Source organism: Trichogramma pretiosum, unplaced genomic scaffold, assembly GCF_000599845.2.
Source record: "Trichogramma pretiosum strain Unisexual culture from Peru unplaced genomic scaffold, Tpre_2.0 scaffold67, whole genome shotgun sequence".
NCBI lineage: Eukaryota > Metazoa > Arthropoda > Insecta > Hymenoptera > Trichogrammatidae > Trichogramma > Trichogramma pretiosum.
Window position 1 is genome coordinate 587146 of NW_019641691.1, and position 278955 is coordinate 866100.

At 35.9% G+C, this 278955-nt stretch overlaps 39 protein-coding genes, 2 non-coding genes and 1 pseudogene across 63 annotated transcripts; 21 read left to right on the top strand and 21 right to left on the bottom strand.

Annotated features, from left to right (window-relative positions):
• Positions 1-12565: 12565 nt before the first annotated feature.
• LOC106651005 lies at positions 12566-15262 on the bottom strand. The gene is made up of 4 exons (XM_023461888.1): positions 15028-15262; positions 14815-14947; positions 14472-14742; positions 12566-12930 (listed from the first exon to the last, which is right to left on the bottom strand). The coding sequence occupies exons 1-4, from the start codon at positions 15230-15232 to the stop codon at positions 12769-12771; spliced, it is 771 nt and encodes a 256-aa protein (XP_023317656.1). The 5' UTR covers positions 15233-15262; the 3' UTR covers positions 12566-12768.
• Positions 15263-17327: 2065 nt separating this feature from the next.
• On the bottom strand, positions 17328-45839 carry LOC106651122 (alpha-1,6-mannosyl-glycoprotein 2-beta-N-acetylglucosaminyltransferase). 9 transcript variants are annotated; one of them, XM_014369492.2, is made up of 9 exons: positions 45819-45839; positions 24252-24298; positions 23988-24017; positions 22714-22903; positions 21485-21973; positions 21115-21424; positions 20307-20468; positions 18994-19244; positions 17328-18912 (listed from the first exon to the last, which is right to left on the bottom strand). In XM_014369492.2, the coding sequence occupies exons 3-9, from the start codon at positions 23992-23994 to the stop codon at positions 18642-18644; spliced, it is 1680 nt and encodes a 559-aa protein (XP_014224978.1). In that variant the 5' UTR covers positions 23995-24017; positions 24252-24298; positions 45819-45839; the 3' UTR covers positions 17328-18641. The 9 variants fall into 9 exon arrangements, with proteins under 9 accessions (XP_014224978.1, XP_023317640.1, XP_014224976.1 ...); XM_023461872.1 differs by lacking the exon at positions 45819-45839 and adding an exon at positions 28139-28157; XM_014369490.2 differs by lacking the exon at positions 45819-45839 and adding an exon at positions 24779-25011.
• LOC106651123 (zinc finger protein OZF-like) lies at positions 39039-41135 on the top strand. 3 transcript variants are annotated; one of them, XM_023461874.1, is made up of 3 exons: positions 39039-39430; positions 39514-39625; positions 39702-41135. In XM_023461874.1, the coding sequence occupies exons 1-3, from the start codon at positions 39396-39398 to the stop codon at positions 40875-40877; spliced, it is 1323 nt and encodes a 440-aa protein (XP_023317642.1). In that variant the 5' UTR covers positions 39039-39395; the 3' UTR covers positions 40878-41135. The 3 variants fall into 3 exon arrangements, with proteins under 3 accessions (XP_023317642.1, XP_014224983.1, XP_014224984.1); XM_014369497.2 differs by having other exon boundaries at positions 39041-39430; positions 39511-39625; XM_014369498.2 differs by having other exon boundaries at positions 39041-39430; positions 39511-39625; positions 39705-41135.
• Positions 45840-47263: 1424 nt separating the features above from the next.
• LOC106651066 (GPN-loop GTPase 2) lies at positions 47264-49173 on the bottom strand. The gene is made up of 7 exons (XM_014369403.2): positions 49058-49173; positions 48819-48929; positions 48468-48755; positions 48183-48388; positions 47980-48094; positions 47670-47865; positions 47264-47598 (listed from the first exon to the last, which is right to left on the bottom strand). Exons 3-7 carry the CDS (start codon positions 48586-48588, stop codon positions 47361-47363), a joined length of 876 nt encoding a protein of 291 aa, XP_014224889.1. The 5' UTR covers positions 48589-48755; positions 48819-48929; positions 49058-49173; the 3' UTR covers positions 47264-47360.
• LOC106651007 (proteasome assembly chaperone 3-like) lies at positions 48593-49125 on the bottom strand. The gene is made up of 3 exons (XM_014369332.1): positions 49058-49125; positions 48819-48929; positions 48593-48755 (listed from the first exon to the last, which is right to left on the bottom strand). The coding sequence occupies exons 1-3, from the start codon at positions 49123-49125 to the stop codon at positions 48593-48595; spliced, it is 342 nt and encodes a 113-aa protein (XP_014224818.1).
• An 8734-nt stretch (positions 49174-57907) lies between the features above and the next one.
• On the top strand, positions 57908-60965 carry LOC106651108 (NAD-dependent protein deacetylase Sirt6). Its single transcript, XM_014369470.2, has 7 exons — positions 57908-58368; positions 59092-59219; positions 59294-59412; positions 59490-59613; positions 59695-59868; positions 59942-60065; positions 60142-60965. The coding sequence occupies exons 1-7, from the start codon at positions 58303-58305 to the stop codon at positions 60598-60600; spliced, it is 1194 nt and encodes a 397-aa protein (XP_014224956.1). The 5' UTR covers positions 57908-58302; the 3' UTR covers positions 60601-60965.
• Positions 60966-61266: 301 nt separating this feature from the next.
• On the top strand, positions 61267-62236 carry LOC106651112. The gene is made up of 3 exons (XM_014369474.1): positions 61267-61670; positions 61733-61908; positions 61970-62236. The coding sequence occupies exons 1-3, from the start codon at positions 61514-61516 to the stop codon at positions 62147-62149; spliced, it is 513 nt and encodes a 170-aa protein (XP_014224960.1). The 5' UTR covers positions 61267-61513; the 3' UTR covers positions 62150-62236.
• A 10-nt stretch (positions 62237-62246) lies between these two features.
• On the bottom strand, positions 62247-65660 carry LOC106651109 (nuclear cap-binding protein subunit 1). Its single transcript, XM_014369471.1, has 9 exons — positions 65621-65660; positions 64523-65486; positions 64264-64435; positions 63863-64172; positions 63551-63786; positions 63305-63483; positions 62975-63218; positions 62788-62901; positions 62247-62712 (listed from the first exon to the last, which is right to left on the bottom strand). The coding sequence occupies exons 1-9, from the start codon at positions 65658-65660 to the stop codon at positions 62599-62601; spliced, it is 2373 nt and encodes a 790-aa protein (XP_014224957.1). The 3' UTR covers positions 62247-62598.
• A 767-nt stretch (positions 65661-66427) lies between these two features.
• LOC106651110 (NADH dehydrogenase [ubiquinone] 1 alpha subcomplex subunit 13) lies at positions 66428-67324 on the top strand. Its single transcript, XM_014369472.2, has 3 exons — positions 66428-66692; positions 66789-66939; positions 67018-67324. Exons 1-3 carry the CDS (start codon positions 66584-66586, stop codon positions 67223-67225), a joined length of 468 nt encoding a protein of 155 aa, XP_014224958.1. The 5' UTR covers positions 66428-66583; the 3' UTR covers positions 67226-67324.
• Positions 67325-67413: 89 nt separating this feature from the next.
• On the bottom strand, positions 67414-68427 carry LOC106651111 (mitochondrial import inner membrane translocase subunit Tim10 B-like). Its single transcript, XM_014369473.2, has 3 exons — positions 67940-68427; positions 67724-67819; positions 67414-67647 (listed from the first exon to the last, which is right to left on the bottom strand). Exons 1-3 carry the CDS (start codon positions 67955-67957, stop codon positions 67441-67443), a joined length of 321 nt encoding a protein of 106 aa, XP_014224959.1. The 5' UTR covers positions 67958-68427; the 3' UTR covers positions 67414-67440.
• Positions 68428-69336: 909 nt separating this feature from the next.
• On the top strand, positions 69337-71079 carry LOC106651008 (plant intracellular Ras-group-related LRR protein 4). Its single transcript, XM_014369333.1, has 5 exons — positions 69337-69908; positions 69992-70340; positions 70420-70617; positions 70688-70945; positions 71007-71079. The coding sequence occupies exons 1-5, from the start codon at positions 69518-69520 to the stop codon at positions 71077-71079; spliced, it is 1269 nt and encodes a 422-aa protein (XP_014224819.1). The 5' UTR covers positions 69337-69517.
• A 136-nt stretch (positions 71080-71215) lies between these two features.
• LOC106651059 lies at positions 71216-73934 on the bottom strand. 2 transcript variants are annotated; one of them, XM_014369395.2, is made up of 5 exons: positions 73044-73934; positions 72626-72821; positions 72249-72560; positions 71904-72131; positions 71216-71830 (listed from the first exon to the last, which is right to left on the bottom strand). In XM_014369395.2, exons 2-5 carry the CDS (start codon positions 72815-72817, stop codon positions 71393-71395), a joined length of 1170 nt encoding a protein of 389 aa, XP_014224881.1. In that variant the 5' UTR covers positions 72818-72821; positions 73044-73934; the 3' UTR covers positions 71216-71392. The 2 variants fall into 2 exon arrangements, with proteins under 2 accessions (XP_014224881.1, XP_014224880.1); XM_014369394.2 differs by having other exon boundaries at positions 71217-71830; positions 72977-73776.
• A 51-nt stretch (positions 73935-73985) lies between these two features.
• On the bottom strand, positions 73986-76748 carry LOC106651099 (mpv17-like protein). Its single transcript, XM_014369453.2, has 4 exons — positions 75799-76748; positions 75089-75363; positions 74890-75021; positions 73986-74818 (listed from the first exon to the last, which is right to left on the bottom strand). Exons 2-4 carry the CDS (start codon positions 75344-75346, stop codon positions 74546-74548), a joined length of 663 nt encoding a protein of 220 aa, XP_014224939.1. The 5' UTR covers positions 75347-75363; positions 75799-76748; the 3' UTR covers positions 73986-74545.
• Positions 76749-76991: 243 nt separating this feature from the next.
• On the bottom strand, positions 76992-80161 carry LOC106651097 (transcription factor E2F4). The gene is made up of 6 exons (XM_014369452.2): positions 79626-80161; positions 79115-79224; positions 78750-79020; positions 78451-78665; positions 78062-78219; positions 76992-77992 (listed from the first exon to the last, which is right to left on the bottom strand). Exons 1-6 carry the CDS (start codon positions 79746-79748, stop codon positions 77883-77885), a joined length of 987 nt encoding a protein of 328 aa, XP_014224938.1. The 5' UTR covers positions 79749-80161; the 3' UTR covers positions 76992-77882.
• Positions 80162-80402: 241 nt separating this feature from the next.
• LOC106651095 (transcription initiation factor TFIID subunit 2) lies at positions 80403-85935 on the bottom strand. Its single transcript, XM_014369450.2, has 18 exons — positions 85610-85935; positions 85290-85344; positions 85063-85226; positions 84768-84984; positions 84456-84694; positions 84164-84385; positions 83848-84061; positions 83510-83758; positions 83233-83441; positions 82922-83161; positions 82462-82852; positions 82191-82381; positions 81907-82118; positions 81604-81823; positions 81377-81530; positions 81150-81299; positions 80901-81074; positions 80403-80812 (listed from the first exon to the last, which is right to left on the bottom strand). Exons 1-18 carry the CDS (start codon positions 85651-85653, stop codon positions 80567-80569), a joined length of 3591 nt encoding a protein of 1196 aa, XP_014224936.1. The 5' UTR covers positions 85654-85935; the 3' UTR covers positions 80403-80566.
• Positions 85936-86042: 107 nt separating this feature from the next.
• On the top strand, positions 86043-87839 carry LOC106651096 (pleiotropic regulator 1-like). Its single transcript, XM_014369451.2, has one exon. It carries the CDS (start codon positions 86405-86407, stop codon positions 87743-87745), a length of 1341 nt encoding a protein of 446 aa, XP_014224937.1. The 5' UTR covers positions 86043-86404; the 3' UTR covers positions 87746-87839.
• Positions 87840-89281: 1442 nt separating this feature from the next.
• On the top strand, positions 89282-89815 carry LOC106651009 (annotated as a pseudogene).
• Positions 89816-93886: 4071 nt separating this feature from the next.
• On the top strand, positions 93887-96051 carry LOC106651081 (E3 ubiquitin-protein ligase RNF34). Of its 2 annotated transcripts, XM_014369429.2 has the most exons (7): positions 93887-93993; positions 94084-94276; positions 94460-94652; positions 94850-94973; positions 95047-95449; positions 95563-95743; positions 95820-96051. In XM_014369429.2, the coding sequence occupies exons 2-7, from the start codon at positions 94229-94231 to the stop codon at positions 95993-95995; spliced, it is 1125 nt and encodes a 374-aa protein (XP_014224915.1). In that variant the 5' UTR covers positions 93887-93993; positions 94084-94228; the 3' UTR covers positions 95996-96051. The 2 variants fall into 2 exon arrangements, with proteins under 2 accessions (XP_014224915.1, XP_014224914.1); XM_014369428.2 differs by having other exon boundaries at positions 93901-94276.
• A 960-nt stretch (positions 96052-97011) lies between these two features.
• LOC106651089 (mitochondrial import receptor subunit TOM22 homolog) lies at positions 97012-98044 on the bottom strand. Its single transcript, XM_014369440.2, has 3 exons — positions 97743-98044; positions 97460-97565; positions 97012-97389 (listed from the first exon to the last, which is right to left on the bottom strand). The coding sequence occupies exons 1-3, from the start codon at positions 97857-97859 to the stop codon at positions 97184-97186; spliced, it is 429 nt and encodes a 142-aa protein (XP_014224926.1). The 5' UTR covers positions 97860-98044; the 3' UTR covers positions 97012-97183.
• Positions 98045-98193: 149 nt separating this feature from the next.
• LOC106651085 (MATH and LRR domain-containing protein PFE0570w-like) lies at positions 98194-110693 on the bottom strand. Of its 5 annotated transcripts, none has more exons than XM_014369430.2 (10): positions 110570-110693; positions 109644-109867; positions 109460-109558; positions 106702-106800; positions 106441-106617; positions 106295-106355; positions 101903-106212; positions 99559-100978; positions 99174-99485; positions 98194-98902 (listed from the first exon to the last, which is right to left on the bottom strand). In XM_014369430.2, the coding sequence occupies exons 2-10, from the start codon at positions 109731-109733 to the stop codon at positions 98688-98690; spliced, it is 6783 nt and encodes a 2260-aa protein (XP_014224916.2). In that variant the 5' UTR covers positions 109734-109867; positions 110570-110693; the 3' UTR covers positions 98194-98687. The 5 variants fall into 5 exon arrangements, with proteins under 5 accessions (XP_014224916.2, XP_023317660.1, XP_023317659.1 ...); XM_023461892.1 differs by having other exon boundaries at positions 99559-104167; positions 104903-106212; positions 110570-110688; XM_023461891.1 differs by having other exon boundaries at positions 99559-100726; positions 100820-106212; positions 110570-110688.
• Positions 107113-109347, top strand: LOC106651086 (venom carboxylesterase-6-like). Its single transcript, XM_014369436.2, has 7 exons — positions 107113-107345; positions 107429-107726; positions 107808-108184; positions 108259-108424; positions 108489-108824; positions 108890-109016; positions 109080-109347. Exons 1-7 carry the CDS (start codon positions 107115-107117, stop codon positions 109273-109275), a joined length of 1731 nt encoding a protein of 576 aa, XP_014224922.1. The 5' UTR covers positions 107113-107114; the 3' UTR covers positions 109276-109347.
• A 221-nt stretch (positions 110694-110914) lies between the features above and the next one.
• Positions 110915-113935, top strand: LOC106651088 (androgen-dependent TFPI-regulating protein-like). The gene is made up of 2 exons (XM_014369438.2): positions 110915-111326; positions 112825-113935. Exons 1-2 carry the CDS (start codon positions 111286-111288, stop codon positions 113672-113674), a joined length of 891 nt encoding a protein of 296 aa, XP_014224924.1. The 5' UTR covers positions 110915-111285; the 3' UTR covers positions 113675-113935.
• A 65-nt stretch (positions 113936-114000) lies between these two features.
• Positions 114001-115310, bottom strand: LOC106651087. Its single transcript, XM_014369437.2, has 3 exons — positions 115208-115310; positions 114659-115127; positions 114001-114587 (listed from the first exon to the last, which is right to left on the bottom strand). Exons 1-3 carry the CDS (start codon positions 115239-115241, stop codon positions 114074-114076), a joined length of 1017 nt encoding a protein of 338 aa, XP_014224923.1. The 5' UTR covers positions 115242-115310; the 3' UTR covers positions 114001-114073.
• Positions 115311-116213: 903 nt separating this feature from the next.
• On the top strand, positions 116214-119860 carry LOC106651049 (putative ATP-dependent RNA helicase TDRD12). Its single transcript, XM_014369382.2, has one exon. The coding sequence runs from the start codon at positions 116646-116648 to the stop codon at positions 119661-119663; it is 3018 nt and encodes a 1005-aa protein (XP_014224868.1). The 5' UTR covers positions 116214-116645; the 3' UTR covers positions 119664-119860.
• Positions 119861-121279: 1419 nt separating this feature from the next.
• LOC106651117 (protein flightless-1) lies at positions 121280-126684 on the top strand. Its single transcript, XM_014369482.2, has 21 exons — positions 121280-121342; positions 121443-121553; positions 121633-121871; positions 121941-122102; positions 122188-122408; positions 122490-122706; positions 122789-123030; positions 123117-123208; positions 123285-123355; positions 123424-123670; positions 123752-123937; positions 124004-124306; positions 124377-124549; positions 124620-124869; positions 124931-125134; positions 125196-125317; positions 125386-125637; positions 125715-125841; positions 125912-126094; positions 126171-126284; positions 126348-126684. The coding sequence occupies exons 1-21, from the start codon at positions 121280-121282 to the stop codon at positions 126480-126482; spliced, it is 3714 nt and encodes a 1237-aa protein (XP_014224968.1). The 3' UTR covers positions 126483-126684.
• A 270-nt stretch (positions 126685-126954) lies between these two features.
• Positions 126955-128130, bottom strand: LOC106651064 (essential MCU regulator, mitochondrial). Its single transcript, XM_014369401.2, has 2 exons — positions 127339-128130; positions 126955-127266 (listed from the first exon to the last, which is right to left on the bottom strand). Exon 1 carries the CDS (start codon positions 127640-127642, stop codon positions 127370-127372), a length of 273 nt encoding a protein of 90 aa, XP_014224887.1. The 5' UTR covers positions 127643-128130; the 3' UTR covers positions 126955-127266; positions 127339-127369.
• A 1439-nt stretch (positions 128131-129569) lies between these two features.
• LOC106651069 (sulfotransferase 1C4-like) lies at positions 129570-131613 on the top strand. Its single transcript, XM_014369406.1, has 7 exons — positions 129570-129612; positions 130008-130241; positions 130328-130427; positions 130508-130700; positions 130785-130911; positions 131011-131105; positions 131314-131613. Exons 2-7 carry the CDS (start codon positions 130028-130030, stop codon positions 131611-131613), a joined length of 1029 nt encoding a protein of 342 aa, XP_014224892.1. The 5' UTR covers positions 129570-129612; positions 130008-130027.
• A 533-nt stretch (positions 131614-132146) lies between these two features.
• Positions 132147-144305, top strand: LOC106651048 (transmembrane protein 47). The gene is made up of 6 exons (XM_014369381.2): positions 132147-132627; positions 133247-133320; positions 142125-142311; positions 142406-142555; positions 142642-142704; positions 142790-144305. The coding sequence occupies exons 1-6, from the start codon at positions 132573-132575 to the stop codon at positions 143095-143097; spliced, it is 837 nt and encodes a 278-aa protein (XP_014224867.1). The 5' UTR covers positions 132147-132572; the 3' UTR covers positions 143098-144305.
• A 3128-nt stretch (positions 144306-147433) lies between these two features.
• On the top strand, positions 147434-155700 carry LOC106651115 (protein KIAA0100). Of its 2 annotated transcripts, none has more exons than XM_014369479.2 (17): positions 147434-147794; positions 147876-148194; positions 148268-148519; positions 148612-148767; positions 148870-149082; positions 149152-149419; positions 149492-149714; positions 149798-149916; positions 149980-150300; positions 150381-150811; positions 150885-152021; positions 152103-153081; positions 153173-153417; positions 153497-153903; positions 154012-154664; positions 154744-154976; positions 155191-155700. In XM_014369479.2, exons 1-17 carry the CDS (start codon positions 147736-147738, stop codon positions 155473-155475), a joined length of 6300 nt encoding a protein of 2099 aa, XP_014224965.1. In that variant the 5' UTR covers positions 147434-147735; the 3' UTR covers positions 155476-155700. The 2 variants fall into 2 exon arrangements, with proteins under 2 accessions (XP_014224965.1, XP_023317636.1); XM_023461868.1 differs by having other exon boundaries at positions 149573-149714.
• Positions 155701-155804: 104 nt separating this feature from the next.
• Positions 155805-157485, bottom strand: LOC106651116 (sesquipedalian-1). Its single transcript, XM_014369481.2, has 2 exons — positions 156467-157485; positions 155805-156385 (listed from the first exon to the last, which is right to left on the bottom strand). Exons 1-2 carry the CDS (start codon positions 156758-156760, stop codon positions 156032-156034), a joined length of 648 nt encoding a protein of 215 aa, XP_014224967.1. The 5' UTR covers positions 156761-157485; the 3' UTR covers positions 155805-156031.
• A 205-nt stretch (positions 157486-157690) lies between these two features.
• Positions 157691-158710, top strand: LOC106651010 (corepressor interacting with RBPJ 1). Its single transcript, XM_014369334.2, has one exon. The coding sequence runs from the start codon at positions 157882-157884 to the stop codon at positions 158671-158673; it is 792 nt and encodes a 263-aa protein (XP_014224820.1). The 5' UTR covers positions 157691-157881; the 3' UTR covers positions 158674-158710.
• A 204-nt stretch (positions 158711-158914) lies between these two features.
• Positions 158915-161957, bottom strand: LOC106651039 (ribosomal protein S6 kinase beta-1-like). The gene is made up of 13 exons (XM_014369370.2): positions 161733-161957; positions 161581-161615; positions 161144-161318; positions 160916-160999; positions 160668-160801; positions 160534-160596; positions 160303-160431; positions 160149-160239; positions 159953-160072; positions 159729-159860; positions 159554-159661; positions 159299-159480; positions 158915-159217 (listed from the first exon to the last, which is right to left on the bottom strand). Exons 1-13 carry the CDS (start codon positions 161829-161831, stop codon positions 159151-159153), a joined length of 1419 nt encoding a protein of 472 aa, XP_014224856.1. The 5' UTR covers positions 161832-161957; the 3' UTR covers positions 158915-159150.
• Positions 161958-162870: 913 nt separating this feature from the next.
• Positions 162871-168129, bottom strand: LOC106651080 (SWI/SNF-related matrix-associated actin-dependent regulator of chromatin subfamily A containing DEAD/H box 1 homolog). The gene is made up of 14 exons (XM_014369426.2): positions 168002-168129; positions 167449-167789; positions 167180-167360; positions 166597-166832; positions 166141-166508; positions 165834-166065; positions 165343-165676; positions 164988-165262; positions 164781-164918; positions 164353-164676; positions 163930-164231; positions 163651-163863; positions 163471-163577; positions 162871-163408 (listed from the first exon to the last, which is right to left on the bottom strand). The coding sequence occupies exons 3-14, from the start codon at positions 167286-167288 to the stop codon at positions 163278-163280; spliced, it is 2769 nt and encodes a 922-aa protein (XP_014224912.1). The 5' UTR covers positions 167289-167360; positions 167449-167789; positions 168002-168129; the 3' UTR covers positions 162871-163277.
• Positions 168130-168854: 725 nt separating this feature from the next.
• Positions 168855-193869, bottom strand: LOC106651079 (helicase domino). 4 transcript variants are annotated; one of them, XM_014369425.2, is made up of 23 exons: positions 191468-191793; positions 189137-189318; positions 188054-188921; positions 187111-187652; positions 186210-186858; positions 185780-186018; positions 184701-185515; positions 184444-184630; positions 183833-184163; positions 183682-183762; positions 183222-183434; positions 182855-183138; positions 181908-182770; positions 181544-181658; positions 181135-181461; positions 180616-180840; positions 175198-175233; positions 173857-174028; positions 173229-173770; positions 172835-173140; positions 171289-172014; positions 170728-171162; positions 168855-170642 (listed from the first exon to the last, which is right to left on the bottom strand). In XM_014369425.2, the coding sequence occupies exons 2-23, from the start codon at positions 189305-189307 to the stop codon at positions 170253-170255; spliced, it is 8517 nt and encodes a 2838-aa protein (XP_014224911.1). In that variant the 5' UTR covers positions 189308-189318; positions 191468-191793; the 3' UTR covers positions 168855-170252. The 4 variants fall into 4 exon arrangements, with proteins under 4 accessions (XP_014224911.1, XP_014224908.1, XP_014224907.1 ...); XM_014369422.2 differs by lacking the exons at positions 168855-170642; positions 170728-171162; positions 171289-172014; ... (3 more) ...; positions 175198-175233; positions 191468-191793 and adding an exon at positions 193169-193869 and having other exon boundaries at positions 176009-180840; XM_014369421.2 differs by lacking the exons at positions 168855-170642; positions 170728-171162; positions 171289-172014; ... (2 more) ...; positions 173857-174028; positions 175198-175233 and having other exon boundaries at positions 176009-180840.
• On the bottom strand, positions 180956-181060 carry LOC111694304. Its single transcript, XR_002763592.1, has one exon. It is a non-coding gene; the product is annotated as a small nucleolar RNA SNORA26 (small nucleolar RNA).
• A 544-nt stretch (positions 193870-194413) lies between the features above and the next one.
• On the top strand, positions 194414-195809 carry LOC106651011 (DNA repair protein RAD51 homolog 4). Its single transcript, XM_014369335.2, has 4 exons — positions 194414-194783; positions 194861-194973; positions 195038-195248; positions 195315-195809. Exons 1-4 carry the CDS (start codon positions 194643-194645, stop codon positions 195807-195809), a joined length of 960 nt encoding a protein of 319 aa, XP_014224821.1. The 5' UTR covers positions 194414-194642.
• A 448-nt stretch (positions 195810-196257) lies between these two features.
• On the top strand, positions 196258-198807 carry LOC106651050. The gene is made up of 2 exons (XM_014369383.2): positions 196258-196549; positions 196892-198807. The coding sequence occupies exons 1-2, from the start codon at positions 196470-196472 to the stop codon at positions 197436-197438; spliced, it is 627 nt and encodes a 208-aa protein (XP_014224869.1). The 5' UTR covers positions 196258-196469; the 3' UTR covers positions 197439-198807.
• A 518-nt stretch (positions 198808-199325) lies between these two features.
• Positions 199326-214127, bottom strand: LOC106651128 (TRPL translocation defect protein 14). Of its 3 annotated transcripts, XM_014369508.2 has the most exons (9): positions 212598-214127; positions 209570-209637; positions 207535-207572; positions 206954-206991; positions 203240-203368; positions 202176-202649; positions 201703-201910; positions 201451-201632; positions 199326-201340 (listed from the first exon to the last, which is right to left on the bottom strand). In XM_014369508.2, exons 1-9 carry the CDS (start codon positions 212650-212652, stop codon positions 201048-201050), a joined length of 1485 nt encoding a protein of 494 aa, XP_014224994.1. In that variant the 5' UTR covers positions 212653-214127; the 3' UTR covers positions 199326-201047. The 3 variants fall into 3 exon arrangements, with proteins under 3 accessions (XP_014224994.1, XP_014224995.1, XP_023317643.1); XM_014369509.2 differs by lacking the exons at positions 207535-207572; positions 212598-214127; XM_023461875.1 differs by lacking the exons at positions 206954-206991; positions 207535-207572; positions 209570-209637; positions 212598-214127 and adding an exon at positions 205135-205554.
• A 1898-nt stretch (positions 214128-216025) lies between these two features.
• On the bottom strand, positions 216026-218760 carry LOC106651045 (kelch domain-containing protein 10). Its single transcript, XM_014369378.2, has 3 exons — positions 217427-218760; positions 216949-217275; positions 216026-216836 (listed from the first exon to the last, which is right to left on the bottom strand). The coding sequence occupies exons 1-3, from the start codon at positions 218099-218101 to the stop codon at positions 216633-216635; spliced, it is 1206 nt and encodes a 401-aa protein (XP_014224864.1). The 5' UTR covers positions 218102-218760; the 3' UTR covers positions 216026-216632.
• Positions 218761-219965: 1205 nt separating this feature from the next.
• Positions 219966-220047, top strand: Trnas-uga. The gene has a single exon. It is a non-coding gene; the product is annotated as a tRNA-Ser (tRNA).
• A 29050-nt stretch (positions 220048-249097) lies between these two features.
• LOC106651068 lies at positions 249098-250379 on the top strand. The gene is made up of 3 exons (XM_014369405.2): positions 249098-249322; positions 249448-249687; positions 249788-250379. Exons 1-3 carry the CDS (start codon positions 249247-249249, stop codon positions 249814-249816), a joined length of 345 nt encoding a protein of 114 aa, XP_014224891.1. The 5' UTR covers positions 249098-249246; the 3' UTR covers positions 249817-250379.
• A 12663-nt stretch (positions 250380-263042) lies between these two features.
• On the top strand, positions 263043-264626 carry LOC106651067 (zinc finger protein 578-like). The gene is made up of 3 exons (XM_014369404.2): positions 263043-263234; positions 263306-263426; positions 263497-264626. The coding sequence occupies exons 1-3, from the start codon at positions 263209-263211 to the stop codon at positions 264511-264513; spliced, it is 1164 nt and encodes a 387-aa protein (XP_014224890.1). The 5' UTR covers positions 263043-263208; the 3' UTR covers positions 264514-264626.
• Positions 264627-278955: the final 14329 nt, after the last annotated feature.

A 278955-nucleotide genomic window follows, 5' to 3' on the forward strand; every position in this document is an offset into this window, starting at 1 on the left:
CAAAGCTATGTAACCCCTTAACCCGTTTCGGGCCAAACGGACGAAATTTTAGTTATTTTTTCACTCGCTGTAAACTCTGTGAAAAAATTATGTGAGAAATGTCAGAATAGTCATAACCGACGTAAAATTTTATGAACTTTTCGAATCCGGCGTCAGAATTGTCAAAAAAGTTGATGTGTAAAAGTTATGAACAATTAAACAATAAAAAACACGATTTTTTTGAAAAAAAATTTGATTTGATCCGAATTTTCGAGTCGAAACAGACTTGCTCTATAGGTCTAACACGTTTTTTTTGCGTCCATGGGGTGTAGGCTTGAAGGTCCAATAGTTACGATATCGAAATTTAACATGGCAGACACGAAAATGGCACTTCGTAGAAAAAAACCGTATATGAACGTAGTCAATTTTTTTATATGTCAACCAAGCGCCTAGGAAAAAAACGTTATAGAGAAAATGTTGAATTTCGATAGCGTAACTATTGGACCTTCAAGCCTACACTCCATGGACGCAAAAAAAACGTGTTAGACCTATAGAGCAAGTCTGTTTCGACTCGAAAATTCGGATCAAATCAAATTTTTTTTCAAAAAAATCGTGTTTTTTATTGTTTAATTGTTCATAACTTTTACAAATTAACTTTTTTGACAATTCTGACGCCGGATTCGAAAAGTTCATAAAATTTTACGTCGGTTATGACTATTCTGACATTTCTCACATAATTTTTTCACAGATTTTACAGCGAATAAAAAAATAACTAAAATTTCGTCCGTTTGGCCCGAAACGGGTTAATAAAAGCATACATGAGTCATTTCACGTCAAGTCTCCTAGCGCGGCGCCCGCGCGGCATTATTAATCGAAATTGTTCAATTTGTAATTCGCCAGAAAAGCACCTAAATGCACCCAGAAAAAATATGTGCCATATGATTTTGATAGGAAATTTTCTCAGCTTTCCGATGATGAGGTCAGATTTTCCAAAATTTTCCATTTTCCCCGGAAAAACTTGACATAAACTTTCAAACTCAAATATCTCAAAAACGGCATTTTTAAGATTTTTTTAAATAGTGCCAATCGAAAGCTGAGGAAATTTCCTATCGATATGCAAATTTTCAGAGAATACTTTTGATAATTACCCAATGAAATACAGCGACGAACGTGCAAAAATGTGAGATTTTGCGCCGCGCGGGGTACTGCGCGCGGGAACAGCTGCCGCACGGGCCGAAATGTCGCGTTTTTACACGTTCGTTGCTGTATTTCATTGAGTAATTATCAAAAGTACGCTCTGAAAACTTGCATATCGATAGAAAATTTCCTCAGCTTTCGATTGGCACTATTTAAAAAAATCTTAAAAATGCCGTTTTTGAGAAATTTGAGTTTGAAAGTTTATGTCAAGTTTTTCCGGGGAAAATGGAAAATTTTGGAAAATCTGACCTCATCATCGGAAAGCTGAGAAAATTTCCTATCAAAATCATATGGCACATATTTTTTCTGGGTGCATTTAGGTGCTTTTCTGGCGAGTTACAAATTGAACAATTTCGATTAATAATGCCGCGCGGGCGCCGCGCTAGGAGACTTGACGTGAAATGACTCACATGCTTGTCGTTCTGTAAACAATTTTTTATTACAATATGACTCGTATGTTTTGTACATTTTAGCACCGAATTCAATCTATCGTCATAGATTTCGATGAGTGGCTAAAACCTCTTAACATAACCGTTGGAAATGAAATTTTTCCAATATTAGAATATTTACAATTGAATTTGCCAGTACCATGTAACGTCAATAATAAAATAGTTAATCAGATTTGTGATACTTTAATCGATATTTGGACTAACAAGTGAGTAATCCATTTTTTATTCATACAATTACATTAATTTTTAAAGTTGCAATTTGTATTAGTCACGTTGTTATATCAAGCGATCCGTACCTAAGATTTTGTAAAATTTGTTTAATTTATATATTTTTTTAAATATAATTTCGAAAAAATAATTACGTGGGAACATTTATATATTTCTTCTAAATATATATGATAAAAGATTCAATTTCAAACCAATTTTTCTGGAAAACTTGTTTGAAAAATATCTGAGGTACGGGCCCTTAAGGGAAGGTTCTCATCTAGCTCGACCGAAAAATCGTTTTTTTTTTTGCTTATATGGTTGACAAATGTCTCTTAGAATACGCTGGTGAACCCCGTTTTTAGAAATTTAAATTATTCTAAAAGTTATAGTAGCAAAACCGAAGTCGTTTTTTTACGCGTTATTTTTATTGCGATACTACTTTTGAGAGTAAAAAAGTGAAAAAAAAATTTTTTTCCAAAAGTCCGCTATTTTGTGAATTTTTGATTTTTTTTTCATCACCATGTTTCAATGCTTATTACTATGAAACTATTGGGTATTTTTGTTTGAAAATATTAAACCTGATATTAACTACTTTTACAAATAAGTACCAAAAAATCTAACTTTATTCTTTGCTTCCGTCTATAAGAAAAAAAATCGCGAAAATCACGTTATTTTTGAGTCTGTAGATGAGACCATCCCCTAGAAAGGACGTAAAATGGATTCATTATTTTTTTTATATAGAGGAAAGAATAATATTTCTGATAGCTTAGAAAATACTATTATTATATCTTATGACTTCAATTGAAAATGATATAACAATTAGTCTGTGATATTTCCTTCAATTTTTTTTTCTGCTTTTGCTATGTAACAGGTACCCACCTACAGTTTTATACGATAATATAGCCCAAAAACTGGTCGAAAAATTTCCCATCCTCGGGACAGGATCAAGTCAAAAGGATTGGGTAAAGTTTTAACAGAATTTTTTTAATGCTTTTATTTTCTTATACCCTAAAATTTAAACTTCGTCGCTACTATCCGACAGTCGTATTATAAAATATTGTATCCAACTTCTCTTGCTGCAACTCCTTTTTTTGCAAAAATGCATGTGCACTTCCACTGTAGTAAAAATTAGTCTTTTCATTGTAATTATACTCATGAATTTGTTTTTACCTTTGAAATTATGAAATTTCAAACCATTTCTTATATACTTTAGTGGCAGTGTGATACTTATTTTTCAAATTGATTTTGATTTTTTCATTTATTATAAATTTATTACCTGACTTTAGGATAAGTGGGCTAAAATGATTGAAAACCGTATGAAAACAATAAGACGTCATAATAAACCGAAGGAAAATATAAAAAAAGAAAACCTTCAGATTTGTCCGACGTCGATATAAGTCCTGATAAACTATTGCAATTGAAGGTAAAAATTTGTACTTCTTAATGACACGTGGAGGAGAGAAAAATACCTAAAATTGAAATTTTTTAGTCGATTTTTGAGTAGGATTTTTTACCCTTTTCCTTGTATTCTTCAAAACTCCGATATATAATTTTTTACGAACACAAGCATTTTATGAGTGATTGAACATGTAAACTACTTTGCACGTAAAGTTAAGAACAAATTTTTTTCATTTGTCGAAAATTAAATTATAAACTTACTGTTTGACTGACGTTTTATACAAAAAATTTCGATTTTAAGGTACCTTCCCTCGTTAACCTTTAAACTTGAACTTTAACATTAAACGTTAGTTTTCAACGCATTTATAACTGCTATTAAGTATTACACACTTGTTAAAGTTAATCGAAATTTTATCTTTTAGGTTATACAATTAACAAAACTCCCAGGTATAGAAGAAAACAAAAAGGATATTGGTTCACTTATAAGTGACACGAGAAAATTAAGAATAACACATCAGGCTAATCTAACTCCGGTGGCAAGACTCAGTGTTTATCCACACTTGCTCTCATATAAAGGTGAAATGGTATGTAATATTTTTTTTTAAGCACTGTAATCCCTATCGTAAATCGAATCCATGTATAATTACTATAAACTTTAATAGTACTTAATGCAATAGTATGACGAAAAATGTCCTTTTTCGCACATTTTTTAGTGCGCAAAAAGCGTTTTTGGACATTTGTGTGCGGTAAAATGCCTCATTTTGGACACGGGTGTGCGGTAAAACGCCGCATTTAAATGATCGTATTTTTCCCCTCCTATTGCATAAAATTTTGTATGCAACACGTGCCCAGCTTGCTGCGCACAGTGTGTCTTTTTCTGCACACTCGTGCCTAAAAACGCCATTTGGGCACTTGTTACATAAATAACTATTATGCAATTTTTGAGCTGATTGCTAAAAGTGCTTTACGATGAAAAAGCATATTCGTGTTTGTCTCATAAAATATTATTATTAGTTTTATGATTTCCTAAAGTTTTTAATGAGTAAATTGTCTTCTCAGATTCACGATGACTACCGTTTTATGTATCTGGAGGGGTTAGAAAATATTGAAAAACAATTTTCTACATTAGTTGATAATATAGTCAGCATAAGCGAAAATGTACAAGAGTGGACTCTCCTGGAATCGATTAGTGACAGTGAGTAATTATTCCATTAATTTTTTTTATATTCAAAATTTTTCAATAAATTCCTACGTTTTGGTATACTTTCATAAAATACACCAATAAATTATGTAAAACCGTACCAAATTTGAAAAAAAAAAAGAAAATCAAAAATTAAAAAATCGAAAAAAAAATTTTTTCCCGTGCATTGTCAAATAAATTCTTCTGGTTTCATTATTTCAACGATCGACATTAAATGCTATTAAATTAAAACTAATGAACCATCCACTTTCAAATACAAATTCAAAAAAACGAAAATTATTCAAGAAATTACAAATAAAAATGAAAAATCGGAAAAAAAGTAAAAAGTTATTAGGCTTTACTTCCGTTTCAAGTGATAATAAATGCATTTCCCTTAAAGAGACCGACCTGTGTTAAAAGCTTCAATTCAAAAATTAGCCATATAAATCGAAAAAGTTTCCACTATTTCGATTTACATAGCTATTTTTAGCTGAAGCTGAATTTAGACTTTTAATACAAGTCGGTCCCCTTAATTCCGACCCCACGCCTTCTATTAGAGATAATGATCTGTACACGTCACAGTTAGATATCCACACAAACATACATCTTTCGTCTTCAGTTCTTGCTGTGATCCCTTTTTTTGCTTGATAGAAGCATGCACCTCGTTAGATAAAGAACAAAATAGTTCATCTGGATCCTTCATGTTCGGTACTAGTAATTTGAATTTTTTGATTTACAGGATCATGTAAGGCTACGTTGATGGTTTTGGTTTTACTAAATAAAGAAAACTGTGGAAAATCCGTGAGTTAATAGTATAAATATATATTCCAATAAACTGATATATTTTACTTAAAATTCAATTTTTACATTTTCATTATTACAGAAACGAAGAAAGATTGATTTTAAAGGAGCAGATTTTGAAAAAATAGTAAAATTTTTTCAGGCAAGATGAAAATTTGATATACATAATATTTGATACTCCCAAATCGTCTCTCAAGCGTAGAAAAGCATAGTTTTTCGCTTTAAGATTTGAAGCAATATCTTTCTGCGTTGACCTTACTTTGTACGCAGGAAGCCCATGTTAGAGTATCTTAGTTTCGGAAACTTCACTAACTGACGTTTGAGTTGCACTATGACCCGTTAGGTCGAATACTGGCACGTTTTTGAGTATTTCAAGGTCAAGTGCTTAATTTCTCGCGAACATACACAGGCAGTTCGACAATACTACGGCATATCATGAGATCTTTGTTAATTTTCTGGCGAAAAGTGAGGTAATCATACAAATCGGCGATACCTGTGAGAATACGTATTCCCGCCAACTTTCGTCTTCAACTTTCACCTTACTTTGTACGCAGGAAGCCTATGTTAAAGTATGTGAGTTTAGCAAACTACAATAACTTACGTTTGAGTGGCACTATGACCCGTTAGGTCGATAATACTTGCATGTTTTTGAGTATTTCAAGGTCAAGTGCTTGATTTCTCGCAAACATATACAGGCAGTTCGACAATACTACGGCATATCGTCGCCCCAGCGCAAGAACCGCACAAATAAACTTAAGTGGCAGAAACAACCTTATCCCTATGTTAAAAGGATAGAATTAAAGCACCTTTTTGCCACTTGAGTTTATTTGTGCGGTTTTTGCGCTGAGGCGACGATATCATGAGATCTTTGTTAATTTTCTGGCGAAAAGTGAGGTGATCATACAAATCGGCGATACCTGTGAGAATACGTATTCCCGCCAACTTTCGTCTTCAACTTTCACCTTACTTTGTACGCAGGATGCCTATGTTAGAGTATGTGAGTTTAGAAAACTACACTAACTTACGTTTCAGTGGCACTATGACCCGTTAAGTCGATAATACTTGCACGTTTTTGGATATTTCAAGGTCAAGTGCTTAATTTCTCGAAAACCTACTCAGGCAGTTCGACAAGTCAACGGCATACCATGAGATCATTGCCTTTTTTCCGGTGAAAAGTGATGTGTTCATACATATCGGCGATACTTGTGAGAACACCTATTCCCGCCAACATTTGTCTTCAAATTTCACCTTACTTTGTACGCAGAAAGCCCATATTAGAGTATCTTAGTTTCGAAAACTTCACTAACTGGCGTTTAGATGGCTCTATGACCCGTTAGGTTGATAAAACTTGCACGTTTTCGAGTATTTCAAGGTCAAGGGCTTCATTTCTTGCAAACATACTCGGGCAGTTCGACAAGTCAACGGCATATCATGAGATCATTGCCATTTTTCCGGCGAAAAATGACGTGATCATACATATCGGCGATGCTTGTGAGAATACCTATTTTCGCCAACATTCGTCTTCAACTTTCACCTTACTTCGTACGCAGGCAGCCCATGTTAGAGTATCTTAGTTTCGAATACTTCACAAACTGACGCTTGAGTTAAACTATGACCACTAAGTTCGATAATACTTGCACGTATTTGAGTAGTTCAGGGTCAAATGCTTGACTTCTCGCTAACATACTCGGGCAGTTCGACTAGTCAACTGCATATCATGAGATCATTGCTTTTTTTCCGGCGAAAAGTGAGGTGATCATACATATCTGCGTTACATGTGAGAATACCTATTCCCGCAAACTTTCGTCTTCAATGTTCACCTTACTTTGTACGCAGGAAGCCCATGTTAGACTATCTCAGTTTCGAATACACACTAACTGCCGTGTGAGTGGCTCCATGACCCGTTTGTTCGATAATACTTGCACGTTTTTGAGTATTTCAAGGTCAATTAGTGCTTAATTTCTCGCAAACATACTCGGGCAGTTCGACTAGTCAACGGCATATCATGAGATAATTGCCCTTTTTCCGGCGAAAAGTGAGGTGATTAACATATCTGCGTTACATGTGAGAATACCTATTCCCGCAATCTTTCGTCTTTAATGTTTACCTTACTTTGTACGCAGGAAGCCCATGTTAGACTATCTTAGTTTCGAAAACACACTAACTAACGTGCGAGTGGCTCCATGGCCCGTTTCTTCGATAATACTTGCACGTTTTTGAGTATTTCGGGGTCAAGTGCTTGATTTCTCGCAAACAAACTCGGGCAGTTCGACAAGACAACGGCATATCATGAGATTATTGCCCTTTTTCCGGAAAAACGTAAGGTGATTAACATATCTGCGTTACATGTGAGAATACCTATTCCCGAAAACTTTCGTCTTAAACATTCACCTAACTTTGTACGCAGAAAGCCCATGTTAGACTATCTTAGTTTCGAAAACACACTAACATACGTGTGAGTGGCTTCATGGCCCGTTTGTTCGATAATACTTGCACGTATTTGAGCATTTCAGGGTCAAGTGCTTGATTTCTCGAAAACAAACTCGGGCAGTTCGACAAGACAACGCCATATCATGAGATTATTGCCCTTTTTCCGGCGAAAGGTGAGGTGATTAACATATCTGCGTTACATGTGAGAATACCTATTCCCGCAAACTTTTGTCTTCAACTTTCACCTAACTTTGTACGCAGAAAGCCCATGTTAGACTATCTTAGTTTCGAAAACACACTAACATACGTGTGATTGGCTTCATGGCCCGTTTGTTCGATAATACTTGCACGTTTTTAAGTATTTCAGGGTCAAGTGCTTGATTTCTCGCAAACAAACTCGGGCAGTTCGACAAGACAACGGCATATCATGAGATTATTGCCCTTTTTTCTGGCGAAAAGTGAGGGGATTAACATATCTGCGTTACATGTGAGAATACCTATTCCTGCAAACTTTTGTCTTCAACTTTCACCTAACTTTGTATGCAGGAAGCCCATGTTAGACCATCTTACTTTCGAAAACACACTAACATACGTGTGATTTGCTTCATGACCCGTTTGTTCGATAATTCTTGCACGTATTTGAGTATGTCAGGGTCAAGTGCTTGATTTCTCGCAAACAAACTCGGGCAGTTCGACAAGACAACGGCATATCATGAGATTATTGCCGTTTTTCTGGCGAAAGGTGAGGTGATTAACATATCTGCGTTACATGTGAGAATTCCTATTCCCGCAAACTTTTGTCTTCAACTTTCACCTAACTTTGTACGCAGGAAGCCCATGTTAGACTATCTTAGTTTTGAAAACACTCTAACTTACGTGCGAGTGGCTCCATGGCCCGTTTGTTCGATAATACTTGCACGTTTTTGAGTATTTCAGGGTCAAGTGCTTAAGTTCTCGTAAACATACTCGGGCAGTTTGACTGGTCAACGGCATATCATGAGATTATTGCCCTTTTTTCAGCGAAAAGTGAGGTGATTAACATATCTGCGTTACATGTGAGAATACCTATTCCCGCAAACTTTCGTCTTCAATGTTTACCTTACTCTGTGACCTGTTAGGTCGATAATAATCGTAATTGAAATTTATTATACCTAAATGTTATAAAGAATCTTTCTTTTGAAGAAACGTTGTGCTTCCTCTCTCTTAATGGTTTGATAATTTGCGCAACTTTTGAAAGCAGTAAATCAAAAGTTTCTGTGTTCATTCTCATTGCAGTAAAAAATTAATCGCTATCATTTCTTAAATCCGCAAAAAAATTTTCGAAGAATCCTCTTGAAGATCTGAATTTGTAGTAAGGACGAATCAATCATCTCTCATTAATACTTTTTTCATTTTTTTTCAAATTGATAGGCGTTAACCAGGTTTCTCATAGCTCTCTTCAATTGAAGCAAGGCCTTGAATAATCTTAAGCGTCGTAAAGCTTTCATATTTACGATTTAATAATGTCATTAATTAAAATTGAAAGGGTGATAACTCAATTCAATTATGCTTCATTTGGAGCTGTCAAAACACTGCAGGTTACTTTTTCTTATATAATAAGGCCTCCACACTTAAAAAAGAATAGCGAGCACAGCGGTCACAGCTAGGAACATTGACGCCACTGTTCCTCGATGTACTTCTGGTTGTGTATATAGTTGTCAAATTAGCAGACAAACAGTAACAGGCCGTAACCTTAATTATTTTGACAGTTCAAAATTTGAACTTCATAAAAATAAATTTTCACTTTAAATTAATTGCATCGTGAGATGAACGGTCTACGGCGCTTAAAATTACTGAAGGCTTTCGTTCAATTGAAGAGAGATATAAGAGGCCTGCTTGACGCTTATCAATTCGAAAAAAGTAAGAGATGGATTAATAGGAGATGGTTGATTCGTCCTTACTACAAATTAAGATCGTCAAGAGGATTCTTTAAAAGTTCTTTTGAAGATCTAAGAAATGATGGCGATTTATTTTTCAAAGCAACGAGGATGGACACAGAAACTTTTGATTTACTGCTTTCAAAAGTTGCGCCTATTATTAAACCATTGAGAAAGAGAAAGAACAACGTTAGTTCAGCAGAAAGATTATACATAACATTAAGGTATAATAAAAATTTCAATTACACTTTTAAATATATTAATTGATTTCTAAATTTTACTAATTGTACTATATTAATCATTTTTAAGGTATTTGGCTACAGGCAATGATATAACTTCATTTTCATTGGGTCACAGGATTAGTGAAACCGCAATACTTTATATTATAAAAAATACCTGTATTGCTATTCATGAAGCATTGGCAGATATTTATTTAAGACAACCCTCGAGACCAACGTGGAGAAATGTAGCTGAAGGGTTTAAAACATTTTGGAACATTCCTAATTGTATTGGTTCAATTGATGGAATGCATGTGCCTATTGTTGCACCAAATAACAGCGGATCTTTGTACTTCAACTACAAAAAATTCAATAGTATTGTTTTTTTGGCTATATGCAACCATCGGTATGAATTCACATGTGTAGATATTGGAGCTTGTGGCTCTGAAAGCGATGGTGGCGTATTCATTCGGAGCAATATTGGTAAAGCTTTAACTGAAGGTACCTTAAATATTCCTCCAGAATGCAAAAAATTTCCTGGCAGTAATGAAAAATCGCCACATTATTTTGTTGGAGATGCAGCTTTTGGAATGAGCAAAAATATGATGCGACCTTACCCTGGAAGGAACCTTGAATACAAGGAAAAAGTATTTAATTACAGGCTTTCAAGAGCTCGTAGATGTATAGAAAATGCATTTGGAATATTACAAGCTAGATGGAAGGTTCTAGCTAGTAAACCAATAGCATTCAAACCAGAGGATGTTGAAAAAATCATTATTGCAACTGTATGCCTGCATAATTTTTTAATGTCTAGAACTCAGAAATCAGTGCGTCAGATGTACTGCCCAGAATCATTTGTCGATACTACTAATACCGATGGAAATTTAATGGAAGGACATTGGCGAAATGAAGTTGACATTGATGCTTGCATGACTCATAGATCTACTTTAAATACTTCAAGAAATATTAGAACTAAAGAAGCTTATGCCATGAGGGAAAGTCTCAAGGAATATTTCAATAGCCCCGAAGGAGAACTTCCTTGGCAGCGAGAGATTGTTACTAGAGGTGCCTATGGAGGTATTATTTAATAAAACTAATTTATGTGAAAACTATGAACTACATATTATTTCATGCAATACCCTGTCCCAATCTTTTTTCGACAATTTGTATTTTACGCGTACAATTATAATTTAAATTTAACAATTAAAAAGATAAAATTTGTACTTTTTGTGTAAAAAATTTATAGAATTTGAATTTTGCGCGCCCTCAGAAGAATATGCATACATATATCCTTTGCTTTCTATCTTATGTATGATAGCGTATGCAGCATCTTTTCGCGAAATTCAAACAGTCGAGGATCAACTGTTTGTGTGATTTTTCACTCCGACTTTATCATAGTCCAAATCTCTTCAGGGTCTATTCTTTTTATTTCCTTATTATTAACAATGTTTAATGGCGAAGATATTGAAGATATTGAGGTAATTCAAAAGGAAGGAGATGAATTGTTTTTAGACCTCATTAAAGATAGGGAGTGTTTGTGGAACAGAAGGTGTAGAGAATACCATCTGATAGATGTGAAAGATAATGCCATGCAAGAAGTTGCAGCTATTCTAGGAGATACAGGTATATGCAGACGTATATTATTTACATTCTAAAACAACTCAATGTGGCAGTTTATTTATTTAATCCTTGTTTACAACAATGTTTCAGTTACAAATTGTAATGCAAAATGGGAATGCTTGAAGAGAAAGTTTAACGAAGAGAAACTTCTCCAAGAACAAGAAAATAGAAGTGGAGCTGGTGCTTCTACACGCAAAAAATGGATATGGTATGACTACATCAACAATTTCACTTCCAGTAAATCAACCTCAAGAAAGTATGTACATATTATTAAATATAGTGTCTTCATTTTTCTATTAATTGAATGTATTTCTGTGTAGACCATTTTCAAATGTTAAAGACTGCTCAATTGAAGAGAGAGAACCAAAGCATTTAAAAAAAAATAAACGAAAGCAGTCCCAGAACCCAGCAGAGATTGCACTTAATAATGTCAATGCAAGCTTATCTGGCATTATACAACAATTATCTAATCCACCAACTGAAAAAGAAAATACAGAAGACATCAATGCATCCATTGGTCAACTTGTTATAGCTGCATTACATCAATTCAGCCCTAAAACTGCTAAAAAGAAAAAAAAACAATTAATGAGATTAGTTTATGATGATGACTCAGAATCCGATTGAAGATTGCAATCAATAGTTATAATGTGTGCACATATTTTATACACAAATATAATTTAATAGTTCACTCAGAATATATGCAATAAAAATATACATAGTATTTACATAAACTTTGGAAATTACTTTAATCAACCAACTATTTTAACAATAATAATCATTCACATTTATTTATAAGTTCACATGCACTTTTCTCCAATAATATTAAGGTGATGCCTTGGCCACAATTTTTACCGACCGAGCACAGAAAATGTATATTTTCGTAACTTTTTTTCCAGGCTGATTTTCGAAAAATGGCTCTGTGGAGCCCTCCGTATTGTTGCTGTGAACAACTGCGACGAATTTCAGTCAATTTCATCGGATAGTTTTCTCGGAAAACAGGATCAAAATTTTTTATCCTGCAAACAGTAATCAAAAATTTCGATTCTGTTTTCCGGAAAAACTACCCTATGAAATTGGCTGAAATTTGGTGCAGTTATTCACAGCTACAATACGGAGGGCTCCACAGAGCCGTTTTTCAAAAATCGGTCTAGTAAAAAAGTTATTTCAATTTACATTTTTAATGCTCGGTCGGTCAAAATTGAGGCTTCGGCATCACCTTAACAAATAATTTAAACTGATACCACAAACTTATAAATAAATGTGAATGATTATTATTGTTGTTGTGTAAGTTCACATGCACTTCTGTTCAATAATATTAACAAATAATTTAAACTGACACCACAAACTTTGGTCACCCACTGCAAGGTACGTCCTTATTTAAATAATATTTCCATCACTTTCATTATAAATTCATTTTTCTTTTGTGTGCACTTGAATCTTTGTAAGCGATGAACGATGATATCTCTTACAGCTTTGTTGTCAGCTTGCGTATTACCACTCTCATGATTGGAAGTTTTTTGTGAAATTTCTTTCATCTGCACACAAATATATGGCCGATTCTCTGTGAAATGGAATGGCCAAAAAAATTTTTTTTCTGCAAATATGAAAAACTTGCTGTTCCCGATGTCAGAAATGTCCCCAAATTTTATTAGAATTTTTGGGACCATCTATCACTCTTTTTCAGGGGCCCGAAGTTGGCCATTTTAGGGTTTTTTTGAAATTCATGAAAAATCACAAATATTAAAATAATTCCTGGATTAAAGTAGAATGATTCAAAAGTAAAAGTGCCCAGCAACTTTTTTGTTGGAAATTGTCCAAATTTTCAGAAAAAAAATATGCCAAAGTGATTGGAACAATCTAGGTAAATGTAAAGCAAAAAAACTGCAAAAAAAACATAAAACAAGAAATCTACTCGAGTTCGAACCGGACTTTCATTTCCTAAACTATGTAAAAAGCTTCCCAAAGATGTCAACTAATGCCTGATAAAGTTTTGTAATGGGTCTTAAAGTTTAACGCAATGTAGACAACAATGTGTGGCGAAAAACATGCAAAAAAGGTCAAAAATAGGCCCAAAATGCCTAAAATCACCAAAAACAGCCATTTTCAGGCCTTTTTTGCATGTTTTTCGCCACACATTGTTGTCTACATTGCGTTAAACTTTAAGACCCATTACAAAACTTTATCAGGCATTAGTTGACATCTTTGGGAAGCTTTTTACATAGTTTAGGAAATGAAAGTCCGGTTCGAACTCGAGTAGATTTCTTGTTTTATGTTTTTTTTGCAGTTTTTTTGCTTTACATTTACCTAGATTGTTCCAATCACTTTGGCATATTTTTTTTCTGAAAATTTGGACAATTTCCAACAAAAAAGTTGCTGGGCACTTTTACTTTTGAATCATTCTACTTTAATCCAGGAATTATTTTAATATTTGTGATTTTTCATGAATTTCAAAAAAACCCTAAAATGGCCAACTTCGGGCCCCTGAAAAAGAGTGATAGATGGTCCCAAAAATTCTAATAAAATTTGGGGACATTTCTGACATCGGGAACAGCAAGTTTTTCATATTTGCAGAAAAAAAATTTTTTTGGCCATTCCATTTCACAGAGAATCGGCCATATATATACATTAAGGTGATGCCTTGGCCACAATTTTTACCGACCGAGCACGGAAAATGTATATTGAAATAACTTTTTTACTAGACCGATTTTCGAAAAACGGCTCTGTGGAGCCCTCCGTATTGTAGGTGTGAATAACTGCACCAAATTTCAGCCAATTTCATCGGATAGTTTTCCCGGAAAACAGGATCAAAATTTTTGAATAACGTTTGCAGGATAAAAAATTTTGATCCTGTTTTCCGGGAAAACTACCCGATGAAATTGCCTGAAATTTGGTGCAGTTGTTCACAGCATCAATACGGAGGGCTCCACAGAGCCGCTTTTCGAAAATCAGCCTGAAAAAAAAGTTACGAAAATATACATTTTCTGTGCTCGGTCGGTAAAAATTGTGGCCAAGGCATCACCTTAATAATTATAATAATTTTTAATACTAGTAAATATAATATATAAAATATATTCACCTTACGTATGTCTTCAATTGACTTATCAGTAACTTCAGTTGACTTGTTAGATTGAGTTTGTTCGGTATCTGAATATTCTTCTAGTACAGGCGGTGATGATACATTTAAATCTGTTTCATAAACGTCTAACAAGTTGTTATTGTTCTGGGAAGTCTGGTAAGTTTGAGGCAATTCAGCAATAGACTCTTCTATCATCTCCTCTTGTACCCTCTCATCTTCTACCTTATCAGAAGAATTTGATTTGATAGCAGCTTTAGTTGGTTTTTTGGAGCTAAAAATTAAAGTTCAATTAATTAATGTTAAATTCTTTTTTAAATGCTAATAAAAAAAGTATTCATTTTACCTTCTGGTATACATGTAAGGTTCCAGGTAACTTAAATATTCATACTTGTTAATTGCTATTCCCTGTGCTTTTTTTGTTCTCTCTTTTGAGTAGTATTGCCTGAGCCTCACGAAGCGACTTTGACACTGGTCGACTACAAAATAAATCAATAAACACTAGAGTAAACTATGTGTAATGTTTTATAAAATTCAAAAGAATAATTATAAAACTTACCAGACTTTTCCAGTTCGCTAGCGATAGTGAGCCAGGCTGTTGAAATTTTATCCTTGTTGTCCTTTTTGTTTGACTTTGAATAGATGCATGGATAGTTTTTTATTTTTGTTCCCAAAGCCACATCAAACTCTACAGATTCATTTTTTTCATATTTTTCACATTCTTGAACTTGATTTGAGCCAGAGCAATAATTATGATTACTCATTTTCAAATTAAGTACGTTTGGTAAGGTTATCAAAATGTAAACACAGCAGATGACACTTCGCTGACAGCTGTGAACACAGCGAGGAACAGTAGCGTCACTGTTCCTCGCTGTGACCGCTGTGCTCGCTATTCTTTTTTAAGGCGATGCCTTGGCCCGAATTTTGACCGACCGAGCATTAAAAATGTAAATTGAAACAACTTTTTTACTAGACCGATTTTCGAAAAACGGCTTTGTGGAGCCCTCCGTACTGTAGCTGTGACTAACTGCACCAAATTTCAGCCAATTTCATCGGATATTTTTCCCCGGAAAACAGGATCAAAAATTTTGATTACTGTTTGCAGCATAAAAAATTTTGATCCTGTTTTCCGGGAAAACTATCCGATGAAATTGGCTGAAATTTGTCACAGTTGTTCGCAGCAACAATATGGAGGGCTCCACAGAGCCGTTTTTCGAATATCAGCCTGGAAAAAAAGTTACGAAAATATACATTTTCTGTGCTCGGTCGGTAAAAATTGTGGTCAAGGCTCTGACATTTGAGCACTTACTATAAGCATTTGTTGTAAGAAAATGACGCTTACCATAGTTTCAGGCGATATGCCCATGCTCCGCAACAAAGCAGTGCAACCTAACTGCTGTATTGAATAAGGAGGTCTGTACCTCACAGAGTTGCAAAATATATATATTTTTTACTAAATTGAATATTGAAAAACGGTTCTATGGGAACCTTCATTTTGTTGCTCTCAATAGCTGCGGTAAAAATTTCAGCTCATTCCACTGACCACATTTCCCTGAAAACGTGTTTGAAATTTACACCACTTTTTAAAATTTTTTTGTACATCTTCGTTTTTTGAGCCTTTTTTTCTTTTGCAATTTCAAGGTGACATTTGTGTTCAAGCCATTTCGAAATTTTGACGATCTTTAAGCTCTAAATCGAAAATCGAAAAACGGCTCTATGGGAACCTTCATTTTGTTACTATGAATAGCTGGTAAAAATTTGAGTTAATTCCACCGACCAGATTTCCCGGAAAATGTGTTTGAAAATTTCAAGCCGAGAAAACGGGTGCAAATTTCGAACACGTTTTCAGGGAAATGTGGTCGGTGGAATGAGCTGAAATTTTTACCAGCTATTGAGAGCAACAAAATTAATGTTCCCATAAAGCCGTTTTTCGATTTTCGATTTAGAGCTTAAAGATCGTCAAGATTTCGAAATGGCTTGAACACAAATGTCACCTTGAAATTGCGAAAGAAAAAAAGGCTCAAAAAACGAAGATGTACAAAAAATTTTTAAAAAGTGGTTCGTTGAATTGAGTGACAAAAAATGTAGAGTACAGCGGGGGGTGTTGGCATGTGAGGTAAGCTGGCCGAAGTGAATATTCCTCCTTATCAAGAGCTTAAACCGAAATGGTGCTACTGCTTACAAACACTATATAGTATCATCTCTTTCCAAGTCAATTTCTATCAAATGTATAAATAATTTTCGATAGCTTTAGATTGAAAATATTGTTTTTCGAAATCCTTACGAGGAGCCAGCTGAAGCTAATACAAATAGTGCTGATAATTGGATTTTAAATGAATTGTCCTACGTTCGTGTAATATTTTCATGTTAACTTTTCACAACTTCGTTTTCAACCGGCCTGCGGAATCAAATTTTTGCGTCCCGTTGTGTTTACAATAAACGGATCCTACTGTCGTGAACGGGATTTAAATTATTTAAGGACCCTACTGTATTATAAAGGTGAAAAAATAATGAAATTCAATTCTTATTCATTCAATCAGACTTACTAATTTTATTCGTGTTTTAATATTTTTATTTAAATGCAGTTATAAAACTGTAGACTGCTAAATTATATTTACAATTATAGTTGATCAAATTTTATTTGAAAAATGCTTTCTGAATCCGAAAATTGGTTTGAATTAATTATAAAGATTTTATTCACAATATAATAGTTAAATAATACGTTAGCTATTTCTTCGTCTTATTTAATAAAGAGCAAAAATATTCTGTACAAATAATGGAATATAAACGTAACAATTTTCATACTAAGACATCGCACTTAGTAAGTTAAATCTTATCAACTCGGATATAAATTAAAAGTGAATCAAATGTGCGCTTTATAACACGAGTCAACGTAAATAAAATATATTACATAATATTCAACCAATATTAGTTTTTTTGTAAATGCAAATACTTTCAGGTTTACAAATCCGATTTTGATCCACCTGTATAAAATATATAAGTTGATGTTTACATTGGGATTGGAGAACAAGTAGATCTAACAATACCTTTTTTATCAAAAGCCATAAAGATAATGTAAAGATGAAATATACGCGTGTAAAGTATATTACACGATTTTTTTGTAATTTAATGTTTTTAAGTAATATTTTCAGTAGCTTGACATGAATCAGTATCGGCTATTTGTGTATAATTCATTATTTATTAACTTTTAATACGCTAAATTACAAACGCACGAAAAAGCGCTTGTTATTACTATTAACAAGCATTAATTTGGCTAAAAAGTTGTTAGAGCCAATTTAAAAATGAACGCATCAATATGTCAACATAATTTGACATGTTTAGATGCAATATGTACAATATGTGTGCAATATTATTAACATGACTTTGTTGAATTTTTGCAACAACATACGATTGTTATAAAACATTCTAATCACAGAAAAAATGCCCAACGCTTCTCGTTCTGCATTCAAAAAAGTACTGCCTGCAAAGGATACAATGATTATTTTCGTAGCGACGGCTTGTTTGAATTGAATAATTGCTTCAATAATATAGCACTGTAAATAGTACATTACGTAAATGAAGCGGTTGGTTGTCTATCTTGCAAGAGTGTTAGTTTGCCGCCCGAGCATAACGAGGGTTGCATTGACAGGAGTGCAAGATTAACAACTGCCTCAATTACGTATAGTATTTTTCATCATCGAATGCAGGAAGTCGATTTAAAAATTTTCCCGCACGCTGTGATGAAAACAATATTCTCGTTTAAACAATATTTAATTCCAGTTAGGCGCAGTTAAACGTCTTTGCAATTAGTACATGAACACAAACGTATAGCAATGAAATACAAAAGTCGCTGATAATTAAAAGCAGGGGTACGCACCTGCGTCCTGCCTTGCATTTCTCCCATTTATCAATGCCACACACATTGACTAGAAAATCAAGCATATCTTATTTAAAAAGTTAGATCGTAATATAAACGTTGTGTCGATCGATTGCTGCACTTAACAAGGCGAATTTTCAAATAAAACGATCTTTTCGCTCGTATTTCACATGGTACTTTTTTACGAATTCATAAATATATAATGCGATACGTTGGTAACAATCGACACTAAGGTTTTTATCACTTATTCAGATCCGTTTGCAGGAGGTGTAGCGCGTGCCGCACTCGAGACGCGACTAGAGATTGAAGACAAGCTGCGTCATCATTATCTTCTGCAATTCGGCAGAGCCGGGCGAGTTTTGATGGCTCATGTTCAGGCAGAGCTCGTGGTCGCGAACGTCACCCCAGCCTCCGTTGCCTTTGCGCAGCTTAGTTTTCTTTGAGACCGCGGCGAGCGTGAGGGTCAGCTGCGACGGATAGAGGTGGTTACGAGCTGCCCGCAGTACATTCTGAACCTTGGCTATGACCTGCGTTGACTCGCAGTTTGCTTTTTTGTGGTGAACCCCGCTGCAAATAATAAAGTCATCATCGGTACTAATTGGTTACACGAATCTTGTCATTGAATAATCCAATGCCCATGGAGTTTACCATTCGCCAATGTGAAAAACTCGAGGGGCCCGCATCATCATGGTGATGAGGCCCGAGTCGAGTCGGGGCGCAACGCCGGCCCCGCGACTCGGTGGAAGACAAGTTTGGGCGATGTGCTGCAAACTCCAGTCCCAGTTGTAGTCGTCGTACGAGCAAAACTGCGCGGCGCACCTACGCAACTTCATCCAAGTTACCCGATTGAACGCCATGCCCATATTGTGCTTGCTCGAGATCCAAGGTATCACTTCGACCTGTGGACATTTTTACAGTGTTTTATTATTCATGTACTCACTTCATACTAATCAGACATGCTTTTCTCTCGTCGCTCAAGCTTTTCTACTTATATCTGATTAATGCACTCATTTTATACTTAAAAAAAATGAAAAATCGTCTAACTAATTCGTTGTAGACGTGATTCGACTGGAATGATTTTCAAAGGACAATGTTACATATTTACATATCGTTTTCGAGAATTTAAAAAAAATTCATTACTTTTGTGGTTTTATCGAATTAATTTGGTGTTTGATTGAGAAAACGTAAAGTACTCTAATTAATGCACAATGCGTATACCACTGAACCATCTGAATATTTTTCTACCCCTGGTCATTAATAATAATATTAATATATTTCAAAAAAGTATGCAAAATTTTTTATGTTTTAATATCACATTTTCTGTGTGCTTAGTTATTTGATCTATCTTTCCTGAAAAAATTAAATATCTTACACAGAAAGCTCTAGTGAAACATTTGCTACCTCATTCATTTTAACTTTTTAAGTATTTTGAAATTTTATGAAAAGTAAAAGTTTGAGAAGTACTCAAAACTACAAATAAATCTTAAAAATGCATGCAACGATGGTCCTAAAAAATTATGTAAGAATAATTTTTTCATGTATCATGTCAAGTTTGTACTCTACTGTGTACTCGTTTTTTATGCATTTGCAACGTTGATCATAAGTACAAACAAACAGCAGAAATATTACGATAAGGAATAAAAAAACCATAGAAATAGCCGAAGCTTACACTAAAATGAAAGTGTAATCGAAAGAAGTATGGGCTATTATAAAATAATATCTACTTATTAAATGTACAAATCAAATAATTATATAAATATATTTCAGTATAAGTGGGTGAATCATGCAAAATAAATCCAAATCGGTTTTGGTTATAACTAATATTTCGAAAAGTTATCTTATAAAAGCTAATAATATTTCTCAACTACCACTAAGATTAAAGGATGCAATGCACTATCGTAATACAGCAGTCTAAGTATAAATGAAAAAATTTGTGAAACTTGATAGATAATGTAGTGAACCTTTTGATAATGTTGATATAGGCCAGGTAAAAGTTGATAGGCCCAAGAAGGAGTGGCAACAATCGGCTGGGTGGGTTTCGCCAAAGCGATACCTTGTCCGTGCAGCCTTATAACGCCAGCACCATTACTTTGCAGCTTTTTCCCACCCCTCAGCAGTTCTTTCTGCGTACCCCAAATCATTTCATTTACTTTAATGCGCTTGCAAAATTTTTTTTGAAAAATATCTCAAGCCTATTTTTTGTTGTACACGCTGTATGAAATGTGTAAAAATAAAAAGAGTACCTATGTAAAAAATTACTCGAGAAGCGTTTTTTTGTGAAGCAATGTGTGCGATGAGCTCGGATGCTTCACTAATAAAATTGTAAATGACTGATAACTGTCAATAAATTCAGGCTTAGACAAAAGTATTCAAGTAAAAAATTTCAGTATAACTATATAACTCATGAGTAATAAAATAGTATATTTTGCCCCTGTAAGCACGTGTAATTTATCATCCGAGGCGAAGCCGAGGTTGATAATCACGTGCTCTGAGACTTTCTTTTTTCGCTACATAAGTGCAAATACAATTTTTTGTGAATCCCTCTGCCTAAAGTAACATTTTCATTTCGCTCAGCAGGAGTAAAATGTTACTTTAGGTTGGAGTGGCACAAAAAAAAAACATATCGAATAGCGATTGTTACGTTGAAAATTAATGAGACAAAAAAGTTGTGTCACTGCGTTTGAGTAAATCGCAGTCGTCGTGTAAGAGCAGTCAAATATTGTCGTAAATGATACGAGATAAAATGCACTCGGTGGTGAATGGACCGACCTTTTTGCTAACGTCGGCGTAATAGTTGTAAGTCTTGAGATAGGTGCCGAGCGAGAGGACGTTGCAGCGCTCGCAGTTGTGCTTGCAGGTGCGCTCCATAAGCCTGAGCACGTGCAAAAAGTCCTCGGCCACGTAGTGGTCCTCCTCGAGGAACAGCACCATGCCCGTGTGGTTGCGAGTCACGGTCAGCTGGTCGAACACCCGATTGGCCTTCCACCACCAGTGGTGCTTCGTCTGCGTGAACTTGGCCTCGCGGTAGTGTCCGTAAAGGTCCGGGTGCTGGGCGTTCGTGCAGCCCATCTGCGCGGCCCTGTAAATGCGTATCGTCAACAAGTGTATAAATTACGGAATAATGCTACAGCGAACTCACTGCTCCTTGCGAATGTTGCGAGGACAATCGTTGGGGCTCTCGCCGGGAAAAGTGTCGGGATGCGTCTGGATGCTGTACGGATAGAATATCTGCATGACTCGGCAGAAGTCGACGTTCTGCACGAGATAATTGATGTCCGGGTTCCAGACGTCGTGGCTGAAGACGAGCAGGGTCTGCTCGATGCCGCGCGCCTGGGCCAGCGAGATGATGAGGTGGCGCAGATAGGTGAGCCGATCGTGGACCTGCACGACGATGACGGGCGCGTCCGGGGCCAGGGGCCCGAAGGCCTCCTCGTTCAGGACGCGCTGCTCCGCGTTGACGCGCTCGATCTCGCGCCGTATCCGGTCGATGTCGCGCTCCGTCAGGCTGCCGCCCTCGCCCAGCTGGTCGCCAGGCCCAGCGCCGAGGCTGCTGTTGACGCCTCGCGCGCCTTCCTGGCCGCCACCGGCGCCGCTGGCCGATCCATTGCTGCGTCGATCTTTGAGAAACCTGTCGATACGCAAGAGCGACGCTGTCATTCGCGATGCAACGGAAATTGTAGCAGTTGAACTCAGCCAAGAGGCTGACCATGACCAAACACATTTTCTCAGAATTCTATCAAATTTGTTTTTGAAAAGGCTACGTTGACGCTTTCATACCTTCATCTTAATAAATTGATTAATTTAATTTTTTCATAATAAATAACATTTCTTCTTCGCGTCTACTTGATATCGTATGCCTCGATCACGTGTAATATTGATTGTGGTTTTGCTTGACAACTCGAGTGACAACGACCCAACGAGGTCTTCTACTATCACTACTAGCTGCATTTTGCGCGCTTCTCGTGTAGAAATACATTTGCGGAATATATTGAATATGCAGTCGCCGTCGAAGGACTCTCCAAGTCCTAGTCGTATTTCGTATTGCGCGTACGTGCGTAACGTCGGGATTTTTCGGAAATACGATCCTCCGCGCTTGTAAGCCGAGTGCATCTCTGTGGTTTGCCGACACAAATACCTTATAAACGAGAAAGTGCTGATTGCGCGCGTAAAATTCGCGCGCACTCGACTGAACGAGCTCATCGCGTGCTGCTGCTCCGTCGTGAACGTAGTTGTCACGTGCGCTACACTCGCTAAAATAACAATGGTACGCGAGAAAAAACAATAGGGTCAAGGGCTCTCGTTTGGCCTAGGCGTGCGTGTACCGAAAGAAGCTGGTTCCGCGACGATTGGCGAAGGGTCGCGGCTCACCTGTGCAGCTCTTGGGGCACGAGGGCGTAGAGGCTCTCGTTGACAACGGCTTGATTGGACCAGTCGCGACTAGTCAGATTGATCACGTGCAGCTGCAGCCAGAGGAACGTCACCAGGAAGAGGAAGGCCAGGCTGCGCCAGAGTAGACCTCGACTGGGTCGCGGCGCCACCACTGCTCCGATCGCCGATCCTATAAGAATAAATATATTACAGCATTTCAACTCCAGTGCAACGCTAAATTTTGACTTGAGCACGGTTAACGCGTTTTATCAATAAACCAATCAAGGGTCGCAATACCCCTTGACAAGCTAAGTAATGAATCTCTGGCCCTTATTCCGCATGATATATTTACCATGATGGCATTAGGTAAAACTGCAAAATGATATAAATTAATTTCAAGTCTTCAAGAATTAATCTTGTCCACAATGAGTTGATTTTTACAAGTGTACTTATCCTCTTTTTCAAAAGCCATACATTCGTTACTCAATAAAATAATTTTTTAGAAAACAACCTATACATATTTTTTACACGTGGAATACGAGTAAAAGTACAAAAATTAAAATGCATGAATTCTTCATTCGTGGCTAAAACCAATTATCGAGCGTTGCTAAAGCTCAAATATATTATATTATTGCCGAATAATTTTACCAGAAAATGATCGTCTCCAGCTTTTATTACGCACCTTGTACGAGTCCGCACGAGTGCGACGTTAATAATTCATTGAGAATTCCAACGGCACTTAGTGTAGAGGTGTAAATAGAAAGAGAGGGTCAAGTGCGTACATATACGCCGGTGCTCGAAACAATGAATAAACCTTTTATACACCGAGCTATAAGCTCGCACCTTTTTTGCTCGACCGTTAAGAGCTGTAAAGAAAGCTCATCATTGCGAAAGTGCGAGCGCGAGCATTATCAAACTGCACCGATCAAGCTATAGTTTCTACCTTATGTGATCTTAAATTTTACGACCAAGTTGGTCTTTTATTACGCAATTTTCAAGTCAAAATTTGAAACTCTTCATCGCCGAAAAGTTTTCACGGACTATACTCATTTTCGCATGATAGTTGGCTAGCTATTTTCGAGTTTGCGGCGGTAATTAATGGAAAAAAACACAGCTTTGATTCACGAATAAATGTCTATTACTATGCAAACTCAACGAACGAAATGTTTATGCGTTCGAAGACGCGGCGCGCTGAAACATCATTACTATGCGGCGGCATCGCTCCTCAAGCTACATCGTAACAAAAGTACTAAATAGAAAATATATATACTCACCTCTCATGTTGACCTTCCTAACTGACGCTTCTGTAAACAAAGCCAACGAAAACGTGTTTAACCAAATATCGTCTATGTGTATATGTATTATAATCGTTAGCAAACAATTTATTAACATGCTTCATTTTTCACCTCGTTGCTTATTGCTACATACTCTTGACAATTATCGACGACGAGATAATTGCTTATCAAGTACGAGATGAAGACAGTTTAATTACGATATGCGTTCAGTTAATTTTAACAAAATGATGCCTCGTTGCTCACCTTAGACAGTTAGTGTGCATCAAATGCGTCTCCATTTTCCATCCAATCTAAAAAAGAAAATCAAACGATTATTTTAATTTATGAAATAAAAAATTTAAATGAAAAGATTTGTGAATGGGAGGGAGGGGCAACCGCAACGCTAAACTCGCAAAGGTATTCGATTATTCAAATATCGCGGCAGAGTGAAACAACGGAATCATACACATCCGCGTATGTATATTAAATAGCAGTGTCATAAAGATCGAGTTGAAAAGCGAAACAATGGGAGAGGAGTAAACTGAAAAATGAGATCACAGATAATTGGCACGCGTCCGATCGCTCAAAGTAGGTCTCTCTCACTCACTTACACTGTCATGCGGTAGTGCATGTGCATACGTTACAGTTGCTCTAGTCGAAGGGATTAAAACGTCCAGCAGAGACACTTTGATAATGACAAACGCACTCGCTCAAATCATACGTACAGTGCAAGCGATTGCGTATATTAAGCTTAAATACCGGAGCGAGTGTGATAATTATGGCACACATACTTGTAAATCGAGCAGCGCTGTGTGACGCGATTGTGTGGTGAATACGGAGCGGATGTTTGACACGTGCGAGAGCACAACATGTCATCGCACCGTACGAGTACTTTTGTTTTCGCGCGAAAAATCGATGCCCGAATCTATCGCCTATTATACTTGCGCGGCACGGGATACTTTCGCACTTGAAAGGGTAGACGCGCCGAAATCAACAGAAATTATCTATTTATTTACTCGGACCTATAATAAGAACGCACATCGCAAATAGATTATAAACGTATATTGTTAGAGCCGAGTCAATTATATACAAAAGTGTATAGTTAAGGGTCGATGTCCTCAGCTGTGCGCGGCTAGTTCTCAACCGCGTTAACTCGTATTATATCAGGCCAAGCTCTCTCTCTCTCTCTCTCTCTCTCTCTCTCTTGAGCTTCCGCGTTGCATCATAACGCGTTTATACGTATCATATATAGTACAGTATATAGAAATTCGAAGCGCACGCGGACGACGTAGCCGACGACGCTGCCTGGCCGCGAGCATTTTACAAGGTATTTATGCATCTGCACATAGCACACGGCTGCACGCTACATCCATCCAGTCGCGCACGTTAAGCGAGTTACGCTCTCATTTTGATATGCAAAACCTGTTAGGCTAATCGAGTAAGCATAATGCACTTATCGCAGCTTATACCTTCTTCCAGGCTTCGCCCGCCTCGGTCACTCGCTTTCGACTCTTCGACTTCTTCTTCTTCTTTTTCGTCTTCTTTTTCTTTTAACCCCTTACAATATACTGAGTCATGAGGCGCATTACGTAATCATCGCGGGCTGCACCGCGAGCGCCGTTCGGTCGTGCATCATCGGTTTTGCCAGGCAGGCGTGTGCGCTATAGTCTTAAGAAGAGTCCTCGTCTCGCGTGAAGTTAATACCTAACGTTCAATAATGCTATAAATTTAATTTGCGGCTTCGTAATAATTTCGAAGAAGACGAATTGATAACAGTCAGCTGCGTATGAACTATTGCTGCAGTCAGCTAATTGCACACGCTTCCGTCGCATAAGCGGCCTGCAAGCGCGCACATAGCTCTGTAGTACCGAAAGAAAGCCAAAAAAGAGCACGCAAATCTCGAGTATAGGGCCGAGCAGCAGCAGTAACAGCTCGGTTGATTCAAAAGAACCCCCCCACCCCGGACGCAGGCGGCGCTCGATAGTAGCGGCTGCATATTTTTTTGCAAGCTCCGAGTTTGTGAAGCTAGCAGGCCGCCAATTGATCGGTCAGCGCACGGTCAGCTCGCAAGCTGCACGGCATGTGTGTCCGACCTACATTGCGCCTTTTACAGAGCTGTGCATAAAAAGAGAGAGTGAAGGAGGGTAGCGCCGAGTGAGTTGCATCGAACGGATAAATCAAGTACGCGCCTAGTAGGGATCACCGAATTTAAGCTGCAGTCGGCAGAAGTTTTCCGTCGTTGGGACGCGCGCTCGGGACAGCTTAAGTCAAGAGATGTTCCACCGGCCTACACGCCAAAAACCACCCGGGCGAATATATCGAACCGAGGTGAAATAGATTGCTGAGACAGCGCCGAGCTTTTAACTATGATACTGCAGCATATGAAAACTTGCCGCAAAGGTTGACGGTCCGAAGTCACGTCCCTGCACATTAGGGTGTCGCTTATTTTTTGATTTTTTATTGCTTAGGACATCTTAATCGTTAGCGTAACACGAAAAACCAATCCTAGAGTTAAGTTGAAAACCTTAAACAAACATTTCGCGTACTCAACTGAAACATTTTTTGGTCATAGTTGTAGCATTAAAAGTATACTATACTAGTTTAGAGATTGAAAAGGCCACAGAAATTTTCTCGGAACCCCAAAATTTGGTTTTAATTCATAAAACACATGAAAATATTAGATTGTCATCGTTTTTCTAACAGTTTTTGTCATTTAGTTTTAAAGAACACAAACTGACTTTTGATTTGGTTATTTTAAACAAATTTTAAGTGTTATAGAACCAGAGTTACAGCTGATTAAAGTTTCCCAAAAAATCAAAACATAAAATCTGTGAACCGCTGATAAACCATTAACGCCGGCAAAATCATCTCAGCAAATTGATCCTATAATACATCGATACTTCTCAAGTGTCGGAGTCACGAGCGAAGAAATAATTCGAAAAGATTTGATAATGTCTCGTGACTTAACTTCCGTAAACATCTCGTAGTCGATCGCTCGATGTCAATTACCGTTCGCGTCCATTATCCGCAGATAATTTGTCCCATTTATATCGAAAGTATCGTTTAACTTGCAGGCAGCGTCGGAAGCAGCAGCAGTAGAAACGGAAAATGTGTCGCTCATGCCCAGACGAGGCACAAAGGCGCAAGTCGTTGGAGAGCTTCGCGCCCAACGATCATCAGGCTTTTCTGTCACGATCGGGTGCTGCTGCTGCTGCTGATCTGGTATACTCTTGGACAATCGCATCGAAGGAACGTGTACTGCTTTCCAGTGTAAGCTGTTTACTCTAGCTGCATGTATGTAGAAGCGTGCGCGAGAAGCGAATAAATATGATGGTCGCGCGACTCGCAGGGCCGACTAGCTCTCGACTCTGAACCATATATATTATATAGAGCGCATGCGAGCTTGATTTTGCCAAGCGAGAGATAAAAGGCTGCAGGGAGCTGGCGGATTTTGGACACGTTGGATGTTTGGCAGGCTGCCCGATGTACGTTCGGCAGAGAGAGAGAGAGAGAGAGAGAGAGAGAATGCACGGCTCACCTCCCAGGCTCCTAAACAAATGCATAGACTGCGTGTACACACACACAAATTTATTGCATGCTCTAAGACACACAAGCACGCGAGCTATAATAATAATAATGATGATGACGATGATAATAATATATAGGGGCATTGTGCGTGTTGCGCGTGTATTTGTGCGTATAACCGGTGTGATCCGGACTCGGCTCTCTTCTATTTCGACCAGTGGCTCGAGTCCCCGACTATTTCCGCCTGCAGTAGTGCGCGCGGCATTATTCGGCTCACCCACATACAGAAGCATTCGTTCAACATGATGGAAAACGAGGTCCGTTCGAGTCCGCATCAAACTATCATATATACTGGATGCGATTTGGCGAACGTCTCGTACGATCGAAACGGTTCGTTATAAAGCTTCCCGTGAAGAATTTAACTCGACGCGACAACGATTAATTCCACTAATTACTGACTTTCTCGACGTTTCAACGACGAGCAATGTTATCGTGATTTATTATGCCCCACGAAGACGCTGCAGCGGTGAGTCTGCTCGGCGCGAATCTGCGATACGCGTTTAATATAAAGCCGCTATGTACGCGATCTGTGCATTGTACCTAGGAACCGTATCAATACAGTATACCTTCGAGAGTTTACGTTGACACACATTTGCATGCGCGAACCAGTTGATTCAATTTCCCATAGGAGACTCGAGCAAGTCACGAAATAAAACATGTCTCTTGTCCACTTAGAACGCGCGGTGTGCTGTAAAGTGAGTGGTAAATGAATTTTTCCATTCTGGTTGATACCTCTGAGTTCATTTGTATATAGTTTGAACAGTTAATACCGAGGCCGCTAACGTGACCTGCACTCTCACTCTAATCTATACGAAACAGTAATTTTTTTTTTCTAATTGAATTTTTCTTTTACATCATTTCATCAATTTTGTTAATTTATTTTATTGTAAATGGATTTTTAGTTTTGTTGTCTTGGAGAACTAAATTCGGGCTGTGAGTACTGATGAGCTTTTTTATGAAAATCTGGTTTTTATGAAAAAGAATAAAAAATTAAGATTTTACTTAAAAAAAAGTACTTTACCATGCGATTAAATAAATTAATTATCCTAATTTTTAGGCGGAATTAATCCGAGTTTCGAGCGACGAGCTAATTTTTGTCTCAGCTCGTAAGTACATACAGGTAACATGGCGTATGAGATGCAGTAGAGCGAACCTAGATACATATAAATAATGAGTAATCCGCACGTGACGTGTCCGACGCGCAGCTCGTCGTGAATGATGCGGACTGTGCACGATATAATGGACGCTTAAATTAAATTGACTTTGTAAATCTGAATGATTATATTCAAGTGTGTGATATACGAGCACATAGCGTCATAGTGCTCTTATGACGACTGGAGACAAGGCGAGGATTTTACGCATGCAGCGCGATTATTTGAACTTTTTTTATCGCTCGCATGCGGTTTCTTTCAATTTACGGCAACGTATGCAACATATATATATATTAGTACGCCACCAAGCGCCATTAATCGAATGAAAAACTTTATTATTTTCATTCGCATATTAAAGTAGTTGAAAAACAATCAAATGCCAACGTTGTTGTAATATAGCTTTTAAGCATTAAACTAATCAGATTTAGCTGCTGCGTATTGCAGCGAGCACGAGAAAACTCGCACCCTTAATCAAAAATAAACGCAATTTTAATTCTCATAAAGTCCATTAAACTCGTTATTACTTTTGACGGCAAATTAAGCTGCTGGAAAGAGTGCTGCGCTCGTCGAGGTTGTTGCGAGCGGGATGCGATAGTCGTGCGGCGACGCGAGAGCATATAGACGCGCTCTCTCTCTCTCTCTCTCTGCACGCACACCTCGATCGTCGTCGCCGCGGACTTGCTCTTATTATTCGACTTTGTATTACAACCGCGGCATGTTGGCACGCCGCAAGTAATATTATATAGTTACGACGATCGAGCGCGCGGATAGGATCGTATATATAGGAGAAAAGGGGGCAAACGAGGAGCGCGCGTTATACGCGAGGATAACGAGATTGTAAATGTCAGGCGGCGCGTCATCGCGGCGCGCCGGGAGAGCTCCCCTTACATAATATATATAACGTATATATGCGTATAATAATAACACGAGATCTCGAAAGAACTAGTTATAGATACATCGCACACCTTGTCAGCTCCTTGCGCAAAGACTATTATATATTACACCTGCAGTTTTTTTCGCAGCTGCTATACGTATGTATACAGTAATATAATGTACAACGAAATCAATTAAGCGTGACATGCACGTGTAGCAGCTCTAGCCCGTGTCCGTCAAAATAGGAACAAAGTTCCTTCGAACGTAGGCACGTGAGCTACTTTGAGTTGAGTACCGAAGGCGCTGATTGTGCACTTATATGTAGGCTACTCTAATAATGCACACGAATTCGACGGAAAGAGAGCCTCGGCGGCCACGGGGACATTATTATATTCGTGCAAGATGGATCAGATGTATACATACCGCCTGTGACGGTCGCGCATCTCGAGCCAGCCAGCAGCAACGGCGGCAGTAGCACGTGCTGCGTTTGCAAATTAACGCTACCTTTAAACACGCGTGCCACGATACACTGCCGTGCGCAGCTATCGTGAAAGATAGCCAAGTTTTGCGAGAAATATTCGGCGCGAGACATGTGACCTACACTGGCAATCGATACCGCTGCCGACGCTGCGAGTTGCAACTCTATCAAAATCCAACGATTCTCAACAATTAAGATACCGCGCAAATATATCGCTCGCGCTTTGCACTCTGTACCTCTTATCGTGCATCTTCTTCGGCATTATCGCAGAATGGAAAGTTACGTTTGAGATGTATAAATTCATCGTGTGTAATAAAACGCGATCGCAACTCGTGCGGTTTAGAAAATCTGTCACAAATTCCTTGACAAAAATAAACTGAGGCCACGTCTGTTCACTTATTTCCAATAATTGGACGATTTATCGAGGAGGAGCTCGTAAAACGCAACGACGAAGGCCATTTTTACACTTTTCTCTTGTTTGATATAACCAGACCAATATCTCATTGCAAAATATACGCGAAACGCGTCTTATATTGTTTAAAAGCCGACGAGCTCGATCAGCATACGCATGCAGTTTTTTTACTTTCGCGCGATAGATTTTAATGCTTCTTCGTATCGGCTGGAAGCAGAGTCGTACATAGCAGCTCGTGATTATGTGTATCGCATCAATTACGACGGCGGCGCAGTATTAATCTATTGATGGCTCGAACGTCGAGCTGCAGAGAAATTTACCGGACACTCGCTTTCTGCATTGTATAGGGTGACTAGCTCAGCCGCATTCAATTCTACACATATATGTATGTGCATCGTCCGGGCCGAGTCCATAGTGCAATCATTGGCTTCAGCAATCGGGAAAAAGAGAAAAAATTCGAGCTGCGTGTAGTCGCGATAAGTAGGTATCTGGTGCGATGTACAGAGCTGCATGTGTGCCGATACATTAGCAATGGGCAAAATGTGTATCACACACGTACGTATGAATACTTGATACATTATGTTGGTATACAAAATTGTACATTACATATATAACGCGTATATCGTCGGCAATGCGGGCTTTGGCGTCTGGCGAGCGATACTCGTCGGTCTGGCCCGCTCGCGTTGCAGTCTAATCGATACTCCCCGGCGCTCTTCGACGATATCCAGTGCAGTCGCGACTCGACAATTTCTTCTCTTTTTTTCGCTTCCTTTTTTTTTTGCTGTGACGAGTAATGCAGTAGTAGCTCTGAGTAAAGCAGCTTTCCGTAATCGGCCGGGCGAGCAACAAAATTAAAGATCGATCGATCTGATTGGGAAAAGCTCCACTTTTTACCGACTAATTGGACTCCCCCACTTAAAATTAACGCCAAAATCAATGCGAAAATAGCTGATGCTTTAGAGAATGACTGAAACAAAAAGACGCGTTTAAGCCGCGTTATTTCCGCGGAAAATTCCTCGTTCCGTCTCGGCTTACATAACTCAGGGCTTTAAGGGCAATTTCCTTCAATCAAGACAGCTGCGTGCGCGTATTCCTTGAATTGTCGCCTACGCGCGCGACTGTGCTCGTAAATCGCGCACACGCACAGAAACGAGTAGTCGTGTCAAATGTACGTGCAACAAGAAGTGCAATATATTTCTGAATAATACGTCAAATTTTCCTTCCTCCGAGATATCTAGGTTGCTCGCAAGCTGGCAAATCAGCTGTTATTTTAATCTCAGTCGGCTGCGATCTGCTCGCTTTTAGGTTGAAAAAATTTGAACGAGGCGTCGTATCGTTTTGCGCATTGCTTTATAACAAGATACATCTAACCCTTGGCAACTGGCATACCTTTGCTATACTCCTATCAAAAATTATACAGATATATATGACGCAACGTGTATATCTGGATCTGTTCGTGTTACTTTCAGATTGATTCGCTAACCCGGCGCCAAATTTTTTTCCTGGCTCAAGTTAAAGTTCGAAGTGGTTTTAAACGGCCCGATATATATATCGATTTCAAAAGTCGGTATAGACTGCTCTATTTATTTTTCCCTATACTCGAAGTCGTGACAATGCGATCGTTTAAAAAAGTAATTGCGGTCGCGTTGGCATCCTACGAATTCGCGAACTCTCGCGCGTACCGAAAGATCGACGAAGCTAATGGCTTATATATTTTTTGTTACTTATCGACTTTTTTCGATCAGCGGTAAAGCGTGAAATACACAATCGAACGCGCCCGAGTCGAGCTAGTATAGGAGCGTCGTTGCTGCTACTGCTGCTCGTGCAGCGAAGCTCGTAGCCCGCAGGCCGATGACTCGAGCGCGATTGCATCCTTATCGGCTTTTATTCTTGCCCGAGATTGCGAGCCAAGGAAATCCGCTACCGTAAACGCACGTAGCACTACGTCACGAATCCTTCTTTAATTTCGGAGTCGTTGCGTCAAAAAAAAAAAGCAAAAAAAAGAGGGAAAAAAGTGATTTGCATCTGTAATAAACAATATCGTTTACGCTATTACCCGTATTTATCGGCTTTGAAAAAAGTACCTGATCAGAAGAATATTTTGTTTTGTTATAACTTTAAAACAAAAGAAACACACACGACGTTATTAATGGCCTCGGAGCGTTTGATTGAGCCGTTATAAGTCTTCCGCAATAAAAATATGATTGTTCAATTGCATTTACTACCTGACTGCAGAATATATAGTTGAATATATAGCACGCAATAATAGTTGACCAATAATTCGATTATACCGAACGATCTGTTCTAAAAACTTGCGCAATATATAAAGCTCGCGCAAACAACCGCGTATGGCAATAAATCCGTAAGTTTTTGCAATTATACTTTATACTCGAAAACAATTCATCGATGATAAACGCGTGTACAGAAACGAAACGGCATTACAACTGCGGCACTTGTTTTTAGGGGTAAAAATAGTGGCTCGTACGTTTGCAGCTCTGAAAAGTCTCGAACGATGCGCTCGTCAGTGCGCGAGTGCAACGACCGTTTTGAATATCGAGAGTTGTGTCTGTGTAGCAGTACAGGCCGCTAAACTATAAGTGCAAAGTCACGCGTGTACGTATATCATGTACGTGTAAGACACAGGCCGGCGGTTTGGCGCTGCGCAGAGCATAAGAAAGCTTCCCTTTATGAATATTGCAGTGCGCGAAGCTGCTAAGCGACCACGGCAGAAAGAGAGAGAGAGAGAGAGAGAGAGAACTTGGTACTTCTTCCGCAGTTTTCCTTTTAAGCCGAGTCGTCCTTTTACGGAGCTCGGAGCTGCACTTTCCGGTTACTTTGTCGAAGCTGTCAGATGTGCTCTCTCTTTCTTTCTCGTGGATGCATGCCCCTCGCCGATCGCCGTCGCCTAGGTGATTTACGCCTGTTCTCCGATTTGTATATAAATGCGCGGCAATTTTTCATTTATACCGCGTACGTACGGCTCAAAGTTTTAAATCAAGGAAATACTGACTTTACGCGCCTATTCGCCAAAACTCTTTGAGAAATGATTAATCGACATGGATCTTTGCGCATTAAAATTGAAGCGATGATGCAAAAGATGATTAATTTCCTAGTGACATGTTTTAATAGACAAACTCTATAAGTTAACGTGCATACTGTATATATACGCTCGAAAGTATCTCAAGAAGAAGATAGAACATACTTTTTTTTATTTCAGTGCGCTTACCGGTATTTTAGAAAAGAAAAATGTTCGAAAGAAACTGATGGAAGTAGATGGAAGGGTTCCAAGTGCCCCGCGCCGCACGTCCGCAAGTAGCCCGCGATTTCTACCACCGGCGAGCGCGCGCAGCTGTGAAATCGCCCTCGAGAGCGAGAGAGAGAGAGAGAGAGAGAGAGAGAGAGCCAACAAGCGATGCATCTTATGACCGTTCCGTTATCGGAGAGCCATTTGACAGCTCGAAAGATCCGGCGAGGAACGTGCAAGCAGCTCTCGGAAGTGCAGTTGTGGAATTTCAGCGCCTCGAGTACGACATTTGCATACATGCTATATGCATATAGCTGCTGCGTACGGGAGCAAAAGAGTTGCGATCGATCGACGTGCACACGCGAGAGGATTTTTGCGCTCGAAGATTATACTCAATTGCCATAACTAGGAAATATTAATCCGTTGCTCCGTGAGGCCGCTCGACGCGATTCCGATCTTGCCATCGGCTCGGGCGCGCAGTTGACGAAGATCGCGACGACGAAAATAGCCTGCCAGTGCACATGCGAGTGTAATGCGGCCCTCTCTCTCGCTCACTCTAGTTGAGCCGCTATATCGCGCGTCGTCCAAATGAATAGACGACACGAGTCCGCATGCCGAGTCAAAAGCGAGTTGACCCAATCGAGACAATGTCCGAGTTTATAAAGCGTCGAATGCAGCGGCGACGGTGCAGGCCCACAGTACACGTTGCATCGGCATGCGTGCGTATATATATAAGGATGTGCTGTGCGTGCACGTCCGAAGCGATGTCTCTATGCGGGAGAGCGTCGACGAGCCGCACTCGCACAATGGCAGTATGGGATAAGAGAGCTCGTGTCGCTTCATTGAAGCTCCGCAGCTTGATTGTATACGTACGGGCAAAAAGGCATGAATGGAGCGATCGATCGCTTCGGTGTATTTACTGAGCGACGCACTCGAGCTACGCTACACGTATCGACGACCGAACGACGACTCGATCCTCGTGTTTTGATTCAAAACGAATAGTACAGCATTCGAGCCGGTCAAGTGTGTGTTTAGGTACTTGCCTCGGGCGCGTGTACTCGCGAACTAATGCTGCGGGCTACTGCCGTAGCGACGCCGCAAATTCGTCATCTCGCGGCAGCCACGCCGTGTCTCGTTCTGCGTTTCTGGCCGGGTGTCCCGCGAGCACAGTCACCACCGCGAGGGCTGAAAACCATACGGCGAACGAATTTGTTGCGATACGTCGCGAGATGCACTTTGACTCGCCGAGAGACTGCGTAGGTGTATAGTGTATGGCGCAGCCGACGACGCGTCGCGCACGACCACTACGCGACTACTGACGGCTACTGCCGACGTCGCTGCTACTGCAGCAGCAAGTGCGCGGCGTACACGCGAGGCGATGTACCTACACACACAAGAACGCGACCACCGGCTCCCCTACTACTACCTCTTTCGATCTCCGACCGAATAGCTCGCTACATAGCTCTCGGCGCTCGTCTTTCTGCCCGAGTCTCTCTTCCTCTATACACGAGCACTAGCTTATGCACTATGTACGCGTATTTTTTTACACACGAGGCACATCAATTTCGCCTGCAGCTATCTGTATAAAACGCAGCGAGTACCGCACGAGCTCGCGGGCGCGTCTGCTCGGAAAATCCGCGCGTAATGCAGCCGCGCCGAATCATACGTTACTGGCAACGCTCGTGCCTTTTTTGTTGTTGCTGCGAATGCTGCTGCAGCTGCGATGATGATGCTGCGGTATAACTATTATATACGGAGCTCTCGCATGTGCCCTCGACGATAGCGACGCGCGCCGCCTATTTATACTCTGGAAATAGAATTAGCGTGTGTGTAACGTCTTCTCGTCGGAGCGTCGTACGATAGCTGCTGCATTGCCGTTGTTGCAGATTGGCGTGCACCCACGCGCACGGATCCGCGCGTGTGTGCAACCGATCTTTGCAATTCGCCAATTCCATGATACATACGCGGGCCTGTATGGTCCGAGTTTATTTTTCGTTCTCGTTCTGCGGCCGATGCACGCAAACATCGAGCGATCAATTTTTCCGAGAGCTGACTATTCGATTATAAGGTGATAAATGTCGAGTAGCTGCTCCAACGCACATTCGATGCGCATGCATCAATGGCTGCACGTGCAGCAACGCGACCATCCAATTTAGGAGCCGCATTAAGAGATGAGCGCGCAACTAAGCAACGTCGACGACGACGACCTTTCTTTTTCGTAACAATTCTCACGCGCTGCATAATACAGCCTATATAGCATACAAGCTGATAATAATGCAGAAACGCCGGAGCTCCGAGACGAAATTTCCACGCGTCTGCAGCTCGAGCAAAAACCTTTTTCTCGTAAAAATAGCTCGTCGTCGAGTCGGGGGCCGCTATGTAGCTCCTATTATAATAGCATGTGCAGCATCCTCGAGTTGGCGGGACAAGTAAAAGAAAAAAAAAGAAGAGAAAAAGAGAGAGAAACGTCGGTCACTCGCAAGAAGAGCGCATACTGCACATACAATTTCGACGATTACAATAGCGGCCGTGCCGTTTTTCCATTAAGCTCGAGAGAGCGAGAGATAGCTGCAGTCTCCTGCGGCCCGCCTTATATATATTATATATATGTTTTTTTGGCTCATATACGAGGTGCAGTAGTAGTGTACTGCACATATTCGAAAATTGAGCTTCGAGCCGTCGGCATCGCGTTCGGCCAAACTAATGCCAGCGCACAGCATATATAGAGCTAAGCTTGCGCTGCGCTACGCACGCATGTCCGCGTGACTAGATGTGCGCGGGTGCTTATCATAACATCTGTAACACTGAAATTGGCCATTTTCTAAGCAGAGAGAGAGAGAGAGAGAGAAACGAACATAGAGAAAGAGAAAGAGAGAAAGAGTCTTTTGATGTGCACCCGAGAATGTGCGCGCCTACTACTTTTAGACACGACTGCGCTGCACATTTACACTTTGCGCACGTATATAAAGGCTCGCATCACTGTTATAGCAGTAGTAGCAGTAGTTGTAGTAGGCGCGCGCGCAAATTTACTTCTACTGTCCTACATAACACTTCTCTGTATGCGCGCGACTCTCATTATACGAAACGCTTCGTCCGACACATTATCTCCAACTTGCTCGGAGCAATTATTTATATTTATATCTCTCTTATAGTTCGCGAATAATATTGACTAAATTTTCCGTCGTGTAGCACAAGGCGAGAAAAATAATTATTCATTCGCGTAAACTTACGCAATCAAACTTAGATTATAGAGCGATTTTCAAAATGCATCGTGTTCCTCGACGAATGTATAAGCTGTACGCGCGTTTTAAACGGTGCGAACGCGCGCCGCCGGCACTCAATATACAATCTTCGCGCCACGCGCGTACCTACCTTACACACAATGGCACAATTATCTTAATTAAACTTCGTAGACTAGTAAAACGTAACAATAACATTTTTCGATAAATAAAAACGCGGAAAAAAAGTTATTTTACCTCGAATTGCGCTAAAAAAAAATATACTCGAACCTCTATGTAACTATTTGCGGTGCATGATTTATTGCGTGTGTGCATCAAGGTGTGCAGTAGTTTGTGTTGATAAAAATTTCAATTATAATATGCGTGCACGTATTGCTTTCGATATAGTTGGCTTATCGTCGATGATTAAAGATGCAATTAAGGATCGAATATATAGTCCTGCGTATACGATTGATAAAATAAAAGCGCAATAATTCTATCAATTATAAAAAAACTACTTGCATTATTGAAGTTCTTGATGAATTTGTCACTTCATAATTGTTAGAAAAAAAAGCCCTGGCATTAAAAATAATTCCTCACGTCGGAGCTCCATAATTCAGTTGAGCTGCAGTGCATGCGTCAGACAAGCTCGAGATGTTTTAAAATTAAAATCCTTTGAGCTCGGAATAGAGGGAAAAGTGCGCGCAGGGAGTCGTATATAAGATTGGAGAAGCGTAACGCGTTTGCCGCGGCGTAGGTAGCTCCATTATAATTCTCATAGTTCTTTGGCTGCGTGCAAGGATGTAAGTACTCGTGTAGATGTATTTTATGTATACATACGCGCCCCGGCCGAGCCCTTTAAAAAAAATATATAATATATACAAAGCACAGGATAGCTGCAACAATGAGAGCTTCGTGGCGCTATATTACGCGCTTATAATGCGGCGTATTAAGATGATGATGCGGCCGACACGCAGAGCAAGTGCAGCGCTCCCATATAGAAGCAGCAAACGAAATGCATGAAGCAAACCGCGGCGATGTAAATTAAAACGTGTGCACTCGTCGACTATGTCCTTACTGCGAGCTTGCCCAGTATACTGTACTTATTCGCTCGTGAACTACATTAATACCTATGCACCTATACATAATACATACTGCTGGGAGCTGCGATGGTGGAAGCCTCGCCTTGCCTCGCGGCCAGCATCATATAGATATATAACGTATGCGTCCTTAATTACTTGCACGCACTTTGCTTTCTGCTGCAGCATAGGAGAGTGCTCGCGCGACCTTGCCACCTTTCAGCGATATATTCCTCCTTTATAATTGACACGTTCCCCTCTCCCAGTTTTCCTCGGCTCTATGAGAATGTGTCAATGTGGTGTATTGCAAATAATTATCATTTCAGGCGCACTACTTTCATGAATATCGTCCGAGTGCACAGAGATGACAGCTTTGAGTTTGCATGTTATAAACTGTCTTTATTGAAAATGTGTCTTATCGTTTGATGGAGTACGCTGCTTAATGATTAGAAAAGGATGTATTCCGTAGTTTCTTTTTTTTTTTGTCACAAATATAATGAATTGAAGCAATTTTAACACGCTGAGAAAATGCAAAGGTGATGCTAAGCAATTTTTTAAATAACTTGAATTCCAAGTGTTCCTTATGATACTAAAAAAAACGATGGTAATTCACCGGCAAGTAGCTTTCTCTTCGAAAATATCTTAGTTGCAATTTTTTTAAACAATTTTAACAAAGATCTCGTATTAAAAATTGTATTAATCCTATTGTTCTGTATGAAAATCAAGTAATAAGTTATCCTATTATTTTAATGAAACTTTTCAAATAACCAACAAATACCCAAATTTTTCATCTCTAATTAAAGCAACTAATCTTTTTTTCGAGAAAAAATCGGTATGGATAAAATAAAAACGCTTCGCTTAGTTTCCGGCCCAACGCAGAAGTGAGTTCCAATCTTTCCGTGTTAGTTCATGTGATTTATTGTGTTATTTCCATTAGTTAACTAGAGTTGGGGCGAGGTTTAATTTATATTGGCTTAAATTAATTACTTTTATTCAATAAACAATTTTTTTCGCGTTTGTATAATTTTCTGCGGCATTTTTTCTAATATATCACACTTTTAACTGCGTAGATTTCTGAACAAATATAATTTAAATATATTGAGTATAACTTTTAGCTAATTATACGTACTCGCGCGTCCTGTCTATTTTGTTTACCGATAAAATTTCTACCACCTTGACTTCATCTGCTGGTATTAATTCTTTTCAATATTTGTAAACACTTGGAGCAAGCTAGATTGCTCTGTTGTGTCTTGTGCTCGCATTACCTCGTCGACATTCGACTTTATAATTTTTAATCTTAAATCATTTTAATTCAAATATTAAAGATATTTAGAAGGTTAGTCGTAGAATAGTCTTACATCCAGTAAAATGGAATCTAGTGGTACACTCAACTTTTCTGCCAAGTAATTATTAATGTGCAAATTAAAATAATAAGATATTTGCGTATAAGTGTACATATATTTAACCTTATCCATATTTTCAGAAGAAAAGAAGAGTCTAATGATATGTACACTAACAAAAAAGCCGATAGTAAAACAAGAGACCAAGCATCTGATACTAAAAATTCACAATACTACAAATGTCTGCAAGAAAATACTGTAAGTTGACCACATAACCGTAATTGAGAGAATTATCATCATTTAACAAAATTATCATAAGACTTCATTTTTATAGCAGATTCATATGCTTAGAGAACAAAGAGAAATTGTCGAATTTCAACTTAACCAAGAGATTAATAAAGAGTTTGAGAGCAAAGATGTGAAACTCAATGAGAATTCAGTATCTGATGAAGGAAACGATTGGTCTTATCGATCTGATAAGTATTCAGATATAAAAGTTAGCGATAATTTCGCAATTGATTCCTCAGTTAAACTGGGAACTAAGAGCGTAATAAAAAAAGGATCTCTCAGTGATACTATAAAAACTAATGATGGCACACTCAACGAACAAAATATGAAATTACATGCTACAGTAAATACAAGTAAACCATTTATCAACTGTGAGGAACGTTCGAAGAAATTGTCTAATGAAGGAACTCTGCAAATCCATACTGATTCGGTGCATGATAATACAAAACTTCACAACTGTGATTTATGTGAAAAGACATATTCAAGCAAGGGTAATCTCAAAGTTCATATCGATTCGGTGCATAATCACAGGAAACCTTACAACTGTGACGTATGTGGAAAGCCATTCGCATATAAGTTTAGTCTGAAAAACCATAATGATTCTGTGCATAACCGTATCGATCACCTATGTCACACATGTGGAAAGACATTTTCAAGTAAGGGTAATCTCAAAGTCCATATTGATTCGGTGCATAATCTTATCAACCACCCTTGTCATACTTGTGGAAAGACGTTTCCATACAATTTTTATCTAAAAAACCATATTGATTCAGTACATAATAACACGAAACCTCACACCTGTGACCTATGCGGATATTCATTTGCACAAAGGGGAAATCTGAAAACCCATATTGATTCGGTACATAAACGTATTAGTTACCCATGTTATAAATGTGGTAGGACATTCTCACACAAAGGTTACCTCAAAATCCATATTAATTCAGTGCATTATGATAAAAAACCTCACAACTGTTGTGTATGCGGAAAGACTTATGCATTGAAGAGTACTCTGAACTTGCACATTACTTCGGTGCATAATCGTATCGATCACCCATGTCATATATGCGGAAAGAAATTCTCTCACAAGGGTAATCTCAATGCCCATATTTATTCACAGCATTATAATAGAAAATCTTACACCTGTGACCCATGTGGAAAGTCATTTTTCAAAAAGGGGTTGCTGAAAACCCATATTGATTCAGCGCATAATATCACTCTGTAATACAAGTACCGTAAGTACTTATCCGGGTGACATTTGTGAAAAATTATTGTCATAAAAATCTGTTTTATAAATCCTCATCGATTTGTTATGCAGAAGAAAAAACATCGTTCGAAATTTGCAAGTAAACATTCTAATGTAAAAAGTAATTTTAAACTGCAACTCCAAAAGTAAAACTCAAGTGTACTAAAGTGTATGTATTTATATCAATTCTTCGTGAAATTTTATATAAATTCTTCATGAAATACATAAAAATAGAACTAAAACACAACTATATGGAATATGTAAATTTTCAAAAGTATTTAAAAATATATATTGATTTAAAGTTTATATCAACTCATTCATCAACTTTATTTGATTTTAGTTATATTTTAGTTAAATAATTTGAAATAGCATGATTTTATTGATAAAAAATTGGAATAAAATGTTGGTACTCATCTCAAATATTCGATTATTTTTCTCTGTTTTTATAAGTAATATCGTAACACAAAAATTAATGGGTTATGCTCAAGAACTTGAGAATAAAACAAAATAGAACTTTAGAAAGAGACTTTTATCATTATGTATAACTCTTAGTATTATCAACAAATCCTTTCATTGTTATTATCAAATTGGAGTTCAACTGTTTTTACCGGTGGAATAGCCGGTTTAAACAAGGGTGACAGCTTACTAATTTTCCTAAGAAACCAAAATACACACATTAAATGCAGATTCGTGTCAGCATCTAGAATAATAAGTAGCAAAAGTGTATTGTGGGGAAAGCCTCGAGTCGGTTCAGACCATCAAGTCGTTTCCGGCGCTGGACTTTGCGCGGGTGCAGAACGTGGTGGCCACTGGTCTCTCTTTCTCTCTCTCTCTTGCTCTCGTGGCAGCGGCTTGCCAAGTGCAGTTATACAGCAAAAGGGGCGAGCTTCAAAGGCGCATGTAGGTACGTATATAACAACGACGCAGAAGACTCGAGTTTTCGTTTCAGTCGAGATCTGCAGCGCGCGGAGAACGGAAGCGGCCTCGCGAGTAGACGCGTAAAAGACACGTTATACGCATAATACGCAAGTATGCATAAAGGAGCTGTCCGCGTACACGCTTACATACGTATGCGTGCAGACTGGTATAAGTACACAGGTACGCGAGCAGCTCTCAGCATCTCATTAAGCTTACGTTTATCGTGCACTCGACTCTTTCTCGCGCTAATAGACTAGAACACGCTCGTCTGCGCTACATTAAAAATACTTCGTCTTACTGTACACACGTATACACACGTGCGCTCGTTTGTACGTATATACGGCTACAACAACGAATGTATTTTGCTGGGCTGTATATCCGCGTGCAAATGTACCCATTCTCTTTGCTCGTCGACCTTTTTCCGTGTGTAGACTCGAGAGCGCGTCGTACGCGTAATGTATCTCCAAAGGACTCTTGGCTCATTATTTACAGAGCTCGCGTAGTCGCATTAGTGGCGACTCTTCAGCATTTTCAGCAGCTTTTCGTTATTTATTTTCTTCTCCTTTTTTTACATTTTCACCCGCAAAGACGCGTGGAAAGTACCTAGTCTCGTTTTATCGCAAAGTTTTATCGATGCCTCAAATTCTTAGAACTTATCCAGTCACTTTTTTTAATTCGCATCGATTGATCTACACTACGTTATAAGCTTGACAGTTTCACAATATAACTTGGCTATTTTTGACCTTGAAGCAATGTGCGCGAGCGCGTATATATAGGTGTGCTGCTCACATACACGATGTCATGAATGCAGATGCAAGGCAACGAGTATGATATAGGCGACTGGCATTGCTGTCTTTTTACGCATACAGTAAATTTACAATTGCAAAATGTATTTAAAGCTTCATCCATTGCAGAAGAGGATCGATAAGATCTCAATAGATCGATCGCAACTAGACAGAAATGTGCTTGTCATTATTAAGCTCATAGACGCCTGGATTCAGTAGGCAATAATCAGGACAAAAGTGATAGAACTAAATAAAGAGTTTATAATTCTTGTATAGGCAAGCCGCGAATGCAACATCTTTCGATATTTGCTGGATGCGTGCGTATCGCGCACTCGACAGTTTAATAATTAAAAGAGGCTGCACGAGGTCTATACCTAAGTGCGGCTGCCATTAAAGCGCGCACGAACAAAAGAAATAAAGAAAAGTTGCGATCACTATGTGTATAATATACAGGCTTCTTAGCGTTGGCTTATATATAGGAGTAGGTTGTTTTGATTTTCAAGTCGCTTTGCTCGTCGTCGTCGTCGTTGTTATTATTGTCGCGAGAGACGTCAACTTTCAATCGGGAAATGGAGTAAGAGAAGAAGCCGAAGAAGAGGAACAATATTTTGCGGGCAATTATGAAGAGGCCCTCGTGAGATCCACGAGCTTCCCTATGTATATTGTATAGAGAGAGGCTGCTGCTGCTGGTATTACCAGACACCGCTTGATATATACTTAGAAAGCTCTCGGCTGGTCTCTGCAAGCTCTCGAGTCGCGAGCGCGCATAGAGTGTCGAGAAAGAGAGAGAGAGAGAGAGAGAGAGAGAGAGAGAGAGAGAAAAGAGGCCTTTCCAATGCTCTGCGCTCGCTCTCGCTCTCTCTTGCAGTCATGCATCTGCACATATGCATAAATATATACATGTATGCGCGCGAATTTCTCAAACACGTGTGTACATCTGCCTGCATAGGTCCGGGACTCTTATGTCGATACACCTGTGTGTTGCAGCTAGAAATTCATTCACCTATACGGACAAGCAGCATTCACGCATAGACAGATAGATATGTACAATGTATAATGCCACTAGAGTTCGAGCCACTGATTGCCCGAGCACAATCGGCCGCGAGAGAGCTCCTAGCAATGTACTCGTAAATGTTCTTCTTCGTACATACGTTGTCGTGTGTCGACGAATAAAAAAGAGAAAAAAAGGGCTACTCGTACTGCTCCTACAAGTTCTTATCTACTCGAATATCATAGAACACTCGGTGCCTAAGATATGCAAACGAGTCGTATTTTAGCCGTCCCGCATTGTAATATGTCAGAGTCGCGTTATAAGCTCGTGTAGTTTTAATAAATGACGCTCGAGCAATTAAATCTATAGTCGTTGCGGATCGTTTAAATCGTTGGCTTAATTCAACAGTATACAAAATACGTTCGATTCCACTTCATTACGAGAGAGAGAGAAGATGTATGCGCAGCTCGTTGAATCTCAAGTACATCGTTCTTTTTTTCCTGTTTTTCCTCTCGTCGCAAATAAAAACTTTAACGCCAATCTGAAAGTCACGATGTCACGAAGTAGCACGCACGGATTTACGTTAACGTGCAAGTACCTATATACGTTCGTTCATATAAGTGTATTATTATTTCATACGTTCTATACAGCGCGCACATACATAGCCGCATTGGCAAAAGTTATAGGCAGTGTTTAATATTCCAGCTCTTACCAACTTACTTCGATAGGAATTACTGATTAACCATGTTAAACCTACTACGAATTACGATTGTTAATATTTTTTCGACTTCCAACGTTGTATATTATACATATTAAGCTCTAACAAATTCGAGAGAAAATTATTGATATAAATATAGCGGTGGATCATTCAAAGTCATTTTATATGCCATGTCCGTGTGATAGAAGCAGATGAATAAATAATCGAAGGATATAAAGAGTAAGTATTTTCGTAGTGAACTCAAAACTTCATTGACAGTAAGGTATTAGAGCAGAAAATGTGCATCGACTTTCCGGGATAGACGTTTGGTTTCTTCAATAAAAAAAACAAAAACAAAAGGGCTCACGAGGACAGGAATAAAGCTGTAGCAAATATAATTTCGTTGCGAGCACAATATTTTGCGCGCCGCATATTCGATGCATCAGAAATTTGTTTTCAAACTTGTATGCAAAAAAAAAATCAAACAACAAAGTTGACCAACTCTAAAAAGTCGATATTCGATTTGTAATTGCTGAATGCCGAGGAGTATCAACTGTCAAGCTCGTACACGGCGAAAGAGAAAGAGAGAGAGAGAGAGTGAGTTCGTAATCTGGGTTAGCACGCGACCCGCACGAGACATCGAGCGAACGATCCTTACCCGCTACTCTGCATGCGAGCATACGAATTCATATTCAAGGGGCACGCGAGGATTAGTTGGAAAACGACGAATTCAATTAAGGGTGTATCGGAGTTCGGACTTGGATTATGCTCGAACCACTATCCAATACTTCCTGCTGCGGCAACTGTACAAAGTATGCCGGATAATATGCGAGCAATGGCCCGATATAGAAGGCAGAGAGCCTCGACTCGTTCCGTTGCAACGACGGCCAACAATGTGCAGCCTCCAAAAGTTCGTTGTAGATGATGCATCGAGTGCTCGAGAGCTGGCTGCGTAATCGCCGAGTCTAATCGTTGCCGCTTGACTCGTGCAGAGGAGCTTTTTACGGACGGATCGCGGGGACGAATTTCCCGCTTTTTATTTTTGTTTTTTTCGTTTTTTTTTAAGCGTAGCATGGTCGTGCTCAAGTTTCTACGGATGGTATTTTAAATGCTTACATCGATATGCAGCGCAAAAAGCTGCAGGATGCGTGGCGCGCTTAGTCGCTGCGTCAAGGCTATACGATAAAGAGCGCGTCTCGACTATGACAAAGCGTTATACGAACTCATTTGCGCTTAGAAAATTCGGGAGCCTCGAAGCTCTGCACCTGGGGGTGCATGGGTTTAACCTACTCGTAGCAGCAGGGCAGGGCGCGAGGGGGACAGCGGCGGCATCGATCCAAGACGAGAGAGACCCCATTATGGCCTCGTGCATACTTATATTATACGCTCGACAAAAGGCATTTAGAAACCCACCGAGACGAGCCAAAAAAAAACAACAGCTATCGCAAGCTTGCACTCGGGACTGCTTGTTTCTTTTCCCTTGGTCTGCTCGTTGCATTCTAATTATAATGGGGATGAAAATGACTCACGAGTGTGCTGTTGGCGTCGTCCTCGTCGTTGGCAGCTTCGGGCCCGCTGCCGCTGCTCCTACTGCTGCTGTTATTGCTGTTTGCGCGGAACATGAGGCTGCGACACGGCTCGGAGCCGTCTTGGCCAAATAAGCTACGCTCGCTGCTACTACGACCGTTACGACGACACTGAACGATGCATGCGATGATCCTAGCCGGGTAGGAGAAACGCGAGCAGCACTCTATTCACCTTGTATAGGAGCAGTGACTCTACGAGAGCCCTACGGAGCACTGCGGCGAACACATAGTGGCGGACACGCGCCGGAGAAACAATGTCCGGACTACTCTACAACGTCTGCTCGAGAGGATGTGATTAGATTCGAATATCGTACAGCGACCGTTGGTGTCGTTGCATTAGCTCGCGAATCCACGACGGCAGTCCGAGACGCACTGACTCAACTCGGCTGTGCGCGTTTGTTCGTGAATGAGCCTGTTTATAAGCTGCTGCTGCTACACGACAGCTTTCTGCGAGCATAGAGCTGTCTACTGGTCTGTGCGCGTGACTCCGATCGTCTTCCATTCAGTCCGACTTTGTGGGGTGGAACACAAGTGCGGGGCAGGCCAGACTAGCAGCAGCAGCAGCCCCTGTACTGCTACGCCACCACAACACGACGATCCACACCCCGATTCGAAGCGCTTTTCGAACCGACTACCCTGTAACGTCTAACGGCGCCAACTTTCGAATGGAATTCAAAACTTCTATGTGCTTAAGTAAAAGCTATACCTACAGCGTATCACAGTTACAATACAAATACTGATTAATCGTATAATTGTTAAGACCATTAACATTTAACAAAACATTTTTAATTGAAAATATAGTCATCCTCTGGAGATAGATATTGAATTCGTAAATAAAGGTTTCCGCAATTATATTTGGTTTATGAATAGATACACTTTACTTAAATTATTTTAAATTCAGTTCTGATTATGAAAACTGCGTCCTTGTTACTTGAAACATTTTCAAGTTTCTGCATAACGTGTCTTGTCTTTTTCTCATAACACAAATATGAGGGAAGATGATTAACGTCGGAATTGCTCATTGAAGTTTCCATTGCACCCCATAGGAGCAATTTTAGAGTTTAAATATGGAAAAATAATTATTTAAGGATGATTTCAGATTAATTACATAACAAGTCAATTTTTACGAATTTTTTGTGTCATAAGAGTGACGAATGCAGTGATGATATATATCTCTAAGTCGTTCATAAAAGTATTTACATGTAAAATATTTACAACTTCATTTTCTTTTATCAAACGATAAATCGATAAATATTAAAATGAGATAAAACTAGTAAAAGTTTGAGGTAAATTATTTTTTACCACTAAGATCAAATACTTGATAACTGAACAAAATATTTTTTATTTACAAAAAAATAACATGTTAATCATGTATTTTTAAAAATATATATAATCAATGTTTAATATAAACTGTCATATTTTATCTTGAGATTTGGGCACAAGTTGGTGGTCGTAAAAAACAATACTATTTGTTTTAGACTGAGCTTACATGTATGCATCTAAACTGGCCGTTCTATCTGTTTCACTAATAGCACCAACAGCACAAGCTAACAGAGCTTGTACATCTTGTGGTTCATTTCCTCCAAAAACATATCCATTTGCTTTATCGATGGCATTTTTAACATTCAGTAGCATTGCTTTATTAGAAATATCAAGGGGGTGAAAGCTGACGAGGCTATAATCTTCTATGAGTGAAACAAATGACTCATTCAATTTTCTATACCTAAAGAAATAAAAATTGAATAAGTTTTCAATATTTCATTTGAGAAGTCCTTTTATTACGATAAAACTTACTCAGTTATTGTGTCATCTTCATTCAACCTGTCAAGCAGATACTTTAGGTCCAACACGTCTGTATAGAAATTGATATTGAAATCAAGTTTATGGCTGAATAATTTCATTTCATCAAGTTTTGTCATAACATTTACATGAGGCATTCCTAATTGCAACATAGATAGTGTACACACCATTAAAGATGATAAATATTTTCCTACAAAAAGTTCAATGTAATGTTAATATGTTATATTTTATCAGTAGCTTTTTAATATTAAATACTGAGGCATGAAAATTTAAGCTTTGTATGCCGAAAAGCAAAAACTTATACCTGGATCACTGCAATGATGAGAATCCATAAGCTGAACTGCACAAAGTCTCACCAAATTTTCTCCCAATTTCTCAACAATTTTATTCATTGATTCATGATGAGTGAAAAGTTCTACCTAATAAATAGAAATTTTATTAATGAAAAAATTATTTAACTTTAAAAAAGCTAAAATTACTAATAGAAGAGATTATTAACAATCTTACCTGACCGGGACAATCAAACAGTAAATAATGGTCTTTTAAATTTAATACTTTTGCCAATAACCAATCAATATTTTTTTCTAAATATTCCATGCAATAAACCAAAGCACCATTTGGACCCAATTTATTATTCTTCATAATATCTTCATGTTTTACCAAATCACATACATCTACAGCTGCTTTGTAACCCATGTTTTCATTTGCTGGGTCTAATAACAAATGTTGGAATAATAGAATCAAATACAAAGTGGCATTTTTTACGAACTATCACAAATTCAAGATTATTACCTATGTTAATTATTGCTACTTTTCTTCCAAGGTTCTCCAAAAACTTTCCCATCTCATGACAGTATGTTGTCTTGCCACTGGCAGGTGGCCCTATCACGAGCTGTCCGTAGAGCACACTCATTTTATCAATGTATTATTTTCTTTACAACTTGAGCTATTTGTCGGACAGTTGTCACTTCATAGTCTTTTAAACAAATTGAAATTAACAAAGGCTTATCGGCACTCAGTTGTTCAGCAACGTGACGCGTAGCCGAAAGAATTTCAGGCTCGTCCTTTCCAAAAATTACTCTAAAAGAAGCAATAATTTGTAAGTTGAATCCAGCCAATGAGCGAAAATTATTTTTTTCTTACTTTGTGTCATACACGGTAGTGTTGTTGAAACCTTGAACCGCTGCGTCTCGGCAAACAGTTACAATAGATCCGAGTTTTTCATACTGCGATATGACTATGAAAATACGGTTTCTGTAAAAGTAAACAGAATACGCAGTTAGGTTATGTATTATTTGTTTAAAAACAAACTCCTACGCAAGTATGTAAGTGTGTAACAAATAAACAGGTGATAAGTTAAAAGCACATTTTGAATCACTCACGAGTGTACATTTACAACAATATCTGTGTGATTGCCATTTACAACAACACCGCAAGATTTGCTCAGCATGCCTGAAACTTCGTGTGGACTTGTTTTGAACGAAAGGTTATAATATGCACTGAATGATATGTATTTTTGACGTAAGAAAAATAGCTGATGAGCATGAGCAGACTGCAGACAACTTACCTATAATGAAGCAAATTTTTAAATGCAATGATGTTTAGCGAATCGTACGGTACTTTCAGAGTGATGATTTTTACAAAGTGAAACACCAATTAACGACTTATTCGACATAAATTATATTAAAAATTCTTGAAACTACTATTAACAATTATAATCACTAATTATTTAGAAAACTACTAATTATATACAGAAACGAAAGTGTCAAAATATGCCATAATCGAGTTACAACAAGAGATCTCAGAAAATGGGTTTGAAAATTATCAGTTTTTTATCTTCCCTTTCAAATATTTAATTATTTTCGTCAAATTTATAATATAATCATTTTTGGTGGCGATTACACAATTTTTTCACGGAGCATGTATTTAAATGACCAAATGTAGATTTTGATAAATTTAATGATAATATGCAGACGCAAATTTTTCGAAAATTGATCTAATAATTGTAACTTGATAATTATTTAATCGATAGCTACATCTTGTGCAGGTGGTGGGTTTAAATGATTGCAAATGTATGTCGAGCGAAAATCGGGTGCTGCGCGATCTAGGCTTACATGAAATTCAACAAAGTATTTTAACAAAGTATTTTCTGACAAACTGCAACGAAGAAAAGATTTTAGCATTAATATGAAGAGGTTTTTTTCATTCGCGATGAGATTGGGGTACTGTGTAGCATTAACTACGAGATATTATCTAAATTTTAACACAACAATGAATGGTATGATGTATAACTCTCAAGTTTAAGGTAGCCAAAGTTCTTGAAAGTTTTATGAAGAATACGCATAAATTTTACTTTCGATAATTTATAATTTAAACGTTTTATTCAACTACGTAGTGTATACCTGAAAAAAATATGATTTGATCATACATGTACTTATAAACGCGAGATTTTCAGAGATGAAATGGAAAATTCGGCTTACTTTTTTACCGGACACGCGAGAATATCGGGTTAAATACGAACTCCTCGGAATCTTAAGGTCCGCTTGCTAGTGGTGAAAAAGTGGTCAAAAATATAAACAATACTTATTTTTTTTACCCGAAAATTAAGCACGTTTAGACAGAAAGAAGGAATCAAAAATATGAATCAAGCAAATGAAAAAAATTAATTAATTTTTTTAACTGTTTATTTGAAAAAAATACTTCAAACATGCTGCATTACTGGTTTTGGTCTGTAGCCGCCAAGCAAATATGCCATAAATCTTGATTCTTCAGTTGTTTGATGATCATATCGCAGCAAAGAATTGGCAGTCTGTAGCACGTCAGCTCCAACAAAGGATTCAGTGTCCATCGACGAAAAAATGTTCTCGATAGTTTTTCGCATAGATACACTGCACAAGCTCCATAAGGCTTATCGTCAGGAAAGCACAAATCATCACCTGCTCTCCAAAAATCAAAGTAGTCTGTGTAAGTGATGAAATGCTTTTCCACCTCTTCGGGTCGTAACTCGATCAGGTCGTCAAGCGAAAGGTACTTCTCGTCATTATCGTCACATTCGTCGTAGAAAGACGGCCTCGGATATATCAATATTTCTTTCGCTTTTTCCTTGAATTCCTTATCATACCAACATTTTTCAATATCCGCCCATTTATCGAACAATCTATTCTTGATAAACAATTTCATAATTGTCAAGGCGTCACTTTGGTCCAGTTCATATCCTCTTTTCTCAAGATTTTCGACGACGGCCAGTGCGCCAGATGCTAATCTCAATTTAAAATCATCCCAACTTTCATCAGTCCACGGTTCAGATCTCTCGGCAAAGTCACTCTCAGTTGGAAAAATGAAGTTAGACAGATCAGCACCTTGATTCAAGAGTACGTCGACCACATGCGGCATTAGATTTGACACAGCTAATTGTAGCGGTGTCTTGCCATTGTCATCTCGAGCATCGACCAGCACCTTTTGATGTTTATCGTCGTTTATCTTGAAAAATTCGTCCACAATGTTATCATCGTGATTTCTTAAGCAAATAATGTGCAGAGGTGTCAATCCGTTAGCGTTGGCCAAATTCGGGTCGGCTCCGGCTTTCATCAATAATCTGAATACCTCCTCGTTATTGTATTCCAGAGCGAAGTGTAACGGCGAATCACCTGTTTCTTGCCAGAGACAATTGGGATCCTGCCCAAACTCGAGGATTTTTTTGACAGCGTCGTCGCAATCATATCTGCAGGCCACGTGCAAGTGTGTGAGCCCGGACTCGTCGGTGTAATTCACGTCGAATCTGTCGTATATTCTGAGAAGATCAGAAATGATAAAAGCATTAGGAAGATTGTTCGCATGATGTATTGGTGTGGTGCGACGAAACAGTGGCATGCCATATTTATCAAAGTCAGGCTTGTCCTTGTAGCCGGTGTTGATGACAAATTTGACGAGCGGAGTTAGCTCATCATGGTAGTGGCCCGACTTCACGGACTCTGCGAGAAGCCAATCAATTTCTTCGGGCCGAAACATGTCCCGAAGATCGGGAAGTGGGCCCTTCCAATCTTTGACCAACGGGTAAAGTCGGCGGAGAAATTCATGTCGCTCTGTCTCGATCTCCCAATTGGTCGTATGCCGTAAGCTCTTCAGTTTTGCCAAGTTCAGTTGGCCATGGTAATCCATATCCATGTCTTCGTCGTCGATTTCAGCTCCTGCTTTATCTCTGCCATCGAAACTTTCATCGGATTCATCACTGGACGTGGACATCTTTCTGCACACTCACACACAAACACGCAGTCACTTATTCTTATAAAATATTTTACACTTTTCGCTTGAATCACTCTTTGCCGTCGATTCGATCTTCTTTTGTCGGTTACGCAGCTGCCGTAAAATTCTTGATCTAGAGTGCGAGTTTTGCGATGTACCTTTGTTTGAGCGAGCAACTCGCCTGCGCAGCACGAGCGAGTCAAGTGAGCGCGACAAAGACTAAGATGTCAGAGATGCACGACGATACATAGGTACAGACGTTACTTACAAGTTACAAAGGCAGGAGCGCGAGAGAAACTCGTCGCAGCAGAAGCGAGCAGCGATACGAGCTGACTCACGGAACTCCTGAATGCCGACCTGAATCACAATTTACGCGTGAGGAAGTTTTACTCAGAAAAAGATTTCATTTTGAATATTTTCATAGAGCTTTTTATGAATTTAATTTAATTTTATTGATTTAGTTAAATTTCATTCTTGACTTTTTTATCTCAATAAATTTTATCCTCAAGGATAAATGAATTCTAATAAAGCTTGTGGCTTATAGAAAATCCACGTGGAGATTTTCAGCAAAAACCTACGCGGACACTACATCTGATCCACTTAGAACCTACGTAGATCAGATGGTCCACGTGGAAACTGCACGAATAATTCACGTGGAAATCTATGCAAATTTTGGTTCCTGGTAAAGTTTTCACGCCATCAGTAAAAAACATACTAGCTTGTGAGCTCTATCAGTTCTCACGGACTGCGCGTTCTACGGCTCTCAGTCGCTTCAAAAAGTCACCTCATATTTTTGTGCGAGATTTCCGTTGAGCTTTTTTTTACTACGAGAGAGATCTTGTCATGATTATCCAAGTCACCAAGTCAGGTAGATATTGAAATTGGCGATTCTTCTCAACCTCTTTCGTTAATGCACATCTACCAAAGAAGTAGAGCCTCGAGTGAGGGTTGCAACGGAGCTTTGGAAAAATGGGAATTGTATTGATCGATCGTGCGTATACGTAAAAGCACGCGCAAAGATGTAGCTGCGATGCGACGCGCCAAACTCGAGAGTTGCAGTGCGACGACGACTAGGACCGCCATGTATTGCTTGGCATACAAGCAAATATATGCAATGATGTAGAGGAGAGCTTGTGCGGACGAGCTGACTGCGCCGAGAGGAGTCCATTGAGGGCTCGATTCAGCCGCGTGCGGTACAGTACAGGCTATACACACATCACGGGGAGCTATACGTTATATAGTACCTGCCGGCTGGCTCTGCGGCAGTCAGCTCGTCTCTCGCAAGCTCCGCCTCGTTATAAATAATATGCGCGCGCTGTGTTGGCCGATATATTAATGAATCAGCTGTTCATTTTTATCAGCGGCAAAGCCATCAGCTGTGTGGCCCCCGTAGCGCGAGTAGGTGCACGAGTGCGGGCGGAGAGAGAGAGAGAGAGAGAGAGAAAGCACATGTAAAAAGGAGCGGGTACAACTAAACGGCGCACGCAGTACATGTAGTGGGTACGTTGCAATTGCGATAACGATGCGACTCGCGCTCGCTGCAAAATATATAGATATCGCGCGCCGCCTACGCCACTAATGTGTGTCAGCAGTGCAAAATTATGTATTTCATCGTTCGATCGCGCTCCTCCTCGTTGCGTCGGAAAGTTTGGAAATTTTGGAAAATCTGGACGCAACGATGTAGGGAGAATAGATGCGAGCTTGGCAGCGTCGAACAATGGCCGGTGGATATGCAGAATCGCGCTAGGCGCGTTGGTGGCGTTGTCTCGCTTCGAATACGTAATGTATACAGCGTCAACTCGTGTGAGTGAGCAGCGGGAGGCGGTTGCGGTCCTGGTGTATATACAAGTACGCTGTAGCTGCTGCTGCATCGCTTCGGCGTGAAGCTGCGACGCATCTAATATATAACGCGGAGGGTCCGTACATGGAGTTGTACGCATGTATGCATGTGCTATGGCATGTGTGTGCACTGCCGTATACATACATGACGACCGAGAGAGAGAGAACAAGTCCTGAGAGAGCTGCTGCTGCCAGCGACGACGAGCAGCAGAGCACTTGGCTATTGATTTTCGGCAAAAGAAGATCCGCTCGGCATGTGCAGCCATACAGGCTGCGAAAGTTTCGCTTGGCCAATGGCATGAAGCTACCCCAACGCATACACACGTAACTTCTCTCTCCTGCGTTTCTCTCTCTCTCTCCCTCTTGTCGCCGCCGCCACCACCGACACTGCGGCTCACTGCCTATATCCTCGCGCCACTCTTAACTCTCTCTCTCTACCGTATGCCGCTTCTCTCTCTCTCCTCTCTCGTGCTGCTATTCCTATTCCTATACTACTACTATATATGTATGTATGCGATAACCAATGGGCTACAGGCCATACTGGGCTATTGATACGCGTGTGGACTGTGTGCGAGCAAAGCCTCGAGCTACATGCAGCCACACATATACGCGCGTCATAAATATATCGCACCGACGCGCAGTTAATTCTGCACGTGCGCGCCCAAGTAACAAAAAACTACACACCATAATGTACTGGTGCACACAATGTGCGTGCAGCAACAGCAGCAGCAGAAGCAGCGCACTTGTGCCAAAGGCCAATCGCAGTAGAGCTGCGAGATGCAGCCGCAAGCCGAGCCAGAGCTTGACTTTATACTTATATATAATAGCGTCTGCGTTACAATATACTCCTTTAGCCCCATGCACTCGCATACAAACGCACACGCGCACACAGAGACACACACATATGGCGCGAATGTGCGTGCGCGCGAAAATCGATAAGCCTGCCCTTCCTAGTTCCTTCTGAATTTAGTAGGATAGGCGAGCATAGTTGACGCCAGTGTTGGGAGCAGCCAGCTCGATGCTATACGTTTGTGCCTATGCTATGCCTGCACGCGGAGACATGTTGCAGATTATATAGGGCCTAGAGAGCTTGAAACGCCCAGAGAGAAATCCAGCTTTGTATACGATAGGACAGACTGACTCGATCGAAGAACGCTTCTCGAGGCAAATTCTTTTTCAACGCGGAGACGCGATAACGCGATAATTCCTCGACTAGTTTTCTATCTCTATATAACCCTTTACACCTGATCCACTTATTTACGGATTGATGCACGCGTTTGACCGGCCACATGTAGATGACTCCCCTTTTCCAATATCCAGCACAATACGAGCTACTGATTTATATACTCGCTCGAAATGTTAATCGATGAAAGTGAAATTGCAAGTACGCATTCATCAACGAGACTACATCGAAATGCATACGCTATCGGCAATTCACAAAACGAAAGTCATATGAATATTGCATTGCCAAGTATCGACGGACGCGACGTGCGAAAATTGACAGACGCAGACTGTCTTTCGGAGAAGAGCGAGTGTAATAAAGAAGGGCGCGAAATTGCATACGCGCGGCGGGAATCGGTGTGCAGCGCGGCAGCATCTCTACTCTGGCAGAAGGGGCCAATCGCGCTGCACATTATACGCCATCCGCGTTGCGTGTAATGGACTCGCGCGTGTGCGTGAATACTTAGATACGTGTCATGGATAGGCACTTGCTGCGTCGAGCGGCAAGAGATTCGCGCACTCTTCGGCACAGCTATATACACATGTAAGAGAGCTGTATCAGGCGAAGCGCATTTTAAGGGTATCTAAATTCGTCGCCAGAGACAGCTATGTAGAGAGAGAAGAAAGAGAAGAAAGAGAGGATAAGAAGAAGAAGAAGAAGAGCGTGAAGAGTCATCGGTGTGCGGTTGCGGCCATGTAGCGGCATAAGGTTCTGTGCTGCAGCAGCCTATACGTTAGGAGTCGTAAAAATTGCTCGTCGCTAGTCGCTCGCGCAACGCACAAGGGGGAAGTCTCGCGTCTACTCTACTCTTCTCTTCTTATTCCTTTGTGCTTAATGCGCGCCCGAGTGCCCAATGCGAGTGCCGACTGCAGCCGGCGGCAGCGAGCGAACGAGCGCGGGAGTTGCGGCGGCGGCGACGACGGCGGCAGTAAGGCAGCTTTTGACACTGTCGCGCCTCGGAACAGCAGCAGCTCGCATACAGCGAGTCGCACGCGGTGGCGGCGACGAGCAGCGGTGCTCTTTGGGCTCCAATATCCACCTACATTTCGCAGCCGCGTCTACTGTTCGCACTCTCTGCGTATACAGCAGAACCGAGTCGGAGAGTTGCACACACACATACGCACACATGCACGCAGACGGACATTACACAGCGACTGAATGCATGCGTGCGCGCCCAAGCGCAGTCGGATAGTAGTTCGCAATTTAGGACTGTAGTCGGTGCCTCTCCTATATACCAGCTCTCTATGCGTTGCTATACCTATGTATGTGTGCATATGTACACACACCAGTGTAGTACATACGTGCAGCGCATAAACAAAAGTTTGCGCCGTTGCGCGTCTCCGACCTGCTGCTGCTGCTGCTGCTGCTGCTGCTAGTGGCGAGTGCCGCCGCCGCTGACGACGCCAGAGGCCTCGCGGCGTATCCGCAGTCTTTCGCCTGATACTCGCGCGATCGCTACTATCAAGAGCTCGCGCTGCACCCGAGTGCCGACGCAAACACACGCCACCGCACGGTACTGCGTTACACACAAGTGCGAAATTGGTGCACGTCTCGCGACTTCAAAGATCTCCGATCGATCCACCTGCTCTCCGAGCAACCATAAGCTAGAGTCCAATAAGTTAAATCCAGCCGATCAGCGTAGCTTCTCCCGTATACTGCACTGCGACGATCTATGTAAACAAACTAACGTGACATAAAAAATATTGTAAATATCCACAACTATTTAAAAATACATATATTATAGAAAAAGCCGAGCTTTAAAGCCAAAGCGACCACTCCGCGGATTGTAATCATTGCTGAAAGCGCTTTTTAATACCGGCGCATTATATCGAGAGTCCACCTCGAGCTTTATTATGTTTAAAATGCGCGCGTAATCAAAATTATTCAATAATTATTCATTCAAGTACAGCGCTCGGAGATCCGCACTGATTTTTTCGATAAGCGGATCGTTCGAGAGGAGGGAATGTTCGCGCGGCAACAACATACAATAGCCGCGAGAACGATCTAACGAAAATAAATGAGAGAAATAGAGAGTGAACCAGATGAAAAGCGAAAGTGAACGAGCTTGATAATAGCCGCCAGTGCAATATCTACGATCGCGCGTGTTTTTTGTGCCAGAGTCGCGCTTTATAATAATACGTATATTTGCAGATCGAGCTTGCTTTTTCGTGCTCACGGCCCTCGTATACGCGTAAAGTCGAGTTCATTTCTCTCTCTTTCGCAATATAGATATAATGCGATACGTTTGAGTCTCGCTGATCCTTGCCGTATGTGATCTCCCCCTAGCGTCGTCTCGAATCGCGATCGTATACGGTGTGTCTCTCCGCGCATCGGCTCGTCGAAGCTCTCCGAAAAAAAAGGGCGCGGAAGTATAAATATACATAGAGCGCGATATGTATGTATGTAGCGCGCGAGTCGTAATCCGGTAGAGAATAGCCATCAGCATTCGACATACAAAGGGTTTTGGTGCGCGGGTGAGTGCAGAAGTGCCTTAGCCGCGAGAAAGCGCATCGACCCTTCTTCTACCCACGCATGCACGCATACATACGCATTTGTACACAAGTAGATGTGGATATTTAAAATATTTGTTTGTGTAAACAACGATATAAACGAAAGGCACTGCTGATATTATATAGTGGTCACGCGTATGCCGCATCGAGCTTGATATTATGCACATCGAAGCGTGCCATACATAATACAGTCAGCTTGTTAAACACAAGTGCAAGTCGCACGCGCACATATAAGTTTACTGGCTGTATACACACATATACGTAACAACGGAGCGAGCGCAACAGAGACAAACAGACAGAAGCTGAGCTACTTTGCAGATACCTACACACATATATATTCTACTCGGCACGCGCGAAACGACGTACAACACGCACTCTCGACAGGCGACGGCAGCGGCGGCGGCGACAACGACGACGACGACGGTAGCAGCCCGCAGTAGTAGTAGTAGTATAGTCGTCGCGCAAGCAGGCGATTATATGCACAGCATATAGGTATCTATATACCGGCTGGAGAGTGATCGCGCAACACACGCGCACGCACACACATACGCAGTGAGGGGAAGCAAGCAGCCACCACCGCCGTAGTCGTCGTCGTCGCCGCGCGAAATACATACGCTTTGTACACACAAGAGAGAAGCAGTGTGAGTTTGCTGCGACCGACGAGCGACTCGACTCTCTGTGTGCCTGTGCTCCGTGCTGTCTGTGAGTGAACGCCGCGCGACAGAGAGACGGACCACGGCAAGTGCGTCTTAACTCTGGATCCATCGAGCTGCAGCGGAGATCTTCGGCGGTGGCGGTGGCGGTGGGCGACAAAATGTCGTGCACCTACGCTGAGGGCCTGTCGCCTTACGAGGACAAAGGCGTTCTCGGACTCGAAGAGGTACATCGTACAACTTTATCAAACAAATCTGCATCTGCATCCTCCTCTATTATCGCGCTCCCAAATTTCAGCACGCACGCTCTCTTGGCTCGCACCTATCGTAATACTTGACTTGCCCGCTTCCGCTATACATTTTAATTTGTTGCTCTCTCTGCGCTTGTCCGTTTTTCACGTGTATATTAGAGCCTTTATAATCTCTGCAGCCTGCATTTTCATGCTCGTGTGCATGTGTGTGTATATACCTGTTATATGCACGGCGAATCCGCGCCAGCGCACATATATATAATAACAATCACAAGCCGTCCAAAACGCGTCCGAGCGTTGCCAGTTTATATCATATTCACGCTTCTGTTGTATCGTTATCGCTGCAAGTGTATTGTCTACAAATATTACCAATTCGACTGTACATGTAATTTTGCAATTTTAGTAGATCTGATATCTTTTCATATTTTTACTGCAAAACTAGTTGATAATTTGTTAAATAAATAAAAATTCATTTTCCTTCTCACAAGTGTTTATTTGAATATCATTGCTCTAAAAGCACGATCTTCAACAATTTTTTCATCACATTGCGTGCTTGCGCTATAAATTCAATTTCGTCGCTGGTTTAACATTTTCGGCAATCATTGTTCATCGAACGATATAATTTTCATTACCGATCATTTTCGAAGATTCGTGAAAATTAAAGAATTTAAAGACAACTTTTGTATTCAAATTTTTCAGAAATTTGACACTGATGAAACATTGAGACTAAAATGTGAGCTTTTGGCTGACTGGATAAAAGGAGCTAGACATGTTGTTGTTCATACAGGAGCAGGAATCAGCACTTCTGCTGGGATTCCTGACTTTCGGTAAAAATATTTTAAAAGTACATTTTCATAGTTTCTAATCTTTTGAAGATTATAATAATAATAAATATATTCAGTGGTCCCAATGGTGTATGGACTTTGGAGGAAAAAGGTTTAAAACCATCTATGAGTACATCATTTGATGAAGCAATCCCTACAAAAGTACACATGGCACTAAAAAAACTGATTGATACAAGTTAGTATAATCATAAACAAATTTAAATTTAAAACATTTTTTTTTAATATTAAATAATTATTAAATAAATTTTTCAGACAAAGTCAAATTCATCATAAGTCAAAATATAGATGGCCTACATTTAAGATCTGGAATACCAAGGCAATATTTAGCAGAATTACATGGGAATATGTTTGTTGAGCAATGTGATAAATGCGGAAAGTAATGAAGCACTTTTTTTTGATAATTAATGTCATGATCATGAAATTATTCAGTGTACTTGATGATATCTTTTTATTTTAGACAATTTATACGTAATTTTCCGACAAAAAGCGTTGGTAAAAAATGTTTGGAAACTGTGTGCAGATCAGAGCAAATAGGGGGTAGACCTTGCAGGGGTAAAATGCATGATACTATCTTAGATTGGGAACACAATTTACCAGACAGTGATCTTGCATTAGCTGATCTACATTCTAGGTACATTTTTTTCCACTGCATTGATTTCAAAGTTTTTGAGAATATATTTATTAAAATGTGTTTAATTTGATAGTGTGGCTGATTTAAGTGTATGTTTGGGAACTACATTACAAATTATTCCTAGTGGAAATCTACCTCTATATACTAAAAAGTATGGTGGTCGATTAGTAATATGCAATTTGCAACCAACAAAACATGTAAGTTATTAGAAAGTATATTTTGCATTTAAACACTTAATGTTAAATAATAACAACCACTTATTTTCCAAAACAGGATAAAAAAGCAGATCTTATAATAAATGGAAGACTTGATGAAATTATAACAAATGTGATGAAAAATTTGGGAATGGAAATTCCAGAGTATGATGTTTCTTCAGATCCAACGCGAAATACAGAAATTAATTCTCGTGAAATGGATTGGACGATACCAACTACAAGAGTAAAAGAAATGAAAATTCTTTACAAAAAAGTCTGTACACCAGTCAAACGAAAACGACGAGCTACATTCATGTATGAACGTGAAGATAAAATGCCTGTAAAATATACTCCCAAACGCAAAGAGAAAAAACAAGACATTAAAGTCAAAGTAGAAGATAATGGTTCTTCTCCTAGTAATCTTAACACTAACACAGAAGTAAATTTTTCAAAAGAAGAAGTAAAAACTGAACCAAATTATGATTCAAGTGAAGATAACGCATCAGATGTACCAGCAAAAGAAAATAATGTTACGTAGTTGATTTTCTAATCAGATTGAAAGAATATATAAATATATATCTATGTACTATTTTATTTCTAAGCACAACAAATTAGTTATAATTGTGCATAAAAATTTCAACATAAACAATGTACATGTTTATAATTCAAAAAACTATTTAATTTATACTAATGATCCAAGTTATTTAAAGGCCCATGATAGTGGTAACGTACAAATTTTAACAAAAGAAAATGAAGAAATTATGCTTTTAACTTTTGAAGATTCGTACTAGTAGTGGTTGTGTCATATGGTACAGCTGAAATAGCATAAAAATAGTGCAAAAGCAAGCTTGCAGTTTTATATTAATATAAAAAAATAAAATAATCATGATTTCAATAAACTGATTTTACTGTTAATTTTTTTGTCCAAAAATAAGTAAAGTAAAATAATTTTTACAGTTAATTATTTTAATGACTGAGGACTAGACACATAATATGAGTATTTCGTAAAAAATTTGCTCTTATACAAAAAGAATAAAAAAATTTTTTTAATAAAAAGTGTTTATAATATTTCATCATAATTTTACATGTATTCTCGATTGATCACTTGAGACTTTTTTCATATTTACTAAATTAAAAAAATGTTCTGTGTTGTTATTTTGAAATTGTTGCAACATGGTTTCCTAATAAAACTATTTTTTCTAAACTGCCTTTTTCAAAAAACTAAAAGTAGGTAAATATAAATCGAATATATAGATGTAAGATATATATATAAATCTTTATATCTTTTGCTGTGCCATGGTTCATGGTGTTTCTATGGTGACAACCTGTTTCCTTAGTTATGTTTACCAATAAATCATTAACCAGTACTTTCCCGGGGTTCTATCATTTTAAGCAAAGATAATTATTGTCTAAATTTTTACATTTTTATGGTACAGAAATTATAAGCTAAAATGTTGAAAAATGTTCATAAATGTTCTGACTTGACATATCCAATTGTAAAATATAACGAAACAAATTTGAAGATGCAAGATGACCTGCTTAATATAAAATGGATAACTGAAACACAAGATACTTTTGTAACTCCTCAAGTTGAAAAAGAAACAATTGGTAACTGTTTAAAAATGATATTGTCTATATAGTATATTAAAACACTATTGTATTTATGTCAGGAAAAAAGAGAGAGTTGTTAATGAAATATTTTAGAATACAAGCATGTAAAGAAGCTTTGGATGAAATTATAGGCAATAATCCCATGCCAGAATCAGTTTGTTCTACTGAATACATAAATAATTTCTGTGACATTAACTTTATACCTTTGATCGATGATTCTGAATACGATGTTAAGGTAGTAATTGTCTTGTATTAAAATATTATTTGTAAAAAAGTAAAATATTTTTATTCTCCAGAAATTAGATAAAAGTCCTTTATATGGAGGATTATCTAAATCCTACTATCAAGAACAATTTGATAAAAGAAACATTAAATCTCACTCTGATTTTCGAAATAGGAAACGACCTTTTGTTAAAAGATCTATATTTACAACACCACCTGAATTAGCATTGGAAGAACCAAAAGATGGGTTCTAAAATATTGGAATTTAAAATATCGAAAATCGTTGGTGTATTTAAACAATTTATTAAGAAATTTCAGAATTAATAAGAAATACAGAAAAGGTATATATACATATGCACATGAAACTTAAATATAATATATATATAATTCTCAAAATCTCTCCAGTATATTTGCTTTTTTTCTATGTAGAATTAATAGAACTTAAGGTAAAAAATAGTGTCATTAAATGTTGTGAATCAAAAATGTACATTAATAATGTACCATTACAATAAAAAATCTGTTAAGACTTTATGAATTTGAACTTGATATACAATTCCATCTTTTCCTCTGCTTACATAAATCTTAAGAAGTAGAAGTTGCTACGTAATTTTATAAAATTACAAATTGATTATGAGTTGACAAATTTTACACTTCGTCTATAATTCAAGATGCACATGACAATTATCAATTAATTAATGAATAATCACGCACGAAGAGAAACAAACTGATGGAATACATCTAAAATATGAGAATCCAAGTCTGAAGTAAAAAGTAATGTTTCCAAAGTTGATGAATATTTCTGAACTTGTTCATGATGCTGAAAATCAAATTTTTAATATTTTTATTATCAATAAAAATTAAAATAGATAAAATTAATATTTTTTGTACTAACAGTCATAAAAACTTGTTGAAGTCTCCCAATTGTCCATTTGTACCAATGTGTGTTATAATCAACACCATCAGTATCACATTTTGACAGATGTTCAGAAAGAATCATTATAAACCGCTATAAAATTAATTCATTTTTAGTATTCATAAAAATATTACTTCACTACATTTAAAATATTATTTTTACTTACTTGGAATATAATCAAAAACAAATTCTTTTGATCAGCTTGTGCAGCTTCCAACTTTTCTTCCATTCTTTCTACTACCTCCTCGGAAGGTCTTTCTTTTTCTTTCTCATCATCGTCAGAAGATGAGCCGGATCTGTTTTCATTCCGACGTAATTTTTCTCTGGCATCTGATAATTCTTTGGTCAGTTTTATGACATGCTTATTTTTTTTTCTTATAGTCAAATGTAGAATTTCCCAAATGTAAATTCTGTAAAAATATAGAAAAGAAATATAGAAATAAATTCATCCACTATAATAATTGCAAAAAAATTATTAAATGTAAAGAGTACATACTTGGTAAATTCAGAAGCCATTTCTTTAGAAAAAATCCAATTTGCAACTGCACTACACTCTATTATTCCAGTTTTAAGAAGTTTATCTGTTAAAACAATCATCATTTGGTAATGATTCTTCCATAGGGCATACATATTTCTAAGAATACAAATTTGAGCTTCTTCCGATTCTGCTAAAACCTAATATAGATAAAGTTATTAGAATTGAAAGTTAATATAAAAGTTTTATCTTATAAATGAATAATACCTTGAACACATAATGAAATTTCCCAATCGCAGCAAAACTATGACTAAAACTTTTTGACCCCAAATTTAATAGAGTTTGAACAAATACGTCTATTTTCAGAGGATTAAAAGAACAATTTTCTTCGTTTTCTCCTGGTCCAGGTAAAGAGTTCAAAACATTCAGAGCTTCTTCTGGAGTGCACTTGCGTCTTATTGAAACAACAAGTTCATGTGCTACAGATGTGCCAGGTAATGAACCTAATAAATCAATGGATATTAGAAAACATGTATAAATCTAGAAGAGCTTCAAATAAAAAAATTAATGAAATCTTACTTGCACCCTCTGCAGTGTACTTATAAATTGGTTCGGGCAAAGCTGGTAACAATTCAGCATAACTTTCTGGCATCATATCTTTTATTCTTTGAAAGTATGATAATCTTAGAGATTTGAGCAAAACTTCTTTAATAAATTTAGGTCTAGGATGTTCAGCATCACGAAGTAAACAGGAATCCCAATCTTCCCATGACCATCTGAATTGAAAGTTACTCAAGTGATAAGAAAACCACCATACAAATCTATCAAAAGCTGCAGTAGCCATACTATCAATGCGACGAAATAGGATTTCCGTTGCTTGAGCTAAAACCTGTTGTTAAAGCATCAAATATTTATCATTAGCATTTTTAAATACACTATTTAAATATTTGAATGAATATTTATCATTAGTTTTAATATACCTGAGGCATTGTTGATGGTTGTAATTTACAAAGTTCAATCATGATTGATCCATAACACACTTCCAAATGTTTTGGTGTAGGAAGTTTAAAAAGTTCTCCAAACATTACTTCAACAATACAGTAGTCTAGAGGAATTTTGGCTTTATATGGGAAGTTCAAAAGTTGTGCAGCACTGAAAAAGTAATCAAATAATAAATTGTTAATAAAAAATTGTTTATAAAATCAAGAGTAAATTTAAAATAAATTATTTTAAACATACCAATCTTTTCTCTCAATGTAATATGTGTCAATTATTTGACGCAAGTGCTCTTCAATAAGATATCTTTCGATAGCATGGCTACCTGGTAGTAAAGGACCTTCTGCAGGGCAATCAGTGTAATCAAACATTCGAAAAACTACAGTTGGTAATGGATAAATATACCCATCATGATGTGGTGGAGGTATGATCACAGGTAAATTATGTTGGAGTGCTTCACACAGAATTGAATCAAAAGCTAAATAAGGTCTTGGAATATGTTTTTCTGCCCAATTATCTTGTCTTAATTTTCTTACTTGAGCCCATAAACAATCTAAGTATTCTTCTTGAGGATGTGGTGTATCGCTGGACCATACTCTAAGAGCAGGTTGATGTTTCTTGCTGCGTTTATTTAAGAAAACTTCAATTGTAACCATTAGATGATCAAGTTCTTGTTCTTTTTTCTCGAAAAGTTCTCTTCCAACCCATGGTAAAGTTGATAGCACAGCATAAACATACCAATCTCGTCTAACTTGTGGAACGCTATCTTCATTTGATGCATCCAGTAGATTATCAAACATTTGCATCAAAGAACCACAAGATAAAACATGGCAGTTAACTAAATCAGCCAAAAATCTCAGAGAGTATCTTGCAACTTCCCATTTGCCAGCTTTCAAGGCCTCTTTGAAATGTTTTACCATATAATCAACGAATTCACCACCAAAATTGAAATTTTTGGCATTCAGCAAGCCAACAAGAGTGGTGTAAATGGTACATTTTTCCGGCATCTTAATCGCACAGTCCGTCAAAATACGCAAAATTTTACCTCTAAACAAACCAAGGTCAGCTTCAAGCACAGATGCCAGGCCTTCTAGATTACTTTCCAGAGAAGAGGTTGATTTTTCTCCAACTCGTAAAATAAGAGACTCGAGGCGATCCTCGATTTCTTGATTTTCCGACACCCTCCTGCGTTTCTTGTAAACTCGGTCTATTGTAAAAGCAAAACACAATGTTAATATCCAAAGTTATTATTCATAGAATAACGTTAAAATTGATTCGATTCACAAGTTTTCAATGAATTTGAATAAAGATATTTTCCAAAAGTCAAGAATGTATACTAACCATATCCATCGTCGTCATCGTGTGCCCTTCTGCGGCTCATTTTGATTGTAGTATTCAAGAAATCAACTGATTAGCAAAGAGAACTTTATATGGCACTTTTAACGTTGTCAATGCTAGTTCATACTACTACAACAACAATGTAGCAGTCGAGACTAAAATAGTTAGTGATCAACAAACTTGTTCGTCTGAATAATCGTATCCGAAATTATAACCTATGTGCCCGAGGGAAGCCTTAATGGAAGTCGAGGACGCGTTACGTTGCGGTAGTTTACACGCACTGAGTACCGGAGAGTGGCGGCATTGGTATTTGGACTCCCGAGTCTCGGGCATGTGGTAACTAGCGCTCACGTGGCAGATTCTGAACTTTGCGCCCACCACAAAAACGTCAGCACCTTGTGTAATGTGTATACACTTAGCAGTGTCACTTGTCAGCACTATAATATTGTGGAAGCGAGAGCTCGCGAAGTTCTTGAAAGCACCACGGCGCTATTCAACTTTGAAGTGCTGCTCTGCTACAAGACTCGATCCGCCAAATTCTATGGTTCACAACCAATATTGACTTCACTGACGCGTTATCTGCTGTCATTAAATGAAAAGAACCATACCTTTACATGCTTCATAAAAGACAATTGTAATTTTTCTTAAAATTGATGCCTTAGATCATGCAATTTAATTTTTTTAATGATCCATAGCAGCGCTTATTTCTTAAATTACACATATCAAAATTCTATCCCCATTTTTTCATTATTTATTCCGGTCACACTAAATTTATTGCTAGTTGGCTGCACAGTGATACCGTGCACGAATGCCAATGCATTACATCTTTCAATTGAAGACCTAGCCTTATACTCAGCTGTTAAAATACCAGACGAAAATGGGTTGTCTTCATTTTCACTCTTAATTAGTATTGTATTGTTACTATTTCTATTTAATTATTGATGCTTTAAAGAAATCTTTGAAAAAATGTATACGACAACGACACCACCAAAAACCAATCCCCAGGATATGCCTCCAAAAGGCGGTTACGAACCATTGACTTGGAAACGTCAAAAATTGAAAACATTTTTTACAGGTAATGTTTACCATTTCGATATAATTATATTATTCTATTGATAAGTTTATTGATAATCCATTTAAACGATAATTTCTTCAAACTGTATTATTTCAGTCAAGAAAACTCTTGGCCTCTATGTGATTTCAACCATCGCTGGTAGCATTGGCTATTTTTATGCTATGAGAGATGTCAAAAGAGAAGAAATTGAAATGCGAAGTGCTAGACAAGCCATGTTACCGATGCTGATAGCAGAAAGAGACAGAGCGTAAGCAAAAAAAGCCTTTTGTGTCTATAATTTTTATCTAAAAAACATACCCTTATTTTGGTCTGTTATGTAATACAGATTCTTGAAACAACTCAATATCAATAGAGAAGAAGAAAGAGAGTTAATGAAGAATGATCCTGAATGGGAAGTTGGAACGTACTACAGAGAACCAGTTTACATAACTGTGGATAACCAATTTCATGAACCAAGATACCAAGAGTTCATGGGTCATGCTGAATACTTTGATGTTACCTATAGAATGCTTCGTCGACACTTCATGTCATAATTCAGTACATAATGGCAATGAATTTGTTTGTGTTTTATAGATAGTTTAAAAGTATATTCAATAAATTAAGGATAAACTTTATGTTAGTAAATTTAAAAATAATTTTTATTCAACAATTTCCTAAGTATCATGAAAGTGTTTTCAACAACAAATTCGTAAATACTCAATTTGTCAGATAATAAAATATTTAAAAACAATTATTTTAAATCACTTCTTTAAGTTTTTGTTTCAACACTCGTAAGTGAATTATTATTAGATGCAAGTTCATTTGGAGCAGAATTGTTTGCTGCTTCTGTTTGTTGTGCCGCATTCATTTCTTCTATTCTTCTCTGTACTATTTGAGCTTGAGCTTCTATGAAAACTTTCATCATTCTGTGATTAGTCAGAATGTATTTTTTTGCACAAGATTCCACACAGGCAGCCTGTCAAGATTATTTTATTTATTTTTCATTCAAATGCAATATAATCAAAATGTTTTAAGAAGTTTTGTAATTATACCTCATCAGGCTCCACTTCTCTTGTCATGAATGAATTTGCACAACTTGTAAAACACGTATCAGAAATCTTATTGTATATCATCAAAAAGTCTCTGAACTAGAATAAAAAAATGACATTTGTATGGGTAATTTTTATGGTTTTATTAGATAAATAAGGTCACGTGTTCATTTTAAATTAATGTTTACACAAAATGTAATACAACAAATTTTTCCTTACATTTCTGATTTGATCCATGTTTAATATAATTAATCACTAAAATAAATTTCGTTAAATACTGAATTTTAACTTATTGAATTGTTCTTTCGTTGACAACAACTTCACATTCTAGCAGTAGACATTAGGCAGTATAGATACGGCGTGTTCAAATTTGAGGTTATGCTCTTATTGGAAACCGATAGACTATAGGGTAAAATCTAAACCAGCTAGTACCCGACATCATCTAGAACCCGTCCATTTTTTTATAATTTTCAACAAAATAATTTGATTCGTCTCATAAACAATGAAAACTTGTACACTCGATTTGATCAGAATTCACGAAAAAAGATTCCATAAATAAAACTTTAAACGTCGAAAAGCTATATTGAAAAGTGGTCGGGTACTATCGGGTACATCAACTTTTTTGACACAATAAATGCATTAATTTGATAGTAAAGGACTAAATACATGGCAATTTGATTATGATAATTTACAATTAAATCTAAAGGTCCTAATATACTCGAATAAAAGTGGTCGGGTACTAGCAAGTTTACCATATATCTGATTATTAATTTGTATCTTAATGAATTAAAAGTAATGACAACTTATTTTTCATTAAAATAATTTCTTCGTGGTTAGTCCATGTCAGTGATAATGAATAATTTATTTATTTCGATCATTCATTGAAACATTCATTATCATTTATTTTTTGTATTTCGCGCTGTTTTATAAAATCATCATCATCATCATCATCATCTGTCAAAAATTGTTTTTTATATCGAAGCTTGAGCTTAGAGTTAGATTGATGTCAATACATCAAGTACCAATGTGACAAATTTTCGCGTGGCTTAAAACGTAAGCCAATGACTTTAGTTGAGAATTTACACGAAGCCAAAAAAGCGAAGCTCCACCAAATGAAAAACCAGAAATTGTAATGACACATCTTAAAAAAAGATAATTGTACGTTAAATGGTTGGATCTATCTTTGGTGTTTACAATGGTAAAAAATTCAATCAAGTTGAAATTAAACCTGAAATGATTGGCCATTATTTGAGAGAGTTTTCTGTCGAGTACATACCAGTAAAACACGGTAGACCTGGTATTGGTGCTACTCATTCTTCACGTTTCATTCCTTTGAAGTAAATTAATAAATATTTATTCATAAATTATTCTGATTTAAATTTCATTACCCCTTTTTACGCTTCGTATAACTTGAGAAATTTTCAAAAAATTTAAAATTACTGCATTCATTGTTGAGCAATTGACATCTCGCGGCGTAAATTGAAAGCTTTGCAAGCTTCAAAAGCGCATACGCGGTAACCTTGAAATTCATTGATTCTAAGATCGACTTTCCCAGACTTGAGCTTGCACTTGAAAACTATGACTGAACTGCAAGCTCAGTACTTGGCCAACTGCCGTTGAATGCAAAACAAATTACGCGCTTGAAAACGAAGTTCATTTTAAATAAACATAACTGAATTTTCGAAAAGAAAAGCAATGGAAAAAAAACGATTCGCATTTAATTGTCTTCCATTTTTGCAGACCTGAAGATGATTTTCAGTAACAATCTATTTTATACGTGGAATTAAACAAACAAAGATGGACACGAAAAATGTGTGTAACTCGAAAGACTCAGAAGATATGGTGAAAGAAATACAAGACAAAGACATTTTGCATTGGAATTATCGAGGTTTAAAGGAAATTCCCGAAGCGATAAGGCATCACGGAACCAACATCAAAGAAATCTATTTGAAAAACAATGAATTAACGAGTTTACCATCGTGGTTGAAAGATTGTTCCGAAGTTACCAACCTGTATTTCTACGGCAATAATATCGAGCGTGTTCCGGATGCTCTTGGGCAAATGTCGCATTTAACCGTGCTCGATATCAGCGCGAATCGACTGAGCGAGTTTCCGACTTGCCTAGCGTATTTGAAAAACTTGCAATCGCTATCGGTCGACCAGAACTCCATCACACGATTACCAACTTGTAAGCCCAGTTCTCTACTCAGATTCAAGAATTTTTTTCATATTTAATAATTATCCTACTATAATAAAATGATGATTTTATAGCGTTAGAAAGACTAAAGAAGCTGGAGCGTTTATCGATATCTGGAAATCAAATAGTCGTGCTACCCGAGTGGCTAGGTACCTTACCTCGCCTCACCGAACTCTTGGCTGACAATAATCTCATTGAAGAAATACCGAATCGGTTGACCTTATCGACGTCGTTGGAATTATTATCAGTTCGCTCGAACAAGCTCAATTTTTTACCCATGAATGGATTTCTATCTAATCCAATTATACGCTTTGATTCGAATTTATTTTTGAATTATCTGTCGCTTCCGGTGCTGCTGCAGCTATTCTCAAAAACCTCGCAGCCGTCGAGTCAAGTGGAGGCGGGTGGCGCTCTGGCATACGGGTAAATTTAGTTGTTATCGATGAAATTTCCAGAATTTTATTTAATTCGCAGAGTCTTATATTTTTTCGTGCGCTCGCAGGTGCTTCAGCTCGAGAAATAACGACAAACGAAGATACGATGCTGGCATAAAATTATTGCTGATATCTGACAGAAATAGTGTCGAATACAAAGAAGTGGCGGTTCAATTGCCGAGACAGTTACTCGCTGTACATACTCATTATGAAAATGTTACCATTTCTCTATGGGAATCGTCACTTAGGAAAGTTTACGCTTCACGGTAAAATTGATTTTTGCTGCTTCTGATTTTCTTCCCGTTACAATAGTTAAACATTATTTTTTCCGCATAGGTATCGTCATACACTCGATATAAATATTGATCCACCGGATGTTATTACGGAACGAGATTTACGGAATGATCACTATTTACAAGATGTAAATTCTCAAGAACTATCCTTTGTATCCTACAACTTGATTTTGAATGGACCAATCAGTATTTGCGTCAATCAGTTCTGTAATCAGCCTATTTTTACAGAAGCCTGGATTATTTTTGCTATTGGAAAAAGTACCTTTTTAATTCCAAATATCATAATTCTGTGTAGCTATAGGTAATATTTAAATTCTAACATAGCAATTATAGTTTGAATAAACCTTTCCTGTATTTTTTAGATGCGCTGTAAATTTTTTAAAGACTCCGTATTTCATGGACAATTTTGAATTATACAGGTTGCATCATAATTGAAGAAATATATATTTACACTTCCTATGTAAAAATTGAAGATTTATTTTTATATGATTTATAAATTTGAATAAAAATTAAAATCTTGTATAAAATACGAGATTCATTTAAATATCTCTATTCTAAATTCAACTTATATTTTAAAAATATATAAACATTTTTCTAAAATAGTCACATTTAAAGTATTTAACAAGCACGAAAAAAGTTTAACTAATCATACATTTTTAATTTATTTTCATCCATAATGTTAATTTGTAGTATTTGTATGAAGGTTTCTTCAATATAGCTATTTACAGTATATTTCATTTCAACGGAACTAAGATATTAACAGATCTAGAGCACTATCTCTGTCCATATTACTCTTTAAAAGTGCTGCAGATGCTTTATCTTCAGGAAAACCTAGGTCTTGAAGGATACGTAAATTTTTATGATATTCTTTGGCTTTCTGTTGATCGTGTTGAGTAAGAGCAAGAGCTTTTATAGCAGCCTCTTCAGAAATTCCTAAATCTTCAAGAGATTGTATGGCTAATAAATATTCTAATATCTTTTTGCTCTCTTCTCCTGGCAATTCACCAATAGCATGTACAACACGCCTCAGTGAAAATCCCATATCACTGAAGTATTTCACTAATTTTTTTTCATCTACAGAAAGAGCTGATATCAATCTTGAAACATCTTTTCCATCTATTGATTTTTCTGATGATTCATTTTTAGAAGTTGAAGCACTTTCTAGATTACACTCAGATTCTACATTCTGTGGGGAATGAAAACAAATCATTTTCAAAATCATTATTAGAATTATAATAAGTACATTTTATTTTTCTTACATTTTTATTTGGTCTATCCAGTTCTTTTTGTAATTCTTGCATTATTAATGATATTTCATGATACTTTGGATTTGTAAGTGGATTAGAGATATTGTCTGCTTCTGAATTATTTTTAAATGTTGCGCTTGTTTCTTTCAAATCTTCATTATTTTGCTCAACAGTTAAATCTTTCATTGCAGCTTCTAAATTAGATGAGGGTTTCCAAGATAGTGTGACAGGTTGCAGAACCTAAATTTTTACAAAATAATACATTAATCAACAGCACATATCAATAAAAAAATAGCAAGATAGAAAACAAAAGTATAAAAAGTAACACATTAATTTGGATTTATATTATATCTGTACCTCAGCAAGAGCTTCCATATCATTGATCGTTTTTAATTCCATATTATCAAAAGGACTGCTGGTATCAGTATCAAAATCTGAATAATCTAATCCATTTGTTTTCATGGGAAAGAAGTGATTTTTATCTGGAAGAGACATAATCTGAGGTGAAAATAGTGGTGATTCTGATGAAGTAGCAGTTACAGAAGTCTGAGATAAATTTGTGCTAGAAGAAGATGGAGAAGATTTTTCTGTAGCTTTCATTAATTTTTCTTCTATTTTTGCTTTTCGAGCTTCAACATATGATGCACGCGCTTTTCGCCATGCTTCCATCTACAATGAACATAAATATTAATTTATTTTTCATAAAAAAATTAAAATTAAAAAATTGCTCTCACTTTTGCCAGGACATTTTTTTCCAAGTTAAAGTTGTATGTGTATCTAGATGGATCAGGTGGTTTAACATAATATTCTTCTGGAAAAACTAAATTTGGCGGCGACTGATATTTATTGGTTATTTTCACTTGCACACCATCCATATAAGAAGCGATTGAGTCATATTGTGTACTATTTGGTGATGGTCTAGCCATTAGTCTGTCAATCAAAGATAGGGATGTAATTAATTCATAACCATATATTAACTGTCACAATTTGATACAAGAGATATAGAATTTATAAAATTGAAGTTAAAGTGTAATACAGAATGGATCATCACGTAATTAAAATTAAGCTAACCTAGTTTTACTTACAATGATTAATTCATGCACCAATAGAATTATCGAGTTGCTAAACAAACAATTTATTAAGTTTAAATACCGCTTGCGATAATAGGCCTTGAATTTTGACGTAAAAGTAAGATTCCTTTTTTTCAAAAGTAGTTAGTTGATATTATTAGTAAACTACAATTTATTTACTAATCATAACTTCGATATCATGCGACAATAAACATCGTTTCTGCACTGATTAGCGATTGATGTGTTTACTGTCAATACTGTCATCATCTCTCAATAGTTAGAAGTTGGTACCCGTGTTCGTTATAAGCACGTGCGGTTTTCAGCGTTAAGTTGGTCGTCCGATGCATAGCAAGTCAAATTAAAATAGAAAAATTAAATAAAGTCATTTTAAACCTTTCTTTTAACTTTCTTCGATAAATACAGAATTTTTTTAAACAAATTAAAAAGTGTACTTTATTTGATTTTTTTAAGTGTACACAACTTGAGTAAAAAATTATAACAATGAAGAATTTCATAATAGAAGACTGTAAAAGAAACTATGATTCATAATAGTTTATTTACTCATTATAGAAATCACTGTTAGTAAACAGTTTAATAATCAGTCAGATTATGAAGTGTTACTTACACAACAGCTACAAGCAGTAGCTGCAGCGGCGTTGACTAAACATCTGTAGAGAGCGTATTTCTGCAATGTTATATGTAAACACTTCAAGTCCAGCAATAAGTAGATAACAGTTCAGACTTGATTTTTCTTCGAGCTATAATATTGTAGTTAAGTAAATAGTTAGTGTCTAATAATTTATCTACAAACGGTACCTTAAACAGATATGTTAGATCGTACTTGTTTTTTTATCTAAAATTAATTAAAGTTATATTTAAAGCTCGAATTTTTACCGGCGGTTTGTATTGGTAACAAATTTTTATTTGGCATAGCAGTTAATAAAACATGCATTATAATTAACCACTTTTTTTCTTTCTTTTTTTTTTGTACACACATGGAGAAAAGGTAAAAAAATGAGTATAGTTTTGTCAAATAGTCTCTGATTTATTGTTTGATTTTCTATCTTTCATAAGGGTAAACAATTTTGTATTACCAGGAATATAGAGAGACAATAATTTCGTATTTACTTTAAAAGTGTTAAAATAGAATCATTATTCAAGATAACACTTACAATTTTTACAGTCATGCATACAAATATTTATATGAGTACGCATATTTTTGTGTTCAAATATACACTTGTTATAAAAATAATTTTAGCTAGCACAGTATCTTTCAGTTGATTTACTTTGATAAACCAACTTTACTTTTTTGGATACTGAGTTGACATTATAATTTTATATACAATAAGGGCTAGAAAATAACCCTGTTAAAATACTTTCAATTACTTTCAATTTTAAAAAATCATTAGTTTTCTTATAAATCAATTAAACATTTTGTAATATAAGTCATACAACTTTGAAAAAGGTAAATTAGCTTAGCCTTTCAAATATGCAAATAAAATAATAGAGTAACAAAATATAAATATAAATTTCACTATCTATCTACAGCATAAATATTTTTATGCTTAAAATTGGTCTAAAGATTCAATGTAAAGCAGATGTCCATCTGTGAGTTTCTTCTTCTATCAATGCTTTCTGCTTTGCATCCATTTTATTGCTTATAAAAGGTTCATCTAATTTTGGTTTATCAGGTTCATCACCATTTGTTAAAGAATTTCTTCTACTTTCAACAGATTTCATGTAAGCAAGGAAAGATGTCCACATAAGACTGCATATGCTGACATAAACAACTCTGTATATTTCTGGCACAACCAAAAAATTGAATGTTTGTAGAAAAGGCCAAACACAAATTCCCACCTTTAAATAAAAGAAAAATATTTTCTATTTTGGACATACACAAACTTAAAAATAAATATAGCAGTGCTGACCTTATATGTTGGCCAAAATTTTTCTTTAACTTCATTTAAGCATTCTGAAATTGGTTTAAGTTCCAAAAAATTGATTCCAAAGAAAAAGCAGCACATTGCACTAGGCCCGTACGTCACTTGTTCTACCAAAGCCTGAAATGTCCCAATCCATGTTTATCAATGACTTTTCAAGAACATTATATGTGTTATCTTTCTTTACCTTAGTTATGGCTGATTTGAGATCAGATCTGGGCCAGAAATGCGAAGCAACTTTGAGCCAACAATAAAGAGTTGGAGCAACAAAACATCCACCATATATACTGAATCTTAGTGCTTGCATGTAATCAAGCTGTTCCTTGCCTGTGATTTTTTGTTGAATGAGACTGGCAACTGGCCAAATGACTGTGTAAGATGCCATACCTCTTACAACGGGGTATTTTTTGGTTACCTCTCGAAATTTTACTAGGATAACTCTCATCTTGAAATGGTCTGAATCTAATCAGAAAACAAAGACTAGCATGTAATAATCAATAATTTATAGTGGAGCTGTGTCAAAACGTCATCGAGCTTTTCAGAAGTCGTTGCGCGTACATAGCAAGAAAAGCTTACGATCACGCACGTCACAACTGTCATGTGGTGAGTGGCGCGCGTATGCGTATACATAAAGGCAAAAACTGGCAGTTCATAGCGATGTGTTGGTATTTAAATATACGTATACACAACGAGTGTGCAGATGTAACGTAACGTTTACTGTGCAGCAGACGACTATTTTAAAAGCACAGAAGCAACGAGTCACGACGACGACGACAACTCACGAGACGCGTGAACTTGACACTTGGCCGTTCGCTCGCGTGTATGTGCGAGTGAACAACTCTGAAAAGCTCTTCAAAAATGCTCCTTCATGTACGTATAGTATAACATTGAACTTACCAGCAGATCAAACGAAAAAAACGAGAATGGCCAGAGTTTGTGAAAAATATGGCTGTGCTGCAATTTGTAAAATAATCCGCAATAAAAGCTGACAATGACTGCACCGATACTGCATATGCACAATAAACTCAATCGAAAGCTAGTAAGCTGAGCTTGCAGCCCGCAGGAACTGAACCCAGCGCAGATAATTGAAGCGCACTTGATCATATACTTTTATTGCGTAACGTCGCGATCGATTTCACCAGACGATTGATGTTTGGCAAAGTCGCTCGAACACTTGATTTACTCGCAGAGTTCCCAAAGTCCCGTTGAATCGTTAGTGGTGGAATTCAGTCGAATTACGTTATCATAAATGAACAAATAAAGCGTTTGGGATTTCGAGGATTTTCTTCTGCAAGGCACCAGTGAGCAGCGAAAAGCATAATACGTCAACTGAGAGGCTGCTTCGAACATGTGCACATAATCTATCAGCTGGCCGTCACTGCTGATCACTCTCACACGCGCTTCCTCGCAGCTATATTTATAAGGTAGACTGCATGAGCGAGTCGCGAGATAACGCACCCGAGAGACTTGCGATTACTTTGAGCTATCGACGATGACTGGCCAACTTCTACATCGCGGTAGCTGACAAAATGGAAAATATAGGCATACTTATGCGGTATTTGGCTACATTTTAATAAGCCATCCGACTAGCGTGTGTACCCAACATGCTACCAACAATTCATTCTTACTCGTGACCTTGGCGCCGCGCTAATGTTTTGGCTCACTCACCGAGGATCTGATGCGTTATTCACAACAGGGCGGCCAGTTTTTCGATCTGTCCCAACTGAAGTGACAGCCCTTTCTCTTGCCTTTTTCAGGAGCTTGCAATCTTTCGATGTATGTAAACGAGCACAGCGCAACGTAATACGTTTATACAATTTCGTACGCTTTTAAATTTAAAATAATTGTGAGAGTTCGCGCCAATTATTTCATGGATTTACATATTTTTCAGGAAATTTTTGACTTTACAAATAATTTTCAAGATTTTTTCCAACACCGCACCATTTTAATGATATGTAATTGATTTTATACTTTACATACGTGTTCATGAATTTTTATTTATGTATTGAATCTTTTTTCGGTCTGGACCAAAAGAAATTAAGGTAATTAATTAATTTAAGGGCTTCAATAAAGGAAAAAGACGTTCATCATTCGATTGTAAAAGCATAATTTATTACAGATCATTTTGCCATGAGCAATATAAATACCAAGGAAGATGGCTAATCTATGATATGACTCATTATCAAAATATTAAAAAGTATAGGTACAGTTTTTATTGAAGAAAAATAACAATTCAAAAATTTCCAATGAAAAAATGGTCATGCAATTCTGGTGGAAAAATCATCAAGTTTTTTCTTTATACACATTTTTTCTGTTATATATAGCTTTATTTTTGAAAATATTGATTCCTATCATCAATGAGGATTGAATAAGTACACCAATTAAATCATTTTGAAATTACTTTAACAACATAAATATAGTTAAAGTAAAACATTTATGTTGACTTAATGTTGCAAAAAAATGTTCAAAAATACTTACAATATTTATAAAATATCTTACTATATTTTTCAAGTTTTATATCTTTACTTTAACGCAGATTTCTATCATTTGAATAATGCTAACAGTTTTGACAAGTATCTTTTAAAAATATAAAATTCGCTTTTCATTTACAGTTTGAATAAAATTTATAATGAAAAATTTATTGTAAATGATATAATCAGAGCTAAATTTAAAAAAATAACTAAAAGAAAAGTGTTTATTGAACCTTAAACATGATTCTAGGTCGAAATAATTGAAAAAATTCATTTATGATAAATTATTACAATGTAAAAATATTTCTGGAAGTTCTTTGTTTTAATCAATCCAACTTTTAAACATGCTGCATTAACTCAAAACCAAATCAAGACTAAATTATATACACAAATTTAGTTTATCAATAACAAGACGTACATTGATCACAAATTCAATTGACTGTAATTGGTTTTATACGTCATTCTAATAAAAAAAAAACTAATACAAAATCCTAAGCTAATATATAATCCTTAATTTGCTGTTATATCAAAAAGATCACATAGGCCCTCTGAGTCACTGAGATTGAATTGATAATCTCTTTCTTCTGGTGGTGGACTAAGCCTGACTATAGGACCACAAACTAAAATAAAAAAGACTTTTAAAATTTTAATCTATAATAAAAAATAAAATTAAACAAACAATAGATTACCTCCAGAATATAATTCATCAATGAAATCTAAATTTGGCAAAGTATAACCAGTCAGGTCTATGTCTCGTAAAACTATTTTGGCCTCTAACATATCTTGATCTTCTTCATCTTCATCATCAGACACTTGCGTCTCAGTTTTGTTTGCATTTTTAGGTGGTCTAAAAGGTTTTTTATTATTAATATTATGATATGATAAGCATAATTATTTATTATAAAATTATTTAAAAGATGTATGTGTTTAATTTATTCCAAATCAGATATATTTCTTTGCAATAACTGATCCCCGAACAATTAATTAATCTTTGCTCTATGCAGATCAAAAGTATTAACTTTTTACTTTCAAAGCGATAAGAGCATGGAAGTAAAATAGAATGATGATTTGTAATTACCTCCCCTTTTTCTTTGGTTTTATATCTACTTTTTTATCTTCGTTTTCTTTGTCTAGTTTGATTTTTTTAGTTTCTGGCTCAATTCTTACTTTCATACAATTTTTGTCATAAGATTCTGCTAATTTTGGTTGAACAATGTAAACAGATATTTCGCCCGTATTGCTCTTAAGGTGCATATCACAACTGAAATCTTCATTGTTAATTTCTTCCGAAGCCTTAAAAGATGAAGGATTATATAAATGAGTATAAGAATTAATTTAGTTTTCTAGGGTACATTATAAAATGATTCTTTATCGTACTTGACTAATATCTGGAACTTCTAATTTTGTATCGGTTGGAGCTTGTACCACCATGATAAGTTTATTTTCAAAAGTTTCTTTCAAGTCTTCATATTGCATATAAAGATACCTTCTATTTTGAGAATCATTTTGAACATTTTTCAAACTCTGCTTGACCCATTGTGTATGTGTATCAATCATTTCTTCATGTTCTTCTAATTTTTTTATTTCTTCTTTTAAACCAGAAAGCTTTTCTCCAACTTCCTGGGAGTTACAACCTGGTCCTGCTCCTCTGTAATAGTTAATTGATTCATGAAAATATAATATACAATAACATAAAAATTAAAATACACTATATGCTTGACAAATAAAATACAATTACGTACTTCCATTGAATACTGTTTTTGCTTTTTTTTTCAATTAAACCTATTCCTTCAAGTACATTTGTGATATCGTATATCCTTCTTTTTTGTCGTACCTCCAAAAGGTCTGCAGCCTACATGAAAATTGTACAAATATTAGATAATATAATTTAGATTAAAAAATTGCCATTGATACACTCAGAACTATATAATTCATAAAAAAAATATATGAGAGAGAAAGAGATAAAAGTAAAAACTCTATCAAAACAAAGATCAGGGCAAAAGGCTTAAAATAACTTGTTCTTTTAATGAATGAAAAATGAACTTAAAGAAGGAGTACATTTCTTTTGGAGTAAAATGTACTGTGAGGTATAATGGAATATATTATAGAATAGAAAGATAAATAGAAATGATAATAACTGAATTGACACGTGGTTTGGAGTATTTTTTTTAAAACTCCCGCAGTGCAAATTGAAAAGTAAGATGGCGTTGATCTAACCTATGCGCGCCATATATGTAACAATGGATTGCTTACCACTTTTAAATCAAGTACACCATCCTTGGCTTTTTGCAAAAGTCCAACGAATCGAGTCGTCAGGAGTCCCAAAGACTTTTCGTACCTGCTCTGTTGATTTTCAGCCATACCTCTGTCTGTCATAAGCAAACAAACAGAGTCGTCGTAGGTTATCTTTCACTGGCGGGCCACTTGCTTTCTCTGATTTGTTTCGATGTTCCACACTGACGCAGCAGAGGAACGTTAAGTTTATTGTCTGCTTTTGTACTTGCCCGGCCAATATGCACGGCTTGCCGCACGATATTAGTCTTAACTGAGATACACTAAACGCATCCGCGACTCGAAAAATACAACTGACTATGTATTGCAAAGATAAAGGCCAAGCAGTACCTTTACACCGCGACGGACCCTTCGAAATTGCCGCAACCTCGAGCCGAACACCAATACGATGTCATGATGCGATTCAAGTGACATCTGGTCGATGTTGATGAAATCGTCGTAGTTAAATTTTTATTGTTGCATACCATTTAAAGTTACATCAACACTAATTACTAATAAATAACATCGTAGATGAACTTATAAATGTGAAAAGTATAGAAAGGTATCTCTTTTGAAATATTTAGTATATCTCGCTGATTTTCCAATTTAATAAAACTGAAAATATCTATCCTCGGTACATTGAAAATGTCCTCTTTGTAGACGTGCAATGAATATCGCGTACAAAAGTATTCATATAAATTACCTGTGTGAGGAAATTAGCTTAGAAAATGATCGCTAAAAAATTGAAAGATATTATCGTTTAATATTTTTAGTCTAATATTTATATTTTCTTCTTAAATGTAAATAATTTTATATAAAGTAATTTACAAAAGGTCAAGTTAGCTTACAAACATTGTACTTATTCACAATAAACATTAATAACTCAAGTACATTATTATATATACATTATGATTTGTACATTTTCAAGGAAAAGTGAATTCATTTGAAACAGTTGTTATATCTGGACTAGGACTTGAAGACATACCCGAACTCAAAGTGTCTTCTTGTATTTTTGATAATGTCAAATCCTTGTCTTTACTGTTTGAATCTTTTTCTTTGGTTTTATTTTTATCTTTTATTTTATCTTTATCTTTTTTTTCTTTATCACTCTTGTGTTTATGCTTATGTTTATGCTTATGCTTTTTCTTTTCTTTTTTCTTCTTTTTCAACTGATTAAATAAACAAAAAAATAAGGAAAGGTTTATGAAGTATGCAATCTATTTTGTTAATATCATTATTAAGTATGAAATACTTTACCTTATTACTAGTTTCTCCTTTACTTTTAGCTTCATCAGACTCCTTTTTGAACATGCCAGGCTCAAAACCAATTGGACCTGATGAACCCTTTATTCCAGGAAGTGATGCTGAATTGTCACTATAATATTCTGATTTGGTTTTTCCTTCATTACTATTATTTTTACCGTTATCATCCTATACATAAAAAAATGGTGAAATTAAAATTCTTTCAATATTCTGAAATGTGTCTTTTAATTTTGCAAAACTTACATTAAGTTTTTGGCGTTTTATTTCTGGTTCAGATGCCAAAGTAACAGGAACTTCTGGAACAGGAGATACTTTTCGCTTGGTCACAGAAATATTCAAATCAGTTTTATTCACAGGCTCTTGCTTGATAAGTGGTATCTGCGGCAATGGGGTCTGCACATTCCAAAATTTGAAATAATTAATAATATACATTCACCATATTATTGTTCTCATTATAATTATTAACTTACAGTGATTTCAGAATTTGTTTTAGCTACTTTTTTTGGTTTTAGTAACTCATCAATTTCTGGATTTGGGAGGCACATAGGAGTTTTTGAACCATACAATGTATAGTACAAATCTACCAAGTCGCAGCGTAATTTTGGGTCATGAGAAAGTTCTCCACTGTAAAAATAAATTATGTTTAATTAAAATAATCTTTTATAGAGTATATGAATTGTTTGAACATGAAATATACTTGATGAGATTCCATAGTTTATGAACTAATTCAGGTTTATCCAAACGGTGTTTATGATATTTTTCAAATGGAGGATTCTCCACTAATAATCTAACTAATTTATGCCGTAGACCTGGATGAGGATCATTCTCAGCCATATCTAACAAAAATTCCAAGTCTTCCCACTTTCCATCTACTTTTGTAAAATCCACTAAAGCTGTTAAAGCTGTTATTCTAACATCTAGGGTGAAAATTGAAATTCAAGTTTATTTTTAAAAATAAATACTTATTGCAATAAAATGAATACTTGTTGCAATAGCTTACCTATAAATTGTCCATAGGCTGCATACTCTCTAAAAATATAAGGTGTACTAGGAAGATGTCCAAATTTTTGCATGATCCTTATAACTTTTAAACAAGCTACTGTAACCGTGTATTTATAGCAAGGTAATAGCTTTTCGAGATTCAAGTGTCTAGTGACTTCTTCTAGAATTAATTTAGTATCTGGAGATAAAGATTCTGCAGTTATAGCACTTCTGAAAAATATAAATTCAACTTTGATTAAAATCAAATGATTACTTAGAATACATTTTTTATGTATTGATTACCCTTGTTGAATAGTTATGACAGGAGTTACAGCAGCACCAAGAGCTTCTATCAAAGCAGCTCTATAATAATTGTCCGAATATTTATTCTTGCTATTATCATTATATTTAAATAAATCCATGAGAAATGATAGTACTTCTGGTGGGCATATTCCATGAGTATTTCTTAACCCAGCCATTGCTATAGGTATTGTCTGGAATTTTAATAAGATTTATTGGCACATTTGTTCAAAAATTCATTTAGACATGCAAAATACCATATTGATTAATTCACCTTTTGAAGAAAGTAATGTTGAAAATTAATGAAATTATTTTGCTTAATTATTTTTCTACATGATGCAGAGCCAAAATATTTTCTGAATATTGTGAGCATAGCCGGTGGTCCAGCCCAGTTAGAAACCATTGCATTAGCCACTTTAGTCAAACACAGTGCTGATTTTAGTCTGACTTTATAATAGCAATGTTCATTTTCAATTGTGTCAGTTAATGCATGTCTTGTGGCAGCAGTTGAATGATTTTGCAAAGCAACTATAGCTTCCAGCTGAGCAGTTACATCTCTTTCATGTCTTAACTGATACTGCCATTGGTAATCTGGTTGTTCAATTTGAACAGATCTTAGAAGAGTCATTTCTGGATCCAGCCTAATCCATAAAACCGGGGAGTCACTAAAAAAAAAAATTTCAACTTAGATTTGTTTTTTAATCAAACTGTGATTTCATGAAATTATTCCTTACTCCATAGCTGATAAATCCATGTCCACTTCCTCTCCTGTGCATAGAGGGATTTTTTTCTTCTTATTTCTCCGGCTTTTACTATGGCATGTAATATCTGACTTAGCAGTTATTGCTTCTATTTGGAGAGGATGTTTAAAAGTGCCGTCAAGTTCTTGAATACTCACTAATAGCGGGCCTACATATTTTCTAATTCCTTTTTGATTTGTAGTATCTTGTCTAATCTCAAGTTCAACTGTATTTCTACAATAAAAGTTTAGCTTAAGTTAAATGTTGTTTATGATTTAACTGTGCATATAAATATCACTTCATACCTCTTTCTATTAAATACAAAACTCAATGTGAATTTTGCATGACCTCCTGTTCTGACCCACTGGTCAATAAATGCAGCCATATCTTTACCTGTTACAGTAAAAATAGCTTTTGTAAACACATTGGTACTAATAAGCATGTGATGCCATAAACCAGATTCTATTTTTTGTTGTGATGCATTTGTAGCCAATGAAAGTTGTTTATTGAAAACCTGTTTGAAATAAGATTTAAAATTAAAAGGATCTAAATAATATTGTTCATTAATAAATTGTACAGTACTTGCAACAATAATTCTTGACCAATTCTGTGTTCTAACATTCTAATAACTAAATGTGCTTTTTTCCTTAGAACTTCAATATACTTTGGGGACATTGTATGCAAATTTTTTATTGGAAAGTAAAATCCAGGATCTGGAGCTGGAGCTGATATTGGTGTATTGTTGATAATAGGTAGTGGAGCAGGTGGTTGCGAAGAATCTAATATGATACCACCAAATTTTTCTTCATATTTGACCACTTCTTGCAGTTCCTATTCAAAAAATTAAATATTTTCATCATTTACACAAGTGGCAATATTTATATAAACAAATATAATCTTCTAAGACCAAAAAGTTTTACCGAATGAATCCATTCCCTGTATTCATTGTTTCCAAAACACTTTTTAGCATACAACCCTGTAAGATATGTTGAAATACCTTTTGAAAGCCACAAATCAGACCAATTTTTCATTGATATAAAACAACTAAAGAACTGTTCAGCGATTGCTTGAGCCATAGCTTTTTTTGTTATAAAAACTTGTTCAATAATTTGTGGTGGATGTAGAAGATTGGCACTAAAATATATGTAAAGGTAATGAATTATACAATTAAAAAATGATTGGGGAATGATTTTCACAAAATGTGAAAATAAATAGTTGCTCCTTTGTTTAACGTACCTTAAAATACTAACAGTAGCATATGCATTAATATCTTCATCAACCTCATCAACAAATACTTGTTTATAACATGAGAATGGGTATCTATTTGATAACGTTTCTTCAAAAAATTCAAAAGCTTCATGCAAGTATTTTACTGAATTCTTCAATAGAGGTAATAATTGAGGTAAACAGAAATGTGTAACTTCATGCATGTTAGGATCAACAAAAATTTCAAATGGCCTAAAAAAATTTTCATATATTAAAAAAAATATTCATTTTTTTAACTAAGAATTTGTTAAATTAACCCTACCCTACAGCAAGAGCAATATTTGGAGCGCATGTTGGCACATTTAGTGCATAATGAAATGTTTTTTTTCTCATATCTGCAGTATAAACTACTTCAACCAAATCTCCACAAGATACAGCTGTCATAAAATCATCAACAGTATATTCCAATTTCCATGTGCATGGTTCTGCATAACTATCAATGCAAGGAAACCATAATCTAGAAGAATTTTCATAACTACATGTGTACATATGTGCTCCTTTCTATAAAAACAAACAAAGGAAAGTTGTAGTTATGAATATTATTCTGACATACTAAAAACTGCAAATTGCTTACTTCAGCTAATGTTCCAGGACAAGTTGGAACAACAAAATGTATACCTCCTTGAGGTTGTTCTAGGGAAAATTCAATCCCTATACGAAGAGGGACACCTTCTTCTACTAAATAAGCAAATTCTGGTGGAATTGGTATTATTAATTCACCAGCATTATTATCGGGGTCAACCTTGAGTGCTGCAGCTAAGTGTAAATTTGAAAAGAATTCTAAAGAGCGTCTGAAAAATGTGAAAAATTAAAAATTTTAACAGGTTGAAAGTAAAAAATTTTTTTTTTAATTAAAAACAAAAATTTACTGTTTTTCATCTCCTTGAGCAACATCCAAAAATGGATCGAAATATTGAAATGGTACTTCAAATTTATCATTCAAAGACACCTTGTATACTCTGCATTGTTTGGCGTTTAGGTGAATCAGCTTCAAAGTATTTTTTGTAGGAATAATAGTAAGTTCTACCATGCCCTATGATTTTTAAAAATGTTTGATATTAATACTTGTGGCAATTGTGTTAAAAAAGCAACTTACTATTATACTTTTCCGCTGAAAACTGATGCCAGTTAAACTCAAGATTTGATGGGCTGTAAAAATATATATATTCATTAGAACATTTTTTGCTTGAAAAAACATAATAGTGATTTATTAAAAAATAAATACGCTTGATGTTGATTAAGTATAATTTTACACTTTATTTTGAAACTTAGATTTTTAGATTATTAACATTTAATAGCTATGAATGATAGTTTACTGTGCTGGGTAAAACATAACCTTACAATTTATACTCTATTTTTTATTCGGAGTTGATTTATAATTACAAATTTTATTATAGTATACTAAAAAATACTTATAATTTGAATGGGCGACATTTTTCGACGATCCTTTCTTTCTTCATGATGGAGAGTGAAATTTACTTTAAAAACTTACAGATTGCTAATTTCACAGTGCATTACTCAACAAAAAACTAGTTAGTATAAAAAATAGTTCGATTAATTATTTAATCGCGATTATGATTGATGAAATGAAGTTTCACGAGTGAAACTTTCAATGTTTGGATGCAAGTAGTTTGGAAATTCGACCCATTACGTTACGTTAATTTATACATAGCCATCACGACTCGACTGAATTCAGTCAACTGCTATGCACCTTTTTACATTTGTGCCAGCTAAGCTACTCCAGTCGAATTTGTGACACGAGCGTACGAATGCTTGGCATCAGTCTTCTATGGGGAAAGGGGAGGGGGCCGCCGCGTTGTCGCCGGCGTGCAGGCGCGGACGCTTGGATCCAGTAGATAGCAAGCAGCCAACTCGACAAGTGTACATGTCTCTCGAGCCCCAACACTCTTCAGTCATCCATGTGCTGTCGTCTAAGCAATACCGGCTTCAAAATAATTATTTTTATTCAAGTCCCAAGTCTATACTTTTTTTACGACTGCTTCGACAACAGGTATAATTATCTAAAGTGCTCAGTTTTTCGTCAAGTTGTGTGAATTTGATTTTTATATTAGCACAAAGACCTGTTGGTTTTACAATATCAAATATTTTACGAAGTTTATTGTGGATATTGATGTATATTAGTGGATCTATAAGATCTTTGACGTTAGTAAACAAATAATTAACCTACAAAAACGAAGGAAATCTACAAAGATGGATAGCTGCAATGTTCAAAAGCATTCAGTTCATACTCTAGTGTTTCGCTCACTTAAAAGGACACACGACATGTTTTTAGCAAATCAAAGTTTGTTACCTCCTGTAGATCCAGCTATCGAGAAATTACGCAGATCCATCAAAGCTAAAGATAGCTACAAAACAGTACTCCACGAAGTCGATTTAGAGAATGAAATGATCAAGAGGCGAAAAGCAAATGACCCAAGCTCTGTAGCTACTCAAGAAGAATCTCCCATAAGTAACAGTTTAGCCTTAGTATCAAGTAATGCTACAACAGAAAATGCTGTTTCAAATATTATTTCTAATCCAATAAAGAAAACACCCACTATGGCAAAACCAAAGTGGCATGCCCCCTGGAAGTTATACAGGGTTATAAGTGGACATTTGGGGTGGGTGCGCTGTTGTGCTGTGGAACCAGGCAATGAGTGGTTCGCAACTGGATCTGCAGATCGGATTATCAAAGTCTGGGACTTAGCAAGTGGACAATTGAAGATATCGTTGACTGGACATATTAGCAGTGTAAGAGGTCTTGCATTTTCTCCAAGACATCCTTATCTATTTTCATGTGGTGAAGATAAACAAGTTAAATGTTGGGATTTGGAGTACAACAAAGTAATTCGACACTATCACGGACACTTGTCCGCTGTTTATTCTTTGGCACTGCATCCTACCATAGATGTATTGGTTACAGCTGGTAGAGATTGTACCGCAAGAGTATGGGATATGAGAACAAAAGTAAATGTTCATACACTTTCAGGACATACCAATACAATAGCTAGCGTTGTATGTCAAGCCACGGACCCACAAGTTATAACTGGTAGCCATGATAGCACAATCAGGCTATATGATTTGGCAGCTGGAAAATCTAGAGCAACTCTCACAAATCATAAAAAGAGTGTGAGAGCTCTGACATTCCATCCAACGTTAAATATGTTTGCCTCTGGCTCGCCAGATAATATAAAACAGTGGAAAGCTGATGATGGAAAATTCATTCAAAATTTATCTGGTCACAATGCCATCATCAACTGCCTTGCTGCAAATGAGGATGGAGTTTTGGTATCAGGTGCAGACAATGGTACCATGCATTTATGGGATTGGAGAACTGGATACAATTTCCAGCGGCTACAAGCTCCAGTTCAACCTGGTTCAATGGACTCTGAAGCTGGTGTATTTAGTGTAACATTTGATCATTCAGGAACAAGAATGATTACAACAGAAGCTGATAAAACCATCAAAATATACAAAGAAGATGACACAGCATCAGAAGAAACTCACCCTATCAATTGGAAGCCCGAAATAATAAAAAGAAGAAAGTACTAGAAAATATTTTAGTTAATGGATGTTCACTTACAGTCTAATTACTATCAAGTATTTGATAAAATTAAGCAACCACGATTATTTTTAATTTAGGTCAACTTCAAAATAAATGTAATTATATTTGTTTCATAAATAAATATCAATTATTTTTTGAAAATATTCTCTTATTATGTCATTGAGTTGAAATGTGTTTTTCATAAATTAAAATTAACCCTAGTAATAGTGGAAAATTAAAATTAAACTGGTATGTATCCATAGTTATTTTGACATTCAGCTATGCTGTACATTAACCAACAGAATAGTTGTCAGATTCTATATAGAAAGTAATGTACAAAATTCATGAGGCTAGTACACCAAGGAATGTAGAAACAAATGTACAAATTAATAAATTGAAAATTGTATGTTACAGCAATATTAGAATCTTACCAATTTTAAATTAATAGTATTTACTTTCGTTATTCATAATATTACTTTGTAAACAAAGCACAAATAACATAAAACAAGCATATATCCATAGTATATTATAGTATACATGAATAATTAATTGGTATAAAAATATTTTACTTTATTATTTATATTATGATTAAGAAAAATAGTTTATTAATAAGTTTCTTTACAATAAATCAATAAATTTGATTTTTATTGGAATAGAATGTATTTTTGTTTTATAGTGTTCAGTTCTTTATTACATTAAAGGGATACAGCAAATTTGAATCTTGAAATTAAATGAAATTTCAAGCAAAAATATATACTACTCAAAATGATAATTAAAATTGAAGATGTTACAAAATATAGTTTAAAATCTAGCGCTCGCATTCTGATTAGTTCGAAGTTGCTGACTGATGGACCGGCCGTCACTCGCTGGCATGCATGGCAAGTGGCAACTCTTCAATTCTTTATTCATTTTTGGCCTTACTTTGCATGACGTCGGATGAACGTGTAGAACAAGGAGTAGGAGTACTAGGAGTTGGAGAAAAGACTAAAAACACGTGATCTGGCGCATAGATTGAATTGGACGAAATTGGACTTCGTAATGTCACCTTGCCTTTTTCAGTTTATTTTGATTTTCAGTTTATTTTGATTTTCAGTTTTTCGTCACCTCGTGAGAAGTCTAGATTTTATTATTTATCAGTTTGAAGAATTAATATGGATAGCCCGCCTGCTATAGAAAAACCAAAAGAGCATGCTCCATGGGAACTTTACAGATTTCAAACTGGATGTGAAGGCTGGGTGTGCTGTTGTGCCGTTGCATCAACTAATAGGGTACTTATACCAGTGATTGACCGCTTTCGACCAGTAAATGACCACTTTTGGATGTGCAATAATTATCGTTTTTTTGCTAAATTATGATCGAACATAGAAAACGAGATGCATCGTTCACTAAAGAATTAAAATTACGTCCATACAAATATATTTTTAATTGTTTTTCATATGATATTTTTCAAAATGGTCATTCACTGGTACCCGGTCATTGATTGGTCTGACTACCCTACATTTTTTGCTACTAGATCAGGAGACAGTTCGATCAAATTATGGGACATGGCCAAATGTCAACTCAAAACGACACTGATTCATGAAAATGAAGTTCGTGGTTTAAATAGGGGTGTATTGGGAATCGCTTTTCATGCTGTATCCAATGAATTGTTATTTTCATATAATAAAGAAGCTAAATGCTGGGATTTAAAGCAAGAAAAAGTTTGCCGTTCTTACCGTGGTCACCAATCATTTTGTACTGCTATGGGGGTGCATCCTACGAAACATGTTTTAGCTACCGTTGGTACACCAACCGGAGCCCGAAACCATTACGAAGTAACGAACTTGTGGGATATGAGAACAGAAGGTAGAATTCGTCAAATAGAAGGACACAAACTTACAATTTCTAGTATTTTATTACAAGCCACTGAGCCGCAAATAATTACTGCTAGTCATGATGGTACCATCAGGATGTTCGACTGGACGGCTGGAAAAACAAGATTCATTCTCAAAAATCATGAATACCCCGCGAGAGCTCTATCATTCCATGCTAGTCTGAACACGTTTGTTTCTGGATCTATTGACAATATTAAACAATGAAAAAGTAACAGTGAAGAATTTATTCAGGATTTATCTGGTCATACTCGTGAGGCAATTATCAATGGCCTTGCCGCGAATTAAGATGGCGTTTTGGTATCAGCAGAATATATTATATGATGGAATAATGCATTTATGGGACTGGAATACAGGACGTTTGTTTCAGCGCGTAAAAACTCGATTTATACCTCATGGTGATAGTATTTGGTCCAAACCTGCTGTACGGAGGGTTACATTCGATATTTCATAGTCCAGTCCAATTAGTTTTGAACGTGAAAAAATTCGCAACCGGAGTTTCTCACCGGGATTCGTTAGGTTTCGATGTTAGGAATGAAGTAATAACAAATGCCACAGTTGAGTCGATTGGAATATAAACAATTGGGCCCTTTGAAATGACGAAAAATCGGTTTTTTGACTACAGATTGTAAACGGTACGTTGTATGAAAAAAAGTTTCAAACAAAAGTTGTAGATCTTTGCAAGACCTTTAATTTGAGATAGAGAACGTCAAAATCGGTTAATTTGTTTATCCGATAGCTCCAAAAAACCTCAAAATATGACCGTTTTTTTCAATTGTTTATAAGTTTGCAATAAATAAAGCTAGGGTAACGAAACTCTAGGGATATGAAGCTCTTGTCATGACGAACAAAACGCTTTTTTCATTTTTGCGCTAAGTGCATTATTTATCGAGTTATTCAATTTGTTTATTAAAAACACCTCAATTGTCAATAACAAAAAAAGCGACTTACAGACATCGCAAAAGGATCTGGGCGGGCTTAAATTAAAGGTAATTACTTCTATTTTTGTAATCTATGATAATAATAACATATTTTTATTATTTACTGCTCGAAAAATGAACAAATAAAAAGCCTTAAAAAAAAAGTATAAACAAATAAGTTTTGCTAGCTGAATAAATGCTACACAAAAATAAAAACTTCAGAAACGGAAAACTGACATTTTTCTGCAAATTTTAAAAAAAATACACTTCTCTAAGTGCAATAGGAAGCGAGTTAGGATTTTTTTTTTAAAAAATCACTGCTACCGTAATTGTTTATATTAATAACTGAAATTTATACATATTATCAATGGAAAACTAAAGTTTCAGATGCGATTATTTGCAACTTTCAAATATGATTATTATTGTAATTATAATATGTTGAATATCGCATCAATTAATGCTGCTCTAGCGACAGTCTATGCGACGAGGGAGGGGGAAGCTCGCTCGAGGCCAGCTCTCGCGCGACAAAAATTAAATCTTACGTTTCAAAATTGTTTGCGCTGTAAAAATTTTCGATATCTCAGCTTCCGATGCACCTAGAGAGTTGAATTTTTTTTTATTTTAAAGGTATTGAAAAATAATTAACAATGGTAATGTTTATAAATAATTCAAGTCATTGGAAATCTAGTAAAATTGACTTTTAATGTTTCCTTTTTTTCAGCGATATTTATTAACGTACTCTTGTATTGGATAAATTATTTGTTATAGCTTATTTGATAATAATAATTTTTATTCATACAAAAACTTCTATTCATATGACAAAAATGACAATAAATTTCAATCGATCAATATCATTACACAATTATATATCAGTATAATTCATTTTAATTTTGCTTTTTTTGCAACGTGCCCGGTATTTGTTTCATCAGAGCTACTATCAATATCCGTTTCTTCTTCGCTCTCATCTAAAAGGCAAATTGATTAAATCGCCGGCAAAATTAAAATGAATTATACTGATATATAATTGTGTAATGATATTGATCGATTGAAATTTATTGTCATTTTTGTCATATGAATAGAAGTTTTTGTATGAATAAAAATTATTATTATCAAATAAGCTATAACAAATAATTTATCCAATACAAGAGTACGTTAATAAATATCGCTGAAAAAAAGGAAACATTAAAAGTCAATTTTACTAGATTTCCAATGACTTGAATTATTTATAAACATTACCATTGTTAATTATTTTTCAATACCTTTAAAATAAAAAAAAATTCAACTCTCTAGGTGCATCGGAAGCTGAGATATCGAAAATTTTTACAGCGCAAACAATTTTGAAACGTAAGATTTAATTTTTGTCGCGCGAGAGCTGGCCTCGAGCGAGCTTCCCCCTCCCTCGTCGCATAGACTGTCGCTAGAGCAGCATTAATTGATGCGATATTCAACATATTATAATTACAATAATAATCATATTTGAAAGTTGCAAATAATCGCATCTGAAACTTTAGTTTTCCATTGATAATATGTATAAATTTCAGTTATTAATATAAACAATTACGGTAGCAGTGATTTTTAAAAAAAAAAATCCTAACTCGCTTCCTATTGCACTTAGAGAAGTGTATTTTTTTTTAAAATTTGCAGAAAAATGTCAGTTTTCCGTTTCTGAAGTTTTTATTTTTGTGTAGCATTTATTCAGCTAGCAAAACTTATTTGTTTATACTTTTTTTTTAAGGCTTTTTATTTGTTCATTTTTCGAGCAGTAAATAATAAAAATATGTTATTATTATCATAGATTACAAAAATAGAAGTAATTACCTTTAATTTAAGCCCGCCCAGATCCTTTTGCGATGTCTGTAAGTCGCTTTTTTTGTTATTGACAATTGAGGTGTTTTTAATAAACAAATTGAATAACTCGATAAATAATGCACTTAGCGCAAAAATGAAAAAAGCGTTTTGTTCGTCATGACAAGAGCTTCATATCCCTAGAGTTTCGTTACCCTAGCTTTATTTATTGCAAACTTATAAACAATTGAAAAAAACGGTCATATTTTGAGGTTTTTTGGAGCTATCGGATAAACAAATTAACCGATTTTGACGTTCTCTATCTCAAATTAAAGGTCTTGCAAAGATCTACAACTTTTGTTTGAAACTTTTTTTCATACAACGTACCGTTTTCAATCTGTAGTCAAAAAACCGATTTTTCGTCATTTCAAAGGGCCCAATTGTTTATATTCCAATCGACTCAACTGTGGCATTTGTTATTACTTCATTCCTAACATCGAAACCTAACGAATCCCGGTGAGAAACTCCGGTTGCGAATTTTTTCACTTTTAACATAGAGTCAGATCTAATTGGACTGGACTATCAGGGAAGAGATTAATAGCGACGAAGGCTGATGGTACAATTCAAATGTACTGGAAGAAAATAGTGAACCTAAGAGAAAAATGAAATGTACTCTTGAATGTATCAGGTGAAATGTGTAAATACTGAATCACTACTATAAATTACAATAAAAATTAGCATAAATTATATGAAAATTCTTTACACTTATTTTGCAATACTCTTGATTGAAAAAATTATTCTTCATATTTTTAATAACTTATTAGTGTTATAAATTGATGTAGATAATTAAATCATAATGAAAAATAAAACGTTTTAGTTGATTTCAGTTTGTGGATAGTGTAAATTTATTAACAAATATTACTTAGCAGAGTGGAAAAAAAATGAATTACTATTTACAAATATTGTATTTTTAAATTCGTGAATTTAGTTTCGTTAGTTTGAATGTGTCAAGAAAAAAACGTTGCGAGAAAGAGACAAAACTTACTAAATTGAATTAAGTTTGATTAAAGGTTGAATGGCATAAAAGTCATCGGTTTTCAACCGTCGTTGTAATGTTTCTTGGAGCTTTTGAAAGATTTTCAATCTTCAAACTTGATTATTAGTAAAAAGGAAAAAATTAATTTCTCTTTTAGCCCATGTGGGTATACCTATCAATTCAACAGAATAATTTATATATCTTTAAAAATTGTAATAAATGTCGTTGCAATGGATTTAAATGAAAGCATCCGTTTTTTAAAAATTTTCATATTGGAAAATTTATTAGAAATTTTCATCATTGAAACAATTATTCAGATTTATTTTGCGAAATTCGTCAATTCCAAAAAAAATCTTAAATTTTCTTATGCAATGTATTATTTTCAGTAAAAATGAGTAAATTAATTTCTTGTGCATTGCTCGATTATAGCGCTAAAAAACGTATCAAAATCATTTATGAGATAAGAATAAGACTCATTAATTATATACGCTTATGTACTTTATTTTTGTGAGCGACACATCGCAATTGGCAGTACGCAGTTTGCACTGTATGTGCCTGACGTGATGAAAGATTCATCCCAGTCTGCGACAACTTGTACTGTGCGCACACACGTTGTATATATTCATCATTGAGCATAATATTTGGTAATTTCTAGCCCTCTTGTATATACACAAACGAAGTTGCAGAGCTTCTGTTGTCCATCCCAATGTGACTCTATATAGGTGTACTTTTAGACTCAAGTTGAAGAAATATGCCAATGTCTTATCGGGAAAAGCTTATGATTCCGAGCTAACCTCGCGATGCTGATGCCCTTCTGCAGACCAATATTATCTGTCAAATTCATCCTTTCTGCCGTTGTCATCTTCCATTCATGCCGACATGGCTTGCGAAGCTTGTGCTTCTAAATTTTCACTGTTCAAACGCAAGGTGAGAACTGCACAGATGTTCGTTTCGAAAGACGTTAATTTTCGATTACTGTGAACATTATTTATCATATCTGCGCATATGCAAATAATTTTTTCGTAAATAATCATACTTCTTGCATAATTGATAGAAAATCAAATAACATTTACATTTGTGAAATTAATCACTTGAATTTACTGGTTTTAGAAACAATGCATGGACTGTTTACGATACTTTTGCACAGAATGTGTTATAAGAAGATTTGACCGTATTTTGAGTTGTGACAACTGCAGCATGCTTTCACGCAGGCCATTAATTAGAAGTCAAGTATTGCAAATGCGCTCTAAATATCTACGGCAGTACCTTTTGGCTAAAAAAGTGTCTATAAAAGGATGTATAGGTGATTATAAATAATCATTTTATTAAAAACTAATGTCAAATAGATACTGAAACTATTTGTGTTTTAAAAAATTTTTATGCAATTTTCTAAAAAGTTTTCACTGAAAAAATCAAAATTACCACTTATGTTTCATATCAGTCTCAGTATCCATTTAAGTTTAAAAGCCCATCTAATTTTAATAAATTTTATCATTTCAGAAAAAGAAGATTTAGTTAATTTAATAATTGTATTTGCCAATGGTAATAACGATGGGAGAAATACAGATAGAATTGAACATGTGCCTCAACATGAAGCTTCTGTACTCAGTGAAGAGCCTGAAATGTATTAAAATTTTTAGATCGTACTATGTTGTACTCAATTCACATTTGATTTATTGATATTCTCTGATTTACAGACTTCAAAATATTCCAGAAAGCCATGAAATTACAGATCATCAACCAATGAACATAGAACCAGAAATTGTTGTTGAAAATATAGAACCAGTTGAAAATTCAAATGATCCACATCTATTTAGAGTTTATGAACCAATGACAAGACCTGTATCCGGAGGCAGAGGGATTTCTCCTGAGCGTAGGTCCAGAAGTCCACAACCTAATGAAAGATTATCTGATGAAATTTCAGTGGTTAATGAATTCCAAAGTAGTCAGCAAGATAACGAAGACCATGATGTTGAAATTGAAGAAGTACTAGAAAGTGACGATATAATTGGAGGGCCAGAACCTGTAATAACGGAGCACGAAGAGAATCTAGAATCAGCTAATGCAGAAAATATTTCAACTTTTAAAGAAGTTAGAACGGTAAGTAATATAAGTTACAATATAAATCAAATATTTTGGAAAACTTATGAAAAAACTTTTACTAATGAAATTAATGTACGTAATTTTATTAATAAAAATTTGATAATATCTAGTGGACAGGTATTGTTAAATTATCAGACATAAAAGAGCAAGCTGAATTGGAAAGTTTGTCTGTCAAGCAACTCAAAGATTTACTTCAAGCTAATAGAGTTGATTATAAAGGCTGTGTGGAAAGATGTGAATTATTTGCCAGAGCTTTAAGGCTATGGGAAGAATACCAGAAATCCAGGAAAAGTAAAATTTATTTATTGACTCATTTGAAATATAAGTTAGTTTCTACTTCCAGCTATAATATTTTTATAACTTACAGTTGTTGAAAGTGCAGATGAAGATGGGCTTTGTAAAATTTGCTTGGATGCCCCAATAGAATGTGTCATTTTGGAGTGTGGTCATATGGCATGCTGCATTAATTGTGGTAAACAAATGGCTGAATGTCCCATATGCAGACAATACGTCGTTCGAGTTGTCAGATTTTTTAAAGCATAATTTTTAAATCAGTCATTTAAATGAGCAAAATTTAAATTGTAATTATTTAACCATGACTAAAGCATGTATTAAAATTATGGATTGACAAAAAATTTTTTCTGGATCAATAGAATTAAAAATTGTAAATATATTGTATTATAAATCAATCATCATTGTTTAAAGAAGTTTAGTTTTTAATTTTAGTGCAATTGAAACTCATAAAAGTTGATATTTCACTTGTGCTTTCAATAAATAACTTTAAGTTAAATAAATCTTCAACATTTTATTCACATGGTAATTGTTCTATAATATGAACAATTTTCTAGTTATAATAATGTAAGCTCAAAAAAAAAAAATTTAGGGATGGCATATTTCATTTTTTTGTTTTTGTGTTATAAAATGAATCTTTATATCAATTTAGATGCTTTCTTTGTATTTTAATAATGTAAATTTCTGCATTAGGATTTTCTTATAGTTTTTCACTTACCATCCACTGTTATTTACTGTTATTCACTGACCAAATTTACTTTTTTATGACTCATGTCATTTCTTTTTTGAAAAGCTTCATCATGAAAATTTGGAATTCAAATTGTTGTATTCTGAAAATTCAGATGCAGGAAATGTGTTCTACTTACTCAGGGAGATCAAATGTTACTTGCTAAATGCACCAGTCTGAAAGATCTGCCATTCAATGACAATTGTAATTTTTTGGTTTAGATCTCATATTAATAGATGTTTAGTCCTAGGCCTTCTTTTTATTTGCCCAAATATGTATGCAATTTTGTACTAAATCTTTACCCATCAGCAAAAATGCAGATGTGATGCAAATAATAATCACTATTGTTTGTAATTGCTAACTTGATGACAGTTCAGACAAACTTATTTATTCAAGATCTAAGGAATTGATCTATTTTTTGAATATGCAGATTCAATAAAGCAAATTGTTAAAACTGATGAAATCATGGGTATGGCTTGAATATTATTATATACATAAAATGAGTTTTTGGTTAATTCTATGCTACTATGATGTACACAAATTTAAAACTCAGAACTAATAACAAATTTTTATTACTAAACACATTCATAAGATACTATTTCACAAGATGTAATTTGCTTCGCGATAATAGTAAGTAATGTTTAAATGTAACAATGCAATTGCAATTCAAAAGCAAATTTACAAGTAAACTCAAAAATGGTTTTATGAAAGAATTATCTTTGGATAGGAGGTGGAGCCATTGGAAAACCTGGTGGTCCAGAAGCCATAGATGAACTAGGTCCTAATAGAACTTGCTTTTGTTGATTACGTTGAGCTTCTTGCATTGAAGCTCTTTCAATTTCAAAAATCAAAGGTGCAAAAAGAATGGCAGAAGAGCTGAAAATTAACCAGGTACCAGTACAGGATAGTGAGTATGCACCTGTAAATACAAATTACATTGATTCAATCTGCATCGTTATTAAAAAGAAGTATTGCTTCAATGTTAGTACCTTTGACACAATTTTTCATGCAAATAGCCGAGTCATAGGCAAAATTTCTCACTTTTTCAGGAAACATTTCTGTGAGTCCTATTAATCGTTCGGCCAGGGTTTCATCCTGAAAAATTAATGTAGTTAATAATGAATATTTTATTGAGTGATAATACACTATCAGTAAAAAATTTTAAGCAGTTATATGATAAGGAAAGACGAACATAATTGCACAAATAAGACCTTAATGCAAAATTATATCATTGCATCACTAAAAATAATGCAGTATAAACAAAACCCTTACCTCCTCATCATCTTCCTCTTCGTCGTCATGTGGTAATAATGACTTAACCTCGGGTGATCTGACATCACTGCTGCCCATGCCGCTGTCTTGATCAGGTTCTTCTGTGATAGTAGCCATTTATAATGAAGTTGCTAACTAGACTTTTTAGTCTTGAATGTAGCAACTATTTAATTTATGACAACTTTTTATTTTGATGTTATCAATAACCCAATAATCGATTATTGATAAAAAGTATGACGCGACTGACAAAGTAATCGAACTCTGAGGGCCTCACACCGGGGTTGCTCAACTCGAGTCTCAACTCCGGTCGCGGTAAGAGAGGTTGGTAATTCGTAAATTCGGAGATGGCATTGGCTACTGCTATGCAGTTCTAAATTCATAAGCAGAGAGTTACGAACTTGCTCAAGTTGCGCATACGGCGTTGTAATACGCGTGAGCAGCAATTTACGTCACTCACTATCTTAGGAGCGGGATTTTTGTTCAATACTAATGGTTTTATGAGTTTAGTTTATTTTTGGGATATTATTGATTTGATAGTCTTGTAATTATCATTCGAGGACATTATAAATAAAAATTAGCTACGAGATTATGACAAAATGAAAAGATTCTGCAACATTGATGCAATTTAATAAGTTTAAAACAATTAACATAGTTTTAGATAAATAAATACAATTTTTTGGTATTTCATTATTTATCATCTAATATCTATACCTTCAACGAGAATTCCACAAAATATAACATTAAGAAGACAATTACATACAGAAATGTAACAAATACACTTTGAAAAAAAATTACTTTCACAATTTAATTTAATTATAATAATCTTATATTAATAATTTACAAGAAATAATCTATGTCTTAATATTGAACAACTAGTCGTCGTGTAATTTAAATAAGTTTTGTACAGTTGATACACGATGAATTCTATAAATTATCAAATTATCACTATAATGATAATTTGAATTCTGTTAAACTCAATTTTTGTCTTAGTATACCAGTCAAGATGAATTCAATTGAATGTACTGTAACAGTATTCGGAGCCTTTTCCATGAATTTCAGCATTCTATCTAAATCTGACTCCTCTCCAATTATTACAAGTTTTCTGTCCCAATTCTTCGGAGCTCTGACTAAAGCTTTACCCCCGTTAGTAATTACTAATTCTGCAAGAATTGGAAATAAAATTAATGCAAAAAATATTAGAGTATATACATTTTTCTTAAAAAAATAGTATAAATTCCCAACTCATTATTAAGACTTTAATAACATAAATTTGCGTAAAATTGACACTTTAGATTAACTTCACATAGTTGAAAATATGTTCTTTAATTTGATTAAATTTCAAATAAGCATTGAAAATACTTAATTTTTAAACAACCTATTGTTTCCAATTGTAAGAACTGAAAACCTCCCTTATGTACTTAGTTTATTTACCTTTCAATTCGGGTACTGATATTGTTTTCAATCGTGGTGCAATCAGAACAGTGTAATCCTGAAGAAGTTTCACATTTCTTGCTCTTTCTATACTGTCATTCAAATTAAATCTATAATTAGATTCAGCATCTTTATCTTTCAAAATATAGTCATCGTAATTTAAAAACTGCTTAGCTTTATTGCTAGCATCAAGCCATTTCAATGACACAATTGAAATACCACGACTTAATGAGGAGAGAAATTTAAAATCTTTTTGAACTTTTTCGCAGACTACAACTGAGCACCTGGAAATATCATCAACTTCCATGCCACCTATAAAAATAATTGCAACCACATAATACAAACTTTTAATTTTAAGAGTTATCCAATTTTTTTATATACATACCCAATTGAGATACAATTTTACGGTGATGCACAGAAATTTCCCCAATGAATAATACTTTAACGGCAGTGGTGCTATCTGTCAATATTGACTGTTCATTTTTAATAAATTTATTCCTTGTTGGTGAAACAGGCGGCGATAAATTAGACATTTTTCTTTTTGATCTTGTTGATCTTACACTATCTATTAATAGTGAATTATTTTCGTCCTTTTTAACTTTTTTCCGCGTTTGTTTTGTAAGAGCATATGTAGATGCTGAGTTCACACCCTGAATGGATTCATCTAAACTCTTCTTACGTTTACCTCTGATAGTTTTTGAAGTAGAAATCTTCGTTTTTAAACTTCTATCTGGTGAAGTTGAAATAGTAGTAGTTGAAGACATACTATCAAATTCTTTTTCATCGATTTCTGAATTTTGGGATTTCAAATTATTTTTTATTCGTTTAGATTTTCTAATCGCAATTGGTGAAGTAATTGAGTTGGAAACGCTGGCCATTTTTGTGTTTCGAGTGTTATAATTTTTATTTTTTATTCCTTGATTACTGTTATCTTGAGTATCTGCTGAATAGTTTGAAACTTTTTTTCTTTTATCATTTCTACTTGAGGTATTATTACCAATAATTTTTGAATTTTCCAACTCAATTTTAGTAATTCCAACGTGATTTTTTTTATTTTTTAGTTCAGTCTTTTCCAAATTATCTACTTTATTAAGCAAGACTTTCATCTCTTTTGAATCGTCTGATTTTATAACACTAGTAGAACTTATGTTACCCCTAATTATTGATCTATCTGAATTTTTGGGATCGTTAACCAATTCCTGGCTTTTATTGAAGGAGTTTTCTTGCTTAAGACTATTCATTTTGGCAAGTCTCAACTCTTCAAATTCATCAGAAGAATCTGAATCATCTATTAAGGCATTTGAAATACTTTTCGCGACTTCTGGAAAGTTTTTTTGATTTCTCTTCAATTGATTGCTTTTACTATTTTTAGGAGACCTCGAATTATTCTTTACATTAGAATCTAATTTGAAATTTTCTTTCAATGATTCATTTGGTTTACCCCTAGTTTTGGAGCTCTTTTCTACGAAAGATGGGGGATCAGGTATAAAATCCCGACGAGTTACTCTGATGGTTGGTGCGAATTTCTGGTCGTTTTTCGGAACAGCATCTTTCTGTTTAAACATAGACACAGTGTTAGCAGATAATAATAGTTGCCGATTTATTTTGTTTGTTAAAAATTTTTCCCGTAGAGGAGATATAAGTACCGATACTTTTGGTAACTTGGGTATCACTTTACTATCTTTTTCTTGTCGAGTCCCTCGCTTAGTGCCCTGTCTTTCGTCATTAGTAGTCCTAGTTGTCGTCGGTACTGTCGCTAATTTCATCTCGGGATGATTGACAGGAACTAGCGAAACGTTTGGTACCTGAAACACGAAGGTATCCTTTGAAGCAATTGTATTTTCACTCTGAACTTGTTTTCCCTGCCCATCCCCAACAATATTAGCATCGATTTCGTCATTATCGTCAGTATTGTCAAGTTCAGTAGAATTTGAATTTAGTTGATAGTTGTCAGACGCACATTTACGACGACGTCGACTAGAGCGCGTTGGCATGGATGAACTGTTCTTTGGTGTCTGGAGAGTAGAAGAGAGTTTTTTGGTTCCAAGAATTTGTGGTTGTTTTAGGAGCTCATGGCAACGTTGGCGCAAAAGATTGAACTCTTCATCGTCAGAATCGTCCAAGTTCTTATCATCAAGCTTCGACTCCAGTTGGTTAAAAGTAGCTCGACGTCCTAGAAATTTAGCTGGCGGTAGGGGTTTGTACTCCGGAAACATCTCTTCTGAGCTGCTGTCTGAGTCGGTATCCACTTGTTGGAATGTCGCGTCTGGGTTATTTGTAACCAAAGTCTGTGGAGATTCATTTTGTGCAGTCAAAGTGCAATTGGATGTGCGTCGTGTTCGCCTACTTTTCGTTTCATCAGTTACAGGAGGACCAAGACTTGCTAAAATATCGTCTACTGAAAGAGGCTTGGGTTCGCTCGGAGGTCGTGATTTCGGTTTCGTGTCAACAGGCCTTTCTAAGTTCTCATAGATAAGATCGTAACGTTTCTCAGCATACCAACGCCATTTAAGAGGAATTTTAGTTGGTTCAATTGATTCGACATCATCGTCGTCATCATCGCTTGGTGCGGCTAATTGCGAAGCGGTGGCCGGACATTCTTTCGTACCGGCTATTTTCACATCGGGTAAATTGTCCAGTAAGTCATCGGAATCACTAGATTCGCTCGCGATTTTACTTTTAAGCTGTGACCCACCCATTAAATTAGATTTAAGCCTATAACTACCGACCTTATCATCTTCATTTTCAGTCGAATCGGCCGAGACGAGAGTTTCACTTTCAATTGCTTGTAGGTCTAAGTTAAATCCTCGTGTTCCTCGGGATAGAACATGCCTTTTTTTGGAAGCAGAATTTCTAATTTTCGGTGAATAACTTGACTTAGAAGTTCCAGGCTCACTTCTCAATGATGCATTCAAATTAATATTTTTAGGTAAACTGAGACTAAGACGCTTTCTACTCGGTGTGGAGTTAACTTCGATATTGGTTGTAGCTTCATTGTCAGATTGACTATCACTAGTAATCAAAGGGCATACAGCTACTCGCTCTTTTGATTTGACACAGTTTAAATCGAGATCAAAACCTATAGTGCCGCGTCTATAACATATCTGATTTTCGGTTTTACTACTCTCGCTCCCAGAGCTTTTCTTGGATGTTTCACCTGTTGTAGTAAGTTCTGATTTCTTTTCTTCTGCACTTTGTTCTGATTGAGATTCAAGAACATCTGTCAACTGCTGAGTCATCATAATTTCCGGTTGATGAGATGATACATCATTAGAATTATTTTCGAACATTTCACAGAGATTTTGTTCAATAGTATCATTAAGATTGGTATTTAATGTTTTTGATTTAGAAGAAGAATGAGAAGTTGGTTGATGAAAATCTTCGATTATTTTAGAACCAGAAATTTTTCCTAGAGTTGGTGACGATTTGGTGTTACTTGAATTTTCTTGACAACTATCTTCAAGTTGACTCTCCTCAAGAATATTTTTGAGTTGTTGGGTTTGCAACGTGGACTTTGCAACAGTAAGCTCTTCTTCTGTATCTCCCTCAAATATTTTTTCTAAATTTTCTTCCATGTTTTGAAACATTTTTTCTTTTGTGTCACTATCGTAACTTGACTGTCGAAATCTTTTTCTAGGTGATACTTCAAGTTCATTGGAGAAACGTTTCGATCTGTTGATGTTACTCGCATTTTTCATTTCATTTTTTGTTTCAGCAATAGACATATCTCTTCCCAAATTATTAATGCTAGTACTTTCATCAGGATGACTACATCGTCTTGTATTTGGTGAAAGAGCTAAATCTTCATCCAACTGTTGTGTTGATATTTTAAGAGTACAAGGTAAATCAATTTCATCAAAATCCTTTTCTTGAGGTAAATCACAGCTGTCATTGAAAATGAGTTGTGTTGGAGCTAAAGAATCGTCGTCTTGATTGACTGTAGAACCAGGAACATTTTTTTTTGTCCCTTGAGTTGCAATTTGAGTTACAGCTAAATGAATATCTTCGGTATCAAAAGTAGAAGTATTAACTGGTTGGGTAGGACCAATTTCATCAACATCATCGTCTAAAGTATTTGAAATCTGTGCATTTTTTATTGTTACAGAAGATTTTACCAATGATTCTGCTTTAACGAAAGAAGCATTTGGAATATTTACGAGTGAACGTTTGGATTTCATTTTTTCTTCATAATCATCATCAAATATATTATCATCAGATTCTGGCGAGGGTGATCTTTGATAAATAAAACTGAAACTCTTGCCTAATGAAGTTTTGTTTGTATTTAAAATTGTACTGGAAGTTTTAGAACTTTCGAAAGTTTTGGATTCTTTAGTTTCAGTTTCATATGGAGCAAAAATATCTTCATCATTTTGAGAAAACAAATCCAATTCATTGTCATCAACTTGTGCTAAATCTTTTTTGTTGAAAATACTACTATCATTCTTCGACCTATTGTCAAAAGAAATGTTTTTGGAAGAATTGAATTGTTTTTTCATGTTTTCTGTTGGGGATGAAACTAATTTACTAGAAGAATCTATTTCCTTACTAGAATTATTAGAGCTTCCATCAATTTGTTTTAATGAAATGGAATCATTCATTGTCTTAGAAGTATTTTTTCTTTCTGGTTTCAAAAGTTTCGGAGATATTTCATAATTTGAAGGAAAAACTTTTTTTCCTGAAGAATTTCTTTTTAAAGAAGTATTAAAAAATTCACCATCTTGAGTTATATCCATTTGGTTAGACTTAATTGAAGCAGAGTGTTGTTTACGTGATATATTTTCAAGTTTGTTACCAACCGATGTGTAAGTAGATGATCTATTCACGCTTTTTGAATAAACTCTCCCAAATTCTTGAGTTTCAGCTTCTTGTAGTGAATTTTTGACAGCAGATAAACTTTGGAATTTACTGAGTTCTTCTTTGCTGAATTGTTGAGTTTCTCCTTCACCAATTGAGTTATTCTGATTGGTCACTTTAACTGATGCATTAAAAAATTTCTGAGTCTCCAAATCACTAATTGATTCTGGTGTTTGGTTTGAGCTACTCTTGTTCATTGATTTACTGAGGGATTTGGGTGTATGAAATTCACTTGGTTTGGCTAGCACATATTTTTGTGTTTCAGCTTCTTCCAAAGAACTGCTCATAGAAGGAGAATTTTTGTGTTTACTGAGATCTTCATTAATAAATGATTGAGTTTCTTCTTCATCTAATAATTTTCTAGGTAATATATTTTTATGAAATTCTTGGGTTTCCATATCATGAATGGACTTAGTAGATTGGTTCAAGTTACTCTTGTTCATTGATTTACTGTGGGATTTGGGTGTTTTAAACAAACATTGTTCATCTAGTTCAAATTTCTGTGTTTCAGCTTCATCCAAAGAATTTTTGAATGACAGGGAATTCTGACATTTACTGAGATCTTCTTTAATAAATCTTTGAGTTTCTTCTTCATCTAATAATTTTCTAGGTAATTTATTTTCACAGAACTCTTGGGTTTCTATATCATGAATCGATTGGGTAGCTTTGTTTAAGTAACTCTTTTTCATTAATATCCTGTGGGATTTGGGTGTTTTAAACAAACATTGTTTATCAAGTTCAAATCTCTGTGTTTCAGCTTCATCCAATGAATTATGGATAGAAGGAGAATTTTGCTGTTTAATAAGATCTTCAGTAAATGGTTCAGTGTCTTCATCATCCAATAATTTTCTAGGTAAATTTTTTTCACAAAATTCCTGAGTCTCCAAATCACTAATTGATTCTGGTGTTTGGTTTGAGCTACTCTTGTTCATTGATTTACTGTGGGATTTAGGTGTTTTAAACAAACATTGTTTATCAAGTTCAAATCTCTGTGTTTCAGCTTCATCCAATGAATTATGGATAGAAGGAGAATTTTGCTGTTTAATAAGATCTTCAGTAAATGGTTCAGTGTCTTCTTCATCCAATAAATTTCTAGGTACATTTTTTTCACAAAATTCCTGAGTCTCCATATCACCAATTGATTTTGGTGATTGGTTTGAGCTACTTTTGTTCATTGATTTACTGAGAGATTTGGGTGTTAGAAATTCACTTGGTTTGGCTAGTACAAATTTTTGTGTTTCAGCTTCTTCCAAAGAACTGCTCATAGAAGGAGAATTTTTGTGTTTACTGAGATCTTCTTTAATAAATGATTGAGTTTCTTCTTCATCTAATAATTTTCTAGGTAATATATTTTTATGAAATTCTTGGGTTTCCATATCATAAATGGATTTAGTAGATTGATTCAAGTTACTCTTTCTTTTTTGTTCAATTGAAGATTTGGGTGTTTTGAACTGATATGCTTTGTCCTTATTTTGGGGTGAACTACTGTCATGGAATTTCTGAGTTTCAATTTCATCAAATGGATCTCCTATTTGTTTCAGAAAATTATTTTTGTTTGAGTCACTATTATTTTGGGAATTATCTAATCCACACATTTTTTGTTGTTCAAATTTTTGTGTTGCAGCCTCATAAAAAAAATCATCAAATTTTTCGATTTTACTATTAGATTGTTCATCATTAACTTGACATAGTTCTTTGTTAAATTGTTGAGTTTCTGCTTCATTAATTGATTCATTCAAAACATCTGACAAATCATCAGTAAAGCATCGTTCTTTTACTTCTGATTCATCAATTTTGTACTTTTGAGTTTCTGCACTATGTATAGATGCATCAAATGTTTTACTTGCGTGAAGGTGTGATGAATCATTGCTTTTGTTAAGAATCTTTTGAGTGTCAGCACTGTATATCGAAACATCATTTGATACATTTTTAGAAATATTTAACTTCCTATTATCAATTTGTTGTTTTTCTTGTTTATGCATAATATCATTATGAACTTGCTGTGTTTCCATTTCAAAAATGTTTTCGTCCGATTCATTATGGTTACCAACATCTTTTGATTTTTGCGTTTCTGCAGAATAAATACTGTTATTCAAATTTTCTTTGTACGATACATTATGACTTGTTGAATCCTGGCCCAGATTTACTGTATATTTATTACTCCCATTTCTTGATGTCAATTTATCTAAAATTATTAAAATGATGTACACGTTATTGATTTATTTTTCATATTGCTTTTACATATTTTGCAATCATTGAAACTTTACCGGGCTGAGTTGCTTGGATTACAGAATCATCAGTATCATCTAAGTTTAAGCTATTCTCATTCTAAAAATAAAAAATATTTTTAATAAATGCTTAGCTAATAAAGTATATTTTTATTTTTATATAATTAATAAAAAAGATTATGTACCATGGAAGTATCAGGTGTTCCAGGAATCACTATATGTTTTCTTTTAATATTCAAAGGAGTACTTGACACAAAAGAATCATCAATCGAACCAATAATATGGAGCTTTGCTAGAACAGTACCAAATCTTACTTCATCTCCATTTTTTAGCTGATAATTACATTCGGGTCTTAATTTGGACTGAAAAAGATAAGTATACTTAGTTATTTTACTAATACTAAAAGCTATTTTTAAACATTGACATGGATTTTTTCATCAATTTACATTATTTATTCTTGTTTTGTTACTGGATTTAAGGTCTCTAATGAAAATTGTTCCATGATGTGACTGGGCTTCAATTTCAGCATGAAATTTAGAAACTGTCTGTAAAGAAAAAAGAAAATTATTATTATGCCTAAAACAATTTTATTTTTGAGAATATAAACATGTAACAAATAAATGTTAAAAGTAGAGTTATTAAAACAATGTCATACAATACATACTATTTTATATTTTACCTTGAGGGCATTTTTAAAAGAACAAAAGAACATATCATATTTCATAAAGCAGTGTGAAATAACATATTAACTTTACAGAAGACAGCTTGGAAACAAATGTATACATTACATATTGTACCATTAAAATATGTAAGTTACAAAAAAGACAGAAATTATTTAAATTCATTTTTCTTCTCAAACATGATAGTTGTCAAGTGGATTTCATTTTGTCTCTTGCCAAAAATGAAACGTGAGGTAATCATACTAACATTTATGTTTGTGATCATCGATTCTCAAAAAAATGAACCTACAGTACAAACTTCTTCTGGATGGATAAGAGGATACTACAAAAAATCATATCAAGGTAGACTCTATGAAGCTTATGAAGGAATTCCTTATGCTCATCCACCAGTAGGAAAATTAAGATTTCAGGTGATAATAACTAAGATTAAAATGGTTTTATGACATCATACAATACAATAATTTTTAATTCCATTGAAAATAAATATATAAAGGCACCAAAAAAAATTTCACCATGGACAGAAGAACTGATAGCAACAAAGACTCGTAAAGAATGTATTCAATATAGTCATATACCAGAAAATAAAAATGAAAGGGTTGTGGGGGATGAAGATTGTTTGTATTTGAATATTTATGTACCAACTCAAGAGAGAAATATTTCATCACTGCCAGTTATATTTTGGATTCATGGGGGTTGTTTCCAATATGGCGCAGGTTCAATTTTTGGAGCAAAATATTTAATAGATTACAATGTTATTTTGATAACAGTCAATTACCGCTTAGGAGCTTTTGGTAATTTATTTAAAAATGAATAATTATTAATACAATATTAATATTATTTAAATCTGATTCAAGTAACATGTAAATTATAAGGATTTTTAAGTACTGAAAATGGCATTGTTTCTGGCAACATGGGACTGAAAGATCAAAGTTTAGCTTTGCAATGGACTTATGATAACATTGGAAATTTTGGAGGAAATAATACAAAAATTACTCTTGCTGGACTGAGTGCTGGAGGTGCCAGTGTTCATTATCATTATTTATCTCCTATGAGTGCTGGCCTATTTCAAAATGGAATATCATTTAGTGGAACAGCATTGCTTTGTTGGGTCCAAACAGAAAAACCATTGCAGAAAGCAAAAAAATTAGGAGCTTTGATGGGCTGTCAAACTAATAATACTGAAGAAATGATAGAATGCCTTAGGCATTGTCCATCAAAATCAATTGCTCAAGCTACATCCCATTTCATGGTAGTAGTGATTATACAGATAAATTAATGTAATCAAAATAAAGTAATAATAATAACTGTAATAACACATTTTAGCCTTGGTTATACAATCCTGTTACACCATTTGGTCCAGTTGTGGAAAAAACTGAGGATAATTTTTTTATAAATAAGAGCCCAGCAGATTTAATTGCAAGTGGGCAAATTCAAGATGTTCCATGGATTACTGGGGTTGTAAGTGAAGAAGGATTGTATCCTGCAGCTGGTTGTAACATTTTTGTAATAGTTTCAAATAATGGAACAAATAATGACACACATAATTTTCTCAGATTTTGTTGCTGATGAATTTCTATTAAAGAACTTGGACGATAATTGGGAGAAAATTGCACCATTCTTGTTAGATTATAATTTTACCATTTCTCCAGAAAATCATAGTAGAGTGGCAAAAAAAATAAAACAACATTATTTAGGATCTGAACCTATTGATAAAAAAACAGTCAAGTCATTGATTCAATTAGTGGGTGATAGATTATTTGTCATTGATGCTGAAAAAGCTGCTAGAATGCAAGCAAAATCTAATAAAAGTCCAGTATGGTTTTATTACTATCGTTATAGAGCAGCACAAAGTTTGAGTGACACTATGAGTGGAACAACTAGAAATTTTGGTAAACTTGTTTTACAAATTAATCTTTGCAAACATTCTTCTTATTTGCTAAATATTTTGTTAAAGGTGTCTCTCATGGCGATGATGCTTACTTAGTAATCGAACAATCATATATTGATCCTACAATCAAACCAAGTGACAGAGAGATGCAAAAAGATTTGATTAACCTATGGCTTTCAGTTACTAAAAATGGGTAATTTAACAGCTTTTTGAAAATATCATAAATTATTACTAAAATAATTAAAATAATCTATAGGATTCCAGATGTAGGGGTTGATTGGCCCCAAGTTGATCAAACCAATAAAGCATTTAATTATTTACAAATATCTGGACCAGGGCAGTTTGAAATTGTAAATAATAGTAACTTGGGAGAAAAAATATTTTGGAATTCAATAAATTTTAATGAAAACAAAATTGGAATTAAATCGCAATACGTTAAAGAAGAACTCTAAAATCTATTTTCTTTTATAATAAAATGAATAATTATTTAAAAGCGTTGAACAGGGTTGAAATAGAATTATCAAAGTAGAAAAATCAAAGTAGAAAAATCAAAGTAGAAAGTATCAATAGATTCTAATAATCAAGGTAATAATAATAAAATCCATGCAATATTATTCATTTGTAATTCTTTCATACCTGATTATCTATAAATACGTTACATCCTGGATGCCTGCCAATGGTTGTAGTACCTGTATAAATTTGATGAGTTTTTTCATCAATACATAATGTTCCAATCTGTAAAAAAAAATATGAACATTGCCATCATTGTTTTCATTTATATGGTATAAATAATTAATCTAAAGTCTGCAATCAAATGTACCAAAACTTTTTCATTAGGAACTTGAGAGGCTTCAACAGCTTGAGTTGCAGGAAAATCATCATCCATTGCTTGAGTAGCAGGAAAATCCATCTTGTTTTATTCTTTGATAACTTCGATGTTTCAATGGAAATAGCCAATTATATGAATCACTTCAACTAAGGGCTCACGAAGTACTCTGCAGAATCATTTGACGTTTTGTTGGATATATACACACAGCTCTAATCCTGAAAGGAAAATAATTTTTTTCTTCAAATGCTCCACTTTTAATTACCGAGAATTAACAATGCTCGAATCAGAAATGTAAATAAAAGGCGTAAACAATCTACATCGCGTATCATAACAAAGCCGGCATCAATACGACGGCATGTTTGAGCGCCAAACAGCATTTCTGAAATTATGTACGGCGCAACTTACTTTTTGTCCGTTTAGACCGAACTACGTAACTGACAACAGGCTTTTCGAACGACTTCTTTACTGGCCTTTTCAAATATTACGCATGTGCATTAAGAACACCGTGATCACTAGTTAATATCAAGTTTGAGAGAGTCACTATTGTTTTGTTTACATGCGATTGGCCGAAGTAAAAAATGGCGGCGTCAGACTGCATCAAAACCGCTAGAAAATTGTAATAATGGAGCTACTGTTTATTTTGACGAAGCAAAACTTTTCCACTATTTTCTATTACCATTAATAGAAATCGCTGCATTATCAGCGTTATTATTAATAATACGTAAACAACTTGATGAAAATACAGCATAATTATATAGTTAAAAACGGAGTTGATTTAATTCCGAGAAGAGAAAATATAGGCAGATTTTTAAGTTATTCACTTTTGACTTATAACAATTGAAATAGGTAGTTTTACTATTAAACAAAGCGCGCTCCAATTTATTTATAATAAAAGAAATAACTAAGTTCACACTTACCTACATGCAACAATCATACGCATAGCGTATGTTTTTCACACATACAGAAAGGACATTGGAATAGCTACTTGGGCCTGTAAGTAAAAATTCAATTTGTCGTTGTTCATTTGTTGAAGCAGTCGTTCCGGCTTTGACGACAGGCTGCACATAGAAAAATCAAAAGGTGCGGTGCGGCCGATTGAATTGATTGTCATACAACTTTTAGTTTATTCAAAACGTTCACAGATGGCGGACAACGAAATTGCAGCAGCCGAAGCGAATCTGCCTCTTGAAGTCTAGACTCTGGTAGATATTAGAATTTAGATAAGTTAAAGCCGATTACAAAAGACATGCTACGCTCCGCATGGTCTGTGGTGCAGACTGCAGACTATTCGCCAATTCGTTTACTTTAAAGATTCTAAACAATTTAGCCAGTAAATAGTGACCGACCCCTAATTTAATACAAATTGCACCTGACAACTATATGTACAAGAAATAAATGTGTAGACAATGCGTAATGTAGGGTTTGTTCTACATACTAGCCTAGTCAGTATTTTACTATGCCATGTGACACTGTGTGATACTCTGCCATAACTACATTACTGTAACTTGACCCAACTAAAGAGAATCTGACTTTCAAGTATTATTTAGTAATTAAGTTTATTTTTATTTTGTTCCTATCAAAGTAGTTGTTTTTTTTATACAAAAAGAAGAGATTGTTACCAAATAGAAGAAAAATGCTGCTCCACATCACGTACGCCATTTACTATTTGAAAAGGTATGTTTTACTATAGAAAGAATTTCATTTATGCAGGTAGTAGCGATCGATCATGAACTTGACACATTTTTTCGACTAGAAGCATTTGCCTATGGGTGCAAATTTTGATATTCAAATTTTTAACCCTGCAATTATCACTTATAAAATAGCAGCCAATCGAAACATTGCATTAAATGTTACTAGTACATCTTTTTCATATTTAATTATTATAAAACTTCATGTACATTATTTGCAGAACATTGAATGTCGAATAGGCAGTGCGTTTCGTAAAATGCAAATTGATCGTAGACAAATTATCTATACATAAATGAAACTTTTGTAAGAGACGAGGTATATAGCATGCGAAACTGCCAACGCACGTGTCACATTTGATCTCTCTCTCTCTCTCTCTCTCTCTCTATATATATATATATATATATATATATGACTATGCATAAATCGCGACACTGGCTTCATCTCACACTAAATCAAAAAAATACGCAATCTCATAGGCATTTCATGTAAACACCTATATTGTTGCGTGGGGTCAAAAAATACGAAATATTTTACAAAATTAGCTAAGTCATTCGTGCAAATCTGTGCATGTAGCGTTACATTTAATTTTTATAAAAATTCATACTTGTTTTTTCAAGGAGTGGTCTGGACCTGCGAAAAAGTGAAATTTTTAAAATCCTTTTTTTGACATTTTCAGTAAATTTTTTCTAATAAGCTGAATAAAGGCTTTATTTTATTTATTTTATTCGGAAAATGAATTAATTTTCTGACAAAATAATTATTGAAAAACGTATCAGAAAGATTTTCACTCGAGCTTCGTTATTTCCTCGATTAAATTAAATTTATCATGATCTTAATATCCATCAAAGCTCAGGAATTAATGAAAACTTATCTACTACGTACGTTTTTATCACGTTTCATTGTTTAACTGGTGATTATATAAGTTTTAGTTGCTATCGAAAATATTTTTCGATTGCCAATCACTCTCAGACGTTGATGTGAAAGGTCATAGTGATTGCTACAAAAAATTTTCCGTATATAATTTTGTGCAATTTTTTCGCCCATAGACTCTTCAATAACGCTATTTACGTCCATCGCTATTCAAATACATTAAACTATTTAGAAAATTTAAATTTGAATTATAACAAAATTAAAATCACTCGTATAAAAATTGAAAAAGTTGACTAATTTTCATTCAAAGTTGTGGTTAATAACATTTCATGCAAGGAATTAGTCTTACTGACGCAAGATTTTAATGAAACTACAGATATAAAAATCGGTTAAAAGATACTTCTAATATATTTTACTTTTAATATAAATCGAGTTCTGATTTTAAATAATATACTTGAAAAACTATGCACAAGAAATTTAATCGAAAAATTTCGAAATAAATTTCAAAACATACAAAAACTACCAGGCGTTACGTCTGAATCATAATTAACCACTACTTATAAGCATTGTTTATCAGCTGTATGTGTTGACCATCTCTATCCTTCTTTCGCAGGCGCTATGTGTCGCGGGTCTACTTCGAGCAGCTCCGTAGTAGTTGCTGCTCAGTGGTCAGAGCCAGTGGTTGTTTGAGCAGCGGTCTTTCGCCCGCAGGACAACATCCAGTGTATGCTATTGTTTACCGTACCAAAAAAATGGCCGCATCCATTATGACGACGTTCACGCACAGCATAATATCTGGCCTTTACGTCTTCACCGTTTATTACGCTTTCTTCGTCATGCACATACCGTTCATGCAAGAACGATTTAAAAAGTTCGACGTAGGACAACTGAAATACCTCACGATATGGAACTTGCTGATTCAGACGTTTTTTTCAATGGTGTGTTTGCTCAATGATTTGATCGGCAGCAACAAGGACGACGAGAAACAAAAACCATGGATTCGACGGTTCAAAGACTTTTTGCACGCGTCAATAGGATTTCCCCTTTCCATGTTTGTCGGAGTGACGTTCTGGGCGCTTATGGCGGTCGATCGTGAACTAGTTCTACCAAAGGCGCTTGATCCTTACTTTCCAGGATGGCTCAATCATCTTATGCATACTTTAATAATGTTTACAACTCTGCTGGAAATGATAATATCATCCAGACAGTATCCAACACGATCACAAGGCATTAAAGCTTTGATCACCTTTATGCTTACTTATTTATGCTGGATGCACTATGTTTATTACAGAAGTGGAGTTTGGGCTTATCCAGTCATTGAAGTTCTATCCTGGCCATTAAGAATAGTATTCTACGCTATTTTATTGTTACTTGTTATAGGTTTATATTTTGTTGGTGAAAAATTAAATGGATTAATTTGGGGTGATAATAAGAAAGCTATAGGAGCCAAGAAAAAAAAATGAAAATGTAAAGCTTTGCATAAACAATTATGTTCTAGTGTTGAGAATAAATCTAATAGTTAAGAGTATGGAAAAAGTGCTCATGAAAGTACAATGTGATTGTTTTAAACTTATTTTCTGTTATTTTATTAACTTAAAATCAAAAAATATATCACTATAACATTTTTTGGTGGTGATGATGATAAATACATTTTTATAAGCTTGAAATATACTAGTTAATGATTCTTGTAATTTTTTCACAAATAAAATAATCCTATCTATAAATATCCATGAGTCTTATTAATATGAATGAATACAACTTGAAATTTAAATTCATCTTCAAGAGGATATATCTTCAAATGCAAACAATTTTACTCTCATATATAAAATATACAAAAATACTTAATACGTACAATAGTTTATTCACAACTGCTCTAATAATTTTTTCTTTTTTTTTATAACATGACAAATTTCCAAGTATTTTCTTAAGATTTCATCGTATTCTGTTCCATTTAATGCACTGTATGCCTTCAGTAAATCATTTTTTGTTTGGATTTCTTGAGTAACAGACGCTAATTTATCATCTAAACTGTTATTGAGGATTCTAAAGGCATCTACAGTTACAGGAGTCTCCAGGTACATGCGAATGGTACAAGTAAGCTTTGTAATCATAGCTTTTTTCTCTGCAATTTCTGCTTGGAGCAATAAGTTCTCTGCATCTTTTGTATTTTTTTTATTAACTCTACTTTTAATGTCTTCCCATTGTTTCAACAATTCTAAACAGTACAATAAGTCTCGTTGATACTCATAGCATACTTCTTCGATTTTTTCCTTCCAGTGTATATTTTCTAGTTCTCCTTTTTGTTGAAATCGTTGACAAAGCATTGATTCATTGTTTTTTGATAAATTTTTTATTGTTCCCACATAACTTTTGTATCTGAAAATAAAAAAGATGAATAATTAATAAGAATATTATATTGAATAAATCAGGTTCTCCTATTTACTGACATTTGTATGAACTTATCAAGTTTTTCCTTTGCTTTGGTTTCCAAACAATTTTTTATTGATAATTGTTCTTCATAGGTAAATTCATATTTAGGTAAATCTATGATCCCTAACAGACTTAATTCATCTTTATGATCTTTTGAATTATTAGGTAGATGAAGATGTTTTTTAATTTCATGTATTGATACAAGATCTCTGAGTTTATTTAAGGTTTTATTATCCATTCCAGATGCTTCACTATCAATTGTGTTCTGCAAACACTCGTACATCATCTGTAAAATAGCATATTCAGCAGTACTATCTTCTACAGATCTAAGAGCTTGATTAATTTTAGTATAATCTGAATTTTTTTTTAAATCTGTTTTTTGAAAATCTGTCAACATGCTACGCCATTCTGATGTATTACAAGTAGAATCAAATTTATACAAAGTCGTGTTATTGACTTTGGAAATACGTGACAGGTTGGATAATCCTAGAATCAACAAGTAAAAAGTCGTAGGATAATTACTACAAAGTTTAAAACTTAATGAAGCTGAAAGAAAGTTAGTATACCTGCAATAATACTAGAATCATCGATGCTGCTCATGGTTAATTTATCTAAAAAAACTTAAGTTAACAATTAAGGATTCAAACTTGAAAACAACATTCGACGTGAATGGCCTGTAGACCGCTCAATTTACTAACAATGGGTTGAGCGCCCTCTGTAACCGTAAATGTCAAAAACATTCGAGTTATGCATTTGCACTAAAAGCGCTTCAATATCGAAAAAAATGTAATTGACGTAAATTTATTGGATATTTCTAGAAATTATAAGTGATCATTTATTCTGCTTTTTTCGATTTGTACAAAGGTAAAATATTGATAAAATCTAAAGCGTGTGTGCCCATAAAAATGAATTATTTTTAAGGTTTCTGGGTTGAATATTTCAAAAATTGTAATAATTTTTAATCCATCGGAAAAAGTAGCTAATTGACCGAGTACAAACAATTCAAATTGTCATGTGAATGCTAAGGTAAAAATCGAAATATTTTTTGGAGAAATTGAAACATGATCCTCCCGGGAACGATAAAGATTTTCCAAAAAACTTATTCAACTTAATTACATTAAATTTTCTTCTACTTCTAAAGTATTGATCTGATATACACAATTACAGGACGTAACTATTTTTCTTTAGTTCTCGTGCTAAAAAGATAATTAAGTATATTAAATTTATATGAAGCATAGTTTTCATCCATATATAAATTCCATTCTGTCAATCGATATATACACAAATCTATTCCGTTCTCTTTCGATTTAATTTACACCAGACATTTTTTTTTAGATTCTCTGAAAAATTATTTAATCGCTCCCTGGTAACTGAAGTGTCAGAAATAGGAAAAAACCTTGAAATCTCAAAGTATCGATTGAAACAACGATTCTCGAGAAAAAAATATTGGTGTGTTGTGTACACCTAAGTACTTTTTCAACAATAGGGACAGCTTTAGTGAAAAACGCGTTTCTGGCACATGCCGCAGCGACCAAATCTAACTTTTTTCCTTATTGGCTACTGCAGACTGCGGGGTCTGCAGGGTAACCGGTAACTTGTTTGTACTCTGCTGTCTGCATGTCTTGCAGGTTAGGGACTTAAGTTGGCAAAACCACGTTCCGGTGTCAACAGTGAACAGGTAAAGCGTAAACACAAAACCTTTGTCTCACTGTCTCACAAAAAAATCACAAGTGTTGGATTCTGGGGCTGAAGAAGTGTTTTCATAACCTATTGACTTAATAGTCAAATTATTTTGTGTAATGAGTTATTCATAGAATTTATATATAATATAAATTTATGAAGAAAGTCGATACGAAACGATAATTCATAATTCGTATGAAACGCATAGTCGGAGTAATTTCATTTTAAAGTTGTCTTGGAAAATCAATAACTTAGTGATCAACTTCGATCTGTGTTTCATTATTAATTGAGCTCCTGAGACAACATTTTCTTCAAATTTTTAAGATGATGGATAATTTAGAAACATCTTTACCTAAAGCGGCTGTAGAAGTGAAAATAACAAACATTCTCAATCCTTACTATATCAGATTATATGAAGTTCAGCATTTCAACTCTCAAAAACAAAAACTTTCTATACAACTACAAAAGCAGCTCAATTTAATTAAAAAATCAGCACCAAGTGCTGAACATACAAAAAAGCCTTTGGTGGGTGATGATATCTTGATCTCACATGATAGTAATGAAGATTTACCTGCATGGATATGTAGAGGTAAAGTTCTTGATATTGAATCAGGCAAAGCAACAATTTTTTTGATTGACTTTGGTCATTCAATAAAAGCTTCATTAGAGTCAGTTATCAAATACTCACCAAATTCTATACCCATACAACCTTTAACTACTACAGTCTCCTTGGACAACATTTTACCAATCGACTCTGCTGGAAATTTGCTTAAAGTATGGAATAAATCTACAATAGATTCAATCAAATATTATACTTTGAATTCTAAAAAAGTATTTTTCAAAACCACATCTTATGATATCAAAACAAAAAAGAAATTTGGAGAAATATATTTACTCATAGCTGAAAAATATTATCAGTTGACAAAGATTTTGGTTAAAAGTTGTTTAGCAACAATTTTGAATGATAAGTTATTGAAAGCTATCATAAATAATGAAAGAAAGGATCAAATTATTTTATTGAATGACGCTCCAGAAATAATTAAAAATAAAAGTAAATCTGATAAAAGTTTCCTGAATGAAATAAAACAACTTTCCTCTGCAACACCTAGTGCTTCAAATACTATTAGTTTAACTAAGAAAAAACTAGTTTATGATAAAGTGTTAGTCAAAAGTAATTATGATTGTACTCCACTAAATGATATTTCAGATGCAAGATTTACCTCATCCATACATAAGGCACTGAAATGTCAAGGTGTATGGCAGCCAAAACAAATCCAAAGTTACATTTGGCCAGCTTTTAAAAAAAAACTTGATATTGTAGCAATTGATGCTAAATCTGCAGGTAAAACTGTCAGTTATATTGTAGGAATAGCAAACTATCTATCTGAAAATGAAATTGCTATCATGAAAAAAGCAAAAGCATCATTAGAAACCAAACCAATAGCATTGATTCTATGCAAATCTGTTAATCAATGCTTGGATGTTGCTAAAAAGATTTCAACCCTTCTAGAATGTACTAAATGTCGAGTTTTTGGGGCAGCCAATAGTATAACAAACAAAGAAATTATGGTGGAAATTTGTAACAAATTTCAAGTTATGGTCGCCACTCCACCATTGTTGCTTAAAATTCTAGAAAATTTTTCAAATAAACTTGACGTCTCTGAATTATCTTTTTTAGTTTTAGATGAAGCAGATATAATTTTGGACAAATATTTGAGTCAAGTATTGCTTTTAATTCAAAAATATAAAATTATTTTCAAAAATAAAAGTGTCATTGAAAGTGAGACTACACAAGTTATATGTGTTTCAAGAACTTGGACACTTCAAATTGGTGATTTTATACATAAATTTATGGTATCTCCTTATATTTGTATTGGATCTTACATAGAAGCAGCTTCTTTTTCAAGAGTTCAAGGAAGAATGTTGATAAGACTTTCTAGTAAAAAAAATGAAGAAGTTCTAAAAGTTTTAAGTAATTATCGAGAGGTCAAAACTATGATTGTTTGTACCCACAATCAAGAAGCTATCGATTTAGATCATTATTTTAGATCAGAGTCAGTTGAAACACTTTTGATTCATAATAACATGCTAGCTACTACAATTAATCAAGCTAGAGAAGCTTGGCATCATTTTTTACCTGGAATGTACCCAGTTATAATATGTACTGATGATGTCCTGACAGATTTGCATATTTGGAGCATTGAATATTTGATACATTATTCTCTCACAGATTCATCAAAAACTCAGTTTAACAGGCGATTTTGTGTATTTATGGATAATTGGGAGCGTGACAAAAAAATTAATTGTAAAAATTTGATTTTATTTGATGAGACTAAAGAATATGTTCATTTTAAAGGAATGGTCGCTATTTTAAAACGATTAAATGTTGAGTTACCTAAAGATTGGGATAAAATAGCAGAAGGCTTAGATTTAAAAGGTAATATGAAAATTAAGAACCATCCATTGTGTGTCAAAACAAAATCTTTTGGCAGCTGTAATTTAGATACTTGCTCATATAGACATAGAGTTATTTCAGAGGTTGATACTCCAATTCTCAACATCAACATAGGAGATGAGCTAAAAATTCATATTACACATATTTTTAGTGCTTCTCACTTCGCAGCTCGCATACTTGAATGCATTACTAAGTGTAAATCTACTGGCAAAAGACAAATCATACCATTATCATACAATATTTTTAAAATCAACAAAGAATTAAAAAAGTATTACGATTCACTTGAAAATAAGAGATCTGTTGAAAATGTTGATATTGGCCAATTTTACTTATGGAAAGATCGCTCTAACAACTTGATTCGTCTTCAAGTACTATTGATTGTAGAAAAAGTACCAGAAACAAAGAAGCCAAAATACATCAGAGCTAGAAATATAGATAATGGAAAAATAATTGAAAAAATTAGTGCTCATGAGCTTGTGGATATCCCAGAGAATCTTTTAAAAGAAGAAACACCAATTATCGATATATTTTTGACTTCAATTTCACATCATGAAGATGAAAGTGATTGGACAGATTTGGCTAAAGATTACACAAAAAGTTGGATTAAAAACAATACAAGTGAACAATTATCTCTCCATGCACAAGTTGAATTACAAATTGGCTATAGCATTTTCACCAAAACTTTAATACCTCGTCAAAAAGTTAAAGGTTTTCAAGATTTATCTGGGGAATCTTTAGCAGCTGCTTTGCTGAAGGAAAATCATGGGATTTCTAATAATAAAAATTTGCCTAATCTTTTGAAATTATGTCAGAAAGCAGGATTTAAGGACTTAAATTATGGATCAACAAAGCCACATTGTGATTCTGTTGAAGAAATTGAAACCTAATAATTACAATTTTTGAAAATTTTATAAATGAAGTTGTGAAATTATCTTTTTATTTGAAAAATATCACTTTTAATTTTGTTTTTAAAATTATCAATGTATGTGCTAAGAATAAGTAAAATGAAGAACTAAGATTTTTTTAGAAAATGTTTTAATTTACAATGAACGTTTTTTTCTAACTTTATAGTTTTTAAAAATTTCAACTGCTTTTGTCATTAATTATGGAATAAAAACTAGATTAAATAATAAAATGAAAAATACAAATTATAAAAATGGTTAATTATTTTTTAATGTCATACTGAAAGTGAGATGGATCTTGGCTAAATTAAAAGAATGAATCCAAATCCTAATGGATAGAATAACGTGGAAAAGGTCAAATACATTTTAGTAGTTTTAAAATTTTTATAAATGAGCATTGAACCTGGCTTGATTAAAATTGACCCAAGAATTTTTTCTGTACTCTATTAATTAAAAATTAGAAAAATTAAAAGTTAATTATGTTTATGAATATTGGACAGATCTTCATATTTTTCAAGAATTCAAGGAAATAAAAGATGAAATTCTTTTTTTACGAGATGGGATGTCAAAAGAAAATTATCTTCCGTACTTTTTTACATAAATTTTCAAATACAATTTAGAAATTCAGGCAATAAAAAAATTAAAATACTTTTTGATTCTAAGAATGAACGATGCCAGAAAATACACAATCCTCTATACATTTAGATTTATTTTAAATATTTCCTTCATCCTCTAAAAATTATGTAACATTATCATTTGTTATAAATTGTAAAAACGAGAGCGTATTGTGATGCGATAGGTGAGACAGCTAAGCCTACAGCTTAGGAAAAATAAATCTATTCGATAAAACATAAAACAAATTCATAAAACGATCTGATTTAAGAAAATCATACTTGTGTCACCTATTCGTTAAATGGTGCGATTTACATTCTGACTCTTGTAGATCCACCTTGAAAGATATGGAAAACAGGCAAATTGACAGATGACACACCGGGCGCGAATATGACGGTCACGTTGTAGCTAATGCTTCGTTGCTAACTGCATGCACTTAAATTGCTGGTTCATAATATTTTTGCTCCGTGCTTACTAAGAAACTTACGATGTTGTGTAGTATGAAACAAGGAGCTAACTCTGACTGCTATTATTATAGTTCTGAAGTGCCAGCAATACCTAATGGTGTTGTTGAGTAATTTTTTTGTCTCTCTGATGACTTTTAGCTTTTATCACCGTTAATGTAATTTCATTATGTGAATTTAATTGAAGTGCAGGTGTAAAATGCAAGAGCAATTGTTCGCGTATATCTGATCTTTTAAAAAGTGAATGATCTACTGAAACTTATGGATATTCAACAAAATCTCTCGAAAATGTGATGTTGTTTATTAATAGAGATTTTATTTAACTGATTCAATTAAATAACGTTAACAATTACATATGCGGACTTAATATAAATAAGTACTTTTATCATTTTATCTTGAAGAAAAATATCAATGCAGTTAATTTGTAAAGTTACCATTCAATATCAATTTTATGAAGATCGACATTTTCAATAAAACACATCAATTGGTTGCATAAAAAAATAATCACTTGAAAAAAGTTAAAAAATGGCTAACACAGGAGTTTTACCGTTTGTTCGTGGAGTTGATTTTAGTAAAAATGACTTTTCCGTGAGTAAAGAATTGAATTATACATCTCTGTTGCTTCTACTCAATATAATTTTATGAAGAATTACTTTTTTTACTCATTTAATTAACTATAAAATTGCAGGAAGGCAAATTCCCAGAATCTGTTCGACTGATGATAGGAATTCAATGGCTCAAATTAGATAGCACTAATTTGACAGAAATTCCAGAGGAAATGGGAAAACTTTTAAAATTGGTAATACATTTTGATATAAAAAGAACTTTAAAATTTTAAAACTTCATATAAAAAATTTCCTAAAACTTATCTTTCACAGGAACATTTGTCACTTACTAAAAATAAATTGGAAAGATTATTTGGAGAACTTACAGAACTAGCTTGTTTAAGAACATTAAATATTCGAAACAATAATATAAAATCTAGTGGTATTCCAGCAGAGTTATTTCATCTTGAAGAACTCACTACATTAGATTTGAGTAAAAACAATTTACGAGAAATTCCAGAAGGATTAGAAAAAGCTCGAGCATTACTTAATCTTAACTTGAGCCACAACCAGTAAGTTTAAATTTAAGTATAAATTTACTTGAAAGCTGCAGTCAATTTCAGTATAATATTTTATTTTAGCATCGAAGCAATACCAAATGCATTGTTCATTAATTTAACGGATCTACTATTTCTTGACCTTAGCCATAACAAACTAGAAACGCTACCTCCTCAAACTCGTAGGCTTGCTAATTTACAAACCTTGAATTTAAACCACAACCCACTTGGCCACTTTCAATTGAGGTAAAGTATTATTTAATTTTTTTCTGTTTCAATTACTTGGTAAATTTTTATAATTTCATAATTGATTAAATTTTTCAACTTGTAGGCAGTTACCATCTTTGATGAATTTAACAACTTTACAAATGCGTAATACTCAACGCACGTTAAATAATATTCCTTCTAATTTGGAATGTTTGACAAATTTACAAGAATTAGACTTGTCAGAGAATGCATTGCCAAAAGTACCAGATGCTTTATATTCTTTGCCAAACTTACGTAGGCTCAATTTAAGTGACAATCAAATTTCTGAGATCTCAACAGCTATAGGTATATATTCGTTACATTAAATTATAATTCTTTTAAATGCAATTGATTTTCATATTTTCAAAATTAAATTTTACTTTTCAGAAATGTGGCAAAAATTAGAAACATTAAATCTATGTCGTAATAAATTAACAGCTTTACCTGTTTCACTTTGTAAAATGTCATCTCTAAGAAGATTATATCTTAATGATAATGAATTGGATTTCAAAGGCATACCCTCAGGAATAGGGAAGCTTTCTTCTTTGCAAGTCTTCTCTGCAGCCAAAAACCGTCTGGAAATGATTCCAGAAGGACTTTGCAGGTCAGATAAAGCTAATTCGATATTTTATTATCTTGATATATATATTAACAAAAAATATATATTTTAACCATTACTATTTCAGATGTGGGTCTTTGAAACAATTAATTTTAACTTCTAACAGACTTATAACGGTACCGGATGCTATACACTTACTGACTGATTTAGATTGTCTAGATTTAAGAGATAATCCAAATTTAGTTATGCCTCCAAAACCTACAGAAGTTCAAAAAGGATCAGGTGTAGAATTTTATAACATCGATTTTTCTTTACAACATCAGTTGCGCTTGGCTGGAGCCAATATTCCAGCACCTGCACAGACAGCAAGTAAATATGGCTAGAATTACTGCATAAATGCATATTTTTGAAAAACATTAACATGATAATTTTCTTTACATTTTTATTCTGAACAGACAGTAGTAAAGATCCAATTGCAAGAAAAATGAGGCTGAGAAGACGTCGCGATCAAGAGGAAGCTGATCAAGATCAAGCAAAAATATTAAAGGTTTAATATTAACTTTATTAAATTCTCGTTTAAAAATTTAGAGCATTAACCAATTTATTATTTTATAATTTTAAAGGGCATGAAAGATATAGCAATAGATAAAAATAAGGACAGCAATTGCAAAGATATTAAAACAGAATCATTGAAGTAAGATAATAAATATTTCATCTTGATGACCATTTGACATTTTTTTCTAATTTAATATATTTGTTCAGACCGAAAAGATGGGATGAAACATTGGAAAAACCACCTCTTGATTATTCTGAATTTTTCGATGAAGATGCTGGCCAAGTTCCTGGATTATCTATTTGGGAAATTGAAAATTTTTTACCAAATCAAATTGATGAAGTTGCTCATGGAAAATTTTATGAAGGAGATTGCTACATTATTTTAAAAACAAGCATTGATGACAGTGGTTCATTTGTGTGGTCGATATATTTCTGGATTGGAGAAAAAGCTACAGTAAATTTTATAGGCTATATTAAACTATAAGTATTATTTAATTAAGACATAAGGTGTTAAATTATTTTATTACTATTTCAGCTTGATAAACGAGCTTGTGCGGCTATTCATGCGGTTAATTTACGAAATTTCCTTGGAGCTCAATGTCGAACAATTAGGGAAGAGCAAGCAGATGAATCTGACGAATTTTTAATGCTTTTTGAATCTGGTATTACGTATATTGAAGGAGGTCGTACATCCTCCGGCTTTTTCACCGTTGAAGACACTGTAAATATTTTTAGTACTTTCTAGTAATTGCTGTTAAATAAATTTTAACACTTGATTTATTTTTAGCCTGCTGTCACAAGATTATACAGAGTTCATGCAGCTGGCGCTTCTATACATTTAGAACCTGTGCCTGTTGATCCTCAATCCTTAGACCCGAATTTTGTTTTTGTTCTGGATTGTGGAATAACTATTTTTATGTGGTATGGCAAAAATGCGAAAAATACCTTAAAATCTAAGTCAAGATTATTATCTGAAAAAATTAATAAAAATGAGAGAAAAAATAAATCAGAAATCATTACTGAAATGATGGGATCTGAATCAGAGGAATTTTGGAAACATTTAGGAGCAGATGAGCCCGTGGTACCAAAAGTAAATGACAAAAACTTTTTATAATAACACTTTTTATTTTTAAATGCATATAATTAAGTAATATTTATAGGTACACGTTGATCCTGAATTTGTACCAGTCACTCCGAGATTATATCAAGTTAGATTAGGAATGGGCTATTTGGAATTACCTCAAGTTGAAGTGCGTCACGGTAAACTAGTCAATTCCCTATTAAATAACCGAAATGTTTACATATTAGATTGTTATTTAGATGTTTTTGTGTGGTGAGTAAAAAATACATTTAAAAATTATTTAGACGTTTTTTTATTATAAATTGTGCTAATTTATCACTAGGTTCGGGAAAAAATCGACTCGCTTAGTACGAGCTGCTGCTGTAAAATTATCGCAAGAGTTATTTAATATGATTCAGAGACCAAATTATGCGTTGGTAACTAGATTGCAGGAAGGAACTGAATCCCAAATATTTAAATGTAAATTCACTGGTTGGGATGAAGTAATAGCAGTGGATTTCACTCGAACTGCAGAATCTGTTGCCAAAACTGGTGCTGATTTAACTAAGTGGGCTAAGCAACAGGAAACAAAGGTAAATTATAACTTGAAAGATTATCTAATACCAAGTAATATTTATTTTATCTACTTATTAGGCTGATCTTTCTGCTCTCTTCATGCCAAGGCAACCTTCTATGTCTCAAACTGAAGCTGAACAGTTAACAGCTGAATGGAATGATGACTTAGAAGCTATGGAGTCCTTTGTTTTAGAAGGAAAAAAATTTGCTCGATTACCAGACGAAGAATTGGGACATTTCTACAGTCGCGATTGTTATGTTTTTCTTTGCAGATACTGGATTGTATGTAATTTATGATAAATAATTATATTCATAACTTAACAGTTTTCTCTATTAATTTTAGCCTTTGGATGTCAATGAAAATGATGACGGCGAAGAACAATGTAAAGATGATTTTCAATGTACTGTCTACTTTTGGCAAGGAAGAGATGCTGGAAATATGGGTTGGCTTACTTTTACATTTAGGTAAAGAATTATTATTACTAGCTTTTACATTTTTGTGAAGAATAATCAAAGTCATGGTGAATGTACAGTTTGCAGAAAAAATTCCAAATGCTATTTGGTGAAAAATTGGAAGTTGTACGGACACATCAGCAGCAAGAAAATCTCAAATTCATGGCTCTTTTCAAACGAAAGTTTATAATTCATCAAGGAAAAAGAAAAGAAATAAAATCAGCAGATGCAAATAAAGTTGAATTTTATCATTTAAGAAGTAATGGCAGCTCTCTTTGTACTCGGCTTATCCAAATAACTCCGGATGCATCTTTATTAAATTCAGCTTTTTGGTAATTTTTATAGATTTTTTTTATCTTGTTATATATATTTATCTTGAATTTTATTAAGAATGGTGTTTTTTTTTCAGCTATATACTAAATGTACCATTTAATAATGATGATGCAACAGGGATTGTTTATGTATGGATTGGTTCAAAAAGTGATAATGAAGATGCAAAACTTATTCAAGAAATAGCAGAAGAAATGTTCAATAATGTATGTATTCATGATCATTTGAATAAGTTGCCATCAATTTATTTACAATAAAATAATTTTCGTTTTGAAGCCTTGGATCAGCCTTCGAATTTTAAGTGAAGGAGAAGAACCTGAAAACTTCTTCTGGGTTGCATTGGGTGGTAAAAAACAGTATGAGACTGATGCTGGATTTATGCAGTACACACGACTATTTAGATGTTCTAATGAAAAAGGATACTTTACCATTAGTGAAAAATGTACAGATTTTTGTCAGGTAATTAAAAATCAGTATTTTAATTTTTTGATTTGTATTGGTGACTTAATAATGTATTATATGATAAAATTTTAAGGATGATTTAGCTGATGATGATATCATGATACTAGACAATGGAGAGCAAGTATTTTTGTGGTTGGGCACTAGATGTTCAGAAGTGGAAATAAAACTAGCATACAAATCTGCTCAGGTAATATTCAATTGCACAATTAATCACTTAAAACTAGATGAGCAATTTTTATATCCATTTCAGGTATACATACAACATCTGAGAGTTAAACAGCCTGAGAGACCGCGAAAATTGTATTTAACTGCCAGAGGAAAAGAATCTCGTCGATTCACTAAATGCTTTCATGGGTGGGGAGCTCACAAACGCCCACCAGAATAGGTTTGAGGTAAAACTACTCGGCAATTATTGTATATTCGCACATTGATAAAAGAAACCTTGGAAAAAGTCTTCCACTTCTTTGATATTGTTTTTATCACCTATTATCTATTGAATTCCAACAAATTCAATGTATGTGTTTGAGTTTGAAAGCATACTTAAATTTAATAATTAAATTCAAATTTAAATTTTTTATTGGAAAAGAAAAAAAAAAAAAAAAGTTTGAATTTTTCTGTATTTTAAATGTATCAGATTTAATGTTTGTTAAATTAAAAATAAAATTAATTTACACTTACTAAAGCCTTCAAGATTCTGAACTTTAATGTTTTAGTGCAATGATTATAAACTATATAAAATCTAGAGATGTATCAATTTAATTTTTTCTAAAATTATAAATAACATTAATTATGAAGTTTTTGTATGCATGATTATCCATCTATGTTATAAAGAGTCTTAAGAACAAAAATATTGTGTATTAAAATAATGAATTTGAGATTGCCTTTAATATTTCAAATTAAACATTTAATGATCACAAATCCAATACACTAATGTACTGTACAATATTATAATGTAATTAATAACAATTAATATTCTTAAATGTTAATAAGTCATATAATTATACTTTGATACTAATCTTATATACATAAATATATATTTGTTAATAAAGTATTACAGATTTTCCAATTATTTTAATTGAAATAAATACATTTGCTCAGCTGACAGATTTAATTCATCTATTTAGTAAAAATTTGTGTTTATGACAGACATTTTTGAGAGCAGGAAGAATCTGTAAAAGTAAATGATAAATGTTTATATACTGCCATTAAAAACCAATATTTTATCTGTAACAAGTTTAAACCTTAATAATAAGTGATAGATAGTGGTGTAGTTCAATCATCGTCGTCATCGTCCGAAGGTACGAATAACTCGTTTTCTTCCAAAAAATTGGCAATATTCTTACTTAAATTGGCTCCTATGAAGAGACCAGTTGAAACAGCGCAAATGACTCCCAAGTAGCCAAATCGTGGTTTCCTTGGCTCGGGTAAAATCGCACCCGACGGCGACGTAGTGGCCATTCGAGTAGTCGTGCTAGATACGTCGGCATTGAGAGACTTTCGCAGCAATTGGACAAATCTAACTCCACGATTTAAAATCATTTTCATTTAAATTGCAATGAAAATGGAACTTTGTCGAGTCAGGGATCGTCACTAATCTCTGTATGCTATTTTAATTTGCACAAATAGGTTATATACTCATGACTGAGGCAGGAACTGAAGAAAATCGATAACGAGTGCACTGCTCGGAAATCCAAATAAATAATATAAATAGAAATAAATTCCAAGACGTCGTCTTGGGGTATTTGACAGTTAGTAGCGACGTTAGTAGTACAAGCTCAAACTGCGCAAAACGTCGACTAGAATTGTGTATTTCTTACTTAAGGACCTTTAAATACCGCAAGGGCTCGTCTAACTGCGCGAAATATAAATACTGCGATTTATTGACGTGAGATTTGCGCTCTTGCCAAGTCCGAACTGGCAAACTCCGAATGTGCATGCAGTGGGTCCAGAGTCGAAAGGCACGAGATTCGCGGATTCTGATTTCTGAGCACAGCGGTCAATGCGTGCGAACTGTGAAGCAGCTGATATGTTACAATGGATATGCGGCAAATCCGCAAAGCGAATTTGCGATTATTTCAGCGACGACGCAGTCTGCTACTATCATCGTGTGTATTTATAGTCGTACCTAATAATGATATATCTATATATATCATGCATCTCCAGAAAAGCGGCAAACAATACGAAATAAGAAGCTTCAATAGTGTGAACTGTTGGTGCAATGCTCTCATTGATAAACAATAAAAATACATTAAATGATGTTTTGAAAATCAGTTATATCTTCGATAATTTCTTAAATATTAATTTTTCTCAAAGCGTACACAACAAAGATCGAATTTGCACATTATTAGTTTTTTTACTCGGAGCTGAAACATTGATATTCTTTTAAAAATGTAATGGCTCGATATTATAACGTATACGAATTGCACGCTCTGATAGGAACAATAGATTTTACGATAAAGATTGAGCTAATTACATGTCAACAAATGAGTTCATTTTAATTGTCCTTTTATTTTAAAATCAGGCCAGTACAAGATCAAAAACTATAAAAATAACACCTGTATCTCATAAATTCTCAATCAGTCGATCATTGATAAAAAAAAGTCAACAATAGAAACAAATGAAAATTATAAAAACTCCGTATATAGATTTATAGCTCAAGGAAATTTAAAGAAAACCATTATTTAAGATTTAAACCTCAACCTTGCTGAAAAAAACTAGATTTAAATGTGATATTTTCGATTAATCAAGGAAGATGAATGACTGCGTATATTAATGCAGTGCAAAATTGTCGCTTAATATATTCATTCCTCACAAAGGCGAATGTAAAATAAAACCTTGTAGTTCTGCCCAGTGATCTAATGAATTGTGAAATCTTGAAGTTTAAGCCCTGCGCGCAAGGTATCAATTGACTGTGTATTAACTCGATTGCGAAAGGTCGCGATGCGGTTGTGGTACCCGGGTTGTTGCAAAACATCCTCCACGTCCTCGGAAAACTTTATAGATATAAGATTCAATTGTAATTTTCTATGTTTCCTTACGGATGTTAAAATTTCAATTCTACCTCATGATTTTTTTCTTGATTGTTTCCCTTGACAATTTTTGATGTGGTTTACAATGAATAATCCATCGAATTTAAACGATATTTGAATAAAATACAACATATTAGATTCAATAAAAGATAAATCAAGACGACCTAATACAATTGATAAATGAGTGAGTAAGTCTGTTTCTTAGTTTCATTGAAAAGATACAGGATCAACCACCAATTGCCGTATTTATATTATATTACTTGAAAAATTAAATTCTTGACAAACGCCTTTCGACTCCCATAGAGGCTTATACGCATTGAGCCCGACAACATTTTCTCTTACCCCTACCTGGAGCCCATTAGCAATCTTTGCAGTTGCAATGGGATACAATAAAAAGTTGGCACCTACATCGAGCAACGCTAGTCCAAGAGATTAAGTGACAACGACAACACGCATTACGTGTACCACAACGCATTAAGTTTTTAGGTAAATTCGTTTTATTTCTGTTTGATTAGATATTTTCTACAATACTTTCCATCGCACATTGGAATTAATTAATACTTTTGAAATATGTCGTAATTTTAATTCAGCCGATGTTTTCATGATAAAAATCAAATTTTCATGAATTATCCTGGGAATATTTTTATTAATATTGTCTTAAGATTGATATTTCACTCGTTTAAAAAATCGAATTATATAGAACGTAATCAATGATGATCTTATACTAAAACTGGGTATTTGTTTAAAAAATTAAGTTAATTATTATTGCACAAAAAAATTATTTTTATCATTTTTCATCTTCAACCGATTAATTGGGTGGAATCAAGATATCCACTAAAAATCGTATTTACTAAATCTATGAAAAAAGTGTTTTATTTCAGACCTAAAAATAAACTGAAAAATGGACACGAATTCAGAGTTTCCCGATATGAAATGTTTAGATGAAGAAACAACAAAAATAATGTTGAAATCGTTTAAAGGTGAAAAACTAGGTTGGGTTACAGTAGGCAAAAAGAAGTGGTTTTTACCAAAAAAGTATGAAAAACAATGTTCAATTTATTACAATTTCAAAGCTAAACCTGATGATACTTGGATTGTTACTTTTCCTAGATCAGGTACGTATTAATTTTTTCTTCTTCAAATTTCGTTCATTTATGTTGTTATTCAATGCTGTATTTCACTGTATATCACAAAAAACTAGGTACAACGTGGACCCAAGAATTAATATGGCTTTTGAGTAACGATTTGGATTTTAAAACAGCAAATTCCGTACCTCTGGTAGCGCGGTTTCCATTTTTAGAGTACGTATCTAAATAATCGGCTCATACTTGAAAAACTCGACGAAAATCTTTTTCAAAAACTAACATGTATGTTCCTGCAGACTCTCGATGGCGATAAATGACAATACATCGCGAAGTATCCTTGATGAAAACCAGGACAATGCAGAAATCGAATCGTTAGTTTCGAACATCGAATTGACCTATGAAATTGCCCGGTCAATGCCAGCACCGAGATTCATAAAAACGCACTTCCCACTTAGTTTGGTGCCCGATATCTTGCGATCTGGTTGTAAGGTGAGCGTATCTATGCCGCTATTGTTGTTGCCCCGCACCACACACGCGTTTTTTTTGATGAAAAAGGTTTTCCTTGTTCCACAGATTGTGTACGTCGCGCGTAATCCAAAAGACGTCGCCGTGTCGTACTACCATTTTCATAAAACAGTCAAAGCTTACGATTTTCAAGGAAGTTTCGAGCAGTTTTGGGATTACTTTCAAAATGACTTGAGTACGTAAACGTAGCTATACGAGAAAAGATTAAAATTATTTTTTTCTTTTAATCCGAATCTCGGCCGTCAATCGGTAATTACGCTTTGACCATTTGCAGCTTCTTGGAGTCCGTATTGGGAACACGTGAAGGAAGCTTGGAAGTTGAGACACAATCCAAACTTTCTCTTTCTATTTTACGAAGAAATGACACAGGTACGTTTTTCTTAAACAATACATAAAACGCAGTTATTATGTCGGCGCCGTTTCTCCGAAATCACATTGAATAATGGGTACATCGCTTACAAGTCCGTTTATTTTTACGCGAAAATGTCATTAGCCGTAATATTCACTTTACATAAATTTATTCCTATAATTAGTCTGCACTTGAGATTTTCTTCTATTCTTTTGCTTCAATTTTTAGGATTTATTATCTGTTTCGAAAAAAGTTGCCAAATTTTTGGGAAAATCTTACTCGGACGAGCAGTTCGAAAAATTGGTAAATCACTTGCAGTTTTCGAGTATTAAAAATAACGAGATGGTAAATTTGACGCGAGCGAACACCAAAGTAATTTTTAAAAGTGACACTTTCATACGACAAGGCAAGAGCGAAGCTTGGCACAGTCTATTTACGCCAGAACTCAATGAAAAAGCTAATACTTGGATTAAAGAAAATTTGAAAGACACCGATTTATCATTTCCATTTATAAAACTATATTCATAATTGTAATTTCTATAATTAGTAATAAAAATTAGTCGTTCAAGAGTTTAATTGATTTTTTATTGTTATTTTTTCTCGATCAACCATTTTAAATTTTCTCATTATGCCGTGGAAAAATTATTCACTTTTGGCACATATTGGAGTAGAAATAAAAATTCAACGCCGCAAGTTCCATCAGTGAAATAAATGATTTCTGAAAGCTCATTAACTGAAATGCATCTGCGGTAAACCTGCGAGTCGCGATTATCGATCTACAATCCAGTCGGTGCACAGTGCACTGCAGTACTTGTTGCATCGCTCACCCGATTTGCCGGTCGCTGCCAGATTTTAGCGCCACTGCGCTCGATTTGGCATACGGCACGAGTAGTGCATATGGGCCGAATCGAGCGACATTTCTGGAGTTGCATTCAGGCGGCTATGCGATTGCAACAGGAGCCTTACAGGCTCCAATTTGAGCAGCAATTGGCAAATATCACATACTCGCGAGCTATGCCCCCGCGCTCAATGGCGGCGCTCGTTGTCTTGTGTTGTTGTTCTCTCTCTCCCGAGGCAGCTTGAATCGTACAAATCGTGATTCACGCGCAGTGCTCATCGAGAGATTCGAGTGCTCTCAATTCTCGCGTGTACACAGACACACGTAATATATATAGCTATAGTACAGCAGAGATAATTTGGAGGAGGATAAACCGAGTTTCTCCTATGCTTTGGGACGAGTAAAATCGCTGTAAGCGAGTGTAAACATCCACACCTTGGCTCGTGCAGTTCAGACCACGAGCATTAATCATCGTAAAACGTCATCACCCGCGCAGCTCGTGCAGCTGCTCGAAATGCCGTTGTATACATTCATCGACGACAGCGTTGTAGTATCGAGCTGACAACGATTCCGATATCAGAGTGACTTGTACTGTGCGTGCAAAGTGATATTTTGCTTCGGCTTCTACTGCTGCTGCTGCTGCTGATGCATGCGTGTGTCTGCTAGCTCAGCTAGTTTGTCTTTTTTTCATCAAATTCACAAACGTAAGTTTCTTTCTATTATTACGTTCTTGCCTTCAACTTTATACTACTCATTTCTATCCATCTTTTCTATATTAATTACATTTCTTGTATTTTATGCTTACAAGGATGAGAGGTAAAGGTTAATAAATTGTGACAGTCCTTGAATCAAATAAATTTAGAATACTTTTATTATCATACAGTAATATTTTACTGTTTTGAATTTACTGTGTAGAGTTGAATCAGTTTTTAATACACTTGTTGCTTCATTTTGAATTTTAACATGAATCAAATAATACTTTACATGAATTGTATTATACATATTTGAGATAAGTTAATAAAATTATCTATATAATTATACAATAATTTATAGGAATGTATTATTTTGCCTTTTTCATTAATTTTTGTGTTACACATGTAAGAGTATTCATAAACTAAATTTCTATTCATTTGTGAAATTGGATAAACATTTACAGGCCCAGTGAAATATCTATCAATTCTATCAATTCAACTTTTATTAATCTATTGTGTTAATCATTTTAATGCATATCTACCTATATTTACAGATCTAAAATCATAAAACTAAAATGGTATTCTAAAATTGAGATTTTAATTGCTCATTGAATTGTATTATTTATTTCAGTTACCAAATTTTTTAATTACAAAATGGCTCAAACAACTACTATTGAAACTGTAACCGTTACCCGGCCTCTGAAGGTAAGATTTCAAGTCAATTTTGTTAAGTTGGTTTTCATAAGGTTGATTGAAACAATGTATTTTCTACTTGATTACTTGAGCTTTTGTTCAATTATTAATAATATTTAATAATTAGAAATTATACTTCATTCAGTTCATTTGACAAAAATGTTGAAACAACAATACTTTTGATTATGCATATCAGCTGATAAAGTGAAATTTTGTTTATTCACTCTGGATACTAAAATGCCATTAGTATAATGTCCTTTGCAATCTCAGATATTTTCATGTACATATATATGTTTGTTTACATAATATACAAGCATAAGTAATAAATCACAATTATAACGCAGATAAGTAACAACTGTAAAAGAGTAGACAACACATGTAGGAAGGACGTTAATTCTCGTGTGACCCTCGTCGCGTAGGGGCTGAGATGCAGGAAAACATAGATAAGGATCGAACGCGAATCGCAGCTGGCAGACGCCAGAGGCGAAAACGTTGTAGTATACTGCATTATGTGCAAATTATGTAGCCGAAAAATAAGAGCGATAAAAAGTGCCTTGTACGGTATGGAAATCAGAAAGTTGAATGGTGTTGATTCGCGCAGCTCACACGCTCTCACGCATTATCGGGAACTTTAATACGTTCCACGCACACTCTCACCCGCGAAGCACGATGCGACCGGTGTCACGCCGTGCTCGCGTTAATTTACCTCGTAGCTACATCGATAAATTAAGATTATCAAAGAGCAGAATCACAATTTAAGATTTTATACAAGCCTTTTTTATCTTCGATTTATTCATTTTACAAAATATAGCGACTCAAGACTCGATTGAATAATCATCCGATACCCCTGAAATAAAACACAAGCAATACATTTTTCATTTCACTAAAAAGAACTTGCAAAAAATCAAGCACGTTAGACTGAAATAGATGTGACGCGTACAATGATTCTTTGTAATGATATTATGCAGCTGACAAATAGGGTACTCATATATACTTTGTTCAGTTACGTGTCGATAGATCTTTTCCAATTCCAATAGTTCGTACCATTGTATGAGCACACGCCTGGATTATTATAGTATTATGTACTATTGAAAATAGCAGGGAAAAATACGTTACAAAAGGTAAGATAAAGTTTGCGTTTCAAAAGATTGAGAGATATTTTATGTTAGAGAGACAAAGAAAGGAATAGAAAAGTTGAAATGTCGCTTCTTTCATGTCATTTTCAAGAAATTATTACGAGTTTCGCATCCGATTCAAAATCAAATTTTCTACTTAAATGTAAAAAAAATTGTTGTTGATCGCATTCGGAATATGTTTTAAAATAGATTGTCGTTAAAGAGTTCTCAGCATCTTCTTAAAAACCGTCTCTACTTTTCAGATACGTAAATAAAGCAAAAAGGATAATATTGAAATACGCGTTCATTTCCGTTAGTGACTCAGATCTACTTACGTAATTGATCTCAACTAGTGCTTTTGGAGTTTTATCAACTGAATGTATGAGCCATTATTTTTACTCATGATACGTACTTTTAAAAAAAATTAATTCAAGTTCAACTATTACAACTCAATCGTAAGAGTAAAATTAAAAACTGTTTAAACTGGAATCTATGCATCGAATAGTTCAACAATTATTAGTATCAATGTGATTATCCAATAAATGCAAAGAAAGAAAAAGCACAAGTAGCGATGAAAAAATAAATAAATGAACTACTGTCTTGGCATTTATATATACGAATATATTATTTATTTTCATATTATGATATCAAAAATCTCTTTTATGCAGAGATGCGTAATAATTTTAAAAAATAGATGTACTACATAGTACAGACAATTTTGGAGATGATTCATTCCCATAAGACACGAGACAAAGCTTACAGAATGTAGGGCGAGTGGAGTGAGCTGAGTGACTGTCATTATAAATTGGACGGTTCAACATTTTATTTTGCAATTACTAATGTTCTTCATTTTTCTAAAAAAATTTATTAATTCAAAGCTTGAACATTGTTTTAACATAATGAAAGAACATTCGAAGAACTCGTGGTATTATTATAAACGAAAAGTTTTGAATTAGTACTCCAAACATCTAGATACAAATTTATTCGTTCATTCAGTTGTAATGCGTGAGTGATGCACCGAATCAATGCGGACTTTCAGATAACTTTTACTTGTATATTTTGACCCGCATGTATCGCATGCTTGTTGGACTCTCTTATGCACCGAATCGATGTGGCTCTTGAGACTGCTCCTATGTTTAAACATTTTGCCGCACGTATCACATGAATATTTGATACCTTTATGCTTTACCGTGACATGGATTTTGAGACGATGTTTTTGTGAAAGTGTCCTGCCAAATACATCACATACATAAGAGATTTTATTGTGTAATGAATTGATATAGATTTTGAGACTATTTTTTCGGGTAAATGTTTTTTCACAAACACCACATGTATATCCGACACCACTGTGCACAGCATCGACGTGGTTTTTAAGATTGTTCTTATATTTGAATGTCTTTGTGCATTTATCGCATTAGTTGGTAATACAAAGATGTAATGATTTGACATGCCTAACCAGACTTACCTTAGTTGAGATATCCTTTCTGCATATTTCACATGTATGGGTTGTATTTTTATGCTCTGTACCGACGTGTGTTCTAAGTCTATGTTCGTTCTTAAACGCTTTTTTTGGTTATTTTGCTCAACGAAATCACAATCTAAATTCGAATTTGATTCTTCTGTAGTGTCGCCAACAAATTCCTGTTTCACTTTTTTTTTAGTTTCATTTTTATTAAATTTAGATTTTTATCGTTGCTATTTTTTATATTCTTCAAGTTATTTTGAAAATCATCGTCAATTTTCTTTACTCCTAATAAATCTATGTTGGGTTTGACGTGGTCGCATTCGACAACTATTTCCAGTTCTTCATAAAGTTCACTTTCATGGTTTTTGTTGGATTTTCGAAGCGACGTATCAGTAGGTTCCTTTTTCACTCTGAAATATTGCATGACCTTTCGGTGTGTGTGGCCCGTCATGGTGTTTTGCCAGGCATGGCATAGCGCTAAGCTAAACGATAAGCTTAGCTATACCGAGCTAGATCACACATACTTAAGTTGCAGGCGCACTTCGCATAGATACAGTTTTTTTTCAAAATAATGCTCTACGTCAGTCTTTTCGCGTATGTCATGAAAATTCGAAGTTATAAATGCAATCGGAGAAAAACTAAGTCGTTGTGTTTATATCATTGAAAGAATTACAATGTGTATCCAATGTCTAATAAACGGCAAAGATTTTTCCATCAATGATACATTATTACGAACAAAAGAGAAATTAAAAAATGATTCCTATGGTAAGCGCAAAGCGCATCGAGAAAGAGCTAGTAGTATACATTAAAACGAATGATATCAAGCTCATTTGGAGGAAAAACAGTCGAGATCCTAGAATTGATCGATCGTACGAAGAAAAGAGTAATATAAAATCGAATTGGAAAAAAACACAAGCCGCGTGCATACTACCGTTGAGCTTGCAAAGGTGAGCGTTGTTTTTGCAATTATACGCGCTGCAATAATTAGCAGGAACCAGAGGGTTACTGGCCCCCGTGTAGTACACGACAGTAGTAGTAGTAGTAGTAGCGCGGCATGGCGCGCGGTGACGATCGGCAGCCACGATAAGCGCAAAGCTCGCAAGCGGCACAGCACGTCATACGTTCGTTTACGCGCACGGCACATGCGGGGGCAACTTCTCTCCGTGTGCCTACGGGATTAAGGCGCTCGCACGCACACGCTAATGGGGTGGGTCCGCACACAGAGCGAGGCATCCCAGACGGCGGCGGCGGCGGCGGCGGTATAGGTACGGTAGATCATGCAGCTTGTGCGGCCGACGACGACCTGCATGCTGTGGCGCAGGAGCTTGCAGTCGTGTGTACGGTTGTTGTTGTGCCGCGCTGCCAATTTGCCACTCGCGCACGCCGTGACGTATATCATTATTATTATACTGATTCGCGCGAGCGCCGCCGACTCGATCGCAGTCTTATGGAGTTTCGCGGAAATCGAGGCGAGTGCGCACGCGCCTCCCCCTGCTTTTGCGCTGCGCTGCGCTCTCGAGACACACACTACCGACTACACCCACGCACACACGGACGGACGGACACGAAGTCGTAGTACTATTTGAGCCGAGCGGTAGTGCCTCCTAGGGCCTAGAGCCTATAGCGCCCAGGTCCAGCAGCGTCGACGCTTGCGTCTTCTGCGTACAACGCGCCAGCGAGTAGTGTAGCAGTTGCGGTCACCGCCGACCGAGCGTCGACCCTCCTCGTATATCAACCGTACAGAGTGTGCCGATTATAAAAGTACATATAGCGCCGTAGAAGGCTCGAGATAGAGAGAGAGAGAGAGAGAAGAGAACGAGTGAGATACAGTAGAAAGGAGGGAGGATAATCGCGTGTGCCAAAAGGTGCTGTCACGCGCACGACGATAACATGGCCGAAGTCGATGTAGTAAGAGCGAGTCCTCGGCTTCAGTAGAGAGCAGCGAGTCCGAGCCGCCAGCGCGCAGGAGTGTCAGCCGAAAACGCCGACGATGCCGCAGCGCTTGTGAATCGCGTCGAGACGAGCAACGACAAGCCACCGGCTACTCTGTGCGGGGGTGCTGTACGGAAAAAAAACGACGAGCCGTCGCTGCTGGTGGAACGCGCGCGCGCCCGAAAAGCGATCCCCCGAGGTAGCCGAGCGAGAGCAGTGTGCAGCAGCAAAATAACACACCAGGTCGAGAGCAGCAGTGGCCGCTACATGAGTCGTGGCGAAGCAGCAGCGGCAGCAGCGGCTTACATCCAGCAGCAGCAAGAGCAGCTGAGCTTGGCGGCCGCGGCCACGGGCTACCCCCTGGCGTCGTTCTCCTCGAGCGGCAGCAGCACCGACAGCGCCGCCAGCAACAGCAGCCCCACGGCCAAGCTCATCGAGCAGCAGAGGCGCCGGCTGGTAGTGGCAGCGAGCTCGAGTAGTGCCACTGGCCAGCAGCAGCAGCAGCAGCAGCAGCTCTTGCTAGGGGCCACCTGACGCGGAGCTGCCGAGCTTGCGGCTCGGTCGTCGGAGCGACCCAAATACTACCTCGCCACGAAGGAGCTGCTGGCCGGCGGCGAGCGACAGCTCAACGGCCGTTACCGCAAGCACCGCAACGCCGTCGACATGATCATGTACACGGTGGCCGACGACCACATGGCCGACACCGAAATCGCCCAGGTATATAAGCTCGATCAGCAGCAACCCACCCCGTCGAGCTGCGATATTTTCTCGCTTTTTTCCTTCCTTCCTTCGTTCTTCCACCCCCGCCGCCGCCCCCCCTCCTCTCGGCTTGCAGCTCGTTCACCTGCGCTTCTCTCCCTTCTCGCCTCTCCTTTCGACTCTTTTCCTATATTATACTACCCTACCCTCATCCTGTCGCCGAACGCCATTTGAAAAAGAGACTTGCGCAAGCTCCGATATCGCTGATCAGCCGGCGCGCGGGCTTCGCGACGATCAAAGATTTCCTGCGACCTGACGCGATAGCTGATGCACGGCTTTCGACCTGCATTACGAGCTCGAGTTTTATTATAGTCCTTGATCTGTGTGACTGAAATATAGCCCCTGGCCTATTAGATATTATATGTTTTACTCACCCTTATCTTTGTCATTAGGATGAATTTTCAATTATTTTAAAAAGTAGCTATGCATAATCCAAATTGACAGAGACCAATTAGGCTCATTATTTGGTAAATATATCCTGTTAACTTTCCGGCATGTAATGTACTTTGACTAGACTTACTATATATTCTTATCAGCAATAAAAAATGAGAAATCACTCGTACTGTTTTAAGATTTATATAATAGTAACCCAACAATGATTAAGTCAATTCGATTGGGTTTTTGTTATAGTAACTTGGTCAAATCTAGGAAGTTTAGTAGTTCGATGAGTTATTATTTACTAGCGGCGTTTCTCGCTCGCTAACGCTCGCTCGTTTATTATATACTATATATAGGCAAACTTTAAGAGGCATTCGTTACTTCAACTATGAATAAATCTCCGAAAATGAAATTATCCTTGATTAAAAACATTTTACATTAATGCAATGCGCGTAAAGTTCTGTCGTTAGAATTAGTAAAAAAAAAAGAGGATAAATTTAAAATTGGTCGATCTGCATGATTTTCAAACGTATCGATTCAAACACGCGCTTGCATACGTAGGGCGTACGTATGATTTGAGGTACCAATACGGCCGACAAAGTCAACGAGGGCCCTCCGAGCTCGTTTGACGCGCCTAGCGATGATCCTTTCACAAGCTGCATACAGCCGCGGCTCTCTTTCGAATGATTTGAATCATTTTAAACCGGTGCTTTAAACGGAAAAAAGTTCAAAGCTCGTAGAGAGCTTTCGCAAATACGGTTTGGCTGCAGCGCAACGTGCAGACAGTGAATTTCGGCGCGGACTTTTATAGGTCCGGTGCGCATTCATCGCGCTGCATCTCTACTTCTCTCTCTCTCTCTCTCTCTCTCTCTCTCTCTCTCTCTCTCAAACTCTCTCGAAGTCATTCAAACGCATTGCAAAAAGTGCATCCGTGTGTATACTCCATATACTAGGCATTCTTTTCTATATACCTTTTTTTCGGCTCCCTCTTGTAGTCACCTTTTTTCTTTCTTTCTTTCTCTATACTCTATATGCATACGATGTACACACGTATAGGAGCCTATATAATTGTTGCTCGCGAGAGTAGTGCAATGCAGCGCAGTGTGCAGTGCAGCACGACGCGGTCTTTGTTCCATTTCTTTGAAAGTCGAGGCTCGCTACTCTCCTTTTCACGTGTGTGCACTTACACGTGCGCAGCGTACGTTTAGGCGCATCTATACTGCATAAAATAATGCAGCAGTGTACATCGTACATAGCTGTATACATGTATTATGTCTACGTATGTGTGAGTGTGTGGGAGGGTTGCTCTAATTCTCACGACGCGCGCGGCTCGCTATAAGCTTTACGAGCTGGCCAAACGAACACGCGAAACTTGGGCGCCGTACACGCGCTTATGTACAAGCTGCTGCAGTCTCCGACGCGGGGCGCGAATAAAAAGCTATTTTACTTTGTACTTCAGTACTTTGTTTGCTTTCGTTTATATTCGTACCTGTACTTCATGGATGTACATAAATACACACACGGACACACATAAAGTACTACTCTAGCGGGTCAGAAAAACTAGGCTAGCTGGGAGTCGCCGTTATAGTCCTTAAAGATTTGAAAGAGTCGCGCGGTCTGAACCTAGACACGACGTCGTGTCATTTAATTGCTGCATGTTCGAAAACTCCGATCTCTTAGCGATCCTCGATACAGGATAAGTTTGAAATAAACGTATAGCTTAACATCAGTATACTACGTCTCCGAGCGCACAGATGGATGAATCCGCGCGCTATAGGGGCAAAAAAAGTTCACGTAAAGTATAGCGATTGAGAGACTTGTCTTCGTGCCAAGAAAATCGTCCGTTTCCCGGATTTACAGCTTTTTTTCAATATCTTTTCAGCTTATAGGCACCGATAATAATCAAGAAGTAATGCCTCGAGCGCGCCCCGTCTGCCAAGTGAAGCAGCTCTTACCCGAGACACGGTGACATGTGCTTCATTCAGACGCATCGCAATCGGGCCTCTCGAGACTCGGAGACACACGTTATATTACTGCTGATCATCTCGCTCGCTTATTCTTCTTCGTACTCTATTACGCGTTATGATGATTCAAAAAAGTTTTGCGAATAAAATATAACGTGAACGTAACACTTGCCACTTTTGATTTTCGCATTTATCTGCTACAAGAGTGCAGGTGTGGAAAAATCGAAGGGTAGGGAGAGGATCGATCGGAATTGCTTTTTCCGTAACGAGGACGAGAACACGCTCACTTTTTCTATAAATCTTTAGCTCTGTCCCTTTGTCTCCTCTTTCTCTCTCTCTCTTTCTCTCTTTCTGAGCTATACTAGACTTTTTTCCGTCGTATGTTCGCATTCAATCTTATCTATCCTCTTAGTAGCTCTACATCTTTCCTTTCCCGTTCGGCAATGAATTTTTCTTCTTTTTTTTCCGATCCTTTTTTCTTCTTTTTTTCCAAACCACCAGATTACTTTTATCACTGTGAATATTTTGGTTGACTTATGAACTCTAAGATACGACGCTGATAATGCACAAAAAGTTCTAAGGCTTTTGTTCTACATGAATAAAAAAACCTTAATTGCTACGTTAATATTTATACAGACTTATTGAACTTACTTTAGAAATGTTTAAAAGGCCTTACGAAATACCCTTTTACGTTAGCAGATTATATTATAATTGCTCGAACATTGCCGTTGTCCAATTTTTCCCTTATTGATCAGTCAAAAAGAGTTGATGAACTACAACTTCTAAACTATTATGTAAATTAACGATAGTGTGATATTTCTTAAAACAAAATATTAATTCAATTTTTATCGCATGTAAAGATGAAAATACTTAACTAACGAGTAAAATTTAGGATCGAAATTCATAATTACGAATATTACATAGTAAAAAAGAAAAGCAGATTTTTTAATGTGTTTTAATACGATTTTTACTAAGTATTTTTTTAATGACCTAATATTTGTTATTTTTGGATATCCACATAACTTTTTAGGATAATATTAAATAAAAATTTCAGAAATGTTTTTACCCTGGCTTACTCATAAGTATCTTTCAGTAATTACTTACGTGAAATTGAAAAATTGGGAGCGTGGTCCACAATCGGACCTTTTACGGGTAGTAAAATTTTACTCTTATACTAATGTTTGATTTTTTGTCTATTCATAGGTGATTGCATTCATATGCGGGGTAATCGTGATCCTCCTCATGATAATGGGCCTCGCGTCAACGGATTGGCTAATGGCACTGGGTTGGCGCCAGGGCCTGTTTGCTCATTGCATCGAGGAAGGTGCCCCAACGCCGTTACCTTTTAACATGGTCGATCCTCCCGGCTGCTATCAGGCTCGCGATGTTGGTTCGTGCAGAGAATATTACGATTCAATCAGTTGATCCGATAAAACGACTGCATTACTTCGGCTAATTAAACATTTAAACCTTGATAATTACAGGTTACATTAAAGCGGCTGCAGCTCTTTGTGTCGTGTGTTTGCTGGCTGACATAGTAGCGACAATATTGACGGGATTAGGTCTCAGATGTCAGGATCACTGCGACAAATACAAATACTATCGCTTTGCTGTTTTCGGCATGACCATTGCGCGTAAGTGACATGTTTGATCACTCGAACATCTTTAATCACTGTATAAATGAATTTGTAAAATGTATTTTCCTGAAAATATGTTACAGTGGTTACATTGCTGATAGCGTTGGTCATTTATCCTGTATGTTTCGCAGCCGAACTCAACTTTGGTAAGTAGAAAATATTGGAACAGATAATACCGCAAGTTTTCGGTGCGATCGATGAGCATGTTTTTATACAAATACGCTTTTTTAGGTAACCGAACGGTGTGGGAGTTTGGTTGGGCCTACGGAGTGGGCTGGGGCGCGGTGATCTTTCTGTTCGGTGGCGCGTTGCTACTGCTCTGCGACAAGGAGAGCGCCGAAATCTACTACAAGCAGCGCAAAATCGTGCGCGAGGAATTGAACAGCGGCGGCGGCGGCGGTAATTCGACGAGCGGCGCCAACAATCACAACAATCACCATCAGCAGTTCAATCACCACAACAATCACAACAACAGCAGCGGCATGATGCATCTGCACGGCGGAGGTGGAGGCGCGAGGGGCGGCACTCAGCTTGCCTAGTGGCATTGCTCCCTGCCCGATGTCGTTCTCTAGGCTCCCCTTCGGAACCGTCGTACACACGTAGCCAGCGAGTGACGTGATGATGCGACTCAATGTACGAGGACCAGCGGCGGCTTCAATAATGACCAGTTAACCACACACACAACAAGCGTAATACACACACTCTCTCAGCGTATAGGCCCTAAAAACTGCCAAGGGCTCTGAAATAATCTGAAAAAAAAAAAGAAAACTGTGCACCGACGTATCGTTTGATTTAGACGACGACCGCGGCAACCACGGCCACCTTAACAAGAGGCCGTATAAGCTTCTATAAATGCAGGACTTAATTATCGACATCATCGCTAATCATCATTAATCATCCCCATCACCATTTGCACCATCTCATAATATTGTTGCTAAATACTTTTTTTTTATTACGGTTGACGTCTCATCAACCCTATCGTTTGTACCTCCATCCTACATTCTGACGAATCTACTCCAGTATTTAAAACACTGTGTTTTCCACACACCGATCCCAAAAATGATCGCTCGCGTCCTCTTTTTTTCAAGTTTACATTTTCAATATGCATGCGGCTAAAGCTTCAAATAACAGTAGCATAATTTACCCGTATCTGCCATGTGCTAAGTGCCATGATTGAACTTTTCTTTCTTGGTTATTTTAGATTAAAATTCTCTTGGATCATTTTGCAAAAAATCAAACTTCCAGATTTGAAATCTAGAGATTTTCTTAAAGAAGTTTACGCGATATCTTACGTACATATTCTTTGTATGTTGATTAAAAGTTTGTAGCTATATTTTTTCATTTTTTTCGCTCTTAAAAGTGCCGCTTTGTAAAATGTAATCTATTTACCACCTAGTGTTTTACACTATATAGATCAATTGTAGATTCCATTCTTCTCTTTGCGTAACATTTTCTGAATGGTAAAAAAATTTTTGTCTCGTCAGTTTTCTGCAAATTTTGATTGACATTTTTAATTAAAAAGTATTCATTTTTACAAAGTAAATGAAATAATAATCAAATCGAACGATGCAAAAGACATACGTAAATTAAACGAATTTTTTATTTATAATTCTTTTTTTAAATATTTTTTCTTTTTTAGTGATGATACATATCATGTATTGGTTAAATATAAAATCATTGTAAGAAGTTGCTGTCGGACAACAGACGGTAGTAAAGTTAATTAAAATTTTTCGACGAAAAAAATGTATTTTTGTTCAATTCATTTTAATAATTTGTTTATCGTCGTTATATTACTTATTTAATCTCACATCACACAGCCGTGATTTTAAATTTATAGAAAAACTGCAATAGTATCGAATTTTTAAAATATTCCTTTAGTTCTCCATTCAATGAGAACATTGTTTATAAATTGTATATACTCTATGGTATACTATACTCATAATTTTTTAGTTATTTTTTAAGTTTAAGTTGTTTATACTTTTAAGGGTACAATGATTTCACATTTTTTGCTAATTTGTGTCTGAATTTTGTACTTTTATTTCAAACAACTATGTATATTTTCGTTTAAAGTGTTATTAACACATGTACAAACTATTTGTAACCATTTTCTCGAATTATCTTAAGTTACTTATGCAGTAAACGAAACTCCTACAACTTTGTTGAGTAATTAAATCTATTTAGGATACTGGAAATAGACGGATAATCTGCGTATCAATTACAATCTACGTATCATGGATTTAAGGCATTTAAATATAGAATTTTTTTATAATTATTCTACATACTCTACTTTTTTGCAAATATTTTTGGTAATTATGGTCATTGTATTGTAATTTTATACAAATTTATCCGTTTGAGACTTTTTAATCAATATATCGTAGAACATGCGAGTTATGAGAATGCAATTACATCCAATAATTAGAAAAGTGAATTCGACTATTTATACCAAGAAACTAGTCTTTGAAAAAAATGTATTTAGAAAGGTGAAAGATGAAATATCAATGACCATAATAGTTCAAAATAGTTGGCATTTAAGTTAAATTAAATTCTTAATCGTTGCAAGAAATTTCATTAGATTAGACCAACAAAATACCTGTAACCATTACTTTTTTTTGCCCTCCAAGTCTCTGTTCCATCTTGTCTATTTGCATAAACGCGAGTTTCTAAATATATTATCACCAAAGTCATACTATACTATCGCGTCACTGAATCTTCCATCAATCTTTAATTGGAAAGAAAGACGGAATAAATTAATAGCTAAGAAGTTAAGAAGCAAATGGAGCACAGTGTTTAAAAGTGTGAGTAGAGAGGCAGCTCGGGCAGGTTATAACCGATTCACTGTGTTGAAATAATAAATTTAACAAGATATAATATATGAACTGATGCATTACATACATGTAAATATTTTACAATATACAGATATTTTATAAATATATTTGTAATAGCGAGACGATCAGTGATTAATATGAAATTTTATCGCCATTCAAAACAAGTATTACGATTACATTAAGGATAATCTAAAAACTAGATAGATTATGCTCTGTAGAATTATTTGTCATCGACGATACTTCATTATCAATTTTGAAATTTTATTTTATTTTTAAAAAATATACGCTAATGTTATAACTCATGAATTGTTGAATGAATGAAAAATTAAAAAAAATTAGTGAAATAATCATGTACATCACACAAGTTCACGTTGAAATATAAAACGAAAAATGGGAAAAACACTAAGAACCAAAACTAAAATTAAATAATATAACTTAGTATTGCATCGAGATTTTTACGATACAGTTTAAGAATATGTTTTGCAGCAGTAATAATACTTTGTGTAAATTGCTCTACATTTAATTAAATGACTTCTAATTCTTAAGTATGATGTAACGTAACTAAGCGCCGATGTATGACCCGGAGAGCGTTTTTAAATTTTTATATCAAATGGTGCATTAGTGCCGTCACGAAACATTAAATTATACATAATAATTAAGTATCTTATAGACTCATCAATCATTTAGCTACATCAAAATAATCGTTAGTTCTTAAAACAGCGGTTATTCGTTCTTTTATAAAATAAGAAAATTATATTTTTTCGTCGAATGATGACCTATACACAAAAAACAATATCAAAGCATAAAATTTGATAAACAAGATTCAACCTGTTGTTATTAAAAATCATTTATGTATTACAAAGTAATCTTTAAAGTTGCAAAATAAATCATTTTCTACATCGTTAATCACTGTGCAGTTTTACAAATTGTTAATGCAATTAATTTACAATTTTGTTGCAAAATATATGAGAAGTACATCTGAATTCATCATTAAAAACTTCTTAAAGTTTTAGATTTTGTAATAATTTATTGCAGGATAAAATAATTTAAAGAGCTTTGTCTAAAAAATATATCACACTCTCTCAATTCAATAATTTCTTGCAAATTGATGCAAGATATCACAACTTTATACAAAGTTAAGAACATCATTATATATTATATTTAGAATTATATGTTTGTTAACACTGCCAATCACTGAAAAAACCATCAAATTACTCATTTCTTAATTTTTACTATTAAAAGCAAACATATCATCGCATATTGTAAAATCAAGAACCAACTCGTAGCGTTTATTTGAACGAAGGTTTTCCAAGATGTTAAAGTGATATTATTGCAGCTATATAAATATGAAAAAGAGCAATTATGAATTATGCAAATAGACAAATAGTATCGTACGTTAAAACTGTTTGTATATCACGCATACATCGATGTAAACACATGTCACACAGTATTGTACAAAGAAGTAAAATTATATACCATCTACAGAATAAATGTTTTTCATTTGATCATTTATAAATCCTATCATTGAATAATATATTTAAAGTATTATTGTATTTTTTCGGTGAAACGAAATTAAAAATTATTCAGAATTTTTAAAGCATAAAATAAAAGCAAGATTGAAATCCTGATAAAAATTTTGAATGAAACTAAAGATTTTTTTAATTAAATTTTTTGAATACTCCGAACGGATATTGTACGCTTCCAGTTTGAAAATAAAATTTGATTTATTAATTAAAGGAGGACCAGACTCATCAGACCATTTTTATTCGATTTTTGAATAATATAATTTTATTATTTTAGCGGAAATCGTAATTTTAAATTCCAAATCATTTAGTTTACCTCATGTTATGCTAGTCCTTATCGAATTTATAACTGCTTTGAAAACAATTTTTTTCTAATTAATAATGAACGAGCATTTGGATAAGCCTTCAACCCTCGCAATCCTCGTTACGTCAACTATATTCATCGTACACACTTATACCTTAGTTCGAGTTTTAGTGTGAGTGCGGCTCTTGTCAGTGTCTCAGACAGAAAATATTGTCAGTCTGTATTGAAACAGACAAGTGCGTAGTCTGCTGGTGATCGCATCGTTTTGAAAATATGACGTTGGAAATAACTTTAGGTTATTGGAACAGAATAATTGATTCTAGTTGTTTTTATTATTAATAAATAAAAAAAAAACACTATACGTAATACCAATGAACTTATCAGAAATGTAATACAGTTAGTCGTATACCCTAAATAAATAAACATACGTATTTCGTCTGATGGATCGATGAAATCTTAGACAAAATATGAATCACTTGAAACCTGTTTGTCGATGATTAATAAAAGCACTTGTTATTTTCGAAAATGATGGGGCTAGTGACCATTTTTTGTGTTTGTTCAATACTATATTGCATTTGCACTTGGTAACTACTCAGATGAATACTATAAACGGAATTTTTACTCAATATTATTCAATAGAAAATATATGTCTATTTAATTTTTAGGATTATACCAAAGTTTTTAGCTTGGCTTGTTAAACGAAAATGTAAAATTAATTTACAAGTTGGACATATATCTCTTCCTTATTTTAAATTGAGAGATGTCATCATTTTTACAAATGGTTTTACGGTTGAAATTGAAGAATTTAGTGTACGAAGCAGTCTATTTAGTAATGAAGTGGCCAAATTATTATCTCTTATGCTTCATGGAGTTAGAGTAGAAGTGAATGTTCCTGTTGTATCAGTTAGGCATGAAAACAATTCTAACAAAGTATTGGATTTCAGAAATGCCAAAGTACCTTCTTTCTTAATAACAGTTGTACAGGTTTGTACTGTTTTTACTTTTCAATCCAACTTCCTTTCAATTAACATATTATTTTATTTAAATGGTTCCATAGTTTTTAGCTATTAACATTGAAAATCTGAGTTTATTTTCACTTGGAAATGGTTGGCTTGCAAATGTAAGTGCAGAAACCTTAAGTCTTGATGGTAGTGTTGTTCATGGAGCTCGTACTCTGCTTGGAAGCGCTACTATTGGAAATGGGACCATGAAACTACTTCGTCATGCCTCAGATGCATGCTTAGCTCAAATAAACTTGGCCGGTACTGTTGAAGCTACTTTAAAAGCTCAAGGAGAATTATCCTTGGAGGTAATAACTTTTTCCAATAAATAAATTTCTCTTTGATCAAAAATCTGCAAACTTCTATTTCAATATTGATGATTATTTCCATTTTCACATAGAAATTATTTATTGGCATAACTCACACAGAAGGCTGTGGCGGTGTAGGTCTTTTACAATTTTTAAAAGATAGAAAATCATTAGATCCAGGACCAACAAATAAAACAGCAGCATTCAGCGATGATTTTCTAGCCAGATTTGCTCCTATTTTACCTAAGGTTGTTATTGCTGAATGAATTGCTTTCAAATTCTTAATTAATCCAAATATTAAAATAAATGTAAATAAAAAATTTATTAATATTATTCTATTTTATAATTAGAGTCTATTAATAAAACTTGGTAGTTCATCAATCATTGCTGGACGTGAAGATGGTTCTCACATTGGTTTAGAATGTATAATGAAAAGCTTACAAGCTAATGCCAAATTTCAACCAGGGGGCCCGCAGTTTCATTTAGCCTTGAATACAGAAGGCATATCAGTTCGAGGAAAGTTACCAGTTTTATCTTTAAGATCCATGTCAATAGAATCAAAGGTACTGTTTAACTATAAAGTTAAATAAAGTAAAAATTGCTATTTTTAAATATTTGCAAAAATGTTTTAGTTGGATAACAATGTGCTCAAGATTGTTACACAACTAAGTAACTTGTCAATGACTTATGATCATAAAGATTGGGAATCAATTGTCGTCAGTGGCGCTAGAGATATTTTGAAACCAGATATTAATTACTCCTCTGAAAATAGATTTTCATGGCTTGAAGTACAAACTAGCACAGAATTATATGAAGGATCATTATTTGTAAAACTTCCTGATGTACAAGAAACCTCCTGCTCAGTATCTCATGTTAAATTTTCAATGGGAAGATCAAATAGTGAGTAAACAACCGAAAAAGATAAATAATAATTTTACAATGATTTTTATTAATTTTTTATTATTTCATTAGATGAAAGTTTAGATTGGAATACAGAATTAACTCTAGAATCTTTGTGCTGCGCATTTAATGGTACATCCAATACTGTTCCAGAAGCAAATCATCGTTGGGGATGCCCTGTTTCCATTGGTGTTTTTCTCGCGACGACCCGCAGCAATGCAATCGGAATAGTAATTGATAGCTTGCGAACAGAATGGAGTTTAGAATTGGCAAGATTTCTAGAACGCGGATTACAGTAAATGAATTCATTTATCTTAACAATAGATTATTGACGTGTTAAAAATATAACTTTTGATGTCTGACAAATATTTGTTTTAGATATTGGAAAGAACACAATGCTTCAATCAATACTGGAAAAGATAAACTCGCGAATGAAGCTTTACACATTAACTTGAAAGTTTCAAATTGCAATCTTTTCTTCATAGCGGAAAATGAATGTAAGTCCAAGATACGAGAAGATTCGTTTGAAATAATGAATTGAAAAATTTATATTTTCACAGTGGCGATCATGTTGCGCCTTGACGAAGCTACCGTTGAACGGAATATCAAACGATTTGCTGGTGTCGCTGAAGGACTTTGTGCTATCACTTTGAATAAAAATGAGCCGATAATTTGCCAGCATGCAAAAGCCTTGACTCGACCTTTTTTTTCAGTAAGAAAGAGTAAAATGTCCCTTACATCGAGCGCAATTGACGTTAGTTTTGACGATACCAATTTAGCATGGAGTCCAAATTTACATTTACGTTTGTTACAATTATGGGAGGAGTCAGCCAATTTCCGAGGAACATTTGGTCAACGAGAAATAGTAACTTCAGTAAACGGTAATTTTTAAAAAACATTTTAACATCGTGCGTGTAAACATAAAAACTAATGTTTGAATAAATTTGAAACTATTTTAAAGAATCTAAAACAAAGCGGGCCCTTGACATAATGTGTACCGGAGGCATTATACTCTCGATCGACATATCGCCGCGACACTTTTTGGAACTGTCGTCCGATCATTTACGATGGTCGCAAGGCGAGTGGAAATTGCGTTACCTGCGCGTAGCCTTGGACATGGCTGACATTATAACGATGGAAGGATTCAAATTGATTCGTTTGGCCGACAACGAAGAGGTTCGCCTGGAACGACAGAATAACGACGGCTTCGAGCTGGAATGGAATGAAACCTGGGAATTGAACATCGAAATGGCAAAAGCCTGTTTTCCTCACGAGCATCAGTTTACCGAGGCTATTCAAAATGAATTTGTTAGCATCAGAAAGTGGCTCAAGGAAATACACTCGAGCGGCAAGCCAAAAGACAATCCTCTACCCTGTGATCTAGTCATTAAGGTGAACTGAAGTGTATAATACAACGAGTCGAACCTAAGACCATTTTTATCATTGATTAATTTTTTCCTTTTAGATAAAACAATGGATTTTCGAGGTGAGCGATGACCCGTTCGAGGTACGTTTACGCGATAACTACGAGTTACTCGAAGACGAATACAAAGAAAGCTTAAAGCGACAAGCTATGTTGGATGCCAAAGTTCAAGAGTTCTGCCGAGCTCATTTACTCTTGCCTCAAGGCAAAGTCGAAGAGCTGTATGCCAGCCTGCACAAAAAGAACGCGGAAATCTATGTTCAACGTTGGAAGCAGATGCAACGCACCGGTCCCGCGCGAACGCGTCTCTTTACCTGGACGATGACCGACTTGGAGATTCTCGTGCTGGCCGATCCGTCGGTTCACGGACTGGAAAAAGCCACGCAGGCCCTGCAAGAGATGGACAGCGAGTCTCCGTGGCCGGAGGACGGTCTCGAATTCAACATCTTGTGGGTGCGCGGGATCGCTCTCAAATGTCTCGAATGGCGCCTGCAGTTGCGCGACTTTCCCCAGCCTCTGCTGCTGGTCGAGGGTCTGAGCATTTGGGGACGCTTGGCCGGGGCCGAGGCTCTCGCGCCGCCGCGCGCCAAACGCAGCGTCCGCATCGAGGTCGGTGCTCCCTGGGACGACATCGTCATCGAGCGCGGCATGACCTCCCTCAAATACTACCACGATCTCAACTGGGACATTAACAAATTCCGTTACGCTTTCGGCCCGTGCTGGGAGCCTGTCATTGCCCAGTGCAACTTGAGCTTCGAGAAAATCATACATCCGTCTCGAGACCCGTCGCCTCCGCTACCTTTCTGGGACAAGATGAGACTCATGTTGCACGGTCGGCTCACTCTCTGCGTCAAACAACTCACGGTGCTTCTTCATGCCTCGCTCGACCCGTACAATACGACCGAAGAAATGGAGCTGACTTGGTCGAATCTCGAGCTTGACTGGACTCTCGGCAAAATAATCGTCAAGGGTAATCTCGATGTTTACGTCAGAACAGCTAGCAAATACGACGATTGTCGACTATTGCATTTGCCCAATGTCAAGCTCCACATCAAACTGGCTTGGGTTTGTCTCGGTGATGCGCGGGATCATCATGCAGCCATTCCTTGTGCTCCCGACAAGTTACCCGAGTACTCGAGCAATCAACAGCACGACTCTTTCCGCGCCTTTCGTTCTCAGGTAAAATCGTCGTGCGATATCGCTTACACTTGTATGAATGATTTATGTCGGACGATTCGATAACGAGCTTTATTTTTGCAGAACCTTAACGTGAGCCTGTCGTTGGAAACAAAACTAACGGGCTCGCCGACACTGAGCAGTGCACCGACCGCCGTTTTGTACGGCAGCACCCTGCGATGGTTCGAGAGCCTGAAATTCATACTCTCGGGGGTGACGAGGCCGACTCGCAAAGGGCCGCTCTTCCGCAATATTCGACCGCGAAAGAAGCAGCTGAGCCGCCACTACCGCAAGATCCGACTGACGCTGGCGTTCCATCGCTTCCACGTGAGCTACTGGATGTCGGCGGCCATGCAGCGGGGCTTCGAGGTGACCGGGGGCAGGCTCGCCTGCAGCTCCGAGCACTGCCTGACCCTGCACCCGATCAACGACGGTCTGGTGCACCGGCCGCGCGCCGAGTGGTCCGTCGTCTACATGAACTGCGAGCTGCACGACGCCGAGATCTGGCTCAAGAGCGCCCTCATGGAGGGCAAGAAGAAGGCCTCGCTGCGCGAGCCCGTGCAGAAGTGCTACTGCCTCAGCGTGGCCAAGGTCAGCTACGGTCGCGAGGCCATGGTCGCGGGTGCCAGCGGCGACACGCCCATCCACCACCTCGTCGTGCACGATCTCAAGGGCGCCTGGACCGAGACCAATCGCGACGTCGTATTCGCTCTCTTCGATTCTTTCATCAAGACGCAGCAGCTCAAGAAGAACCTGTCGACGGCGGCTCTCAAAGGTTTTCATCGCGAGAGCAGCTCGACGCCTCACAAAAATCGGCAGAGAAACGCGATCGAGGCCACGCAAGGCACGCCCGCTCAAGCTACGACCAACGCCGTCGCTGCCTCAGGAAGTAAGCCTCAGCAACAGCAGGGCGAGGCGGCTAACATGTTGCAGAGACTCATCGCCGAAGCAGCCAACAAGCCTGTGGCTTTCAGCGACGACACGTCCGTTCAAACGCGAGGTCAGCAATTGCGTGGCTTGGCAGCTTGCAATCAAGACGACGTGATTCACAAAAACTGGCTGAGTATGCAATCTTCGCTGCTAAAGTCATTAAGGCTAACTTTTGTACTCCGCGTTTGCAACTCTATGCTTATAATCTCATGCTTTATTTCTAGTTGCTCTCGTCAATAGTCAGGTGTTACTCAAGGGTATAGAAACTCGCGGTCACGTCATTTTGTCAGCGGCTAAAGCTGAAATACTTCAGAGGGTTCATCGGCCTGTTTGGCGAGAACGAACCCTCATGTCCAAAACGACCTGGGTTGGCTCTTTGGAGTGCATGCAGTATTACGCTACCGTTAATGCTAATACCGACGAAAATATCGACTCTGACATCACCTGGTTAACTTTAGATAACATTCAGGTACTTAAATTTGAATATTCATAATTTTTAGCTCGCACTCATTGTGTGAAAGTGATCTAGAAATGTTACGTGCTTTCAGGAAAAAGATTCTACAATAATAGCCGGTCTACCGGATGTTCCGGCATTGGTAGGTTCAGGTCAAAGTGTGGGTGGTGTCGTAAGCCAAACGGTTGGCGGTGCAGGTGGCCCTCAACATCAATTGCAGCGAATCGTATCGCGTTGTAAGTGTGAATTCTTCTACGTCGGTTACGGCCAATCGCCCGATGCTGTTTCGCTCGACGAAGTACCGGCGCCGCCTTGCGAGGAGATCAGTCCTTGGGAACGCAAAGACCTCTCGGCCGCTGATGCCTTCACTCTCATGCATCATGATCTCGACGTATGCACCAATTCTCTGCAGTATACCATGTTGCTTGATATAGTTAATAATTTATTACTCTACGTCGAGCCCAGAAGAAAAGAAGCATTGGAAAGATTGCAACGTATGAGGTATGGCTGCCAAATAAGTAGCCGCTTGTAGAATTAAGCACGAATCGAGTGTTCATTGATTGAAATTATACATTATGCAACTAAAATTTGCTATTTACTTTTGCTTAGATTTCAGATGCAGTTGATTTCTGAAGAAGATCAGAAAAGGCCTATTCAAGAGCGTCAAAATATTGTTAGAGGCCTATTGTCAAAATTGCGTCGCCTTGAGAAAGAAACCTACCTAGTTCAGAAAGCTTTAGCGGAAGATCCGGAATGCAAAGAGCTACTCTTAGAAATGGAGCGACTTGAGCAACGAATATTCGAATGCAAAGAAAAGCTTAGTGCTAAAGCTGAAGAACTTGATGTCATGCTCAGCTGTTACAAGGAACAAACTGCTCCAGCTGCAGCATCAACAAGCCTTAAAGACAAGCCAGCGGCTGTGGCTAGGGCTGCTGAAATTTGTTTCAAATATGCTCAATGGAGGCTGACCGATGCAGATGGTCAGTTGGGCATCGCTGATTTACAACTTACCAATTTTCTTTACACTAAAACCAGTAAAACAGATGATTCAGTGGAGCACCTACTAGAATTAGGATATGTTCGCATGAAAAATCTCCTGCCTAATCAAATTTATACCGATGTATTGACACCAACTGAACTACAAAATAATATGCCTATTGATAGACAACGTGCCCTCAGGGTTTTTTGTAGAGAGAAGGCTCCTGTTGCTGGTATCTCTGTCAAAGAACATTTTGAAATTAATGTTGTACCATTAACAATTGGTTTGTTTGAGCTTTGTTTTTACTTATTTCATTTTTTTTCAAATGAATCGAGATCAATAATCATTTTTTTTTGCTACAGGACTGACCAAAAAATTTTTCAATACAATGTTAAAATTTTGTTTTCCTGAGAGGGATCCAGATGGAACTGAAGATTCATCTGTTGGAACTGAAGAACCACTGCAAAGAGACTCTTCTTTTTATGTACCAATGGAAAGGAGAGAGGATGTTGAAAAAATGAAAGAACGAGCAGATAAAAATAAATTGTTCATCTACATAAAAATTCCTGAAGTACCTGTTCGAGTTTCTTACAAGGTAATATCTGTTTATTTTTATTTTTATGTTTAATTATCTTTATGTTTACGAGTGATGAAGAAACTTATTTGCTACATGGAGATTTGAAATGAATATAAAGATGATGCATGACTCTAATCAAATGATTCTAGAGATTAGTGTGTTGAGCATATTTATGCATAGTTAACATTATTCTTCAATGTAATACTGAAGTATTATTATTTTTCAATCATAGGGTTATAAAGAAAAAAATTTAGAAGACGTTCGAGATATTGCACTGGTAATTCCAACATTAGAATATCATAATGTGACATGGACTTGGCTTGATCTTTTACTGGCCATGAAAAGTGATTCAAGACGTGTAATTTTAAGTCAAGCAATTAAACAAAAATTACAAATAAAACCAAGAGTTCCCCAAGAAGAAGTTCAACCTCAAGAAGAAGACAAAGCTCGATTATTACTTGGATCTAGACATTTACCTGGTGAAGGCAGAAAAAAAAGTGTATTTAAATTCAAGTGAAAAAAAGGTATTCATAAGTCACACAAACTAATGATTAGGCAGCAAAAAATATATTTTTGTCAACTTTTAATAAATTGAATAATCACAATGGTATTTTTATTTGTAATATTCTGTTTTCATACAAGAATAGTTATAGTAGTTGGAGAAGGAAGTTAAGAACAATATTGATGTCAGTAAAAAATACTTGAAAAATGTAAATAAATAATTTTACTTTGTTTTCGTTAATTCTTTTGTTTAAATGTAGTTCTTCTCTTCATATTTTAATATCTATCTTATGACAGTTCTGAAAAATATATTTATCAAAGTAGAAGGTTGTTAAGTAACAAAAATTTGTTTTGAACCATAACATTTATTTAATACTTTAAGAATCAGCTGTTCATGAATAGGACTACTCAAATCCCACATTTGTATATTTTAAAGAGTTAAATAACAAATATTGTACATGAAGATGTCATTGAATGAAAATTTGTGCGGTGGACTGAGTTTTTAAAAAAATAACTTTATGTATAATTTATTCGTACATTTGTAGTCTTGTGAGTATTTACAGATCTTATGACTATAGTATTATTAAAGGTGCATCTGCATTTCTTTTTGTATGCCTCCACTTGTTGAGGTCTGATAAAATTTTTCTGCCATACATAGTATGTATTTCTCGAAAGGACACTTTTGTTCTGGGTAAATTTTCTGTTCTACCAGGTGCTGATCTAACACTTTGAGATCTATGGTGCGATTCTGATCTGTTAAATGGATTGTGTCTTTGTCTTGGAGGAGGTTTGGGTAACTCGACAGGTGCTGTTACTGCAGGCTCTTGTTCAACTGCATCTAGTTGTCTTTGTAATTCAGCAACCATAGTTTTCACATAATCATAGCTAGCACATGCTAAAGCTTTCATCCATTGTTCCATTGATTCCTAAAACAAAGAAGAAATGAGCTCAGAGTTATTAAATTTTCACGCTTTGCAACGCAGCATGTATATGAGAATATTTCAAACCTGTGACTCAGCAGCAAGGATGTAACTTCGGTTGTTCGCTCCATGGAAGACAATCTTGAAACCAAACTGCTCATCTTCGTCAGCCAAATCAATAGTGTACCCTTCAAGTACTATCATGCCAAGAGGTTCTTTGTCACCTCGTTTGTCGAAATAGAACAAGATGTTACCTTTTAAAACAAACCAGCGTCTTTGGTATGTGCGATTAATTTCACCACGTTTGTTGAGCCAACCCTCGCGATCAACCGATGAAGGAGAAGTAGCAAAGGCAATCATATTTTTCTCGTTACACTTCATCTCGCGATTGAGACCAACGTAAAACTTCGCCAGCTTGATAAAACTTCAGATACGGAGATGCGTGCAACAACGACTTTCTATGATATCATCAAAGAAACATCGTCGCTGCCGCAAGTCCTCTACGACTTTCTGATCATCTTAACAATCACTTGATACAGTTTATAATAAATAAATTACTAATGTACTAATAGCACTCTAATCCACAGTCACGGGTTAAGATGTAAAAATAAACTGAGACCAAGTGAGCAGGTAAATCACTATACAATAACACTTTACAGGTAGTATTTGTAGGTTAAGGTTTCACAATTGACACTTGACGTTTTGTTCTAAAATATTGGTAATTTCGTGTCTTTGGATAATGGATTTGGTCAATGTTCTTTCGAAATCAATTCTTACTTGAAGACGGCAATTGTAGAAAATAGTAAATAAACAAAAATGGAATGAAAAATTATTCCTCGAGTGCAATGATGATTTCCTTATACATTGGTAGCATGAGACTCATGATTAATACGTATATATGTAAATGAGTTTGAAGAATACTTAAAAATAATAATAAATATTTTAAATGGTGACGGTCAGTGCATCTACGAAAACTGCATCAACTATAGCGTATTGTCCGAAATATATCATGTACATACACACCACAACACCACACCTTTTTAAGTTTATATTTCAAACGTATTTTAAAAATTTTTATTCGAGATGAATATAGCAGAAAAAAAGTCACGACAACAAAACGAAACACATTTGCACAACAAACATCATACAAACATTGTAAACGTTAGGAACAGACGGCACTCGGCCGTCACTGATTTTAATAGCAAGAGTTTTTATTGTAGATGAGCTTCTACTCTACTACTCTACTTATCCACCTGCAGGCGCTGGCGACGTTTCGCCGTCGAGTGAATACCTCGCACACTATGTGTGCACACATTGTCAGTTTGTGTGTAATCGTGTCTATATGCTAACCCCACTCACTAAATCAATTAGCTGCAATATATTAAATTACACCACACTTCAAAACATAAGAGCATTTTTCGTGAAAAATCAGTGACACTTAACGAGTGTACCAATACGTTAATCTTACTCATTATTAAGATTCAACAAACCAACGATTCACAATGGGAAAAGGATTTAACAACTATATGTGTAAGAAGTTCTTTCATCCTGCTTCAAGGGATAACTTGAAACGAGTTTGGATGGCTGAACAACAAGCTGTAGCATATAAAAAAAAGCAAGAAGAGTTACGTACTCAGTATGAAAAAGAGCAGGATCTTTACAACAATAAAGCACTGTTGAGTAAAGAAAGTAAAGACAAATTGAGTGTCAACTTTATGTATGAACCTCCCCCTGGCGCAAAGAAGGAAAAAGAAAAAGAAGACAATGAACCTGAATTCAAGTTTGAATGGCAACGTAAGTACAACGCGCCAAGAGAAAGTTACTGCAAAGGAGACAATGAAATCAAGGATCAACCATTTGGCATACAGGTCCGTAATGTCAGATGCATAAAATGCCACATGTGGGGTCACATTAACACAGATAAAGAATGTCCACTGTACAGTAAAGCGATGAGTCTTGTGATGTCTAGCAATAGTACCAAAGATGAACCCACCGAAACCCATGATGCTTTAACATTAGTTTCGCAGATGAAAGAAGATGGATTAAAATTGAAAAAGTCTGCTCAGCAACATATAAGTGTACCCCAAGATGGCCATTTAATGGTATCTGAAGATGAAGAAGATCATGAGAGTGAAGATGAAGATATAAAATTTATTAGATCTTTACCATTGAAAGAGAAACTCCGATTTTTAAGAGGATTAGAAAAAATAGAAAAAAAAGAGTTATCTAAAATAAAAAAACATGACATGAAACATCGTAAAAAAGATAAGAAACGGAAGCATGAAAGAAGATAAAAAATTAAAATTGTGTGCATCTGTAAATATCAACATAAAAGTGTATGTTAAAAAATTCATTATATAAAATAAAAAACAAAATTATGTGAACAGTAGAATCACAGTTTTAAATTTAATAATTGTAAATAAACAAGTTAGTAATTTAGGTTTTTACATTTATTAATTTATGCATCAATATCCAAAATAAAAACAGTTATAGACAAATCAAATTTGACATGATACTTTTTTTCATATTCACTCAACTTTTTTTAAAATAATTTAAAAAATTTATCGTTATCCTGTCATATTGCAATTTAATATAATATTATTTTAAGACAAATATGACATTGAATTCATGGGCAACATTTTATGGATACTATTTACAAAAGATTTTCTTATGTCATTTAATTTAAAATAGTTATATACATGTAACGAATTCCACCTTCATTTGTTGAGATCAAACAAGATTGTTTCAATAATTCTTGAATCTTGTATATACTATTGATCATCTGATAGGTGAAAATTCATAAATCTACTAGTCAAATGACTAGGTTCATTTGAATTTCTGAATTTTGATAATATGGATTAAGTTTACAAAAGTATTCCATTTTAATTATCTTTCAAATGTTAACATATAATACTTTACCTTAACGGCTGATAATTTTCCATGGCTTCTTGAGATTCTGGCACGTGAGAATCCTGCAAGTTGGATTCAACAGTATCAATCTGTGATCCAAAAAAATTTCTTAGATCATCAGCTTCTGCCATTTGAAGTGAACGGTTTTGCATAAAGTTATCCAGTATGGAAGGAGCAACATATGTGAAACCCTAAATAAAAATTTTTTTAATTCTGTATCCATGTATGTACGAATGTAAATGATGAAATGATTGTGCAACTTACTTCAAAAACTCGATTAGCAGATTCACTAAGTCCACTGCATTCAGGAGAAATTATGGGATATTGTTGTGTAAAATATTTATCGAAATTTCGCACATCATCAGAGCTTGACTATAAAAGAAAACATTGTTTAAAATTGAAAACATAAATTGAAAAATCATGTATTAATTAATTTTACCATTTTTGGAACGAATGGAGGCTCTTCTTGTTTGGACAAAATCTTATTCCAATCAAGTTTTTCGAAAAATCTGTGTCTCTTAATTTCATTTGCATCAGCAACTCCAGATCCTAATCGTTTCGAAACATCCCTCTACAAAAAGACATTTGTAAAATTTAATATTACATGAAATTAGTTTAATATTTTGATTCTTGTTTTGATTATTGAGTTGAAATTGATTTTACCTTTAATAATTGGCGTATAATCCCTTGAGCATTATGTGTAATATGCTTTGGAAATTTAACTTTGCCAGTTTTAGTTATAAGTTCTATAGTAAAGTTTTTATGTTTGCCTAAAAATGGTGGCTGAAAATTGAAAATTTTTCTGTGAAATAAAGAATTGTATGTATAAAATTTAAAGTTGATTTTTGAAAACACAAACCTTTCCATTAAGCATTTCAAAGAGTATTATTCCCAGACTCCACCAGTCACAGGCTCTGCCATGTCCAGTATCTTGTAAAATTTCTGGAGCCCTAAAAAAACACATAATTGACTTGCCGTTTTGAATTAAAAATTAGTTATACACAATAACTTACATATATTCAATTGTACCACAAAATGTGTGGGTGACCGCATCGTTAAGAATTTTTTCCTTGCACAGTCCAAAATCAGTTAGTTTGATATGACCGTATTCATCAAATAATACATTTTCCGGCTTCAGATCTCTATAAAATGGTTAGTTATAAAAATTTAAATAATTGCATTATTTGTTATTCTACAGCTCAATGCTGAAAAATTATTGATTATCAAATGATAACATCATTTACCTATAAATAATTCCATTGCTATGTAAGTATTCTAACGCTAGTATGATTTCGGCTGCAAAAAAACTGTAAATTTGAAGTGTGATTAGCAGTTAGCTCTGCATATTAATTATAACAAAAAAAATTTAATCAATTACCTTGCTTGGTGTTCGAGAAAAATTCTATTTTTACCTAGAACAGTAAATAATTCTCCACCACCAAGATATTCTAATATAAGGAATAGTTTTCCTTGAGTTTGAAAAGCATAATGCAAATCTACAATGAATGGATGCTGTAAAAATCATCATATATTAAAATATAAGTGATAAAGAGTTGGTTAAAAAATAATTACCTTTATTCATATATTAAAATATAAGTGATAAAGATTTGGTTAAAAAATAATTACCTTTATAGATTGTAAAATATTTCTTTCTGCTTTGGTATGATCTATATCTTTTCTATTTTTTAATATTTTTGGTTTACTCATGACCTGATGGAAAAAGTTTTATTTGTAAATTTATCTACTGATAAAAAGTGCAATTGTATAATCTTGATAATTCAAAAACTTTCAAAGAAACATTTGCTATTTATCATTTTTTTGTACAAAGAAATTTTTCAATGTACTCATACTTACTTTCATAGCAAATATTTTATTTTTGTCCTTTCCAGTAATTTTTTGTACTTGATAAACTTTTCCAAATCCACCTTCTCCAAGGACTTTTTTGAATTCAAAATCTTGAGGGCCTATTTTTTCATTTCCAGGATTCAAGTCTCTTGCAGATAACTCAACTTCTTCATAATTATTCGACCTTAAGTATTAAAAAAATATACCTTGATATTTAATTTTTTTTAATTATAAAAATTATGAAAATTATGTAAGGATATTAAAGAAACAATTCTGATTTTATTAAAACGGTAAAATCCAAATAATAAGTAAGTAAAATTGTGCGACTATTTGTTAATAATAATTAAAAATGTAAATTGCGTTTGAAAATAATTTAAAAAAAAATATTTGTGCATGAAGAATTGTTAAAAGTAAACAATTTCATATTACACAATGAATGTACTTACTCAGAAAGTACTGCAGGGTTTACTTCACCGATATCCTAGAAAGAAAATATAATTTAGAAAGGATAACTATGATGAAAAATGGAAGTGCAATGGAAATGTTGTTACAAAATATTTAAATTAAGACTTGAGATTTTGAAGATTCGTATACTTACGACGTCCTTGTCGGAATCATCGCCTTCTATGTTACCATAGTAAAAATGGCCATATACTTCACCTAAACTGTCATAAGCAGAATATTTTGAACTAGCCATGCTGGAGTAAATTAGCAGAAAAGTTTCAGCGCGCAAAACTGACACCGAAATGCGAATCGCTATTGGTCGTGCACAATCAGCACAAATACGTTGTAGTACTACTACACAAGGTAACTATGAATGAAACGTTATTGTATGACTGCCGTCCAATCGAACTGCAGAGTGCAGAGCGCCGCACAGTACACACGCTGGAGGTAGCGACAATCTGTAATGAGTATTAACCGCACCACGACACGTTAGCCCATACTTTTGACACAATTACGCGTAAATGTAACTGCATATATAATATATGAGTCGTTTCGAATGCTTGAAATAACTGAATAGATTCCTTTGAAAAGGTTTACGATGAGTGACTGATATATTTAAGTGAAGAATGGGTTGAAACACGTGTCTTAACTCTCGAGTTAACAGGCTGCTTATAAGATGGGAGAACATCTAAGTTGCACTGATTACCAGTTGATACTTTCTCAAGAAGTTAATTTTTTTAAGAAAGTAATTTTTCTGAAGCATCTCAATTATCTTAAGCATCTTAATTATCTTCGTTATTCAAAAGTGGGCCACCGAAAGAAATTTCGGGCCTTATATGCTTACTTTTTATAGTTGGCTTGCAAACAATAAAAATTTATAGTACAATTTCTAATTTTTATTTTGTTAGGAATATATCGAAACCAAAATAAAATTTTTCCAACACTTTTTGCAAAATTTCTTCTGAACAAAGCTACGATTGTATTCATTTTGTAGTTTTCTGAAGAACATGATGAATAATTTCTGTTGATGTACATGCGGCTAGGTAAAATATCCCTTAGAAACCTCGGAAAATCTTTCTAAAAATTTTCATTTTTAGCCAGGTTTCAGTTTCTTCTTAAGAAGGAAAATAAAGAATCAAATTATTTTTTAGGTTTTAAAGTAAGGGCCTTTAAATTGGTTTTGTCAACAATGAAATAAAATAGGTGAACACTAGATTTTAGAGCCTAATTTAATATAATATACGTTTTTAGGGTATAGGCAATATATATATGATATATATAAAATACATTAGTACAAAATTACAAAAACGTGATTTATTCGAAATTTACAAAAAACATGCTCTATAAGCAAGATCACTTGTATAAAATATAGAAAAAATATTTCTTTCAAAATTGATGATTTAAGTCCAATGTCATAAAAAATAAAACTGAAAGATCCAAATAAGTTAAAATTGGTACATAATGTAACAAAAATCACCTAATCATACAATTCAAACAAAAAACGTTGGTATTTCAGTGATATACAAGTGACAGCATTCAATCAACTATCAGTTTGTACAATTATTTTCAATAAGACGATTTCACGATAATTTATATGATTTTTAGTATGCATGTACAAATTTTAAAAATATATTGCAAACATGTACCAAAATTTGAGGTAAAAATTGACCTAAACACTTTTTTCAAAAACCAACTGGTATTATTCATCAACTTCAAAATCATCTATATTACCATTTTTTTTGGGTGATATATTTATAGTTTTTTTTAAGTCGATTCCTAAAACCATTTTTAACAATTTTATTGTGCTTCCTTTTTCAACTGCTTCGTTTCCTGTGGAATAATCATTAATTTACTTATGATATTACTGTTTGAATAATTTTATTTTGTCTCACCTTCATTTCCAGTTAGTTTTTGTTCAAGATTGAGTTTTTCTTGGGCCATTTTGTACATTCCTTCTTCTATGGTATCTTTACCTAATAATCGAATTATTCGTACTGACCTAGAACATTACAATTTTAAATTAAATAATTTTGTAATAGATATTTTAATATATTAATATTATCTTTTATTACTTTTTTTGTCCAACACGGTGACATCTATCTTCTGCTTGTTTATCATTGTGTGGATTAAAGTCAATATCATGAATAATAACTGTGTCAGCAGATGTTAAATTTATTCCAAGACCTCCAGCTCTAGTAGATAAAAGAAAAATGAATATTTCTTTATTGTCAGTAAATTCATTAATCAGATCTTGTCTTTCCATAACTGGTGTCTGTCCATCAAGTCTAAAATATGATTGAGAAATTATTTCATTACATACTATCATCATTTTTATTTTTCAGAATACACACCGAAGGTACGTATGGCTTCTAAGAGTTAAATATTCTTCTAAAATATCTAAAACCATTGTGAACTGACTAAATATTAATACTCTGTGTTCTCCACTTTTTAGTTCTGGTAAAAGTTCATCTAATTGTTTCAACTTTCCAGATTCAGGAATCATATCTTGTGGAAGACCAAAACCAGCTATACTTTTATAGGTACGAGTTAATTGATGAATTTTATAATCTGACAACCATAAAAGATCTTCAAATGCATACTGAGCATTTTTTTGTTTCCATCCACTCTCGCCGATTAATCTTTTGGACATTTTCTTCATAAAAAAATACAAACATATAAATACAAACATATAAATACAAAAATAAAAATATAAATAATTTTGAAAAATCACTCTGAAGTTAAAATTCAGATATCCTTGTTTTATAGATACTAACTCGCAATTTATCTTCAGTATAATAATTTCTAATAAGAAGAGGATGATTTGCGAGTTTTCGCAGCTGCATCATCATTCCAACACCATCAACCTCAGATGTTTCTCGAGCTTCAGCTGAAAATTGTTCTACTAAATTTTTATACATCTCTATTTGCTTTTCGATCATAGGACACTTGATAACTTCATCACTCTTTGTTGGCATGTCATTTAAAACCTCAGACTTCAAACGACGCAATACAAATGGTTTCATAATTTGTTTAGCATTTTTAACTTGTTGTTCTTCAAAAAGTGGCTTATCGTCTGCTGATTTATTAGCATTGATTTTCTATCAAAAGAATCAAATGTTTTAGAATTTTCAAAAGGTTTTCGGAATATCCAATTCACTTTGAAGACAAAAGTTTTTTTATATTGAAAAATTAGATTACTTACTGGGTTCTTTGAAAATAAGCTTTTCAATTCTTCCTGTTTTTTAGCAAAAATTGATGGCATTACAAAAATGAGCAAAGACATCAACTCTAAAAGATTATTTTGCAGTGGGGTACCAGTCAATAATATTCTATGTTGAGCCTGCAAAAAATATTTTTCAATCATATTAAATATATGAATTAATAATTTACCTTAAAAGTAAATGCTTACATTAATTCTTATTAAATTTTCAAATCTTAGAGTGCCCATATTTTTTAACATATGTGCCTCATCAAAAATTACATATTTTATTGGCAAAACTCTAAACAAACGTCTCTCTTCTGGTGTACTGCTAACAAGATTGTAAGTTGTCAGTACAACATCTACATCATCCAAGTCTCCATTTCTCCAGCCATATCTCATTTGTCTGCGTTCATCTTGTGAACCATAATACTGAACAACTTTCAGATTAGGTGACCATCGTTCAAATTCATTACTCCAATTTTCTAATAAAAAGTTTTACATTTAAAACTTAAATGTGTTAAAGTTAAAAAAACTTGAAGTAATATTATTAATTAAGTAATACCCATTGTAGAACTAGGCACAACAATTAAATGTGGACCATCGGTCTCTTGAATGAACCCAGCTTCTTTTAAGTAGGTGAGAAAAGCAATGACCTGCACTGTCTTTCCTAAACCCATTTCATCAGCTAAAATACCATTAACTTTTTGGGCATGCATTACTGCTAACCAATTTAAACCAATTATTTGATAAGGTGCAAGCCTCAATTCTGATGTAAGACCTTGAGGTTGTTCTTTTATAGTTGCTGACCCATCAGCTATTGCTTTCTCTATATTTGATGAAACTTTAAGACATTTTTTCATGAGGATGCTTATAGTATTTCTTGTTTGTATTAAATCCTAGAAATATAGTACCATATTATTAATTTTGATAGATACAATTTTGAAATCATGATTGAAATGTCAATATAAGTATCCATATTTCATTATAGAGAAACGCAGCAATTATTTTTGAAAATTTAAACCGGAAAAGTCTATAAAATACAAGTTTTCTCACCTGTGCTGCATTCAGGAGTTCAGTATCTAAAAATTTTGTGTTTTGAAATTTTTCTACTAAATCTTTCCAGCCACTAAATGGTCTAGCTGCTAGAATTGCATTCACTTTTTTTTGTGAACACTGATGCATTAATAACAATTCAGTAGGCAAAGCTGTTTGCATAAAATTTAATACTGCTTGTTTATCATTAGTTAAATCATCTGTTACTTCATTATCTGAATCATCATTTTCACTACAAAAAATTTCATAATGTTATATACATAGTATTTTAATATACTAAAACTTTTTATATAAATTAGAATTTTACCTATCAAAAACTTTTTCTTTGCCATAATCATTGCCTTCATCGGAATCAACATCTCTATCCTCATCATCATGATTATATCTTTTACGTTTTTTTTTCTGATTATTTTTATGTTTCTCTGCTGGTCTTTTTTTTACTGTTGGTTGATGTTTTAAAACGGCAGTTTGGGTTGTATTTTGGGTTGTATTTTGGGTTGTATTTTGTGCTGTGTTTTGTGTTGTGTTATGTATTGCATTATGCGTTGTATTATGCGTTGTATTATGCGTTGTATTATGTATTGTATTTGGGGCTGCATTTTGTGGAACATCTTTCATCATCTCTTTCGCAGTTTCTAAATTCCAATTTGATGAAGATAAGGTCTTTACAAGAACCTAGAAAACATATTTAAAGGTCAATTAGTTCATTTTAACTAATAGAAGTCAATAATAAACAAATTTGAAATAAACTAAAAGTACATACCATAACATTGGTATTTGGGAATGACTCTCCTAATGCTCTGAGCATTTTTTCTTTTTCTGCACTGGTAATCTCAGAGTTAACTTCAGTAGTGGGTGGTTTTTTTGATTTTTCATCATCATTGCTATCAACTGTTGATACTTTAAGACTTTTATTTTCTTCGTCACTGTCACTGTCAACAATTCTTTGTACTGGTTTACGCCTTACATTTGCAGGACTCATGTTACTGTCTTCATCAGCTTTAAAGAGAAAAATTTTTGTTTCAAACAACAATCAAATTGTTAAGAAAATTGTTAATAACAATATACATTTTTTATTTTTCTTTGACCGTTGTTATAATAGAAGTTGAAATTTAGAAGTACAATGCATTTAAATTTTGCCAAGTGTTAGAAACAGTATAATAATTGTATTTCTGTTAGCATAAAATATAATCAAACAATCAAAACTAAAATCTTTCAAGTCATTCTGTAGGATTTGTAAAATTGTCTATTTTAAAAAAGATTTTCGATACAAATAAAGAAGTCTCAGGTATGAAGCTTTGTTAAAATTAAAAAAAATGAAGAGGTATACAATTGTTTAAACTTACATGTGATGGACATTTTTTTAACAGGCTTTTTTTGGAAACGAAACTTGCGCAGGATATTCAAAGGACCCTTGCCGTCGTCGTCGGTTTTTGGAGAATTCGAATCAGACATTATGTGGTATTGTTAGGTAAGGATATTTCAGACGTTGCTAGAACATATCTTTCCTAGGCAGCACATTTACCACTAAGGGGATAGCAGAGTAACGTTACGGTACAAAGGTACATATAGTTATAATACGGTGGTAAGGAATAGAGCGTTATATACAACGTACCGCATCTAGCTGACTTATATCCTCTTATACGCACGAACGTATATTGTAAGTATAGTAAAGACTGAATAACCTTGGCCCAGGCCGTGCAACAGTGTGTCGAAGTGTGTATGCTCGTAGTAGAAAATGTACAGGATAAGACCGCCAGTAATCTGAGGCTTGAAATTACTTCATTGGGCACAGTACGTTTTTTTCAATATTCGAAACTAGCCAACTTTTTCGGGAAACTCACTTTAAAAGTACTTGAACTTTTCAAGTCATAAAGTGTCTATATTGAATCGAAAGTTCATCATTTCATCAATCAGATAGTGTATTTTTAATGTAGTCGAAGTCGAATGAAAAAGCTGCGCAAAGGAAAAAAATTATGAATTTTCACGGCCGTAAACATTATTATTTTACCTGATACAATGTATACATAGGCTGATCAGATGTATACAATATATTGCCCATAAATTAAGCACATTAAAAAAGTAAACTAAAGTTTTAATATGAGTAAATTTATAAATATGAATATAACTCATACACGATGTTCTAATGCTTTAAAAAGCAAACCTACCCGTCACAAATGGTCCTTTTTCTTGGCTTTTTTTCATGACCTTTCCATGTCGAATTACGGTCTATGCAGCTTACTCATGTCAACATTTCGGGTGATTTGAGGAGATATCAAAGTCAGACGAAATAAAAATTTCAAGCACGATTTCTGAGATTCCCACTTGATGTTTTTGTAAACAGCTTCGTAGATTTCTAGAAATCAACAAAGTGTAGACATCAATATAACTTTTTAGAAACATATCAAGTGTAAATCTCAGAAACTTGAAGCTTTTTTAAAATGATCATTTTCCAATACATTTTTTCAAATTACCAAATAAATTTTTAGAGAGTAACGATTTGGAAAATTGGTTGAATTTTCCTCTTATGGGAAGACAATGCATCATCCTAACAAATAAGAAACAGGTCGAGCAAATTTGAAACTTGACTTTGCCCCGTGCTTTATGATGGTCCTGAAGCACTGTAGAAATGAAAAGGAATATTTTTTTTGGGTCTTCAGGGCCTTTGTAAAAGAAAATACGAATTTAAAAAATACGTTGAGAGCATCACAAACTCTGCCGCGTATAATATCTGAAGTCGACAGCTAATTCAATTTACTTTTTACTGACGCAGTGTATATCTGAGATCCCTTTGAATACTTTCAATTTCTAAAGTTAATGCTTTTTTTGAGATTTTCATGAAATGATTGGAATGCATATTTCAACCATTTCAATGATTCTACACATAGCACATGCTAAAGATACGATCGACAATCTGCACCTCATGTTATTCAGATGATATAAAGCGTTACGAGAATATTAAATAGGTGACAGCAAAATTTCTTTTTCAATAAAATATGAAAAAATAAATATGAATAAAAGTTCTTCGCAGAAGAAATTTATTGTAATAGTTATAGTACACGAATAGAACATATACAATATTGATACAATTTTTTTGTTGTGCTTTAATGTAGCACTTGCAAAATCAGTTCAGGACCATTTAAATATTTATACAATACATACAAATTTCAAGTTTTAAAACTAATTTTTTATTCAATGAAACCAAATTTAATCCCAAATATGTTCAGACACTAGCCATAACATTATCAAGTTTTATTTTCAAATTATTTAGTCAGATGTGAAGAGCAAGTTTGCTCTATGTACGAATAAAATCTAAGTATGAATACTGCTAAAAGGTGTGTATTTTTTGTTCTTTGACTCGTGTCGATTGACAACTGGTATTAATTTCATAAGTTCCAGATCTACCAAGTTATTTTATGGATTTAGAAATTAATATTATTTAATTTACAGATTCATACTGCAGTTAAAGCAGTTTCTATTAAATTTATTTATATATATACAAGATTATGTTTTTAATCGGTTTGCTTTCTCCAAAAGCCTATTCTTATAAATCTTTCAACTTTATACAATCATTCTTACTGTGATTACATAGATTCATAAGTACAAATTTTAGGGAATATTTACAATATTTTTATAACTATGCAAGTAATTTATTCATACAATCGTATGCAAATTTTTACCGTTCAAGTTCATTTAATTCTTCATTTCAATACTAAAACTATAAATAATATTTGTTTATCATTACATGAAATATGAAACAAAACCCTACAGTAGAGAGTTTTTCTACAGTTTATGATCAATTTTTGAGCAGTTAAATAATTTTCAGAAAAAATTAGAAATTGTTATGATCATGATATCTAGTTATTAAGAGAATAAATAGCTGCTTATCAAAAAAGAAACCAAGGTCTTTTAATCAAAAATCATTGGATCATCAGTCTCTTCATTTCCATAATCTTGCTATTAAGAAGATATGGATTATCTAAAATTTAACTACATAATTATTACGAGTAACCAATACGTTAACTGTTAATTTTTTTATGAGTGTTCTTATATAAAAATTTAACGATCGCCAATATGTTTACAAATGTAAGTATTCCAATAATGATCAAAGACTTTACATTTATTTCCCAATTTTCTTGGTAGAATATGTGTAAGCGTAAATTGAATCATCGGTAGAGGTATATATCATTAATGATACTCGAACTATGAAACGCACTAACGTAGTTTTATAAATTTACGTGATTTTTGCACAATTATATGATTGAGTAAATACTTCACTACAAGCAAATATGGAATGTTTTGTTATCAATGCAGATTATTAGTCTAGTAACGGCAGTTTGCGAAATCATCATCGTTCATTGAACGATGATGAACTTAATGTTAGCTACGTCGTTCGAGTAATTGTGCAAGAAGCGATATTCATTTAGGCTGAGTATCCGTTGATGCATTCAATGGCGGTTGTTGCGGCTGCTGAGCAGTTTGTTGCGGAGGCAACTGTTGCTGTTGTTGCTGTTGCTGCTGTTGTTGCTGTTGTTGCTGTTGTTGCTGTTGTTGCTGTTGTTGCTGATTGAGAGTTTGTTGTGAGATTGTTTGCAATCTTACTTGACTGGGTCCTGGACTAGCTCGTGCTGTAGTAACGATAGGTTTGTTGCCTTGAACGGGTGCTTGTCGTAGTTGAGCTGAACTGGCAGGTACCACTTGTATAGTTTGTTTAAGAGCGCCCGACGAAACCGGAATCACTCGGGTTTGTAGAGGCGATTTAGCTAGTACTACTTGACTAGGTTGAGCTCCCACTTGACCACTGGAAACCTAAAATCATGGATATGATTTGTTAATGAATATAATGGTTTACTTATTTTATGAATTACAATATCAATAGGAAAGTTTTTCGTACATGAGTGAACTGAGAACAGGCGCCTGATTTCATAACTTGAATTTGTTGTACAGTCAATTGTGTTGGTATTCCACTTTTTTGTTGGAGAATTAATTGTGATGGTAAGCCAGATTTTCCAGTTACTTGAGCTAGTTGAGCAACTTTTTGTGCAGGTAATTTTCGCTGTGCAATGAATTGTGGATGCAGCTGTAATTGTCTTATTTGTTGAGATGTAGCAGCGCGCACTGTACCACCAGTTTTAACCAGAGTTGCTACAGGCGTAGCACCACTTGAACCAGCATTTTGTAATTGTTGTTGTACTTGCAAACCACTTTGAGTCAATACTTGAGCTCCTGATATACCAGCTTGGCCCTGCACTTGTACCTGCGATAATTTCATTTGTTGTTGTTGCTGCTGACGTTTTAGAAGCGCAGCAGCTATTTCTGCCTCTGTCAACTAAAACAATAAAATACATGGTACGTGAAATAATTTTAGTAAAAAAGTTTGAGTGAAGTTTCAAAAATTTAAATATGATCAATAAATAAATTAATAATATTCGAAAAAAATCAAATATTAACTAACCTGTCGTGTCGCGATAGCTTGTTTCCCGACAGCAGTAACTGCAGCAAGCTGCTGTGGAGTGAGAGTTGCACCAGAAGCTCCAGCTTGTTTCAACAAAGCAGCATTGCGTTGTTGCTGGGCAGCTGCTGCAGCAGCAGCGGCGGCAGGGGAGACAGCAACGGAAACTTTTTGACCACTTGCAGCTTGGGCTTGTAATGCCTTCAATTGTTGTTGATGTCGTATTAAATGCTGCGTTTTAACATATTGGAATTGGGCAGGTGTGAGGTTTCGTGTGTTAACCGTAAAACCTTGAGCATTTTTTTGAGCAATAACAGTTGGTCCTTGCCCAGCAGTAGCAATACCAGCTGCTGTTTGAAGTCTCTGCCCAGCAGCGTGGACATTACTTATAATACCACCAGATGCTGAACGCACATCTTGCAATCCTAGGGCTCCGGCCACAACTCGAGCTTTAATGTTTGCATTTACGACATTGGGAGAGCTCACAACAATTGCACTCGAGCCTGCCTTCATTGCCAGTGACGCAGCTGCCGTTGCTGCTTGATTCTGACCAATCATAACTGCCGACGTTCCAACGTTTTGTTGCGAAGCTATCAATTGTTGCTGTTGTTGTTGCTGTTGCTGCTGTTGCTGTTGCTGCTGTTGTTGTTGTTGTTGTTGCTGTTGCTGCTGTTGTTGTTGCTGTTGAGCAAGTCGTACTGCTGCTGCTTGTTGTTCGGGAGTTAGGACCTATAATATAAGTAGCATAATTTGGTTAAAATTGAATTACTCATTTAAAAAATGTTAAAAATTTCTCTATGACTATCATAGAGAATGTGTATGGATCCTAACATTTTGCATACAAAGAAATGTTAAAAATATTTAATATTTAGTGAATGAAAAGTGAAAGAAACTATCTAAAAGCATAACTTCGTACTTGCAGACTTAAAGCTATCTTGAAATCTAAAAAAATTAGTTCAATTGTTAAGAAGTTTTTTTTTCTTTATATGTTACATGTTTTTTTTCTTTTTCGTATTGTGCAATTTTTTCAGATTAATTAACTTATGACTTACAAACAAAGTTAATGCTATAGTTTTTTGTACACGTTTTAAAAACGCTAATTACAATTTTCGAAATGACTAAATTCATAGGTCATTTTATGAAGATTGTATCTCGAGTTTAACGGTTAAATCAATGAACTTGTTTCTCTAGACAGGATACGCAGGTTGTATAATTTCCACTTTCAACCCACGAGTTTTAATAGAGAATTAATTTATCTTTCGCTTTTATAAATAACAAAACACGATATCTGACAAAGAAATTCAGATTCATGGTCGGAAGCGAGACATCTATAAAAAGATGCAACCATTTTAGAAGAGATTTAATTCATAGACCATGTTGCACATATACTTTAAATTTCAAGATATATTTGAAATCTCAAGAAAATAGAAGAAATATGAAAAAATACATTTTTTCTTTACATTTGTTATAAAGAAGAGATGTTTTCAGGTAATTAAACAAAAATTATAAATGTACTGTTACTAAAAAAATTGAGTCATTCATAACTTACCGCTGTAGCAGCAGCAGCAGCAGCAGCGCTACGTTTTTCTTTTGCTACCCGCTCGGCTCTGCGCGCAGCAACTTCAATTGGTGATAAAGGATTATCGTAGTTTACACCATTATCAGCTGCAACTGCTGGATGTTTTGAAACTTTCACTGTAGAACTAGTTAACACCGATTTTACAGTTTGAGTCCTTTTGACTGAAACAGCTTTTAAGGCTTCAATTCGTTGCAAGCAGGCATTTGTAAAAGCTTGATTTTGATCTTGAGAGTATAATTGAGATGTCCTCATGGGCCGATTGGTTTTATTTTGTTGCTACGAAAAAAAGAATATAATTAATCTTGCATCACTTTTAAATTAATCGACAATTAACAAAAACTCCAGATTCAAGTGGACAGCTTACCTCTGAGGGATGGGGTATTTTATAAAGACTTGTCTTTTGTTTTTTCTGTTTTTTCGGTGTTGTATCGTACAGAATTTTTCCTTCTTCACGAGGTACAATGACGGTTTCATATCTAAGTCGGCATTGTTTAGGGGATCTGTAGCTGCGCGATATGTTATTAACAATATCAGCTACAAGATCCCAATTTGGAGTATGTCCTGGAGACAATATCATAAGATTGAGTGGTAATCCTTGATAAACTTGAACTGCTTGAAGCAGCGCATTATCTTCATGAATCATCCATTCCACACAAGACTCTTGCTCTGGCACAGCCGATTTAGCTACCCCTGAGGCCAGTTTAACTGGTCCTACCGAAGTGGCAGGACTGCCAATGACACCAGGAGAGCTATTCACAGTTGTAAATGGCATGCGTGCGAGCCCTCGATGCTTGTGAAGTTTCATATCGCGACGCATCTTCGTTACGGCGGGTGATGGGCGATCGAATAATGAACGAGGTGCTGATATCATATCTTCCTTGACTCGTATTTTTGCGGGTCGACGACCTGCATTACAAAAAAGTATTAAATTAAATTTCAAAAATCATTCAACAAATGAATTTAACTAAATCAACTCTTGAAACGTTTCATACCATCTCGTTCGGCAGATCCTGTATCCACGTGACTTCGCTTTAGATGATCTTTTTTGGTATAAATTGGCGGTAATTGGGCTTCGCTCATAGGAACGTCGTCATACAGAAAACTTAATGAATAATCAACGTAAACATCGTTATCTGATGTTGGCGGGGTTGGAGGACACCACATCTAATTTCCAAGAATAAAATAATAATTTAGTTTAACGAAATATTAAATAAGAAAAATGTACGTTTATAAGCTATATTGTTCCTTAAAGTGTTTCGTACTTTACTCTTAGTTCATTTAGAAATTTTTATGAATGAAAGATATTCTAGATGATACCTTGACATTTAATCTTTGAAAGACAGAAAATCTCTAACTGGGTGCGATATTGGTTCAACACATTACCGACCAACAATCTTAATATATTTATTATATCATTTTTCGGAGGAAAAATACTTCTTAAATCTCGGCTTTCCAAAGGATTAATTGACCAAAAAATAAATGAACTTCTATACACACTATGGTAAGATAAATTCAATAATGGGTGGAAAACGTAAACAGTGTGAAAGGAAAATACGACGGTGTGCATAAAATATTAGGCTGATAGTAAAGATAATAAAAATAGTATACAGCGGGCACAGGAATCACTCATTCTTGTCTTTTTCCATTTCTCGTTTTTTTCCATTACTGAATGAATCTCACCCAAGTGAATATCGTGTTCAATTTTGTTGATTATATGATAGTTCCAAAGAAGAGAATAAAGATTCAAAATTTTTTATACAGGATCACATTCTTAACTAATATAATCAAAATTCTGTTTATAAAACTCGGGTATTTATTTTATTATTGTAAACTAAGAAAATCACTAACTCCAAACAAATTTGATTATCTAAGAAACCTTCATAGCTTAAAAGTGCCAAGTCAGTTTTTTCTCAATTTTCAATTAATAATGACGAAAAAGCTGAGAATTATAAAATTGTATGCTATAATTAAGTGGTCCAAAAGCATTTTTGCTCACCAAGTGTGCAAAAAAGGATACACATGAGTTTACATGTGACAATATTTTTTAGCTATAGAATTAAAACTTCGAGTGTTTTATAACTATTACTTCTAATTAAGTAATAGTCATAAAACACTCGAAATTCATAGTTATTTCATAGACTCAAATTTTTTAAGGGCCAAATTCACAATTTTTAAGATAAAAAATAACTTTACTGGGCTCTTTAGATATTGAAAGTTTCAGAAATTGGCCCGATATTTTAAGATAGAGAAGAACACACACGAAGCGATATGGTACGCAGAAACATGGGTTTTAGAATGATATAATTTGGGATTAATAAAAATATTTCACTTACCGGCATTTCTTCGAGACCATCTTCAGATATCCAAATCTGCAATTTATAAGATAGTTGTTCAGTTGTTTGTTTATATAAAATTCTTCTTTTGTACGCAAATGGCAAGACAAAGGTGTAGTTTCGCTTAGCTCCAATTCGATTCTGCGTCATGTTTTGTTAATAACTTACCAAGTTATGAGTTGAAATAATATATGGCTCATGACATTTTTCGATTACAGTATCATTTATCGTTTAGTTGAAACCTATTTTGATTTTAATTTCTATTCGATAAATGATCATAAAAAAATTCAAATTTTGAAAACAGTTACTAATTTGTAAAAAAATATTGATCAACTCTTACTTGCTTATTTTGCAAAATCTAAATTTAATATAAAAAAATGTATATAGCTAAAAAATGATTCAGGATTGAGGATATTAGTCTTGTTCGTTCAAAGACTCAATCTATACCTTTGTTTTGCGTAATAGTCTTAGTGGTTGAGAAAAGAAATGATATATTATCCTCGTGAACGCTCATAAATGTGCCTGCTTATATCTTGGTTACGTCCAAGTTTGGAATGGCAAAGGCAGTGTTTTGGTGCCATTTTATTCAAGTTTTTCTTTATTACTTTAATAAATAAATAAATCAAAAATAAGCATTTTAAAAGAAAACTACGTAAATTAAATTGTGCGGTCATAATTGCCCTGCCACACCAAACTGATAATATAATATCGAGTAACGTGCAAGAAATTTTAAAATATAAACAAGCACACTGAGCAAAGTTGACACCAAAACGGAACTGAACCTTTGATCGAACAGACTTGGATGTATATAACCAAGAAATAAGACAAACACAATTTTTTTAATTTGTTCATTGCAAGGAATATTTCATTTATTTCCTTATTCAAAACTCATTCGATCATACAAAATACAGTCACGCAACTTAAGAATAATATATAATCGCTTTCAGTTTTTCCACTATAATTACAATAGGATTTTTTCCCACAGGTCGCTCTGAGTCATATTCAATTTTTGAAAAAATAAAGACAGTTTAACCATGGGAAATCGTATTATAAAGCTATACACAACGCCTTAATTTACTTTGTATAAGGCGTATTTAAATATTTTAACGGTTATGCAGGGCTACATTTAACGTACCTACAATATCACGCCATTAGTAACTTCGAAATACCTACTAGCTCGTTAAAAATTAATTATGTCTAATATCTACCACAGAAATTAATTCGCGTTGAACAACTAAAATAAGTTTACGCACAGTTTTGTCTCTTTATGTAATACAAATTACGAAATCGATAAATTAAATACACAAAAAACAGTCATAAGATCAAATTTAAAGAATTTAATTTTAATAAGAATAAAAATAAAGCTTAAGTTATATTTACAAAGGCCCAGATAGTAATCTGCATTGTTATGTTTTCAACGTAACATTTGTGAAAGATGCGAGTCAAGACTGTTTTAGACATAGACAATTAAAAATCCTACGCTTTCTTCTCGATTTACGAATTTTCGGCATCGTAAAAAATTCATAATCGATGGTTGCACGTTCGGAATTATTCATATTTAAATTTTATATATTTTTAATTATATATGTACATGAGGATAACTGGCATCCTACTTAATAATTCACTTGTCAAAATAAAATGAGAGTTTAATATCTCGGTGCACTCTATGAATCGATATTTCATAAGTACAGTAAATTATTATTTGAATATAGTTTATCTGATCCGCATGATATTTTGACGCGTATTTGTTATATATTACAAAATATATATTTATAAATATATACATATACGGATGCACAGTATGCAATGCACACGTATGTATGAGTATCCGTAGGTGGCTGAATCTATGCTTATAATCAAATAAACATTACTACTTCAGCGAAACACAAGAAGTATATTATATATAAAGATACGAAACTTGAGTTCAAAAGCTCTCGGTAATTTGCATAACATTGTCACTTCATGAGGATAAGTAAACGATCATAGTTTTATCGCGGAGCGTACGCATTAGTCGAGCGGACGAGTAGGTGTACCAAGTGATGCAGTAGAACGATTTAGTTTTTTTGCGGGTTTGTCATCGTCGTCTTCGTCAGTGAGTTCGATCGTTTGTGCGTCTTTGCTCGGCGTCGAACTGGACTTAGCAAACATGGCTTTTATACTCAACTGTCTTTGACGCTTTAAAGGTTTATTTGGGTTAGGACTATCCGGCTCGTCTTCAAGAGTTACGGTCGTTATAGTTCCTTGCTTAGCCTCACTTTTATTACGAGAAATTTTGGGCGATTTGGTATGATTCATCGATGAAAGCTCAGAATTATGTTGTTTTGGCTTAGATGAAAATGAACTACTTTTGCCAAGACTTTTGGAATCAAGGCTTATCATTGCGACCACTTTAGCGGTCCTTTGTGGTTTTTCTGAATCGATAACTGGCTGAGAACTAAAAGAATTTCCATTAGAATTGGAACTCGAATCTTCATTATTCGTATTCGCATCTAGCGATGACGGCTCTTTTGGTAGATCTACGGAACGTCGAGCAGCTTTAACTTTTGAACTTGTAGGTGACGGTGTTTTTGTCAAAGTTGATTGTACGTTGGAACGATTGGCGATTTTTAAAATTTGCTCGGGTGACGGCAGTGGCGTATCTGGTCTTCTTTTGAGAGCCATACGGTTGACTATTGCGTTTTCTGCGGGTATGACGCTAGGTCGTACTCGATTTATACCCGTTATTGTATTGTCTTTATTTTCCATTGCTAAACGTTCAGATCTCTTGATATACGTCGTTGAACGACTCCTTCGTACTCCGATAGGAGATGTAGGTATCACAAAGCTATTTTCGATCATTAAAGTTCTTGGGCTATTTCGAGGACTCGATTTCACTAAAGTTTGGGACGAAGATGGAGAACTAATGGCTTGAGCACATACACTGGATGATCCTTCACTGTCACTATTATTATGATTGGTTAGAGACCTTGTAACCGGTCTAACAGAATATGAAAGAGGCATCGGAGTGTCAGGACGGCGTCGCAATCCTAATTTTAATGAAATGGGGGTAGAACGAGGTGGGTTCATCGACACCTGCACATCGTTTTTGGACGATTTTGATTCAACAAGTGTAGGCTTACTATCACTCACTTTGCTGGCATTGATAGATGGAACTTCAGCCACTTCGTCTTCCTGTTTAATTATTTTAACATTTGAAGTAGAAGGAGAAACGAGCAATGGAGTCTCGGATGAATGTTTAGAATTTGAATCGCTTCCGCAACTAGAAGTTATTTTTTGAACAGAAATGAAATCTGACTCATTTTTAAACGGAGAAATTACTTTATCAACAAGTGTAGACGTTTTAGCAGTGCAAGCTTTTGAAATACTTCCAACATTTTTAATTTCAGTTATATTCGTTGATGCGTTTTTAATATTTTCTAAAACATTACCTGCATTATTCACTGATTTTTCACATTTTATTACTGATGTATCGATTTCTTGGATTGTTTGCGTGGCAGTTTTCTCTATGTTCGACAAAGAATCACTTAATTCTTCGTTTAAACTAGAATCAGGCTTGATATTTGCCAATCGAGTAGACGATCGAGTGATTTTAGGAGCGATTTTTGATTCTTCTGTGGCAGAATTTTTACACATCAATGATTTCTTCTCGGAGTCATCAAGGGAGTTAGTGTCAGTAACTACTAAGGTATCATTTAATTTAACTACTTCTGAGGGGACAATGAATGAAGAACCATCGCTAACAGCCGGCTTTGTTTCAGATAATCTAGTTGAAGAACGAGTAGTTCTTAGTGATTCCCTGTCCATAGAAGGAATTTTATCAGGTAAAACATTAAAATCAAAATTACTTTTTTCAAGAGATTCTACTTTAATTTTTTTTTCGATAGGAATTTCTGTCAAGATGGGTTTTTCTTTGGATTCTGATCTAGATCGTTTCGATGCTCGATTAATCCTAGAAAATCTATTTAAAATGGGACTAATTCTATGAGGAGTGAGTGATTCATCTTGTGTTAGATTATTATCACATTTCGTTGGCGTTATGGAAAGTTTTTGATCATTATCTCGATTATTTTGTTCACCATCGCGATTCATAGCTTTTGAAATTATTAACTTGCACGAAGCGATGTCGTCCTCTGCATTCGATAAATTAGAATCATCTTTCAATTCTGAACGTATTCGCGAATAACAACGAGCAACTTTTTCTTTTTCAGTTTCAGTTTGTGCATATTCTACTTGCATATTTGAAGAACTAAGTTCTTTACAGTACAAGTCATTTTGAGATTTTTCACTATCAACTGAACATTTGTTTTCACTAGAAACTGTACAATCGGATTTTTCAATATTACTTTCATCGATAGATGTTTGAACAAGTGCTTTATTTTGAATATTATGTATTTCAATTTTTTTAATTAAAGGATTTGAAACATCAATATCATCAAAGTTAAATTCTTCTTTATTTTTATTATCAGACTTTTCATCAATAAATGCTTTTGGAGCCGAAATTTTGCTAGATCTGGTAGAGTACATTGATAATGAAGAATCTACTTTAATTACAGGATATGATGACTGAGACTGTTTTCGAGGTCGACCAACTTTACCAGCTACAGGGGTTACATTTTTTTTGGAATCAATACTTTGTACTTCGATGGAAGTTTCGTTAATACTGAGTATTTGGGAATTTTTATCTGAAAATTCAGACGTTTCATTGTTCGTTTCTAAAAGTGACTTGCTACTTGTAGGTATTTGCTCACTCGAAGATTTTATAAATGCTTTAGCTTCTGGTACTGTCGGGATCATTTCAGGAATTATAGTCGAGTCATTAACTGAGTTTTCAATGAATGTTGCGTCATCGTCTTTATTATCATCGGCGTTTGATGTTAAAGAAGTATTGATTGATTCATTTAATTTTTCTTCGTTTACGTGTTTTTTACGATTTCGAGGTTTACTTTCAGGTAAAAGCGGACTAACATCTAACGTCCAAAGATTAATTTGAACGTCACCTCTAGATCGCGTTGTTCTGGGACTATTAAGGTCTAAATGGTTCTGTACGGGTTGACTACGATCATTCAAATTATTTTTTTTAGTCGCGGGGAATTTTTTAACTTGGTCATTACCTTCGTCGTCCACTCGAATAAAATTACGCTCATCTTCCGAACTATTATCCGAAACAATGTCTTCATTTTGTGAGTCAGTTTCCGTTAGCGATGTGGTATCTGACTCATTATCTGAAGACGAAGATGCGTTATCCTCATTATCGCTTTTCAAATTTAAATTCTTAGAAACTAATCCTCGCGTCATACTACTGCGTCTAGACAATTGTCGCGTCCTACCGCGACGATTATTTCTACCTGACTTCGTTAATTTTTTGTTACTATTACTAATTGCGACACGTCTAGAAATGCTATTTTTATTATTATTAACCTGATTTCGAGCATCTTCCTGTGAATACGTGATAAGGTTTTCGTCGTCATCCTCAGCGAGTCGCGCTTGTCGTTCTTCTTCGTCACGCAAAGCTCTTAAGCGGTCTAGTTCCCACTCCTTTTTCTGTTCCTCAAGTTCACGTTCAGCAGCAGCAAGTTGAGCCGCGGCAAAGTGTCCATCAGAATCTTCAACGAAACGCATAGCGTAGCGTTCAATTGGCGTGAGCTGCAAGAAAATGTTTACAATAATTACAAATCGTCTTGAGAAGGAATGAAATTCGAGTCTTGTGACCATTCTTTATTCTAGAGTTATCACAAATTTAATAATATCAAATGAAAGAATTTGTTTCTCTAGACAGGATACGCAGGTTGTATAATTTCCACTTTCAACCCACGAGTTTTAATAGAGAATTAATTTATTTCTCGCTTTTATAATAAAAAAACACGATATCTGACAAAAGCATTCAGATTCATGGTCGGAAGCGAGGTATCTATAAAAACGATAAAAAATATTTCTTACCTGAGAAACTAAATTCTGAACTTCTTGTTCAGCTTTGCTAACTTGTGCATCTTCATTATCGACGTCATCCACTGGAATATTTTCGTCGAATTCCGCTAAGTCAGCAACAGCTTCAGCTTTAGCCGTTCTAGCTGCTTGGACATCGAGGTCTTCTTCAACTGCGGCAAGAGCACTTTCCAATGCTCCTATAGCTAATTTTTCTTCAGGTACGGTTGATTCTTTCTGGAACTGTTTTTCACGATCCTTATTTTGTTCTAATACTTCAGCCATTCGCGTAGAAGCATCAGTTTCTGATTGATCGACGTTAAACAGATCTTGAATGGTAGACTATAAAATAAAAGCAATAATTAGTAACAATTTTATACAACGCATTTATGTAATAATTAAACAAACAAAATTTCCAACTTACACTTTTGAAGTACGCTGTCGTAAAATTGCCACCTTCAATTGCAAGATCGCCAAGCAATCTTTTCTGATTAGCTTTTTTAAGGATATTTTCTTCGATCGTTCTCTCACTTATTAACCTGAAAATTGAAATTAAGATTATAGTCATCGATTGAAATTCAAATTTTACAAAATTTTACAAGGTTTTTAAAGCATTTGTTTCTTTAGACAGGATACGCACGCTATATTATTTCCACTTTTAGCGCACGAGTTTTTATAAAGAAATATTAATATCTCGTCATTCAAGATAAAACGATAACAGATATGAATGACCTGTTACGTGGTCGGTGACGATATTTAAAAATTTTTATTATTGCTTATTAACTCACCTATAAATATGCACATCCCTAGTCTGCCCAATACGGTGACATCTATCTTGAGCTTGAGCATCCATAGTTGGATTCCAATCACTGTCATAAAATACGACTGTATCAGCTCCAGTAAGATTAACACCAACTCCACCAGAACGGGTAGATAATATAAAGCAAAATATTCTTTTATCATTGTTGAATCTTTCCATTAACACTTGTCTTTGATCAATTTTCGTAGCACCATCTAATCGAAGATATATATAACCATGGTAATTGAGAAAAGCTTCCAAAACATCCAACATTCTTGTCATTTGCGTGAAAATAAGAACCCTATGATTATTGGTCTTCAATTTTCTGAGAAGTTGATCTAGTGATTGCAATTTTCCACAATCGTACTGTATTAAACGTGGATCCGGAAATTGGGTCAACATTGAGCTAGCAATAGGATGTAAAATGGATAATTTTTCGTCTAAGTGCTGCTTCAGTTCTAAAACCAGTCGTTGATCTTTCCATAGTTTATGAGGTGGTGGATGAGAGACATGGAATTTAGGTGAAGATGCCAAAACAGCTGGAACGTGAACAAGGAATTTTTCGAAAATAGTTTTCAACTCTTGAACATAATATTCAGTTGATTTGATAGCTTCTGCTAGTGCTTTTGTATGAGAAAAGTATTGTCTTCGCGTTCGGGTCGGTTCTTTGGCCAAAGAACAATGGAGCCAACCACTGTTCCATCCACTAGACTTCTCATGATTATTCATTTTCAAAGTTGAACATAAGTCCTCTCCATAAACAGGACAGGCAGCGCATCTTTTATCGTTTATATTAGCCAATGAAACTAATTTATTGTGCCTTTTATTTCGTCGACTTTCTTCCAAGTCCAGCTTGAGAAATAAGAATTCATTGTAAAATTTGAGTTAATTTCTCAATGATTGTTAAAAATTCAATATGAATACAATGGTACATACCAAGTGAAATTCCGATTTTGGAGCAGATATACTCTGATTTTTTTCGACGTCCTTTACTATAGTTCTAGTAATTAATCCACATCGAAACGCTCCTTGCGGTTGTGATTGTCCCACTGATAACGCATTTACATTTATTGGCGAAACTCGCATAACTGGTCTTCCTGTAGAAGAAGTAACGACATTTCCGATAACTTTATTAACTGATACGGTAGTCGGAGATAAACTCATTAACTGCTTTGGAAAAACAGTTAATCTTTGTCCAGAGGATGTCATTATTGGAAAATCTAGAAAAGGATATTAAAAATATTAATTTTTTCAGGTTCTTCGAAGTTTAAAAAATTTTTTTTTATAAAACAATGATGCTTACATGGATTAGGAGTTTCTTGATTAGTATTGGTAATAATAATATGCCTTCCAGTGGAAGTTTGGACTAACTGAGCAATGCCTGGAACAAGTTTTTGGACAGAATCGCCGGACTTAACAGTAACTGCTTGCGTTGTGATTTTGGACGCATCTTTTGTAGTGGGCACTGCTGTTCCCGCATTTTGTATATTTTGTGCTACCGAAGTTACAGGTATTGCTATAAAAAATAAACAAAATCATTTTAATGGACAATAAAAATTTTAATTGACGATTTAAAGATTCCAAGAGAGTATGGATATATTTTTCATGTCAACTCAGCTTGGATTGAGAGTTTGATAAATTAATTTTAGCAAACCTACAAGCTGGCAAGAGTATAATTTTTCTAGCATCACTGCAAAAGTGCTTGCAACCTTACAGTCACTGATCGATGATGCATTAACATATTCAAGAAATGAACTATTTACCTTTCACTGTTCCTTGATGTGGAACAAGTTGAACAGAATATCCTTGTAGATGATGCCCGCTTGCAACTTTTAATGTAACACCTAAAATGAATACCAATATTTTACTTTTTTTTCTTGTAAATGACTATAAGTTTGAATCAATCAAAATTACCTTGACTAGGTGCTACGGAATTATTAGAATTATTGATTAATGGTGCACTACTTATTTTGGTGCATGGTAGTACTCCTCCCGTGAAACTTTTTATTTTTATTTGTTGCTGATTTGGTGGAACATTTGCAGTTGGTTTTGAAACTTGATTTGATAATCGAACATTTATTTTGATTTTTCCTGCAGGGCAACGAGGAGGAGGAGGAGGATAACTATCAATTTCTTCTATAAGTTTGCGAGGAGTTTTCAAACGTTTTATACGATGAGCTACAAATGCAGTCATGGTGAATTCCAAATCTATCAGATCTAAGTTAAAGCAAGATAGATCAATATGCTGAAAATAATATAAAGACTCAGTATAGGCAGCAATATATAAGATGAAAAGATATTGATTATGTTTATATAGTGATAATAACGTAATAAATAATAATATTAATAATGTCTCAAAGCGCCCTTAGGCCAAACAAATTGTATCATTTGGCCTTACAAATGCTTGAAATTTCTTTCCCCACATTATTTGAGCTGCTCCATATTGAACTATGGAATCAGAGGTTTAAAAAATATGGGTGGTATTTCAACTACCTTTTTAAAATTATTTTAGTTCAATTAATTACCTTAAACGGATCATAATCGAGTGCACTCCAAACAAGCGATGCTGTGTGGAAATCAATACCCTCCATTTGGAATGGTGATATTGTTGGACGTGATTCAAATAAGTTTGGATGATTACAAACTTTTCGCAGTTGCATTAAAACGTTAATAACACTTAATAAATTGCCACTAGCTAATGTTTCTTTTGTCCTGTAAATAAATTATTGATATGATTAATATTTTCCATTTGAAATTTTTTTTTGGTATCTATTATACTTACTTAGCTCTCGACATAAAATCGTCGTATAGATATCTTTGTCGTTTTGATAATCTACACATGACTACATGTTCATATTTTTTTGGTAGTTGCTTTTCAACCTCACATTTAAGTCGTCTCAATAAAAATGGGCGTAAAACCTTATGTAGACGGCGGATGATATTTTCATTATATTCGTTGTTTCCTTCTATCATTCCAGACACAGGATTGCTAAACCATTCTTTGAATTCTCGATGCGATTGGAACACATTCGGCATTAAAAAATGCATTAAGGACCACAGTTCCATCAAATTGTTCTGAAGTGGTGTTCCAGTAAGTAACAAACGACGCTGTGTTTGAAAGTTCAAAAGCAATTGCCATCTTTGAGATTTAAAATTTTTAATGTTCTGTGCTTCGTCTAGTATTAGATATTTCCACTTTTTTCGTCGGAAACTTTGATGGTCTTGAATCACAAGCTTATAAGATGTGATACAAATATGAAAAGCATTTGGTTTAGTCCAGCCTGTTCTTTTTTGTTTTCTTTCTTTTTGGGATCCATAGTAAGTTAATATTTTAAAACCTGGACACCATTTCTTGAATTCCATTTCCCAATTGAGCATTACTGAAGTTGGTACAATGATTAAATGTGGACCCCAATTTCCTTTCTCACAAGCCAAGTGTCCCAATAAAGCAATAGTTTGGATAGTTTTACCCAACCCCATTTCATCAGCCAAAATTCCGTTCAACTTTCTTTCAAACATGGTGACGAGCCAGTCAAGTCCAATATGTTGGTATTCTCGTAAGGTATGTTTTAATAAAAATGGAATTTTAGTAACAACCTGATAAACAGAAAATGAGTGTAAGCAAATTCATTTTGAGTATAATATGAAGCTAAATAACATTATAAATAATCTAGTGTAGAAACTGCTACAATAAATCTAAAGTAATTCTAAGTTAAGATTTATAAAAAAGAGCAATTTCAAATTAATCTTCCTTCTTGAAATAGTAGTTTGGAATAGTACATTTCACAAACTCTTTGGATGAGAAGGTTTTAATTGATATAAATATCAATTATGAAAATAAAATATAATCAAAATACTTACACTTGTTGTAAGTAAAGTATTTCCTTTGGGTTGTAAGCTTTCAGCAATTGCAGCAACAGAATCCATTTCACTTTGTTTTGCATCAGTCATACTTTTGTTTTCATCAGATAAATCTTCTAATAATGACTTTAACCCAACAGGTTCATCATCACTTTGAGAATCATTCTGAGCTTCATCATCACTGTCTGATTTATTATCTGATTCAGATTTGCTTTCATCTTCATTTTCAGAGTCAGTATCTGTAAAAATATTTTATCATTAATTTCTCTGTAAAGTTAAATTCTAAGCAGTTTATTTTCTTATTTGTAGAAATCAGACAAATGCCTCGTAAGAGAACTGCATGAGGAAGCCTTCAGAGTTGGTAAATTATCATCATTTTTTATTTTATAGTTAAAGTTATTAAAAGTTATTATAAAATTAACTTCCTTACCATTATCAGTCTCATTATAATCTAATGAAGTTTCACCAGCATTCCCATACATAGCCATGAGCTCATCTATCGACATTTCATTTTCAGCCTTTAAATCATCTAATTCTTGTTTATGATCTACGTTTTGTTCCATTTTTTCTTGTTCTTGAATGGTATCTTCTTCATCTTCCGATGAATCATCCGAATCTATAGTGAACTCAGTGTCTTTTCCTTCATTATCATCTTTCTCTTCTTCCACTATATTTTTTGGTAAAGGAGATAAACTTTTATCTCTTTCTTCCAAATAATTGGGTGGTAATTCCTTTAATAGATCTTCCAAGGTGAGTTCAGACTCTTTTTTTAGCAGTTCCACTTCTTCTTTATGATTGGATTTCATTTCTTCTTCTGCTTTTGCTATAGTTTCTTCATCATCATCAGAATCTTGATTTGGCTTAAAGTCATCATCAGAGTGATGATCAACTGGTATGGGTGATGATATTCGTGAACTATGAATAGATGCAGGTGTACTTAAGTTTCCTTCAACTTTATTCAAACCTTCTGTTAACCAAGATGAGTATTTTTCTGTTTGATCTACAATAAAATTTAAATGTTGGTCTAATGCTTTTTTTCTTTTTTCTTCCAGTCTAGTTTGTTGTTTATACTCCACCAACTGAAAACATATTTTAATATTATAATATAATTTAATTTATAATGCCTCATGGTTTACTAATTTTTATCCAAAATTCATGTATTTAAAATGTTGATAAACCAAAACTAATTTAGCATCAGTCAAATCATCAAATTTTAAAATTTAATGTTCCCACAACGAGCACACAGTAACAACATTATAAAGTTGGAATTGCCGGCTTATTGTGTGGGGTAAAATCATAATAATAGTATTCAATTTATAAATAGTCAGTACCTTTTCAACATTAGCCCAGAAGGTTTTTATTTCTTTAGCTACAAAACTAGCCAATCTTTTCATTTTCAACTCTTCCAGCTTTTCTGCTTTCTGAGCTTGAATTGCTTTTTCTTGGAAGTATTTTTGAACCATTCTAGCACACTTTTTTGCAGCACTTTTCTTCCACTTTCTTTCTTGGGCAAAGTCTGCAGAGAGCCACACCATTTCTTCTAATAAGTAGTCCCAGTGCGCTTTTTGCCTAGGAGGTTCTTGTACTTTGGGAAGTCTTTTTTCAGACCACAAACCTTCTCTTTGTAATTCAGCTATCCTTTGTACAACATAAGCTTCTTGCTTTGCTTTTTCTACAATGTTTTCCTGATTATTAATAACTGTATCACAGGGAGGAGAAGTTGCTAAAGTAGAAACAGGCAATTTAACCAGTTTTACAATAGCATTTGGCAAAGACGCATCAGTGTTATTGGTCATTGGCATTTTATCCGAAGAAGGATTGCAATTAGACACCAAGTTTGAATCCTCAGTTTTTACTTCAGTTAGCATTTCATCTATAAATGAAACGAAAAACTCTTTGAATAATTATTGGTATTTCTAGAAAAAGGATCAAAGATATTGAATTGAGTAATTTCTAAAATATTTATGAAGTGCAATAATGCAAAATAGAAAAGATTTAAAAGTCAATAATAAATAATGAAGCTTGAACTGTAGCTCAAAAAGTTGAAATTATCATGAAATTAATTAAGATCTTATCGCAATATTCAATGATTCTTTGAATAGTTCAAAAAATAATATATATACCATATAAGGATATCTATTAATGGAATTAATTTAAAATGATATATATTGAAATTATATGAAGGATTTGCTTTGAGGATAATTAAAGCCTGTAAAAAATCTCAAATCAACACTCTTATCAAATTTATTTTACCACGTTAGAAAGAGAATATACCTTTTTGATTTGATTCTGCTACTGTAGAGGTTAAAGTCATTGAAACATCTACAGGTGTGTCACCAGAAGTAGAAACTTCTGGTGTAGAAACTGTAGACACAGGTACACTTGTTGTCATTGTCGACACAACTTCTGACACTGTTGAAGATGTAGCTGTAACAGTTTCTGATGTTGATGCTACATCCGAAGTCACTTCAGTTAAAACTACTGGTAATGCACTTGAACTAGGTATTAAATTGTCAGTTCCAACATCACCAGTTGCAGATTGCATTAACTTCTCATCACTATCTGTTCCTAATTGATATTTTTTCATGAATTCTGAGTATTCAACTGTTGGAAGTTCTTTCTTCCATTTATCATAGTCAAGAATATTGCCACCGTTCTGAAGAAAAAATAATTCTGTGGCGTTTTCTCTATACTCATTGAGCACTAAACATAACCTTTGTAATTTGTAATCAAGAATAGCTTGCTTTAAAATATTAGGCTCTGCTAACTCAATTGGAATATCTACATCTTCTTGTAATTTACACTTTTTTGCAGGTGGTGACGATGTAGATGTTGAGTCTGTTGATAGTGCTAATTGGCATGTCAAAGAAGATGTTGATGAGCTTGAAACTACTAATGGATCTGCAGCATCTTTGGATAATGATGAATGATCAGACGGCAAGATCATGCTGGATACTGATGTACGAACGAGTTTTGGCGAATTTGTCAACCCTATCTTAGTATTCTGACTGGCGGATGGTGCAACTGTGACTTTCGAGTTATCAGTATCTGAGACTTTAACCACATCGATGGGATCTGACGAGTTAACGATACGTGAAACACTGGCAGACTGATTTGATGTGCTGTGACTTGCTGAAATGACCTAAAATTTTTAATTTTTTTTACAGATATGACCAGAATTAAATAACTTAATTTTAATATTAATTGTAAAATTTTTCAGACAAATGCCTCGATTATATCAAAAAGATCTCCTGAATGGAACATTCATTTAATCTTTCAAGAGTGGTAATGTTAACATCATTAAGGTACTAAATTTAAAAAAAAATAACAACAAATTTTATAAAAAAATATAAGTACCTGCTCAATTTTTGAAGAGGCAAGTTTGATTGGTGTGTTGTTTGATGTGACATTTGTAATTTTCTTTTGCACGTTCGTTTCTTGTTGATTTTGGTTGACATTTTTATCTGCATTTCCTACTCCACCCCTAGTTAGGGGCGGCACACTGGGTGCACTTTGTTTATCACTCATCACACATTATACTGAAAAAATAGGCATTTATTTTTATAAAGTTTTTTGGAAATGTTAAACAATATCAAAATATATGATCATTTATTTCAAGTAGGTAGTCTAAAAAAATAAATGTACTAAATAGGGTAACTGAACCAATCATTGTAGGACAATGACAAGTAAAAATAAAACTAATACTGAACATTTTATGAATTGTCTTTATTGATTAATTTTTGAGAATACTAGACACGCAGAGAATAATTTTTAATAAACAACAAGCAAAATATCTGTTTTGCATTTTCTTGTTTAAGACTGTGAATAAATTAAATAAAAAAAGAAAGTAAGACGCACGAAAATCGATAACTACTTTTTCGATGATATTTTTGCATTTGTACTGGATACGAACATGAAAATTGCTTGAAAGCCAGCGTCTATTGAAAACCAATTCGGCCGGCTTCGAAAAAGCTCATTTGAATATTTAATTATTCCGTAATAATTGGAACGAAGAGCATTTGCAAAAAAAGCATACATATTGCAAAATCTGTTACTTTAAATGAAAAAACAAAAGTAGTTGAATAAATTTTATGCGAGATCAGGTTTACGAACAAACATTGAAATAAATCCAAATTATCCAAACGAATAATAAAAAACTGATTTGGTGAAGCGAGTTAGCGTAAAAAATTTAAAATGAATAAGTTATAATAATCCTGAAAATATGAATTGATCAATTTTTTCGCGTGGTATTATGAAGTAATATCGATAGAGCATGTATCAATTGAAAAATTATCCATGAAAAATATCGAAAACAATAAAATAATAATAAATAAATAAGAGGGAAGCTTATATGCAAAAGTGTGTATGTGTGCATGCGCGCGCGCGCGTATGTGTGTGTATTCTTGGCCTGCGATATGCGCATCACCGACGAAAGAGAAAGAGAGACAGAACGATGGAAGAGATTCGTTTAGAGTATTGCGATAATGGCGAAAGTGTATAAAAAAGACAATTCTTCGATGACACGAATACAGAGGAAAAAGGTCGATCGGACGAGAAAATTGACGGCGCAGGAGGGTTAGATTCGGGAAAAAGAGCTCGTGTCGAAAGATGTAGCAAGAGCGACGGCAGCTCGACTAGCTTCGGGACAAAGGAAATTCTAAGTCGGCCATTTTGGCCTCTCTCGCTCTCGAGATGCGCGAGGTCTCGCTTTTTACGTAGACGAGCCCTAGCAGTTGCAAACTTACCGCAGCGTAGTCAGCGAAACTCCCCGAGGATGTGCCATCCGAGCAATATCCGCTGGGCGTGGGCTGACCGGGGCGCGACGCGTCGGCGTTTATTTAGCGAGGAAATTCCTAGAGATGCGCGTTTCGCTTATTTCTCACATATGCGTTTGTGCGAGTGCGAAAGAGAGAGAAAACGAGAAGTCGTATATGTGTGCGTGCAGTTGTTGCCTCGAGAGCGCGCACATACGCGACGACGATGCAGCGCGAGCCGATGACAATATACAAGTATAGACGTGTGTCGCGGCTCGATCATGGGCGAGAAAGGCCCGAGAGAAAACGAGAAGACGGACGATGCGAAGGAGCGACGACGACGAGAAAGTCGAAGCGTGCCTGCGAGTGCAGCACAGGCAGAGCAAGGGCTCGGCCCCGTCGGACGGGTTAGAAAACTGCTATCGGCGTAAACTGTTGTTAAAAACGAGTCGGGTCAAACGCAAACACATAAAGTCACTGCGGGAACCGCACCCGCGCGCGCTCTTTCTCGCTTCATTCGTCTGTGGAATCGGTCATTTTGAGAGGCGCGTTGGCGTTTATACTTGGCTCTATATGCGCGCAACGATATACAATAATGGCTGCCGTCGCTTCTCTCTCGCTACGGAGGGGAAACGCGACGAAGGGGCCTTTGCAGTTCGCCTCGAAAAGAAGCAGAAGTAGCAGCAGCAGCGGGGGCGACGGCAGCAAACGTGGCCCGAGCGAAGTTGGCCGCAAACACGCCTCAGTCAAGGACGCCTCGCACAGGGTGGCCAGACTGTACTCTATGGTATATTATGTATGATGTACACTCACACACATAGCACAGTATAGCTGGCTGGCTGACGCGCGCGCATATGGCACAGGTATACACATACACACTCACACAGTAAACACACACACATACACACACTATTTACACAGTTTTTCTACTCACACAGAGTAACAGCGCACGACGAACCAATATTATATGCGCGCGCACTGTGATATTAATTGCAGTGTGATGTTGTTGTTGTTGTTGTTGCGCTGCTGCTGCGTAAGCGAGCGCCAACAGCAGCAGCGGCAGCGGCGGCGGTGGCGACGGCAGCTCCTCGCGACGTTCGAAACTGACTATATATCTCGGAGTTTGTGCGAGGAGGTAAGAGGGGGTAGGCGATGTGCAGTCTGCAGCGCAGGCGAGCCGGCGACGGCCTACGAAATGGCTCTCGTACGAGAGTCGTGGCTGCTGCTGCTGCTGCCTGTCTGATGTGCGACCTCGTGAGCGGCTCGCCGAGCTTTGCCGCCGAGGGACAGAGACGGAAGAGTGCATCGGGCGCTGGGCGCGAGGTGGCGCTCCAGCCGGGACCACCGGCGCACCAGCAGCGCACCAGCCACTTTTCCGTCTTCTGCGCGCCGCGAACGAATCCACCTTGGCCACGCACACACGTACATGCGAACGTTATAAACTGATGCAATACATATGTATAGGTTGTGCCAAGTTGCGCGCGCGCCACGTCCAACCCGCAACACAGCTCTTGGGGTGTACACAACAGGGGGTTTGGCTGCGTATGTATAGGTTCACGCATATGGGAATTGGGAGAGAAAATCACCTAGCTGACCCTACAGGACCGTCCATAGACCGTCAAATGATTCGAGATTGTCGTTTCCGGCGCTTTCCATCTTGCCACACCTCCACTTATGCACTTATGCAGCGGGCCTGGTGCATGTTAAATCAATGACACCGCGAGATCATTATAGTCGCTCGACCGCGTTCGATTCATAATTACAATTGACTAAAGTGTATTTCAAAAAAACTAGAAATAGTTCGTTACAACGGATTGACTATGTGTATTTTAATATTGAACAATGGAAGCGAAGTCGAATTTTACGGAGACCAACATGGCGCGAGATCTGGGCCCGAGTGCGATTTCGGAGCACGTGCGCGAAATAAACTAACCTTTCCGAAACTACTTTTTACCGAAACTTTGTGGGAACGACCAAAATTTGATTAATATATTAAAAACAAACATCGCGCTATATAATTATAAAATCAATTTTCAACATTTTAAATCAAGTATTATTTTATGCTTAAAAGATAACCTTCAATAATCATTTACTTTAATTATTCTTTCGTATGAATTTATTTAAACAAGGACGCCGATTGCTTTGTTCAACAATCGCTTTTAGTTATACATGAAATACAAATTCACTAAAAAATTGAAAAATTAAGTGAAAATGACTACGAACTTGAAATTAAAAAATTAGGATGAATTACAGAGATTTGTAGAAACATATGTAGGTGGATGTAAAGAAAATAAATTTAGAAATAGTAGGGTTAACAAATTTAACGCCGCTGCACGTGCTACGCAACGCCGGTAGTTGTTTAATATTGATGAATGCGTAACACGCAGGCAGTAGCGCAAAGCATATAAAAAAAGGCGCGCTCTTCGATTATATTGCTCGAACGTATGAAAAAAAAGGAGTCGATAGACCCAATCAACATATAGGCGAGCAACAATCAAGCACAAAAAGAAAAAGATGTAGTACATAAGCGTTGAGTACAGATTGGGAGGGGGTAAATAAATTTGGAGTCGTTGCAACATAGTGCGACGAGTCGAAATGCATTCTCGAGTATGATGGGGAAAAATGTTCAACTCACCGATCAACGCGAATCGCAGAAATTCAGCACACTCGGCGTGAAAGAAGAAGTGTAACGAAGAAGCCGCATCGGCTGAGAAGCTTGGCCATGATGAAACTGCTGTAGTCGTGCAGCCACGTGTTAGCTTGAGCCATTCGAGCCGTGTAACAGTCGTCTGAGTTCCTCAATCAAGTGGCCGAATATACGATCGCGCTGCCGCTACTACCGATGCGATCTCGGCAACTAGCTGGCCGCGGCAGGTCGGGCCTTTTCGTCCCTTGGTCGACGGCATAGCCACCAAAGTCTTCTTCGGGGCCAGGCAGTTTACTCACGTCTACGGCAACTCTCTTCGACATGGCTCTCGATGCTGCTGATCAGTTGTCACCGAAAAACTTTTGCTTTTTTCCCTCTCGGGAACGACGGCGACGTGACCGACGAGCCGACTCGTGCTGAAGTGGCAGAATTCGTGGTCTTGGCTCTGCAACCTAAACACATATTCTTCCTCTGTTTTTCACATGCGCACGCTTGGCGCACTATCTAAAATTTTTCCCTCTGCGCCGCTTGAAACAAGGCGGAGAATTTGGTCATACGAGACCAGAGTCACGCTAGCAGCTAAAAGACGAATATTTTATGTATGCGATTATCTGTGTATGAGTGCTGCCAGTACACGATACGCCTATGCGGACGTAAGAGATGTCCCCAATGAACCAATTTACGAAGGCGCTCGATTTGACCACGTTCTACATTGTAGATCACTCTATCTTTATTCTAAAAACTTTTTTTAAATCGAACCTTTTCTATCATCAATTTAACCATTTTTGTAAAGCTCATCCTAATCAACAAAAAAATTCTTTTAAAAGGCAGGATCTTAGAATTGAGCTTAGTATATTACTTTTACTTTTCAATTATGTAGTGAAACACGAGATTTGAAAGTGCGGCCAGGCATCAAAGCATCGCAGCAAACGTTGGAAGACTCATCATAAAATTAGAATTTAGATATGTAGCAGTCGTACGCAATTTATAATTTTAGCCAGTTCATTCATGAATGACGACGCACTCTTTTTCTGTCAATGGTCTGCTTGTGAATTTTTTAATTGAGGATGACGTATTTTTAACGTCATTACTCGTGTCATGCGTACAGTTTGCGCCTTAATATTGCGATACACAGAAAAATTTTAAAGTTAATTATTTCCAGCAAAATAAAAAAACTTCCATTTGGCTGCGGGTACACACGACATATAAAGTACGATTCCCCGCGTGTAATAATACCACTTGCTTAAGTTGAACAAGTGCCTGTATAACTATTTACACTTTCACAGTTCAGACTTCAGATGTCTCTGTAGTCTGTACTCGACTGCAGTTTTGTTTTGACTTGAAAACAGACGATATTACAATTCCGTCAAATCCTCGCACTATTATTCTCGAGCAGACAGACTCAGAGAAATATTTCTTATGACATTTGTGTAAATGAGTTGAAAGAAAAAAGAAATACATAATGGCCCGTTTAGAGAACGCAGATTTGGGATTGTCAGAGAGCTCAATTGTCAAATTGCGATCTGCAGGTATCTTAACTGTTTATGATTTTATGTTGTTGACTTGCGAAGAGCTCGTGAAAAAAACTGACATGCCTTATGAGGTATGCTACTCACATCTGTTAAATCTTTGTTCCGCCTCTTTCAATTATTTTTACGAAGTAACATAATATCTTCACAGCTCGTCGATACTTTACAAAAAACAATAGTCACAAAGTTTGGAGGGAACATTGAACATTCTCTCGATGTTTATTCTCAAGAAAGAGAGGACGTCATATCCACCGGTTTGAGTTGGTAAATTCTCACACAAACACTAAAATTGTTCTTTGCAGCGATCATCGATCATTTGCTTTTGCAGCCTGGACAATCTGTTGGACGGGGGCTTTCATTGTCGTCAAATTTACGAAATCTGCGGATGTTCGTCGGCGGGCAAATCGCAGCTGTGCCATTGGTTCGCGATGCACGCCACTCTCAACGATCTAAGCCAAGTTCATTACGTCGATGCAAGTCGGCAATTTTTCGCCTCGAGAATTCAAATGATACTCGACATGCGGAAAGCCAGTGTCACCGTTAGTTGTGTGGTACTCGGCCAATAATTATTCCTTCTTTTCACGAGGTGTCCTTTCGTTTTTCAGGATTTCGCCAAAGTCATGAGCGCGATAAAAGTTCACCAAGTCCATCGAATCCACGACTTGGTCAGTCTCTTTCACGAGCTGGCAACGACGTGGAACGAAAGCGAATCGTCGAGTAATAAAAAGCTCATTATAATTGACTCTTTGTCTCTGCTCTGTGCGATCGTTCCGAGCACCGAGCTCACTCAGATATTGTGCAGTTTTGCGTCGATCTGCAGGTACTTGGCCAACCGTTGCCGAGTAGCCGTCGTTGTTATAAACAGAGTTCGAGCCGAGCAGAGAGACTCGATGTTGACGGACAAATCGAGCGGCAAGAGCGTTCCCTTGAATTTTCAACCGTCGCTCGGCAAATACTGGCAAGGCGTGCCGAATGTGCGCTTATTGATAGATCCTTTGGAAAGAGGACGACGAGAAATACGAGTCTGGAAAAGTACTCTCCTTGAAAATGGAAAATGTTGTTTTGTCGATTTCAATGACGAGGGTATACTCCCTAAATGATATTGAATGTAATATAATTGCTGTTTTTATACAAAGATGTTAATCATAAATGTCTTGCGAAATTATTATGTAATTGATAAGTGTAAACTTTTTTTCAATACTAACGATGCTTTGTCATGTATACTATCTTTCTGAGTAATCGAATTACATATTGTCAAATTATCATCAAGTTCGCTAATAAAAACACGCAACATCAATTTAAATACCTCATAATTATAAATAGATGTTTCACATCAATAAAATTGTGTGGTCAATTTAAAAGTATTTAGAAAACTTAATATCAATTCGCAAACATACTAGATACATACTATTATTTTGCAAAGTTAACGGGTAACTACCATCCCACACTTACTGCTACACTGCAGACATTACACACTATATATAGGTATAAATACATGATATGTGGTAGATATCTCGCGATCTGGTCTGCAAACAGCAAGACAGTACTACAGCAGTGGACTGGTGGAATATGCGCGTGCGTTTACTGCAGAGGACAACAATCGAGTCGTGTCCATCTCCACTGCACGTCTAGTTTCTCTCGCTCTTCCGACCCGTGAGGGTCTTCTTTTTGTTAAATTTATCATTTCTATATTTATGTAGCAACGCAAATAGTCAATAATCATCTTAATTTAAGTATTACTCATTAAAATAAGTACTATCATGGCTTCCTTGGTGGCTGATTATGGAAACTCGTCGGGTTCTGAAGACGAACAGGATCAGGAAAACTCCGACTCGGAATCGTAAGTTGTTCTTTGCTGAAGCTTATTTACCTGTTTGTATGTGCATATACACATGTGTATATACATGTTACGTTTGGCTGTCTACTAATGTTGTATTGAATTTGTACACAAAAGACATGATATTATAATGTGAAAACATTGATAATTAGCATGTCATACAATAACTCATTTAATGATGCATTTATTCCTATTTATATTCAATTTGTCTGCTGTGAAATTATCAGATGTTCTCATTTATCTTATATCAGCCCATAAAATAATTTTCATGTTTACAACATGAGAATTGTTTAATAATATTAGGAAAATTAGAAATACATTGTTAAATTAATCCTTAATTATTAGTTCTAAGGATATAGTTGATGATGAAGATAACAGTACTGACAATGATAATGAAGAATTAAAACAAGACGATGCTTCCAATAAAAAACTTCCATTGCCCACTCCTGATTTCAACGGTGCACCAACCTTGAAAACTTCTGTTTTCTCAAATCCATTTGCAGAGGCTGAAAGAGCTAAAAGTGCTATGCTTGAAAAACATGTAAAAATGACTCCAACATTAGATGATACAAAAATGATAAATGGTCGAAAAATTTGCTGGAACTATAGAAAAGGACGGTGTCGCTTTGGTCACAATTGTACATTTGCTCATGATTCTGATTTACATCGAACTGCTGCTGAGTTAGAAGCTTTACATTCACCCCAAGAAACTATTATATGTCAAAAACAATATACTGGTCAAGTTACAATTGATGAAGATGATGAGATTGATCAAGAAAATAGTCAAACAATTAAACGAAAAAAAAGACCTGGTTTGAGTCAAACTTTAATTCCTAGTAAAAAAGTTTTAAAGATATATAAAGCGCAACAAGCAAAAGCAGTTGGTAGATAAATTGTAGTAAATTTATATATTTTGAGTAATCGTTTTTTAATTTAAAAAGTGATAAACAGTTTTTGACAAAGGAAAGCACTTCCATTTTTGTTAGCAATGTAAACATGGCAAAGTAAATGGAGTATTTTTTAAAGCTATGAGAATATCTAATCAATTTTATATTTTCTCACAGTGTTGAATTAATTACTAATGAAATGAAATTGTAAACAAGTTGAGTATTAGAAATATTAATAACTTTTTGAAAATTTATTGCTTGGAAATTAAAACCATTATATCTATATGTAGTCTAAGTGCTCTTGTTTTAAATGTCAATATTAATTTGTCAATCTTTAGACTATTTATAAATACACTATTGTGATTATTAAAAATATTTTATACATTCTAAGAAAAATGTAAATCAAAATGTTGAATAGTACACTATTCTTAACTATAATATATTCTACATCACTTATTAGTATGTCCTGAAAAATTTACTTCTACTAAAAATTTGCCAGAATTTAAAAACAATGTTTAAAATGATAATTTAATCAAGGTAATGGAATTTATTTTACTATTAACTTAAAAACTAGGTACCTATAATCTTTTACAATAGAATGATTTAGTAGTAATTTCTTATTTGGGTCTAAAAATTCTTGAAGCATACCATTAATTGTGCAAATTTTATTATTGACTAAAAAGTTAACTAAGTCATTAAGAAATTGCCAATTTTTTTCAATGCTTTCAGTCAAATTAAAAAAATTACTTGATACATTGTTAATTCAATTTTGAATAATAATATATAGTTTCTGCATTCATAGTGCAAAATCCAAGTATTCCATTAATTTGTGTAAAATTTTATGAATTTTTCCTTGTGTAAATTCATTTAAACAATCTGAAAGATTATATCAACAAGAAACTACTCAAATTTTAGTCTTCTATCAAGTATTTTGGACTTATTAAACATAAAACTTGTAGATTTAAAATACTAGTCTCTCCAACCATGTGAAAATGGTTAAAAAGTAATTTACTTAATTTTAAATTATGCTTCCTTCAGAAAAATGCTCAATATTTTTTCAATTATATAATGTGCACTGTGCGTTGATTTCCATTAATGATATTATTTAGCTTGAATCTTCTTGAGATACACGAAATATTATGAAAACAGTTAATTTTTACTATTTTTTGGTATAACTTTAATTTTATAACTAAAATTGAGAATCAAACTTAAATATATAATTATAATTAATGTGACTAAATCATTATGTAACTCGAAGTGCATTTATAAGAAAAATTGTCATCTCAAACTAACACTGTAATTATACAATTTTGTTAATCATTGTTTTCCAAATAGAATTGATGAAATATTAAAAAGAATTATTTAAAACTATAATTGAAGTTATAATCTTATTTGTTCCTTGCCTTTTTTTACAGTTCAGATATTGTATTTTACTGACTTTTTTAAATGTATTTAATAAAGGATAAGGCACTGAAAACGTAAGTCTATCTAATAGAACTGAAAATAGTGGATATTAAGAAAGTTGTTTCATACAGTTTTGATGATACAAATACATACATATAATAGTAAGGAAGTAAAAAAATTACTTTGTTGCATAAATGGTTATTCTTTATATAATTTATGAAGTTTCAATAAAAAGTAAAAACAACTAACTATGCATTAAAAAAAATGTTTTATTTATCATTTTCATTTTTTATCCAATTTGCTGTTGTATAAAATTTGAAACATAACAAAATGGTAATTTCTTTTCAATTTAGATGAATCATGAAAAAAAATCTTTCTTAATAGATTATCTAACAATTGGATTGTAAGCGACTCCAAAGAAAAAGCTCATGAAGTCAACGAATATAAGTTACTGTAGATTCAGGAAATTTCAATAACTTCACAACATGTAATTGGACAAACAATATTTATTCATAAACCTATGAGTACATTGAAGTCTGGTTGCATGTATACTGAAACATATACATACACACACCACTCAAAAAACATTGTAATATCTATTGAAAATATAATAGTAGTTTTTCCATTTTTTCATAATTTTTTGTGTCATAGGCACTTAGTCAAATGCTTTTATCAGGTCTAAAATAACCCTTGATGAAATGTAGAAATAACATATTGTTTCTTCACAGTTATTCAAACTAAAGAAATATTTTTCATTTTCATTTAGCACATTTCAATTTATAATATTTAAAACATGATCTTTATAAAAATAATCACAGTTCATAATCAAATGACCGTACCAAAGATTTAATCGCGATATAAAATAATTATCAAATTAAATTTGAATTAATTGGATTTTTTATGTTGACAATACAATTCAACAAATCACGGTAAATTGTTTTAAAATATAGTCACGTGTTTTAGAGAAGTATTTGTTTTCATTTAAAAGGTATGAAAGTTTTTGCAATTACAGTAATATATTATACATTATTTACATTTTCATTTTAGCAGAAATAAATTTATCCCAAACATGGTTTATAAACATTTCATGATATACTTGTATCTTATGTAACTATGAAAAAAATTAAAGTTCACCAAGAATGAAATAGAGCGTAGGATGACTGATTGGATTAAAATGGTGCATTATTTCATAATATTTGACTTTTTTTAAATCAATATATCTACAATCCTTTTGAAACATCTATATTGCAAATTTTGTCAATGATTAGTTACTTAACATTGATTATTATCACAAATGACAAAGGACTTATAAGTTTAATGGTATCACAAACGTACATTAATGAGAACATTTATTTTTATTCAGTTATACTATTTTAAAAATATATTAATTCAATTTTCTCCTGCAAGACATGAAAATGGGTTTGATTTGGAACATTTATCACTTATTTCTGCTCAGTTTTTTCATACTATCAACAAGAATTCAAATTTATAAATAATTCAGGTATATTGCGATCAGTTCTCATAAAAGTTTTGAAAAACATTATACTTTCATTTAAAAATATTCATCGTCTGAAGAAATGAAAATCTCGTAAAAACATTTTCAAAAAATTCGGTCCTGCATATTTTTCGTATTAAGATTGATATTTATTTCATTAGACATTCATGCTAATACTGCATTAAATTTTCCATAGTATAATACGCAAAATAAAATGAGTGTACACCCAAGGAAAGCCATCTATTTAAAAAAATAAAAATTTCATTAAAATAACACACATTTTCAAATTAAAATTTTTCCACATATAAAATGTAAATTAATTTTAAAAAATTACCAACGCAAATTGATGTTCAAAATGTTAAAATTTCAGTCTCAATAAGACATCCGGGAACATCGCAAAATTTGAACGAATTCACAGTGTCTTACTAACAAAAATTATTATATTTTAGTAGTATTAATTATTAGTAAAATATTTTTTTGTTTTTTTTTGTTTTTTTCCTTTTTTTCAACAAATTGCCACGATAAAAATCTCAATTGATTAAGATTTCCATAAAACTCATCTCGGCTTTCCACGGGTTATACATTTTTAATCAATTTTTTAAATTAAATTTTAAATATATCAATAATGATTAACTATGTTTTAACAAATTAATCAAAACTTAAATTAGTAAAATATCTTAATTATAAATTACAAATAACAGCAGACAGTTTAGTGCTATTGAAAACCGTTAACATTATCTGGCACGTGGGACGACTGTCCATCTGTTGGATTTTTGTGATGTTCTACACCATTTTGTTGATTTTCTTGTATTTCTTTATTTCGTTGACATACACCGTTGATTTGATCATTATTACTGCTGCTAGTACTCGGAGAAGGTTCTGCAGTATTTTCATCAGAGTGGAACCCATTACTTGCACCATTTATTATCATTTCGCCTAACAAAGAATCAATTCCATTTTTAAACATCGTTTTAGGTGTATCCACTGCAGGTGGGATCGCATTGGTTACTGTAAAAAAAGTTAATTCAAAAATCAAAATATTGCTTTTGACTAGGACACTTGAAATATTAATCAAATAACTTGAGACGTTTCCAAAGAAAATGTAGTTAATCACTAACCATTCAAATTGTGGCAATATTTGTTCGTAACATTCCATTCTTCACGCAAGCTCAAGTTGAACATGCTGTAATCAGGATTTCCAGTAACTTCTTTTTCAATCGTTAAAATTTGAGGCAATATATTCATGAGCTTATCGCTGGGCAATGCAGTGTAAGTCTCCAAAAGCATCAGTCCATTGCACCTGTTAATAATTCATACATTGATAATATATTCGATACATGTTGATTCGATGTACTTAAACAAGACGTTACCTTTTGTGGCAAGGCTCCCGATAAATATCCAATTGAAAGTATTGATTATTAATCAGGAAGCAGCGACGACGCTTGAAAATGGTGAAGTGTGAGTCGTCGCGCTGAGCAAGCATGTTAAGATAGTCCCTATGGGTCAACTGAGTTTTCACTTCAACCACTTGGTCGTTTATTTTGGGCCGTCTAAGTGTGTGAATGTACGACCAGTGACCTAAAAATAAAATTTGTACAATCAATGCCATTGGTCGGTAGAGCTCGAATTTAGCAAAGGATGATACGAGTGCAGTTGCATAAGGAGCAAGGACGGTGGAAGGTGTCGAATTTCTGTTCTCAGGAGGATTTGCGGTATCGTATTTTCCACGAGAACAAGTATGCACGCGGTACTGGTTTTTACACGTAAAACCAAGGTGAAGATGTAAGGAAGGTCCAATGGCCGAATGAATAGACGCAACTCTGTTTGCGGGGATAAATGTTACCTTTTTGACCACGTTTTCTCAACCTTGCCTGGGTCTTGGGATTATTGCTTTGCAAGTAGTTATGCACAACGTCAAAGTCTTGGAAGGGCGGGAACTCTTCGTCCGGCGGCAGGGGGCCCTTGACAAGGAACTTGACCTTGCGACTACTGGCTTGCAATCGGTCGCCGGTGTCGATGCCAAGCTTCTGGCAGACGCACTCGATCATGCGGCAGATCTTGCTTTCGAAGTCCTGCGAGTTGTCGATCACGTCGAAGTAAGGATGGCCGACCCAGGCCGAGGCGGCCTTGTAATCGAGCTCGCGGGCCAGCCCGAGGCCCTCGGTGCGGCAGGCGTGATCCTCGGTCGAGTAGAACTGCTCAGCGCCATTCGCCGCCGACACCATGTGAATGATGTGGTTGTAGCGGGTGTCGCGAAGCTCCACGCTGTTCCAACCGTTCGATGCCATCATCAGCTCCCATTTTTCCTTCGAGATAACTAAGAACGAAAGAAAAAAAAACAGCGGTTACATACGGTGACAAAAATCACCAAAATCTCGTTTGTCGCTGCAGTGGCGGCGGCGGCGGTGCGCCTGCCCGCATGCAGCATTTTGCAGGCTTCGCGCGATAACGTAAGCCGTTATTATGCAACTACTTCGTCCCTATAACGATTGACGCGTGCCAGCTCTTTGTTTACCGATCGTATTTTTAATCGCTCAATTGCTCAAGTTCAATTTTAAGCTCTGATGCATGTTCATACACACGTACGCTTGGCTCGTTGGCTTACTCGATCGAGTATGTATCTTTTTTTTCATATTCTCTCGATTGGAAGCGGTACTGGTAAATGTCATAAAACCTTAAGTATAAAGGATCTTATTTATTTATGTAACTCGTTGGTGGCTCACTAGAGTTACGCGTTACCCGACACCTACTGTCACTTCGATCGTTATAAAGTATCGTGCTATTTGGTACCGAGGAATTTATTCCTCTCGATTCAAGCAAGGAATTTTCAAAGATAGAAAAAACCAAAGTCATGATTTTGATAATTGATGATGTTTAGATGATTAAAGCAGCGAAATTAAAACTTACAGGCAGAAGCGTCCATAGCACCTCTATCGCAAATGATAAGGCAATTCCGGTTCATGCTCGCGCCCAATTCGAAGAACGTATTCTCGATCTGCAGCATAGTCTTCAGTAGACTTTCTTGGAACTTGAAAGCTGTTGGAAATTAATCATTATTAAATTATACCAATGATTTGCATTGATATACGTTAACTTTTATCAAAGTTTACAAAAAGTATCAGTTAACTTGATTAGTTCGTCAAATTCGTGGATTTCAAATGTAATAATTTTTAATTAAAAAATCGACGAACAATCGCAGATTATACATAAAAACACGTGGCTAAATATCTAGCACTGTACTTGATTGTAGCATATACTAAAAGTTATGATGAATCTGAGTGAACGAATCTACATTTTTTCGATTTTTTTTTTTATCTTTACTGTATTTATTTGTATGTATTTGAAATTAAAATAATAAGTAAACTAATAGGTGCAAATTACACATTGATTCAAACTTTTAATACTAAAAAATTGATATCATTATCTATATTTTTGACTTATAAGTAGCAGTTGATTTTTGTAGAATCAGACAATGCACGAAAGTCATTGCATAAAAATGCCGATGCAACGAGTATACTTGTGTCAACTATTCGAGGAAGAGTAAAAAAATGAAATGCGAGATGGGTAATAATATTCAGGAGCCATTCATTCGTATTTTCTTTCGCGTACTCATGTTGCGACAATTGCATATCCACATAGTTCTGAGTCGGAGATTTTCCTTCTTGTTGACTGTCAACAATAGTAAAATTAAAAAAATCAAAAGAATAAAAAAAATTACTTTTCTCTTTCACTTTTCATTACTACGAAAAATTTAATCTGCTGAGAAATTATTAGACTGAAGTCTTGAATTGGTGGTAACGACTGCGATTGCAGAATAACGTTTACAAAAGACAGTACAGCAAAAACAGTATAACGTACTTGTGCTCGCGCGAGCAAGTCATACGCTGCACTTGGCCCTGTCAATCATACCCCAAGCAAAAACTATAATAAGAGAACGATCGAGTCCGACTGTCCTCGCACGTTAGCTAAAATAGCCAAAATATGCACGAGGCACCTAGCCAATTTTTATCAACTTTTAATGCACTATAAGTGATAACGCGTACTCTCAGTAATGTGCTAATTTATTAGAACTTCATTCTACGAGAGGGACACGTTTTAGCTGTCCAAAGCCAACACAAAAAAAACAAAACATATGTAACTTATGTTTTACGTGTAATAGCCATTAATGCATTTATGTACTAACTAATTGTGTGCTTTTTAATGATTTTAACGCACCTGGATCAATAAAAACATTATTAAAATATTAAAAATGAATTCATGAGTTTCAACTATGAACAGCAAAATTCAAACGTAAACGCCATTTAAAGTATAATTTTTAAAGAAACTTTTAACTGGGTTTGTCTTTAAAGAAAAGTCACGTCATTGGCACATTACTTCAAACAGTCATTTTCTTTGCGGCAGCTAGTCAAATGATTCTGATAGGCACATGTCTATGCATTATGTAAACTACTATAAATATTGTAAGAAACATAAAAAAGATGATAAAATGTTGTGAAACTACGTGTAATTATTGGCAAAGAAAAATTCATACTTTAGATAATGAGTATCGTGATTGATTTACATTGCGGCTGTATAGTAATTATTCAGTGATAAAGAAATAGTTACAGAGTTTGATTACTTCATAATAGATCTTAAAAACTTAATGATATTGTAATTAATGTTAATCGTAATTGTATTATAATAAAAATCGAGCTATTTACTTCAGCTTTTTCAGCATTGATCAGACATTAGTTGTTCCAGAAACATGTGATTGATAAGCGAACTAGCACTCAGTTACGACAGAATGTTACCGACTGACTCACCCTCGTAAGAACTGACTGAAGCAAACATCGACCATTTTACAGGATCTTTGGCCGATATTTTCCAGTTTTGTGTCAAAGGCTTAGCTGAGTTATTTAATGAAATGGCAGGTGATTTAATTTTCATGCATTGTAATTTTTATAATATTAATTTCAATGTTATTTCCGGCTTGACCGTCAAAAATTTAGATACTTTCATAATTAGTTTCTAAAAACGCGGGAAATTTTACAATGTAAAAACGTGTCATTGTTGAAGATACTCGGTTACATAATAATTGTACAAGACTATTTTTTCTTACGTAATTTTAAAATGAGCGAGTGTCTTTTTTGGAAAAAAATATGTTAAGAAGAGCCCGTGGGTACCATAAGTAAAAACTACAAAAAAATTTTAATTTTAAATTTTGAATTCATGGAAAATAATAATTTCAATTGTTGTGTTATTAATGAAGAATAAAAAAAATTCAAACTTTAATCCTGTAATGTTCGTTCAAAAAGTTTCTTTCTATACAAATTGTAGAATATTTAGATGAGTACAATTAAAGACATTTCATATGACGTTAGTTTTTACCATATGCAATAAATAAAAATTAGTAGCTATTATTGTACATTGTGTCAGCAAAAATATATTTCAATTTTACACACACAAGAAAGATAAGATTAAAGACTGGATAGATTTTTTACGCATTGAATAAGGAAATAATATAAACTAAACTGTATAATGCACTTTTAATGTATCCGTATTATAAGATATATTAGCAAAGGTCGACATATTCGTGTCAAGACACATTTACTGAAAACTAATAAAACATATTTTGAAGATCATATTTTTTTATTCTTCAATTATTTTTAAGTACGGCTTTTCATAAAGATCAAGTATCTATACTTTCTAAACATAAAAAAAAATTTTATAAAAAAATTATGTATCTCAGAACCAAGGTCGATTATTTTTATCGTTACGGGTGTTTTTATCAATAAATATAGACAATGCGTTATATTGAATATCGCTGAAAACCTTAAAAATTAAATGAAATGTTTGTCGGAAATATTAATGGACAATAATTACTTTGTACTATTTTTACCAGTAATATTTCATGATTTTGTAAATGTACCTGAAAATATAATGTACTAAACATTACGGGCGGAAGTCCAAAAACCTATTGCACGATGTTTTCTTCATATTACTCGCGTCATACAATCCGACAGTTGATAAAATATTATTTAGCAGACTTCTCGTAAAAGTAGTTAGTAGGATTCAAGCAAAAGTGATTTACATCATGTAAAAAGATAGCTAATGAAATTGATCTCGATACTTATCATTTAACACTATCAAAACAGTACTAGATTCATCAAACAAATAACGGAAGTGTTAAATTTCGAGTTAGTACTTTAGAATTACTTCATATTTGATTATCAAATAGTCATCTTCATATTTAATTGTTATTTGTATATTTGTACAACTAGATCCAATTTAGTTAGATTAAATATAGTTTGATTTATTAGCTGTAATGAAATAGATCATTCAAAAAAAGTATGAATAGAGAAGTTTAATGTTTGAACGAAATCTGCTATAACTTACAGATTTATGAAAATTATTTCGAATTACTATTTGTAGTGTAGGAGTTTTTTTTAATGTACATTTTTATTTGGGAATAAAAACCCGTTCAACAATTGTCAACTTCGAAAAATTTTTGTAATCTGACTGCTCATTTTATACATTCTAATTCACTTTTGCATACTCAAAAACAAGCTTTCATTTAGCCACTTGTTTAGTTTAGTAAACTTAAAAAACATAAGTTATATATATTTTTAAATCTTTACTCACCCTGCTCAGCGTTCAGATCAGAAAACTTGATGCCGCCACTGAAATGCAAAAGCATGCCCAAAATGAATCGCAATGTCCAAGCAAAAAATATATCTTAACTGTGATTTTAATTTATTTTCTCAAAAAAAACTACTTTTATGAAAATGTCAAGTTTGATGAAAATAATTTATTTTAATCAGTAAACAAAAAATTTAACAGAAAAATTAAATAATAACATCTTCAATAAAACTTATTATTCAAATTCTTACTCAAAATAATATCGTTGATCTTAAACAGTTTAAAAATTAAAAACAATTTATTTTGATATTTTTATATTAATTAAATATTAAATGAATTTATAATATATTGTTTATTTGATAAAATTAGGGCTCATGTTCGTTTTTTTACTTCAAGTGTAACTTGATAAACTTATTAATGTTGCATAAAAGTTTTTATAGTTTAGCGAGTATTCATTAAATTTTTAATCAAGTGCAAATTGCAAGAATTTAAATGTTATTTCAGAAATCAATATATATTCATGTAATTATGCTTGGGACATTTTTTTTTATATTATGCGAAGTTAGCTTGTAATTTTGCCATACCTGAGCAGCACGGTCGCTGTCTCGGGGACACGGAACACCTGAAAAAGACAACGAAGAACTCGATCGAATCCACAACGAAGATGACAACCTCATATCCCGTACACCATTATTTGGCGAATTTTTGTAGCCAAAGATATAGTACAATTGCGAAATAACGTTCAATTTTTGCTCATTAATGCGCTAAATGACAATTTTGCGAATGCTTATACAAGTATATAATAGTAAGAAAAGAAATACGAAAATCAAATTTTACGATCAAATTTTACGAAGTTTTCAAATACGCTATTCTATACAGATTGAGAATAAAATTGAGTATTTCCCATTTTCTACATGTTAAAAATTAAACTCATACGAAACGTTAAATGAAATTCTGAACAAAAATTTTGTCAAATATATCAATGAATTTTGAAAAGTATAATTTTTGACATACTCAAAGACGAGCTTTATTGAAAAACCACATGGCTTTTTGAGAAAGACAATTTGCTAAAAAAATATATACTTGAATCCATTGAAAAATATACTGTTTGTAATAAATTTACTTGAAAAGATGATATTTTAACGAATTGAATATTAGCACTCGTCATTCGTTAAAAGAACATCCGCACACGAAATATGTGCTTTTTCGTATTATTGTATACTTTTAATGAAAGCAGAATCCGTTAAAGTGAAAATTTTCAAATGCTTTTAAGTGTCTGAATTTATTCAAAATTGTAGATGTAGAAAATATCTTTGAGCATTTTCACTTGTTCATTAGACCAGTTTTCTCTTACAATTGCATGCATAAAATCGTCATTTTGCGAATCAATGCATTTAAAAAGGCATAAATCAATAAGATTCTTATCTTTATTTTAGTAAATAAGTAATAAATCATCAATATTTTTAGTCTGTGATTTTATAGAATGTTAATCCTAGGTTTATATTTTGAGCCTAAAAGTCCCATTTTTTAATTAAATTTATGGGTGCTAAAATTCAAAAATAATATTTAATAAATCGTGTATTGAATTTGACCAATATCAGCCTGAAGTTTTGATGAAAAATAATTCATGATATAAGGTATAAATATTTGTTCTTAAAAAGTTGAAGGCAATTTCAAAGTTCGATTTTAACTTAGGATTAACTTTACTTTGATAATTCCATCACTTACAATAAAATTAAAAAATTAAAAAAAAGATTTTCTCTGTGTTGATTAATGAATCGAAAACTAAAATCATTTACAACGGATAATTGTAATACACATTTTGTGATTTTTTAGTTTTAATATATTTGAAAAAAAAAATCAAACACTCACAATATACTGGCTACTTCATCAAATTTACAAATAATAATTTACATTTTCTAATTTTCGTGAAGTTTAAGTGAACAATTTAGTTTTTTCCTAATCTTATTGATTTAGGCTAATAAATTCACGTTTCAACGATTCATGTAGATAATTTTATATAAAAAAATAATAAAAAACGATTTATTTTAATATATTTTGAGAATTCTTTCGATATAATGGTTTAACATAGCAAAGGACGTATTGTCTAACTCATTTCGTATTTCTCACAAAAAAGGCTATTAAATTCGCAATGCAGATTTCTGAAAATCATTTTACACATAATCTTTTGTATTTCAATTAATCAATCATTAACGGAGATGTGTCATCAAAAATAATGAACATAACATCACAACCATACAAAAAATAGAAGGGGTGAACTCTTTTCTTATGATAGTAACTTTACACTCATTTCTAAATGTTCAATCTCCGTTAATAATTGATTGAAAATAAAAAAATGCGTTTCTAATATTTTCTGAAATCTACATTATGGACTTAATGGACTTTTTCCTGAGTATAATCCGAATTGAATCTATAGGTTCGAATATAAAAAGTTGATTTTTTACAGTTTAAATTTTATAAAAAATTTTAATGATAGAAAAAATAATTTAATTTTATATTTATATGGCTTTTAGTATATTTTAATTCATGTAAAGCTTATAAGTTTCTTAATCACGAATACAAATCGGAAAAATTATGTAAGTAGTCAAGTATGCTCACCTTCCATCCTAGATTTTCAAAAAATGTGCATATGCGAGTCTGTCCTGTTGTTTTTCCACCACAGGGTCCTAAAAATAGTGAGTAAAGATAAATAATTACTCTACGTTTTCTAAATTGGTTTTGTATTTTAAAGTCTAATCAATCAAGTGATTATCATGCAAACATAATTCAACATTAATAATTGTATTACTTATGTCTCCTAAAATTAAGTAATAATAGAAGGAATTTGTGAAAACGCAATGTACTTTCAATTTAATCACAAACTTTTGATGACACATCAAACAGAGATCACTATAATCCATGTGAAGTTTAATCAGTGTAAATAGATGAGTCAATGACTTTTTATAGATTATAAGAATGTAGGACTGAGTGTTATCATTTAATAATTTAAGAGAAAACCAATCATTTTACAAAATTCGTTGCATCACCTAGAGTATGACGCAACAACATTTGGATTTCTAAGAACTAACGATATAATTGTATAAAAATTTCAATTAATTATGGATGTAAAAAAATTTTTTGGGGTAGTGAACAGTTTTATAAAATTATTCAAGAATTTATAAATTACTATTGCCTTTTTCATAGTGAATATTTTGAATTACTCTTCAATAAATGTATCAATAATTATACTTTTTAAAGAAATTTTCAAAAAAATGATACAAAAAGATATTGTGATAGGAAAACTCAATTTTCAAACTTTTAGAATCTTTCATATGCAGCATCAAAACTCAATTGCATGGTAAATTGACTCGAGTAAACGTCAAAAAGTTTGACGTGCATTGTCGGAAGTTCAGTCTTTATATTTAGAGCTGTGTTCAATAACAGATGCTATTCACGGATGGGTGTTGCTCAACACACCTAAAAATTGAGTATAACTGTGCACATTTAATAAATTTAGCAACTTGGTTCAAAAGTGGCGCTTTCCCTAAGCATGCGGGGAAGACGCCACCCCGATTGGAGCAATATGCCTTTAATCTGAATACAATGAAAAAAATGAAATATAATTCATTTTCGTGATCTCCTAGCGCACTACCAGGGCCAAGCTTGCATGATGTATTGTCATTATCTAGATGTCGTTTACCATTTCCACTTAAACATTTTATTGAAAACTAAACGAATGTTTGCACATTGAACTTTACGAAAAATTTTGATGCTTGAAAATCGACTGATAATCGACTAATAATCGACTGATAATAGCTGTAAAAAATCAGCTATTTTGTGTTGATGTAATCGGATTATCATAACGCAAATTCCAATAGGTCTCTAATTTAAATTTTCTTTTTTATAACAATAATATAGCAAAGTAACGTCTTCCCTGAGCTGGCGTTTCCCCCCACTTTACCTTAATTAATAAATAATTTTTAATTGTTATGAATAAATTATCAGTTCAAGTACATGCGATGGAAATTTGTCATACTGTTATCTATTGAATGATTCAATTTGTATAAAATGAATAGATAGATATCATATTGCGAGTATATTTATACAAGCGGTGTAGCATTACTTATCATGAAGTGTTCAATTTTATCACACGATCATTAGTCTCGAAACCAGTAGCTAATGACCTACAATAATGATTAAGTCTGTTATGTATATCACGTGCATGAAAAATTATACATCGAATGAATTTAAAATATATTAAAAGAGGAAGGGAGGAAAAATAGTTTAGTATTTGATAAAATATTCATAAAGGTTATTTAAAAATTTTAAATCCTTTTTATTCGTATTGCCACTATATTATTAAAGCGTAAAAGAGTATAATGTTTAGCGTGTTTAACAATCATTTAATTTTCAGACTCGAATTTGAGCGATTGTTCTAAGAATCAATAAAACTTAGGAATATTTGGCATTTAATTCCAAGCGACCCGATTGAAGTCTCGAATAGAGTGGTTTATTACAACCAATTATTCATCTTACAGACTTGGATAAAATTGTTTGAACAACGTAACGGCAAATTGAAATCAATTAACGTCAAAAATTTATTTACTTTCTGATTATAAAACATAAAATTTTGATCTGTAACATGAGTATGTAATTATATGAAAAAAGAAGAAAAAACAACGAAAATAAACAAAAAAAAATTCCATCAAGAATCGAAAAGTTTCAATACATCGGTCAAATAATAGTTGTGCTTAAACAATATAATGGATGTAAAATGTTGTTTTGCCACCACCCACGATATTTATACATCCAAAGACTTCGTAACAGCAAACAAAAATACGATGAAGCTGTGAGCTTCCGTTTTGGCATTCTTGCTTCATCGCAACACACAGAGACAATTTTGAAATGATTTTAATTTCATTTTCTGTTTGATATTTCCGGCTCTCTGGTTTTTATCAATAGAGTCTGCTCAATAGTTGTGTTTTTTTTAATTGTTCGAATTGAAAAGCATCGAGCGCAGAAGCTATTCATGCAGGAAGTTCGTCTGATGTTTATCAGATAAGGCGCAAAATATTTACATTCGGAGATGACGTCGCAAAACAAACGAGTCAGTAGTCATGTCAAAACGAGGTTGAAAAATGAATCAAACGATAAAAAAAAAGTGACAGGGACTGACTTGATGTAATACATCATTATGAATATCTATACGTGTGGGAATAAGCCACAGGTATTCGAGACTCAAGGGCCACGGCTAATGAAAATCAATATCGTGGCGGCCGTCCATATTTAAAGCCACGACAATGCTCCGATGGCGATGTCTATGTTCTACGCATCGCCTTACTGATTTGAACGCGCATATACATTCACACCCACTCCAACCCACGTGTTCCTACCAGATGACAGTATTGTTTTAAGCTGTTTTCATAAATAAGACATCGAAGCTGAATAATCGACGTATTGAATGTTTTAAAATTGGTTTTTTTTTATAATAATAGCGTTTAAAAATAATGCAGTTGAAAAGATTTTAAAAACACGTGGGTGAGTATCGACCATTAGAATTTTTCTCTCGTATATAGGTTAAAAAGTTGAGGAGAGCTTTATTATGTTAGTGAATGATTAACTTTGTAAAAAGTACGAAAAAGCCTACCTCCAGTCAGCACCAGTTTGTACACCCTCTTCTGGTCCATGGTCTTTTGGTCCATAACGACGTAGATAGCGGTTCTGATGAAATAGTTGAATTTTACGCGCACTTGTGCTCAAGCCGACCAACGTGTTTTACTTTGGCCACGAGAAAATCAAATGACCCGTCCAGATCGATCCACTACCAATTTAAGATGTGAACGCAGAGACGGACGGATCTCGAAAGATCTCAATTGAATTTTAACGACGTATCAATTGGTCGGAGCATCCGTCGAATAAAATACTAATCCTCGTGCGTCTGTACTCGCTCGCTTTGAATAAAGCTGAGGAAATGGGGAAAAAAGACGCAGACGACGCGGCTCTGCCTACGATTTAAAATAGAAAAGTCTCGGGCGCACTCGCGCACGTGTGGACCGCGTAGTACTATTTGTTTTGGGTGGCGTTACTTTCGCTGCAGGCTGCTTCACTCGCACAGTGTTGTACACGGCTGGGCAGGGGTCAAGAATGAGCAGAGTGAAAGATCGCTCCGCGCAGGTACCGGGTATACACTGCTGCTGCTGCTGCTGCTGCTTGAGCTGTCTGCTCGCCGAGCTTGATGTGGCCTAATGCGCACACCAATGAACCTGCGTAGCTGTCCAGAATTATGACGATGACACAGCTCCCACTGTTACCGTCGTCGTGCACTGTCTCCGAAATTCTTCTACTCTGATATAATCACACGCGAATTGTTTCCTCCGCGCGATGACTCGCTTGTAAGACGTCCAAATGAGCTAGTCCAAATAAGAGACTGACGCGCGGCGTTGAAACGAATGTATGCGCCGTTGATTGATGGACATTTACGCGTGTGTATATGTGTGTTGTAACGTGAGACGGCAATTAAACACCCGATGACGAGAATGTACCGGAGCGAGAATTAGATTTGGAGCTACTATAGTTGGACAAAATAGAATAGCTCGACGCTGTAGCGCGGCTAGTATCGTAATAAGCCTCGATTTGCGCTGCACAGCTACTTATGGTTGTGCGCGAGCTGCCAGTGGTGCTTACTATACACACTGTATTACAAGTAAACGTCCGAACGATTCGTTACGAGGACGCACGAGGAATCACGATTACGCGAAGAGCGGCACACGCCGCGCGCACATATCTTTCGATATCATAGCTAACAAGCACGAAGCGGAGCACGAGGCAGGACAGCGAGTCGAAGACGGCGTTGCTGACGGCGGCGGCGGCGGCTGGACTCTGATTCGGAGACACTGATAAGTCCGCGATATATCCGATTACTGCTCCGTAATTTGTCCCCGGCGGCGAGCGTCGTGCTGCTGACGCAGGCCGCTCGTTATTGTACTCGCGCGACAACTGATCGCTGCACAGGCCAGGCAAGCATGCCCGGGCGACACTACTTCTCACCGCCTACTGAATATTAGCGCGCGCTCGCGACTCAGCTTTGCCAGAGATAGGCATACTACGCGCGGATCCACGAATTTCGCACGAGTTTCGCTGCTGTTACGGACCCGCTGACTGCTTTTGCGAGTACTCTACTGCTGCGGGCTGCAGGTACTGCTTGTACACACGCTCAATTGCGGAGCACGCGCACTACCCACCCCGCGAGCCACACTCGGTCACATGTGCACCTATACCTATTCGAAATCTGAATTGGCACACTGCGGATATAGTTGCATACACGCATGATTTCTCCGATTGCAGCAACTGCACACATTGTTGCAGCCGCGTTGGATCCACCCGCGCGCGCGCGCGCCTACCTGCGGGGGCCACTGCGCAAGCTTCGCGGTCGTCGGTCAAAGCGATCAAAATTGAAGTCTCGCGGCGAGTCACGAGCTCGAGACGGGCGCGTGGCTAATAAACGTCGTCCCGAAGCTCGTGACCACGGGCAATCATCATCAGACATCCTATATTATTGCTTCGATTGGGCAATTCTCTCGGTCTTCTTTTAATTCGTTTATACTGTTATTTACTTCGAACTTGGGCCGAGCGAGAGTGGCAGCGACGATGATCGCTTATATATTGCTCGCTTCTTGAATTACGCGCGCTGCGCTGCGCCTGCATCGTCCATTGTTTATAACTGAAACGCTATTACTTGCAATCGAGCGTATACTATTACCAATCAATGTTCAATTAATATGACTCTAACGCATTCGAGCTTGTGCGTTTGAAAATAATGTATAAACAGCTGAAAAATTCACCTTTTTCCCCATCGACTGTTAATATCGTTGGCTCATCATGATTCATTTTTACAGTAGCAGTGCCGTACTTATCGTTTGAACAAGCTTGTATGTTTTATGAACGTAGACTACATTGATTTTCGCAGACGCATTTTATTTATTTTTAAATGATAAATATTTGGTTCAAAGCAGTATAATAAAAAGACAAGAGGAAAATACCTTAACGCCAATTATCTTTCTTTTCCCACTGCAAACGTTTGTATGGGAAAATTCATGCGATGAATGTTGGCGGTAAAAAATGATCGTTAATGAAACACTTCGATTTTTATTAATTATTTATAAAATTTCAACATTATTGCATTTATAATAGATTGGATATTATGTATTACTTATACGTATCTGAAGTAATTTGTTGGAGATATGCGGTTAAGTGATCAAAATAAAACATTTTACTAAAACTTTCAGAACCAAATTCGTTGTCAATAGAGCGACATATAATTTTAATTGAGGTAAATGATTTATTTCAGACATCATCATTAACGTACTATAAACATTAAACAAAGAAGTATTAGCCTTAATTATTGCTGCAATCGACTTTTTTATTAGTTTCTTAACTAATTCAAAAACCTGTTTATACTCTAATGAGTCTCTTATGGAGTTAGATTAGATTAGATAACTTCCATAACAAATGCATATCTAATAGAAGTTGCCTGATATTGTTTTTTCTCTAAAAACTACCTAGTTTCTTTGTCTTTGTGGTGAAAATTTTTTTAATTTGATTTTGTTATTATAACATAGAAGAAGATAAGCATATTATTATAATTTTTGTATTGTTTTCTTTATGAAATATTTAATAACATACAATGCATCAATTTTATATGGAAAAATCTCTCTAAATTATTTAGTTTATATACAACAGAATTTAAATATCACAGTTAATTGTCTGTTAAAATAGTGACGATTGATATTCTATCTAAAATCTTAATTTTATACAACATTGAAGTTTACTTTTTATTCAAATTTAAAGCAAAATCCATTTAACAAGCCCATTGAAATTATTTTTCGGTCTATAAATAATATTACTTGTTGTCACGATTTATTAATAACTATCATTAGATTTATTTTCTCATTTACTATAAATAATATTTGTTTATTTTATTATAATAATTTAAAAAACAATGATATAAATCTGTCATGTTTTTACAAAAAATCTTAAAATTAATGTTAGAACAATGGTAAAATATTAAAAATTACAATCATGACTTAATTTAATTGTTTTAACAGAAAAATTTTTACTTTTACATAAATAAAATTGGAAGATAAACTCTTTGAATATCAGTACAAGACTTTACTGACCGTCTATTTAAGTATGAAAATAGTTTTACTACTATATTTACATGATTTGAATAAAAGGATGAATTATCCACACCTAGATCGTTTTACTATAAGTATATATAATCCAAGTCAAAAAAAAGTTATATCAAAGAAATCTTAATTTGTCAAAATAAAAAAGCCAGAATCGATGCATTTATAGCAATCACATTTTCTCAACATATTAATATATTATGTAATATGAAGGTCATGAAAGCTCTAAATATGAATATGAGATTTCATTTGAGCTCATGTTATAATTTCAATTAACTGCCTAAACTTTACTAACATATTTTTCAGTTCAATATACATTTTCTGGTTTGTCACTCAACTCAAGATTATTTACAATTTTTCTATTAATGATGTAACGATGATCACATTCAATTAAGGCTGATATGAAAATGGGCAAAAATTTAATTTTGCTTACGATAATCATATTTTCTTGTTCAACTAAAATTAGTAAATATTATTCTAAAATATATTAAATAAGACTACAGGAAATGTTCACTTGAAGAAATATCTCTATTAGCACACTCTAGTCTTTGAACAAATTTTGAAGGTATTCCAATTTTTAAAAGATCAAGAGACGGTACTTTCTTTAAATGAGGGTAGTAGAAATTTAATGCTTCCCAACACATTTCAGTAATTTTTGGTACTGTTAACCATACAGAAAAAATTTCATCTGTTCTTGCAACCTAAAATCAATGAATCAAAAGTTGTAAATGTTTTTTTAATTATTTACTTATAATTTAATGAAAAAAAAATTGATCTCATTATTGACTTTAATATTTAAAAATATATTATTACCTCATTGCCTTTTTTTACAATTCCACCAAATGTAAACATTTGTCCTGCAGGTGTAAGTGTTGTAGAATGAAAGTAAGTGGGTTGGGGTAACTTGCACATTTTCAAACAAGTCCATTGTAAATTACTCAAGTCTAAGCGCCACAGATCACAAAAAACTTGAGTACCATTATAACCTCCAGATATGACTACAATATTTGAATTAGTTTTATCATCAACAAACTGAACCAGACCGTGACATCGTCTTGGTGCTGGAAAGAGTTGTCCCATGTCCCCATGTGCATGTAATTTCATCCATTTTTTTGTTAAAATATCAAAAGCAGGAATTTCCTGTAATAAGAAAAAATATTAAGCTGACAATAATTAAACTTATGATATTTAAATTAATATTTTCTCATGTAATTAAAACATTAAACATATAGATTATAATCAATTATTTCCATATATAAATCACATTTAATACTTTAAATTTAATACGTACTGAAAATCCAAAAGCTTCAATTGCTGTACCTCCTCCTAACACATAAATCATTTTTCCATCAAATGCAACTTCATGCCTATATCTACCTTTTGGCTCTAGAGGATCTCGCCCACCACAAATATAAACAGATTCCCAAACACGTAATTTGAAATCAAATCTATGTACATCACATGTATAGTCTAAACCAGTAGTTCCACCAATAGTATATAAATATTGTCCATGGAATACAATAGCTTGGCCATATTGTGGATCAGGTTGCTGCCCAGTTGCTGGTATACTGTGCATAACTCCAGTATTTATGTTGCACACATAAATGTTATTATTACAATGTTCACCAAAAGGTACACCAGTGCCACCATGAGCTAGCAAACTATCACCTGTGAGGATAACAGCATTTGATGCTAGCTCATTAGGCATAGTTCTTTCACAGGGTAACAGTTTCCATCGTTTGGTAGCAAAATTAAATTTCCATATTTCTTTGAACAATGGTCTACTATACGACCAACTTGGATTATCTTGCATATCAGGATCATCAGCTGAAATATTTGGATTGAATCCCCCAAATGAATAGAGATTCTTTTCATCGCAAACAATTCTGTGCCCACTACGAGCTTTAGGTCTACTGCAGCCCTGGACTTGGTGTTTAGTAAAAACAAATGCCTCAAAAGCATACATATTGTAGGAGTTGCTGCCAGCTTTTATATACTTTAAAAATAGAGGCCACAAAAGTAGCTAATAACAGAACTTGCAAAAAACATGAGTAATACAGTTGTCAGATTGATAAATATATTAATCACTAACACTACTGGGATTGCGGACACTCACGCACTTAATTAATGCAAATATTTAGGAAAGTTAAAAATGTCGCTGCCCAAGGTCGTATGTAACATTCGAAGAAGTCGTTCACCAATAGCACAACGAAATCTTTGTGGATCTGTAGCGAGTATCAACAATTAGATTTTAGGTTTGAATTCATTTATGTAATTGATTCAAAGCATTGACCGCTGCTAAAGAAAACATAATCCACATTACGAGATATGTATTATGTATATACTTGCAGTCTATGTTATTCACACATTCTCGAATTTGCCAAGGTACCAAAAGCAACGATGATCACATGAAAACAAACTCGACTGACGTTTTTAGTACGCGCAAAGCAGCGTGAAATCTTTATCTAATGTATCTACAATTCTGCATTTTATATCTTGTACTCACAGATAAAATTATAGTAAAGCGTGTATGCTGTGTATATCGTTCAGCATGCAATGTGCAACTTGCAAGTATAGGTATTTGTACAATAACCCAAACGTCAACCGTTTTTCAATATATGTGAACTGAGAAGAATCGCCATGTGTATTGTTCCTATGTCATATGTGAGAATAGTCAAAATTTATTAACCAAGAATTAGACATGTTATGTCATATTAGCAGTTCAAAATTCGCACGAATTTGAATAAACAAATTTCAAAATGATTCCACATTACTGCAAACTATCCAAAAATTGTTTAATGAATTAGATTTAATAAATCGTAAATTGAAACTCTTAAATTTTATGAGTCACATGAGTTGATAAATAAATTCTATAAAAACGATCTAATTATTGCATTTCTTCCAAAAATGAATATAAGCTTTATTGAAAAATAAAATTGTATTAAAAATTTAAAAAGTTAAACGCAAAACAAATACCTTTTTACGTATTTGTTTTTCACTTTTACTTTCAGCCAATTATTACCAGGAAATAAACTATTTATAATATTTCTGAAGAAACAATGGGTGAACTGAAGTTTTTTAAAAAATTTAATGAAAATAATACTGCAAAATTTTTAATTCGTCGTCGTTGACCATAAAACAAACTTTTTTTTATTAAAATTTCTTTTTTGATCACTATTGAAAGTTAAATAATTGAATTTTTTTTAAATTAAAATGATTAGAAAATGATTTTGTTATTTCTTTGCATATATATTTAAATAGATTTTATCAGAAAATTTTAAAATTCTAGTTTTTGGATGCGTAACGTAAAAAATGCAACGAAAATCGTTTGAAATAATGATTTTATGCAATACAATCGCCATAGAGCCTGATAAAGAAATTTTGGATGAATGTGTAAAAAAATACGATTGGAAATTTGATTTTTGAGCTCCTTAACCCTGAGAGGACTAAAATATACCACAGGCGTAAGGTCATTGGCCTCTAAATGTTTGACAATAGTTTGATCAAATGTTATAGGCCTCAGATAACTAAATAGAAAAAAATATCTTTTGTAATTATCCAAAAGCTGAAGCGCGATTTCATTAACTCATTTAAAAGGTTTTATTTTAGCTTTACTCAAAATTTTTTAAAAAAAGAAAAAATATAAATAAATAATAGCAATGAATAATTACGTGAGTAATTATTAAGTTTTTATCGATGAATAGTTTTTTGGGTTATGTAAATTACGTAATTTGTTAATTTTGTTTCAAAAGTTGTTTTAATTTCTCCATTATTTTTTCACTGTAAATAATTCAAAAACTTCAATGCTCAGAATGAGATCTCTTCCAACAGCTGCGGTGTCCGAGCGGTTAAGGAGATGGACTTGAAATCCATTGGGTTCTACCCGCACAGGTTCGAATCCTGTCCGCAGCGAATTTTTTTTTATTTGATCAAGGATTTAGTTTTATAATTGTGTTATTTACAGTCAAGGATGAGAAATACATGTTTTGAGACTTCACTTCAGCAGAGTCCTAAAAACTAGTAAAATTATATTTCTCATCCTTATAACATATCTCACATATTATATGACGTACCATGCTAAAGCTACAAGATGTGTCACGATAAAGTACTCAAATGTCAGTCAGAGCCCCTGTATGACAATACCCGCTGTACATTTTACCTAGTTCCGACAGAACTGACGGCAAGTCAATTTTTCGACGAAATTATCTATTCACACTGTCAGCGGATCGCCGATAGGGAAATGAAATCTTGGACGTATAGGACTTACGGCAGTCCGAGTAACCACGATGAGCTGGTACATCTAATCACAATTTAAACTGTTTTCAGATAGCGAATTTCTATTCGTTTGTGAGGCAGGATTCTAAAGAGCCACACATCATTTCAGTTCAGCATCGAAAAGAGAGATATCCATTAATGGCCAGCCAGCCATATAGCTATTTACCATGCATCTTCGAGATTTATTAGCTAACGTAAAGTCAAATGAAAAAATAATTAAATGAAATATTTTTACCATGTAATTCAAAAAAGCGTCCATAGGTAAACTTGTAATAATATTTGTTGCAAAAAGCTGACATCAGTTATTTGTTTTTGTTTTTTTATTGTCTTTATGTAACAAGGTTCATTTATCTTAAAATTGTAATTTACATGTTTTACAGAATTTAAAAAGAATAGTTTCAGTTTCTTAATTTTAGATACATTCATTTGCATGTACTTTAATTAACTTATTTGCATATTATCTATTTTACAAAATTGCTTATGATAATAGAACCGAGTAATGACAATAATCAGTGAAGTGATCGATTTCTCACAGATTTTTGGGATGTTTGCAAAAAACCGAAAAGTACGGCTATTGTTATAACACAACGCAGCAGCCAACAGCGTAGCCAGTAGCCATTAAAGAAACTGATGAGGAGCTATATGCGATTCTCATTGATAAACAAAATTAATTCTTAATTTTCTTGAGGACTTCAAGCTAGAGGTTAGTGAATTATCTACCAGATACAACAAAACTGAGCAAATAAAGAAAGAGGCATTACACGCGAGTATCTTAGACCAAAAACCGACAACAGGATTTTGGCAGGATGTACGCAATAAATTCTACGAGTTCGTTTACGCGAAAGCAGAATCCGAATACTCGGAAGCATATAAAACGGTAAAACAAACCGAACAAGAAGAACAGGTAGCACCTACAAATATTAAAATAGAAAATAGTTTAAATATAAATAACACCTTAAACGTCACGATGGCAGAAAATAACAACAGAGGCCCCTCATTTAAAGATATCTTACGCCTTGTCCCAAACTTCTCAGGTAGAGATAAGAACGAAGCAATAAGCTTCGTAAAAGGCTGTAGACATGCAAAAGAGTTAGTAGACGTAGCTCAACAGGGGGAATTCATTAAATTGTTACCGATGAAACTCTCGGGGATCGCGCTCGAGACAATCGACAAGTCAAATTACAATACAATCGACTTATTAACGGATTTTATAGAAGAAAATTTCGGGACGAACAAACGTTTCTATGAGCTCTACGGAGAGCTATCTAAGCTAAAGCAGGGAAACAGAGAGGGAGTACTAGCATTTTACGCGCGATTGAAAGTCTTAGGAAGAGATATACCAGCAGCAGCGAGGTGCGACGGAAAAAATAACCCGCTATTCGAAAATAATTTAAATAACGATCTATTAGTAACATTTAAGCGAGGATTACGTTGGGAACTGAAAGTCCGTTTAAACAACGTAAAAACGCTTGAGGGTGCGCGTAAGGAAGCGATAAAATTAGAACGCGAGGATGGATTCAACGAAACAGAGATATGCCAGGTTCATTCGGGATAAATAAAATGCGATGTTGCACACTCTGCAACTCGGCGGATCATGAGACGATTGACTGCGATACATTGAAACAAAAAAATAACGAAAAAGTAGAAAAATGTGGTTATTGCGGTAGTATAAGTCATAAGTTAGCAAACTGTAGAGTGTGGTTTGAGTGGAGTGTGTCGGCCGAGCGAGAAGGAGGGCGCGAGGGCCCAGAGGCGGATTGCCCGGAAACGCGACGTGAACGGTAAGCCCAGTCGGGCCGATATTTGTAACTCATACGCGTATAAGTGGTAATAAATAAAGAGTGCGTTATTGGTAATCGATCGTTGGTTGAGTTATAAGACATGGCGGAGCTACACCAGTCACGCAGTAACATTCAGTCTAGTACTCAGTTGATAACAGTTGATTTGCCAAAATTTCAAACCCCATTTTGAGTGTCGAATTCGCCAGCAGCAGATGATTCACTCGGCAAGAAGATCGAAGTCGAACCTCCTCTCGGAATGCAGTAAGTTTTCCGCCGTACATTTTATGCGCGGTTATTGATGCGTAGACTACACGCGACCGTTGGTGGATACCCCAGCACTGTTGCTGGTGGATGGATGAGTCCAATTGAACGACGGCGACCCACGGTTGAACGGCGATAAGTCTAATGAAGCTGGTGATGGTTCTGGAAATGAGAACCCGGCGTTTGGTACATTCTTAATGCACTTAGAAGTTACTATTGGTCACTCAAACTCACTCGAATCATGTTGCGGTCACAAGGCACTCCATTACAAGAACCGGCGTAGCTCCGCCATGGCCAGTTGTATAAATCAATCTGACTCTTCGACTGATTTTTAGCCCATATTTATATCCGTAGATTTAATTTCTATGCCAACTTTGATTCAAACTGGAACAATCGCTCGGGCATCGATACCCACTTGAGCAAACACCGGAGCATATTCTCGGCGATCAATGGGCTATACCGCTGTTTATTTTTCGGGATGCGTCATCGCGCGCGATCACCTACCGCCTGGACAAAGAGAGTCTGTGTTTCATTGTCCGAGTCACTCAAACAGGGTCAGTGTGTGTTGTCCGGCTAGAAGCAGCGTGTGCAGGTGCTCATCAGTGTACATAGGTGTTCGGCTGTACCACCGCTGTCTCGATAGTTACGTTCGTTTTTTACCAAGTCATTCCTAAAAATCTCTTAGCTCCGAAAATTCATTGTTTCGTAGGTGATTGATTTGAATGATGATTTTTTCCTGAAGCATCCTCGCTTCGGAGGCTTATCAGCGCATAGACGTTCAGCTGTATTACTTCGCTGTACTTATAACACAGCTGCTGCTCTGTTATAAAGATATTTTGATCTTTTATATAGACATAGTTGGGAAAGAAAACTAATAAATTTTAATTTTCTTTTTTGAACATGAATTCATGTGAGATGACTTGACAACTTTGATGTACATAAAGTACACATACAAAAATTTGAACAAATAGTTAAGGCAAAAATGTACAAAAAGTTGAACAAAAAGTTTAAGAAAAAGTGTATAAAAGTACACATTAAAAAAGTCCAACATAAATTGTATTGAATATACTGATAGATCTTGATCTATTTTTTCGTTCCACGAAACTATGTATATCCAAACAAATGCAGGCCAGCTGCACTGCAATCTGATTGATGACAAAATGAACACAACGCTGTAAAATACTTTATAATTTTAAAACCCACTCTCGACGAGTAGTTTTATGCTGGGAATTACGAAATGTATATTATCTGAGCGCTGGGCACAATGACTAAGTGAATTGAAATTGAATGCATTTTTTAAATTTATTCATTGGAAATCCATAACAAAGTTTGAAAGCTCGTATCATTGATAACGAAGCTCAATCGTATCAGTTTTTGAAAAGATAACATGTACTTAGGTTTTTTATTTAATATAACCTCATTTAGAATAAGGTACTCTTTATAAATACAATTTATAAGTTAATAAATTATCAAAAACTTCGTCCGTAACAAATGAAATTTTCGATTTTTCGAGCGTAAACGTGGTAAATAGAAATAATGAATATGAGAAATACGTTAGGAATCTTATAGATTTGATGAATGTCGTAACACTTTTCAAATTATCATTCACCGAATAGTTATTTTATAATAATTCATCAAAGTGCCTTAACATAGAGGTTAAAGGTTTGTGAGATTTTCCCATATGGGAAAGGCTGAGAATTTTCGAAATAAGCTCTCTGATATAAGATTTTTGAGTTTTTTTCAAATGAGGTAAAAAATTATACTATCAATTATGCGAATTATAAAGGTTATGATTTCTTCTCATACTATTTGAAGAAATTCATTAGGATTCTTACTTTTAGTTGCTTCCATATGAGAACGGCACTGCGAGACTATTAGTCGAGAAATGAATTTTTACTAGCAAAACAAGTAAGTTCGTGCATGGGCGTGAAAAAATTAAATCTAATTTGAAATTCAACAAACCTGAAAATGAAGATCAGAATGATAAAATTTTGTGGGTAAGAAAATTGACCGATATGATAAGAATAAAATTTTTTAGTTTGGCTGTATAAGTGGTTGAAAAAACCTGTGAAAATTCCCCAAGTTACTTCTACAACAATGATCACCTATGATCATATTTATATTTTGAGTTTTTCACCCTTTCCTCCTTTCGAACCTTTCGAAAAAAATTCTCAAAATCGATGGTTCGCACAAATTTTTAAGTTTTTTTTGTTTAAACAACCATAAATTTTTAACGAAGGATCAAATCTTAAATTTGAGCCCAGATTCTGAAAAGGCATTAAATTTTACATAAAATTATGTATGAGCGAAGTCTTTTCGAGCCTCAAAATATGGAAAAAACCCCATCGATCGCGAACGAAAAATTTCGTCATTTTGGACGTTAATGGGTTCATTGTAATTTTTAAACCTTCTATAGTTCACAACATTATATAGCGGCAGTAGTGAAAGAAGCATTGAAGCTGTTTCAATATGACGTCTTTGTTTTTCATGAAATGAAAATTATTATTGCTTTTACTGTTGCATATACTAAAAGATGTTTTTAACAACGATCTCTATGTTATCAACTCTCGTGTTCTTCTTGATCGATAGAGAAGCTGAATTTATTGGAAATAGGCATAGATGGCCTTTTAATACATTTAAACTTGTTTGTCACTTTTAGATCATAAAGTTTACATTTTCGCATGGCAGGGTATGATATACTTATATTTATATTAAATATTTTAATTGATTTGACAATGAATCTAACAGCCACTCATACTTCTGATTACGTTTTTAGCTCTCAAGGTAGTTCAAGTAGAAGCATTTTTTTCATTTATAAATATTTTAATTTTTGTTGTAAATTTGAATGCAAACAGATTTCCTTGATCCCCTGTGAAATACTTTTCGATTAAAGTTCAGAATGATTTATTTTTTTTTTAAATTTTACTTTATGATAAATTGTCGCAATAATGCGTCACTATACCGCGATGAATAATTCTCGTTCATATTTATTAGTTTTAAAATAAACTCATGAAAACAATTATCGATTCTCGGGGGAATAAAAATTCATTACAAAACGCAAGTAAAATTAAAATAGATTCCACAATTATATAGCAATTTAATGTTAGACGCGTCATTACTATATATTTGTAACTCGCGTCACCAGTCCAATAGCAATATTTGCTCGTGCCGCTGTGATGAATATCTTGGGGTTCTTGAACTCTTCAATTACGTGTACGCGCATTTTAAAAAATATTCATTCGCCTCAGGACACAACTGCGTATACGTGTCTTCTCTATCAAAGTCTATCCTTTTTATATCCTGGCAAAAAAATCAGATTCATTCTCACAGTTTTTTCCTTAGAATTTTACGACGTGTAGAAGATTATTCTACATATCTCGAATTTATGCTGCGGCAGTACCAGTGCGGGGACGTTGCTAGCTACAAGTATCAGGCATCATCTCTTTCTCTCTCGCGCTCATTTTCCTCCCACCAGCCATGGAGGCGCTCGGCCAGGCGAGAGTCGCACGTCTCCCTCCGACTACGGGCTCATACTCCTTAAAAGTGTGCGAGCGTGTGCGCGCCGGAAAAAGGAACAAGAACGCGAGAAAGAGAGCAAAAGCTCCGCGATGTGTGTAAAGCATGCCGCGCGCGCTACTTGCTTACTTACTCTGTCAGCGTGCTCGCTCTTTCGGGAGGCAGGAGGAGGGCAAGGGGGGTCGCCTCCCGCAGGCTAGCGCGCGCGCAAAGAGGGCCAAGGAAAGCGCAGAGGGATGGAAAGTGGCAGCGAGTAGGCTGGCTCCGTGTTCTCGCTCGCGAGTCGCGGGTGGCGGGTCGTTATTTTTGTGTCTGCCTCGTCTTTAATTTCTCCCCACTCCATAACTCACTTTTCATCTGACTCTAGGCCACACTTTTACCCTTTCGCGCAGAAGAAATAGAAGAAGCTGGGAACTGCTCCTGCGGAGGGGAAGCCGTTAGAGGTGGGGTGCCATGTGGAGTAGGAGAGAAGAAAATTTCGCAGCTTCGTTGTCTTAGTTCGTATGTGCATTGCCATATCCGAGGCGCAGCTGCGAGCCAATTGGCTTTCGCACACATATTGATTCACGGCACATCATTATACATGCGTTTTAGCTCGGAGCGGCATATAGATGCAACCCTTTCGCAGTCCGGTACGCAAAAGTCTTTGTGGAACTGGATCTCTGTTTTGCGCGAAAAACTGTAGCAAGAGCTGGCTCTGGCTAACTCATTCGCAACAACCAACCTGCTGAGCTTATTACCTTGAACGAATGAGAATATCGGCCACGATAACTGCATTTAAACTATGCCTTTGCCTCCTTAAATCGATCTGCTTTCAAAAAGTTACCGGTCTTATCTATCCTGAGCACTGACACCTGCTTTAGACAATTCAAAATTTTCAAAAAGTTCCAATATATCTTTTGGAAATACGAAAAATTGTTTGAAAAACCTTTTACGTTTTCATAATTAAATAATAAAAAATAAAATTTAGATTTCTTAATTTATCAATTAGGCATTACAAATATACTTGTGTTTTACAATTTCCGCTAGAATGAACTTTCATAGTCGCGAAAATTGCAAAAAAAATTATGAAACGTTGATTCAGATGATCTTGATGTAATCTCATGTAGGTAGTTCATCAGCGTACGTTTGTTGACTCAATGTTGCGTATACGCAATGTACAGCTTATCTTTGATGTAGGCCTTGAAACTTTCAGCAAGCAGCATTTCAAGATACTGCGAGATAGCATAAAATTTGCATCTCTTTATATTTTGCCCGTGACAGACATTGTTACACGCTCTTATCTGAGTACATCTAACATTACAAGATAATAATTTTTTTTTATTAAAAACTATAGATTCAATGTATGCTCTGTACGTATGCCTACTAAAGCGTTCATACCATACACATGCATAATACCATAACTCGATGGAGTATAGTAACAGTAAGAAATTGGAATCAACTCAAGTTCAATTAGCTATATCAGATGAATTACGTGTTCTGGCTACACGTAACTTTTGCCGTTCTTTTTCAATTCTTCGCGGCAACGCCGAGTGGCAAAAGTTTAAATACTTGATATACATCGTACGCAGCAGCTCGCATGCATAATGTAAATACATGTATACACTTAACGCCACTCTCGACACTTTCACGCAAACGAATACAAGACGGTTGAAATCGGAGCGTCGATGCAGCGCTGCGCGCCTTTATACGAGAGTTTCGAATTATTATAAAATATACAAGCATTAGGAATACACGCACACGCTGGCTTATACTCCTACACATATATATTTATATGCCACGCAATGTAAAATATACGGGGAGTAGAGGGAGAGATATCGTCTATAGAGTCGAGGAGCTGCGCGCGGGGGAAATTTGCCAGAAGGAGCAATGAGCGGGAATGGGTATGTGCGCAAAAGAGAGGGATGTTAATTTTTCGCTAATCAATACCGTAAAAGTCTAAAATGTCTCGCTTGCTGCGCGAATGTGTGGCACACGAGACGCTGTGCTGCGCGTCGTAAGGGACGGCTGCTTTCTTTTCCACCTTCTTCGTTTGTACACATACAGACAGTATACAGTGTGTATGTACTTGTGTGTGTTTGTGTAAATGAATATATATATCTTTCCCTCACAGTTGGCACGTCCTGATGGGGAGGGTGCACGAGCGAGTCTGTCTCTTAACTCTTATACGGCCATCGCGCTTTCTTTCATTTACCGAGGCTACGTATATAAGAGCGCCCAAAGACGTAAATGAAGAAAGACGCGGTACGAGGCGCGCGCGCGACGAAGACAGAAGAAGAGGAAGAAGACGAAGAAGAAGAAGGCTGCGCTGCTGCTGCTGCTGCTGCTGCTGCTGCTGGCTCGGGCAAAAAGCAAAAAGGATTCTCCCCTTTTACTACCCCCGAGTGAGGAGTGGGGTAGGAGCTTTTTACATGCTGACTACTACTACTACTACTACTACTTTTACACATACACACAGACACGCATTATACCACCACGATTATAGCGGCAGCTACTATTGCTTCCATGCGTACCATTACACTCGCAAGCTAGGAGGAAGAAAGAGGCCGAACGAAAGTTTCACTGGTCGGGAAGACTTGGCCTCTCTTTCTCTTTTCTTTGCCAACAGCAGCAGCAGCTCTCAGCTCTCGGTAGAACGAAAAGGAGAAGGAGCTCGTGCGCAGGAGGTGGAGGTTCTCATTAAGTAGTCCGGGTGGTGCGGGAGGGTATAAGCTCGGAAGAAGAACTAAAAGACTAAGACGATGGTGAGAGAAATAGCAGCAGCAGCGGTGGCAGCGGTGGCCTTGCCACCCACTTCTCCGCGCACCAGAGTAGTAGTAGTAGTAGTAGTAGTCCGGGTAGTAGGGAGGAAAGAAAAAGAGAAGAAAAGCTCTGCTGGAGCCCACCGACTTAAGCACCTGCCGTGCGGGAATTAGTGCGTGAGCGAGACAGAGAGAGAAAAAACCGACGAGACGAACGATCGCTCGGGCTCGCTCGCTTGCCCCACTCGCTTCCTCGCGCCCTTACTACAGACCTCCCTCCTTTGCATATATGCATATACATGTATTTTACAAAAAATATATATGTATGCTTATTTTACACTTTGAGAGTCTAAGGGATATTGCTCGATCGTTCGTCTCTTTTAGTAAAAAAGCTCAAATCATATACTTTTTAGAGACTTGGCACTTGATATTGATTGTGTAAAATCATATTGACTGTATCTTTGTTGTTTTCCATCTACGAAAGTCATGGGCACTCTTCGAAACAGACTCATATGTTACTTTCATTATTCCATATAAATAATACACCCCGAATCGTTTCCAGTTATTCATTATGAAAAAACGTGTGACGTTGAAAAACCCTTTAGAGAAAATCCTGTTTAATGTATCGAAAATGACTTTTTCGATGATTGAAACGGCTCTCTTTTCGCAGTGATTTCCAGCCGTAGGACTTTGTAACTGCTTTCATCGCGATACAAATCTTAGTAGTCGCCAGAGATGAATTATATATTATGTATTTACGATGTAAAACTCAGAAATAAAAAGAAAACCCGTACGCCAGGTAGAAAGTTCATAAAACTTTCAAAGTGAAAATTAAGTTGTTCTCGAGAGCGTAGAACACGGCTGAAAGCAATAACTAGTACACCGAGGAAATAATCGATTGCCTTATCATAATGATCACGCCATAGTATTATTCTTCGCATAGACAAATATCGGAGTTATGCGTGTGTGCGATAAATCAAGATATCGTCGGAGTAGTTGGAACAAATTGATGATGGCCTCGAATCACGATCTTCCTAAAAGACGAATAGAGATATGTGAATGGCCATTTCCTTTATATAACGAGCATACTCGAGAATTCATCGGTATAAAATTAAGCAAGAGTAAATTTGATCATTTGGTCATTTGCCTAAAGAGCAATACAGTTTCGAATCGCTGCACGATCAAGGATAAAAATCCATTATTCGGCTGCATGCGAGGATATAAATAGGTGCGCGGGAGTGCAAGATCAAGCAATTCTTCGGAAAACGGCAAGTTGCACACTGGCACTGAAGAAGATGGCCATAAATAATCGTTTGAGGCCCGGTGAGAGTAGTAGTAGTGGTAGTATAGTGATAGTAGAAGTAGTAGTCGTAGTAGTAGTAGTAGTAGTACAAGAGACGCCTGGCGCATATACAACCGGACGCGCGCGGCTACGTGTGCGCTTGCCAGCACAAGTAAGCAAGGGGGCTATAGTATATATGTACGCGAAGGCAGCAGCAGCAGAGCTATAGGCAAACGAACTGCGTTCTCTTCTCCTTATTCTCTCAAGACGGACTACAGGGCGCGTGCGAGGGTGGGAGATGTACGTTTCTCCGTCTCTCTCTCTCTCTCCATTTCCCTGAACTAAGGGGAATGCAAATTAGAAGAGACCAAGGAGCAGCGCCCGGACAACCCGCTGCTGCTGCTGCTATAGTTTCTCCTCTCTCGCTTACTCGGACGTTCTTATATTACCAGCCTTTACAGCAGCAGCAGCAGCAAAGACGACGGCTAGCCCGAGAGGACCTGACGAAGAAGCTATATGCTTTTACTCACTCTCTCTCGCTCCTTGTGTATATACATGCGAGCTTGTGTAAATGCTCGCCACGATGCCGTTATTGGCGAGTATGTACTATGCTGCTGCCGCCGCCGTTGCCACTGCTGCTGCTGCTGCTGCTGCTGCTACTGCCTTCGCTGCCGAGTTGCTGTTTCTTGCTGTGAAAAACGACCGGTTGCATCGTTAACGCTTGTGGCTCTGTACTCTCGACTCGTACACGACGGCCAACTTGAGCTCTCAAAAGGTAATGATATTCTAATGGAAATTAGAATGATACTCATTTTTTAATTGACCTATCGAATTTGCATCTCTGCTTATTTATCATACGGCCAAACTCCATTCTTTTGTTCGTTCATGAAATAATCATTAAATTAAATTATTTATCTTCAATTTTGTGTCGTTATTTCAGTAAAAAAAAATTTAGCTACAAACGTATCAAATGCATCAATGTATTCTAGTACATATTCAGGATTTCAATAATGTCTAAAGAAAAAAAGTTGATCTGGTAAATAAAAAGCTCGTCGATTGAATATGCAACTCAAAGAAGAAGATCTGTCAACGCAAAAACTCTCATATCTTAAAAAGAATGGAAAAGAGGGAAATAGCTTGGAAACGTTTTAATAACCAGCGTGCGAGATATTTAGATTTTCTTGCGAGCTGTCTGGAACATCCAGCACGTGTGCGCGTCTTATATCGATTGCCGGCCAAGTCGAATTCACCCCTTTACTTTGCTCGTGTCTCTCCTCTCTCTCGCTCTCCTCTGCAGCTTTCAACTCTGCAATCTTGGGCGAGTGTATACGAACTGGCCAAGCTTCGAATCGCCGCCTCTCCCCCTCGAGCCTCTCTCGTTTGCAAGTTTGCAGCCTTCTCTCGCGCGGTATACGTATATATAAGTACAAACACACACGTAGGCGCCATACACACGCATAGACTATGTGCGTGCAAATATTATATGTACACACGTACGCGCTTACGGTGCTGGTCCTCGTACAAGGCAGAGCACTCGAGTCAGCCCCGAAAAGCTGCCGCGACTGCAAACTCACATGGCTCTCGTCGGTGGTGCTTGCCTAGGCCACGATAATTATTGTAGTCTCAAGGCTCGCATGCGTGCGTGCGAGGGAGTTAAAGCAAGATTTCGGGATCTCCTTAGCTGTTAGCCCCTTCATGCTCTAGGCAGCGGCGGCGGCGGCGGCGTCAGTACGGGGCGTCGTGTCGTGTATAGACCGCGCGCGTCGGAATACATTAGGGTGGTAAATGTATGTAGATGGCCTCGGGCATGCCTGATGCCTCGTAGCTGGCGTGCAAGCTCCGCATCCGAGCGGCACGAGTACGTAAATTTCGGATATCATATGCGCGTGTGTGCGCCCACCTTGTGCACTCAACTACGTATATATACCGTCCAGCGAGCGGAACTGCGTTTTCGAGATTACCCAAATTAATTCGAGCTCATAAACAGTTTCTATTTTTCCGATTTAACTAATTATCTACAATTCCGTTCCATTCTTATGAGCCTCGTATACTTGCGAATCAGTCAGATCAGTCGATAAAAATGCCCTCGCGCATGCGACGCGCTGCGATGGCATTCATTAAAATGAGCAGTACGAGCGAGTCAAGAGAAGCACTACCCGGTTTACGTAAAATTAATTGCCAGCGCGAAGAAAGCTAATCGAAGCGCCAAGTGGCAGATTAAGTTGGAAATATATCGGAGACTTACGCAACGCCGCGCGTTCTAGGCTTTTCCTATAAATGTGTTAAAACACACGAGACGCAACACGCTCGAGAGACTCTCGAGGTAGGTGGTGGTAAGGTGTTGCATGCTCACGAAAACATGCGACATCGCACCTCAAGGCAACTTGGATCGTCACAAAGGCATACACGGTAGAGCTGGTTTAAAGGAAAATTCGAAAAATGCCAAAAACGTGCCTCTATGACTAGCAGCGACGAATTCTCACACTAGGCTCGCGTGCATCGGCAGCAATTTCAATATGCGTGTTTGTGTGTGCACAAAGTCTCGGTTAGCTTTATTATAGAGCGCGGGGCAATAACGAAGAGAGCTGCAGGCGCGCTTGCTCGACAAGTGCCTCGTGCGCGCGCGACGGAGAGAAGAAGACGACGAGTCGCTTGGGTTCGCGCGCGCGGCGCAGTTAAGCCAAGATACAATGTCCTCTCGCTATGGGTTGCGGCTAGGGTTGCCGAGACACGCTCGAGTCATCAAGGCGACACGATAACCCAGTGCAGGCGTGCATAAACGCCGCAAGAAGAAACTCTCGGCGCGCTGCGCCTGCAGCGGCGTACACACCTTACGTAGCAGAGTCTTATGCGCGCGCGTATGCAAACGACGTCATATAAGCGCGCTCTTCGTGGCAGCGCCACAGCTGCTGCTCCAAAGTCCAAGTGGCCGGCTGCTGCTCTTCATCGAGCGCGCACGGAGCCGAGCTAGCTACTAGCTGTATACGTACCGAGGCGCCCGATTTAATGAGAGTCGTCAAGGCTACTACTACTGCCTCGCCGTCGCGCATCGTCTATACTGCGTTTGATTTCACGAGCTGGAATTCTGATTTACCGCCTCGAGTAAAGAGACTAACGCGTTGTCTTTAAGGCTTGCCATTGCTACAACGGCTCGAGAGTCTTTTGCGCGCGTACATATAACCTTGGATAATGATTTACGCCACGTCGTCTTGTGGGTGGCCGAGGTAACGCTATAAATTTGCAACTTTCAGCGAAAATGATCGTCGTCTGACCAAGCTTTGATTCGCGCTACTTATATCGCAAGTTAATGAAAAACAATTGCTACTCTCAACTACCGATTGTATTTATTTTTTCTTCAAATTTATTTATTCCATAATATAATCTTATAAACGAGGTGAACTCGTGAACTTGAACTAAGTTGGCAGGCTACTCAACGATCGTAATACTTCTTAACTTCGCGTCAAACTTTATCGAACTCGTAAAACTGCGAACTGCACTACCTAATAAAGTTTAGTCACTGAGAAATAGAAATCAATCAATTGTTTTCAGTAAAATGTAAGCGGTAAAAAAATGAGATAAGATAATGTAAATTAAAAAATAACATGAAAAGTTAACGGCCATCATTTTGCAATCATATCCTAGTCTGTTACTGAGTGTTATTTCGAATATCTATGAAATACATTTCCCAGACTAATTCAACCTGTAGAATGATGGTGGGTTAAAACCTCTAAATTTTTATAATCACTCAAGTAAAAAATGTACAGCTTAAAAACAAGTGGGTAATATATAAAATTCAAGTCCGTAAAATACGTTCGAGATCGCGCAAGCAAGCACAAGTGTACACAGGCAAATGAAGACAACAGTGTAAGTTTTGGGTTGGCTCTGGTCATTGTAAGTCACGTTGCCAGTTGGATATAGTCTCGGGACAAAGGGGACGACGAGGACGACGACGTACGAGGAGGAATACGAGAAGTACGTCGAGCTGGATACTTCGGAAGGCTTCCGGAGGTGTGCGGGACCGCTCGAGAAGAAGAAGAAGAAGACGACGACGAAGGGTGTGCGCGGTGAGAGGAGGAAGCAGCGCTGCTGCTGGGAAACGAGCTCTGTACTACACGTATGCGTGAGGCAAGAAAGGAGTCTGGCCGGCCGATTACGGGCACAAGCTGCCTCGTAAGCGCGCAGATAGCTAAGAGAGACCGTGCGGAGACGCCGACGACAGGAGGAAAAGGGGGTGGTGGTGGTGGTGGTTGGGAGAGAGAAGAGGCAAGAAGCAGGAAAGGCGTCCAATCGCTCGGCGCGTTCTCGGACGTCTTTGCAAGCTGCGTATATATATAAGGTACAGGAGATATGCACGTCGCACGTATGGACAGCGAGGGTGAGCTGCCACGTATAGAGGCTCGACTTTCCTAGTATGTGTGTGTTGGTATATGCAGATATATACAAGAGGAGAGGCACCAGTCTGAGCTATACAAGAGAGAGAGAGAGAGAGAGAGAGAGAGGCAGAGGAAAGACGCTGGCCGAGAAGGTATATATACAAGGGAGAGTAGTCTCTGGCAACCCTATCTTTCGTCGTGCAGGAACCGCAACTTGCCCTTTATATGTGCTCTCCGTATATGGTGCATGCACCTATCTATGTGTGTACAGTACTATACTATATACGTACGTGTATAAGCCAAGGGAGTGGACGATACAGGGAGAGAGAGAGAGAGATTGCCAAGGATCGCTACATCTTGTACATCCTAGCTGGTACTCGCTTCGTAACTTGCTCCAACTATGTCGTAGCATATACAGATATATGTTATATATGCATGCCACATATATATCTGCGCAGTATGTGTGGCTGAGTAGAATCGAGAGAGAGAGAGAGAGAACGCGAGAGAGCAGCTAGGCTAGCAGCAGCAAGGAGCGAGGCAATCAACCCTTCGCCTTACTACATTACTTGACCATGGCCACCCTCTCTCTCTCTCTTTTGCTCGTGCTCGCTTGCTAGCTCGCGCCGGAGCTCTATCTCATCTGTACACTACTACCACGTGGGACTCGCATCCAGTCGCAGCGAGAGTCTTCTGTGCCGCGCTCACACTCTGCCCCATAGTCCGTCTTCTCAGACTTACTTACTTACTGCACGTATATAGCTGCTGCTGCCTGCAAATTCAGCGGGGACAACACGCGCCACCGCCGCCACTAGCTCTCGCGTTCTATGTCTATAGACGCATACACAGACACACACACACAGACACATTTATCTGTGAGATACGAGTGGAGAGAGAGAGAAAGCTCCAAGACAAGAGATAATCAATGCGAAATAGAGACACGGAGATGCGCTCGGACGCGGCTAAGGAGTTGTACTTTGTCTGTACAATCGATTCCCAGCAATTCTCGCTCTTGCTCTCTACTTTGTCATCGGCTTCTCATACCACCTACATATATAGCTCTATATATAATCCTGCGCGTTTCAACTCTCTTCTCTATATATAGATGGATGTGTACGCGCGTGTATGAGTGTGTGCGCGGGCCACGAGCATGTTTTGCTTGTGCGGCTATACATGTGCACGAAACATCTACCATACAGTCTTGAGACTGTACTTAAGTTGATCAAAGTTCCGCGCGCAGGGCCAACGGCTTAGCGTCGTGCATCTATAGCGTCTCGCCACCCATTTACACTCGCCTCTCCTTGTACTCTGTAGCTTAAAATGTATATCTATAGCACATGTACGCACCAACTCGTACAAAACCGTTTCTGCCTTTTCGCCATTCCACCGTACATCTTATAGGCTCCTTCACTACTGCAGCCTATAGTTCTGGCCCGATGTAATTGTGATCTCGAATGATTATTTGTCGTAGCGCCGCTCGCATCGCTCATTGTCACGTTCTCTCTCTCTCTCTCTATCGTCCCTCTGCCCAACTCACTTATTATATACTTCGTCGAGATTACAAGATTTTAAAAGCCAATCGACGTCCGAGCTTTTCTCGCCTTGCTATCCAAAGAAACTTATCTTCGCGACTGGCCAGAATCTGCATTTTCCCCTTTTTTCGACATCTTATAAGATGCAACTATCTCCGTATGCTTATATTATATTGTGTCAATAATACAGAACGATAAAAAATCGAGTACACTTGCAGCGATGCGATATCGTCGTGTATCACACTCGTAATTACTTATCAAGTTATTCTAGTCTTATAACGATGACGTATCGAGCATGCTACTACGAATAGTTGACTGAACGATCAAAAAAGGTATCGTTGAAATTGTTCTGCTGATGCCATCTCTACATCGAACATGAGTTTTTCAATTGTTATACACATAATTTGATAGCTTTCGTTCGTTTTTTATTTTGCTCGCCAAATTTGCAGTCCAAATTCATATTCAGTTGTTTTACGTCATCCACGAATGATTCTTTTTTTTACTGCTTCCAAATATTCTATTATAATTTTGTTTTCAGTTTGTTGACCATTTTTATCTTCCACTTCCTGAAAGTAATTTTGAGCCTAATTTTCAATTTTTGCAACTGTTAATAGATCCAAATAGAGATTCGCGTCTTTATTTTCAAACTCAATTGCTATCTCATCAAGTTCACCTTCTTGATTTTCATCAGATTTTTGAACCTAAGTAAATGATATTTTTATAAATAAATGATTACCATATTATTAGCATTTAATATTCATATCTTACCCGATTTTCTAGTTGATATCAGATGAATAGAAAATCTTTAACATCGAGTGTCTTGTTAATCATATTATAATTATTTTCGATAAGTGACACATCGATTGGTTCCTTTTTCACTCTGAAATATTGACGGTACAATATGAGCATTCAGTTATTAAATTTTTACTGTGATTTGATTAAAATAAAAAATTACCCTACAGTACAGTTTAATATATTACTGTATTCCATTTTTATCACTTTCAGTTTTGCTAACGACTAATTTTTCTGATTTAATATTACTACACATCAATCTAACTAACATGGATTTAATAATATTTACAAGTTACGTAATGAAAATTTAGACTCACGAAAGTAAACAGTAATAATGCATAAGTTGTTATTATTGCAGAAATCACATAATCGATTTGCCTAATGAACAAATTGGTTTAAATTAAGGTTGAAACCAAAAAAAATGCCGATCAAAACGTCGACGATGCTGCCAAAAAAAAGATGATTCCGCCTTGGCAATTACAGAAAATAATAATGGTTCTCGTCTTCTGCGCACACATCCACACGCTCTATATTCACATGTAGAGCGCCTGCAGGCTCATTGTCTTGGCGAGCCCTCGCCGAACGAACTCCGCGCGCAGTAGTAAAAGTCGAAGCTCTCAGATCTCCTTCCTATTTTGCGGAGCTGCGCAGAGGTTGGAGAGAGAAAGAGAGAGAGAGAGCGTTGGAGCGCGTTTTTCGCGTTTCCTCGCTACTCCGCGTCCCCTTAAAATCCATTCATGTGGGCAAAAATCGACGCCGGCCAAGTTTATTTCTCCCTCGCAGTTCTTACGTCTTATTCGAGAGAGAGAGAGAGAGAGAGAACGTGGCATGCGGCATGGGAGCGAGTGCGGTCGATTCGACTGTATACAGCGCGTTATATACGTATATAGGCCCGCGTACAATCTATTATATATGTCTGCGCGTATTCTACTTAATATATATGCGGCTCGCAGCGAGTGGCGCGTTGATTTTCCCTTTTTCTTATACCCTTTTCCTTGGCCCTTTTCAAATGCGCGCTCAGCTCGCCCAAGCAAACCGAATAGCGCGCATATTTATATCCGAAGAGAGACTTGTGTCATTAAAATGAATCTGATATAAGTTTGCCTCCTTCTTTGGGCTTTGGGAGCTTCCATGCCCGCATCCTTTCTCTAGTTTATCTTATTTCGCGTTCTCGAATAGCATTGATGGACTCGTTTCTCTTCCATCCTTTTATTTATATGGACGAACACGGGCAAGTTGCGCGATGCATATTTAGCTGTTAATTTCTAGCAGTTGCGTAGGTAGCGCGTTATTCATTTTTTTATTCCACTGCTACACTTTTTCAAAGCAATATCGAGTTAAAAGCAATCGGTGATGTGCCTTCGTATTTATACTTTCGTTTGAAAAAATATGAAACTTAATTCATGTACTTTTATCGATACGATTTTGCTTCGATATAATTGTATGGAGAGAAGGTAGCCGGTAGCTCGTATGTCTCGTAAATCCGGAATTATAGCAACTAACTAGCTGCGATCTCGGTACAGTCGATTCGGCAGCATAGATCGACTATATAGGTATACGTATGCAGCTGTGCGGGCTTCGAGGACACAGTCGAGACATATTGTATTTGTGGCTTGAGCTTGCGCCAGCGTAGAGTTTGACGAGCCGAGACGAATCGTCGTTGCTCTGAATTGATCGTTTCTTATAAGGTGTCGAGCGCGCGCCCAAGTGCGAGCTAGCTCCAAAGTATACGTATATAGGCTTGCTCGATGGCGTGCGGTGGGTGACTGAATTTACAATTAGCGCAAGAAGACCAGCGCGTATAAGCAATACACACACACACACACACACACACACACACACACACACACACACACACACAGCCAGACACAGTACATATAGGATATATCCGTGTTTAGGTAGAGTAGCGTATACACGTCGTTCACGAGGTGCAAGCGCAGTTGTAGGTACGGTGTATACGCGAAACTACCAAGAGCGAGAACAGCAAGTAGCAAGCAAGGAGGAGAGTGTGAGAGGCCGAGAAGCAGCTAGAGAGAGAGAGAGAGAGCAAGTTGAAAGAGAAAGAGAAGCGAGTAGTCGCATGTAACTCACACAGCAAACCTCCTGTCGTCGTCGTCCTCATCGTCGTCGGCGGCGTTGGCGACGGCTTCGAAAGCCATGCAATAACCGACCGCGCGAACATAACTTCCGTTGTTTGTGCGAACGTGCCTCGTTAGCGTGCAAAAGGGCTGCTAGTAGAGCTCCTGCCGCTCCTCGTGCAGTTCTCTCTCTCTCTCTCTCTCTTGCCTCAGTCCTAGTCGTCGTCGTCGTCGCCGTTGCCAGCACGAGAAAGTGCTACAGAGTAGAGCTCGAGCTGCTGCTATTGGAAAGTGCAAGAGTCGTCGCTCTGTCGCGCGCGTACACCTCTGCCGTTTCCACCCACCCTCTGTCGCGAGAGCTGTCCCGACACCCGAGAGCACGTGTCCAGTTTAACAATCGTAGCGTAGCCGATGCGCTCACTGCTGCGTGCGTGCATTCACTTTTTTTCATCGCAATGATCCCCGGCCTCGTCCCTCGCGCGCCATTCGGCTAATTTTTATATCGGTTTAGTCGATCGCACGCGATGACCTAGACGATCACATTCATGTAATTATTATGTGCTCTATATAGTGCAGTGTGCATGGATCAGCTAAGCTTAGCTCGGTGTGCAGCAGCAGGCATTGCTCCAGCATAAACAACTTATAATATTTATCGCGTTCCATGCTACACGATCGTTGGGAACTTCCCTTATCGAATTGCTTATTATTCCCGCGTCTGGAAGGAGTGCACGCTAGCCGTATCGCGCGCCATCTCGTTAATATAATTCATTTGCTTCGTATTAAGTTTCCTTGCTTGAATTATACGTGCCTTGAGCGATCAATTGGTGCGTATTGCCAGTTTCGTATTCAGTATTCGGGGCAATGAACGTTTTGATAAGTACTTTGTCTACAGCTATTTCAACGGAACGAAAAAAATCTTATACGATATAACCTTTTTTAAACCATCCAAAATTTTTTTTTGAATTTTTTTGAATTTTTTGGACCACTTTAGTAATTTGGGATATGGACAAATATAAGGTAATGTAAAATGTTACAAAAAAATACATTCGGTATTTGTGATTTATTATATGGGGTTATGAAGAATTGATAAAAAAATTAGCACACTAAAAAGTTTTACCTAACTACGTCACTGTTGCTTTCCATCTCTTCTGTAATTGTAATGAGTTCACTGTAAATTTTCACGATCTATACACTACAAAATTTTCCTAATAAACTGAAAAAATATTCGAAATTAAATAATAGCTAACATTGTCGCTCTATTTCTGCTGAATTTTCTCAATAATTTGTAAACACTGTCTCGCCGTAGAACTCAGCTTTATGCTGAACGAGTGAATGCATCATTCGCATTGGTTAGCAAGGTGATTCTGTGAACTGTGATAACTGAATGGCAAAATTTTCCCCCACCATCGTCGACTACAAACATACGTACCTACATGATGCACATGTGCTGCTTGTTTTCTTTGTATGTAAACATTCAAAAAATACTTGAAGAGATGAATTCGAGTATATATATGAGCGATTTAACAAATCACCGTGGCTAGAAATTGAAGGCTATAGTGGACGTTGATAATTGTTCATTGAAGTCCCAGAAAAGTGAAAAAATTGTTAATAACTACAATAATTTTGATAATTATTTTGTCGGTAGTTGTTGATGTGTTCCAAAGGACAGGTAACCGTTGTTCCTTATTTAATATGACTACTTATTCCTTGGCGAAATTCTTCACAGCTTCAAGCAATGAGTGACAAAAACGTCAATCGCAATTTCAGCCTCGAATTTGAATGATTTTCCTTATAATCGCTCACATAAACATCGCTCGCGTCAACCTAATACTCGATTCAGCTATCAATTGTTTTCAAACATCATATTATCAAGATAATGTTTAGAAATTTCGCAAAACGAAGAATACTGCTCAAGCACAAAATATTAGCCGCTTAAGGTATATCAAATCAAGTACACACGCAGTCAAGAATATAATATGCGCATGCAGGATATGCGTTCCTTCTGTCACTGCTATACCCCTACCTCGTGCTGATCATGCACAGCTTCAATGTTATATTCTCGTGCACATACACACGCTAGGTGTCTGGCGTATATCGCGCGCCGCTCGAGGCGTATCGCGCGACTGATAAGCATATGTGGCGCATAATACTGTACGATAGACGTGCGCGAGTAATATGTACAAATATAATGTATTACGGGCGCGCGAAAGCGAATACACACACATGTATAACATTACGGGACTGCGTGAGCGGGTGTTAATGACATTCGTGCCTCAAATTCGTGATTAGCAGTGGCGCTCTCTCTCTCTCTCTCTCTCTCTCTCGAGTTGGCGCTGCAGAGCTCACAAATACGCAATTTACTCGAGTCAGCGCGGGAGGATGCTATTACGAGCACGTATGTGCAGACTTCATATATTGTATACAGTCATGTGTACGTATAAGGGATGCGTGCGCTCGAGGTGGCGCGAGGAGGAGGACATGGGCGTATGTAAAGCTCTAGTGCAAGTGGTTGCGGCCGTGCGAGTATAACGCATGAACGCGCATGACGAAAGACTCGCTCTCGCCTTATGTGTATGTATAGCCGGAGAGAAAAGTCGATGCTGATCGTTGGATAAGTCCACGCGAGACCTCTATTACACGCGCATACCTATTCTCGCGTAAATAGCAGCTGTAAGTATACAAGCCCGGCACCACTGTCACCCACAACTCACGGCCCATTACTTTTCACTTGTTTTCCTGTCCGAATGTGCGCCGCCTGTGGTTATCTGATTTATGCTATAATATTATTTACACACAAATGTATACATGAGAGCAGCTAACTCACGCTCGGCTTTGACTGGCAGCACTTGTTTCTCTTCACACATGCAAGCCACCGCCGCCTCATTACACGTATCTATTGTATGAATCAAACATTCAACCATCGTATTACACGGCAATTCACTTTTTCACCCTCGTTTCTCTCTTTCTCTCTTGGGTGTCGGACTATTTATATGTTCTTTTGCACCCTCTCGTGTCCGAAGGAATGCGTTCGAAGATCAATTCGAACTGGTGGTCGCCGCTGGCCCTTCCCCGCTCTCGATTCGATACGGGCTCCGCTGGGGCTAATAATTCAATTTATCAAAAGTGACCCGAGCTTTTCTGCAGCAATTTGGAATCGCGTCACACGTGCTATTAAGCATAATTACCGGCCACCGTAAGCACACGTATAAAAGCACACGGGGCAAAGGGGTATACGGTCAGCAAAACTCTTCTCTCGCTGTTTACGAGCTTTGATTTAATATACTCGACCACTTTTCCCACTTGTAATCCTTGCCTCTTCATTTTCCCGGCCCGGCACGAGGATTTCTCGCACACATACGTGTACGTGTATAATGAAAGCCGCGCATAATCCAAGCGGTGTGGCTTGTTCCACGTGTATGAGAGAGCCGCTGCCTGCCTCGTGTATACAAGCGCGAAATCACGTCACCACAGCCAGGCCGTATATGGACTGCTACTGCGTACGGAGCGAGAGAGAGAGAGAGAAAGAGAGAGAGAAAGACGAGAAAGAGAGAGAGAGAGAGTGAGAGCCGAGGGCTAGGCGCCGTGTGCCGTCAAGTCCACTATCAATTTATCACCCCCCTGTGTGGCATTGCCGACGACGACTCGGCCCGTGTCGGCAATTCGACCCCGGCGTATACGCACTTTTTCTTTCTCGCCCGCGCGCTAGCTATCCTCTCGGCCTTTTCCCCCGTCTCTCTTTTTGCCTTGCCTTTCTTTTTTTCCTAAATCTAGCTCGAGTTTTTCGCCCGCACGGGACGTCCCGAGTAGCGAGCAGATCAGCCAGTCTGTGAACTTGATACAACATTTTTTTTTCCCTATATAAACACGATTCTCGAGTAGCATCTTAAAATGATGTCTTGCTCCAATTGTGTGTCCAGATTTTGATGCTCTGCAGGTGATCCACGACGCGAATTTCTTTTCAAGAGAAATCAAATTATTATCTGTTACTGTGAGGATCGACACTACTTAACAGCACAATTCCCAAGAATGAATCAGAGGATACTATGAAACTCCACGTTTTTATTCCAATTTTTAAATTACAACTCACTGTTTTCTTTCTGTAAAGAAGATTGAAAAAAAAGCTTTTTCGGTAATCTTGAAACACCCGTACTTGATGAATTATGGATGAAAATACCCATTAAAGTATTCTTAATTACGGTAAATACTAATTTGCAAGCGGAAAAAGCAGGCAGCAGTAAACTTGATAGAATTGAAGACGCTCTTTTTTTCACAAAAATCGATGCGAGAATGAAAAGGATGAAAAGTGTACGCGAGGCTCGTCGTAAGCGAGAGAGGGTTGAAAAGAAAAAACAAACGAGCGAAGGAGATGAAAAAGTAACGGGTACGCGCGGGAGCACAAATGAAAGTTAAAAATGACGAGAAAAAATCGATGGTGTACATAACGTAGCTTCCAAGTTTCTGAAATGAATGAAAAATAAATGTTTTAATAGATTTTAAAAGGGTCTACGTATCTAACGGCAATTGTGATACGCCGTAGCTATTTCGAGCTTAGTTATTATGGGCAAGAGCAAGAGGCTCAGACTAGTTTCACGGCAGAAAAATTGCAGGGGGCTCGGGGCAGGATCGATAGCAAGCGACACGTCGAGTTTTGACGCTCGCACCAATGGGTAAGCGCGTACGATGCATACGCAGAGCAGTTGCACATAATCCCCAAAATAAATCTCCCCCAGATCGGAGAAAAAGCTTCGTACGTATCGCATTGTTCGGTACACGATCGGGCGCGGGAGTAGCTTCGGCGTAACTCTCTTTCCTTTTCTCCCCGTTATCCAGACGGAACTTTTTTGCTCGCACGCATACGAGCACTACACAATGGGGCCAATACACACAAGGCAATCGGCAGCTACGCGAGTGCACACGAGCTGCCTCATGCAAGCTCAAGGAACACTCGACAATTCGGCTAATGGTTCCTCTGGCGAAATTCGACGGTGCATAGTATATAGACACTGTACAGGGTTGTGCGTGCGCCTCGCTCCCATACTCTTGCTCTTCGAGTTGTACCTTACAGACTATATAGCATACCGACTCTCGTGCTGTTCGTACGCTCCTCCGTAAGCCACGCGAGGGGGAGAAGAGGAGTCGGAGAGCAAATTATCGAGTGGCAGCGAGAAATTACAAACGAAGAAACTTGTCGTGCTCGTTGCCGATGGAATAAGTAATGTACGGTGGCGTCGTGACCAGCGCCACCCGACCAACTGTTAACGCTTCGATACGTTTCCAAAAATTTTACTAATTCGCAAGATTTATACATTCAATCCAATAGATAAGTTTGCAAGGCAAAACTGTCGGGACATAGCTAGCCGCAAAAAGTTTAGGAGCGCTTTAGCTCTAATAAAACGTTTATGCATCGCGGGAAAGACGTTGTCGTGCGCTTGTATCGCCACGAGTGGGGTGTAACAGATGAAAAATAGGTGCCAAGAGAGCTACTTACATTGAATGTGCACAACGAGGTAATAGTAGCTCGCTACGTAGCACCGAGATGTTGTACGCTTAAGGAAGAGAGAGAGAGAAAAAAGCGAAACTAAGGGGGAGACTCGAAAGGGCCTCGTGGAGCTTGCGAGCGAGTGAAGGGTTATGAGATTTAAGAAGGCAGAGAGAGAGAGAGAGGGAGAGCGAGAGGGACCGAGAGAACAAAAAAAATAATAACGGCTGCTACTAGTACTCGCTCTCAAGAGGGACGAAGGTAAAGAGAGCTGGCAATAGAATCAACGAGGACTGAGTCAGGCCGCGCGAAGCGAGGGAGTAATCTTGTACGTGGGTTCCTGCTGCGTGATACGCACGATACGATATAACATGTATGCGCGGCGGGGCGGGGAGGGCGGCACACACACACAACACGCTTGCGAAACGAGGTGTGCTGTAACGGCGCGAGATCTCATTTTTGTTTGCAGCGCGAGCTAATTAATTCTCGGCGACGGATTACGTGGGACATTGCGTGACTTATGCGAGGCTGGTCGCGAGGGCGCCTCTGCTGCTGCTTATTCTGCCTCCCACGCCGTCGCCGCTGTATCGGTCTCTGCTACACACGTACACGCGTTATTTCTCTACGGGCTCCGTGGATGTATGCGTGCTTTTTTGCACACGCGCTGCTGCTATGTGTGTGTGTATACGAGCAAAGCAAACGAGCGTAGGAGCTAGCTCGAGGTATAGGCCGTTAAAGAATCTCGAGCCACCCAAGTGCGCGCCGCTGCTTTTATCGATTACGCCTTTTTCAATTAGTTCCACGACGTCGTTGGGGAAAAATAAACGTGACATGCGCACCCTTCGCTCTCTGCCTTATATATACATACACTCGTATCACGCGGCTGTATACATTGGTACATTGCCTCGCGCGATACCCTGCCACCGCCATCAGCGCTACTGCTGCTACTGCTCTTGCTGTTTCAAATTTAATGACAGATCGATGCAAAGAAACTTTGTTATTCGACAAATGTGCATGAATAATATTTAACATTATTTACAATACATTTGATTTCTGCGGCCTTGCAAATAAATGGTCCATCAATTTTTAAAAAACCTTACATCATTGAACGTACATCAGTGTCAATCGTTGTAATTTATTGTTTCATTTTTAAACCGAGTTCGTTTTCACTTAATAAGCTTCGAAAAAACGATAAAACTTTTGTAAGACAGGTCGACTCGAGCTTCTAAGATTTTATCTTTACACTTACATTTTTATAATATAAACTTATACATTTTTTTCAAAGTACTCGATTTTGTATTGTATTACTTCAGAACAATTAACATATTTTAAAGTGTTCACCTACTATTAAAATATTCTTATGCGCTAAAACAATTGACTTGCAATGTATTTGATGTGTAAAAAGTATGCACAAGAGCCATTACAAACTTTTAACATAAGTCTTTAGCATCTAAAGATGATTCTATAGAAAAGGTAAGTTTTCTCAACGAAGAGAAGTAATAATGAGGTATAATATAAGGTCAGCTCTCTGTTAAATCGAATAGACCAAAAATTTAACAAAAAATCGACTATACTCAAAAAAGAAAAATCATTATGATTCAAGTGCCTTTTTCAAACAAAACGTATCGCAAGAATCATTCAAAATTTCGGAATCAGTGAATACGTCAACTACTTTGGCTTGGGCGAGCGTATTTCAAGAGATGAGTCAATTTTACGAAATTGTTGAGACGACTGTCGAATCAAAGTTTCTTTAATCGCTATTCAAGCAACAGTGCGAAAAGTGTCGTTCAAACGTCTATAAATTAAAAATTGCTTCATAATGTTGCAAAAAGACATATAGTACATGAAACTCTTTTCTCTTCCTTCGTCTCTTTCCCTTTTTCGAGCGAGGTCCTTATTCACCAAAAACATGAATTAGTGATTCAAGTGGTTATGCTTTTCAGCAGAACTAAAAGCATACATGGCATTAGTAATACAAGAACTCGCGGGAAAGGAATGCCGTGCGCACAAGTGCACATACACACATGCGTACATTGCACAAGCACGTGCACACAGACGCGGGGCGCGGCTCTCACATGTAGATTTTATTTTCAACGCGTGCCCCCGCGCGCTGGCTGTCCATGAAAGGGAAAAAGGCTCTGCGCGAGTATATAGGAGCTCGAGCTATAGGGCGCGCATGATCCGCCTTGGAAGAAAATTAAGCAGAGCCCGGTAATTTGAGGTATTGATTTTTATAGTCTCTTTTTCTCCTCTCGTAGCAGCTACGACGACGACGGCAGCGGCGGCGGCAGCAGCAGCGTATGCATTAGAGCCTTAACTTCTATCTCGTTCTTTTAAACGTTTTCCCTCGCAGAGTAAGCTTAGCTCGACGAGCGAACGAAGAAGCTTGGAAAGAAAGCTCGGGAAAACGCGAGAGAAAGTACAGAGCAAGGCACAACCCTTGTAGCAGCAGCAGCAGCAGCTAGCGAGGCGGTGCACCAAACATATCGGTCTTCTCCCTTTTTCGCCTTGTCTCGAAGACCAGCTCCTTTGCTCCTCATCTACATCCCGACGCGTTGGCGATCAAACACTTCCCCTTGGCCCCCCTCATTTATCTCCCTTCTCGCTTCTTTTCAGTCTTATACGTATGTGTGTATACGCGTATACCTACTCCTTTTACTGGCTCGGCTTTCCCCTAATGTCGCGCGCGCGGCTCGCAATCTTGGCAGCGCGAGCAGCTTCGTAGCGGTAGAGGGAGATTCAGGACCTTCCCTTCTTCTTCTTCTGCTTCTTTAACTTATTCTTTTTCTTTTACTTCGGTCTAAGACAGGCACACACCAACCACTCCTGCCGTGCCCCCTTTTTAAGACTCTGGTCTTTGTCACCCACCTTGGGCTCTCTCTCTCTCTCTCTCTCTCTCTCTCTTCCTGGCATCTTTTCTGTCGTCCAAAGTGCTAAACATCCTCGAACTTTTCTTCGGACACAAAATTAAAGTCACTCTCGGTTTCTCTTGGGGATTAGAGAATTCTTGCATATTTTTGCATCCGATAAGCTTGCCAAGTGCTGACTTTTTCAATGGACGAGAGAGGCCACAGTCAGGGTCAACGTTTTTTTTATGTATATACCTTGAACACGATTGCAGGCAATTTTCCCACTTCTTCAGCCTTTTTTTCGCACTATTATACTATCCTAATGTCGCAGTAGCTTGTGTCTTCCGTTAAAACTATTTATTTTAAAATACACACGCTACTATAAAGCTAAACGAATTTTTCATAGCATCCCTTAGAAAAGTGGCTTTAATGCTTAGTAGTTAAAAAAAACCAATTACGAAGCATCACGTGAGCATTAAATCGAAATCACGCATATCGTAAATTAGACGACGAGAAAAAGAAAACGTAAAAATCCCCGAGCCCTTCTACCAAAAAACATTCTTTGCTAATGTCATTCGCATCGCGGGTACCTGTATACATACAGAAACTCCATAAAACTGGAAGATTGGCACAAATTGTTGGCTGGCACGATATGCCGCTATATATAGCATACACGCGTGCATATATGAGCCCCCGCGAGTAAAGCATTTTTACCCCCCCCCCCCCCGTATGCCATCTTGCAAGTATCCTAAAGACCTTTTCATGCATGTATGCATGTATAGCATAGGCGTACGCCCAAAAGATCTCGTGCATGTGTATATTTCTAAGGTATATAAAAGTCAGACTGGAAACGTACCGGAGAGTTCATCGATCGGCTCCAAACTGCACGCACGCCTCTGCTGCATTTGGTGCGAGCCGTGCTATATTATACACGTGCCCCCGCGTGTGCATGTGTATGGTAAATTACTTATATTTTACACGCATGCTATATGTAAAATGTCAGCTTTTTACTTACGGACAGCTTCTTTAATTGCTTTTTTATTTCATTCGTTTCACGTGTGTGTGTTCATATTTTGTCATAATGAGCGATCGCAAGCTTATAACTCATTTTCGCGGACGTATAGTCGCGCGATATGTACGATTGTTAAACTGTTTCATCTAGTGCTTTCTAATTGTCTGTGTTTTTTGGTTTTCTATTTTTAATTTATTTTTATTTTTTTGGTTTATTTTGTTTTTCAAACATTTAAAAGTGTCTTAAATAGTAAGCCCAAATACATGATGCATGGATCTAATCATTTCTAATTTCTTTTATTTTCATCTGACTTCAATAGTTTAGAGATCGTCAGCAGAAATTCTATACATAAATTAGTTAACGAAAAAAACAGAACACTTCACTGTATAGTTAAAATTAAAATTATTTCTACAGTAAAATTATTGAACTAAGAAATTAGAAAAATATTAAGAAAGGCGCACATCAATATTTGCATTAAAATTATCACGTATGTGTGTACATAAAGTTTCAGTGCATTCTGTTTTAATCTATGACATATAATATTGCGTAGAAATATTATTTTATTAAAAACCAAATTCTAGTGTTAGATTAAAACTCTCATGTGTTATCGTACGAGTTGCTTACAAGTAGCCTACAAGACAATGATTGTAAACATACATCTGTTGATACGCGATGCTCTGTGTCGAACTGCTTGACCGCCTCGGCTGCGACGGTGGTGTTAACGGATTCGGCGTGCTTCAAGCGTGAAAAATCGTTGCACACATTTTATATTATAGCCTCCGCAGGTATGTTACTCGGAGCTTTCTCCCGGAGTAACGTACACCTATATCGTATACCTATACAGTTTACAGCTGCTCGAGGGAAATACGTCCTCATCGTTCTAGGAAAATCAAACGCACACACGCAAATACATACATGCTTACTCGCACACACATACAAGTAAACTCGCTCTGAGCGGGAGATATCAGTCAGCGTATACCAGAACATACACATGTTGAGTATCGCAACACGTTGCTCCTCTTCCTCTCACCGATGTAGACAAAGTTGGGTTTAATCTGCCATTCTCGAAGCGATAGAGACTTCAAAATCGCTCCAAATTACTTGCAATATATTATCGTTTATTTTTCTTTGAGAATCGTCAACATGATTGGTTTTAGTTTGAGAGCATTACTTGCATTAGCTGCTCTGATGATCGTACCCGTGTCCATCGGCAGCGCAGGTAACGTATCTGATTATTTAACAGTACATCTGTCGCGAAACATAAGGCGCTTGAGGGTCAAAGATTTTGTATGATATCGCCCTCGTGTGAATATGTGCTCGACGTTGTTGTGTGTTTTGTTGCAGGAGTCGCAAAGCATTGGACCATGGATGTCCGTTGCATAGGAACCGGCGGTTCGGGCAGTCATACGCGAGTCGGCCGTGGCCTAAGAAATAATGGCTCGAGTTGGGGAAGCAGTCATTCGACTAACACATACTTTGTGTTCAATGAAAATAGCAATACCTGCGATACCCACTACGGCGAGTTCCCCAAGCATCCCAACTTCTTCCGCACCAAGAACGATTGCGACAAGTTTTGCCGCAACGGTGAGTTGCAAATAAGCGCATTCCGTACAAACACTTATATGAGTCGCGAAAGATCATACGATTATAATTTATAAAAATATGTCATCATGTTTTCTTACAGTTTACCATAGTTTGGGTGGAGTGCCTTAGGAGGACTTGATCCAGCTGGAACCGCCTCGTGTATGTGATCAAAATCGCAGCGGAGGCGACAAGGCTTCAAACACTGCAAATAAGGCAGCGGTGTATGATAAATCATATAATATAAATATGTGCATATGCGTGTGCGTGAACGTTTATGCGTATTTTGTATTGAATTGATATATTTGATATTTTATTCGAGGCAAATGTATTTACGTGTATTTTAATAGTTTTTTTTTTCACTCGCAATTTTAATAATTTTTTTCGTGACTCTCGCGATGCCTTAGCACGTGCAGCTGTCAACTGGTTGACTTTTCTCCGTTCTCGTATTCGTAACACAATGGTGATTGGAAACGAGCAACCGAAGAGGATTACATACACGTTGTATGCGTAAATGTCATTATGTATGTATGCGAGGATTTTTGAGAGGAGCTTACGCATCGGACGTATGCCAGTTTTAATAATGCAATTTAATCGGCTAAATTGACGTATGTTATTACACTGTTTTTTGTAACAACATGTATTTTATACTCGAATTTTGTATTCATGAAAATTAAAAAAATTTCTTAACGACATTTTTACGTAGTGATTATTTGGTCCAACCTCCTCGAATGTATAAGCACGAAACTCTATAATTTTTTTCTTCAAAAAGATTAATTTTTTTCGAAGCATCACTTTGGCAGCTACGAGCTACCGCACTTCTTGATAAGTGTTGCTATACATAAATACGAGCTCAGAAGAGCTGAGCTGGTTGTCGCTTATGTGCATTGAATGTGCGAGAGCGAGCACGTAAATATGTATAATGTATCGTCCTACACTATGTGGCCGCTTTCCCGAGTCGTGACTTTATGCTCTCGTATTGTGGTATTCATCGTGTGCACATATCGTATGAGAGAACACACACACGTAGATGCATACACCTACTCTGTAGCGCGCGGCCATACGAGCTTTGTTTTTTCCTTGGGGTCTTTTTGTGCATACATGCAGTCTGGCCGGTCGGTTCACGTGCGTGTATATGTGTACGTCCCGGCGGTCACTACCTACAGCGTCGATAAATTCTTCGGTGCACACATGTGTAGCTGCAGCAGTTCATGCACAATCGCTTCTCCATGATGCAGCTCTTCGCTGCGCGCCGGTCTATGCACGACTTTTTGCCTTTGCGGGATCGTCAGACCTGTTTTCCTTGAACAAACTCAATTTCGCCACTGTTTAATCGATATAACAGCTACTACTGTCGTACTGCATAAGGACCAACATCTAAATGCAACTAGCTATTTTTCTATTTTGATATATTATATATTATTAAACTCTCAGTCGATTAATCTTGATTGTAATTTTTTTTAAATATTTTAAATCGTTCTGAGTCTGTAACTGTCTTGAGTTCATGTAAAATGGATGGAATAATTAAAAAAAGTTCACATGATTTGAAAATAAAAATTTAGAATATTCTACCTCAGTGCAAAAGTACTAAATGAACAAGTGTATTGTAGATCGCCTTCAAGGAGGAAGACACGACAAAGGTTAAATAGGAAAAAGGGAAATGCTGAGAAAGACTAGGAGCAATGAGCGAAAAAGGTGCGGTAGGGGGATAAGAGAGAGAGAGAGAGAGAGAGAAAGCTGATGACTCTCAGTCATTGCCAGTTCATATGTGAGCATCGATTTCGCGGTCCGCTGAGCAGCGTGAGTGGTCGATTCTTCGTAGCACGGCCAGCTACAGGACTTCGACCTCGGACGTTTGTGTATACACGTTCATGCGATGATAAATAATGCACTTTGCACATTCTTCTCCTCATCCTCCTCCTACTTCTTCTTTTCTTGCTTTATTGCTCGGCGTAGCGGCAGCGGCAGTAACTGCAGTGCACAAGGTGCCACTTGGAGAATATTTGCGCTCCGTTGTTTTAAGCAGCGTCAATTGAAATTGTCAAATAACTCAAGCGGCAGAACTAAAACCTGAATACTATAGTTCGATTACGAATGAGGTATGTTAAAATAGTTGTTCCAAGGTTCAAATTTTTGATTTCGAACAAACGAGGAACATTGTACCATCAATTAGATTTGACATTCAGTGGAAATCAGCATAATTCGAAATACTGCTCTTTACTGAGTCAAGCACAAGAATGTCAAGTTAAAAACTTATTCAAACAGTAAAAAAAATTCCTTCAGGCACCAGTTGAACCATCATCGAATTGCACACCATGAACATAACATTCGCAAAAGATATGAATAGATTGACGGTGCTTACAAGATTGCTCCTTTCCAAAAAAAATCCTTTCACGCAGCGGTTTTTAAAAAAAAGATTTTCTCACTTCATTAAAAAGAAAGGTTTGTGACAAAATTCATTCTCAACGATTGCCTCCTACTTATTCATCCGGTACCCTTTAAAGTTTCACTCGATAAGAACGTGGCTTACTAGCTTATTAGTAAAAACTTATAGTAATTTGTAATAAGCGTATTTTTAAGCTTTAATTTATATTTATCGAAAATTCAATCAATCTTTAATTGATCATAGTTTAAAAAAAAATTCGATGATTGAAAACGATTAAAAAGGTACGGTAGAAGTTTCTATTAGTAGGCTTAATCAGTTTTAAGGAGTGAGTAATTGTATCACCTTGATGTTATATTGAGTATCGTCAAATAATAATAACGATAGAATAGATAACATTCATTGGGCAACTTTGAACGCAAAAACGATGTTTATGTTTGGATCAATTTAATTTCAAGTTTATCTCGCATTTCGACAGCAGTTATTTTCTTACAACAATATCGGTCTCGCTTTCTTGCTTTTGAGTCCTCTCTTTTCATTCATTTTCGCCAGTAGCAGCAGCAAAGTGTTAGAACGGGCGAATCGTTTGAGTGTCGTGGTTTAGCAGCACCACGCCAAAATCACGGTGTACTTTCCGTAAAGAGCCACACGACATACGCTTGCGTACATAGAGCAAGAATCTAACGGTCAAAGAAACCCCTTGTGAACATAATCCCCTTGTCATGTTATCTTCTGCGAGCGTCAGCTACAAGATACATAAAGATTTGCCTGTGCCGTGCAAGCAGCTCATTGCTCCTCGTTCGTACTGCAATATTTGCTTCCACGAGAGAAACGTCAGCGAAAAAGTGGGTTACGCATGATTTTATATATTTGTCGAGGAGGATAAAATATGCAGTTTCCGAAGTGAAACGAATAGAGGGTACATACTTTGATAAAAAGAGCCATAAAAGTTACTGATTAATTTGTAATATGTATCGCGGTTATATAATACACGCACAAAAATTGTATTGGTTCTAGCTCGAATGTTAATTACCAAAATCAAAGTTTCTTATGCTAACTCTAGGCGTTGATGATACACTCAAAAAGTTTAAATACAGGCTCTTCCATACAATTATCTGATATGAAGAGGTTCGATAATTAGAGATTATTTAAATTAATTGAATTTAGGTGAAACAGTTGTTAAACATTAAAATTCTTAACGTAAAAAAATCTGCTATTGATACTGCCCTACTGAGAAAAAAATTACTATTTATCTGAAAAAAAAAAGAGATTTACAGATGAAATGAAACGAGTGTCTTATGAAGTCGTAATATTCCATAAATTTCCATGTAATGTTTTTCGTTACCGACACATACAGCCTCATGCAAGTACATCGAATTGCATTGAGATTTTATGTAAGCCTCGAGCTCAAAGCAGTAGCTCGGCAGCAAGTAGTCGTCGTCGTCGTCGTCGCAGGGCGGAGGTTCTTTTTGGCCTTGTGTGTGAGTATGTGCTGCGGCTCCCCCGCACCTGTTGCGCTTCTTCACTTCTCTCTCTGCTCACTTTAGCTTGTGCCGCGCCGCACCGACGCCGCGCCGCCGCCGTGTCGTGTAATCTCTCTTACTTATATGCTGCTGCCGTCGCGCTCTCTGCTCTACTTTATACAAGCGAATCGAAGGCTCGGCGCGTCTCTCGCACACACTACATTATTCTATTGCTCCTCGCTGCAGAGAGATGCGATGCGAGTCGCGGAGGAGCTCCGAAGAAACCGAGAGATATCGTAAAATTGGAAGATTAGGTTTTCCCGCAAGCGGAGAACTATCGGCTGGGAGAAGAAGCCCAGATTTCGACTCGTGCGAGCGCGTAACTCGTATGGCATATAAACGACTCCTTTTGCCTTATGTGCTCTCTTTACCCATTATTTCCTCACTTTTCTCTCGGAAACTGATTTTTTATCTGTACCATATAAGTAGAATTTAAAGGAGAACCGTTTCACAATGGATGAAGTTGTTTATTTATTTACAAACGAAGATCTTTCGACAAACATTTTATTAAAATCATACTTTGGACTTATGTACATACTTTGACTTTTCCACTTATAGATTTGCAGATAATATTACTGGCCATCTTGTGGTGGAAACTGAAAGTGGTATATTATCATGTTCAAAGTGTTTGTATTGAAAATTGGTCTAAATTTGATGGAAAAATAATATTGTCAATTTCAGGTTATTTATAATGCGTTTAGTACTTGCAACATTAATATAAATATCCAAAAACAAGCCAATTACGGGATAGAGCAAAAATCTTAGCCATCGATAAACCTCGAGGAGAGGTTTGTTAAAAAGGTCGCCTGGGCACGGGGCTATGCAGTATCTGCTTCGTATACCTGCACAGTTACTTTTCACTAATGATTGAGTGATCGACGAAGCAACGATATCTTTTTCAAATCGATAAGCATCTGCAACATGTGTACACGTGCGAGTGCTTGAAGGCTATTTGGCATTGATACATGATCGTGGCGCTTTCTGTACAAGTACATTATCATTTATGAGCGTGTAGGTCTTAACTGCAGGCAATTCATACGCTTACGTTTGACAAGTTTATCTCGAGAACCAACTGTATGTGCGGCTCGAAGTAAAATCCATAATTTACATACTCGTAATTTTTATGTAATAAGATGTCTCCGTTTTCCTGCAGAATATTTCCGAAATCAAAGTACGCGACGATACAGATTTAGCTGCACCTCGTAATAATTGCTCGAGAATATCTAATTGGACGGGAGGAAGTCTAAGATTAGATAACATAGGTGAATTGATAATATAATTTGCCTCGGATGGCAGCTAGCATATTAGCGCTTGGAAATCAATGAGCACAACTATTAAGCACATCCGACAATGGCGTAAGTATAGCATAGCTCACACAGTCAGAAGAAGGGTATAGTAAGTAACCCCGAAGCAATTTCACATACTTACTTGGCCTCGCTCTGTCTCTCAAAAAAAGTGCGAAAGCATGCGATGGTCTCGCTTGAACAAACGTATACACGTACTCGTACGGTCGTGTGCGCACACGAGCGCAAAGAGAGGCAGCACCAAGAGAAGGAGAAAGAAGAGGAGCAGGCCGATCAAAGGTATAGGCCCTTTGGCTCGAGGTCTGAAAAACAGATAGTCGGTAGGAAAAAGACGCGTACGGGAGAGAGCGAGAGAGAGAGAGAGAGAGAGTGAGTATGTCGTTTTTGGCGTGTGGCAGCACGGAAGTCAGTCGGAAGAATCGATACGCTCGCCGAGGATCGAACTGCTTCTCGAGTGGTCTCGAGATACATCGTGGGAAAGAGTCCGTGTATGGCTAGTTGCTGGAAAACGACGTAGTTCTCCCTCCGATATGCACACATATTCGCAATTGAGCACATGCATGAGGGAGTAAGAACCACAGAGTACGAGTTGAAGAAAAAAATGAGAGAAAAATACGTGGGAGGAGGAAATTCGCCTCGTGTGCCGTTTATCGGAAACGAAAAAAATTTTCTCTCTTGCCTCATGCTCTCTCTCTTCTCTTTCTCTGCTTCCTTTTATTCGTATGTGTAAGCCAGTCGAGGCCTTCGCTTTGCCGTTTCCACACGCGGTCGAAAGAGGTGAAAAAAGAGAAAGAGTGTAACAAAGGGCCCTAAACGTTCAACAAAGGCTCGAGTTCAAGAGGAGTTCGATCCACTTGCTGCTGCTGCTCCAGCAACTATATCAATAACTCTTAACTATATGCCTGCTTCGCACGCGTGTATCTCGCGTGTTACTTTGCTTAGACATATTTTTTATTCAGTGCAAACTAAACGCAGAGCAAGGAGGTATTGTGATTTGAGTAAATTTCTAATCAAGATCGGATATTTTATTTCATTTTTAACGTTTTCTATTTTAAATATTTATTTACAAAGATTTTCGAATTTAAACAAATTTGAAAATAAATTTTATTTATCTTTTTAGAAAAATATTAAAAAAAATGAATAAAAAAAACTGTAATCTTCTGGCATTGATGCGTGCATGGCAACTTAATATCACTGTAACTTCATGAAAATATTTAGCTTTGATCTTGACCTTGTCTCGAACTTTCGAGATAATAACAGTGCAAGGTTAGAGGCTGTTAATTTTCAAGTTGATCTATACCCTTCGTAGATTACTCGGTTAACACCCTAAAGGCTATTCAGAAAACTATACTAATCATTTTGAATTTATTCCCTTTCTTTGTGCAGGCATCTTCACAATAGTATTTGTTATTTTTGATTTCTTTATTTAAAAACAATACGTTTCTGAAAAAAAATTTTATTACCAAATTATAGTGATGATTATGTATAAATTAAAATTAATGAATGAAATTATGAATAGATAAAAAATGAATGCGCCGTATAGTTAAGTTCATTTTTAAATATAAGCATTAACGATACTGATATTAAATTAAATCAACAAATTCGATTCATTTGACGTTTGAAATTTCAAAAGTGTTTAATTAATAATAACTATTGTAAGCATATGTTTAAATTGATAATTTAACGAATTTATAAAAAAAAATAATAATAATATAATATGTTAAGTAATGATGGAGATTATAAAAACTTTGAAATTCAAAAAATGATTCTTTTTATGGAGGAAAATATGCCTAGAAATTACTATTTACTAAAACCTACGCAACGATACCTAGTAAGATCGACTTTGAAAAAAATGTCGATCGTTCAAAACTGGTAAAAGTGCACACGGTTCGGCATATAAATCGATATATCGGCTCCGACAGTAAGTATTGCCTATATCGGCTGTGCACGAATAGTCACAACTGCATAGCTTTCCATAATATCGTTCTTATCAGTACTAAATTAAGCATCATGTTATTTGTCAAATCGTACTCCATATCGTGCGCATTGTCGCGTCTAAAGCAAAGCTCTTTTCTTCACGATCCCCATATATATATATGTATGAGCAATTACGGTGTATATATATTCAGTTCGTGCGCAGGAGGAAGTCGAAATCGGCACCGTGAATCTGCTGCAGTGTTCACGTGATTAATATAAGAGGAGCCCGCGTTACCAATCCACGATCATCGATCGGATGACCCTGTGGCCAGCCAGCCCCGCGGATCCAGCCGCGCAAAAGGTCAGTTACGTATATAGCTCCGTGTATGATGATACGAGTATAAAATACATGTATGGTTATAGGAGCGCGGATTAAATGGGGTACCAGCTGTTGAGCCGGAGAGAGAGAAAGAGATGGAGAGAGAAATGGGCTAGGTCTGCATATTAATCGATAAATCGACGCAATGGCCGTATTGACTTGCGATCGGCACCGGGCAATCAGTTACAAGTGTGGCAGCGCATCGCTTGTAACAACGATCGAGTCGAGTGAAATTGCGCGGATCTCGCGACTGCAGACTTTTTTGATGACCCGATGACGCCTTGAAAAACCAAACAGATGAAAACACGATATCGCTCGAGAACAAATGCAGTTAAGGTAATTGGTTCAGATCGGTGCAAAATTAAATGCACTTTGTGTATCTTATTAATCAGAACTAGCATTAAAATGTGAGCGGCGCGCAGGCCGCAGATGGTCTTGTGTGCGGGTCTTTAAGCGCAATCGAACGGCAAAACATCATTATTTGTTACATGCATATGTGTAATAAATAATTCGCCGACGAACCGAGTATGCGCTCGACCGTCGCTCGACTGCGCCGGGGCCTCGTGCGCACACGATCCGAAAGACCGTATCACGACTCTTGATCCTTTACGGAACAGGGAGCGTACACGCGTCGAGGCTCGTTACTCAATAATCCTGTAATAACCGCCAGTAACAAATTAAGAATCGCGAGGAGCCATATAGATGTGTTGTATGTACGACCATGGAGCCGAAAGTCGAGATTGTATTATGTAGCAGTTATAGGTGTATTATGTAGCCGAGCCGAGGCTGCTGCTGCTGAAACATTTCCTCCGATCTCACCACCGCGGAGTATCGCAATCGACCGCATCGTCAGCGTCGCGTCATCATAATAATAGCGAGACTTGCAAGAGGCCGGCTACGCCGTGTGCGAGCTAAAGGATCGCTCATGTATGTGTGTGTGTGCGAGGTCGTCACGCGTCAAAGGCATCCGGGCTTTTTTCTTACACCCCCTGTGCAAGAGAAAAAACCACGCGTATACGTGGTACAGGTAAAGGAGCCGCCGCCAACGCCTACTCATCCTTTTTGGAAATTCTCTTCGGTATATATACGAATTCTATGCAGCTAATAGCGCTTTAAAAATAAAACATGCGTATTATATAAGATAATAATTTTATATCAAACGTAGATTTAAAAAAACCATACTTTGACTTATACAATCATTTTTACTTTGCCACTTTCAGATTTACAAATAATAGTATGCGCCATCTAGTAGTGGAAGCTTTAATTACCATTGAAAGTTATTGAAAACTAATTTAAATTTTGTGATACAATTCAATTGTCATTTTAAGGTCAAAATAGTTATAGAGGTTTTAGAGGTGCGAAATAAATCTTTCCTCGCAATATAAAGAGTGAGTAGATCTCGATGATACGATGCATACGCGCTCGCATAATATAATTAATATAGCTTGATGCGTGTGCGGCAAAAAATAAGACAAAACACGTGTGGTATTGAAGAACGGCCGGTCGGAGTAATCACGAACAATTTAAAGAGTGGATGGTGTGAGAGATACGCGTGCGGAGGGCGTTGCAGAGCTCTGCAGCTTTGGCGTTCGTTCTGCATGTGCATACATGCATGTGCATTTATACATACACACTCACATCGCCGATATTGTGCACTCATTGGGCCTGTTTCTTCTTATCTCTCCGTGGGCTCTGCATTGTCAGAGAGGCCCCGAGAGAGAACCTCGCAGTGATGCCTCGCGCTCGCGTGCACACAGCTGATCGGAGCACGCCGTATCGGACGAACTATTCGCGAACCCGGGGGGGGTAATTTAACACTTGGAAACTCATGTGAGGACTACGTCCGGGTCGTGCGCGCCGACGAAACACCGACCTCTGCACTCGCGACGAGAGACTGATTGGATTTTCAGACTTTTCTCATCGTTATCTTTTTTCTCGAAGCTGACCGAATACTCTAATTAACGAACCCGCTATTAAACCAAACCTCGCGGCTGATTCTTTTGTCTATATGTATCGTGGACTAGTCATCTTGCACGCGTGCGAGTATTTCGTCAAATGCCTTTTACCCATACACGTGTGATAATTCGCAAATAATAAGAAAATATACCCATATCCAAAATAAAAAGCTATGAATCCATTGTGTCTAAGGGAAAATAGGTCAGTGTACGTATCCATGAATGAGAATCTGATACAAACAAGATCGATGATTGATTAAGCACGTTTATAATTACTCTCGCAATCCGTTGAATAGCCATTGTTGGGCTAATATTTTTTTCATCAATTCCGTTATTATATTCCATGCAGGCCAATAGTAAATAGTTTCGCATGCATATCTGGTCGAATAATTGTAACTCGCTCAAACATAAACGAGCATGTAAGAAAATGGGTTTTCTTTCTTGTGAGTAACAGTATCAAATTCTTATATAAACGCAATGCCCACAGAAATTTATTGAGAATTCATCTTGTGCTCGTTAAATAGGCAGGAAATCGTTCGAATTCATCAGGTTTTGCATAAACTCAAGTGAAAAAATATACAGCGACTAATAAACTGAGTAGCTTCTCAGGGGCAAATAAAACTACAAAATTTTCAAATGTATGTAATTCATTCTTCTGTCATCCATTCCTTTAGTACTCAACTTGTTTACTCAACTTCTGCTACATGTAGAGGTCAGTGGCGCATGCAGCTAATTATTTTTTTATATGTTTATTTATTAGTTCTAGCCAGGGTAGGAAAAGTTCAAAACTGTTAAATACTTGTAATGCAATGTTGAGAGAAATTCTTGTCAAAGTCCCTCTCTTTCACACCTGCCTCCTACCTCTTCTTGATATAGCTTAACTACATATATACATAGAGACTAGTCGTTCTATATTAAATATGCTCACAACCTAACTCGGTGGGGGGAACTATCGAGTGAGTTCTTGAACGTGAGCCACCAGTAATAGAGTGTTAAAACTTCACTTCTCGAAAAATTGACGTTAAAATACGACGTAAAAAGGTTATCGCTTACATTTATACACGTCGTGTATACACGGCACGTTTAAGCCCCGACGCTATCGCGATCATTGCATATTATGCACTTTACAACTCGGCGATACGAGAGATTGTGTGCCTCGACTGCTCAAGTGTGCATCCATCCGATCGCTTTTTTTTCCTATGTACAGTTTAGTGCAGCCCTTGCTGAATCGCATTATACAATACAAGCTGAGTCAAGTGGCAACTCGACTGGCGAATATGCTCATCTCTGAGCTAATATTTTGCACCTTCGAAAGAGAGAAAAATTCGTTTCATTTTCGAAATTAGATGTGGCAGATGATCTCGTGTGCAAGCTGTTACGTAAGAATAATATTGAACAATTATCTGTTCATTCGGATGATTTGGGAAATATGGTATTACTTTGAAGTGATCGAAAATAATTCGTTTAAAAAAGCGAGAGATCATTTGTTGCTTGGTGGTAATTGTATGAAAAAACTGTACGTTTAGCAAATTAATTAACTAGACTAGCATCGCAGAGCTTTAGAGTCTGGAATGTAATTTTATGTACATACATTTGACATTTGTGCGAGAAATTATCTTTGCCAAGTCGACAAATTACCTACAAGCATACACCAATTGTATACGCAGTTTCAATATGTAAGATATTCGCTCTATGCACGCAAATTCTAGGCTGATGAGTGAGTGAATCCAATTAGAATTAACAGATGAAGTATGCTTTATTAATAAAAAAAAGTAAAAGTATAATTCATAATTGGTACAGAAATTATGATGAGTTGTCGTCGCCGATTGTGTTTACTGTGGTGTAAATGGTACTATTTGCAGGTTTATTAGGGAAGTTGAATGATTCAAGAAAAAAAAATTGCCTCAGACAGGTTAGAGAGAAGGAAATTCGAAGAACGTGCAAAGAAACGATGATTTTCCAGATTCATGAACAGACGTTACAGTGGAGCATATCAAAGCATCGATGCTGTAGCGCGCCCTATATACGCACGCCATGCTCGCGCGTACTTTGCAAATACGATAAGGCGTACATTTACTTATATTAGATCGCAGAGCCCCGACAAGCGAGCAGCAGTAGCGCTACGTATTCGATCGTGGAAAATCGAGTTTGAAGCGTGTAGGCGAGACGAGCCGAGCGCGAAAGACAGGATGTGTGATTTTTGCTCGCGTACAGCTATTTGCGTGTATAGAGAGTGGAGGCGGATGAGCCCGTTGAACGTGGAAAAAAGGTTGCGCGCGGGGAAGGACTAATAGCATCGAGTGAGAGCTGCAAAAATAAGCCCTCTCTTACTCACCCGCGCAGGTATTCGATCGCATGTGTGCACTACTCGTACGTGGCACGCACTTGGCCTGTGTATACGTGTACTATGCACACATATGCGATTGCTCGCTTTTTCGATAATGACATGCCTGCCTCGTCTCGGAGCTAATTCAAACCTTCGAGTTAAGCGGCCGTCCTGCTCGCACTGTACGCGGCTGTCCTGCACTCCTGCGCAAGACGAGACGATTCTTAACTGATTATTGCAACTCGCATGCGAACTAAGTTATTTAAATTTTTCTTTGTTCCAACTAAATGTTATTTAAATATCAAACGTTTTCAATGAATTAGTAGTGAAAGATTCAGAAAAGTAATAGTGAAAATTAGGAATTATTAAACTCGATAAACTTGAACTTGAAAAAGGATAACAGTATATTTATAACGTGGTTTTATGCTATTTTTGACTCATGAAAATTAACTATTTTTCTCTTAAATTATGTTCAGCTAAATTAAACATAACATTGATGAATTTCAAGATTATTATACAATAAAATAAATCTTAAGTATTAACAAGCATTTTTATTTAATAGGTAATTTACACCAATAATAAAATAGCCGCGAATATGCAAAAAGTGTGAAAACTTCTTCAAAAGTTTTCTTAAATGAATTAATCTGATCGAATGCGTAATATTTTCAATAAAAAAGTAAAAGTTTATTTCACATGCACACAAATGCATTATCTGAGCAATGCTCATATGCAGTGAGCATATGCAGCAGGTGTTTCCAAATGATTGATCGCAATAATTTGCCTCTTCTAAATGTAGTTAAGAAAAGCATGGCTTTATCTTAAATCTCATTCACATGTCCTACATGAATTCATAAACAAATAATAAGGCCCAGCAATAATGGAGGAGCGCACTGTAATAGGCATAAGTGTATTATTAAACGTATTGCATCATGAGAGACAGGGCAAAGGAAAGAGAAAGAAAGCGAGAGATAGATAAAGAGAGCAATCAGTCGAGTTGCGAGAGTGTCGAGAGCAAAAAATTAAGTGTGCATAGAAACGTAGGATATCTGTGCACTTCAATTATTTACGTAAAACGTTACTGAGAGTTGCAGCGGCGAACTATACGAGTTGCTCGCTTCGTCACGTTTTCAACTGATGATCGCGTGGCAATTCCAAACGAGAAGTACGAGATGTTGGTGCGCACGTTGCACAACATGACACACCACGGAAAAGTACACTTATGCATGAAACATTTATGTCATATCATACCTACCTGTCCATGTGTTGAATTATATTATAAACACATTCTTCACAGACAAAGTGGCAAACTAAAATTGTAAAAATTTTGTGCGAATGTTTCTCCGCGTATATCGCGCATGCGGGTATGCGAATCGTGCTTCTACACGAATGACGTTTTTATTACAATTTCGGAGCAGTGTCAATGACATGCGAGTGCCTAAATATTTCGCAGTACATAACTGGGTTCGGACAGTTGACGATAGAGGGGGAAGTACCGCCAAGGAGCTATCACGATTGCAGGGTCACCTCGCTAATATACAAGTGGCGCGTTCAGTCATTATCGAGGAGCAAAATTCTTGCAGTAAGCCAGTGTTTACAAAAAATATAAGTAAAGGAGCATAGGTCGTGTATTTTAAAACGAGGTGCAGTATTGGCTACACGAGGCGTATAACCTCGAATATTTTTTCAGTGCCAATAGTGAAAATTCATAGTATTTGATTGCATATAATCGAGCGAGTGATGAAAACCAGAGGAAACGCAGTTAGGTATAAACATTTGGGTTCATAACTTGACATATTTTTAAACGATCGCTTAATCAAACTTTATTATTCTTTAGGTTGAAGCAAAAACCTAACGATAAATGGCGACAATTAGATGTAGGCGACGATTATAATATTGAATCGGTGGATTATCGCAAAGCCAAAAAAGTAGAAACATTGCCGTTTAATAAATTACCAGTAAGTTCAATGATTTGAATTATGTTCAATTTTTCCACTATCAAAAACTATTGCAAAATTTTAATTTTAGGCAATTCACATCGATAAAGCCATTGTATTTCTAGAAAAGATAGATAAAAAAATATCTGCAGTTTCCGATTGCAAAGATGTTAAACCTAAACCGACGTCTCTTCCGACAAGCATCTGTAAAATTAAAAGTCAAAGTTTTCAACCGATTGTTGAATTAGAAAGCCAAGTTCATACCAGTAACGTGAATGAAAAAAAGCTAACAATTTTATTGAAAAGAGGATTCAATTACGCCGATAACCGTCAGTTTCAAGTAAATCCCCAATTGGAAATTAAAAAATCCGAGGAAATTAAATTATTTGAAAAAAAAACTAAAACCAATTTATCTCAGAAAGGTAGAAAGACTCATAAAATTACGAATCAGAAAACACGTATTCGTTCGACAAACAAGAGAATTAAACCATATAAATGTGAAATTTGCAACAAATCATTTGGATACCAGCAAAGCTTGAAATATCACATTAATGCAATACATATTCGCAGGAAAGCTTTTGAATGTGATACTTGTCACAAATCATTTAGAGGAAAAGCGTATCTTAAAGCTCACATAAATATAGTACATGATCGTTGCAAACTTTTCGAGTGTGATATTTGTCACAAATCATTTGGATACAAACATACCTTGAAAAATCACATACATACAGTACACAAATTTAGCAAAACTTTTGAATGTGATATTTGTCATGAATCATTTTCCAATAAGAGGAACTGCGATAGACACTTGAGTTCTGTACATAATCGAATCAAACCCTTCGAATGTGAGACTTGCCACAAATCATTTGGATACAAGAATGCACTAAAAAATCACATTATGACAGTACATAATAGGAGCAAACCCAAGTATAACACTTGTCGCGATTCATTGGGAAACCAGTATGTTCATATAAGTCACGTGACAGCAGTTCACAATCAAAGTAAATCATTAGAATGTAATTTTTGTCGCAAGTCATTTGTCGTCAAGAATACTGCGAAATCTCACGATACTTCAGTACATTACTATGACAAACCATTTCGAATGTGAGATTGGTCACAAATCATGTAGCAGCTAGTATAGTTCAGAAGACATGAAATTTTTAGTATATGATTACATTTAAAAGACTTTTGGAATCACATGAGTACACTACACTTCATTATTGTAGAAAATTTTGTACACACATATCCTTTAATTTTTAAAGAATAATAAAATACTTTAAACTGTTATTTATGTTGCTTGTGTATGTTTTTTTATTAACAAAGTCAAAGTGGTTTGGATCTTTTTTAATTGTAATAATTATAAACAGACTCCTGCGGAAGTACAAGAAAAGTCTATACAGAGTATTGTGAGGAAACAATATGAAAGAGAAAAAGTGCTCATTCCGCAATGTAAGACTTTTGATTTTTGCGTTAAAGTAAAAGTTATTGAAAAATAATCAAAAATTGTTATTTGTCGAGGATTCGACGAATTTGAATTCCTTCGATAAACATCGGAGGGAATAATAACAATAGTAACTTCTTTTAAAAGTGATTCAAAGAATTTAGAAGTATTTTTTATTCTGCAGAGAAACATTTTTTTTAATAAAAATGTTCTATGAATGATAGATTTCTTGACTACTAGGCATGAATCCGCGTAAGTACTACGCATGTACGTACCCACTCCTACACTCGAGCACGAGTGCACCCACACGGAGTTACGTATGGTGTATGGGCAATGACGAGTCCCGTTGCTATGCACGAGGACTTGATAATCGGAGTAATCGCGCTCGGTACACGCAAGCCAAAGGAAAAAGGGAGTCATGACTTTTTCATGTCGATATAATTCGTTTTCAATAACAGCCCTGCGCGATCCTCTCTGTGTGTTGGGCCGCGTATGTACGCAGGTACGGTCCATACACACAGTGAGCGGCATGGAATTATATGTGTGCCGGTGGTAATACGTATGCACAAGAGGCATACGTGGTATATAGGTGGTAGTAGCAGTGTTGCATGCACGTAGGCACGCACACACGCGTGAGCCACGCTTAATGGGAAAAGCTCAAGGAATACACCGTGTGGCGCGGGCGTGATTCCATTTCAATATCTGGTCTGCGGTCTACGAGGCGCATCTTTCATGCGTGTGTACAAGGATATACATGCACGTTCGTGGCCTACGATGCGTGCGCCGCGGCTGACGATCCGTTTGCGGCGCGCACTTGCTCGACGGATCAAAGGATGCACGGAGAGCTCTCGACGCGATCCGAGCGAGAGATGATCGCTCTAAATAGCCATCGAAATCGGCATGTACTCGGTGGCAGTGGCGGCCAATTACCGCTTGTATTGTGCGGCGCATTACGGTGCGCGCATGTGAGAAGCTGCTGCCGAGTGTCGAAGGGTCCAACCAAGACAAGAACCGATTCAATCTAGACCTTTCTTTTAACTTTCGGCGCGCCAATAAATTTATGAGCGCGTCGTAATAATACAAAAGCGCGCTTCAGCTCCAATAGGTTTCGAAGACGGAGTATAGAGAAGCAATTTGCGACCGGGCAAAGTATTAATGCGCAGTTCTTGAAACACGTATGGATATGTACAATATATACATATTATAATGCCTATACATAAATGTAGATGTATTATGTGTGTGTGTGTGTGTGCATGCTTGGCCACAAAAAGATTGTTTCTCTGATTGCGCGTAATGCGTTGCCATTTGTTGTTTGAAAATTCAACGATATATCACGTGTTGCGATTCGGACCATCATTTCGATACGTGAGATACCTTCTGAAACAAATTTCAGAGTCAATTCGATTTATTTAGTTGATAATGCTCTTGCGGCACGAAATGGATTTTATTTTTGAATAGCTACCATATGATAGTCTACATGTATAATGTACGTGATGTATCGATTGTCAATCCCTCATAGCTCGTATTGAAAAAATTGATAAAGTTCATTAGGACACATTTTTAATTGATTAAATCCGTAACGTTAGTTTAATATATTTTGGCAGGTTGTTTGATTTTTCACACTGGCAACCATTATTAATAATATCAAAAAACGGGCTCGCGCCTTGACACACAAATAATATAAAAAATATGACATTATGATGCGTAGTGCGGTAAATCGAGTTTTTTCACTACATTCTAAATTTGTCTAGTTTCTTCAATTTTTATGATAATCACATTTATTTGACAAAACAATATCATAGGCACTGATTACGTAAGCATTCCGCGGTTTGATTAAATTGATCTTAACCCGGTGTAATGAAATATTCCTTACGTTTTTTTCTCTCCATTACGTTTCTAGTAAATAAAAACCCACAAAAAAAGTTAGCTGATCAAAAAATTTTAAAGGTTGCCATGGAAGTCACAAAACATCGCTTATTATCTTGAATACTGCTGGAGTAGTCTTTCACGAGGTCAAATCAATCCTTCTCGAACTCAAATTTCCTTTTTTTGATTTTGTCCACATATACAAGTTGTTTTGTATTTCATATGGATACTTCTTTCATCTTAATTTAGCTGGAAATTCTAGAAAATCGAGCGTTGACCCCACGTGAAAAAAAAATATGAAATTTTCATAAAAAATATATGAATTGAGTTCATGTTCTAAACATGAAAAAGTGATTATATGAAAAAAATATGAAATAACATGAAATTTTTGGGTAATGAAGAAATTTAATGCAACAATTATAAATACATTTTTTATTTTTTTTCACGCATAAGGTAAACCTACCAGTAGATGGACGGTTAAAAGAATAGCTGCATTTAGTAATGATTTTACATAAAACTATAGTTGTTTTTGATATAATAACTATATAAATATATTATTAATAAGTTTCTGAATGGAATTATATCATTTAAAATATTTTAACTGACCATATATATTATATAATTGAATTTTAATGACAAATTATCAAGAACACCAGTAGATGGTCGATCAGGCCAGTAAATAAACGAAGCCCGTCCAGTACATGAACGGTATTAAAAAAATATTTTCATTCGTCATATTCATAATAGAAAAAGGGTTATAAATAAAAAGACAAATTACTTCATTATTTATATTGACGTCAACAGTTTTTAATATTTTTTTCATTGGTTGTTTAACATTTTTGGAACGAGTTTTTCTTTTCAAATTTTGATTTTCATTAATATTTGTGTAATTAGGTACATTTTCTTTTTCGTCAATTTTCTTTCCTTGGGTAGATTATTCTTTTTGAGAATTCATTTTATCTTGTTTAATTTGAGCTTTTTTTTCATGGTTTCTAGTTTTCTCTGCAATCTGTTGCTCTTTTTCTAATTTTTTTCTTTCTCTCTCTTCCTTCCTTCTTTTTTTTTCTAATTCATCATTTTCTTTTTTTATTTTTCTTTGCAACGCTCTTTCTTTTATTCCAGCTTCTTTTTCTTCTTTTTCTCGTCCATCTACTGGTAATCGTCCATCTATTGGTTGGTTTACCCTATTTGTGGAGTAACATATAAAATTTTTCACACGAATTATTTTTCCTTGAATATTTTCGACCGGCACAACATGAATACAATATGTGTCCCGCACTGGTACAATAAAATCAGACAAATCAATTCGCTTACTTTCAACAATAATATTACTTTCAGTATCGTAACATTTGACGAATTCACGTATTAAAGAAAATAAAGAATCTCCTAATGAGAAAAAACATAAAATTCTACATAAGTTAGAACCATCCCAGAAAACCTTAAAATTGTTTCTTTTTTTGTCGAACATAGCTACTGGACGTATATGTTTCTTTTTTAATTTGGATTCTTGCATAAAAAACACAGTTTTCAATGTGCAATTGCCGAATTGAACAAAACCTTTTGAGAGCGTCTACTTCAATATTTTTAAAAATTCTTTTGATAGGTTTTCCTAAGGGGTAAATTGAAATTGATTCTCGATTATTTTCGCGGTGATTTTCATTTGATTCCGCAATGAAATGTTCTAACATTTTATGTGCATTGAATAAATACATTGAATTAACAATCTCAGTATCTATTCTATTAGATCCATGAACTATTTTTTTAATTCTTCTAATCCCATCTTCAAAAGGAAACGCAGACCAACAGTAAATGGGACCCCAACGTCGAACACTCTCGATTATATGCTTTCCCACTTGATGTACATTAAAAGTACATTTTTTGCGCCCATATAAATTATCGACATCATCAGAAAATTCATTTAGTAAACGATCTACTTCATCAATTTCTTCGACTGTTATTTCAATTTTTAAAAGTTTAATAATTGATTGAGAAAGTAGCAAAAAATGGTCATAATATTTTTTTAAAACATTTCTCAATAGAATTGGTAAATAGTGTGTCAAACTTTCGCGAAGCTCACTCCTTTTCCAAAAATTGATATGTTTAATAATTCGAGGTGTTCGCGTTACATAGTCCGGGGGAAATATAGCTTGCAGTTCATCATCTATTTCATTTCGATGATTTTTTTGTACATACCAATCACATGCATGATATTTAGTGTCAAACCACAACAATAAGAGCATTCTACATACACCCAAATGTACCGAATGCAAGTTGTCAGGGACAAAAGACGTAGCTGGACAAAAAAAAGGTATTAGGGCAGTTATCGAAGGACCTTTCACGCCATGTGCATGCTCTAAATTGTCAGGAACTGCTCTTCTTGCTTGCTCTTCTAACATTCTACCTTTCGTTCGAAGAATAGGCGAAAAATCTATCGTTGGGTATACCGTTGTTGACTTGTGACCTGTAATAATAATATCTCTCATATAGTGCGACGATATTTATAGTTCTTATGAAGTCTCTATTCGGGGGAAAGTTAGGGTAAGAATTTCTGGAGATTTGGAATTTTGTGTTCGAAAATGATAATTTTCTAGAAATTTCTAGAGTTATCAGGAGTTTCGTTTACAAAAATGAAAAATTTTGCCTAAGAATTTTCCCCTGAATAGCAAAATCCTTAATGAAATTACATTTCATTCCTGGATGCTCACAAAAAGTACATCCATATGCACCATTATATTGCTATCGGAGCTACTAAAATGCTGTGCTTGAATGTATTTGTTTGCTTGTCACACCAATCGAAACCTGGATCGAACAAATTTCTTAAACTATTGACCATTGGTCTCAAAAAAGTGTTCATATTAGGTTTATGCTTCCTGCTGTAGTATACACCGCAAACAAATCGAAATTTGTATCGTGACTCATAGGGAACACTAACAATTTGCACTAGAATAGGCCAAACTTGACTGTAACGCAACAGTTCAATTTGTGAAGGGTTTCGAGCCAGCCTGCAATTCTATATTGTACAGGGCTGAAAGCTCAGCGATTAGGCTGGCTGGAAGCGGCTTGAAAAACAATTGTGGTCGAGTGCGTTGCTTGGCAACGGGAGATTGTTGTTGCCGGTCGGGCAAAATTTGTTCACTCTCCGTCTAGTTTTTGTACGAATCAGACGAAATAAAACCTGTTATAAAAATTCAATCAATTTGTATTTGTCTTCGTAGCTCCAACTAATTTTTACTACGATCCCTCATTTACATTGACTATTTGAATTGTTTGCTATTGGGCATCCGTCAGTATTCCACAATAAAACCACATCATTTTCTCCTTTTATAACATTTAGTGATATCCGAACTTATATTGTGTTCACCCAGATAATTAGAACATGATTCACACATGGTGCCTTTTAATGACTTGTGTTGGAGCAATTTTATTGAGAAATTTCATTTTCCAACACCAAATTCAGCATCATCGTAGACTTTTTTGAGACACTCATCTTCAAATTTTTTCTGCTCATTATTATTATTATTATCAAAGATAATATCTGTGGTGGAAAGGGCTAACGAGATAACTCCATTTTTCGTGTTTTCGAGAAAAACACGTTTTAAGTTGCGCACGAGTGCCTAGCTTGACGCGGACGACTAAAAATCTGTACCTATAATATTTTTACCTATTATTAGGTATCTTTAAACTATATGTACTTGTGAAATTGAAAGGCGCATGATATTGATGATACGGAACAAAAAATATGGACTTATCTCGTTAGCCCTTAGCAGATAAGTCCACTTTTATCGGTCACACTTTTTTCAATATCGATAATTTCGCTTAGTTTGTGATCAGAACCTCATTTAATGATTTTACATTGATAAAATAGTTCATTTAACGTTATACTGGTGTCAGATCTCAAGTCTTGCAACGAAAAAAGGCCAAACTGAAAATTGCGACAATGGCCCCTCGCGTATCAAATGTACCAATCGTATAGTGAAATTCACAACATTCGAAGAGAGCTATTTGTATGTTCGAATATCATTTTCTTCCATTTTCAAATCAAAGTAGACTCTTTATCGCATTTTGGAGCTCGCAAAAGTGGACTTATCTCGTTTGGCCGGAAATCGTTTGCAGCGAAATGGACTTATCTCGTAAGGCACAGTATTATAATTAACGATAGGTGCTATAATCGTTTATTCTGACCCTTGTACCTTAAAGTAGACATAACATATGTGGCATTTCACGTCAACTCTCCCAGTGCCGCGTGGCGCGGCAGAATTAAGTCAAATCACTAAATTTGTAAATCGCTGTAAAAGTACTAAAATGGACTTAGAGAAAAAAACAAACACATGATTTCGATGGGAAATTGCCTCAGCTTTCCGATGGTGAGGTCAGATTTTCCGAAATTGTCCGCTTTACCTGGGAAAACTTTAAAGTCGATTATCTCAAAAACTTCATTTTTAAGATTTTTTTTAAATAGTCTAGATCGAAAGATCACGAAATTTCCCATCGATATAGACATTTTTCAGAGAGGCGTTTTTTGACATCGCGATACTTTATAACGTAATGAGTGCGCAGAAACTCAAGTCATCGTCGTCGTATAAACCTGAAATTTCGTTCTCGCCCTGCAAGCTCGGTTCTCGCAGCTGGAAATGCAATAAAATGTGCAAAAAAGGTCTGAAAATGGCTGTTTTTGGTGTTTTAGACATTTTAGGCCTATTTTTTTATCTTTTTTGCACGTTTTTCGCTACACATTGTTGTCTACATTGCCTTAAACTTTAAGACCATTACAAAACTTTATCAGGCAGTAGTTGACATCTTTGGGAAGCTTTTTACATAGTTTAGGAAATGAAAGTCTGGTTCGAACTCGAGTAGATTTCTTGTTTTGTGTTTTTTTCAACTTTTGAAAGCTTTTCACTTTACTCGATATCTCCAATCACTTTGGCATACTTTTTTTCTGAAAATTTGGACAATTTCCAGCAAAAAAGTTGCTGGGCACTTTTACTTTTGAATCATTCTACCTATATCCAGGAATTATTTGAAAATGTCCAACTTTGGGCCTCTGAAAAAGTGTCATAGAAGGCTCCAATTTTTCTAAAAATGTTTTGGGACAAATCTGACATCAAATACAACAAGTTTTTCATATTTGCAGAAAAAAAATTTTTTTGGCCATTCGATTTCACAGAGAATCGGCCATATATAGAAATTGCACAGGCTAGAGAAGGAGCAAATTAATTGAGAAACACTATGTATAAAATATTGTTAAATCAATAACCCATACATCTTGAAAACTATAGCCATATACGGTGTATGCATAAGTAAGAATAATATATAAGCTTACGCGCAGAGCAGCGCATCTGAAGTCTCTAACAATAAAGAGAGTTAGAGCTGTCACGTGTTGCGGTCGCTGCCGACTGGCGGCGGGTTCCTCATATAATATATCTGCAAATTGATGCCTGCACACATTTATATATTGTGAGCTGCACAAGCAAGGAGAAAAAAAGGGCTGACTTTACTCGGATGTTGGTAATTCATTCGCGAATGCTCGACTGCATAAGCCAAGGGACTGTATGATTGTAAGAATATATATAGACAGAGAGAGATGCAAAAAAAGCGCGTGTCGCGCGCTTACACATTCCATGAATGTGGAGTCGGGTAATTTTATACTCGCAAAGAGTACGTTATACAATATATTGTCATCCATAAGGAGCACGTGGCCGCACACTTTTCTGTGCACTTTTGTGGTTCGCCGACATAAGCAGGAATTTTGAAATTTCGCTACGTCTACGATCACGCATATATTCGCATCCAACTCTCTGTGCGGGGCACAGTATACACATTCGTAAATACATAAGCCGCGCACAGATGACAATCACGATTTTTCCTGCATTCTTCAGTTCTGCCGGCGCTACTGCACATTTAAGCGCCAGTCGTATGATTAGACCTGTTGGAGAATCGCACAGCTTATATATATAGCTTTAAGAATATCATCTCGAGGAGTTGAGAGTCTTCTGTTAACGCGTTTCGTAAGTTAAAGGCTGTTGCGTAGACGAGAAAAAGGTAGGCGACGATAAGGTGACGGATGAAATTACGCCTATTTTATGTAAGTAGATACCGCGCTTCGAGTCATTTGATTTTCTCTATGATGCACGCGACAAGCGGCCTTATGTGCAAGCAAGCTCTTATGCCGGGCTTCAACGTGAAGTTTTTGACTTTTATTTTTTTCGTTTGTGCAATTCTAAGCATTCAATAAGTAATCATTTTTAATTGTGTTACGACAGTGAGTATGTTCTTCTCTCTCTCTATGACTTCACTTTTTTCAAATTTCCTCGTTCTCGTACACTCGGGTAATTCGCCAGTTAATGCTGAGCTTATGCACACAGAAAAAAATAAAATAATCGAATAAAAACACTAGCTTTACCAGCTTCTCGCGTTACATCGATTTCCACAACAAAATGTATAAATGAATAGTTTTCAAAATTTCATTCTCGAACGCGTGTGGCAGATAGCGACTATTTTTGAGAGGATTGCACGTCTCGCTAAAGTCGGTGTGCGGTAGCGGTGGAAAAAAAGCCCGGAAGCCAGACTGTAATTAGAAAAAAGCCGAAGATAATTCTGCACTTATGCGCGCGGCACATCATCAAATGGTGCTTTTGCGCACTAGGAAAGAGCAATGATGGGACAGAAGCGAGTACGACGCAGGTGGGCGTGGCGCGTCATGCTGCACTGTTGTCTGTATAAGCTGCTGCCGCTACTGCACACACCTCCTCTCTCGTGCCACGTCACATGAGGTATATCACCTACACATAGTATGTATGAGTGTGTGTGTAAAGTAGCATTGCAGGCATCACACAGATATATTACATGTGCATCTCCGCTATTTCTCTTTGCTTCTTTCTCTCTCTCTCTCTCTCTCTCTCTCTCTCTCTCTCCCTTTGCGGCTGGAGAACGTCGCGACGTTGCGCCGCGGTTATTTCACTTAGCAAGTAAAATCCACACAAAAATTACTAGTTTGCCGCGCGCGCACGCTTTCGTTTATCGCTGCTCATTGTTTTGTGTGCCCCCCTATATACACATCTTAACGTCGTAATACATAATCAGAGTCGCGAGCCTTACCCACTCCTGTAATTATTTATGCCCATTAGCATCCATATGACATATTGCATGTGAGACGACGAAGACGAAGACGACGACGACGATGATGATAATGCGTCTTCGAGTCGAAAAAATGAGAAAAAGAAAAAGAGAGGAGATTGAAGCAGTATAGTGGACAGGATACGTTTCAACTGAATACGAACCTGCATGAGCTATTTACTGCGTAACTCTGCGAGGAAACATGTGTATTAAAAAATATATATATAAAGATCAAAACGAGAAGACGAGAGCGAGTTGGTCGTCTTGAGCTGTGGTCGACAATACCAATGTCGCTGTCTTATTGCTGAAGCGGCCACTCAACCTTGTAATCACTGAGCTTGCATTCAGCTTCTACAATTTCTCTCTTTTTCCAGCTCACTTTTTATGTCTGTCTCTTTTAACTCTTTCTCTCACTCAATGGGTAGCGGGCAGTAGTTGAGGAGAATCAACCTGGAGACTGCAACTAGAGTCTGCATAGAATCGACGCCACATAGCCCCGGAAACATGTGTTTAGGAATCTGAATTTAATTTGATCTTGACTGTATTGTCAATATTGTCTCAGGCATTGGTGCTTTTCAATCTCTCTGATACTACCGTCATGCTTTTTGGCTGTCAGTAAAATCGAAAAAAACTGGCAGATGATTCATCTTTCCGTATTTGATCATATCTGCATTACTCTGTTAAAAATATTTAAACTAAAATTAATATAAAAATGGAAAAAGTGTTTTTCCTTTCGCGTATATGAATTCAATTTCATGTAAAAGAATTCAATTTAACATGATTCAAATTGTACGTAAAGATTTTATGAATTTGATAAAATGAGATTAAAATTACTCGTAAAGATTTAATTGGTCATGTCATATCAGATGAAATTTAATGAAAATTTCTATAAATTTAATTCTTTTATTTAATAAGGTGTGCTACGAGGACGTTTAATGTATGTTATTTGAAACCTAGTTTTTACTCATACAATTAATTTTACAACTTGTAGATTTATAGATAAAGGTACTCACCATCTAATGGTGAAGGTTGGATTTGATTTGGATTGAAATTTCATAAATTTTTTCGAGCAAATAATGCAAAAAAATAAATCGGTATTATTGTTCTTAAATACAATTCTGTTACAATTACTTTAATTTCGAAGTCTTATCTCACATTAAATCTGCATTAAGTTTGAGGATTTTAGATTTTAGCACGAATTTAATTTGTGTATAAGATTTGTATGTGGATAATGTACAAGCTTGAAAGGTTATATTGCTACACAATGTGTTGGGTGTGAGTTTAAATGTACCCATTGCAAATATCGTTAGGCGTCATACTGCAATTACCTGTAACATCATTGAAAAATCTGTTTTCAAGACTAACTTTATTTTCTTTTTATCATAGACTGATCGAGATTAACGCAATGAAGTTATCTTTTCTACATAACCACTGATCTGACCAATCACTTTTACCACTAATTCCACCCTAACCTTTATTTTGCGGCTACACATTAATTTTGGGTTAATTATTAACTGGTATCAAATCCTGATAATTTCACTTTCTCATTTATTATTTGAATGCATCTCGAAAAAGTCATCATTAACTACTTTATTATTTCCACGCCTTTTTGTAATTACATTTCAATCTATTTTTACTTGTTTATTTAATTGCTTTATTTTACATTGTTGTATTAATTATGTCAGTCGGTGTATGCCTCGTGAAAAAATGAAAAGCATTGCAAACAAGGGTCAAACTTTTTTCAGAGCTTTTTGAAGTTGACAATTTCGAGATCTATAGGTATAGAGAGTGAGTTGGGAAAAAATGAACGGACGCGATAATCGTAGGATTATAGACTCTTAAAATACAGGGCTTTTCGTACGCTGTCATTATCTGGCGCTTGTGAGTGACGAGGGTCTCTTCGACTTTATGCTATGTACAATGTATATACAAAGTGTAGCTAATGCTCTGTGTTCGTGTTTGAGCTGGGCCTATAGAATAGTGTTGCGAATGGCATGATTAATAAAAAAAAATTGATATTTTTCTAGGTATTGATATGATGAAAAATTTACAAAACGAGGAAAAAATAAAAAAGTTTTCGATGATCTGAATTTGGCATAAAATTTTTTTTGCTTAGTTAGTAAAAAGTGGTCATTAACCTTTTTAGAAACTCTTGTGTTTAATTGAGTATAATGTTTTTACCGCGGATTTTGTTTGATCCTCATCGACAAGGCATTGGCGAATGCTAATACTATATTCATGATTTCACATAGTGATTGTTTGAAAGAACAATAAGTCGTTTATACCATCGTTTATTTTCTCTGATAAATTTAAGTGGTACATTATGTGGGAATTAATAAGATGAAGATAACAATCCCAAGAGTATCAAAGATTAAAAAAATTATATAATATTAGATACAATATCAATAAAGTGTTATTGATATGAAAAATCATTTTGCAATATAATAATAAAGTTAAATTGATTATTTAAAAGAAATGATCGATCGAACTTCTTTATAAATTTTAAACTTTACGTTCAAAAACTATGGCAACTCTGGATAATTCATTTCATTTGAAAATATGTTTGTCTTATCAATTCCACTCACTGTATAAATATTACAATACAGTCAAAAAGATTTTGTGACAAAAAATTTGAGGTAAAAATTTCCTCGAAAACAGATACAAGTAAAAAGAAATCGCTCATTCAGAGAAGCAGTCGATGAAGCGATGATAATTTAGTGCAGTGCGAGGCGCTGCAATTAAAGCTATAGTCTACAGAAGGGAGTGTTTAACATCTTGGACAAATTCGAGAGACGCAAGATAAAGCAATCGGCCAAGTAAATCTAAAGCATTACATACAGGTATAGAGGATAGACCACTGAGTGCAAATCGAAACAGCGTATACACTGCTGCTCAAAATCAACTTCATCACCGCGACAACCGCTTGACGTTCGGAAATTAGATTAGGGCTTTACTGTGACAAATCTTCTTCGGTGCGTTTGTTTACAACTATGAACACTTATAGCATGCAAATAAATAAGTCGAACTTACCAAAACTGCAAATCAATGAAAAAATTTGGAGCAAGTATGCGGAACGTGTTTGCTCCTTTTTAGAAATCAATTCTGTCAGTGAGAAATACTTTCTGAAGAATTCGAACACAAAAATCTGGAAAAAATTGAAAAAAATACTGTTTAATTTGTGCTCATTAAATATATACGTGCGTGTGAAAAATTCGGATTCTCCATTCAGGTAATATCAATCATTACGTTTATTCACTTTGTGATTTCGAGAGAGAAAATCGCATGTGTCCACGTGAAAGATTCAATTACGTGAAAAAAATATTAATAAGTCAAATGGAGGTTTCACGTTACAGTTCTTTTCGACTTCCCATCATTCCAGTACGACGATATCACTGATCAAATGAGTTTCTTTCTTAATCAAACTTATGTAATATTTTTTCTCTTTTGCTTCCTCATAGAGGAAGCTCTGTGATAGGCTCGAAAACGAGATTTTGAACCAGACCTCGTAGGACAATTTGGTTTACATATTTGTGGGTTTATATTTCAAACGTGTCGTTGAATAAAAATTCAAAAATGAAGTACGAATTTTCCCTTTAATAACCCAACCCTTTCATTAATATAATTTTTTATGAGGAAGCTCTTTGCCAATAAATTGGCAGCGGTTTTTCTTGTATGTAAGATGCGAATAGATTTTGTTGGAAAACATGTGTATCAATTATTACTCGATGTCGATAGAGCAATCACTCTGAATCTTATTGATCTTAAAGTGAAACTAAAAATAATATGAAATTGTAACCAGTGAAATTTGTTTGAGCCTCTGTTACAGCATACTTATTTCACTAGTGCAATTGATCACTGCGTCGGTAACGTGTACGAACTCTTAGTGCTCTAATAAAGTACATAGTGAGGCAAACAAGCCAGCTCAAGGCAGCAGCAGCGACGGCCACCCGACAAAAGAACTCATGTAAATACACGTATGTAAGCACGTATCGTAAACGGAAAATGACGTTGTTTAACGTTTAGGGATAGGCTGTGTGCAACATTTGAAAAGTAACAATCGTCGGACCGGCAAACAATGGCTGTCAGAGAGCGGAGCACATGAGATAGCGCTCCCGATTTGTTTTCGCGCGCTTTTGTGTACCTGCAACACGCGGCATTATTATATGTAACGTGTGTATATAATGCGCGAGCGAGTGTTTACGTTTATATATATACACATGCAGTGCAGTTGTTTCGCTTCGCGAAGCTCCATCAGTGCTCGCACAGCTAGAAGAACCCACGCTACCAAGGAAAAGGTGTGCACTTGGCTTTTGCGACGCATTGCAACGAGCCGTGAACTCGCGGTCACAACTCTCAGTGTTATACGTATGTATGTAAGTGTGTATTGAAACTATGCACGCGTGCAGTAGCTGCACGTGGGAGCAAGCCGCCTCGAGCAAAGGAAGAGCCAAAGGACGAGGAAAAAATAATCGATGTCTTGTCTCGTTGACTGCACGCGCATAAATAGGGTTGGCACTTGCTCCGCGCGATTCGGGTCAGTGGCCAAGCGAACTTTGACGAGTCGAGAGCAGCGAGAAATCAATAGCACTTGCAACTATCTCTCTCTCTCTCTCTCTCATTCTCTCTTCCTTCTCGCGACTACTACTACTGAACGCTTCTTTGAACTTGTCATTCGAATAGTTGCGTGCTCTAAAAAATACACAACTATAAATGCACTCTGAGTAAGCAATACCTGTGCCCATGTACCGGTCAATTTACTCAAGGGCTCGAAAGTCCAAATTGAACAAAAATTGTACTTTATTTTGAAAAATAATTTTTCTTCTCTTCATTGCATTGTTAAAAAATTCAAAATTTTAATTGTCAAATTAATCATTAGAAAACGCAAAAAAAGAAAATTTTTACATGAACAGTACGTTGAAAAAGTTTACGGAAACAGCTATGTTTGAGAGAAAAATCAAAATTTAAGAGTATTGGAAGATTCGATTAAAAAAAGAAGAAAAATTTCCTTATGAAAATGTGAGAGGAGTTTTTTTTCTATTTTAATAGATAATAAAGATAGATTATGTTTTCTTTGCAAACTTTTATTCATCATCTAAATTATAACAATGATAAATAATTTTAAATATATTT

Bases quoted from the DNA above. Each gene is read 5' to 3' on its own strand.
- LOC106651008 (XM_014369333.1), top strand. From the start codon at position 69,518: ATGGACACGAAAAATGTGTGTAACTCGAAAGACTCAGAAGATATGGTG. The intron at 69,909-69,991 runs GTAAGCCCAGTT...ATGATTTTATAG, and splicing joins CATCACACGATTACCAACTT to CGTTAGAAAGACTAAAGAAG. The intron at 70,618-70,687 runs GTAAAATTGATT...TTTTCCGCATAG, and splicing joins AGGAAAGTTTACGCTTCACG to GTATCGTCATACACTCGATA.
- LOC106651010 (XM_014369334.2), top strand. From the start codon at position 157,882: ATGGGAAAAGGATTTAACAACTATATGTGTAAGAAGTTCTTTCATCCT.
- LOC106651116 (XM_014369481.2), bottom strand. From the start codon at position 156,760: ATGAAGTGTAACGAGAAAAATATGATTGCCTTTGCTACTTCTCCTTCA. The intron at 156,386-156,466 runs GTTTGAAATATT...TCTTTGTTTTAG, and splicing joins TCCTTGCTGCTGAGTCACAG to GAATCAATGGAACAATGGAT.
- LOC106651081 (XM_014369429.2), top strand. From the start codon at position 94,229: ATGGCTTGCGAAGCTTGTGCTTCTAAATTTTCACTGTTCAAACGCAAG. The intron at 95,450-95,562 runs GTAAGTAATATA...GATAATATCTAG, and splicing joins CTTTTAAAGAAGTTAGAACG to TGGACAGGTATTGTTAAATT. The intron at 95,744-95,819 runs GTAAAATTTATT...TATAACTTACAG, and splicing joins ATACCAGAAATCCAGGAAAA to TTGTTGAAAGTGCAGATGAA.
- LOC106651068 (XM_014369405.2), top strand. From the start codon at position 249,247: ATGATTGGTTTTAGTTTGAGAGCATTACTTGCATTAGCTGCTCTGATG. The intron at 249,323-249,447 runs GTAACGTATCTG...GTTTTGTTGCAG, and splicing joins CGTGTCCATCGGCAGCGCAG to GAGTCGCAAAGCATTGGACC. The intron at 249,688-249,787 runs GTGAGTTGCAAA...GTTTTCTTACAG, and splicing joins CGACAAGTTTTGCCGCAACG to TTTACCATAGTTTGGGTGGA.
- LOC106651089 (XM_014369440.2), bottom strand. From the start codon at position 97,859: ATGGCTACTATCACAGAAGAACCTGATCAAGACAGCGGCATGGGCAGC. The intron at 97,566-97,742 runs GTAAGGGTTTTG...TTAATTTTTCAG, and splicing joins AAGAGGAAGATGATGAGGAG to GATGAAACCCTGGCCGAACG. The intron at 97,390-97,459 runs GTACTAACATTG...TTGTATTTACAG, and splicing joins CATGAAAAATTGTGTCAAAG to GTGCATACTCACTATCCTGT.
- LOC106651067 (XM_014369404.2), top strand. From the start codon at position 263,209: ATGAAAACCAGAGGAAACGCAGTTAG. The intron at 263,235-263,305 runs GTATAAACATTT...ATTATTCTTTAG, and splicing joins ACCAGAGGAAACGCAGTTAG to GTTGAAGCAAAAACCTAACG. The intron at 263,427-263,496 runs GTAAGTTCAATG...TTTTAATTTTAG, and splicing joins TGCCGTTTAATAAATTACCA to GCAATTCACATCGATAAAGC.
- LOC106651085 (XM_023461889.1), bottom strand. From the start codon at position 109,733: ATGGATTTTCCTGCTACTCAAGCAATGGATGATGATTTTCCTGCAACT. The intron at 106,801-109,459 runs GTATGAAAGAAT...TTTTCTTTACAG, and splicing joins ACGTATTTATAGATAATCAG to ACAGTTTCTAAATTTCATGC. The intron at 98,903-99,173 runs GTAAATAAACTA...CAATTCTTGCAG, and splicing joins ATCAGTACCCGAATTGAAAG to AATTAGTAATTACTAACGGG.
- LOC106651109 (XM_014369471.1), bottom strand. From the start codon at position 65,660: ATGAGCCGCAGAAGGGCACACGATGACGACGATGGATATG. The intron at 64,436-64,522 runs GTATGTTTAAAA...TTACTTTTTCAG, and splicing joins TACATTGAGAGAAAAGATTG to TGCTGCACAACTTTTGAACT. The intron at 64,173-64,263 runs GTATATTAAAAC...CTTTAACAACAG, and splicing joins AACCATCAACAATGCCTCAG to GTTTTAGCTCAAGCAACGGA.
- LOC106651079 (XM_014369422.2), bottom strand. From the start codon at position 189,307: ATGAGTGATAAACAAAGTGCACCCAGTGTGCCGCCCCTAACTAGGGGT. The intron at 181,462-181,543 runs GTAAGTTGGAAA...TTTATTTTATAG, and splicing joins CGACAGCGTACTTCAAAAGT to TCTACCATTCAAGATCTGTT. The intron at 180,841-181,134 runs GTAAGAAATATT...ATTTTCTTGCAG, and splicing joins TTCAGAATTTAGTTTCTCAG to CTCACGCCAATTGAACGCTA.
- LOC106651059 (XM_014369395.2), bottom strand. From the start codon at position 72,817: ATGGCTAGACCATCACCAAATAGTACACAATATGACTCAATCGCTTCT. The intron at 72,561-72,625 runs GTGAGAGCAATT...TGTTCATTGTAG, and splicing joins AAAAAAATGTCCTGGCAAAA to ATGGAAGCATGGCGAAAAGC. The intron at 71,831-71,903 runs GTAAGAAAAATA...CATTCCCCACAG, and splicing joins TGGATAGACCAAATAAAAAT to AATGTAGAATCTGAGTGTAA.
- LOC106651049 (XM_014369382.2), top strand. From the start codon at position 116,646: ATGATGGATAATTTAGAAACATCTTTACCTAAAGCGGCTGTAGAAGTG.
- LOC106651096 (XM_014369451.2), top strand. From the start codon at position 86,405: ATGGATAGCTGCAATGTTCAAAAGCATTCAGTTCATACTCTAGTGTTT.
- LOC106651112 (XM_014369474.1), top strand. From the start codon at position 61,514: ATGTTGAAAAATGTTCATAAATGTTCTGACTTGACATATCCAATTGTA. The intron at 61,671-61,732 runs GTAACTGTTTAA...TATTTATGTCAG, and splicing joins AGTTGAAAAAGAAACAATTG to GAAAAAAGAGAGAGTTGTTA. The intron at 61,909-61,969 runs GTAGTAATTGTC...TTTATTCTCCAG, and splicing joins ATTCTGAATACGATGTTAAG to AAATTAGATAAAAGTCCTTT.
- LOC106651045 (XM_014369378.2), bottom strand. From the start codon at position 218,101: ATGTATGCTTTTGAGGCATTTGTTTTTACTAAACACCAAGTCCAGGGC. The intron at 217,276-217,426 runs GTACGTATTAAA...TTCTTATTACAG, and splicing joins TTGAAGCTTTTGGATTTTCA to GAAATTCCTGCTTTTGATAT. The intron at 216,837-216,948 runs GTAATAATATAT...CATTGATTTTAG, and splicing joins TTGTAAAAAAAGGCAATGAG to GTTGCAAGAACAGATGAAAT.
- LOC106651011 (XM_014369335.2), top strand. From the start codon at position 194,643: ATGGCCCGTTTAGAGAACGCAGATTTGGGATTGTCAGAGAGCTCAATT. The intron at 194,784-194,860 runs GTATGCTACTCA...ATATCTTCACAG, and splicing joins AAACTGACATGCCTTATGAG to CTCGTCGATACTTTACAAAA. The intron at 194,974-195,037 runs GTAAATTCTCAC...TTGCTTTTGCAG, and splicing joins ATATCCACCGGTTTGAGTTG to CCTGGACAATCTGTTGGACG.
- LOC106651097 (XM_014369452.2), bottom strand. From the start codon at position 79,748: ATGACAGACAGAGGTATGGCTGAAAATCAACAGAGCAGGTACGAAAAG. The intron at 78,666-78,749 runs GTACGATAAAGA...TCATCTTTTAAG, and splicing joins AAGTTCCAGATATTAGTCAA to GCTTCGGAAGAAATTAACAA. The intron at 77,993-78,061 runs GTAATCTATTGT...TTTTTATTTTAG, and splicing joins TGATGAATTATATTCTGGAG to TTTGTGGTCCTATAGTCAGG.
- LOC106651122 (XM_014369492.2), bottom strand. The intron at 19,245-20,306 runs GTTCACTACATT...AAATGTCCACAG, and splicing joins TATATCAACATTATCAAAAG to GTCGAAGTGATACCTTGGAT. The intron at 18,913-18,993 runs GTAAACTCCATG...TATTATTTGCAG, and splicing joins GTTTTTCACATTGGCGAATG to CGGGGTTCACCACAAAAAAG.
- LOC106651115 (XM_014369479.2), top strand. From the start codon at position 147,736: ATGATGGGGCTAGTGACCATTTTTTGTGTTTGTTCAATACTATATTGC. The intron at 148,195-148,267 runs GTTTGTACTGTT...ATGGTTCCATAG, and splicing joins TCTTAATAACAGTTGTACAG to TTTTTAGCTATTAACATTGA. The intron at 150,301-150,380 runs GTAATTTTTAAA...ACTATTTTAAAG, and splicing joins AATAGTAACTTCAGTAAACG to AATCTAAAACAAAGCGGGCC.
- LOC106651123 (XM_014369497.2), top strand. From the start codon at position 39,396: ATGGAATCTAGTGGTACACTCAACTTTTCTGCCAA. The intron at 39,431-39,510 runs GTAATTATTAAT...CCATATTTTCAG, and splicing joins ACACTCAACTTTTCTGCCAA to AAGAAAAGAAGAGTCTAATG. The intron at 39,626-39,701 runs GTAAGTTGACCA...TCATTTTTATAG, and splicing joins AATGTCTGCAAGAAAATACT to CAGATTCATATGCTTAGAGA.
- LOC106651128 (XM_014369508.2), bottom strand. From the start codon at position 212,652: ATGGACCAAAAGACCATGGACCAGAAGAGGGTGTACAAACTGGTGCTG. The intron at 203,369-206,953 runs GTGAGTAAAGAT...AATTTCCAACAG, and splicing joins TGATCTGAACGCTGAGCAGG to CTTTCAAGTTCCAAGAAAGT. The intron at 201,911-202,175 runs GTAACATTTATC...TTTTATTTTTAG, and splicing joins GAGAAAACGTGGTCAAAAAG to GTCACTGGTCGTACATTCAC.
- LOC106651066 (XM_014369403.2), bottom strand. From the start codon at position 48,588: ATGAGTGTGCTCTACGGACAGCTCGTGATAGGGCCACCTGCCAGTGGC. The intron at 48,095-48,182 runs GTAAGATTGTTA...TCTATTTATTAG, and splicing joins TGTTTGATTGTCCCGGTCAG to GTAGAACTTTTCACTCATCA. The intron at 47,866-47,979 runs GTATAAGTTTTT...AACTTTTTGTAG, and splicing joins TCATCATTGCAGTGATCCAG to GAAAATATTTATCATCTTTA.
- LOC106651117 (XM_014369482.2), top strand. From the start codon at position 121,280: ATGGCTAACACAGGAGTTTTACCGTTTGTTCGTGGAGTTGATTTTAGT. The intron at 121,554-121,632 runs GTAATACATTTT...TATCTTTCACAG, and splicing joins TGGGAAAACTTTTAAAATTG to GAACATTTGTCACTTACTAA. The intron at 122,103-122,187 runs GTAAAGTATTAT...TTCAACTTGTAG, and splicing joins CTTGGCCACTTTCAATTGAG to GCAGTTACCATCTTTGATGA.
- LOC106651108 (XM_014369470.2), top strand. From the start codon at position 58,303: ATGTCGTGCACCTACGCTGAGGGCCTGTCGCCTTACGAGGACAAAGGC. The intron at 58,369-59,091 runs GTACATCGTACA...CAAATTTTTCAG, and splicing joins GCGTTCTCGGACTCGAAGAG to AAATTTGACACTGATGAAAC. The intron at 59,413-59,489 runs GTTAGTATAATC...TAAATTTTTCAG, and splicing joins AAAAAAACTGATTGATACAA to ACAAAGTCAAATTCATCATA.
- LOC106651080 (XM_014369426.2), bottom strand. From the start codon at position 167,288: ATGTCTGATTCGAATTCTCCAAAAACCGACGACGACGGCAAGGGTCCT. The intron at 165,263-165,342 runs GTATTACTTAAT...ACTTTTTATTAG, and splicing joins TGTGCCTAGTTCTACAATGG to AAAATTGGAGTAATGAATTT. The intron at 163,409-163,470 runs GTGAGACAAAAT...ATTATTCCACAG, and splicing joins AAAACTAACTGGAAATGAAG to GAAACGAAGCAGTTGAAAAA.
- LOC106651088 (XM_014369438.2), top strand. From the start codon at position 111,286: ATGCTGCTCCACATCACGTACGCCATTTACTATTTGAAAAG. The intron at 111,327-112,824 runs GTATGTTTTACT...CTTCTTTCGCAG, and splicing joins GCCATTTACTATTTGAAAAG to GCGCTATGTGTCGCGGGTCT.
- LOC106651099 (XM_014369453.2), bottom strand. From the start codon at position 75,346: ATGAGAGTTATCCTAGTAAAATTTCGAGAGGTAACCAAAAAATACCCC. The intron at 75,022-75,088 runs GTAAAGAAAGAT...GGGACATTTCAG, and splicing joins TCAAATCAGCCATAACTAAG to GCTTTGGTAGAACAAGTGAC. The intron at 74,819-74,889 runs GTCAGCACTGCT...TTTTATTTAAAG, and splicing joins AATTTTGGCCAACATATAAG to GTGGGAATTTGTGTTTGGCC.
- LOC106651095 (XM_014369450.2), bottom strand. From the start codon at position 85,653: ATGAAGAAAGAAAGGATCGTCGAAAAATGTCGCCCATTCAAATT. The intron at 82,119-82,190 runs GTAATCAATACA...TATATTTTTCAG, and splicing joins GTCATAACTATTCAACAAGG to AAGTGCTATAACTGCAGAAT. The intron at 81,300-81,376 runs GTAAGTTAATAA...TGGAATGTGCAG, and splicing joins AAACAAATTCTGAAATCACT to ACCCCATTGCCGCAGATACC.
- LOC106651111 (XM_014369473.2), bottom strand. The intron at 67,648-67,723 runs GTATAATTACAA...TAATCTTGACAG, and splicing joins GAGAAGTGGAGCCTGATGAG to GCTGCCTGTGTGGAATCTTG.
- LOC106651087 (XM_014369437.2), bottom strand. From the start codon at position 115,241: ATGAGCAGCATCGATGATTCTAGTATTATTGCAG. The intron at 115,128-115,207 runs GTATACTAACTT...TGTTGATTCTAG, and splicing joins TGATTCTAGTATTATTGCAG to GATTATCCAACCTGTCACGT. The intron at 114,588-114,658 runs GTCAGTAAATAG...TTTTATTTTCAG, and splicing joins CTTGATAAGTTCATACAAAT to ATACAAAAGTTATGTGGGAA.
- LOC106651110 (XM_014369472.2), top strand. From the start codon at position 66,584: ATGTATACGACAACGACACCACCAAAAACCAATCCCCAGGATATGCCT. The intron at 66,693-66,788 runs GTAATGTTTACC...GTATTATTTCAG, and splicing joins ATTGAAAACATTTTTTACAG to TCAAGAAAACTCTTGGCCTC. The intron at 66,940-67,017 runs GTAAGCAAAAAA...TATGTAATACAG, and splicing joins ATAGCAGAAAGAGACAGAGC to ATTCTTGAAACAACTCAATA.
- LOC106651050 (XM_014369383.2), top strand. From the start codon at position 196,470: ATGGCTTCCTTGGTGGCTGATTATGGAAACTCGTCGGGTTCTGAAGAC. The intron at 196,550-196,891 runs GTAAGTTGTTCT...CTTAATTATTAG, and splicing joins GAAAACTCCGACTCGGAATC to TTCTAAGGATATAGTTGATG.
- LOC106651069 (XM_014369406.1), top strand. From the start codon at position 130,028: ATGGACACGAATTCAGAGTTTCCCGATATGAAATGTTTAGATGAAGAA. The intron at 130,242-130,327 runs GTACGTATTAAT...ACAAAAAACTAG, and splicing joins TGTTACTTTTCCTAGATCAG to GTACAACGTGGACCCAAGAA. The intron at 130,912-131,010 runs GTACGTAAACGT...GACCATTTGCAG, and splicing joins TTACTTTCAAAATGACTTGA to CTTCTTGGAGTCCGTATTGG.
- LOC106651064 (XM_014369401.2), bottom strand. From the start codon at position 127,642: ATGAAAATGATTTTAAATCGTGGAGTTAGATTTGTCCAATTGCTGCGA.
- LOC106651039 (XM_014369370.2), bottom strand. From the start codon at position 161,831: ATGGCTAGTTCAAAATATTCTGCTTATGACAGTTTAGGTGAAGTATAT. The intron at 161,616-161,732 runs GTAAGTATACGA...TTTTCTTTCTAG, and splicing joins ATGATTCCGACAAGGACGTC to GATATCGGTGAAGTAAACCC. The intron at 159,481-159,553 runs GTAAGTTGCACA...ATTTTTATTTAG, and splicing joins CTGCTAATCGAGTTTTTGAA to GGTTTCACATATGTTGCTCC.
- LOC106651086 (XM_014369436.2), top strand. From the start codon at position 107,115: ATGATAGTTGTCAAGTGGATTTCATTTTGTCTCTTGCCAAAAATGAAA. The intron at 107,727-107,807 runs GTAATTTATTTA...GTAAATTATAAG, and splicing joins TTACCGCTTAGGAGCTTTTG to GATTTTTAAGTACTGAAAAT. The intron at 108,825-108,889 runs GTAAACTTGTTT...ATTTTGTTAAAG, and splicing joins TGGAACAACTAGAAATTTTG to GTGTCTCTCATGGCGATGAT.
- LOC106651007 (XM_014369332.1), bottom strand. From the start codon at position 49,125: ATGCTGAGCAAATCTTGCGGTGTTGTTGTAAATGGCAATCACACAGAT. The intron at 48,930-49,057 runs GTGAGTGATTCA...TTACTTTTACAG, and splicing joins ATTGTTGTAAATGTACACTC to AAACCGTATTTTCATAGTCA. The intron at 48,756-48,818 runs GTAAGAAAAAAA...TGCTTCTTTTAG, and splicing joins ACTACCGTGTATGACACAAA to AGTAATTTTTGGAAAGGACG.
- LOC106651005 (XM_023461888.1), bottom strand. From the start codon at position 15,232: ATGAGTAATCATAATTATTGCTCTGGCTCAAATCAAGTTCAAGAATGT. The intron at 14,743-14,814 runs GTAAAATGAATA...TTTAATTTTTAG, and splicing joins CCTTACATGTATACCAGAAG to CTCCAAAAAACCAACTAAAG. The intron at 12,931-14,471 runs GTGAATATATTT...ATTTGTGTGCAG, and splicing joins CAATTGAAGACATACGTAAG to ATGAAAGAAATTTCACAAAA.
- LOC106651048 (XM_014369381.2), top strand. From the start codon at position 132,573: ATGCGTGTGTCTGCTAGCTCAGCTAGTTTGTCTTTTTTTCATCAAATT. The intron at 132,628-133,246 runs GTAAGTTTCTTT...TATTTATTTCAG, and splicing joins TTTTCATCAAATTCACAAAC to TTACCAAATTTTTTAATTAC. The intron at 133,321-142,124 runs GTAAGATTTCAA...GTCTATTCATAG, and splicing joins CCGTTACCCGGCCTCTGAAG to GTGATTGCATTCATATGCGG.